A 288358-nucleotide genomic window follows, 5' to 3' on the forward strand; every position below is an offset into this window, starting at 1 on the left:
GACATTTTAATGGCATGGATTCTTCCAATCCATGAACATAAAATATCTTTACATTTGGGTTGTCTTCTTCAATTTCTTTCATTAGTGTTTTATAGTTTTTATTATAGAGGTTGTTCACTTCTTTAATTAAGTCAATTCCTAATTTTATTTGTGGCTATTATAAATGGGATTACTTTTTTGTTTTTGAGATGGAGTCTCACATTGTCGTCCGGGCTAGAGTGCAGTGGCAGGATCCCGGCTCACTGCAACCTCTGTCTCCCGGGTTCAAGTGATTCACCTGCCTGAGCCTCCCAAGTAGCTGGAATTATAGGAGACTGCCACCATGCCTAGCTAATTTTTTGTATTTTTAGTAGAGACAGGGTTTCACTATGTTGGCCTGGCTGGTCTCCCACTCCTGACCTCATGATCCACTTGCCTTGGCCTCTCAAGGTGTTGGGATTATAGGCATGAGCCACTGCGCCAGGCCAGGATTACTTTTATTTCTATTTCAGATTTTTCACTGGTGGCATATAGAAACGCTATTGAATTTTGTATGTTGATTTTGTATCCTGCAACTTCACTGAACATGTTTATCAGTCCTAGCAGATTTTATGTGGAGTCTTTAGGTTTTTCCAAATATAAGATCATGGTATCTGCAAACAAGGATAGCTTGACTCCTTCCTTTCTAATTTGGATGCCCTTTGTTTCTTTCTCTTGTCTGATTGCTGTAGCTAAGACTTTCAGGACTATGTTGAATAACAGTGGACATCTTTGTTATGCTCCAGATCTTAGAGGAAAAGATATCAGTTTTTTCCTATTCTTGTTACTTGTTATTGGTCTGTTCAGATGTTGTATGTCTTCATGGCTCAATCATGGTGGGTTATACGTCTCTAGGAATTTGTCCATTTCTTCTAGACTTTTTAATTGATTGACATTTAGTTGTTCATAATTGCCGCTGATAATCCTTTGAATTTCTGCAATATCAGCTGTGATGTCTCCTTTTTCATCTCTGATTTTATTTATTATTTATTTGGATCTTCTTTCTTTTTCTTGGTCTGCCGAAACTTTTCAAGAAAACCAACTTTTGGTTTCATTGATTGTTTGTATTTTTTTGTTTCAATTTCACGTATTTCTGCTCTGATATTTATTATTTCTTACCCTCTGCTAATTATGGGCTTGGTTTGCTCTTGCTTTTCTAGTTCTTTAAGATGCATCTTTGGGTTATTTAAAGTACTTCTTTTTTGATGTAGGCACTTATAGCTATAAACTTCTCTCTTAGTATTTATTTTGCTGTAGCCTATAGGTTTTGGTATGCTGTGTTTCCATTATCATTTGCTTTAACACATTTTTCAATTTCCTTCTTTTTTTTTTTTTTGAGACGGAGTTTTGCTCTTGTTACCCAGACTGGAGTGCAATGACGTGATCTTGGCTCACCACAACTTCCGCCTCCTGGGTTCAGGCAATTCTCCTGCCTCAGCCCCCCGAGTAGCTGGGATTACAGGCACGCGCCACCATGCCCAGCTAATTTTTTGTATTTTTAGTAGAGACGGGGTTTCAACATATTGACCAGGATGGTCTCGATCTCTTGACCTCGTGATCCACCCGCCTCGGCCTCCCAAAGTGCTGGGATTACATGCTTGAGTCACCGCACCCGGCCTAATTTCCTTCTTAATTTCTTTATTGGTCCCACTGGTCATTGAGGAGCATATTGTTCGATTTCTACATATTTGTATAGTTCCCAAAATTTTTCTTGTTATTGATCTCTAATTATATTCCATTGTGGTCAGAAAAGATGCTTGATATTATTTCAGGTTTTTTGAATGTTTTAAGACTTATTTTATGACCAAACATATGCTATATCCTTGAGAATGATCCATGTGCTGAGGAAATGAATGTGTAGTCTGTAGCTGTTAAATGACATGTTCTGTAAATATCTATGAGGTCCCTTTGGTCTATAGTGCAGAACAAGTCCAGCGTTTCTTCGTTAGTTTTCTATCTAGAAGATCTGTTCCATGCTGCAAGTAAAGAGTTAAAGTCTCCAGCTATTATTCTATTGGGGCCTATCTGTCTCTCAGCTCTAATATTTGCTTTATATGTCTGGGTATTTTAGTATTGGGTGTATATATATTTGCAATTGTTATATCCTCTTGCTGAATTAACTTTTTTTATCATTACATAGTGACCTTCTTGGTCTCTTCTTATAGTTTTTGTCTCAAAATCTATCTTATCTGATATAAATACAGCTACTCCTGCTTTTTATTTGTTTCCATTGGCATAGAATATATTTTTAAATTCCTTTATTTTCAGGCTAAAGTGTATCTTTGCAGGTGAAGTGTGTTTCCTATAAGCAACAGATAATTGGTTTTTACTGTTGTTGTTTATCCAATCAGCCACTCCATTTTTTTTTTTTTTTTTTTTTAGACATAGTTTCGCTCTTGTCACCCAGACTGGAGTGCAATGGCATGGAACCTCTTCAACCTGTGCCTCCTGGGTTCAAGTGATTCTCCTGCCTCAGCCACCAGAGTAGCTGGGATTACAGGCACCCGTTACCATCTCCAACTAATTTTGGTATTTTTTAGTAGAGACAGGATTTCATCATGTTGGCCAGGCTAGTCTCAAATTCCTGACCTCAGGTGATCCAACCGCTTAGGCTACCCAAAGTGCTGGGATTACAGGCATGAGCCGTCGCACTCTGCCCACTCTGCCTTTTGATTTGGAGTGTTTAGTCCATTTACATTAGTTTTATTATTGATAAATAAAGACTTACTCCTGCCATTTTGTTATTTGTTTTCTGGTGGTTTTGTGGTATTTTCTTCTTTCTTTCCTTCCTTTTTTCTTTCACAAAGGTGATTTTCTCAGGTTATAGGATTTAGTTTCTTGCTTTTTATTTTTTGTGTATCTGTTATATGTTCTTTTATGTTAGTTACCATGAGGCTTGCCGTTACTATCCTATAACCTATTATTTTAAGCTGAAAACAACTAAACACTGTTTGCATAAACAAACACACAGCAAAAAGAAAAGCATTAATGAAGACTCTATGCCTTAGGATCGTACCCATGCTTTTTAACTTTTTGTTGTGTCTATTTGCATCTTACTGTACTATGTCTTGAAAAGTCATTGTAGTTATAATTTTTGATTGGTTCATATTTTGTCTTTCTACTTAAGATAAGAGTAATTTACATAGTAAAGTTACAGTGTTACAATATTCAGTGTTTTTCTGTATGCTTACAGTGAGATTTGTACCTTCCAATGATTTCTTATTGCTCATTAACATCTTTTTCTTTCTGATTAAAGTACTCCTTTTAGCATTTCTTGTAGGACAGGCCTGGTGTTGATGAAATTCTTCAGCTTTTGTTTGTCTGGGAAAGTAATTTCTTCTTCATGTTTGAAGGATATTTTCACCAGGTATATTATTCTAGGGTAAAAACTGTTTCTCTTCAGCATTTTGCATATGGCATGCCACTTTCTCTTGGTCTAAAAGTTTTCCACTGAAATGTCTGCTGCCACATGTATTGGAGCACCGCTACAGGTTATGTATTTCTTTTCTCTTGCTGCTTTTAAGATTCTTTCTATATCACTGACCTTTGGGAGTTGGATTATTAAATGACTTTGGGTTAAATCTGCTTATTGTTCTATAACCGTCTTGTAGTTGGAAGCTGGTATCTTTCTCTAAGTTTGGGAAGATCTCTGTTATTATCTTTGTGAATAACCCCTACCTCTTCCTCTACCTCCTCTTTAAGGCCAATAACTCTTAGATTTGCCCTTTTGAGGCTATTTTTTAGATCCTGTAGACACACTTCATTTTTTTAAATTGTTTTTTCTTTTGTCTTTTCTGACTGTGTATTTTTAAATAGTCCATCTTCAAGCTTACTCATTCTTTCTTCTGCTTGATCAAGTCTGCTGCTAAAAGACACTGATGCATTCTTCAGTATGCAAATTGAATTTTTCAGCTCCAAAATTTCTGCTTCTTTATAATTATTTCAATCTTTTTGTTACATTTCTGTGATAGAATTCTGAATTCCTCCTCTGTGATACCTTGAATTTAATTGTGATTTCTCAAAACAGCTCTTTTGAATCATCTGTCTGAAAGGTTACATATTTCAGAGCCCCAGGGCCTTCAGTGAGCATAGGCCGTATCCTAGGAGTAGTTACAGCAGGCTGGGCAAGACTCAGTGTTGTGCTGGCTTCATGTGTGACCCAGCATAGTTCTAGTGGTGGTGGCCACAGGGTGCTTGTGTCCTTCCACCCTCAGCTCCAGGTGGCTCAAAACAGAGGGTAGAGAGAGACTCCATTTGTTTGGGAGAAAGTAAGGGAAGAAAACAAGAGTCTCTGCCTGGTAATCCAGAGAATTCTTTCAAATCTTGTCTAAGATTGGTCTCTGGTGCCTTGTTCATTTGGTGACGTCATGACAACCTGGATGGTCTTGAAGCATGTAGATATTCATCTGCGGATTTGATGAGTTTGGTAGGCTTGTGTGAACTTGTTCTTCTTGGGAAGACTTTCCAGACATTCAAAAAAAACTGGGGTGTTGTGATCTAAGCTGCATCTGCTTTAGGGGGCCCCCCAAACCCAGTAATGCTGTGGTTCTTGCAGACTTATAGAAGTACCACCTTGATTGTCTTAGACAAGATCTGAAAGAAGTCTCTGAATTCCCAGGCAGACTCTTTTCTTTTCTTACTTTCTCCCAAACAAATGGAGTCTCTCTCTCTCACTCTCTGTTCTGAGCCACCTGGAGCTGCAGGTGAAGGGACACAAGCACCCTGTGGCCACCACCACTAGAACTATGCTGGGTCACACTTGAAACCAACACAGCACTGAGTCTTGTCCAAGGCCTGCTGTAACCACTCCCAGGCTATGGCCTCTGTTCACTCGAGGCCCTGGGGCTCTACAATCAATGGGTGGCAAAGCCAGCCAGGCTGTGTCTTTCCTTTCAGGGCTGGTGAGATCTTCTAGGCCCCATGTGGGTCCAGAAGTGCCATTGGGGAGCTGGGAACTAGAATCAAAAACTTCAGAAATCTATCTAGTGTTCTATTATACTGCAGTGGAAGCGACACTTAAACCACTCAAATAGTACAATCTATTGACACCTTGCAGTATTGCCTGTTGTAGAGTTTTAACTGCTCAAATGATTCAGTCCTTCTCATTCTTCCCTCCTTTCTCCAGAGCAAAGGAGCCTCACTCCCATGGCCATTGTCACCTCAGGCCCACAAGGATCCTACCAGACTACCTCTTAAAACCCAAAGGCCCTTCAGTCAGCTTGTGGTGATTGCTGGCTGGTCTGGGACTCACCCTTCAGGGCAATGAGCTCCCCTCTGACCCAGGGCAGGTCCAGAAATTTGTCCAAGAGTCAAGACCTGGAATCAAAGAACATAATAGCAGCCTGCTTGGTGCTCTATGCCCCATGACCGAATTGGTACCTAAGGTGTAAGACAAGGTCCCCTTTACCTTTCCCTCCACTTTTCTCAAGTGGAAGGAGTCTCGCCCCATAGCCACCAGAGCTAAGTATATGTGAGTCTCACCTGAAGCCAGCAAGTCTCAGAGGGTCACCCAAGGCACTTGACATAGTACCTGAGTGTCACTGATGGTTATTCAGCGCCCAAGGGCTCTTTAGTTAACAGGTGATGAATGCTGCCAAGACTGGGTCTTTCCCTTCAAGGCAATAAGTTTTCTTTTGGCCTAAGATGTGTCTAGAAATGTCATCCAGGAGCTAGGACCTGGAAGGGGGCCTCATGACTCTAACCAGTGCCCTATCCTGCTGTGGCTGAGCTGGTACCCAAGACACAAGATGAAGTCTTCCTCAATCTTCCCTCTCCTCTCCAGAAGTAGAGGGAAGTGGTATCTTTTGGAACCATGAGCTGTGCAGCTTGGGGTTAAAATGGTGATGCCAGCATCCCTTAGCTGCCCTAGCTGGTGTCTCAGTAGGTCACGTGCCCCCTAGTCCACTGTCTCTGAACCCAGTTCAAGCATGAGGACATTCCTAGGTGTTGCAGCTCTTGTGGCCTAGACTCCCTTTAAAGTTTATTTACAACAGCAGAGCCCTTTAGCCCACAGTAGCAAAGCTTGTGGGAACTCAGGTTCAGACCACAGGAATTGGTGATTCCCCCCTGTGTAGGGCTGGTTTCAGGGCTTCCTCCATGGGTAGGCATCAGCTGAGTTTGGTCCAGTTTTGTCTTCTGTTATAATAGGGCAGCACCAAGTTTAATTCCTCACAATTACTGTGCTCTCCCTCTTCCCAACACACAGAAACACTGCACCTTGCTGCTACTATCAAAGGATGGGGGAGGGGTAGCGCTGGTGATTCAGGACTGTCTTTTCTACCTCTTCAGTGCCTCTTTCAGCAATAGAATGTTAAAACCAGGAACTGGGACTGTTCACCTGATTTTTCATTCATATGTCAGTGCTTTATTTTTGTAGATAGTCGCTAAGTTGGCATAATTGCCAGGGAGATGAGCAGTGGAGCCTTCTATTCTACCAACTTGCCACACCCACTAGCAACTTGGGCTTTTTAACAAAACAGTGTGGTGACTGGAATGCAGGAGGAGGCATTCTTCCTTTCCATTGCCACCTTGTAGGATTGCCTATTACAGGGTTTTAACTGTTCGAAACTGTTCTGTTCTGAGGAGGCCATAAAAGAGTGGTGCTGGTAATGTTTGCTCCCCTCTGAACCAAACAAATGTATCACCATTCTTATTCCTCAATCAAAGGGCAGAACTCAACTTCATGCATTCGTTCTATACCTGTGTGCCAGGAACAGTGCTGGGCAGAGTCCACAAGGAAAGGCAGACATGGGCACGAAGAAATAAGGTTCAAAATCACTGAGAAAGCAAGTGCAAAATGTTATCAGCATAGCTGCGGGATGGACTCACTACTAGTGACTCTCTGGAAAGGTTTCTTGTGGGAAGTCTTTTGATGACAGTCTTCCAGTTGACAGAGAGGTACAAAGACCTGACACCAAGAAGAAATAGCATGTGAAAAGGCACAGAGGAATAAATATCTTGGAGTATTCAGGAAAGAGCAAGAACCTTAAGGTAGCTGGAAGTCTGTAAGCATGGAAAAAAAGAGGCAAATTAGATGTTTTTGAAGAGATATCCAGGTAAAGCCATTTATTTGTTCATGAAAATATGTATTGAGCACATACTAGACCCAGGCCCACAGGGGACACATGGCAGTGAATAGGAACATGGCAGCCCAGGGAGCTTGCATCCCAATGATGAAGTAAGGCTTTTAAAAAGGCAATTAAGCATTGATTAGAATATGGAGTTTGGAATAGTATTATCATTTTCTATTACTTTCAGCTTCATAATGTAAGATAGATTAAAACTAGAATTTTCTAAACCAAAGACAGAGTATAATTTATCAAACTTAGTCATATACATCTTCCAAAATGTGGTGTTTTCTCTACTGTTTGGCACACAACAACAATAACAAAATAGCAAGAAATAAGTGTGATGAAGAATTGTTCATCACCTGAATGAAAGAATATCAACATTCTTCTGTATGCCTTTGATATGGTTTGGCTCTGTGTCTCCAGCCAAGTATCACCTTGCATTGCAATAATCCTTACCTATTGTAGGAGGGACCTGGTGGGAGGTGATTGAATTATGGGGGCAGGTTTTTCTCATGCTGTTGTCATGATAGCAGATAAGTCTCATGAGATCTGATGGTTTTCATAAAGGAGAGTTCCCCCGCACATGCCTCTCTGGCCTGCCACCATGTAAGATGTGACTTTGCTCTTCATTCACCTCCAGCCATGACTGTGAGGCCTCCCTAACTATGTGGAACTGTAAGTTAATGAAGCCTCTTTCTTTTACAAATTACCCAGTCTCGGGTAATTTATTAGCAGTGTGAGAACAGACTAATACAGTAAATTGGTACCAGTAGAGTGGGATGCTACTGTAAAGATACCCAAAAATGTGGACGTGACTTTAGAACTGGGTAGCAAGCAGAGGATGGAACAGTTTGGAAGGCTCAGAAGAAAGCAGAAAAATGTGGGAAACTTTGGAACTTCTAAAGACTTGTTGAATGGCTTTGACCAACATGTTTATAGTGATATAGACAGTGAAGTCCAGGCTGAGGTGGTTTCAGATAGAGAGGAAGAACTTTTGGAGAACTGGAGAATGCCTTTATTAGCAGCATGAGAACAGACTAATGCAGCCTTGAAAAGTAGTCTCATCATTCTCAAGAATGTTGGCAGGACATTCTGGCACTACATTTTCAGCCTATACCTTGTGCCAGGTACTCTTCTGAGAGTTTTACAAGTGCCTGTTCATTAATCCTCAGCATATCTTTTTAGTAGCTGCAATGTTTCTTCCCATGTTACAGATGAAGAAACTAACAACTAAAAAGATACAGTACTTGCTGGAGACCTCACAGTATAAATCCTGGCAGAGTGGAGGCCTGAATTGATGAGTTTCTCATGCAGCTCATACCCTTATTAATCGGGCATTTCCGCCTCCCATATTCCTCGGAAAGAAGACATCAAATATGTATGGGTTGGTCCATATATTTGTTACTTTCCAAATCAAAATACCAATGGAATTTTAAAATGCTTGGCAATGTCCTAAATTTTATTGACCTGAGTTAACCTATTAATATAACCACCAACACACTTTAAAAATAAGAATGCTAAAGTGTGATACAGATCCAGAAACAGAAAGATCAGTGGAAGAGAATAGGCGATTCAGACTTACGTGCATATAGGAGGAATTCAGTATATGATAAAGTAACACCTTCAGCCAGTGATAAGGAACAGATGATCCAAACAGTGTGAGGATGATTGGATTACCATTCGGAAAACACAAAGTTGGACTCTGAATCCATATTATATTCCAGAACATATTACAGATGGATTAAGTACTTAATGTAAAAATAAAGCCAAAAACTGTACCCAAAAAATTGTTGAATATTTCCATAATCATAAAGTAGAAAAGAACCTTTAAAATTAAACTCCAAAAGCAGTAGTCATGACAGAAAAAAAGTAAAATGTTTGATATCTAAAAAATTTAAACTTTTCCATGACCATCTTTCAAAAAGATAAAATATATAAAAAGCTCTTATAAATCAATATGATAGAAATAGACACACCTAAATAGCAAAAATAAATAGATTTTTTGAAAAAAAAAGAATAAAGCATTCAGCTAATGAAGTGCAAGTTAAAATAACAAGAAAATAGCTTTATTTATTAAACTAACCAGAATTAAAAGGATGCCAATATCTAATAAGGTGAAAGTTTGAGGAAGCCCTACTTTCCAAACCCATGGTGAAGACTATTGCTTGTCTCATTCGGTATCCAAGTCTGCTCCTTCCTGGAGTTCCTTCCTTTACTGCAGAGGTTGGGAAGCTCAAAATCGTGTCACTTATATTTTCTGGAGCTAAGATCTGAATGTGATTTAGGATCCACCAATCATATACACTCACCAGCTAGAGATGTTAACCTGTGTGGCACCCACCTGGCTGTTGAAATAAAGATTGCCTGCAGCAGCAAAAAATTGCTTTCTCAATCACAGTGGAAAAATGGTGATCCTAGACCTTACAAATTATTTCTTGGAGTTTAGCTAGAACATCATCCACCACCATTATAATGATTTTTAAAGACACTTAACATGGCAATAAATACAATACCCTTCGGATTCATCTACCTGAGATGGCTTCTTTTGTCTGCAACTAAATGCTGATCTGTTGAGTAACTGGTCCCAACCAAGTACTGAGTAACCCTCAGAAAGTGGGAATCTGGGATTAGATCCTGTTAATATGAAAGGACAAGACACCGTAGTTCACAGTACGCAATGAGAAAACATTCACGTAAATCATCATCTGTGGTCACCTGGGAAGGCGAAGCTCTGGCTGAGTGCCTATTTACACAACCCACTGCCGTCAGAAATAGGAATGCAGGGGCTGTGGGGTGATGGTTTACAGCCTAGAAAGACATGCTGCATTCAGGGCATTGTCAGAGGACCCTAAAATAATCTCTTCTTGTAGCTGGCCTAGAATAACCCAAAATTGGAGCCTGTGCCTGATGGTTGTTAAATTATAGTAATTGATAGCCTCACAATGACTTTTATATGAATGTTAGAGAACTGACTGCAAATGGAGGAATCCCAAGAATTGGCATAGGGAATTTTGGGTATACTTGAATAACTCAAGCTATCTCAATCCCGAGAACCCTTGCCAAGAGATGTAGGTCTTCTTCCACTGTGGAGTGAGGTGGCTCCTGCCTTAATTGAGGACCCTGAAATAACCTCTCCTCGAGTTGTTATTTTGTAAGAAGATTCCAATTCTCCTCATGTCCATGCCTATCTGTATTCCTTCCACAGCTGTAAGCACGTAATGAGGACGAGTGGAGGCGAGATGGGGAGCATGATTCCACCAAGGAGATGGAGGTTTACGTGCCAAAAGAGTGGAAGAGAGTTAAAGAGTTGCAAGGTTTTCTAACTAAGATGATCAGAAACTTGGGGAAATGTGTAGAAATGAACTGTGAGAGGGTCAGATCATGGAGGAAGAGATAGCATTTGATACTGTGCTGGATTTACTAATATAAGTGCACTTACTAAAGATCTATTGTGCTGTCTCAAGCAGCTGGGCTGATTGGTTCAGTGGTATACTTCAGTGGTGTACTAAAAAATAATGATTTTTGGTATACTGTGGAAAGAAATAGAAAGACATAAAAGATGATCATCATGGAATGGATTTATTGTGTGAGACTCACCCTGCTCGCCTTTCACTACATCTCTGGAGAAGCCCAGCAGAGCTCCCATTCATAAAGGCATTCAGACATGAATTACCAAAGGACATTTCCAAAGCCTTAGAAAATGCTATATTGTAGTGACTGTATCTGCATGCAAGAAAGAAAAGTGAGGGATGCTGTCAGTGAAATGGGCTGGCTGGTTTCACCAGGCATCATGAGACCTCAGATGGATAGGGGCCAAGCAACAGCTCTTAACCAACTAAGTAAGTGGCATGGCTACTGTGATAGCCAAATACAGCCAACATGACAATCAAATTACTGTGACATGAAGGGCTCTTTGGCAGGAGCTCATAAGGAAGGGGCCCCTCGAACTGAAATGGATTGGGAGCTCTCTATGATCCTGCTTAAATTTTATATCACTCCACCCCAACCTCCAAGAAAACCCTCTAAATTTGCTTAACAGTTGGATATCAACTGGAGCAGCAAGATGTGGAGTCACATCAGCTTATTCTATTTCCAGACCTAAATTAGTTCACAAATCAAGAACCCTTGAATGCAGGGAATCTGGCTACTTTTGAGGAAAGAGACTATCATAATACACAAACATATGCTGTATACATTCTTCTTGCATCCTATCAAAGAACTTATAAATTCTGCCTTAGTTGGCAGTGCAATGAGAAAAGAAAAATACCCAGTCTGGGCACGGTGGCTCACGCCTGTAATCCCAGCACTTTGGGAGGCCAAGGCAGGTGGATCACCTGGGGTCAGGAGTTTGAGATCAGCCTGGCCAACATGGTGAAACCACATCTCTAGTAAAAATATAAAAATTAGCTGGGTATGGTGATGCATGCTTGTAATCTCAGCCACTTGGAAGGCTGAGACAAAAGAATCACTTGAACCTGGCAGGCAGACGTGGCAGTGAGCTGAGATTGCACCATTACACTCCTATGTGGGTGACAGAGTGAGACTCTGCCTCAAAAGAAAAGAAAAATATGTCTTGGCTGGGCATAGTGGCTCATGCCTATAATCCCAGCACTTTGGGGGGATGTGACATGAGGGCTATTTGGATCCACCCAAGGCGGATGGATCACCTGAGGTCAGGAGTTCAAGACCAGCCTGGGCAACATGGTGAAAGCCAGTCTCTACAAAAATACAAAAATTAGGAGGTCCGATCCAAGATGGCCGATCGCTAACATCTCAGGACTGCAGCTCTCAGTGAAGGCACAGAGAACTAGACGACGCCACACTTTCAAACAAATTCTGGTCGCTCACGGAGCAGAAGATCCCCAGTGGAGGAATCACACGGGTCGCCAGCACAACTTTCGTGGCCGGCGCAGCAGCTCTCGGAGCAGAGTAAACAGGTTCAGAGGACCCACAAGGGCCCCCAGCACGACACCAGAGCCCGGCGCAGCGGCTGTCCTTCTGACCAAGGTTTGGAGCCCAAGGAAGGCAGAGTCGCCCACTACGGACACAAGAAGGAAGCCAGACAGGAGAATCCTGGGCAGAAAAGCACCATCAGTTTTAACACCGCTGCTCTGGCCCTGGGAACTAACAACCTGGACGCCCACTCAAGAGACCTAATCTGAAAGTTGGTAAATTCAAAGACGACAGGAGGATAAATTTACAATGACAGGAAGAAACCAGCGTAAAAAAGCTGAGAATACTCAAAGTCAGAACGCCTCTGCCTCTAAAGATGATCACAGTTCCACATCAACAATGGAACAAGGCTTGATGGAGAACGAGCACATCCCAATGCTAGAATATCGCTTCAGGGAATGGATAATAACAAACTTCGGTGAGTTAAAAGAACATGTTGTAGCCCAACGTAAAGAAACTAGGAACTTTGGAAAAAGGTTTGATGAAATCCTATTGAGAATAGACAACTTAGAGAGGAATATGAGTGAAATAATGGAACTGAAGAATACAATACAGGAACTCCGAGAAGTTTGCCCAGGTTTAAACGCTCGAATTGTTCAAGCAGAATAAGGGATATCAGAGGTCAAAGTCCAACTTAATGAAATAAAATGTGAAGAAGAGATTAGAGAAAAAAGGATAAAAAGGAATGAGCAAAGTCCCCAAGAAATGTGGGACTATGTGAAAAGACCAAATCTACATTTGATAGGTGTACCTGAATGCGACGGAGAGAATGAATCCAAGATGGAAAATACCCTTCAGGAAATTATTCAGGAAAATTTTCCTAAACTAGCAAAGCAGGTCAATATTCAACCCCAGGTAATACAGAGAGCACCACAAAGATATTCCTCAAGAAGAGCAATCCCAAGGCACATAATCGTTAGATTCACTAGGGCTGAAATGAAGGAGAAAATACTAAGGGCAGCCAGAGAGAAAGGTCAGGTTACCCACAAAGGCAAGCCTCAGACTTACAGCAGATCTCTCAGCAGAAACTCTACAAGCCAGAAGAGAGTGGGGGCCAATATTCAACATCCTCAAAGAACAGAACCTTCAGCCCAGAATTTCATATCCAGCCAAACTAAGCTTCACAACTGAAGGAAAAATAAAATCTTTTATGAACAAGCAAGAACTCAGAGATTTTATTACCACCAGGCTTGCTTTACAAGAGCTTCTGAAAGAAGCATTACACACAGAAAGAAACAACCAGTATCAGCCCTTCTAAAAATATACCATAAAGTAAAGAGCACCAACATAAAGAAGAGTTTACACCAACGAAGGGATAAAACAGCCAGTTAACATCAAATGGCAGTAACCCTAAATTTAAATCGACGAAATCCCCCAATCAAAAGACACAGCCAAAACCCAACGGCATGTTACATCCAGACCTGTTTCACAGGCAAGGGTACGCAAAGACTCAAAGCCAAAACCCAACGGCATGTTACATCCAGACCTGTTTCACAGGCAAGGGTACGCAAAGACTCAAAACAAAGGGATGGAGAAAGATTTACCAACCAAATGGAGAGCAAAAATAAATAAATAAATAAATAAAAAGCAGGAGTTGCAATTCTTGTATCGGATAAAATAGATTTTAAAGCAACAAAGATATAGTGGTAAAAGGATCAATACAACAAGAGCTAATGATCCTAACACCCAGATACATAGAGACTTAGACACAATGAGACAGAAAATTAATAAGGATATCAAGGACTCGAACTCAGATCCGGAACAAGTAAACTTAATAAATATTTATAGAGCTCCCCCCTTCAAATACACAAAATATACATTCTTGTCAATACCACATCACACCTACTCATAGGTTTAAATGAAACATTGATTGGCCATTATTAATACCCATTTTTTTTCAGAATAAAGCAATATTTCCATTCACTCTCCCTCTTTCTCTTTCTTTTTCTTCCTCTCCTTTACTCATTTTTTTCTTCTTTCCTTCACTCAAAAAAAGAAATCAACTTGTAAACCTCTAGATCCAGGTCGCCAATGTCTCTCTCATTGCTTGAATTCCTTCCTTCCCTTCCCTCCCGCCCTCCTTCCCTTCCCCTTCCTCCCTTCTTTCATCCCTCCCTTCCTCAAAAAAAATAAATAAATAAAAATTAGCCAGGCATGATGGCAGGTGCCTGTAATCCCAACTGTTTGGGAGGCTGAGGCAGGAGAATTGCTTGAACCCAGGAAGTGGAGGTTGCAGTGAGCCAAGTTTGCACCACTGCACTCTAGCCTGAGTGACAGAACAAGACTCCATTTCAAAAAAAAAGGAAGGAAGGAAGGAAGGGAGGGAGGGAAGGAGGGAGGGAGGGAGGGAGGGAGGGAGGGAGGGATAAAGAAGGAAAGAAAGTAGGATAGAAAGACGAAAGAAAGAAAGAAAGAAAGAAAGAAAGAAAGAAAGAAAGAAAGAGAAAGAAAGAGAAAGGAAGAAAGAAAGGAAAGGAAGAAAGAAAGAGAGAAAGAGAAAGAAAGAAAGAAAGAAAGAAAGAAAGAAAGAAAGAAAGAAAGAAGGAAGGAAGGAAGGAAGGAAGGAAAGAAAGGGAAAAAGAAAAAGAAAGGAAGGAAGGGAAAGAAAGAGAAAAGAAAAATACGTCTTTCAAGGATTATGAGATACTGGCTCTCAGCTAAGATCAATTCCTGGAGATCCAGAATCCCACTGTGGTCCACCAATCAAGTGAAACATTATGAAGATGAGGTGAAAGTAGATCTTTAAGCCTGTCCTGTGGTTAGGTCTCCATTCCCAATTGTATAGCTGGAATAGATATGCTGGGAAATTGAATCATAGCATAAAAAAGGGCCAGGTGGGAACCTTTGGAACTGAATTCTCAAGCAATGTCTTTATGCGAAATAGCAAATCAAAAAATCCTACCACACATGACAGGTGGAATCATGGAGATAGGACTCAGCATTACAAACCCAAAAGGTTCAAGAGGGTTGATTCTTATCTTATCCTCATAGGATTCACCTATTTATTCTATGCAAAAGGAAGATAGACCTTGAAAAATGATGTTGGATTATTGTAAACTGATCAGATGGTAATCTCAAATGCTCCTTCTGTTCCTAAAGTAATCTTACTACTGAAGCAAACCAACAGATCCTGGTACCTAGTATACATCTGTCAATCTGACAAACTTTTTCTTTCCCAATAACCATAATTAACGAGAAGCAATTTGCTTTCACCTAGAAGAAGTACACCATCACCATCTGATCTCAGGGTTATATGTCTGTTCTCTGAATTTTTCATACTTTATTACTCAGAGACCTTGATCATTTCACCCTGACATAAGACAGAATGTTGGTAGTAGTTACCCTAGATCCCTTGGTAAGACAAAGGAGTACCAGAGAATAAGAGATAAAAATTCCAAGACTTGCCTCCATATCCAAAGTTCATCAGCTCTAGTTTTCTGGGACATATCAGGGAAGCCTCTCCCAAGTGCAAGAAAATGTGCTGCATCATGAACCCACTACCCCTGAGAATGTGGCTTCTTTGAACTTTAGAGGCAGTAGGTACCATACTCATTTGTGCTGCTTTGATCCACTCACCATGTATCGCATAAGGGCACCCCCTCTTAGGGAGGCCAAGGATGAGAAAAGGCTCTCGAGATGGCCCCACAGCTGCAAACCTTCAGATAAGCAGATCCCATTGTGCTTGAAGCGTCTGGGGCAGAGTGGAATATTGGACAGAGCCCATGACAAACAATAATAGTAAAATAAATAGTCAAGGCTCATAAGACTTTGAAGCCGAGTTACATTCCCAAGAACATAATTCCTGTTCTGAAAAACGGATTGTGGCTTCCTTCTGTATCCTGGTAGACAAAAAACCTGATTATGGGGCAACAAGTAACCATGTGCCCTGAGTTGGCCATCCAGAACCAAGTATTATCTGAGTCATCACACCATGAAGCTGCATGTGCCTAGCCCTCAAGCATGTCAGGCTCAAGCGTCATGGGGAGTTCAGTATGGACAGTTGGCTAAAAAGAAAATAACAAAAAAGTAACGTGGTTAACAGTCCATTTTGCATGTTAATGTGAGTAACAATCTTGAGTCAGCTTTTCCCATCACAACATCACAACAGCATCCCTTGAAAAATGTTGAAAAATGGAGCCTCCCATTGGACAGAACTTCAAGTAGCACTTCTCATTTGGTTAGGTTTGGTTTTGCTTTGCATCTTGTCTAGAAAGGGAAATAACCAAAGGTACAGATCTATACTGATTCGTGGGAGATGGTTAATGTTTAGGTCATATGGTCAAAAGTTTGGAAAAATCAAGAGTGATGGATTAGTAACAAGGGAGTTTGGAGAACAGGTATAAAAGTATGTATACTAGAACAGACTCAGTGTGTGCGAAGTGAATCCTCTTCAAAAGGTCTTCTTGAGAAGGAGGTTCTCAATAATCAGGAGAATAAGATGAATATCCTGTGGGTGTCCATCAGCCCTTTCCCCAACTACCCTGAACTATGGGCTCATGAATTAAGTAGCCATAGTGGCATGAATGAAGGTAACACATGGACTGCCTTTCCCAAGGCTGGTCTAGCTGGCCTCATAGCTCAAAGGGAGGGTCCAGTCAGCCACTAGGTAGCAGATCAGTTAGAACTGGATTCCTTCCAAAATGGCAGGGGTGTTGTCTTTATGGATCTGAAAACATTCAGATCCATATGTCTTTCCTGGCATGAAGAAATATGGATCTGAATGTTTACTTTGCTGCCCACTTTGCTTCTGTCGACAACTCTCCATGACTTAATGAGTGCAGTAGTCACAAACAGAGTCCAATACAATGCTTCTGATTAAGAAACTGATTTTGTAGTAAAGGAAGTGAGACAATGGGATGCCACTCAAAGGACTCACCAAGTTTACCGTGCGCCACATCCCCAGAAGCAACTGGCCTTAAAGAATGCCAGAATGTCCTATTGAATCCTCAGTTGCAGCTCTAACTGATAAGAACTTCCCTACTTAAGGTGCTATCCTATTGTTGCAATGTGTGCCCTGAACCAGCAACTAACATAGGGCATTCTTTCTTGCTTGCTGGAAGATGTTGGTCCAGAATCCAAGAGAAGGAAGTGGAGCTAACATTCTCACTTTTCCACTGAAAAATGCCCCCCCAAAATCTGTCTGCTTCCTGTGCCTGCAGCTTTGAGCTTCACTTTTCCAAAGCCTTTACTATCTAGGAATGAATGCTTCCAGAGGGCAATTTAGCAATGGCCTAATGCTGTAAAACTTGAAACTGCTACCTTGCCACAACTCCAGGGGCCTCCATGGACCATCCTCGGTGACCATGACAAGGTGTCTGTTTGGTGGTGTAGATTTAGTGGAGGAAATTACGGTTTACTACCAGCAGCCCCTGTTATAGCAGAACTGGCTGCTTTCTTCAACCATAGCACAGGTAATGAAGTTCCAGGGACTAGTTCCCCTAGAAGCGTAGCCTAAAGACAGATCCTCCAGCCCTCCAACAATTGTAAATACCAAAGAATTAGTGATAACTTCCTTTCCATTTAAACTGGCCATGTTGGTTTTGGTTATTTGCAACTGATCAATAACTAAATGGTGGAAGCACATATTGGTAATATGCATCAAAAAACCCTTAAAACGTGTATGCTTTTTGTTGCAGAATTCTATTCGAGAAATAAATGGACAAGCACACAAAATTCATATGCACAAATGTATGTTTTTCTAACTTCAAAAAAAACTAAAGTTAACCCAGTCACTAACAAATGGTAATTGATAAATAAATAAGGGTAATCAATATGATCAAAATCATCCCAGAAATGTCAGGATATTTTACCTTTCCATAAAGAAGAAAAATCTCATGGAATGTAGAGTGAATATGTGTTTCTCAAAGGAGATGCAATTCATGAAGATATGTAGCTTAGCATTTAACTTTCCATAAATGGTTATTCTTTTGTCTTATATTTGGAGAACAGGAGAAGAAATAGTGAATAGCAGGCAAGACTCTAAAATGCTTTGAATACAGCTTGCCAGATTCCCAATTAGAAAGTGAAATATGCATTTTTTAATCATTTAAATTAGGAACTAAAATTATAGCACAAATTTCGGTCATTATCTATTTCACAACCATTTATTGAGTGCTGGGAAGACCAATACAAAAAAGACATGAATCTGTTTTATGGAGAGTCGGAGGGACCTGAACTTAATGGCTAAACTTCAAAAGTTGGTCCTAATTGCACCAGTGCTCTCCTGGCTCTCACTCTCTCTGCCCAGCAGGTATGTTATAGAGAAGCTGCGTGTGATATCAGATGTGGTCACAGTTCAACTGTAACACATGACAAGTGTCTTCAATTATTTCTCTCCTGGTACATTTTAGATCTAAGGGTGTTGCCACATAAAAACTTGAAATATTTTCCTGGTCTTTATTTATTCTTATAGTTCAGGACTTTATTCACATGTTTATAGCACCCAAACCCATCTTGTCTTACTCTGGAAGCTGGCTGCCTTGGCACAGAGTAAATGCTAGTGCAATTTGAGTCATGTCCCCAGTTGTGAGCCCTTGGTCCAAGCAAGTTAGTTTCAGCATTGATCGAAGCCTCCAATGCTATATTCCATGGCATATGTTTTCAACTTCTGGGCATGCCTGAAGCTGAGCTGAGAAACATTGAATACTACCTGTGCATTTGAAGCTGTAGAGGACCATAAACAAGGATTTCTCTAACCATTTTTTGGTATTAAAAACTTCCTGGGTCAGATTTTCTTAATCACCGATTTACAACCAAAATTTCATGAGGTGAAGAAGAGAACTGTGTCATCACACTGTATTTGAATTTTTTTAAATCAACACTAAACAGTTGGAATGTAATATGGTTTGACTGTGTCCTCACATGAATCTCACCTTGGATTGTAGCACCTATAATCCCTAGGTGTCATGGGAGGGACCTGGTGGGAGGTAATTGAATCATGGGGGGGTGGGGTTTTCCCATGCTTTTCTCATGACAGTAAGTCTTCTGAGACCTGATGGTTTTATAAAGGGCAGTTCCCCTGTACATACTCTCTTGCCTGCTGCCATGTAAGACATGTCTTTGCTCCTCCTTCACCTTCCACCATGATTGTGAGGCCTCCCAGTCATGTGGAATTGTTAGTCCAATAAGCCTGTTTTTCCTTTATAAATTATGCAGTCTCCAGTATGTCTTTATTAGCAGCATGAGAACAGACTAATACAGGATGCTATCAGGGAAGAAGCTGGTACAAACATCCACATTCTCCTCATAAGAATTGGGGTGCTTCCAGAATATAAGCATTTTTTCTACATTCACAGCTCCATTTTTTTTAAAAAAAAGACAACCAATTAGTATTTATTTTTCACATAGCCTGAACCCTGCCCCATCCAAGACACAACCCTTATGCTTGAAGACATTCTAGCAGCGTGAAGAGGACTGAGACACAGATTCTAACATTGCATACAATTTTTAAATTCCAGGCTATGAGGGCTCAATCTAGATGAGTCACAGGGATAGAGATGGAGAGATTGAAAAATGAATAGGGAATAGAGAAATCGGCTTGAGGGATAGACAAGATATAGACAGGCAAAGAGAGGTAAGATGTCCCAGGCAGAGGGAGGCAGCAACCTCGAAGACTCTGAACTAAAAGTGATGCAGAGAGAAGAGAAGCACATTGAAGAGACTCTTCATGACTTCCCTCATCCAAATTCATTATTTAGAAATAACCAGTATGCTGTAATCATACTGTGTTCTGTGCTTTACACTTCTTCTAATTAATCCTCATAACAACACTTGGAAGTTGGCATTAGTACAAAAGAAAGAAACTGAGGCTCAGAGACGTGAAGCAGTTTGGCCAAGGTCTACAACCAGTAACGGTTATTGTCAGAAGAACTGAAATCCAGATGGGTCCCACTTCAAATCCTGGGCTATTTTTCCCTGTGTTCACTGCCTCTCCAGTAGCCGCCTAATTTTCCATGCCATAAAACCTAAGTTTGAGGGGAATCTTCCTTGGCTGTAGTGGCTGAAATCAGAACCATCCTAATTTCACAAAAAAGTCCAGGTCTGACCACCTGTTGAGAGTCTGCCCACAGCCAGGTTGTCCAAGGGCAGACCTCACAGGACACACCTGCTGATAATGGTTTCTACAGTTGAGCCTGTCTCTCAGAGCTTACTGTGGAAGCTGGAGGTGTCTTCAAAGACACCTGCTTCAGCCTCTAAGCTGCAAGAGAAGAACCACTCTCATTGCATCTCCCTCAGCACTTCAGGGAGCAAAGGAGCTCATTAATGATCATGGCTGTGGTTAATACTGTTGTGGCAGTGATAGGCAACCAGCTACCACTCTGAGCTCTAATGCTGATGTTTGCTTAGGAACTCCATGGGCCAAGGGAGCCTTATCTCTCTCCACACAGGCATCAGAAAGGATATATCACTACATAGAGGAGATGTAGACAAGTTTAGTTATCTTATCACTCACTTTCAAAAATGGACTCTAGTCCCTGCCCTAAAAATCTGCAAAATGAGACAACCTATAATAAATTGATGGGATTTTTACTTTTAGCTAGGATGGTCGTAGACTTTTCCAAAGCTGGACACTTCTAAGAGTGAAAGAGGGTAGTATTAATAAAAAAAAAAGGCATAAAATAGTCTTCCTTCTACATCTCAGATTCTCTAGGAAAATTACCTTTTAAAAAACATATTAGTTGGCCACCCAGTAACTGCTATTAGATGCATTACAATGTGACTTAAACGAAGGAAAAGAATCTGGATAAAGGAACTGGAGACAGGAGGATACATCAGCCCAGGGAAGCAACCACACTGAAGTTACAGGTGATGCATAAGTGTGTGTAATATGTCCAAACAGTGGTAACATTGACAAGTGCAAGAAACAGAACACACAGAATAACTGGTAGTACAAACAAGTATCATTTTGCCCAGATTGCTCTGTCAAGAGAATTTATTTTCATATAGGATGGTGGTTGCTATACTTCTGGGTTTTCATTATTTGCAGGTAATACAGCAGTCGGGTTGCCAACTCTCAGCAATCTATTGCTGCATAATAACAAACTGCCCCAAACCTTAGTGGCCTAAAGCATAAACATCTATTATTGCATAGGTCAGGAATTCAGGAGTAGCCCAGCTGGGTGGATCCGACTCAGGGTGCCTCATCAAGTTGCAGCTGAGATGTCAGCTCAGGCTGTATCATCTGAAGGTTTGACTGGAGCTGGAGAGGTTTTTTCCCATGCTCACCCACACAGCTGTTGGCAGTGGCCCATGTTTCTTCCCTAGCTGTTCTTCACTGTAGGACTGCACACAAAATGGCAGCTTATTTCTTCCAGATCTAGTGATCCAAGAGAGAGTGACCGCAATAGAAAATAGTGCCTTTCAGAAATCAGTCTCAGCATTGACTATAATCACTTCTGCTATATTCTGTTGTTCACACAGACCAGCCCTGGTACCAATCCTATACTGTCATGCAAATATCACCATGTAGAGATCACTGAAGATAATCTTGGAGTCCAGCTACCATACCAACTTTTAACTGTGCTAATTTTTTAATCATCATCTGATATAACAATTATAAATAAATATAAATAAAATTTTGATTCTAAAATACTAAGAAAGATATAATGTTGGCATAGGACAATTTTTTTACATTAAAACTCTTATATAAAAAACAATACATTTTCCTTACTTTTAAAGTTTCACCAAGAATAGTTATGTATCTGTTTTATTTACCATTGCTTATCTCCCCAACTAGAACCGACATTTTATCTGTCTCATTGATATCCCCAGTGACCATACCAGTAACTGACATAAAGTAGAAGACGTGTAAATATTTGTGGAATAAATGAACAATGAACACTTCACTTTGGATTGGTAATTAGTAGCAGAATAAGGTTTGGAAATAAAGATATTGGGACCCAATCCTGAGACATGCTTTTTGTTCAAAATAGCAGAACTGGTCCAGTTGACTACACTAAGAGCAAAATCAGGGCACACAGCCTCTAGAGCAACAAACTGTGGCAGAGGCAGAAAGAAAAGCCACCCACGAGATAGCAACCATGATACTTTTCTGTGACTTCAAAAGGTCAACCTTCTTTGGAATGACATTCATGAGATTAGTCTTTTAGAGGGAACCGGGGTGAATGATAGGTGGAGACATTGAGAATGCAGTTCCTTGTCATTGGCTGAATTTCCATGCCTGATGGTACAATTAAGGCTAGAATGGGTTTAAATCCTTACCCAGGGTCACAGAGCTGGATTCCAATGAGGTCAGTGGTTTCTCCCATTCCATGTTCTTTGATAGTCTTCACCACTGGAATCATTCCCATCCCCCCCTTCACTACTCCCACTCCAACACAGAAAGGCTCAGCCCAGGGCAGCCACTGGCTCCATAGTACATTTGACTTCCCCTCGGCCCCACTCCTCGGTGGAGACCCAAGGAAGCTCACACCACCAGGACATCCCTAGTGACCCAGCCTCTTATTCCAGACAGGAAAAGGAGACAATGCAAACATGAGCTCAGCGTTTTTTACTGACTAATTCTTCCTCCCCAAAAAAAGGTTAGTAAATATGAGTTCGAACGTAACCTAAAGACTTGCTTAACAAAGGGGAAAACCCACCAGCGTTTCTTAATTCTAATACACCTTGTGTTATGCAAAAGGCATGTTTTAAAAAAATGAATTAATTTTAAGACACACACACTAGTAATTTAAATTCACTAGAGAGTTAGCTATTTAGAGGAACCCTGTTGTAAATCCTTTCACAAACTGAAGAACATTTAAGTAATTACCCTCTAATTTATGTGCTCTGTAAGGTCAACTATTTAAATGTCTGGTTTTCTTAATTCAAGGCACACCCAAATGCATAGAATGTCTTTAAAACTCATTATGGCTGACAAATGTATTTCTTTGTTTTAACAGACAAAACTGTATTTTGGTGAAATAGGCAGAAGATACCTATTATTCTGGCAACTGTTTAAATACTCACTTATTGCAAAGAGGACTTCTGTGCAGGTGATGGAGAATGGATATGATCAAGAATCAAACTGTCTTACATTTAAGAACACATTGTGAACACATACATGTGAAGTCTTTGTAATTTGTATGCAGTCCTTAAATCTCTGTAATTCATATTCAATGTAATCCTGATTTATTTAGTGGTTAAGCATGTGCTTTTATTTCTCAGCAAAGTTAACAAAAAAGCTATCAACTAGCATAGGTTAATAACAGGAATAGTTTTAAATGTTTAAAATATTTGGAATATTAGAAAACATTATTTAAAATATTCAATGAATAAATTGTCTTTTTTTTTTGAGACGGAGTCTTGCTCTGTTGCCAGGCTGCAGTGCAGTGGCACCATCTCTGCTCACTGCAACTTCTGTCTCCTGGGTTCAAGTGATTCTTCCGCCTCAGCCTCCCAAGTAGCTGGGACCACAGGCGTGTGCCACCATGCCTGGCTAATTTTTGTATTTTTAGTAGAGATGGGATTTCACCATGGCCAGGATGGTCTCGCTCTCTTGACCTCATGATCCGCCCGCCTCGTCCTCCCAAAGTGCTGGGATTACAGGCGTAATAAGTTGTCTTTCACATGTTGTTAAGCCAAGATCAATAGACTCAATGAAAACTTCACTTCTTATTGGTGACAACATGGCTTTGCACGCTTGGTGTTTACTTGGTTGAAGAGAATGTGCTGTGGAGGAATATACCAGAATTCACACGCTCAAAAGAAACACACTGGGGAGTAGATGGAAGCTTCTCCTGAGGATATCTTGCTGTTCTAATTTTATAATAGGACAGGCTAAAGATTGGCTGTGTTAAGAACACTCACATTTCCCCAGTCCTAATTCTTTCCCCAGGTCTGGTTTTATAAACGCTGGTAATAAACTGTGTCAAGAAGAAGGTGTTTGGCTATCAGGGTGAATAGCTTGGAAAGAATGTCAGCAGATAAGAGGCAGTGCTGCCAAGTTCTGAAAGCAAGGCTGCGAGTGCTGTAACCTGGCCAAGGGGCAGAGCCCCAGACACCAGACCAGGACCACCACACATGCCTGCAGGATCCCCATTCACCTGGAGTCCAGCACAAATGGCACCCTCTAGAGCACAGGGCAGGGACCACCTCTCACATAGGTAACCCACATCCCTGGAGGCAGACCATAGCCCTGCTAGTTCCTCCTCACAAGTTCAATTCCACAAGAATGTGATCTAGATACAAGGTGAGGGAAGAGGATTGGTTTGACCCTTTCCATTTCAACCCAACCATACTCGTTAACACAAAATGCTAGCTACTCTAGACCATGGAGCTTTCTAACTCTTCTAGACCACTAGCAACTTCTCCACGCCAAATGTCAGGGCTGTCTAGGGGATGTCACCTTCCAGGGTGAACCCAAGAAGTAGCTGGCAAAGCTGGAGACTGTAGAAGGAGCAATAGACAAACAGCACAGTGCTGTTCACCTGACTCAGGCAAAACCACGGGTTTTAAAAGTCTGAACTGTACAGGGGCCAGGTTCAAACTAGAGGCTGCCAAAAACTGGCTGATATGAGGGGACATCAGGGGCCCATCTATAATACACGGCAGCTTCCTAAGAGAGCAACATGCATACTCAATCTTGTAGATAAGTATGTTGATGGCTGCTTGATTCTTTTTGCTCCATATAATAATATCATCGTCATCATCATCACTGTCACAGTTGACAGATTTTTAGCCGTCACACATACCAGCAGTGTTCTGAGTGTTTTGCACACATTCATTTAGTGTAAAGCACAAAATGAGTTGCACACCAGCCCTCTGTGCATTCCTACCTCCAATCCTCACAACCTCCTGTCTTGTTCCAACCACTGCTGCGTGATCAGCTCTGTATAGGCTGCAAGCATTTCTGCACGGGTGCAGCCCTTCACGACAGGCTCTGCTTCATGACTGCTCCTTGCACTTCTTACCTCCTGCCCCGGGGGATTCCCTGGTGTCACAGGTGAACCCATAGCATCCTACTCAGCACTCCCACATGTGCAACTGGGAAGTGCAAGGGTATTGCCCATCCAAGACGATAGATGCACAGTTCTGAGGCACATGTCTTAAGGTCCTGGCAGCAAGCAGCCCAGCCATGCACCGTGGTCACCTCAGTTAGTCCTTCCCACCCTCCAGGCTTCCCCCTCCCAGCTCTTCCCTTCTGTGCCCTAAGATCTCATTCCCACAAACTATTCACATGTTAACCTTTGACTCCTCTGCTTTCAGGGGATCTAAGCCAGGATAGTTGACATTTTGGAATGAATGTTTATGTCACCCCAAAATTTCAGGTGGGGCCTTTACGGGGTAATTAAGGTGAAATGAGGGCATAGGGGTGGGACCCCCAATCTGATAGGATTGGTGTTCTTATAAAAAGAGACCTCAGAAGGTGAACTTCTCTCTCTCTCTCTCTCTCTCTCTCTCTCTCTCTCCCCTCTCCCACATACAGGCACACAAAGAAGAGTTCATATGAGGACACAGTGAGAAAGCAGCTGTCACAGGAAACTAAGAAACCCATCAACCCTGGCAGCTCCTTAGTCTTGGATCTCCAGCCTCCAGAATGATCAGAGGTACATGCCTGTTGCTTAAGCCACCCAGTCTATGATATTTTGAATGGCAGCCCTGCGAGACTAAGGTGATTGGTAAAAGGATATCCCTGGAAAGAGTATGCTTGGAATAAAATACTAGAGGTGGGTCACTGACCAATCAATCAGATGGCCATAAAGATGCCACTGCTGTGGTGAGTGGGTTTGTACAGGCAGTCCCCACGACTCTTGTCTGTGATTGATTAGGATGGGGGACAGGTGATGGTGAAGCATCAGGTTGGTGACAATCATTAAAAAGGAAATGACACATGTCATTCATTCTGCATGTATCACACCCATAAAATGAGCAACAGCAACCTTGAACCCTGATGTAAAGTATGGACTTCAGTTCCTAACAATATATCAATATTGGCTCATTCAGTTGTAACGAATGTAACCCCCAATGCAAGACATTAATAATAAAAGAACTGTGCATGGGGGTGAAGGGAGGGGTACATGGGAACTCCCTGTACTTTCCGTTTTCCTGTAAATGTAAAATTATCCTGAAAATTCTATCAATTTGAAAGATAAAATACATTTGAATAAGAGGAAGTTAATAAAAAAGAAAACAACAGGCTCAGATGAGTCAGCTCTCACCTCAATGTGGACTCAAAATCACGGTCAAGGTCTTATGAAGAGAGGCAGAAGTGCATAGAAGACTTCATCCACAGGCAGGACGGGCCTGCTATGTGAAAATTAGGGCACTCATAGGAAAGCATAGGTCCCTGAGACCTTGCAGAGGCCAGGGAGGTTGGTGAATGAGTTGAGTCTGAGAATCTTGAATGTCAGATCCACTAAACTCTCTGTGCTGGCACAAGCAATGCCCTGCTCTCTGATGGAAGAGAGAAGCCTTCCCCACCTGGAAACCTGCGGACATCTCACCTAGAACATGCTTCTCAGACAACAATGCCTGTCCTCCTCACGATCTGTTTCTGTCCCATCCCCTTTGCCTCAGCAGAGCCTGTGTGAAAAAATAAAGTCCTTGATGTGAATGGAAATGACTCATGCACTGAAAGGATGGCAGGACTTGGTGGATATGTACCAGCAGAAACCAGAACGCAAAGGCACAGGGCAATCAGGTTGTAGGGCTGGTTGGGGAGGAATTGTTGACATAGCCAATCACTTATGAGTTCCCACACCTGCTTTTGATGGTTCCTTGAAGATAGGACAAAGTAGGTAGTGATATACAGCAAAAAAGGGGGGGAAATGACCCAGTGCGGTGGCTCATTCACATCTGTAATCCCAGCACTTTGGTAGGCTGAGAAGGGAGGGTAACTTGAGGCCAGGAATTTGAGACCAACCTGGGCAACATAAGGAGCTCGCATCTCTACAAAAAACAAAATAAAATAAATGAGTGAGGCAGGGGTGGTGCAAGCTTGTAGTCCCAAATACTGTTGCAGCTACTTGCGAGGCTGTGCTGGGAGGATGGCTTGGGCCCAGCAGTTCAAGACTGCAGTAAGCTAAGATTGTGCCACTGCACTCCAGCCTGAGTGACAGAGAAAGAGAAAGAAAGAAAGGAAGGAAGGAAGGAAGGAAGGAAAGAAGGAGGGAAGGAGAGAAAGAAAGAAGAGAGAACGAAAGAGAAAGAAAGGGAAGGAAAGAAGGAAAGAAAGAAAAAGAAAGAAGAAAGAAAGAAAGAGACATGCAGACATGGCAGAAGATGTGACAGGGACACAGTGAGGATGTTGTGAAAGATTGATTAAAGCGAATAGCCTGGTGCCATATGCAGTATCTTCACAAGATAGATCAAGTCCTCAACATTGGAGCAATATGTCACCCACAGCAGTGGCCATCGTAACACACATCCTTTGGTTGGCCCTCCCTGTGTCCCTGTCGCACCTCTCCTGATTCTCTCATGCTATCTGGGATCCCATTCTAAGATAAGCAGCTCAGCCAGGTGCAGTGGCTCATACCTGTAATCCCAGCACTTTGGGAGGCTGACGCGGGTGGATCATAAGGTCAGCAGTTCAAGACCAGACTGGCCAACATGGTGAAACCCCATCTCTACTAAAAAAATACAAAAATCAGCTGGGCATGGTGGCTTGTGTGTGTAATGCCAACTACTTGGGAGGCTGAGGTAGGAGAATTGGTTGAACTGGGATCCAGGAGGCAGAGGTTGCAATGAGCTGAGATTGCACCATTGCACTCCGGCCTGGGCTGCAGAATGAGACTCCAGCTCAAAAAAAAAAAAAAAGAAAAGATAAGCAACTCAGACAGATAGATCCATTTGTCCACACTCCACCTTGGGGAGCACCTGGGTGGATTCTGTTGTTATCCCTATTTTGCAGATGAAGAGATTGCATCACAGAGAAGCTGACTAGGTTGACTGAAGTCACACAGCTAATGAGTGACTTAGCAGGGCTGTGACTCCAGGCCACCTGATTTTCAAATCTGTACCTTTCACCATGATGCTTAGTTAGTCAAATAAGACAGGACAAGCTGGAGAAACACAGACCTCATTCCTGCACATCCTAACCCACAAATTCTGAAGTCTTGAAACAATTTTCTCAATGGCCCCAGTCTAAAATTTTTCATCTAATTTTAAAAAATTGGAACTCATGTTAAATCATCCAAATAATTTTTCCTTTGCTTCTCTTTTCTCTGACTCTATAGATCCAGTTTCTCTTATTTCTCTGATACTTTACCATCTTCTCCTCAACGATAATAAAGCCACTTAAATTATTGCTAAAAAGTTAGAACTTTAAAGCATCTCAGAAAAAAAGTACTATTCAAAGAGGCCGAGCAAGTATTTTGAGCAGCTAGACTGTCACAGGTAGTACTGGGCACATGAAATGGATATTTATTGATCTAAACCATGCCCAAGGACCAAAGAATACATTAGTTAATTGTTTTCATTGACTTCCCTTTGAAAACTTTTTATTTCAGAAGAAAAAACTCTTACCGAAGAAAAATAAGCATTATTCTCATTTCAAAAAGAAAATGGAGTAGCAAATATCTGTGTCACTTGGAAACTTCTTTTTTTTTTTTGTTTTTTAAGGGCATTACATAATGGTAAAAGTGGAAACTTCTTCCTTGGCTTCATGGTACCACTTTCTCTAGCGTCTGCTACTTCTTAATTATTTTCCTGGACACTTTCGCTGCCTTACACCTTCTCTGACCATGACCATCCCTCAAATGTGGATCCACCTTGGGAATCTGACCCCCGCGCTTGCCCTTGTTGTGCTCACTAAGAGGTCTGTCAGCTGGGTGAAATGACTCACACTTGTAATCCCAGCATTTTGAGAGGCCGAGGCAGGATGATTGCTTGAGCCCAGGAGTTCAAGACCAGCCTGGGCAACAGAGAGATTCTGTCTCTACCAAAAATTAAAAAAAAAAAAAATTAGCTAGGCATGGTGTACACACTTGTGGTCCCAGCTACTCAGGAGGTTGAGGTAGGAGGATTGCTTGAGCCAGGGAGGTTGAGGCTGCAGTGAGCTATGATAAAAAAAAAACAAAACTGCACTCCAACCAGGGTGACAGAGTGAGACCCTGTCTCAAAAAAAACATTAAAATTGAAAAAAGAGGCCGGGTATGGTGGCTCACACCTTTAAGCCCAGGGCTTTGAGAGGCTGAGGCGGGTGGATCATGAGGTCAGGAGTTCAAGACCAGCCTGGCCAACATGGTGGAACCCCGTTTCTATTAAAAATATAAAAATTAGCTAGGCACGGTGGTGCACACCTGTAATCCCAGCTACTCAGGAGGCTGAGGCAGCAGAATCACTTGAACCCGGGAGGCAGAGGTTGCAGTGAGTCAAGATAGTGCCACTGCACTCCAGCCTGGGTGACAGAGTGAGACTCCATCTCAAAACAAAAACAAGAGGCCTCCTATACTCCACAATCCCTCATCCTGGGTCCCAGCCCCCAACACACACACACACACACACACACACACACACACACACACGTGCGCGCACACTTCAGCCAAACCCAACTACTTACTGCTACTTACTAAGACATCAAACTCCTCCATGTCTCTGTTCCATGCAAGGAAACAAAAAGGGATTTCTTTTCTTCCTTCTCTTTAATTCTTATGCATGATCCCCAAGGTTTACACACGATTTTAGAGGAAAAGTTCATTTCAAGGACAAAGAAGTTTTTTCATCTCTCATACAGTAGTCCTGCACCTGCATGCTCAAAGCCAGTCGGTCCTCAACTGCTCTGCAGTTCAGCACCAACCATGGGGAAGGCTGCATCAGATGCTGGGCCTAGAAACGTCTCCCATCACTTCTGCTCACATTCCATTGGAAGGAACTCAGACACTCACCAGCAAGGGACTCTTGAAATATAGTGTCCAACTGAGAGGTCACATACTGGGCTAGACCATTATGTTGAAAGATTGGGAAGATAGATTTGGTAGGCAGCCAGCTGTCTGCCCACTGGGACGTGTTCACAGTTCTGGGGTTCATGGTGTAGCAGAAGCTTTAGTCCAGTTTCCATAAGAGAAATAAGGAATAAAGGGGAAAAGAAGACCTGATTAATTCAAATAAACGATAAACATAAAACTATTTTACCTAAGTACAAGACTGTAAGTCTGAATGTTCCACATATTTTCTTCGGATCTCTGTTTTACTTAGAACAACTTTTTGAGAATGAAAGGCACAACACCTTTCTGAGCATATGGCCATGGGACTCATCTAAGAAGAGTAATAACTACTAACGAAAATGTTTCTGCGTGACACAGAGGGTCAAGGACATACCCAGGATGCCTCCAAATCTGAAAACGATGCCAAGTTGGAAATCAAAACAAAATCTAAGACTCTCCAAGGCAAAACATAAGGGCCTTAGACACACATATGGTTTCCATCTCTAGCTGAAAGAGCTGGATCTAAACGGAGTTTCAAAGCACATATGCAGTTTCATAAATAGAATTAGGTATATCAGGATACCTTCCAACCCAGAAGTTTAGCAATGTCCTTTGCACAACTAAAGATCTGCTGTTCTGAAATCTAGTCTTTGCTAAAGTTTCCTGGCTGGTCTTGAATCCTCATAAAATTTGGTTTTCACATGTGTTGGGGAAGCTTTAAAGAGTTGCTTTGTGAGAAGGCTAATGAGAATGCCAGAATTTTCATTTTAGGGTAAAGGGTATAAACTAAGCCATCCATAATTTGAACATTTGAAAAAGATCTTCAAAACATGACTTTTGGAACTGACCTCTCAATAAAATGTACTTTCTGTCCAAACAGTTTGACCAATGAGACAGTAATCTTAGTTTAAACTAAGCCATTGCTATTGTCAGGAAGAATTTACAAAATCTAGAATTGTAGCTCTTTCAGATTTCATTGTCAAAATGCAATACCTAGCCTGCACTAAGACCATAAATCTGAAAATATAAAAGAAAATTTAAAAATTATGAATCTGAAGTGAGAACCTAATTGTTTCTATTTTCTCCAAATTTATTGAGCCACTGGTCAAGTCTCAATTTTATCAAGGTAATGACACACACATGGAGAAGGTCCTAACTGAGAGATTTTGTTTTCAGAAAGTTTATATCCTGCCTATTTCATTTTATAAGATGTGGTATGTACACACACCACTTCCCAATAACCCTCTGTTTGAGGTAGGAGTGTTGTGATGATTTGCTTTTCAATCACTTTCGGTTTGGGATTGGGTCACTTATTTGCTCAAACTCATGATGCAATTCTTATAATTGCTATGGTCCTAGGGAAAAAAGAAAGCTAGAATCATGTTACCCTTCAAATTGGTCAGTTGACCCAACTTTCATACTTTTTGTAAATTTTTACCCAACCAGCACTAGATAAATAGAATAGTTACTCAAATTATTCATGAAAACAATTCCATTTGAGCTCTCTCAAATTAACTATATAAGCTGTACCAAAAAAAAATCCTCTAAGAATTCTCAACCTGTTCATTTGCTTGACAGTAATTGTCTGGATTAGTTAATCTACTCTGTGAGGCGAAGGCTGGAAGCCAGCCAGTGTGCAAGCCTTGTGGTTAACTTTTTGAAAATTTGTTTTCTGTATGAAATCAAGATAGTGCAATTGCTAGGTGAATTTAAAATTCTTTGAGACTCAGCTACAAAGGTAAGGTGAAGGATGTATAAATACCTTTTTGCCAATATACATGTTCTCCTCTGGAGCACAGGTTCTCTTGACTTACAGGATTTGACAGTTGGAAGCATCCTTCATTCACTCTCTCACTTACAGTTAATGACAGTGAGGTTGAGAGAGGTGATGTCGCTTGCCCTATAGGGTTCACAACACTTTCTGACTCCCATGCCAGTGCTCCTTATCACACAGTCTGCTGCCAAACTCATCCCAATATTCATGTTGAGGAAAGCTAGAGTTGTGGAAATCCTGAGATCACATTGTCAATGCCAGAATAACTTTAGTTTGTAGTTGAGCATTTGAAAAGCTGACAGGAAGTCACAGAAATGGAAAATGTGGCCATTTCAAGACACTGCCGAAGGAAGAGGAAATTCTCAAGGGAACAGGCTCACGCACAGGCTGCTGTTCTTCTGAGATAAGCTAGCAGGAATCTTCCTGAAGAGCATCCTGGAAAGAAAAGGAAAGATTTCTTTGCTTATTCTCTCCTTTACCAATAAGAGAGGTAAACGTTGGCAAACCAGCAACATGGAGAATTGGCATACTAGTTCCGGGAGCTCTCACTTATTCACCTGTCAGAGATGGGTTACTGAACACAGTTGGCAATGCCTGAAGCTCCTTGTTGGGGGAACAAGTCATGACCAACCTTTCCCTTTCTGAGAGGTGTCCGATGAAGGAGGATCCTCTCAGTCTTTGAAGATGAAGCCCCAAGAATCAGAGAAAGGTGGCATTTAGTTAGACAGGACCTCTGGCTCTTTGGTTAGGAGTATTAGAAAGAGGTTTTCTTTTAACAAAGGACATCCCCTTATATCCCAACACTGGTTTCGTGCTGCGTTCTAATAAAGGGGTTTTCCAGAAGCAGCGCCAGTAATGCACCAGAGCAGGACTTTTCACTTGCATTTTCATGGGTAGTTAGGGGTCTTCAGGAGCCTCGGAGATGCAGGGCTGCTGTTCTGTGACTAGAATGTCCATGCCCGCAGGAACTGGATCAGAGAATATGGAATAGCGGATTAAACTACACACAACATATGCAGGCTTAGCTGCCCCAGATCTCGCCATGTGTGTGCCAGGTGGTGAGCTGCATTAGATGATACTAACCATCTCTTTTCATGGCCAGAATCTCCAATGATAACTGATATGTTCACTCTCTTAACTCATGGCCACCATTAGATCAATAAATATTCACTTTATGCTTTATTAGGCACTCTGTCGGTACTCTTTAAGCTTCCAAGAGTAGAATATGATGTTAATTCTCTGCTATCTGAATCTTATTGGGGATTTCCTTCCCTTCCCTTCTCCTCTTTCTCCAACCCCTCATCCCATTTTGCCAAGATTAAGAAGAGATTCACAGTAGAACAGAACGGACACCGAGTATCTTCCATGGATTTTTGAGCCTGGTGTGATATGTGTTTAATTGTTATGTCTGGTGATTACTAATGGAGACAGAGCCTCAGATTCTCCACTGCTTTGAAAGGCGGAATGGTAGCATATGGATTCTGCACTGCACTCTCCTTTTAACTAACCTGCGGGAGCACCTGTGTCAGGCTGAATTGTTCCAGAACAGCATATCAATTAGGCAAGCAGAGGCTTGAGGGGTTTTTTGCAAACCTTCCTACCAAACGCTTCTCTCCAATTTAGTCTGTGGGTCTTTCTATTTCAGTACCTGTCACCTTATTACCTACTCTCTTTGAAATGATGACCACTTAAGGAAAAAAACAACAGAAATTAGTGAGGAACGCAAAAGAAAAAAATCATCTTTCTTCTTCCAAAACATCCTCTGACCAGCAAAACTTTGGAAGCTACAAAATATCCAGGAATACTCCAGTGGCAGAGCTGAATAAAACCATATAAATTTCCATATGATCTGTGTTTGCTGGGACACACTGTGCTAGGCTATAGTAACAAACAAAGGCCAAAGTAGCAGGGGTTCAGCCTTATAGAAGCTTGTATCTTGCTCATGCAAAGTCTGGTGCAGGTCAGCAGGGCTCTCTTCCATCTGGTGTCTTAGAGATCGAAGGTCTTTCCATTCTGCACTGCTATCACTTCCACATCAGGCTCCCAGGAGGAGAGAGAGCATGGGAGACTCTTAAGTGCCTCAGAACACAAATGATATGCCTCTTTACTCAAAGTCCACTGGGCAATGCTCGTTAGATGATCTTGAACTACTTTCAGGGCAACTTGAGTCTCCCCATGTGCTCAGGAATGAATACCCGGATGTGGTAAGCACTAGGTGTCTCTACGGCTTCCATCATATTCTGTGGAGCAGGTGTTTATATTTACAACCATCTTCACAATTTTTAGCAACTGCCACATCTGACAAGAAGCCAGTCCCATTGCTTTAGGACCTCCCAGTGATTTCACCATAATCCCAAGGCCCTGCCTCCCAGGCCCACATGAGGGACCAGGATTTCTCATCACCGCTTTCAACAGATCATGGCACTGGTTTTTGACCTGGAGATTTAGATTAACTTCTGCTGCACCAATACAGTCACCAAAACATCAAGAGTAACAAGAGAAAAAGACTTAATTCTCCAGGATCTCTTACGGCATGAGAAATCAGATTTTGGGGAAGAAAATACTTTCATAAATTGGTTGGGTATAAAAATCACAAATGTTGAGGAATCATGTGTTAGACATAAAGCTGAAGTTATCCCAGAGGAGGGAGAAAAATGGCAAAAAGGGTGGGCCTTTTCTAATCAAAGACTAGGGGGATTCCTAGGAGGGGGTCCTATCTTGGAGAATGATTCTCCGAGAAAGCTGCTAAACTGAGAGCAGGCTTGAGAATGACCTTCCATGAAAATAATGGCGTGGACCAGGAAGGTGACATTCAGGCACTGAGGTGAAGGGAGGCTGAAGGAAGAAAGCATTAAGGAAAAGAAACTGCAGGAAGGACTCTGAGTTCTGCCAAGGCCATGGAATGAGAATTCCAGTCAAATGTGACCAGATCCTCTAGGGCAGAGGCCCAGCTGACCCCTGGCTCACACAGTAAAGAACTTAATTTGACTGGGTATGGACTGGTGAAGTTCTCCAGCCAAGCCACAAGAAAGGAGGAGTAGCTGGGGCAGAGTAGTTGACTCGTTTCATGCTGCCCTTCAGATGTCCCAACCTTACATCTCCTGAACACTTGCAGTGAAAGTAACCTACTTTCACATCTTAGGGGACATCCCAGTTGGTCTTATATCATATGGGAAATGCATTTCGCTTCCTCCAGCTCCCCTCCCCTCTGCTGTACACACACACCTTGACAACTAGGACCTAGAGAAATGTGCCTTCTCCCCAGGACTCAGCACTGCATCTGGCCTATCATGGATACTTACTCACCTTCTTCCCTAACCTATCAGGTGGAGGTGGCGACAGTGATCATACAGGATACAGGAGAGACAGTGCGGCATAATGACTGGCAGCAGGGATAGGGCACGTGGTCACACTGGTGTGGACCTCAACTTTGATCCTAATTTCTAGGAAGAGCAATCATCTCTTAGGGCTGTTTTGGAGACTAAGTGAGAAAAAGAATATAAAACTAAGAGTCAGAGCCAGCATACAGTGAGCCTTGGAGAATGTTGTCTGCTTGACTAGTTGAATGCCCTCTGAGAGTGTGGACAATAGGAAAAAAAGAAAAGCTATCTTGGAGGTGAATCACCCAGAAACCAGCCCAGCTGGGCTGGGGAAATATTAGGAAATGAACAAATCAGCACCGGGAACCCTCCAAGTGACCTGGAGCAAGACAGTCTCTCAACATGAGAAAGTCCACTTTGTCTTAGGGAGAGACTTAACAATGATTGAGAAATGCAGGCATCAGCCAAGTGAACTGGGAGATGTAAAAAGGCAGGGGAAGGCAGAGGCACTTCACAGAAATCTGGAAAATACACAGACAGCAGAGATCATCAGTGGTGGCCAGTGTGTTCCCTATTTCTGCTATAGTACTTGCTTTTTGCAGTCACTGGCTGACAGTGTAGAGACAGCTACGTATGGCCCTCGACCGAGGCCCAGCCCATGGGACGTAAGTGAAAGTGTGTGCTGTAGCTTCTGGGAACCTTCTTTAAGAGACAGCAGGTGTCTGCCCTTTGCCACGTCTCCCTCATTCCTCTTTCTTGCTAGCGGGAATGCAGGTGTGATGGGCAGCGCTACAGCAGTCATCTTGGACCTAGATGTATCCTGGGGAATGGAAGCACGTGTGGAACCAGAAGAAAGAAGAAGCAATGAGCAATGGAGGCCAGACACCCCAGTGTCCAGTGTGTCAGATAAGCAAAGTCGCCCTCACTCCAGAGGAGACAGAGAAAGAGGGGAGGAGGGTGTCCAGATTTTTATGTAAGAAAGAAATAAACCTCTATCTTGCCAAAGCCAAGTTATTCTGGATCTCTCATTTTATGCACAGTCCAACTCAAACCTCAAAGGTAGTAACTTACTTTACCTATGTGGCCGTTGATGACATTTCCACTTACCAGCCTTGGCTGTTCATTATATTTCTATTCAATTGTTCTGGGATGCTAGCATTTATTATAACATTAATCTTATTTTAACAGTGTTATAATCTCACTCCCATTTAACTGCTCTTCAAAATGAAGATTGAATGTCAGTTCTACTATTGTCCATCTTGCCTGGATCCTGTAACAGTTTTCAGAGATCTATTTTTCAAAAAGCGAGGATGGAGGGAGCAGAAACAGAGCTTCTCAATTTTGCCTAGAGCTGGCCTAAGGAACACCTTATTCCGCAGAGGGAACACATACAAAGAAAATATTATTTGAAAAGGATTCTGGCCTCCCTTCATCCAAAAGAATCATCTCCTAACACAAAGTTGGCATTCTCTGTTACTCACCCAATGTAAATTGGTTTTCCTTCTGGGTGAGCAGTGATTTGCAGAGATCACCGGGTGAGGGGCAGCTCTTGATACTGGGCCAGGTTGGCAGGGGCGGCTCTGCACGTTCAGACAGCTCCTCTGCCTCCGTGGACCAGGAGAGACCCCCTACTGGCTCTCTGGATTGTGCTACTGACCCAGGCTGGAGAATGAGAAAGGAAGGCATGAGAAGTGATCCCAGCCAGGTGGTGCTCAGCCCTGCCGCATGTCATCATCTTCCTGACTGATGGGAGGTCACCTGGTAAGGGCCGGGGGCCCCCACCCCTCAACTGTGACTGCCTCTGTCGGGCAGGCCTGGGATTTGAACTGATCTGTTATTTAGTTGGAAGGGGTATTTTTAACACCTTGTGTGTTTAGGTTGCTTTATTCTTTCACCAGCCTTCACAGGTATGAGTCTAGGTAATCTTCATAACAGCTTTTGGAAAGTAGACCTGGAGGATATGTTTTCAGTATTTCCAATGGAGGAAATCAAGGCTCTGAGAGTCGCCTCCTATAACTTCTGTAGCTGGAGCCCTGCTCCCTCTTGCCTGGCCTCAGGACAGCCAGGAAGCTGGGACAAGTGCATCAACAGCAGCTGGGAGGGGAGGCTGGCAAGAGACTCTGGGTTTCTCCCTGCACGCTGCCTTCCCTGGCACAGCCTTTGCTTGAAGTCCCCAGCAGGCAATGCCAGCCCCAAAGACAGAGACCTGGGGCTTCACACTTCACCTCGCCTGCCCCTCCGAGGGCCCAGCAATTACTCGAGAATCTGACTTTGGTGATTTAATTGCTTTTTCCTTAAAGATGGAGAATCTATGTAATTTCTCCCTTTTTTCTTTTACTACAGCCGGAGTGGTAAATGCTACCTACTGCCAACAAACACGAGCATCCACTCTTTCTTCAATGCCTCTTCCGTGAGACATTTGAACTGAAATAAGAGGTGTATCATCCAGAATGAGTAACCAAGGGGGCCAAGAAAGGCCTAGACTGAAGAAACAAGTTAACATGTGAGAGTTCTCCAGCACAGGTCCCTCCATGGAGACGCAAGTCAGCCATGCAGCCAGGGGACGCAGATCCACAGCTCTCATGCTGATTCAGGACTGTACAAGCACTGCGGAAGCCAGGGAGCCGGTGTCCTGAGCATCCTGGCACTTCTTTCTATGTGGGCACAAATGAGCAATGCGCACCAAGCTGCACCGTCTCCTCTGCTGCGATTTCACTGCCGAAGAGCCGAAGAAGGTTAGGATGCAATTAACAGAGCAGAGTGACCTGTGACAGGGTTAACCTGCGGAGCAGAAGCAGCCATAAATCAGCATCCTGGCCTCACGCACACACCAGCAGAAGGAATCACGTTAGGGGCTTTAAGTCAGCCAAATCAAAAGCGCTACCAGATCTAGAGGGTGTTTTCTTTTCTAGAACCTAGAATAGGTCTCTAGAGACAGATGGACGCTTGGTTTCTGAAAACCGTAAAACAGGGAGGCAAGATGCAATATGCACAGAGAATTAATGTCAGTTGTGTTTTTTTTTTTTTTTTGCTTGCCAAAAAAGAGTAGATTCCTTATTCTCATGTGGTGAAAGATGTGCTCTGTTTTCTTTAAAATCTAATAGTCTTTTTGGTAACAAAATGGAAAAATATGAACCTTCCTTTGTTGCTTTCATTGAGAATTGATAAAAGCTTATCTATGAACAGACATTAAATAACCATGATGTCAAAAGAGCAAGACCGTTTGTTGAATACTTATTATGTGCTGGGTGTTAAACTACCTTAGCTCTTCGATTTTTTTCACACTTTTCAGAGGTAGGTTTAGTGGGGACCATTTTGCAGATGATGAAACTGAGGCCCAGAAAAATGAAATACATTTTCTAAAGTCACACAACTAATTAGTGTAAGAAATAGAATTCCACGGTTCAAAAGATACAAACTGGAAAATTATCATTTACCATTGACTTTTCATACCTCGTCACATCAGAATTGGTAAGAATCTTACATAGGGCAAAGGTGTCATGGTATAAACCACTTGTTCTTTTTTTTCTTTTTTTTTTTTTTGAGACAGACCCTCACTCTATCGCCCAGGCTGAAGTGCAGTGGCACAATCTCAGCTCACTGCAACCTCTGCTTCCTGAGTTCAAGCTATTCTCCTGCCTCAGCTTCCTGAGTTGGTGGGAATACAGGTGCCTACCACCATGCCCAACTAATTTTTGTACTTTTTATGGGGTTTCGCCATTTTGGCCAGGCTGGTCTCTTAAATCCTGGCCTCAAATGATCCACCCACCTCAGCCTCCCAAAGTGCTGGGAGAGCAGGCATGAGCCACCATGCCCGGCCATCCTAACTGTTCTTGATGACTGATACTGTGCAGGCTATCTGACTTGCACTAAATTCTCATGGTCAGAACTCAGTGTGTATTGTTCTTGCTAGTACTTCATCAATCCCTCTTAGCACCTCTATATTTCCATACCCATTGTAGACATAAAGAAAGTAAGGCTCATAGTACACAATTTACCCAGTATCTCACACAGCAAAGAAGTGCCAGGGCCAGGGAGACACTGAAATGCTCTTGAATTCTAAAGCCCATATCTCTCCCACTCCTTCACACAGATTCCATCAATAGGGAAAGACAGAAGAGAGCCTGTGGCTGTACCTTCCAGATTGCTTTATTTGCTCATTTTAAAATAGAGTTAAGCCGGGTGCAATAGCATGTACCTGTAGTCCCAACTACTCAGGAGGCTGAGATAGGAGGGTCCTGTGAACCTCGGAGTTCAAGGTTATAGTGAGCGATGATCATGTCACTGCACACTAACCTGGGCAACAGAGTGAGATGCTGTCTTAAAATAATAATAATAATGATGGATTGACCAAAGTCAGTAGATAGGGAAGGAGCCAGGCAGGTAGACTCCGGTCTCGTGAACGCCTGGTGGCTAAACGTCACAAAGAAGAGAGGCCAGTACCTTGGGTGTTGAGGCTGCAAAAGGAATACCATAGCATTTCATGTAGAAAACTACACATTGATGCAGGAAAAGATTTGGATAAAAGGGGATTGGACTTTTGACGTGAAATATGAGCTCTGAAAGGCTCACAAGTGGCCAGGGTTACTAAATAATTAATCAAGAGCAGGCGGGTGGCAGTTTGAAATGTAAATGGGATGAAGAAAGGTGTGATGCTGTCATCCAGGAGAGGCTGATGTGGCTGGAGAGCTGAACCACCGTGCCAGCTCCCGGGAAGGCGTGGGCACAAAAGAGCAGTGAGGCCATCCGACAAAGAGCCCCAGAACCCATAATTCCTGCCTTTGACCTGCAGTTCACTTTCATGTCCCTGTCCCCAAAGAGATGTTAAAAAATGATGAAGAACTGGCTAGGCATGAGGGAGGGGAAGCAAAGCCATCTAAAGAAGTACCTGTGTCAGGCAGCAGCCCACACACTTGAGAACATCTTTAATTTTCCTATGTTTTCTTGTCTCTTAAAAAAAAATGCACCTTTTGTCTGCCCTCTCTCCTCTTTCTTCCCAAATTCTCTGGAGTTCTTCCTGCAAGTGTTTCTGTGTGACTCGCTGCAAGCAAAGGAACAAAAAAGAAGATTGACAATAGGAGAAGGGGCAGGTGAGAGAGACTCCCTTTACCTTATCAAACCAGAAAATGCCATGGCGTAAATAGCAAAAAAAATAAAGTCTGCAGAAGATGAAATGTCTCTCTTCTCACTAAACAGTTTTTTTTTTTAAAAAATCTCTGTTTCAGAAAAATATGACAGCTTGGCATTCAAATCACAGCATCTTAGATCCGGAAGGAATGCTCATGCCTAGCATAGCCTGGTACTTAGTAGGTGCTAGATGTATATTCATTCTTTCTGTGTGTTCCTTTCCTTGTTTATTACACCTTCCTGCACAGGCCAGCCAACCTCCCCTTAAATTGGCTAGTCTCTCCAAGCTTCAGTGTAAGCTCTGGAAAACAGAGATAACTTTGGTGCCCACCTGGTAGGGTCATGCGTGTCAAGGGTTGAGCCCACGCCTGGCACTAGAGTGAGCTGGTGTAGTGATCGGTGTGTTTGTCACCCCAGACTTAGGAAGCAACCTGTGCACTCCTTGGTTTGTGTGGGGAAACTGACAACACGGCTGGTCAGCAAAAGCACGGGGTTCCAGGCAGAGGTGGCAGGAGATGCAGCTGATGAGGAGGAGTAGGCCAGGGTGTCTGCTGTGGGAGAAGGGACTTGCTGAGGCCTGTGGAGGTTGGACGAGGAGGCAAGAGGGTACTGCCCTGCTGGAGAGCAGGCTCAGGAGGTTCTCACTAGGTGCCCTGAGGATGTGCATGGAGGGAGGGAGTGGATAGTGTAAAGAACTCTGAGGAGTGGGGCTATTTGTGCTCCCCATCACCACCTCAGTGCCTTGGCAGGGGGCAAGGGGCTTAAGAGGGGTGGGGGCCACACTGCCAGCTCCTTCAGGGGCCAAATCTATGGAGGAGGTTTCAACAGCCTGGAGGTGGAACCGGTGTTTTCTGCTTCTTCTCCCTCCTGACAGCTGCTCCCCACCTCCTGCCCCTTTCCTTCCTCTCCATTCCTCTCATCTCCCTTTCTCCTCTCCTTTGCTTAACTTTCTTTTTTTATTATTGCATTTTAGGTTTTGGGGTACATGTGAAGAACATGCAAGATAGTTGCATAGGTACACACGTGGCAGTGTGATTTGCTGCCTTCCTCCCCTTCACCTATATCTGGCATTTCTCCCCTTGCTATCTCTCCCCAACTCCCCACCCCCTGCTGTCCCTCCCTTATTCCCCCCAACAGACCCCAGTGTGTAGTGCTCCCCTCCCTGTGTCCATGTGTTCTCATTGTTCAACACCCACCTATGAGTGAGAACATGCGGTGTTTCATTTTCTGTTCTTGTGTCAGTTTGCTGAGAATGATGGTCTCCAGGTTCAGCGATGTCCCTTGCTTAGCTTTCTTACCTTCTCTAGCAGAAAAAAATCAGAAGCGAGTCCCGCCCCTAGAAGTCTTATTTTGCAGGAAGTCATGACCCGGCAGGCCAGAGCCGAGGGCAGGAGCAAGGGCAGCTGAAAGGACGCAGGGGAAGCTCTGTGTGGTTCTAGGGGGTTCTGCTCCCATCCCGCCTCCCTCTCTTCACCCTGCTTCTCCCACGCCCATTACTTCCGATTTGGGCCAACTGGAAATCAACTGTTGACTTGCACAGCTCTGGCTACTTTCTGAATAGGATCTCATTAAAGCACACAGAAGTAATCCACTATGGAAATAAAAGTAGAACAGAGCCAAGCGCTACAGCTTTTCCTCTTGTGTAGAACAAATTGCTATGAGGCACACATTGTTCGAGATTCAAAATCCTGGTTCTTAATGCCTTACAATTCACGGAGACAATATCACCTAACTTTTAAGCTCATAGACACTTTTTTTTCCAAGAAATTATTACATGTGGTGTATATTTCTTTAGGAAGTTTATCTAGTTCGTAATTTTAAGAGTATATAGGTCAGGGCTTTTAAAACTCTGTAATTTAACTACTTCTGCTATAAAATATATGTATAGAAAAGGTATCAGCTAGAAAAATATTAATTTTGAGAAATTGAAAGCTAACTTAGATTTGACTTTGGGAATGTTTTCCAAACAAAGCAACATAATCCTAAAGTCAGAACTCAGAGTTTTTTACTATATTACAAGGAAGGCATGTAGAATTGGGTGTGTGTGTGTGTGTGTGTGTGTGTGTGTGTGTGACTTCTCAAAGAACTGTAGATTTACACATAAAGCATTGTAACCAACTTCATCCTTATCTAGTAGGCAGTGAGAAACTTACGGCTTAACATTGTGTGAGACGGATTTAAGTTCAATAGCAAAAAAAAAGAGTTCCTGGCAGAGGGTTCTGAGGACATTTGTAGAGGTTGCCTAGGTGGACAGGCCCATCCTTCCCTGGAGAGCTGCACCACTTCCCTAGATTCAGCCTAAGATGAACACCAGGAGAAAATTTCCCAGGTTATCTCATCCCGCAAATCCTCCCCAAGACCACCTGGATTTCCATGTGGGTTAAAGGGTAGATTGAGTGCACGAAGGCCAAAGGCCAGCCCAGACACCTGCCAGCATGGGATCTTGAGCAAGTCATATGCTCAGAATCAATCTTTTAGTTAGAGGGCAAGCATAGTAAGAACCATATATCCCTCCTAGGTTTGCGGTGACGTTAAAGAGGGTGGAAAAGTGCCTATTAAGGTGAAGACTCCTACAAGTGTTGGTCACTAGTAGTTGCTGCATGAAAGTCACAGATCAAAGGGCGTAATCCCTGTCCCCAAAGGGATTAAAAACCTGCAGAGGTACTAATAATAAAGTTTGCAAGTCCTTGGTCTAAGTTGCAATTTTCCCCCATATATGAGAAATCTGTTAAGTTGTAGAAATCAGTCATTCAAAGGCCAAAGTACTCCATATCTCATCTTAGGTGACCAACAAGTTCACCCCTAGCCCCAACAGCCCACGTGCTAAGGAAGGACACAGTGTCCATCTGAGCAGTGACCCCAGCTAAACTTAGACTTAGTGTTTGCCCATACAGAGGAGCAAACACTGGTTCTACCTCGAGGAACTTCCTTAACTGACCCCATGAGTGGGACCTCTCAGTAACATTTCTGCTGTGGGAAAGCCTGTCAGACCCATCAGGGTCTTCATGCCAGAAAGGATGCACCTCCAGAAATCCCTGGCTCTCGTGACCAACTCTGAGGTGGCAACCCCTCAAAATCTGACCGGAGAAAAGGCCAGTGCAGCCGTGGGGGCCTCATGAGCAAGCATTGCCACCAATTTGCCTTTGGAATGTACTTCCTGTTTCCCCTCAATATCCCTGTTGTTACATGACTGAAAGCCACAATGAGAACAATATCTGTGTGTCTCTGGTCATCATTTTGCTTTCCTCTGAAGCTGGAATAATTATCCTACAGGTGTCAGCTGTGGCGGAAGGTGGCAATAGTTTGTACTATAAGAATATTTCCAAAGGTTGCACTAAGCCTAGATAGCATCACCACACTCCAGCTTGGGAGGCAGAGCAAGACTCCATCTCAAAAAAATTTAAAAGGAAGAAAGACAAATATCACATGTTCTCATTCATATGTGGGAGCTATAAAGGTGACCTCATGGAGGTAGAGAGTAGATGACAGTTACCAGAGACTGAGGCTGGGAAGGGCAGAGGGGAAAGAAGAATTAAAAATGGTTGGTTAAAGGGTACAAAAAGATAGAAGAAATTAGATCTGGTGTTCCGTAGCACAACAGGGTGACTACAGGTAACAATAATTTATTGCATATTTCAAAATAACTAGAAGAGTAGAATTGAAATCTTCCTAAGACAAGGAAATGATAAATGTTGAAGGTGATGGATGTCCCAATTACTATGATTTGATCAATACACATTGTATGCTTGTATCAAAATATCACACGTACCCCAAAATATCACATGTACCCCATAAATATGTACAATTACGATGTATTCATAAAAATTAAATAAAAAAAGAATATTTTGAGGGATATAACCTCAGAGGTAAGATAGTATCTGAAATAGAACTTACTGGGCACGATAAGTGCTCTGCCCATCTTGAGGACAGAACTGTAGACAAATCAGTCTAGCTTGACTCCACTGTTGCTGGTGACTTTTCACCACATAAGGCTCAAGACCTTGAGATGGCAAAAAACCTCCAATTCACAGGAGCCACAGGTTATACCTCCAACACCCAGTGGAATGAGTGCCCAATTCCTAGCCCATAGACACAGGGAGGCCTGAACTTCTGGAAGCCAAGTACAGTACAACCTACATCTTCCACCAGAACCATCTCAGGTGTCTGACTCTCATCACTAAGAATTTAAAATATGATGTCTTTTTGTTTGTTTGTTTTTGAGACAGTCTCACTCTTCTCCAGGCTGGAGTGCAGTGGCGCAATCTCAGCTCACTGCAACCTCCACCTCCTGGGTTCAAGCGATTCTCCTGCCTCAGCCTCTTGAACAGCTGGGATTACAGGTGTCCATCACTGCACCTGGCTAATTTTTGTATTTTTAGTAGAGATGGGGTTTCATCATGTTAGCCAGGCTGGTCTCAAACTCCTGACCTCGTGATCCACCCGCCTCAGCCTCCTAAAGTGCTGGGATTATAGGCATAAACTGCCACACTTGGCAAAAGTGTGATGTCTTTTTTTGCATAAAGTAAAATTGAGGAAAAATCAAAATGTTTATGGTCTACATATTTTTAGGAGTTATATGTAAAATGCACATATGCAAAATGTTTTTAGTACACAGGAAGGAAGGGTAGCAAAATGCTTTCTTGGTGGCATTGCCTCCTCCACTAACTACTCACAAAATAGTGAAAAATGAACGTCCTGCTAGATTCTTTCCTGAGGATATGAGTGGAAAGGATAGAGGACTATATGTCTCTCTCGACCCCTATTTGGGGCATTAGCTGCATGCACGTGGTCTCAGATGCCATCTCTCTGGGTCAGCTTCTGTCCATCCTGGGCTGGTAGATGGTTCCTCAGCCCCACCAGAACTGGGGTTTTTGCTCCTGAGCTTACTAGATCAATGTTTGCATTCCTACAGCTTGATGACTGCACATTGCTCATCACTGTTGTAGAGAAAGATAATCCTGACACATGCCATAACCCACCTGAATGTAAGATGAGGTTCATTCAATTTAGAGAGAGTCCATGAACTCAGCCCTGTTCCTTTCCCTACCTGGTATCTCTTCCTTGAGTATCCCCAAAACTCATACTCCTTTGCTAAAGCGCCTAAAAAGAGTGGAAAATGAAATCATTAAAACTCAAGAACTCAGGAAGAGAGCATGGGCCAGAATATAACATGTTATGTACTCAGAATCCAAATATCAGGGTCCAAAAACCACCTCCTCCCACGATCAGCTGTGCAACCAGGAACCACCCTTTTTACCTGAGTCCCAGTTTTCCATGTTTATAGCAAAAATGTTCCAAATTCTCTCTGCCTTTCCAGGATCTGGGGGTAAGGTAAAGCAGCTGGCAGCCCCCAGACCCGGCCCCACTCCCGCACAAAGTGCTCAGTGCAGGTTGATTGTAAAGTACTGAGGGAGCATCTGCTAAAATCACACCACTGGTAACAGCGATCAGTGGTTTAACACTGCTAAAAAGTCTGCACCAACCTATAAAAGACATGGTGAGATCCTCGCTCTTGTCTGAAGCCATACCCTTTGCCTGTCTCTGGAGCCTGCTCTCTGCGGGGCAACCTGGAGCTGGTCTCCAGAACACAGCTGCTCTCAGCATTTTAACAGGGCCCAGAGAGGCACTACCAGAATACCAGATTACCAGGAGGCAGGGCAGCCGAGGCTCCGAAATGGAGGAGGAGCCCCTTGTTTACAAACCAGGACCTGCTGCCTGCCTGGAAGCGCTCTGACAAGAAATGAAACCCCTTAAGCCACAGCTGGGGGAAAGGAACAGGTAGTGAGCTCCTCTTCGCCCCAAATCACAGTGAAGGCAGGGCCCACAGCCGTGTGGATATGAGTGCTCTCCTGTGACCAGGATGGAGCTTGGTACTAAGAGGTGCTCACCAAGTACTGATGAATGCCTGACTGTCCTAGACGGAGAACAAGGACGGGTCGCATATGCTCGCCCCAGGGCACTGATAGGGGAGCCACAGAGAGCCCCAGGAAGCAACTGTCCCACAGCAGAGGGGCTAGAAGCAGAGGGAGGAGGGCCTCCAGGAAAGAGAAGTGGCCAGAGAGCCTCTGCCTGCTTCCTGCCACTGCCTGCAGCCAGCCCTGTAGTGACGTTTCTGGCTGCCTTCTTCAGCCACCTTGCGGAACAGGCAGGCCCGGTGGTGGCACAGTCTGAAATGCCCAGGCACGGCACAGCAAGACTGCTAAACTCTCGCACTCCCTGGACTCGGATCAGCCCCACAGCGCGCATTCTTACTCTCCTGTTCTGGGGACAGATTTTGCAGCCCGTTCGCATCTTCCCAAGCCTCGCTCAGATCTGGGCACATGGCACAGGAAAAGCGCTGCAGAGCGGATCTAGAGAACAGCGGATGTCGGGAGTCCGGAGGCAGGAATCATCTCAGCAGTCCCTCTCTGGATTGCGAGGAAGAACGTTCCTAATGCATTTGCTTACTGCTGGGGAGGCGGCTCCTCTTCTGAAAGAAGCCACTCCCTCTTCCCACAGTCCGCTCCTGGCTTTATTGCTCTTCTCAGGCACTGCCATTGCCAGCACCTCCTCATCAAAATCTGGCCCCTTCTCTCTCTCTTATTCTCTCCCCTCACCCCTGCCTGTCCTATTAATACTTTCCAAACATGTCTCCAATCCACTCCTCTCCTCCCCAGCTCCAGGCCACCCTGGCAACTGCGTCCGTGCACTGCCTCAGTATCCCCCCTGCTGAACCTGTGGCTCACAGCTCACTAGTTTCTGACCTTTCTTCTAATCCACACACCAAGATGTCCCAAAGTGTTCTTTGTAAAGAGTAAATCTAGCAGGGCCTTCCCACTGCTGAAGACCATTTGTGACTCTCCACGGCCCCTGTTCTCAGCCAGGCTTCTGTTCCCCCTAGAAGGGCGAGCCCTGGCTTCACCAAACTGTCACCTTCTGAGTGCTCACCAAAAACCCTGATAAGCACTTTCATAAAAATTCCCATTGAATCCTCATGATGTCACTAGAAGGAGGCATTGCTGTCTGCATTTTACTTGTAAGGAAGCTGAAATTGGAAGGGCTCCATCATTTGTAGACAGTAAGGCAGTAGCCCAGCCCTGATCCTCAGGCAGGCAGGCAGGCAGGCAGGCAGGCCGGGGCCTAAGGGCACTGGCCCCTCCCACCTCCAGTGGCTCCCAGGGACCCTTACAAGTTTCAAGGCCAACTGCAAGAAGTTTCTCATTCCCTTTCAGGTGTCCCCATAACTAAAGCATGTGTCCCTCTGCAGCTTAGTTGTACAGCTTTTTTTCTCCCCAGGTGGATGATTTGAAGATAAGAATCATCTCGAGTCCTCAGTGTTTAACACAGAGCTGTACTCAGGAGAGTTAATCTAACTAATAAATGGTCAGCAAAATGAATGACTGGATGAATGAATATCACACATTCAAGTGATCACATTCCCCATCTCTTCCACAAGAAGTCTCAATTTATTGGCTTGGCTATGTTAGTTATGTTGGAAACAGGTTTACCCGTTACGAAATAGTATCAGGGCAAGGTTACATTTTCAACATCTAAGGGTGGAATGGTCCTTACAATAAATGTGTTGTTGTGTTTTTGTCAGCATTGTCGCTGTTGTTGTTTACAACAGAATGTCGCCATGCCTGAATCTTAAGCAGATGGGCTTGGGCTCCATTCATAATTTTCCTGCTTTAGAAAAAGTTATAATCACAGAAGGGGACCTTGGCACTTGCCAACAGCCAGAGCCCCGCAGCAGCTTCGGTCTCAGCACAGGTAGATGTGATTTTCTTTACCGGTGATCTGTCCCCAAGCTGCCTGTGCAGTTTGTCCCGCTGACGATGTGGGTGAAGAATGAAGCCAGGGCTCACCCTTCTAAGGGGGACATTGAGATTCCCGGGCATTGTACCAATTCAGCCATATGTCACCCCAGAAAGTAACTGCTTTTTCCATATATGATCATAACTAATGTTGCAAAGCCTGTTTTGCCTGGATCCTTTTACAGAACCTATGCAAAATATGCTGCGCGCTTTCACTCCAGATTTCTTTCTTAGGATGAATGGCTCTGCGAATACACAGGAACAAGCTCTTATTCTGTTCATCAGGAATCATCATTATTCCATAGGCTAATTCCCTGTGCATTAGTTAGATGGGGTAAAGTTCTGGCTCATGCACAGGAGCTGATGGAAACAGAGATCCTAGTGGCCAAATACATCCTAATGTTCTCCTTTCAATTCTTTCATTTTTTCTGTCTTTACCTTTTAGAAAATGTTAATGTATTCCTGATGAATTCAGTGTGAAAAAAAATATGTTTATCAGCTTGGGTTTAAAATTTTTATTCATAATAAGAATATAGTAGCACTGCCAGGACCCTCCAAAGCCAATCCTCGGATCTTCACCAGCTCCTCGGGGCATCGTAAACAAGCTGACCACGCAGAAGAGTTACAAGAAAGGGATTCCCATGCCAAAACAATAAGCAAGCGTATTTTCATTAGGTAGTGATGCTTTGTTCTTTCCATGAGTAGGGATGAAGCAAGTGTGCTCTCATAGCAATAACCCTGCAAGTTGTCATTTGGTAACTGCATAAGTTGTGCCTTTAGCCAGGGCCAAATGGATGATAAACTTGTCACTGCTAACAGGCGCTAGTTATTTGGAGCAATCCACACTTTTTCTTGCAAAATCACACTACTCAATTTCTTGACTACATTTCCTCATCTATAAAATGGGAGAGAGGGAAGATAAGCTCTGCGGCCCTTTTGCACTCTGTGATCGCTAAGTGCCTTTGCCTTTCCATCGAGCCCAACTAGGGGGTGGATGCCCACAGTACCCCACCCTGGCTCTGCCAGCATTGCAAAGCCTGCTGAGGATTTGCGCAACTAAACCCACCTCAGCAGCTTCACTGTTCCCCTTGGTAAATAACTGCATACAGAAAGCCTGCAGGTTCTCAGGCAGCATCCAGCGCCACAGCTGGGTTCTTCAGTTTGTTGTGAAAAGAATTCCAGCATGACACAGCTCGTCTCAGCACAAAGACATGCTGAAGCACTAGGAAAAAAAAAATGTTTAAAGAATGCTCTGAAAGCCAGGCAGCCAGGAGAGAGATGTAGGCTCAGGCCAGCCTCCTCTCTGCCGGGGCCTGGACCTCTTGCCTGGGCTCTGCTCCTCTCAATGGTAAACAGAGCCGTTCACGAATCACCAAGGCTCAGAACCACGGGTCTGGCCACAGGGGCGCCTTGGACGCCTCCTGGGCATCTGCGGCAAACAGTGCCGCCTGCACTGTGGTCAGAGCTGGGACAGCCAGTCCCGCCTGTTGTTTGATTTCTAAACCTGCTTCCACCTCCCCAAGGCCTCTGAGAGCTCAGGGCTTGCAAATCAACACAACATTTAATTAACTGCACATTAAAGTTTCCATCTTTCAAAGAAGGGAATTAGGGACAGTGCACTTTCTGAAGCATTCATTAATGAAAAAATAAATTCTAAAGCCTCCCAAGTTCGGGGTGGTCCTTAACCATTCTAGGTGGCTTCCTGCCTTAATGCTCAGGGGCAAGTTCCCTGAGATGAGCTGCGATCTTCAGGTTCCCCTTCCAGACAGGTGTTTTTAACCCTCTGAGAGCCAACCTTAGTTTTTCCCCATACCATGCAGCCTGAATAATCCCTAAGAGTTTTCAGGAAATATTCAGAAATGTTTCAATTATATTGAATTATAAATTCTTTTTGATTAAAATAAAAGGTATACAGATGTTACTTTTAAGAGAGGCATGAATAATATAATTAAACAACTGTCTACGCTACCTATGAGATGCGTGTAAGCTGCTACTACCCTCGAGAATAACAGAGGCAAACGCACTGCTGGCATGGAGGGACAGGGCCATCAGCTTGACAGTGGGGAGTGATAGAAATCCAAAGAAGACCAAGGGAAAGGCAGTCTCCACCAGACATGGTGGCTCATGCCTGCAATCCCAGCATTTTGGGAGGCTGAGGCAGGTGGATCACTTGAAGCCAGGAGTTCAAGACCAGCCTGGCCAACATGGTCAAATTAAAACCCTGTCTCTACTGAAAACACAAAAAATTAGCTGGGTGTGGTGGCACATGCCTGTAATCCCAGCTACTAGGGAAGCCAAGTCAGGTGAATGGCTTGAACTAGGGAGGCGGAGGTTGCAGCAAACTGAGATCACTTAGTTGCACTCCAGCCTGGGTGGAAAAGCAAGACTCTGCCTCAAAACAAAAGCAAAAACAAAGACCTGAAGAAATCCAGTGTGACACATCTCAAGCAGGGTAGCTCTCCATGTGCCAATTCATGCTGTAGCTAGACACACACACACACACACACACACACACACACACACACCACTCATCACTCACTCACATATCCTGCCTGGAGGCCAAAGAACAGCGAATGGGAAGAACATTGTTTATGAGGCTGTGCTCCTACTTCTACCACAAACCTATTCTCTGCCTCTTCTACTCATCTGAAAAACCATGGTACCCACCTGTGCATGCACCAAGATCACCTGCAGCTCTTTCTATGAGTTGCATCATTTTTTAAAAAAATTATGTTGCCATGCTTTGTTTTGTTACTTACCTGTGTACATGGCTCTTCCCAATATTGTCAAGTTTTAAGAAAAAGGAAGGGATCTGATTTAATTTCATATTATGCTTTGCGTGTATCTAGTCATCCTACACATTTTACTTCACTTATATGCCAGACACTGCACCAAGCATCAAAGATATTGATGCTGGTCCTGCCCTTCTAGAGGTGGCAAACAAATAGCAGATAAATGAATGGATTGTTGATTCTAATTATGGTTAGGTAGGGACAAGGGCCTAGGATAAGAAATGGTAGAGAAGAAGAGACCAACTTCCAATGAGATGCTTCAGGACAGCCTCTGGAGGGGATGCGGTCGGTCATCCTGGAGAAGGAGGAGAAAGTGCTAGCCATGCAGCAAGTGGGGAGAGTGGCATCCCTGGTCGAGGTATCTTGCACATGACAGAAACACAGTCAGTGATTCTTGATTTGTTGACAAAAGTTAATATAATACATCTAATACATTCTAATTACTAGTACAATCTAACCACAGTAGGCTTATGTATAGAGAAAACATCCAGTAAATGAATTCTTTGCTATCCTGGAGGCGACAGAGCCTTGTGCAAACAATAGGCTCCTTCTCCTTGATGGGTTCACTTAAGACACTAAAACTCACGAAGCTCAGAGCTCTTGTACGCTCAGCCTTTTCCTTTTCCTCTCTTCTCAACTCTCCGGTCATTGCCCAGCATGTATGTATGCAGTAATCAGAATACCAGAGGATTCTAGGTGTTCATCCAGAATTCCTTTCAATCCACCATTTCTATCCAGTCTGCATTTTTCTCTCCAGTGTGACATCATGGAAGAGGCAGCATCTCAATTTCTTACACGTATTCCTGAAGTAACCTGCAATGTCATCACATATTGCAAGAACGCAGAGTGAGGGTGTGTAATCATCAGACACCATAGCTTGTGCAGCTGGCTGTGGGTCATTGAAATGTGTGTCCCATCTTGTGATGAGAGAGGGAACTGAAGGAGTCCAAACTCCTTGGCCACTTGACTGTCATGGCACAGGTGCCCCATTCCCCTGGCCTCCCATTCAGCTTTGACAAAAGGGGGATGTAGGTGGAGGTGAGGTAGGAAATATCTAGTGAAGTGAGTTTCCCTGCCTGGACCCTGACTGATATGGCCACCCAGGAGATGAGTGATCTTCTTATCTTTTCTCATTACTTAATAATTGTTGCCTTTGTGCCCAGGTTGTCATGTAGCCCTTGGGGAAGAAGAAGAAAGGCTTATAAAGACTAAAAAAATCTGTATCTGCAGTCACCTGATGTGCACAAGCAGCATCTGGCTAGAAGCTGGGCCCACCTACCCCTTGAAACAGTCAGATGCTAGTGTTCTCCTGCCCCCCTTCCTTCCTGTCTGTCACCAACCCTTCTGGGGGCCTTCTCTGTGTCAAGCCCTATATTATACTGCTAGAAACACACATATGATGATGGACACAGTTCTTACTCTCAAAATTCCAGTCTAGTGGGGATGTGTGAGCAGATGATGGGGACAGAGTGAGAACTACTGTGATCGAGGTGGGCAAAGGGTATGAAGAGGGCACAGGCAGTGGTCCCATTACACAGCCCAGAGGGAGCTGATGGAGAGCTTCTCAGAGAAGTAGAGGCCAGGGTCAACTTGAAACTGATCAAGAGATAAAACTTACACTGAGTAAGCAACCGAAAAATTTAAGAGGTGCTACATCAACAGGTACATTACTGAAATGTCTAGTCTTTATTGGTTCCCATACAGGTCTGGGGGTTGCTGAAATGGATTCTGATGACTACATGAGAATCAGGGAAGGCCCCACTCCCACCAAGAAAGTGGGTCCATGTTGAAGCTTAAGAATCTATCTCCTTGTTTTAATTCTCTAATAGGGGATGTAGTAGGTGCCTGGTTATCTCATTCTCGTAACGTTCCTTTGAAAGTCAGGGAACTACTCCTTCCTATTGAAACTGTGAGCAGGGATCAGCCTGGACAATGAATACAAGTCATTCAGACCCAGCAATAGTATGATTGAACCCCACAAATAGTGGGCCAAATGCTTTCTACTGCAAAATTTTGATGGATGATGCTTCTTTAGCCTAGGCAGAGGTTTAATTTGTGTTGCTACGGAATACTTTCAGTTGTCAACAACAAAAGGTGATATTTCCAATACTCCTTGAGAATAGGCTTCAAAGGCATGAGCTCTTTTTTAAAAAAGCGTTTCAGCTTTATTTTGATGTGGCAGTAAAGTTTTGCATGCGTTCTTGCACCCACTGTTGTGACAGCTGCGTTTAATGAGTGCAAAATGATCAGAAAAACATCCTCTGCTGCGGGTTGCCAGTTGGCGACAGGGGAGAGGTAATGCTGTAATCGGAGCAGTAAAGTCAGGTAGACATCTGTGGAGGCGGAATTCTGCTGTCTGGTCTGTACTGGGTGGCTCAATGCATGGCCTAAATCCCAAGTAAGACCTGTAGACCCGTGTCCCACAGTACCCTTCCTCAAGCATCAGGGCAAACACTCAACTGGACCACCTCTGACTATTCCTGCTGGAAGTTCATCCAAAATCAAGTGCTCCTAAATCTTCCACATATCTATCTTAAGGGGAGAAGATCTTTCTGGCTACTCTAACATAACAAACTCAGGAGAAAACAAAAAAAAAAAAAGCAGGGAGGGGGGCCAATTTTAAATAATTCATGTATAAAGGCCTAAATCAGAAAATAAAGGACTTTCTTTAAATATAGTCATGATAGATCAAATTATTGTTTAACAAATATTCAGTACCCCTCCTGCATGCCAACATGGAAATATACTGGACTCTAATGGGAAGAGTTTACTTTTTCATCCTACTGGTGTTGAGCTTGACTGTGGGATCCCTTTGGCCAATGAAATGCAGGCAGAAATGACCATACATCAATTTGGAGCCTGGGTCTTAAGGCATTGCATGTTTACACATACCACTTTGGGAGCTGCTACGTGCACCTTAAAAAGATTGTAAACCGGATAGCTCTATGTCCTCTGATGATTCTTGCAGAACAAGACAGGTGAAACAGACCTGAACACAAACTGCGGCTTGAAGCAGAGTTGCTCCAACTGACCCCTGCACCTGCAAAGCATACCTGGAGGAGAGGCGCGTACCTGTGCCCACTTAGATCACCCACAGCACAGCTGACCTGCAGCCCAGGAAGCAAGAGCATAGACGATGGTTAATTTAAATCACTGAGATTTAGAATTGTTTGTTATTCAGCATCATTGTGTTGCTTCATAAGCTTTTGATAGAGATTACCAACAATGAATGCCTGATTATGTGCCAGAGAAATTTTTCCAGCTGTGCTAAATGCCTCCTACAGCTCTGTCGACATGGTGGGAGGGTGCTTTGGATTAAATGCTTGCGTCCCCCCAAATTGTATATGTTAAAGCTTTAACCCCCAATATGATAGAATCAGGAGGTGGAGACTTCGGGAGGTGATTTGTGTTAGATGAGGTCATGAAGGTGTCACTGTCACTATGAGATTAATGACCTTATAAAAAGGGAAAGAAACCCAATCTCCCCCCTTCCCCCCCCCACCCCCACCTTAGCCGTGTGAGGACACAGAGAGAAGACATTCATCTGCAAATCAGGAAGAAAGCCCTCACCAGGAACTTTGATCAGCCAGCATCTTGATCTTGGACTTCTCAGCCAGCAGAACTGTGAGAAATAAATCATTGTTTAAGCCCCCCAGTCTACAGTGTTTGTTATAGCAGCTGAAATTAAGACAGAGGGAAAGTAGATGGAGCAAATACTCAAGTCAATCAATCAGATTTACACACAGCAAGACAGGTAACAACTCCATGCTGAACTACATTTTTCAGCTTTTGGTTCCATTTTGGGGTCATGGAGTCAGTCACACTTACAAATAATGGAAGGGCAGCTTCAGTAAGGTTGCCAAGGCAGCTCTTTGGTACCAACATTCATTATTGATTATTACTTTCTTGCATCTTTTTTTTAAAATATTTTATTTAGAGACAAGCTCTCCCTCACTCTCATCCAATCTGGAATGCAATGGTGCAATCCTGGCTCATTGCAGCCTGGACCTCCTGGGCTCAAGAGATCCTCTCATATCAGCCTCATGAGTAGCTGGAACTTCAGGTGCATGCCACTACAATCAGCTAATTTTCTTTCTTTTTTTTTTTTTTTTTTTTTTTTTTTTGACTGAATCTAGCTCTGTCGCCCAGGCTAGAGTGCAGTGGCACAATTTCCACTCACTGCAACCTTCACCTTCCAGGTTCAAGTGATTCTTCCGCCTGCACCACCACACAAGGGTAATTTTTTGTATTTTTAGTAGAGACGGGTTTTTACCATGTTGGCCAGGCTGATCTTGAACTGCAGCCCTCATGGTCCGCCCACCTCGGGCTCCCAAAGTGCTGGGATTACAGGCGTGAGTCACCATGCCCAGCCCTCCGTCTTACATCTTACAGGTGAAAACTAAAAGTAGTTCTTTCCATTGAGCTGGTTTCATTTCTGTATGGCTCCATTTTCAGTCTTCTCTTTCCTCAGTCATGGAAAGACAACAAAAATAAATTGTCACAGCGAACCATTACAACGATTTACTCTTGCAGGGAGAATCCTGTGGGTGTCTGAAAGCTTACTCTAAGTTATATTTGCTTCATTTATGCTTCTATTGACGAATAATTAGGGCAGCAATTAATTTTAAAATGCAAATGAGCAATGGGTCTCACTTTTGTTTTGTTTTAAAATATCCTTTGTCTTCAGTTCTACTGGTGTCTTAATGGATTTAGTTTAGCAAAGGAATGAAATTATTTTTTCTAATGCTTTATTTACTTGATTGAATCGGACTTTTTATCAAATATTGACTATAAATGTTTGTTCAAGATCACATGCCACAGAAATTAATAGAAATAAAAACCTGGAGTAGAGAACCACCAATTTTTTTTTTGAGGCGGAGTTTCGCTCTTGTTGCCCAGGCTGGAGTGCAATGGTGTGATCTCAGCTCACTGCAACCTCCACCTCCTGAGTTCAAGTGATTCTCCTGCCTCAGCCTCCAGAATAGCTGGGATTAAAGGCACCCACCATCTCACCCAGCTAATTTTTTGTACTTTTAGTAGAGATGGGGTTTCACCATATTGGCCAGGCTGGTCTCAAACTCCTGACCTCAGGTGAGAACCACCATTTTTTATGTGTCTTGTGGGTAATCTGTCTGAATGATGATCAATGACAGAAGAGGTGATGGCCTTGTGCCTGCCTATCTGAACTAATTGTTGTTTTGTAGTCAAAGGGAAAGTTCTTTATCTTTGAAAATATCTCATATATATTCTTTGAGAAAACTTTCCAACTATAATGATAAGTAAAAGTATTATTTATTTCTTTTATATCCTCCAGTACTGGGAGGATTGGAAACATCAGAAGAAGTTCACCAAATACACCTTTCATTTGCTCATTCATTCAGCATTGACTGATGTGCAGTGTAGGCTAACACTCCACTCTATGCTAGATTTACTCTGCTTTCGAAGAGTTCATAGTCTGCAGGGAAAGTCCAACAAAGAAAACCTCTGTTGTTTCTTTGTCATGGCACTACCTGGCATCATTTCCCATGCACGTTTATCCTTTCTCCTCACCTAGAATGTGACCCTGAGGGGGGCAGGAACTGTGCCTGTATTCTCACCATGTGAGCTGTATTCTCACCATGTGAGCAGGACCTACCATGGAAGAGGCACTCAGGAAATATCTGTGGCTGTCGAAAAAGAACATAAGTGATATTTTAGAAATGTAAATAAGATAAAATGAAAGCTCAAAGGGCAGATACATTTCTCAACATAGAGTGTGATGGAAGATGGGTTGATTGGAAAGGTATGGAGGAGTTGATGAGGATGGGAGCAGGGAGCCCCATGAGGGGATATACAGGAGGTTACCCAAAGAACAAAGTCCGGAAGCACAAGCAGGTGTAAAGTCACAGAGGAGTGGGCCATCTGGATGAGACTAGGAATGCCAAGGAGGTTTCACTGGAGTATGGGATGCTGTGGGGAATGGCCAGAGCTGGGGCTAGATAGGCAGCAAGGCCCAAAGCAGCAGTCATCTTATACCCAGGTGGAGAAGCTGTTTTAATTACAGAGAAGCTGTTCTCTGTAATCGGTGTTGATTAGCAACTGACTGAAACATTTAAATGCCAAATTATTAACTAGTATGAGCATTTAAGAAAAAGAAGCTGGATGCAGTGGCTCATGTCTGTAATCCCAACACTTTGGGAGGCCAAGGTGGGAGGATTGCTCAAGCCCAGGAGTTTGAAACCAGCCTGAACGACCTAGTGAGACCACCCCAATCTCTACACAAAAAAAAGAAAGAAAGAAAAAGAAAGTTAGCCAGTCATGGTGGCACAGGACACACACCTGTAGTCCCAGCTACTCAGGAGGCTGAGACAGGAGGATCAATTGAGACCAGGAGGTAGAGGCTGCAGTGAGTTGTGATCATCCCATTGCATTCTAGCCTGAGTGATAGAGCAAGACCCTGCCTCAAAAATAACAAGAAAAGTTATCCACCTTTGATAGATATCTGAATCCCTCTTTCATAATAAACCTTAAATGCTTTCCACTGACATGGAACTTAGTTTAAAGGTACAGCCAAGACGTCACCCACTGTCCCAAAGAAAGCACTCAGTCACTAATCACACACGTCAGCTGTAGCTGTTTTTATTCCATTATCTAAATATTTAAAGAGAAGCCAGCATTTTAGTCTGAATTATCTGAATAATTCCACAACTCACCGTTTGTTTTTGGTAGAGATTCAAGGTTAAAATAATAATAATAGGTATCTTTAAGACTAAATGTTATGCGTATGAAAGTCTATTTTTAAACATCTAAATTATTTGCCTCTGCTTCTCAGCCATGTAAGAAAATATTTTATACCTCGAGAATGAATGAAAGACCATCACATGAGCCGGGGTTTTTTTAAATTGCTTTTTGTTGTTGTTTCATATATTTTTCTGTTTTATTAGGAAAAACAATTAAATGGAGCACATATGCAGATCCAATCACTGCCTCCTGCCTGCTGCAGGTGGAGGTCATGAGTAAGTGGTGGCAGCCTACTTCTGATCTCATTATGAATTCCTCTCATGTGGACACAGACTTCAGCCGGGGATGACAAGGATTTTTGAACTTCAAAAAAAATAAAGGAGGAATCATAATAAATATTTTACTGTCTAGTCAACCCAATTTATGAAGCCTGATTATCTCTCTCAGGCTCCGGAGATTGCTACCGGAAATCTCCCCAGATGTTCCCCCTTCTAACCCAACTCTCCACTGTCTGGCAGGAAGGCAGCAGGGTATCTGCATTCCGGAAGAGCCCAGCTGCCTGGGAAGAGAGAGAGAGCGGCCTGCTCGACAGCCCTGCCTGCTAACCAGTCCTCATTTGGGTTCACGGACCAGGGAGTGACCCAATTTTCTTCTGCTCAGGTTGATACTGTGATCCAAGCTGGGGTCCCCCGGGACTATGTGGAGGGAGAGTCCCTGAGGCAGCAGGGAACTAATCACCCTCACTTCCCAAGCCAACAAATATCCTGAAATGGTGCTGTTTGAACGATATTGGGCAAGAACATGATGAGTGCTTCTGGGGTTCTTTGTATGGGCCCAGACACTTTCATTTCTGTTTCTAAGCTACACAGCCCCAGGGATTTTAGTAACGATTGGACTCTGTATACTTGTGTTATTTGTTGTTGGTGTAACTTTGAAAATTCAGCTTATCGTATAAATGTCATTATATTTTATATAATATATAGCATAATTTCTTTTGATAGGGGCACATGTTCTTCCCCTTTGGAACACACCTATATATGTTAGTTTGCCCTTCCACCATCTAGTCCTTGGCTGTGATTCCAGTGGCTACACTACAGTACACATTAGTGCCATGAATAACTTGGACCTAATGTGAAGTTCAACAGAAACTAACACCCTTAGGAGAGATCATCTCATCACAAACGGCCCTTGGGAGTCAGACCAGCCAAACTAGAATTCTTGAAAGAGCTGTTCCAGAAAAATTCTTGCTTGTTTTTTTCAAGCCACAAAGCCAAAAGTTTGAAGGTGAATTTGATATTCCTAGTGCCTGGCTGCATGAAATAAGTGCACAGTGAGCTTGTGACAAAGTACATCATCCTTGCAGTGCCTCCGCAGAGCCTCTGAAGGCCATAACTAGAATCTGAAGGGCAGGTAACCTGAGTTCACACTGGAGATCAGAGTCTCTGCAAACTCAGAGGGTTCGCATTTACTTGGCAATCTCTGAAAAGATAAGAATTGGGTTGTCTTGCATATTTCTTTTTTTTAACCCAGTTTTCAAAAGATGAGGAGATTCTAGTGCGCTAGGTGATGATATATCACCTACTGACCAAGGCTTCAAGGTACCATTTGTGTCTGCTAACGATCAAGCTTCACCAAAAGTAGAATTGAAACATGTATGAAATATAAATCATTTGTAAAACACTGGGTTTCTGTGTGTGTTTCTCATAAGAAAGTCTGCATAGATCCCATAACTTTGAATTATTAAAACCAGAATTTTATAATACTAGTACAAAGACTGAGCTATTTTGCCCACAAAAATAAGAGTTTTAGGTAGACATTTATGTACTTGAACATTAATGAAGGGGAAAAAGCTTTGATTAACAACAACAACAACAAAAACCTTCTCAAAAGAAAACTGTAGAAAAAGAATCAATTGCCAATTTATCTAATTTAAAAATCTCCAGGCCAGGCATGGTGGCTCACATCTGTAATCCCAGCACTTTGGGAGGCTGAGGTGGGTGGATCACCTAAGGTCAGGAATTCAAGACCAGCCTGGCCAACATGGTGAAACTCTGTCTCTACTAAAAATACAAAAGCTAACTGGGTGTGGTAGCAGGCACCTGTAATCCCAGCTACTCTGGAGGCTGAGACAGAAGAATCCCTTGAACCTGGGAGGCAGAGGTTGCAGTGAGCTGAGATCATGCCACTGCACCCTAGCCTGGGCAACACAGCAAGACCCTGCCTCAAAAAAAAAAAAAATGCCTAACCTAGAGTTTTGAATTTTTTCAATGAGCATTCATGACCCTTCAACAGGAAACTTTATGTAATTATTTTCTTTTAGATATATCATTTTCATCAACACCACTGTGATATGGACCTAATAACCGTGAAAATGATGATGACAGTATTTATAAAATGATTGTGGTGAGATAGCATTTTGTGGTTGACTTCATGCTACTCCTTTTGCATTGCACTCTTTATCTCTGCCCACTCACGACCTCTCCAGAGAGCAGAACTTAGGAATCACAAGTATTAGAAAGGACAAGACATTTCTCATGCTTTGCGTTCTTTCCATTTTGTTCCATGCTGTTTTTCCTTCATTTATGATCTAATTCTTTAGACATTTCTCTCTGAATGGAACTGATTACACCTATAAATAAAGCATTGATAAAATGGCCTGAAGTTTTAAAAATATGATTTGACTTTTAAAATAAAACTGCTACCCTGCCAAGGGTCTCCCAGATCCAATTATCATTTTGTTGTGTTTTGTTGCTTGATTTTTTTTTTTTTGCACCAGTTACCAAGTATATTCTGAAGGCCTGCATCTAAGTTGCATAGGCTCAGAAAATGCTCAGGATGAAGAGATTATTTTGGCATGCCTGGGAATGTTGAGTTCTAGTTACTATTGTTTTAATACTGGCTCACTGCGAGTCATCATAGTAAGCAGTTTCACAGAAAAGAAAAACGTTTCTGAATAAATTTTATGGGGGACATACAGGAAGTTACCTAGGAATTTAAGAAGAGACTAAAAATAGGAAAGAGGTGAAAGAGAACTCAGAGAAAAGTTTTGTCAAATAAGGGCTGGGGTGCTCATGTTTCTCTGAAATGAGGGTTAGAATGATGGGTGCTAGAAAAATCAAATGTGTCCCAAAAAGTAATATATCACAACATATAAAATATTGACAAAAATTCTTACTGAATAATAAGAGTATTGCCAAGAAGCTAAAGGCTAGAAGGGAAGATTTAACAGGATTTAGAAACCATACAAAGAATGGCAGAATTATACCACATTAACAGAACAAAGAGCCAAAAAAAATTATGATTTTTCTCTCATGATACAGAAAAAGTATTTGACAGATTCTATACCTTTTCATGATTTAAAAAAACTAGTAAAAAACTAGACGTAGAAGGAAACTACCTCAATGTAATAAAGGCCATATATGAAAAGCCCATAACTAAAGTCATACTCAATGGTGAAAAACTGAAGCATTTTTTCCCAAGATCAGGAACAAGATAAGGATGCCGACTTTTGCTGCTTGTCTTCAATAGTACTGAGTGTCCTAGACAGAGCAACTGGGCAAGAAAAAGAAACCAAAAACACCCAAATTAAAAAGGGAGAATTAGAATTATCTCTATTCACAGATAATGTCATCTTATACATAGAAAACCCTAAAGATAATACCAAAAAATATTACTTTCAGAATAAACAAATTCAGCAAAGTTGCAGAAGGTAAAATCAACATACAAAAATCAGTTGCACTCCTATATACTAACAATGAACAATCTGAAAAGGAAATTAAGAAAACAATTCCATTTACAATAGCATCAAAAAGAACAAAATACTTAGGAATAAATCTAAACTAAAAGTTGAGAGATTTATACACCAGAAACTACAAAACATTGATAAAAGCAATCAAAGAAGACTTTTAAATAAATGAAATGACACCTCATGTTGGTGGATTGGAAAATTTAATACTGTTAAGATGTCCCTACTGCCCAAAGCAATCTACATATTCGATGGAATTTCCATCAAAATACAAATGGCAGTTTTGGAAGAAATAGAAAAAAAGTTCTAAAACAAAATATCAAAAACCCCAAATAGCCAAAATAATTTTTAAAATGAAGAAAAAAGTTGTTCTGTTCACACTTCCTGATTTCAAAACATATTACAAAGCTACTGTAACCAAAACAGTGTAGTAATGGCATAATGAGAGACACATAAACCTCCTCTTCCCCCCAAAAATAGAATAAGGACCCCAGAAATAAGCACTTGCCTATATGGTTAAATGATCTTCTGCAAGAATGACAAGACCACTCAATGGGGAAAGGTCAATCTCTTAAAAAATTGTGCTGGGACAACTAGATATCTGTATACAAAACAAGTAAGTTGGATTCTTACCTTATATGTTATACAAAATTAACTCAAAATGGATGAAACACCTAACCATAAGACCCAAAACTAATGAAATTCCTAGAAGAGAACATAGGGGAAATTCTTCATGACATCAGATTTGGCAATGATTTCTTGCATATGATGCCAACATCACAGACAACAAAAGCAAAAATAAATAGTATTATATCCAAACTTAAGCAAAAACTTTTATGCATCCAAGCACACAATCAACAGAGCCAAAAGGTAACATACAGAATGGGAGAAAACATCTGCAAGTCATATATCTGATAAGAGGTTAAAACCCAGAATACAGGCCAGGCACGGTGGCTCACGCCTGTAATCCCAGCACTTTGGGAGGCCAAGGCGGGTGGATCACAAGGTCAAAAGATCAAGACCATCCTGGTCAACATGGTGAACCATGTCTACTAAAAATACAAAAAATTAGCTGGGCATGGTGGCGCGTGCCTGTAATCCCAGCTACTCAGGAGGCTGAGGCAGGAGAATTGCCTGAACCCAGGAGGCGGAGGTTGCGGTGAGCCAAGATCACGCCATTGCACTCCAGCCTGGGTAACAAGAGCGAAACTCGGTCTCAAAAAAAAGAAAAAAGAAAAAACCCAGAATACATAAAGAACTCCTACAATTCAACAACAAAAATTTAAATAACCTGTTTAAAAATAGGCAAAGGATTTAAATAGACATTTCTGCAAAGATGATCTACAAATGGCCAAGAAGCACACAAAAAGATGTCCAGCATCACTAATCATCAGAGAGACGTTCATCAAAATCACAATGAGATGTCACTGCACACCCATTAGGATGGCCACTACCAAAAAAAGGGAGGAGGAGAATAACAAGTGTTGGTGAGGATGGAGAAATTAAAAACCATGTACACTGTGGAAATGTCAAAAGGTACAGCTACTATGAAAAATAGTATGAAGGTTCCTCAAAAAGTTAAAAATACAATGAAATATCACTTCACACACATTAGTATAGTTACTACCAAACAAACAAGCAAAGGAAAATAATACATGTTAAGGAAGAATCCCTTTGCACTATTGGTGAGATTATGAAATGGCGCAACTGCTATTAAAAAAAAGTATAGCGGTTTCTCAAAAAATTAAAAATATAATCACCATATGACCCAGCAATTCCACTTCTGGGTATATATCCAAAAGACTGAATTAAAAGCAAGATTTTAAGAGAGAATTGCACACTCATGTTCATTGCACCATTATTCACAATAACCAAGACATGGAAGTATCCCAAATGTTCATCAAATGAATAACTAAAGAAAATATTACATATACATACAACGAAATATTATCCAGCCTTAAAAAGAAGGAAATCCTGGCACATGCTACAACATGGGTGAACCTTGAAGATACTATGCTACGTAAAATAATCCAGTCACCAAAGGGCAAATATTGTATGATTCTACTTCTCTGAGATGCCTAGAGTAGTCAAATTCACAGAGACAGAAGGTAGTATGGGGTTCCTTATGAAAGACCTAAGCATAAGACCCAAAACTAATAAAATTCCTTGAAGAGAACATAGGGGAAAATCACACATTGGTATAGCTACTACCCAGTTACTCACCCAGGGAGAGAGAGAGTTTTTGTTCAATGGGTACAGAATTTCAGGTTTGCAAGATGACAAAGTTCTGGAAATCTGTCTCACAACAATGTGACTGTAATTAAGACTATGAAACTGTACACTTAAAAATGGTTAAGATGGTAAATTCTATGTCATGTATTTTTTACTAAAATAATTTTTTTAATTTTTGAATTTCCTTTTTATAAAAGATGAGTGGCAGCGGGGAGAAGCCCAGAGCATGTGAAAGTTCATCTGTGGTAACAGGGAGCGGGCCAGTGGAACTAAGAGATTTTGAGGCAGGAAGAAAAAAGAAAAAATTGTGTCCAGCAATGAAGAAGCACCACGATGAAACAAAGGCCCAAGAAGACTGGACCTCCTGCTGTGAACTAGCAAGGCTTCAAGTGCACTGGATGGAGGAATTGCTAAAAATGGCATGAGAATGTTTTTGCCCAAAAGCTGCAGTTTTCAATTTGAATAAATCAGTGAGACCATACACAAAAGCTGAGCCTTGGCTTCCCTCCATCCCTTCTCCCAATTTGGAGGAAAAACAACCTGAGTGTGCACTAAAGTGCTATTTCAGACCCCAAAGCAAGGGAAGAGGTCTTCGGATTGGCACCAATCCATGACAAAATTTGTGTCATTCATTCACTCAACAAATCTTTCATCTGTGCCACGCACTGCCCTAGGTGCTGGCATAGGTGGTTAAAAGACTCTCTTCCCCCATGGGACTTGCATCTTAGAGGCACCCATCAGGTAGGCTCTGTTCTGTCACACATTTCTGCTGTGTAGGTATGCACTGGTTGAGTATCTCTGTTTCCTTGTTTTTCTGTACCTTTAAAGAACTGGAAAACTACTTGAGACCTTGGGCCCATCCTTTCATGACCATCACTCTTGGCTATAAAAAGCCAGTGTTTGTACAGCTGTGGGCAGAGAAGTCCAAGTCCCAAATGACTAGGATACTGTGAACTTTTAAGCAGGGGCTTAGCCCACAAGGGAGAGAAGGGCTGGAACTTCAGGCATCAATTAGGACTTGGTCAGCCAAGTATGAGTCCTAATCAAGAAACAGAGAGCACACGAGGGCAAACAGAAGAGCCTGCTGGTGAGGAATACATAAAAGAAACTGCAAAAGAAGAATAATCTTTCAGATTATTTGCAGCATCACAGGGATGTCCTGTGGACTTGGTGGGCAGCTAGCTGGTCCTGGACAGATCACTATAGCAAGAAGCCTTGCCCTTGAGGAGAGCCAAAGAGTTTGTAGTGCTCTTAAGACCTCTAAAGTTAGACTTACAAAGCCTTCTCCATTTCTTTTCTTTTTCTTTTGTTTTTTTTTTTTTGAGACAGAGTCTTGTTATGTCACCAGGCACTAGGCTGGAGTGCAGTGGCACAATCTCAGCTCACTGCAACCTCTGCCTCCTGGGTTCAAGCAATTCTCCTGCCTTAGCCTCCCAAGTAGCTAGGACTACAGGCGTGCCCAGCTAATCTTTGTATTTTTTAGTAGAGACGGGGTTTCACATGTTGGCCAGGACGGCCTCAATCTCTCGATCTTGTGATCCGCCCGCCTCGGCCTCCCAAAGTGCTGGGATTACAAGTGTGAGCCACTGCGCCTGGCCAGCCTTTTCCATTTCTGATCTACTAGTCATCAAATAACCTCCATGAAATGCAGGAAGAAAATATTAGAACTCCTAGATATACTTTTAAAATCTTATCTTTTTGCATTTTTACCTTTTGTATATTTTATAATGTATATAATCTACTAATACAATAGGAAGGGTGCACAACTTATAAATATATAAATACATAAAATATATATGCACCTAGTTGCCAGCATAGTGAAAATGATGGACATTACATACCTTTAAAAATTTTACTAATTTAGTTTTACTAGTTAGAGATTTAACACTACAGCAACAAAGATTTGAAACAAATCCATATTTCAGAGCCGTGGACTTAAGTATGCATATGTTGGGACTTCATGATCAAAATGTTTTAGTGATAAGGGTGAACAATCAGAAAAGTATGGCAGTCACAGCTCTAGGCAATTTATTCCTTCTTTAATCAACTTCTATATCTGTAAGACCAAGAGCATCCAGCATTTTGGGATACGCATTGCCTTTTTTACCAGACCACCAGGATGGAAGGAGGGGATGGTAAAACGGAGAGGGAGCAGGCAGGCAGAGGCATGGTTCGCAGGTGGCATTGGTTCTGAAGGAACAGAAGCAGTGGACAAAGCCCCAGGAAGAACAGAAAAGGAAGTGTGATAATTTGCAAAGTGTTTAGTAGTAATTGTGGGGTTTGTTGCCAAATAGAAAATTTTATCGGATTTATCTGGTTTCCCTTGGCATCTCCATCCCATGCTGTTCCATTCAGAAGATAAAAGGGTCCTACATGTGGAAAGGTTTTATCCTTAGGGAGACAGAGATTATATCCTTACTTGTTTTATTAATTCCCTGAGTCTGTCTTAAAAAGGAGCAGTAATTTCTCTAATAGCTGGACTGTGGCTGCACCTTCAGCTGGATGTTAGGCTCTCCTAGAACCTTATGCTCACACACACGCATACACGCACATGTAAATACATACAAACAAACACTGCATGTATGCATATATGCACACACATATACGCAGGCACACACAGGTGCACATGCACACATGCTCATATGTGTGTGCACAAACAAATTTAAGTCTATGGCTCTGAAACATGGATTTCTTCCAAATCTCCATTGCTATAATGTAAAATGTAATATCACTAACTAGTAAAAACTACATAAGTCAAATGTTGAAAGTATGTAATGCTTGCCAGGGATGGTGGCTCACACCCGTAATCCTAGCACTTTGGGAGGCTGAGGTGGGCAAATCACCTGAGGTCAGGAGTTCGAGACCAGCCTGGCCAACATGGTGAAACCCCGTCTCTACTAAAAATACAAAACCTAGCTGGGTGTGGTGGCACACACTTGTAGTCCCAGCTACTCATCAGGCTGAGCAGGAGAATCACTGGAACCCGGAAGGTGGAGGTTGCATGGAGGCGGAGATTACATTGAGCCAAGATTGCACCACTGCACTCCAGCCTGGGCAACAGAACAGCTTCCATTTAAAAAAAAAGAAAAAGAAAGTATGTAATGCCCATCCCATCATTATTTTCGCTAAGTTGACAACTATGACAACTAGGTGTATTATTTTGCATATGAATGAATCCAGGAAAAGTGTTTCTTAATAAAAGAAGAAGGCAAACATTTTCACCAGCCTAATTAAGAACAAGAGTACTTATAATCTATATTAATGTTGAAAAGTCTACCTCCTTTGCAATGTCTTTTTTGAGATCAATTGTATGGATATACCACCACTTGTTTTATCAAACCTACCGATGAACACTGAGATGGTTTCCAGGTTCTCATTGCAGGAAAAAAAAAAAAAAAAAAAAAAAACACCTTTATGTTAGTTTTCTATAGGTTAAATGTCCAGAACGTGACGCTGTGTAGTCAAAAGTCATGTACATTTCAAAATATTATCTCTACTGCAGATTTCCCTCCAAAAATACTGAATCCAACAATGTTAGAAAGACCCTTGCCCTCACTGGGGATTCTCAAATTTTTTTATCATGTCGGTCAAGTCAATAGCAATAAAAATAACATCATGTTTTAATTTACCATACCTTTGCATCGGTTATTTATTAGATTAAACATTTATAGTATCATGCTTACTGCTCATTTGCAATCACTGCATTATTGACAGTTTCCACATTTCCCCCTTGGTTTGCACCCTTCAGAGTCTCATTCACTGAAAAGAGGTTTTTACTGTTACATGAACTCTTTGGCTATAACAACAACAACATACTCTTCCCAGGCTCATTTTGTTCTCTTTTAAGTTTTACTTATACTGCTTTCACCATATAAAAGTTTTACATTTCAGGAAATTGTATCAAATTATAGCCATGTTAATAAAATATTTACTTTCTATTGTCTTTTTTGTCAAACTTAAAACCATCTCTTTATACAAGATTATTGAGAGTCATCAGCATTTTCTTCTGGTATATTCAGTTTCTTTTTTAAACATTTAAATATTTTATTTCTCTGAAATGTATTTTGAAGGAGTCGGGAGACATCCAGCTTCCTTTTCAATATGGCTAATCTCAATAAGAATTGTCCAGCACTCTCTGCTGAGTAATCCATATCTTCCCAACTGGTCAGAAATACCACCTCTGTCCTAGGTTTCTGTGCCTTTCCCAGACTTCTAGTTGTTTCTATGACCTGCCTGCCTCAGCACTGGCACCACTTTCCTTCACTTTCACTGCTCCATGACTACTGTACTGTCTGGCAAGGAAAATCTTCCCAACAACGCTTGTGTCACATTTCTGTATCTATTCATCCAGTTGAACCTTAAAATTATATCATGATACAAAATAACTTGTTCAAACATTAGAACTTCCACACTCTCATAATAAAGTTCCCCTAAAATATTACTGATGACAGAGATCAGCAAACTTTTTCTGCAAAGGCCTAGACAGTGAATAGTTTAGTCTTTTTTTGCAGGCTGCTATTATCTCCGCCGCAACTACCCAAAGTGGCCATTGAAGTGCAAAGACAGCCATAAACAGCCTGTAAGTTAATAGGCACTTCTATATCAAGGAAACTTTATCTACAAAAATAGGGAGAGGTTCAATGGCATATTACTCAGCCACCAAAAAAATTAAGTACTGATACATAATATTATCTTGATGTGAAAACCCGCGATTACTCTTGCACCAACCTAATACAATGTGAATGAACCTCAAAAACATTTTGTGGAGTGAAAGAAGCCAGATACAAAAGGTCACATGTTGTACAATTCCATTTATATAAAATATACAGAATTGGTAAATCCATACAGTTAGAAAGCAGATTAGTGATTGTCACTGGCTAGAGAGAGGGGAGAATAAGGAATAATTACTTACTAAATATTATACAAAGTGATTTTCTGGGAAATGAAAAAGTGTTGAAAGTAGAGGTGATGGTTACATATCACTGCAAATGTACTACAGACTTTTATACTCTAAAGTGGTTAATTTTATGTTATATAAAATTCACTTAAAATTAAAAAGCAGAGGGCTGAACTTGACCCATTGGCCATACTTTGCCAATGCTGATTGATAGGATAAAGAAAATAATAGCATTAAAAAAAAGTTTCATCAAGAAGGAACTTGCATTTGATAACATAATCATGTTTTCTTCTAATTTTTGTCCCATGGAAAATGCAACGCACCCAAAAAGGAGTTGAGAGGAAGTTCCAGGGGACAGTAGAGGTAGGCACAGTTATACACAAAATCAGGACAGATTCTTTGGGGTAGGATAGGCTAGTAACAGATAGACTCCCACGCTTTGGTTTACTTGTTACTCAAACTAACCTCAGCACAACAGAAGTTTAGTTCTTTTCATCTAACAGACCTTTACAGGTATTCAAGTTGGTAGGGCAGTTCTCTACCACGTGGTCATTCAGGAACCCAAATCCTTCCACTTGGTAACTACACCACTCTCTGGGACCAGGTTATTTCTTCACGAACTGCAATGTGCATCTTGTTAAAATGAAGATAATGACTTAGTAGGTCTAGGTGGGACCTGAGTTAGTGCATCTCTAATACACTCCTGGTGATGTGGATGCCTCTGGTCTGGGGACCATACTTGGAGTGACAAGATGACAAAGACATTATTGCCAGCTGCATCCTAACAGCAGCAAAGATAGCAGGAAGACACAGCTGCTCTCCTAAAAGGCTGAGCCTTGAAATGCATGCTGCATTTCCCTTTATATTCTATTGACCAATCTGCGTGATGCCACCTAAGAAGGGAGGCTGAGCAACATAACCAGCAACAGTTCTTCAGTGTCGAAAGAGAAAACTAACTTTGGAAAACAGTTAGCAGTCTCTACCCTATACATTTCCAAAATGCATTAAAAGATAATAGGCCAGGCACAGTGGCTTATGCCTGTAATCCCAGCACTTTGGGAGGCCGAGGAAGGTGAACTCCTGAGGTCGGGAGTTCAAGACCAACCTGATCAATGTGGTGAAACCCCATCTCTACTAAAAATACAAAAATTAGCCTGGTGTGGTGGTGCGCACATGTAATTCCAGTACTCAGGAGGCTGACATGGGAGAATCGCTTGAACCCGGGAGTTGGGGGGTTGCAACCAGCCAAGATGGTGCCACTGCACTCCAGCCTGGGACACAGAGGGAGAACCTGTCTTTAAAAAAAAAGACAATAATGCTGAGACTCAACCATATTAGCTAGCATTTCCTATCAATATATAATGGATTTTTTGAGTTACAAGACCTTAGAGAAGTGCCAATCAGACCCCTGGTGTATCAAAAGAACTGAAAATTACATGGTGGAGGAAATGCAAACTACAATGAACTAAGGGCTTTTTTGTTTTGGTTTTTTTTTCCAAAGAAAAATTGGTTTAGACAATAACTTAAAAGAAGGTAAATTGATCCACAAGTAAAGATTTCAAAAATGTATACATTAAAAGAAAGATCTGAAGACAAAAATAATGAGTAAATAGTAACTGAGTCTCAGATAGGAAACTGAGTAAAAATTTATCCAAGATTTTTCTGGCCAGAGCCCAAGGGATACCAGCCAAACAGCCAAATCAGCAGGGCACTTGTGATAGAAGGAATGAATTTTAGACTCAAAAAGATCCTCAGCTTGGCAAGGATTCAAAGAGCACACATTGGGAAAGGACAGTCTCTTCAGCAAATAGGGATGGGGAAACTAGATATCCACATGTGACAGGATGAAGTTGGACCCTTACTTTATACTATATACAGGATTTTAAAGGCTGCCTGGATGATTATAATGTGCAGCCAGGTTAGGGAATCAGTGGTCTACAGACAAGGTGATGCACTCCCCTGACTTCGTCCTTGGGCCAGACAAATCCATGAAAACAATTCGAGTGGTTCTTAGCCCTACTGCACATGAGAGTCACCTGGGGAACAGTCAATATGACCAATGCCTGTTCCATCCCCAGGTGTAGTCTGGACACAGGGATTTTGGAAGCTTCTCAGATGATCCAAAGGGCAGCTGAGCTGAGTTCCCTGCACAGACACTATTCCCAAACCTTCCTGAAACACGCTATTCCCAAACATTCCTGAAACACCCATCTGGTGGAGCTCTTTTAAAAGAGAGACAGAGACAGAGACAGAGACAGAGACAGAGACAGAGACAAAGACAAAGACAGACAGACAGAGAGAGGCCTAAGGGGACTGATTCCCAGTGTTCATCCCAGACCTATCAACTCAGGGAAGAGAGCCAGCAATCGGAACTTGACAAGGCCCAAATTATTCTTATCAGTAAAGGTTGGGAGGCTCTGTACTAAAAATAGTTTATGCTCGAAAAGCAAACATTTCCATTAGTGTGTATGTGTCTGTGAGACAGAGAGAAGAGAGCAAGAGAGAACTGCCTCTGTGCTCACACTTGGTAGGGGCTGGGGATTACAAGAGACACATAAGGCATGATGCCTCCAAAGAGGGCTGACCCTCATACAGCAGAATAAAAACGCAAGCTGTTATTCACCCTACACACTGCAGTGTCCACAGGAACTCCACCATCTTGCTTTCCTGTGGCCCAGCTCAGAGTGTGTAACTGACTTGCAATTACTCCCCTAGTTAGTGGGCCAGCCAGAATCGCACCCCTCTATTTCACCTCCCAGATCAGTGTGTTCCATCCTCAACACTGATGTTTGGAGCCACAGTCACTGTATGGGACCTGCGCCCCCATATTGAAATGAACATTAAAGAGAAACTTGCAGTGGGACAGCGAGCATGTATGCACAAAGGCTTGAGAGCTGGGGGCTCTTGGTGATGGTGGACACACCATTCTGCCCACCAGTCCCACCCCAGCTACATGCTGACTCCTGCCCTCCCAACAGCACAGGGCCCAATGAGGCAAGGGTCCAGTTCAGTGGCCAGTAGCTTCTGATCCAATTGAAAGTAAAATGGAAGACTGTGGATGCCATCTGACCACGGGATCAGTACCCCTGGCTCACCCCTCTCTCTCTCAGAATGTGCCCTTGCATTCATTTATGCAAACACAGGGTAACTGTGCAATCTGAGCTGGGCAGTGCCAGGTGCCCCTCAGTAAGTGAAACAGGCCAACCATGGGCTTCCCTTAGCTTAGAGTCTGAAGCCCGGTTTCTCAAGCCTTGCTACACTACCTGAAAGCTGCCGGAAAGGCAGGATCCCAGGTCCCACCCCACGCTTCCCCAACCAGAATCTGTGTTTTAACACGACTCCAGAGGATCTACATGCACGTTAAAGTTAGCACTGATTTCTATGCCTATTTCCATGGGTGAGAATCAGAGCATGAACTCCAAGGAAATGCCACGTGAGCTCCTCCCTTGGCTTTCAGTGGGAGTGGGTTGAAGAAAATAACTCTTCAGCTGTTATTTTCAAATAGCTCAAAGAGATCTCAGAGTTCACCTAGTTCAGCTTCGTCCTTTTACAGGTGACTAAGTCAAAATCCAGAAAGGTAATATGGTTTCTAATGGGAAAAGATGGGATTAGAACCAAGGATTTTATTCCCAAATTCAAAGTGCCTATCACATGCAAAGTCTCCTGTGGACCATCCAAATCTTGGGAAGGCTGAGGATGGTCAGGTAGTAGTATCTGTGAGAAAAGGGGAGACAGGAATGAACCAGGAAAGATGGGGAGTTGCACCGATGCAGATCCTGAGAGTTCCCCTGAAACTGGAGGTGGGGCGGGGGGCAGGTCCACTCTGCAGCCCATTTTCAAGTTGGCTTTTTCACTCTCAAAGTTGGTCCTGATTCTTTCTTTCTTTTTCCTTCCTTCCTTCCTTCCTTCTCTCTCTCCCTTCCTCTCTCTCCCTCCCTTCCTTCCTCCCTCCCTCCCTTTCTTTCTTTGTTTCTTTTTTCTTCTGCCTTTCCCTTTTCTTTCTTTCTCTCTCCTTCCTCCCTCCCTCCCTTTCCTCCTTCCTTCTTTCCTTTCTTGCCTGCCTCCCTCCCTCCCTCTCTCTTTTTCTTTCTGTCTTTCTTTCTTTCTTTGATGGAGTCTTGTCCTGTTGCCCAGCTGGAGTACAGTGGCACAATCTCAGCTCACTGTGACATCCACCTCCCAGGTTCAAGAAATCCTCTTGCCTTAGCCTCCTGAGTAGCTGGGACTATAGGCATGTGCCACTTCACCTGGCTAATTTTCGTATTTTTAGTAGAGACAGAGTTTCACCATGTTGGCCAGACTGGTCTCCAACTCCTGACCTCAAGTGATCCACCTGCCTCAGCCTCTCAAAGGGTTGGGATTACAGGCATGAGCCACCACACCCAGCCCCTGATTTAAAAATACTGATCCCCCTTGGCTTCCCATCATGAACGTGTTCTGACGTGAAGGAGGGCATTCCAGCCCCTGAAACCCACAGCGGCACAGGAAGATGACCACTGAGTATCATTCTGCCTGCATTCCTCCAGCTGGGGTGGACCCCAGAGGCTAAGACATACTTTCTAAGGTTACCCCAGGCCTTCAAAACACTTGGCTGGATTATTGAAAACTAAGCAATATCCACTGATTCAGAATGTGTATAAATTACAGCCCAATGTGTTAAGACAAGCTTCCCCACCAAAAGCTCCCCTTTAAGTCTCAGCAATGGAACAGATTGTTAAGGAAGCCGACAACTCCATTCCGCCTCCTCTCTACTCATTTTAAGTATTCTGCACTGCACTCCTTCAAAACTCAGACTTAAATCAACTTGAAAGATTCCTCCCCAAGAACCAGCACATTTTGTCAAAAACCAGATAGATTTAAAAGAAACACACCCACCCACTACCCCTCGAGTAGTACCAGAGCACAGCTGTCTGAGCCTTGAAGTGAGAGACGGGCAGATGGGGGCCAGGGGTGTGTGATAGGCCAGTCACTTCCTTTTCTTCCCACGCCAATAATAAATAATTAATTTCATAAAGTCGATAGAAAGAGGCAAGAGTGGAAAGTACACATGGCACATTTTTAAGATGGATGTTTCCTGGGCTTCTTAAGTACAGTGTCTTGATTCTTCTCAGTTGTTTTAAAAGTAGGAGAGAACACCTGTTTCATGTTACCCGCCCACAACTAGGCTGTGTGATTTAAATGGAGCACACACTATGAAGAACAAAAAATATTTGCGGGAAAGAATGGCTTGACAAGCTAACAAAATTTTTTATGTTCTTTCCAATTCAGAGAGAGAGAGACAAAGGAGCCGAATTGCCAGATGATAGAAACACTTTGTTTCTAGTTGAACCCTCAAAAGGCTTCTGAATGCGGTTTCTGACATTGGGACGGAGGGTATTTTTATGATGGATTTTTTAACCTTTTCCTCAAAAGCTGAGATTTTTCTATCACAACCCACTACTTCCCAGTGGTGATGACAAGTAGAAGTAGCATTTCTCAGCCCCACTAGCTGATGTTTCCACTGAAGCGAAAGGGGTTAAGGATTTGTTACTTGATCTAATGGCAATGACTTTCCAATAGACATGCACGGAATCATTGATCAATGTACCCTCTCCTTGTTTGCATTGGAACACTGTTCAATTTACACCAATTAAAGAATGCTTGGTTTGGGTATTGAAGAATAATTAAGGGATGCAAATCCCCAAGCGCTTCTAAAAATGACATCTGACTAGAATGGTGATTATGGCATGACGGCAGCATTAGTATTTAAATACTTTGACTGATAAACAAAATCATTAGAACGTCTCTCCAGGAAGAGTGACATTAGGTCAATGCATGTACCTGCCTGGTCACTCTAAACAAATTTGACAAGTCTAATTTTAAGTAATTGCTCAGAGTTTAGTGGCAGCCTCTGTCCCCACAAGGGCAGCTGTCCAGACCACATCATGTAATTGAGATGTGTCTTTAAACTATATATGTCAACCCAACATGCAAATGTGCTCTCAAAAAAAAATGTTAAGGGTTAATGACACGCCAGTGAATTATATTCCGGACAAATTTCAATATGAAATCTTTACCATAGCTATTTGTTAACTTATCAACAAATTCTACCTCTTCCTCCTATAGGAAAAATTGGGTTTTCTATCTAGAACGGGCCCATCCAGAAACCGTTTCAACGTGTGGTTCCTGGACCAGCAGCCTGAGCAGTACCTGGGCACTGGGTAGAAAGGCAAAGTCCCTGGCCCCACCCCAGGCCTCCTGAATCAGCAACTCTGCGGGTGAAATCCCACAGGGATGCTTTCCCAAGTGCCCTCAGTGACTCTGAGGCCCACAGATTCACTATCTGGGTGATTAAATGGAGGCCCAGCGGTTTAGGTAATTTACCTGAACCACACAGCTCACTTGAGAGTGGAGGCTGGGGCTGATAATATCGTGTTCAAAACGTTCAATTCCTGAACCTTGGTCCAACTTTTATCTGAAATGTTCATCTTAGATTTGTTTTGTAATAAGAATCCAGCTAATTAAGTAATACTGACTTTTTATTATTCAGCTATAAGTCTTTAAAGTATTTCACTCGTCTGTTTCTTATTCACCTCCCTGGGAATCCCTCAGAAGGTACGCAGCGTCTGTACTGGTGGAGGGCTGCTTGTTGTCTTTCTCCTGGTTATCAGAAGCTGAGCCTGAGTGCAGGTATAGTCACTGCATTAGTTGTAAGAGGAAATATCTCCAGAGCCAGTGGAATGATGAGCAGTGTGAGAGCCTCGAGAGGTCCCCTTTTCAGTCCTTGGAGATCATCTATGTATATGTAGAGCGTGATCCTCCCTTGCTCCAAGCCCCTGCACTGATAGGCAGAGCCCCTGCTGCCCCTTACTGGACATGGAGTGAGAGTGACAGACTTTGGTATATGAAGCCACTGATACTTGGAGAACGTTTGTTACTACTTTACAACCTGGAATATCACAGGATCCTCTGGGACCTCTGGACCATCCCTTTGCATCATTAAAAGCAGACAATCGCTAGGATAGAGGGTAGGTGGAAAAAAAAAAAAAACTTCCCTATGTAGAATATAAATTGAGAGAATTATATTTCCAAGAGGACAGAAGAAAGTGAACTAAATTTGAGTTACTTACCAAAAGATTTCTAATTTAATTTTCTTTTTTTCATCATCACTGTATCTTTGGCCCCTTACCCCAGTCTGACAATCCTTGAGCCACATAGAGCCACTTGTATTTACCTAACTACAAGTGAGTGAATCAAATCAAAACTGAAAAATAAGTGTGGTCTCATTTGCAGGCTGCACAACTTTGCCATTTCCAGTGTCCTGCCAAGCAGCCCAGCCATAAAACTAAAGCGTTCGAAAAAGACTTCTTTCCCACTTGCCCAGGCTCCCAACAGATGGAGAAAGCCTATCTGAGATGGCTGTCCCCCTCCCTCTCCCTACTATCCTTTTCTTCTTAAACACCCTCACTACCAAGGTGAGCCTGTGCGCCCAGCAACCACTCCCCCTCCACCTGCCTTCCTCTTCTGTCTCTCTCCCTCCGTCCCTCTCTTGGTAGTGATGCTGAGTCTTTCAGCCATTTCATCCCTGGGCTCTCTGTGCAGGGTGAGGAGTAAAATGTGCCTCTGAATGGGGAGGAGTAGACAGGGTGGATTAATGGCAGCAGCAGAAGAGTGATACAGCCGAGCAGAACAAAACGAGGGCGACCCGGACAAAACAAAGCGCCACAATAGATCATTTCTGAAAAGTCATCCGGGCAGCTTTGAAACCCAGGGTTGTGTGTTCCAGCGCAGTGTCACATCCATGGGCTTTCAAGAGACATGAATGGAAACGGAACAGTAACTCTTTTTCATGCCTCTTTTCAGGGGTCTTGTCAGCAGAGAAGGATTTACTATTCAATTCCCATACTTTTATGTGGGAAATTAGGAATTTGCCCCTTAAAAAGAAATTGGCTTTTAAACTCTCATAAATTGTGGCGATTTTATAGATTTACCAAAACTTCTTCCTCCTTTTCCTCTTTCCACTTATATTTCATTTTTTAAAATACTCGTAAACACCAATATGCACACATACACATACACAATTCCTATCTTCTCCACTTTTCTCAGGAATCTTCTATTCAGACAATCTTTAGCCAAAGGGCTATTTCATCTTTCTACTTGACAAAGTACTTGGTTTCTGTCCATAATTTTGTTTTACCACATTTCATCAGACATCCAACCTCGTTTCAGAATGAAGAGACATACACTAGAAATTATTTATCAGTGTGTATCAGAAAGATTGGCATGGGTTGGGCTAAGCTGGTGAAAAGGTCAGAAGCAAAATAAAATAGGACCTTCATTCATTCACTGGTCAGCAGGAATTCACTGGGTAGCCACTGGTAAGACTTCCTCCGAATAGCCCTAACTACATCCTAGTTTGGAATTGCCTAAAAAAAAAAAAAAAATTAAGTTTAACTAGAAGAGAGCTCCATAAAACGTCCCAAACTGGAGTGGACTGGCCCGTAGTTTCCTCGTGGACAGCACATATCTGGCCCCTTCCTTCTCAGAAGCGTGCAGTGTTTTGCCATGTTAATCTCATTAACCTTCCCTATCAGTTTCAACGGCACAGAAATGAAGACTTGAGAACGTGGAGCTCCTGGCCGGAGAAGTCAAGCTTTGGCTAGGAGCCAGTACATTTGATCTGGCTCCCCAGGCCTCTTCCAGCGGCTTTTTTTGGAGCAGAGGAAGAAAGCACAAATAAGGGAACCTTGCCATAGGAAACCCAGCCATGTGTGATTCCTCGCTGCCCTCTTCCCTCCTCCTGCCCCCAGGAGAGTCCCCATTCTCAGTGAAAGGGAGCAGAGCACAGCTGAGCTGAAGGCAGGGCCATTCTCCTGGGGCGGTCAAGCATGCCGGGATTCCCGGCCCATTCCCTCCGAGAAGCCTTTGGGGCAGGCAAGAGATAGAAAGGAGGGACAGGGCGAGGTGGGGGGAAGGGAAGAGAAAAGAAGGTTTTTCTCCTCAGCAGGTCTGTAAGGCGAGACTGGGGCACACTAACCATTTCCTGATGTGCAAACGCAGAAACTTGGACTTCTTTTCTTGTCAGATTTCTTAGATATGCAAAAACCTAACCCAACAAAAGCAAGTCTCGAAATAGATTTAACTTGGAACGGTTCAGACCCGGGTGTCACTTCTCTGACCAAAAAAAAAAAAAAAAGATTAAAAAAATCCATTTCCTATTTCTAAGGGCAGTAAAGAAACAAAACTCCAATACTAACTGCATCAAGCTCCGCATATCTGGGAACTGTGTGATTTCCTTCCCTGTCAATAGTCATGCCAAAAAGAGTCAGGATTTTGCTCTTTAAGAAGCAAATCCCCATTAGGAATTAATAAATGAAGGAACGGTGGTTCTTACACACGGACCTCACTTGCTTGAAAAACAGAGGCAGCTTTAATGGGAAGGTTTACGTTATAATTAAAATATTTAACTATATTTCATTTAAATGTATATTTAAATTATAATTAAGTATATATTCAAATTACATTTAAATATTTAATTTGAAATTAAAATATTTCCAATTCCTTCTTTGCTATCTCTAAACGAAAAGCAGAAATTCCAAAGACCAGGCCGCTCACAAGCTTTCTAAAGCCCCATGGCAACAACTCTTACAAGCCCCAGAAAAAGCAGTGCCCAGTGCCTCTGGGGAGACGTCCTTTTCAACAGCCTCTCTCACAACCAAAAACTACAAACGCTGACAAGATGACAGCACCACTAACCTCTAAACCAGCGATTCCCAGCCTGTTTGGAATTAGGGCAGCATCTTGATTCCGAAACTCTCTTCCAACTTAACTCTTTAAAAAAAAACTGGCTTACACTGTTTTTAAAAAACTTAAATTGCTTTCAGATATTATTATGTAATTAGAAAAACTTTTTCCGTGATTTTTCTTAAAACCTGTTCCAACCTCCACTGCCAGGACCACTGTGGCCTGTGACAACTATAGAAACTCTACCTTTTCTCTGTCCTTTCTTCATCAAGCAGTGAAAGTTATCCTAAAATAAGTAAGTGAATTATCCCACCTCCCACCGCCATTGCTGGCTTAAAGCTCTTCCGCCAGGGAGTTTCCTGATGTTCTGAAGGTAGAACTCAAACCTGGCTCCCATCTCCATGGCCAGTCTTCTGTGGGGCTTCTCGCCTCTTCATTCTTCTGCTCAGTTCCTTGTGCTCAACTTCTTCCTTGCCCCAGGGCCTTTGCACGTGCTCCCCTCTTCTTGGACTGGTGTACTCCCACTCCTGGCATCCCTGGTTTCTTTCTTCCATTAGGGCTCAACTAAAATACCACCTCTTCACAGGGTCTTGACCTGATGTGCTATCTAAAGTAGCCTTCTCCCCCATTCATATCTATCCCAGACCCAAGATTTTGTCCTTTGCAACACATATTCCAGTCCATAAGTGTTTTAACTTTACGTCTGTCTACTTATTGTTACCCGCCTCTTCTTACTAGAAGGTAGGCTTCACGAGAGAGAAACCATGGCTTTTCTGTTTACCATCACCAGCAACTAGCATACTGCCTGGTACAGAGTCAATGCACCATAAATATTTGTGGAAGGAAAGTGGGAAAGAAGACAAAATATTGACTTGAAGTCAATGTTCTACTTCCTAGGCAGGAACTATTCTGCATTATTCAAACCTAAGCTCTTATATTAAAAAGATCCCCAAAATAGAGTAGCTCATAAGGTCAAATTGATTTTTCTTTTTCTTTTTCTTTTTCTTTTTTTCTGAGACAGAGTCTTGCTCCGTTACCCCGAATGAAGTACAATATAGCACAATCTCGGCTCACTGCAACCTCCACCTCCCAGCTTCAAGCCATTCTCCTGCCTTGACCTCCTGAGTAGCTGAGATTACAGGAGCCCACCACCACACCCGGCTAATTTTTGTATTTTTAGTAGAGATGAGATTTCACCATGTTAGCCAGGGTGGTCTTGATCTCCTGACCTCAAGTGACCCACCCACCTCAGCCTCCCAAAGTGCTGTGATTACAGGCATGAGCCACCGCGTTCTGCCTGAATTGATTTTTTTTTTTTCACATGTATTGTGGAGTTGTTTGGTTCAGGCTGGCAGGATATTCTGTCACACATAATAATTAAAAGGTCTAGATTCTTTCTCTGTTGCTCCTCTGTCCTGCAGGGCAGTACTCATCTGCTTGGTGGATTGGGATTACCAGCACATCAGGTGCCCACCTATTGGAGGGGAGGAAGAGAGCACATCCAAGAAGAGTGATTTCCATTTAAGATGGGAAACAAGAGTTGCACATAGCGCCTGTGCTCCCATTTCAAAAGCAGTAATTTAGTCTCATAGCCTGCAAGGGAGGTCAGGAAGTATATTCTCTAGCTGAATGGCTTCATACCCAGGAAGAAAGGAAAGATGGATTTGGAGGAAACTAGCCATCTGCCACATGTTCCTAGACTTCTCTCTGAGTACAAAACATTACGTGACCTGCCCTGAAGTAGAGGAGCCTATGCATAGACTCTCCTTAATTGAACAAGGAAGACGTCCTACTGGGGATCCCTCTACCACACTGCAGAGCTCATGGGAGCTAGAAAGACAGCACAACTTAAGGTGGCACATGGCTGCAGCCACCTTGAATACTGAGACTCCAACATACTTAGCCCTTCCCTTCCTTTCTTAGCTTGAAGCTTAGAAAATATCCAGATGCATTTTTGTCTTAGCGCCTAAATTCTCCCACTCAGTTCTTCATGCACAGTGTCAGAAGAACATGCAAAATGCAATTGTCCAGAGTGCCAGCCATTTTCATTTGTAAGGAAGGAAATAGATAGGCAGACCTCTTCCATACCCCCAAAACAATCCCAGCTCCGTGGCTTCTCTCCGGGTGACTTTTAGCAGATTACTGAACATCCTCAACTCAGTCTGCTCACTTCCAAAATGGGAGCCAAAATACCTTTGTTATATGATTATTAAAACACAAAGTCACAAATGCATGTAAAGTTCTCTGTTTTTAAAAACGAAATACAAAGCCAGGCTTGGGGACTCATGTCTCTAATCCCAGCATTTTGGGAGGCCAAGGTAAGAGAATTGCTTGAGGACAAGAGTTCAAGACCAGCCTCGGCAACATAATGAGACCCTCATCTGTACAAAAAATAAAAATAAAAATATTTTTGGATGAGGGGCTCAAAACTGTGATCCTAGCTACTTGGGCAGGAGGCTGAGGTGGGAAGATCGCTTGAGCCCAGGAGTTTGAGACTGCAGCAAGCTGTGATGGTTCTGCTGCACTCCAGTCTGGGTAACAGAGTGAGACCCTGTCTCTAAACAAATAAATAAGTAAATAGAAACACCTGACAGATACATATTTTCTTACAATTAGTGGCTTTTCTTTTGTCAATTTCCAGCTTGGTAAACCATCTCTCTTCCTCAAACTAATCAAAGTCCTCTGCACTATATTAAATTGTCCTGTTGCCTCAAGTCTTCTCTGAAGGAGTCCGGTAGTCCTTGTCTCTCTCATTTTCTCTCTCTCTCTCTCTCTCTCTCTCTCTCTCTCTCTGCCCCCCCACACCCAGTTCCTGTCCCATAAGTGTTCACAGTTTTTGCAGTCTTGGGCTATCCACTGATTATTTCATAAGTATTTACCTCGTTGCTAAGACTGAACACTCTGTGAAAGTAGAAGGAACCATGGTGGTGGGTTCTGGTAGCTCCTAGCATGGAACACAATGGGGGCTACATTGTATCCATACAACAGGGACTCTGTTGAGTTATTGAAATGGAGACATCAGCAAATTAAAGTTAGGTCTACAGGATACTAGAGAAACAAATTAATTCAGCAGATTACTTCCAAACGTTGGTTGATTCCAGATTTCTTTTTTTAAATAGATAAATCTGCTGCTTATCTGAACTGAATGACTAACTTACTATCCCTGTGTAGAAGAAACTGAAAATGTTGCCTAAAATTATGTTACACACGGGGACTTCTGGGAACTCATGATACTGCCTTCTTGGTGGTGTTTATTCTATGCCACAAACACCTGAATTACTGAAATTGAAATCCATCCAGGTTCTCTGTTTGGGGTTCCAGCACTTTGTGGACTGGCACATGTGTCTGACAAAAATCCGGGGAATGCTTGGCCTTTCATTCCTCTGAGAATGATGCCATTTTCCAAGAAAAGCTAAATAGCTCATTCATGTTTCACCCTCTGTTCTTCCAGGCTGGTTTCCTGAGGATATTTTTTAGCCAGACTGGTGTGTTTTCTTTCTTTTTTTTTTTAAAAAAGGCTGCTATACATTGAGAATTTTCAACTTAAATGGGACACCGAATGATTCTTAAGTGCATGATTAAATGACGACTACTATCTTTATTTCATCCATTACAGATGAAAACAATGTACACATTTGTGGTGTCCACCCAGTGGCATATGTTGACAAATTCCCCCAGAGTATAACTGAAATGCACGTGAAATCTCTCAGCGCTGCTTCTGAGGGGAGCTAACTAATAAGTACCATCAGGTAACGAAAACTGTTATTTTTTCTTTCTACATCACTTTTATCATCAAGAGAAGTAAGGAATTTCACATTTCAAGGGCTTTTTGCTCAGGAAATTCTAGTGTGGCCTTAACACAGATTGAAGTCTCTAGGGGGGAAGTAATGGAGTAACCTGAAAAACTTGAAGAGAGGAGCAAACTCCTTGACCGGATGGCATCCATCTGGGGCCTCCAGAAGGAAACTGATAAGTCTATATACCTCCCGCAAACACGGACCAAGCTCCAGACCATCTGAATCCTTGGAATGTATTTTCAAAAAGAGGAGATACCTGAACTGCAGAGCTCTGAGCCCAGGTTCACTCCCCAAAGCTAAGCAACAAGCTTAAATGCAGACAAAGGAAATACTGGGTTTGACTTATCTAGCCAATGCAAGCCAGTGTGAACTGGACAGGGAAAAAGCCCAGGAATTTTTAAAAGTTACTTAGAAAGCAAAAAGGCATGAGTCAACCGAGACAGGCTGGTGATGTGCAAATGTGTGTTTCCCAAAGCTAAAAGGAAAGGCCCCCAACTTCTTTGAAATGACGATACCAATGAAGGCTTCAGAGAAGAGGACACTTGAACTGGGTCTATACTCACAACCAAATAAGAACACAAGGTGGACTAGAAATGTGCAAGTGGCCCCATGAGCACAAGGCAAGGGCTGGGCTGGCAGGGGCAGGAGGCGGAGCTGGGTGGGAAGGGTCTCAGGAAACACGTTAAGGTGCTGGGACAGCACCTTGTGTAGACTGCTCGGAGTTTGTTGAACTGGGCTGTGGATAAATAGGTCTTTATCTCCCCTCACACTACATGAGGAGCTGAGGATTCACCAAACATCACAGAACATGGTTGCTGCCTTCAGGATTCTCTTGCTTTAGAATATACAATGATGGTGACTGAATTTGTGCGGCTTGTCAGCAAGTAATTGAACCACAGGACAGCAATGCAACCTGATGCTAGATGACACTTAGTCCAAATGTGGCAGGTAAGAACAAGTAATATTACTGCTGAACTAGGGGGCAGGGAAGAAATGACACTTTTCCATAGCATTTATCACCATCTAAGCTCTGTGGTTGTCAGCATTCCTGTGGGAAACAGATGGCTAATTCAAATGGTAAACTGGGGTGACACTAATGAAGAGGTGGAGTGAGGGTTAGGAACACCAAAACAGTGGTGAGCAGTTATCACTCATAAGCTTGAAGTGCCACTGGGAAGGGCCAATGCCCTCCATCATGGAGATTAAAAGGACCTGGCCATTCCCAGTGGTACTTCTCCACAGCTGGAGAGGGCTGACTTCTTCCACTGGGAAGGGCTGGTTCCCACCTTTGGGGAGGGCAAATTTCCACCATTAGGAAGTGCCAATTCCCACCATTAAGAAAAACTGCCTGTGATCATTCAGGAAGGTTAACTCCCTCAACTGTGGAAGACTCATTCTCTCCATTGGGGAGAGCTGATTTTTACCACTAGGGAGAGCTGATTCCCACTGTTAGGAGGAATGATTCCCACCACTGGAGAGAGCTGATTCCCACAATTAGGGAAAACTGAGTCTTACCATTATGGAGGCTGATTCCCACCTTTAGGGAGGTCTGACTCTCAACATTGGGGAGGACTGATATACAATGTTTGAAAAGAGCTAATTTCCAACATTAGGGAGGGCTGATTTCCACCCTTAGGGAGGACTAATTCCCAACATTGGGGAGGACTGATTCTCAGTACTGGAGTGGGCTGAGTCTCTCCCAAAAAGGCCATTGTGTTACCCTCAAGCCATCAGGAGGGACAGAGGCATCGGTATGCTGAGCTCACTGTTGTGCTCTTCAGTCTCAGGTTGCTGACTCAGTTGGATTCTGAAGGGCAAGGAAATGATTGATGCCCTCTTTAATGATCCATGCCCCACAGGGTTCTCTACAAAGCAGGGCAGAAAAGGGTATCAAGGAGGTTTGGGGAGGCAATGGAAAATGGCCCACCCACTTGCCATGTACTTTACTTTTAGATGTTCATTGACTACCCTCCCCTATTCGAAAGTAAGATTCTGGAGGACAGCGACTTAGCTACTTTCATCCCCTGCTGCGTTCCAAGTATCTGCAAGCTATGAGTATTTGCTAAAAGACTGAAGAGGAGCAAAGAAGAAAACTGTTTGCCCAATATTTAACAGGAATTAAGTAATAAGAGACAAGCAGTATTTTTTTTATAATGAAAATATTTCTTAATGGAATGTTTCCCTATGGTATACTGGGTCTTATTTTGGCCATTCTGCCCAAAGCAATATAGCCAAGATATATAAGAAGGAAAGTATAATGGGGTACCAAATTTGCTGAAAATATTATATTTATGCTTTGCTTGGAGTGAAGAAACATTTTGAGACTGAGGTATTTTAAATTGCCTTTTCAAAAAATACAAGAAATACATCTTTCTCCCAACTTTTCAAACCTGTGGTCTATGAATGAGGGATGGTTGCCAGGATTATTAAAGAAACTGCGTTCAACAGGAGAAAGATGACAGGCTGTGGGATTTTCTGCCAGGAGAGGTTTTAGAGACCAACATTGTCTGGATTTGATGACAGGTAATGACATTAACTAATTACAAAACTAATCACATTTGGAGCAGTGGAAGCTGAGATCATGATAAGCGTAATCAAATCCCTGACTTCAGGGCTTCGGGAATTGGAGGATAAGTTTTCTTCTCTTGTAAAGCTTGACCAGATGACTTTCAGGGCTGTTGGTCTGAATGTTTTGGAAGCTGCAGATACCAATGGAAGTTGGAATGAAGGTACTGAATTGCAGCACTCAGTGGCCTAAATGGCAGTCAGTGAGGGGACTGCACTCTAGGGACTAAGAGTGCGTCCCGACTGGCTGAAGATGAAATCTGCACACTCCACTGTCAGGAGTTCCTTCACGGTAAATTCCTGGCCCCATTTCTCTTCCCCTTAAAGACTGAAGACCTGTACCTCCACACCCATGTCACTGGTTGGGTTGCCTTGAACTAATTACAATCTGCAGGAGTGTCCGTTTCTTCCTCTATAATTAGAGAGCAGAATGTCTTTCCCATTTGCCTGAACACATGGACATAAGAATCTGGTGGAATATAGTTTACTTTCCATGCTATAAACTTCTCTAAATAGAAAACATATTGTGAATATTAAGCCAAAGAAAGGCCTGTGCCTACATTATGAGTCCCTCAATCACCAAAAAGGTAGGAAACTATTTATATCAAGAAGCTGGCTATCTTCTAATGGTCGGTTCCTCTGCCATGTTGTCCCCTCTTCCCTCCTGCTTTCTCTGGCCTCCTGGAAGGAAAGGGATGAGGTCCGGCTCCTTCAAAGTCTTTCAGCTGTTTAAGGAGACAATAGGGCATGGAGCTGTGCTGTGAAAATGCCCTAGTCATTCTTCCCGTCTGCTCACATTCCTTCATCCCTGATGCAAAACTTGAAAGGAAATGAAATCCTAAATGTAAACACTATCTTTCAGTCACTTGGAAAATTATCTACGTCTCCTTTCTCTCTCTTACCAATTCACTCACCCTCAATTAAAGCCATCCTTTGAGTTCAACCTCCCTTTTCAGAAATCAAGCAATCACTTAGGAAAGAGAAAAACATTAAGAGATCCAGATTTCAATTAACTTTGCCATTGATTTTTGTGTAATTCTGGGGGAGGCATTATTCTTTTGGAAAAGTGGGGGCAAGGAACTCAAAGATTAATGAAGGTTCTAAGGACAGCAGTAGGCAAGGACTGAGACATCTGCAATCCTGTCCCCCAGGCCCTGCTGAAAAGAAGCAGCAAAGCTAGGAGGAAAATGGCCAGGAAGTGAGGCTGTGAATTGCCCAAGACAATAGAGAGTCTGTCATTCCAGTGGAAAGGCTTCGGTGGATACAATGTTTTTTTTATTGTGTTTGTTTGTTTGTTTTTGAGACTGAGTTTTGCTCTTTTTGCCCAGGCCGGACTGCAATGGCGCCATCTCGGCTCACTTCCGCCTTCCAAGTACAAGTGATTCTCTTGTCTCAGCTTCCCAACTAGCTCAGATCACAGGCATGCGCTACCACGGTAGCCCAGCTGATTTTTTTGTGTTTAATAGAGACAGGGTCCACCGTGTAAGTCAGGCTGGTTGAGAACTCCTGACCTCAGGTGATCCACTCACCTTGGCCTCCCAAAGAGTTGGGATTATAGGTGTGCACCATCATGCCTGGCCAGATACGGTGTTTTCGTGTACTTTTTCATTTTAATGTAATTTGCATATTTGATGTTTTACAAAATTGTGTCTGCTTTGTTTTAACTGATCAATTATATATATATATAAACCCTTGCCTTTTTAAAAGCTGCAATTATTTCATAATTTTGGATATATATTGATCATAACTAGGAACCAGTGGGTTAGCACACAAGAGCATGCATGCACACACACATACACACCACATAAATATAATAGTGGAAGCCACTGATACAGATATAATTTTTAATGTGTTATGTCATTGGATGTCTATCACAGGAAAAAGTCTCTGCAAAAATAGATTTAAAACAACAGGCAGTTTAATCAGATAAGTACACAGCATTCATCTCTGTCTGCTACCAATATGATTGCAGCATAATGAATGAAGGGTGGGAGCTCATCGGAATATGTCTCTTCTGAGCAATAGAGTGAAACCAGCTGTCATCGAGAATCCTTTCCTGGGGTGGGAGCTGGAGCGGGATCTGCTGTGATCATCATCATCATCAGCAGCTAAACTATTAGACTCGAACAAAGGAAATAAATGATGCAATTTGGGATTTTATGTTAAAAGGCTTGTTCCAACTTTATGCAGCTCCCTAATGGGGAATTTAGCCTTGCAACACAACTCGCCAATTTTTGGAAGCCCCTGCTAGGGTGGAGCAAGGGTTCCCTTCTGTGGGGAGTCAGTGAGGAGGAAGTATACTTCCATTTATACTTTCAAGGAAGTATAAAGGGAGTGAATTGGAGCAAACGTCCTCCTCTCAAACCAAATGCGAAGAGTTAGGCTATTCAATTACAAGGCCATCTAGGTAAAACCATAAATGCACTTGTTGCTTGCTGCTCGTGTGCAAAAAAAAAAAAAAAAAAGTGTTAGATGTGTGCCTCGCTCTGTAGCTCAGTCAGAATGAGGCTGATGGCCACTGTCTCCAGGGAACAATAAGGTTGGTGAGGGAACCTTAGGGCACCGGCACACCCAGTGGCCCATGTGTCACTGACCGCCCATGCATTAGTTGACTGCTTGCTATGAGCCAGCCCTGTCCAGGGCTTTACCCCTCACATGACCTTGTGAGGCAAGTCCTATTACTCCCTCCTATTACTCTCTCCATTTTCCAGACAACACAGAGGGACATAAAATGACTCAAAATCACAGTTACTAGGTTTTAAAGATGCATTCAAAGCCAGTCAGTGCTGAGAGTACCAGGTAACCACCGTGTAGCTGCTCAAAGGAATTGAATTTAATCGAATGAAAAATCAGAGAAATGATGGGCTGAAAGAAGGCAGGAAATGATTTGGCTTAATCATAATCATCTCCAAAATAAAAACTGATTAGCCCAGTTCCCCCTCCATCTCAGCAGTGTTTAGCAACGTTTCCATGAGTGCCACAGACAGACAAGTGTCCCTGCCCCACCACCTTCCAGAATCCCTTTCCACCACCATGCCTCCAGAATCCACCTGCAGAGTAAAACCAATCCCAGGGCAGACATATGCCTTACAGATTGCTAGAGAGAATGGGGGCCATGAATGGAGGTCAGCCGATACCCTGGAACTGTGAACCCAGCAGCTGTGCCCCATCACCCAGCCCCGATGGCCTCAGCTCTGCACTAAGACCCTGTGCAAGTGTGAAAGGCAAGCAGACCCTCCACACCCCAGCATTTTAAAGACCATCCACGTATTTCACTCTTTCACAGAGTACTTCTATGCGCTCTCCCCATCTTAGCAGTGGCTGGTGTGAATCCTGGGCCACAACTTTGGTATTTAAAAAGTATAACTTTTTATCATTTAATTTTTATTTTGAAATCTCATTCTTTAAAAATGGCAGAAACTCAATCCTGGGGGCTTAACTTCCCCTAAGTCATAGCTAAATCTGGGGATTCTTTAGTTCTAAGACTTGGTGGGGGAGTGGCATCAGTCTGCCATGTCATGTGTCTATTCAGGCAACCTCTGAGATGTCACATAACTACTCCACTTGGTTATCAGACATTGGTTCACCCAAACTGCCTTGGACACCCTCTTGTTCCACCCATGTGGCCCTTACCCTGGTGTCTGGAGAGCAAAGACAAGGCTCTTTCTCTCATGGGACCCCACCATCGTGATCATCACTTCCCCATAGACTTGCCTACTGCCCTGGATATATGGTCTCAAGTACTCAGCTGGGCTCTGAGGCCTTTGTTCCCCTAATAATGGGGGCTGTTACAAAACAAAACAATGTATTGGGTAAGGCTTGCCTATGGACAAATATATCAGAAACCCCAACAACAATAGCTTGACCAACAGTATTTATTATAGGACATAAAAATATCTGGTACAGTGCTCAAAGACACAAGCAAGGAGCCAGGCTCTTTCCGTCTTTCAATCAGGTCAGTTGCACCCTGACCGTTGCCTGCTTCAGGAGCGAGGAGGAGCAAGAACTGGAAGAGCAGCCATGATGGACTGTGGCCTGCAGCTCATGGGGCGTGCTACTGTAGGCATCTGAGCACCCCAATATGTAGGGCAGTTGGGAAGAGGAGCTTTTGACTTTCCAGCCTCCACAGCAGGAGGCTGGTTAGAGCGGGGATAACTAAACGCCAGTTAGAATGGGGATTGCAGAGGGGATGGAGGGAGTCACCCTAAAGAATCTGTCACACACATGAGAAGACTCATTTTCCAGAGTCGTTTCCCTCTCTGAAGCCCCAAGCAGACAGTGGCTAGCTGCTTGAATGAGGTAGAGGTGAAAATAAAAACTGAGTGGTAAAAAGGTGGATAATGCTCACACAAAATTATCCCACCTCATGGGTTTAAGAACATCTCGGTCTGCGTAGACAGCCCAGAGAGCGCTCACAAGCTGTGTGTGGGTCCACCACAGAACCCAGACTGGGAGTGAGACACGAAGACCTCTGATTCCAACGCTGCCACTCACCCATGGGCAGCATGAGCCACACCAAGGGCCTCTATTTTTCTATATCGACCTGGGCCTGGCCTAAGAGACCCACAGGCACTTGGCGAATGCATGCTAAGCCAATGAAGCTCCCACATTTGTGAATGGCAGAGATTGGCCAGAATACTACAGGAGCTTGCTTCCCTTACATACATGACTCCAGGAGGCCTGGTTGCTGAGCAGAAACACAGAGGCCCAGCCATCCGTACCAACTGTGTGCTACCCAGCTTTTTCAGGTACTCCAGCATGGTCAGTTCCAGGCTCGGTCCAACTGCAGAAATTCAAGGTACCTCCACCCCCTTGAGCTCCACATTAATTCTGGCTCCCACCTGGTGTGGCAGAAAGTCTGACCTGCTGAGCCCATATCTTTATCTGCAAAATGAAGATACTAATGCCTACCTCACAGGGCTGTGTGGAGATGAGCGATGATGAATGCCTGCCCACCCAGGCCTTTTTAGTCTTTTAGAGGACTTGGACTGGACCAAGCAGCACAGAATCCAAATCAGTGCTGACTGCTAGACATGTGAAAGGTAACATTCTCACCTGGGTAAATCTGCCTCCAGAAGCAGCTCCAGAAGTTGGCTTTTTGCGGGGAAGGGTTAGCAGTAGGCAGACTTGGCTGAGAATCCTTCCCAGGCTGGCATGGCTGATTGGTACCAAACTGTGGGAATCACCTACTGACCTCAATTCAGCATAAAACTGAATGTTGATATGCCCTGATGTGGGGTGGCATTTTCATCTCTCACCTACATTGATAGCATCTGCAAACAGATTGAGTCTTGGGGGCTCTTTGGGTACCTTTAAGACTATGTGCTTCTATACAGGCATCTATATCCCAGTATAAAAGAGCATTTTAATCAACACTAAGAGTAGTACAACTAATAATAATGTGTTTGTCAAAAATAAATAAAATAAAATGAAATCCGTCTCCAGCAACATCCATAAAGCCAAAGTCCTTTGGGTTTGAACAGACCATACCTGAAGTTCTGGTGCATTCTGTAAGCTGCCTTGGAAGCTGAGGAGAAGAAAAACTGCAGCCTGTCCAGAGGAGGGCCTGCTGTGGCCACCAGTCACAAAAAGAAAACTCCTCCACAAAGCCGCGTTGGAAAAAATAGGGAGTGTTTTGCCTGGTTTAAAAAAAAAAAAGATAAAAACAATCTTCATATATTTGGAGAGAGCTTTTATGTATAAGAATGAGCTTTATTTTATGTACATGAAGAAGGAACGCTACATCTGTAATCCCGACACTTTGGGAGGCTAAGATGGGTGGGTCACTTGAGGTCAGGAGTTTGTGACCAGCCTTGTCAACATGGTGAAACCCCATCTCTACTAAAAATAGAAAAATTAGCCTGGCATGGTGGTGTGTGCTGGCAATCCTAGCTACTAGGCAAGCTGAGGCAAGAGAATCACTTGAGCACGGGAAGCAGAGGTTGCAGTGAGCCGAGATTGCATCACTGCACTCCAGCCTGGGTGACAAAGCAAGACTCTGCCTCAAAAACAAAAAAAAAAGAAGGAAAACTGGAGCCAATGATAGACATACAGGAAGACAGGTTTTTGCTCCAGTGGGAGACACAGCAGCCCTGAGGAGCAGCAGAATCCTTCAAGACTGTAGGATGGGAGCCTGTTAAAGACATCATCTCCCACAGCTTTGTGAGTTGTGATGCCAACTAAGGAGACCATATCTCAGAACCCCCTGCCAGCTACCTCTCTGGTGCCAACTCAGCCACACTGCCCAGGACCTTTGTCCAGTTGTTCACCAGAGCTGCCTGACAATAGACTTTATAGTGCATGACCCATTAAAGCCTCTCCTTGGGTACCTTTCCTGGCTTCTCTCCTTCCACCCTGAGGCTTCTCTGTTGCCCCTGAAGCATGAGACATTCCAGCAAAACTCAGTGCACAGCCATGCTCAACCCAGAAGTAAGAGGAGGAAATAAAGGAGGATTAATAACCCACGGCAAAATCCACTTACCAATCAATCAGAGGTTGAAACTGGCAAATAAATTATTTTCCCTTCCTCCCTTACCCTCCACCCAATCAGTTTGTCCTGAGATTTAGTCCCTTATGCTCTGGGAGGATGGATATTTCTTTGAGGGCCCATGTTTAGCTTACCACAGTCCCAGGTGATGGAGCAATCAGCTACATGTCATTTGATGACAGCTACGTGTCATCAAATACATCAATAACACACCCTTGTATTTGCTCCTTGCATTTCAGCCACATTGCCCTTTCTTCCAAACTACTACTACTCTGGGATGAAACTCTCCATGAAAAGGGTAGTACATGAGATTTTCCTCAAGCTCTACTTTCTGGAAAACCCAGGGTAATATATGTAAGCCATTAAGAACAGTGCACACAGTAATGACAGTCACAGTAATAGTGGTAATACAGTACAGTTTTCAAAGAGGTTTAACTTTCTTCCACAGCACTGCTTAATCACTAAAAAACGGACTTACACACTGAGGGAATGGAGGCCATCTATTGCAGTGGAATTTTACACTTTGCTGAAAGATCTATTTCCCCTCTACAAAACATTGCCAACGTGATGACAATTTTTTTCAGTAGAATACCTGCTAAGTGAATAGAATTAGAAAAAGAAGTGTGTTCCACAGCAAATGGAAGAAAATTCACTCTGTTAGAAGAAAGTTAAATACATTTGTTGACAAATTCCTTACAGACAAAATGTCTTATCTGTGGCAGCACTACGAATACACCTTTTGCGTGATGAAACAAATTATGTTTCTTAAAACAGCAGTGTCCTGGGTCCTAGGAATATCTGAAGAGTATCATACTGCAAGGATGAATCACAGAATTGATACTATCACCTCCAAATTCAGTCAGTGAGGCTGTGACTGCCTTTGGAGGGGCAAATGAGGAGAATAAGGCAGAACTTTCTACTTGCTCCTCTCAGAGGTCTTTGCAGGTGACAACTGTATAATGGAAGATTCTGGAAGGTTGTTTTTTTCACTAGGCAATTTCATTGGCACCTTTGTTTTAGAGAATCATGGGACTTTTAGGTTCACCAATAAATCTGAAGAGAGCAAACGATATGGTTTAGCTATGTCCACCCCCAAGTCTGATCTTAAATTGTTTTTCTCATAATCCCCATGTAGGAGAGACATGTGGTGGGAGGCAACTGGCCCCCCCTTAATGGGAGCAGTTATCCTCATGCTGTTTTCATGACAGTGAGTGAGTTCTCATGAGCTCTCATGGTTTTATAAGGGGATTTTCCCCCTTTGCTCAGCACTTCGCTCTCCTGCCACCACGTGAAGAACACGCCTGCTTCCCCTTCCACCATGGTTGTGAGTTTCCTTAGGTTTCCCCAGCCCTGCAGAACTGTGAGTCAATTAAACCTCTTTCCTTTATAAATTACCAAGTCTCAGGTATTTCTTCACAGCGGCATGAGAACAAACTCATACAACAAGTATCCAGTGACACTGAATATAAGGAAAATATTGGCAAACTTTCCCTACTAAATGGGCAAATATCAAAATCGGAGATTTTTAAGAACTCTACTTCTTTTACTATGACAAGGCAAATCCAGTAATTTGGTGGAACCTGCTTCCTCCAGGGATCATCTCATCTCAAAAATGACAAGACACATTGTACAATAAATATAATCTGAATGAAGAACTGTATTGAACATGGTAAAATAAGCCTATATCTGGCACACCCATGTTTAATATATGTCATTTCGCTGGGTAATTCATATTTGAAATTTCTTTGATATAGATTCACTTGGACTTCATGTACAAAATCTTAGCTTTCACATCTCCCAAGTCTAGATCATTTTCATCTTTTAGATGCTAGGACAATCTGCTATCAACATTTCAGTATCTCTCTTCCTCTTTCCTTTCACAGTATGTGCACTCAAGAGACATGCACACACACACAATATAAAACAAGGTGTCAGGCAATATTTTACAGAACAGCAGGATTGCTCTCCCTCTCAAAGTTCATCTACTCTCTCTTTCTCCATAGCACAAAGAAAAGCCAACTCTTTGTACAGCACAGGAAAAATCAGAAGAATAATCTATGGATTTCTGGAGGATGCCAGCCACAGGAGTCTAAGAATAAAAACAGAGTTGCAACTCATCTTTTTACAGTCATCACTTTCCCTGGAAAATTTCAACTCTTTTTCTAGCTCATACAAGGCTCCTAAATGATGTTAAATAGCAGATGAATGAATGAACCAATGAACTAAAGGACTGAACATTTCTGAAACTAGAAAGACACATGATGTAAAGAAGCATTATGGTATACTAGAAAGAGTAGTGATTTAAATCCAGGAGATGTGATTTCCAGCTGTTCTACTGGCTTACTATTTGATCTTGGACATGCTACCTAAATCTCATTTTCCAACATGCCAAATAGGGATGATATTTTATTAAAAAGTTTTATAGATAGCATCTATACCACAAACAGTACCTATATGGTTTAGAAAACACTTGGATTCACATTCTCTCATTTGATCCTCCCAACCACCAAATGATGGGAAAGGATGCTCATCTTTTGTCCTTGAGGCAGAAGTCCACAATGTTGACCACAATGCCTTGATATAGTTAATAAAGGTGCACTCCAAGCTAGAAGTTCCCAACATGTGTACACCTTCTTCTCCAGAGAGCAGGCAGAGAAAAAGATGGCCATAATCAGTGATATACTCCCAAGACAAAGGGCAGAATCTTATCTCTAACCATGACTTCTCACCTTAAATCATTCCTGCTCCCTGCCATCCATATGCCTGCTCTGAATACTCATAAAATTCACTCAGAGCCAAAGGCCCTGAGCGTTTCTTCAAATGAGTACTACATAAAAATACCTACACATTTATTTCTCAGTATGGAGTAGGTATTGAGTAAATGAACGATGAACTGCATGGAGAACATCAGGAGTTGGCAACCTTTTCCTGTCAAAAGCCAGAAAGTAAGTATCTTAGACTTAGTAGGCCGTATAGTCTCTTTCACAACTTCTCCGTGTTATGGCATGAAAGTAGATAATACAGAAGCAAATGGGTGTATCTGTGAGCCAATAAAACTTTATTTACAAAAGCAAGCAACAGGTCAGACCTAGCCTGGTTGGGCCTTGTTTTCCAACCCTTAGACTGCATTCACTTTGAGAAAAGTCTTGTCAAAAGCATCATTTTAGCCCTTTCTTTTAGAGGCAGGGTCCTGACAATGCTTGATTAACACACACACCCAGGCACTTTGTCTCTCTTCCTCCGTTGTCCTTTGATAAACACCAACTGGCAGAGGGGACATGGAGCATTTTTCCTTCAATTGCAGTGATTCTGAAAGACAAAGCCGGGGCAGATTAAAACCAGACCCGAGGTCTTTAGGCCATGCTTGGCATATCAAGTGCCCCTCTTCAAATTGTACTGAGCTAGCTGTATACCTTCATAAAGAAAATAGAACTATTCTTTCACTTAATAGTCTTTTAGTGAGGGTATGGGGCCAGGTTTACGAAAGCCCTTATAAAATGCCGGCTGAAAGGAAATAATGCTCCTTGGCACCACAGAATCTTTTTCATGTGAAGCTACATGATCACTTTTCATTTTGTTTCTCAAGCACTCCATGGCACCCATCCATGTATTAGGCTAATAACTGCATGAATCTAGTTAAAAGGAGCCAAGCAATTATTTTAATTAGAAGAGAACAAAAATAATGCTCCTGGCTTCTGTTTTAAGGGGCAAGAAGGAAGTAGTCAGGGTTCAAAAAGATCCCACAAAATATTTTTGTGAAAGGAAAAATAATTAAGGCCAAATTTAGAATGTACTTGCAATAAATGGGCCAAATAAAATGAATGGCATCACTGTGCAGCTAGAACCCATTCATAGATAAGAGCCCCAGAAAGTCCGTTTCTATGTGACACCATTTTGAGGGTATAGCCAATTTTACAAAGTGAAAGTGAATGTCTAGCAGAGACTTAATGATCCTTGTGAATCTCTCACATGATTTCCTAAAGAGTGTCTGTGTAAACTCTTTTATTAATAAGAGATGGGGGAAGGATGCTGGTCAATTTGCTTTTCAGGCAGAACTTTTTTTTTTTTTTTTTCATTTAAATTCTTAAATTGCTCAAATTTGTTTCTCTGGAAAAATTTATCTTCACAGCAAATCCTTGTTGCTAATCCATTCTGTAAAAAGTGGATTCCACAATAAGAGGATTTTCATCAGCTAGACTGAACTCAGTTATACAGAAAGAGATTGTATCTACAGCTCTTCCTGAGCTTTTGCCTTCCTGCCTCCCCTCTGGTCATGGCATTTTGACCACTTTATTCCATCTCAGCCTTCCAAAAAGAAATGAAATGAAGCTCAAAATAGTCAACTAATCACCATTCTTCCTTCTGTTTGGATCTATCATTGTTTATTAAGCACCTGTTATCTACCAGCAAACAGGAAGTTATGGGTATACATAGGTGACTAAGACCCAGATCCTGCCTGCAAAGAGATCACAGTCCAGTCCAACAGAGACACGTGCAGAAGGGAGAGTCAAGCAGCCCAGCTGGGTAGAGGGCAAGGTTACCTGGCCTGAGCTGACTGTTAAAGAATGGATTATCCAGAAGGATATGGATAGTCTATTCCAGGGAGAAAGGTCAACACAGGCAAAAGGCAAAGACTGGAGTGAGACAAGAGAGCAGACTGGAGAGCTGAGCAAGAGAGCTGCTCACCTCTTGAATGTTGGTGTCCTTCTAAAACTCATGATGGAACCAAATACCTGATGGGATCATACTAAGAGGTAGTGCCTTTGGGAAGTGATTCAGTCATGGCGGCTCCACCCTCATGAGTAATATTGGTGCCCTTATAAAAAAGGTTCCAAGGGGCTTCCTTGCCCCTTCCACCACGTAAGAATGCAGCAACAAGGTGCCATCTATGAAGCCCTACCAGACACTGAATCTGCCAAAACCTGGATCTTGGACTTCTTAGCCTCCAGAACTACCAGTGATATATTTCTATTGTTTATAAATCACCCAGTCTAAGGTATTTTGTAAAGCAACCTGAATGGACTAAGACACCAGATCATACAAGAACCTGCACCACGTTGATAAACCTGGACTTCATCTTGCAGAGCAATAGAGAAATTGCCTGGTTTTCAGCAAAGGACTAATGTGGTTAGCTTTCTGTTTCAGAATCAGCACCTGCATGGCTGAAAAGAAGATGAAATGGAGAACAGTATCCCACAGATGCCATTGCCCAGGCAAGAGGTGATAAGGCCTTGAACTGGGACAATACTAAGTAGGAAAGGAGAGCCAGGATGAGGATGAGATGCGTGCTACTGAAGGATATTTTAAAAATAAAAATTTAAAAGTCTGTGGAGCAGTGACTGATGAGGTCAAAAGTCAGAGATAAAATTAGCTTCAAAGATTCTTGGTGAGGATCAGATGTTTTATCTGAACGCTTGTCATATGTCCAAAAAGGTTTCTCAAATGATGAGCCTTGATTATGAGTTCCAGGACTGCGATGCACTAACAAATTTCAGCCTTGGGCACATGAACATACTGCTGAGTGCCATATGGAAACTCTTAGAAGATAGTCGAATTCCTATTTACTTTCCCACGCAAAACTCACACAAAATCAGCTTCCTGCTAAAAGTCTAAGTTAAAACACACAGAAACATGGAAAGAAAAAAAAACGGTAGTGAGTACTTACTCAGAATAAACTACATATATGTTTAATTACTATATGAGATTAGACTCACTTCTTTTTTTTTTCAAGACGGAGTCTTGCTCTGTCACCAGGCTGGAGTGCAGTGGCGCAATCTGGACGCACTGCATCTTGCCTCCTGGGTTCAAGCAATTCTCCTGCCTCAGCCTCCCAAGTAGCTGGGACTACAGGCACGCGCCACCATGCCCAGCTAATTTTTGTATCTTAATAGTGATGGGGTTTCACCATGTTGGCCAGGATGGTCTCGATCTCTTGACCTCATGATCCACCCGCCTCAGCCTCCCAAAGTGCTGGGATTACAGGCATGAGCCACCGTGCCCGGCCTCATTTATGATTTAATTTCCAAAAGACTGTACACTTCTCAACTTGTTTTATGAGCCAGTGGAACCTTGATAACACATCTGACAAAAATATTACAATAAAAGAAAGTTACAGGTAAATTCTATTCATAAACATTTCTATAAAAATTATTTTTAAAAATACAACCAAAGCACATACATAAGATAAGTAACACATCACAACCAAGTTAAATTTAATCCAGAAATGCCAGATTGGTTTAGCATTCAAAAACCCATTGCATAACTCACCACACTAACAGAACTGAAAAGTCATACGATCATTCTATAAAGAAGTGGTTACTTAATTTATGATAAAAGTGTCCCTGCAGAGCATCAAAGAAAAGAAATGTTTTACATTAATCATGAAAGGTAAGTAGATGTGGAGTAAAGAACCAAACTTGATTCCAACCTCACACCATATACAAAAATCAATGCCATGTAGATTGTAGATCTAATTGTCAAAGGTGAAACAACACATCTTACAAAAGATAATATGAAAGAATATTATCATGGCTTTGAGATAAGCAAAGCTCTCCTAAATAGGACACTTAGAAAGTGTTAACCATAAGGAAAAATAGACTATATTAGCATTAACATTAAAATTGGCTGGGCACAGTGGCTTATGCCTGTAATCCCAGCACTTTGGGAGGTTGAGTTAGGAGGATCACTTAGGCCCAGGAGTTCAAGAACAGCGTGGGCAACACAGCAAAACCCTATCTCTACAAAAATGAAAATACAAAATTAGATAGGCATGATAGTGCATGCCTGTAGTCCCAGCTACTCAGGAGGCTGAGGTGAGAGGATCACTTGAGCCCTGGGGATTGAGGCTGCAGTGAGCCATGAACAAGCCACGGCCTTATCAATAGTGCGAGATTATTTCAAAAAGCAAAACCAAACACAAAAATTAAAATCTTCTATTCATTAAAAAGCACCATAAAGAGAGTGAAAAGTCAATCTTAGAGTGCTACATGTTTTTAACATATATAACCAAAAAGCTATATCCAGAATACATATCTCCTACCAATAATGAGAAAAGATGAAAACTCCAATAGAAAAAACAGATTTAATATGACCATTTACAAAAGAGAATATCTAAATAGCCAATATACATGAAAAAGATGCTCAATGTACTAATAATCCAGGAAAATGGAATTAAAACCACAATGAGACTCTATACATACCACCAAAATGACCAAAATCAAAAAGACTGAGAATGCCAAGTGCTAGCTAGCAGGGATGTAGAGCATCACCCACTGCTGGTAAGAGTGGAAAATGACACAATCTCTTTGGAAAACTGTTTGGCATTGGCATTATTTATTAAAGTTGAGCATAATCATGCCCTACAATTTGGTAACTTCCCCTTTAGTCTATTTATACACTAACCATAATGCGTATACACAAGCACAGAAGATGTGCACAAGAAAGCTTCCAGGAGAACTCTCTGAAAATAGCCTAAAACTCAAAACAACTCAAATGCTAACCAAGAACAAAATGGATAAACTGCTGGGCACAGTGGTGCATGCCTATAATCCTAGCACTTTGGGAGGCCAAAGAAAGCAGATCACCTAAGTCCAGGAGTTTGAGACCAGCCTGAGCAACATGACAAAATCCTGTCTCTACAAAAAAAAAAACCAAAAAAAAATTAGCCGGGCATGGGGGCAGGAGCCTGTAGTCCCAACTAACCTGGGTCTGATGTGGGAGGATCACTTGAGCCAAGGGGATTAAAGCTGCAGTGAGCCAAGATCATGCAACTGCACTCCACCCTCGGTGACAGAGAGGCCCTGTCTCAAAATAAATACATAAATAATAAATTGTGCTATATTACTGATAGAAGGGAAGAAAATAAAACAAAGAAAATATGCTACTAGTTTACCCAACAACATATAGGTCACAAAAATAATGTTGAGAGAATGAAGATAGACAAAAGAACACCTATCCATGTTTAATGTTCTTATCACAATAAAGATGAAATTTTAAAAATACCTACCATATGATTCCATTTATATGAAGTTCAAAAGAAGCAAAGCAAAGGTATGGTGTCAGGAGTCAGGCCAGTGGTTATCTTTGAGGGGAAAGGGGCCTTCAGGAGTGTTGGCCACATTCTCCTTCTTGTCCTGGGAGGCGGTCAAAGCATATGGCCACTCCAGATTAATTTATGGAGTGACACACTCCTGATATTTGCAGTCTTCCATATGTGGAACCCCAAGAAAGCTTCCATTTAAAAGTTTCAAATGTTGATTTCCATTTTCCTTGAAGTAAAGGGAATAAAAAAATATAGAATGTCTTCATAACAATCAACCAATTTTTAATTTGCTAACCAAGCTCGCTCTTACCTGTGTTCGGTTTGCTCCCCTGATGTCAGCTACAGAGCAGGAAACAGGAAAAATCACGCATATGATTTTCATGCAGCTGGAGGAAGAAGAAGAAGAAGAGAATGCCTTCCCTGTGAGGGAGAATGAATGAAACTGGGACCCTCTGCAATTTAGCTAAGAGTTGAGTAATGCATAGAGAGGAGAAAGAAAAGAGAGAGAGAAAGAGAGAGAGAGAGAGAGAGAGAGAGAGAGAGAGATGGAGCTGAAGGTCCAATGTATAAAATAATGACAATAATGACGAGCCTGCTGGAGGCTCATATATTTCTAGCCTTGCATAAAATGGGATCAAAAGGTAACAAATTTAGTCTGGCTATAAGAAATACTTTTTTTTAAAATGAAATGTATATTAACCTGTAGCCAACAGTTTAGTAAAATCCAACTCATCCCATACTCCCCTCACCAAAAAAATTCATTATTTATAGCAGCCAAACCAGCAACATTGACAAATATTGTATTACAAAGACTCCCCTGCTTCCAGGCAAAAACTGATCACCAGCTGGGGTCAGGAAGAAAATTTTCCCTTTGGTGTAGTATTTCATGGCTCTGTTATCTAATATTGAACAACTCTCCTGGGCTGAGTAGCATTTGCACCTCCATTCACCGGCCTGGCTCTGGGATCCAGGATGCGATATTGAAACAGGCTATTGTTTTAATCCCTGGATGGCAACATCTTGTGTTTCCAAAAGGTAAATACAATGACTATAATCAAAACTGTTCCTAACGCTACTGTTTTTATATCAACAATCTACAAATATATGGAATAACTCAATATATGTGAGAAATAAACAGAAGGCATGCCTACACTGAGGTAATTCAAAAGACGGCTCTATAATTTACCAGCTTGAATTTCAATTGTTGCATTTTTAGGTATGAAACATTATAAAAAAAGAGAGATATTATTCATCAAAGTGATTGTCCTGTGCGCTTGTATACCTTATATAATTTATTTTTTTCGGGGCTTTTTACTTCAAAGAAATCACTAGCTAATGACATTTCAGACTTTAGAAATTTTTTCTGATAGCACATTGGAATTCCCTCAGGGACAGAATTGTGAATAAGTGGATTTTTTTAAAGATCATTAACAGATATTACAAACCAATTCAAACTGAGCATTTTCTTTGCAAATTACCTTTAACTTTTAAAGCCATTGGAAAAAAAAAGACAGTGAGTGATTTAATTTACTTAACCTGTCTACAAATCACAGCTCTGCGCTCCATTGGCGATTGCATTTTCAACCAAAAAAAAAAAGTCTCTAACTATCTCTAATAGAGATATTTTTCTAAATTATCACGCCGGATGAGTGATATTTCCAAAGAAAGTAATGTTTATTTTTTTTTCATTTAGCAAGTTGCCCTGGAATTGAGAATGTTTATTCTATTGATATATTTAAAATAAAAACACAGCCCAATACTGTCTATATCTGTTGCTTACTTAAAACTCTCCAGCAATTAGCAGGTTTATCATCCCCAGAGCAAATAGATGGTAGAGCTTTGGTGGTAGATTGTGGGTTTTTTTGAGGGGAGGAGAGTGCTCTTTTATTTAATGATCAAACTATAGTTTCTGGGTTAAAGGGCTAATATTTGGGGTGAGAAGCACCTTTATTCCTCACATACATCAGGCCTGATTCTTACTGGCATCAACACCCCGTTGTGTGCGTTTTCCATTCAAAGAGCACCCATGGACTTCAAAGAGAGTCACCTGCAAGGATGGGATGTGTGGAGTCCTGACAAGTCCCAGATCAGGCCCAGAGCTGGAAGAAACCATGCCAAGAGTACCTCACGCTGGCACCCCCCTAAACCATGTCACAAAATTAAAGGGTATCCCCTGCCTATGCCATCCCACAGCACTCGTGGGAAACATCCTCAGGCTTGCCAAGCACTGCTCTGACTTTGAAGGCCACTAACTTATATATATTTGATGAGTAGAGCTCCATTTATAGGAAAGTATATTAATAGAATATTCTTTGAGAATGGTGCCCAGCGCAGACTTTAAAAGGCTCATTGTTGAGGTACCAGAGGTTTCCTTTTTCCCCTTTTAAAGTGCAAAGTCAACTTACTATACACCAAACAAAAGAACTGCACATCCCTTTGGATGTCCCATCAACAGCAAATGGTAGGAGTCTATTCTGAAAGATGTTCTATTTGTGGAATGATTAATTAAATGATTAAGAGTAAAGGGGAAGAGAAACTAATCTTTCTTGAGTGTTTCTTATGTGCCAGGTATTTTAATTCTTCTCTTTTAATCCTCACCAATATATTATGAGGTATATGGTATTATCCCCCATTTAAAAGGTGATAAAAATGGGCTTTAGTGAGATCACAAAAATTGTCCACTCCAAAGTCCCATGACAGCAAGTGAAAAGCAGGTGGAACCCAGCCCTCCACATCTCCAAATCCTGTTTGTCTCTTTACCTCACACTAACTCCTCGTTCTCTGCTGATTTCAAATGCCAAGTTCACATCTTAACGGCAGCTGCCATTTTTCTAAATGGCGAGAACTCACAGACTGTGGGTTCTTTCAGTTCAAGCTCAGACAAGAGAAACTGTATTCCAAATGCTGATGATTAAGTGGCAAAGGTATCGTTTTGCTCCAAAGAATTGCCAGTGGAATCCTGTCAGGAAACATAGAATGGAAGGTGGTTGAAGGTCTACGCCAGCTAGTCTGAATGTCACACACGTGGCCCCAAATGTGGACACATCTAAATGAATGTCACATGATAAGGGGTGAGCCTAGTGATCACAGTAGACTCCCTTGGAAACAAGTTCAAGGAGGAAGCTGGGCTTCAGGATGGCAGGGGACCAAGTTGCTCATTGGTAGACAGATACCACATCCAGAATCATTACAGACACAAATATTTCAGCATAGGGACAGGGAGAGAAAGCCAAAACTTCCATTAATCTTTTTGGCCCCTGCCCCAACCTCAGGACTTCAGAATCCTAAGTTTAGGATGTGGACACCCAGTGGGCACAGAGTGGGACTGGGGAGGTCGAGTCTCCCGTCCACCTGCTGAACAGACATCAACCAAGGGCTCAACAGCGTGGAAGTGGTAAGGGGTATGGACAGTCTATCAGGGCCACCCCTAAGCTGCTTCCTGCTTACCACAAACTCCTCCAACAAAGGCCTCTGAAGCCACTGGTCGGAGCCCAAATGATTCTGAACGTGGCCACCATTTGTCTTGGGCTCACAGAAAGCTCGCCAGAACATAGTCACTTGTTCCAGAGACCTTGCCAAGTCTTTTCCCTTCTCCCAGGCTCTGCATTCTTATTTTCAAAGTGGAGACAATATGAATACCTGCTCAGCCCAGCATGCCGTGTGATGACAAAGGGGACATTGGTTTGAGAAAGCACTTTGGGAAGTCCAGGCAGCGGGAGGGCATCTCAACCTGCTTCCCTCTAGCTGCAGGCATGTGACTAAACACCAGACCCTATTCTCCCTACTGTAGCTTGGTCTTGCAGCAAAAACAAATCTAAATGGAAGTGACTTTTTATATAATAGAAGTCAAAACCAAGGTTTAAAAATAAAATAAAATGGAATGTTTCTGAATATGCAGCATCCATACACTCTGTATTTATTTTTCGCTCATTCGGCACATTTGTATTAGGCGCTAAGTGGAGGCAGAGGTGCTCCATCATTGTGTTGGATTTCTGAGCACACTACTTAGCCTTTGCACTTGGGAGAGAGTCAAACTCCTGAACAGGAAGCCATCCTCTGGCAACCACCTGACCCAGCAGCCCAGCTTATGGCTCTGCAGATGCACAGGACATGCACCAGGCCCACCTCCTGGGCCTCCTTCATCCCGCTATTCACCTGTCAGCCCCTCCACTTCAGCCTTGACTCTCCTGAAATGTTCTCTGCTCAGAAGGACCTGCCAGAGAGTGGCTCTAGTCCAAAGCAGTCCCAGCCCTGATCTTCACCCTCATGCCTAGTGGGTTTTCTATGGAGCCATCATTGCCACGTGTGGTGACACTCTGTTGGTCTGGGATCTCTTGTACCATCTGTCTCCTCAGCTTGACTGTGATCTTCAGGAGAGCAGAGGTCACCTCAGCCTTGTTGCTGCACTTCAAGCCCCAGCACAGTACCTGGCCAATGAAGGACACAGGAAACAGAGTTTTGCCTCAAAGCAGCTCACCTTCTATATAGCAACATAAAACCCCATCCAGTCCTGCAACAGCAGCCCTTGAGCTGAAGAAGAAAGGTTTTGCCCTCCTCCACCAAGCCCACATTCTTTCTTTCTTTTTGTTTTTGTTTTTGAGACAGAGTCTCATTCTGTCACTCAGGCTGGAGTGCAAAGGTGCAATCTTGGCTCATTTCAATCTTTGCCTCCCGGATTCAAGGGCTTCTCCTCCCTCAGCCTCTCAAGGAGCTGGGATTTCAGGCACACACTGCCATGCCCAGCTAATTTTTGTATTTTTAGGAGAGGTAGGGTTTTACCATGTTGGCCAGGCTGGTCTCAAACTCTTGTCCTCAGGTGATCTGCCCGCCTCAGCCTCCCAAAGTGCTGGGATTATAGGCATGAGCCACCGCACCTGGTTCCAAGCTCAAATTCCTTCCCCTGCAATTAATCAGTGCCTCCCCTCTGCAAGGTAGTCAACCTCGCCTGATCTGACAGGAAGACCTGTGTTTGCTCCCAGCCCACGGAAATGTCCCACCTGCTGGTCAGGGTTCTTCCTGCCAAGGAGGTACGGCTTCCCCTTGTCACCTGAGTGTCCCCTTATCTAAGTGTAAGATGGTGATAAGCCTGGTGCCCTGAGAAACCCAGGTGTGACTGTCAGATGGTCCCTGGAACTCCCCTGCCAGAGTGAGCCTGGGCTCCAATGATGGCCTAGAACTTTAGCTCCCATTACCTCATGAATTCCCCACCCTGTGTGTTGCGGAGTGGATGATGGCAAGCAACACTCACCGCATAGTTTATATTCCTTTAATTTTTCTGTTTTCAACTAGAAAAGTAATATGTACTTACTGTAACAAACAAGACAATACTTCTAAAAGGTGAATAAAAGCAAATATAATTATTTCTCCCTATCCCACTGAATTACCACTATTTCAAGAATACCAAGGGCATGCATGCATATGCCTATATCCATGTATAATATATAAAGAATAAGCAGACTGTGATGTCTCACACCTGTAATCCCTGCATTTTGGGAGGCCAAGGCAGGTGGATCACCTGATAATATGAGGTCAGGAGTTCGAGACCAACCTAGCCAGCATGGTGAAACCTTGTCTCTGCTAAAAATACAAAAATTAGCCAGGCATGGTGGCATGCACCTATAATCCCAGCTACTTGGAAGGCTGAGGCAGGAAAATTGCTTGAATCCGGGAGGCAGAGGTTACAGTGAGCTGAGTTCATGTCCCTGCACTCCATCCTGGGCAACAGAGCAAGACTCCACCTCAAATAATAATAATAAAATAAAATACATAAATACATATCTAATACGTTATATAGCATATATATTATATATACTACACATATCTCATATATCATTTTACATAAGTGGGATCATATATTTGCCAGGGAAATTTCAGTGCTATATTTTGTCTTTATCGAATTACCTATTTTGCATGCCCTCCAGGGACTCATTGGAAAGCGCAGGCATCCTGTGGCCATGGGACCACACTTGACTTCAGTGGCACTGTTTCCCTGTCTGTTTTTGAACACACCTGCTATGCTGGTGACACTGGTTACACTGGCCTACTGGTGAGTCTTCAGAGAAGTGGCACTGCCATTTTTTTCTCTTCTCCACTGGTGGTTTTGGGACATCTGAGATGTCTCCTGCTCCCACTCAGTCTCTTTTATTTTCTGCAGTTCCTCTCACCTGTCTTGTTCCCTGCTCTTTCTCATTGGCTCTCATTTCCAGCTGCCAGTCCCTGTATTGCTTCTGACTTTGTCTATTTACAGAGACCTTCCCAAAGTCACAAATCTCTTGGCAAAAGGCCTCTTTCCCTTTCTATACAGGTGCCTCTCCTGTCCCTCCTCCAACAAATCTTACCCAAGCCCTCACCCAGTACTCAGCTCATTTGTTAGTAGAGACCATTCTTCCTGATCCTTCCCCTAACAGGTCACACATTTGATCAATACATTTGTGTACTGCTTTGTAGATTTCAAACATATTCAAAGAGATTCCTTCAACAAATTCTTAGAACAGCCCTATGAAACAGAAAGGGGTAAGTATACTGCCTTCCCAAATATATAGGTCTTAAAGGACATTTATTGACAATTTCAAAGAAGACATTAAAATTACCAGACTTTTTAAAACCTCAGTTTCACTATTAGTAAAAGAAATGCAAAATATAAGAACACTGATATACTTTTTGCCTGTGAAATAATTAGAAACTATTTAAAAGAATGATAATACTCACTGTTTGGCAAAAGAGGAGAGTGGTGGTGTGCCAGATTTTTGCAAGTAGGAATGACAATGGGTGGCCCTCTTCAATTAATACCTTGTCAACACATACTAAATTAGAAAACCATGGCACCAGGCAATTTCTCTTATAGAAATTTATCCCAAAGAAATAAAGTTATGTAAAACATTTTAGCTACAAGTATATTTTAATATGCAACTGATTAAGATGAAGTACAGTCATGCAATGAAATGCTCTAAAAAATTTTTAATGATAATGTGGAAGATATATAATATCATGCAAAGCATTTTAATATAATGAATAAAAATATTACATAATGACACATACTGTCAAGAGTTCCGTATATATAATAGATAGATAGATAGATAGATAGATAGATAGATAGATAGATATGAATATAGGTATCATGCACTCCAAAATGGCAAGGAAGGTTATCTCTAAGAGATAGCATTACAAGTGATTTATATTTTCTAAATTTTGTTCTTCTCTACTTTCTAAGTCATTTTCAATAATCACATACACTTTGTAAAAAAAAAACACAAGAAAATTATGACATTAAAAAATTATCCTCATCTAAATTGAACGAGTTCTACATTTGGTTCTTTAATCTGCTCACTCATTCATCCAACACATATTTATTCAACTCCTACTATACACAAAGCACTCTGGTAGGTGAAAGGGGTATAGTGATTAAAATTTTTTAAAAATTAAAAAAAAAAGAACTGGCGTCTGACCTGGAAAAGGGGTTCTTGGTAACTGAAAGAAGCCAGCGGAGCTCATTGGGCATTAGTCTTCCCTAAATCGAAGAAATGGCCTCAGAGGATATCAGCGCATCCAGTCATGGTTGGGAGACATTTGGCATTGGAACAGGACCTGAAAAAGTGGTTTCTGAGGGAGGGCTGGGAGTGGAAAATGGAGAGAATACATGAGAATGAGAATCACCCTCACTCTGAGTGCTCCCAGCTACTATGCCTCCTGGCAGCTGGAGACAAATGGTTGGAGTGGCCTGGCAATGACAGAAATGGTCCCGTGGGTTGCATACTTCAATGTTAATCAGAAAGCCCAAAATGATTCCTATTTTAGATAAGTGACTAGTGAAAATTCAATAAAATTCAACAAAATACAACAAAATGCAGTCCCTCTGAGTCTGCATTTTCAATAAGCATTCAGCCTCCTACTGTCATTAGATGGCACTCCCCTTTAACTGGGAGGATTGAAATCTCCCACACACATCAATCAATTTTCCCAGCAAGGAAGCCACCCCCAGTAAGTGTGGCACTTGGCACAGTCTGCAAGAAGTCCTTACAGCCTCTAGGGTACCATTTTGTTACCCCATAGGATCATTGTCATATTCCAAATTAACTCAAGTCATCTGCTTTGAGTTGTTTTTACCATAAATGGTAAAAAAATTTTGTTGATTCTTTCCCAGAAGGCCATTTGTGACCAGTGGCCATTTGGAGATCTGACTGGGGCTTGGAGGGGGACCACAATGAATGAAGCAGCCCTCTTGAGGACTGAACCCATGACCTCATTAGCACAAGGTTCTAATCAACAGAGCCACCAGGCACATACCTCATTTAAGACACTGAGGCAGTAATTTGCTAAATGTTAATTCTTAGATTAACTACAGATGAGTAGAGTTCCTGGGGGAAAAAAATGAGAGAGATTTGTTCATTCTTGAAGGGAAATTTAGGTCATCAGTTTTTGATCCCTTTGGTTAGTTTTATGGTATAATTCCAGAATTTTAAGATGATGTCCATCTGGGTCTATACCTCCATGATTTTTAAAAATCAATACCTTGGTCAGGAGACTTTCAAAGAAAATGCAAATCGTGCCACTTCTGTACTCTCAAAACACCACACCATGATCTTCGATGGATACCTCTACAGTTTGTACCTCATGCACAACACAGGTGGCAAAATAAAGAAATGAGATTCATATCTGAGTCAGAGATGGTCCACCCAGATCAGGAAGGGCTGGACTCCATTACCACTACCCCTCAAAATCTTAAGTCCTATGGATGAAAGATCCCCCTCCACGGGGAAGGGGAGCCCCAACCTCCAGACCTTTCTCAAGGCATGCAGGAACCCAACCCACTCGTCTTCTTACCTTATCCCCCAGCCAGTCCCTGAGAAGCCAGTTTAACAAACAGCAAATATGGCTTGAAACAAAGTTTTAACACTGACTTGATATCTCATGCTCATATTACGTTTCTATGAATATTCCACTGACTTTTCAACTCCGAAGAAAAGTTTCCGCTGCAAGGCTACATTTAACATTCAGACTATTTCAACTTCAGTTGCTCCCACCCCAACAGTGATCTTTGAAACTGATATGGTCCTGAAAGAAGCCAGAATAACTTTGTAGAAATGTTAATAATAATGGGCTAGGTTCCCAGTCTTTCTTTGTAATCTTGTGGAAGAAGCTCTGTGAGAAAGTACCCTGGGAATTGAATTGAGCGTGTGCCCACACTAGCTTTTCCACGGAAAGCCTGCTTGAAATGCATGGTTGTTTTGCAGGAGCATTTCTACCAAGTGGAGGAGAATGGGAATGGAGCCTTGCATTTGTCACCTTTCATCCCAAGAGTTTTAAGATCACAGTGAAATACCCGGGCTGCTGCCTGTTGTAACAGAGGTCCCCTGTATTTGGTGGCAAGACCCAGTCGTGAATGTCAGGAGTATACCATTCTGCCACTGCTGGTTAGGGGCCAGTGGGAAAGCTAGGTATCCTCTCTGAGTTGTCAATTTCCTACCTCCAAAGTGATGGTAATTGTAGTTACAAAATAGGGTTTCTGTATCCACACAAAATAATGGACATTTAGCTTATTATCTGGAACACAGCACTTAGTAAGCACTCATTAAAACTTAACTATTTCTGTTGCTACTATCTGCCTCCTGAGCCATAGCCATGTCAGTGCAATGGTTTGCATTCCAAATATCCCTTCCTTTGTAAATCCAAAATGAAAATTAAATAGGCACTACAGTTGTACATCTACGAAGAAGATTCTAATGGTAAGCTGAATACCAGCAAGCTTTAATAGTATGCTCTGATCGGAGTAGCTAAGAGGGAGTAACCTAAAATGAAAATAGCTAGCAAGCCCTGATTTCTAAGTAATGCCTCAAAAAATGTTTTCTTATGAAATGCATTGTAAAATGGCATAAGGAACTTCCCAAACTCGCAAGACCAAAATATATGGTCTTAAAATCACAATACTCCACAACACAACAAATTTTTAGCCAACCTAGATTCACAGGAATTTCAAATTCTAAATAGATTTTTAAAAAACTCCAGTAATTCAAATAATCAAACCAAGTACATTTTTTTTCCAAGCACATTTTTATCTAAAAATACCATCTGAGGCAACCCCATTTTATAGTCAAGAAACACTCCTAGCATTTAGTAAGCTACAATGTCGAACTTCTATTCAAGTCGAAGTCAACAGTTAGGAGCTAAATTAATAGAAACTAAACTTCGGAATAGTATCTGTCTTGTAGTTACGGGCTCAATTGCTACTTTAATCTCCTGCAGAGACAGCTATTAGTTCAATAAAATAAATATTTTTAATTTCCTCTACATGTTTCCTCAAACCACGCCATGCACTTATCTATGGCTCAGTTGAAGAGTTTGGTTAAGCAGCCTCCACTTACTTAAAAGACAATGTTTGATTTTCCTAAGAAATGGAGAAATGGACGTGGGTGCTCATTGTTTTAATGCACTGAGCCCTTAATCACTTCCAGTTCTGATTCATCAGAAAAGTTGTACTCTTGAGGGTTTGGGGGCTTTTTTGGTCACTAAATATTGCCTTTCATTTTGAGATATTTATTCCTTGCCAGAAAAAGATACTGTATTTTTCCCCTAATGATGAAGGATGAAAGATGGAGCAAATTCCATTTGGTGATTATTGGACCACAGAGAAGTAAACTGATTCAGAAAACAAATTCCCAAAAGGAAAATAAATGTATTATGTGAGGTGGGAGCATGGGATTCTTGGCAAATATTCAATTGGAGCCAGGACTGGTAATTTGATAGCATCCTTGTCTTATTAATATTCGAAGGGTGAAGGGTAAAGCTCTCCGGCTTTAACCCATGGGCCAGAATCTCCCTATTTTCACTTCTCTGCTGCTACCCTAGCCTGCATGGATGTTAAAGATGCAAATGCCTAGAAGCCTTGCTAAGGGTTGTTAAAACTGCACAGGCCATAGCAGGGGTCCAAGATGCCATCACTCCTCACATAAGCCAGAGGAAACAACACAACCTTAACCTCTACAGCTCAGTAAGCAACGGGAATGACCTCCAAGCCCATTCTGAGCACTGTTCCCAGAGGCCTGGAGCATCAGACCCAAATCAAAGACAGGTGAATTCATAACGTGACATCTGCCAAAGATGATTCCACCAAATCACACCAATTTGGTGAATGTGTCACTCTACTTTCAAGTGGTCCTTCTAACTTCCCCTTGCTGATTGGCAGAATTTGGCAGAAAAAAAAAAAAAAAAAAAGCTCCTCCTTTAGAAATCCTGGCCACATCTTTAGCCTACAAAGGGACACCCCCAAGTGGTTTAAATAGGGAAGGAATTAGTGCTGCAGTACACACAGCCTCTCTATGTTACGAAGTGTAGCATTTTTGAGCTTTGGTTCTCTTTCAAGTTTAAAGGAAGAGAGAAGAATATTGAAAAATGAAAAACACAAAGAATGAGAAAGACAAGTTTAGTCTAAACCCAGTCCCTAAGACAGTTCTGAATGGCCAATTTTCTGCCATAAACCTTTTTAATTCTTGGATTATAAAATGTGTAGGAAAAACAAATTTAATTGCTAAAAATCTTACCTAATTTTATGGTCCCCATGGTGGTCTGAAAAGAAATATTATATGGGTCACAGGAGTGTGTGATAGATGGTGGTATGAGTGGTGATGGTGATGGTGGCAGTAGTGGGGGTAGCAGTGACAGTGGTGATATGCTGGTAGTGGTGGTGATGGTGATGGTGGTGGTGGTGGTGATGGTGGTGATGGTGGTGATGCTGGTAGTGGTGGTGATGGTGGCGTTGGTGGTGGTGATGGTGGTGGTAATACTGGTGATGGTGGTGGTGATACTGGTGATGGTAGTGATGGTGGTGGTGATACTGGTGATGGTCATGATGATGGTGGTGATGGTGGTGGTGATGGTGGTGGTGGTGGTGATGGTGGTGGTGATGGTGGTGGTGGTAATAGTGATGGTGGTGATGGTAGTGATGGTGGTAGTGATGGTGGTGACAGTGGTGATGGTGGTAGTAGTGGTGATGGTTGTGATAGTGGTGGTGTTGGTGGTGATAGTGGTGATGGTGGTGGTGGGGATGGTGGTGGTGATGGCAGAGGTGGTAGTGATGGTGGTGATGGTGGTGGTGATGGCAGAGGTGGTAGTGATGGTGGTGGTGGTGGTGGTGGTGGTGATGGTGGTAATGGTGATGGTGGCGATAGTGGTGGTGATGGTGATGGTGGGATGGTGGTGGTGATGGTGGTGGTAATGGTGGTAGTGGTAGTGATGGTGGTGGGGTGATTGTGGTGGTAACAGTGATGATGGTGGTGGTAATGATGTCGGTAGTGGTGGTGGGGATAATGGTGGTGATGGCAGTCATGGTGGTGATGTCTGTGATGGTGACCTTCAAATCCCAAAATATAAATTAAAGACTTTAAATGAAATGTTAAAGACTTGAGAAATCTACTCTACCTGTCTTCTCTGAGTCTTAATTCCTATCCCTCAAATGTTGGTTAATTTGATCACAATATGTTGTCCTTTGATTAAAACTCGAAAGCACATTTGAAAGAAAAAGAAGTGAAGTTAAAGCTACTTCTTAAGGGATGTATTTCTCTCCATGTGTGAGTTTTTAATTTATTATTATTATTTTCATCACAGTCCTTGTCACTGAAAGGATTTCAAAGTATCAAAAGTCCTTGACGCTGCTGTATTATAAAATTCCAAGAATATAAGAGTTTCAACTCATGGAGACAATTGTGAAGCTATGTGACAACACTTTTTCTACCAATGTAGAAATGTCAGGGGCAGAGAAATTCATGCTAGCAGCATTAATTATCATAGACACAGAGAAATCCCTTCCCTGTGCAGTTACATCTAACAGATGATGTGGTAGTCATAGGGCAGTTTCCCAACTGCTTTGCAGTTAGGCATGGTTATGTGACTTTCTTTGGCCAATAAGAATAGAAGGGACAGGTGTCACTACTGGATAGAGGCTTTAGGAGCCAGGGTGAGCCTCACCATGTTGCATTCCTCTAGTTATGGCGGATGTGGAAGCAAGTAGAGAGGGGACCTCTATCACCCTGGGTTTCTAAGTGTCTATGACAGATAAGCCCCCTCCCAACCCATAATTGACATGCAGTGAGAGCAAAAAATAAACTCGTTGTTTTAAGTCACTGTGATTTTGGTGGTTCTTTTCTACCACATCATAACCTACCCTATCCTAACAGATACAGATGGCAAAGAGCCAAAACAAGGAAGTTAGAAGTCACCTGTGATCACATTGGGGAAAAAGGAATCTACATATCTCCCCTAATAAACCAAACCCTCAGGTTTTCTGTTATCCAGTCACTAATTCCAAGACATTTAATCATTCTCCAGTGAAGGTCAATTCTGGACAAAGAGTACCTAGGAAAAAGGTATTCCATGACCTGCAAGGAACTGAAAGTCACTCACGCACACAGGCTCTGTGACAATTTGGAGATCTCTTTTGGCTGAGGTCTATTTCAGGCAATGAACCACCTTCTTACCATTATCCAGGCAGACAGGTACAGATCTCCTTATCATTTTCAGAACTGTTCATTTCAAAACTGCACTGCTGAAGGTATAAGCCTCCTTAAAGAACCCTGCTTTTAAGAAAACCAAATCTCATAAAAGTTAGTATATTTCCACATTCAAAGTGGGGCAGCAAATGTGAAAAGCCCATCTGTGCCCACCCTCCCCTCCACCCCACAAACTCTACCACCACCCAGAGCTGTAGCTGGGCATGAAAAATCTAACACATGCAAAGTACAGAGGCTCTTTGAAAATTTGGCCCAGTGTGTCTTACATGTGAGTTGCAGCCTTACAGAGTCTTGCCAAAAACAACAAAGAGGAAAGAAAAGGAAAGGTTTTCTTTTCTCCGGACTTGGGAATGAAACATAAAACTCTTCTTTTCTGCAAGGCTGAATGGCTCCAATTTTCCACACTCAGGATGAGCTCTTACTAGCCATTACCTTCATAATATGCCAGTGGTTTTTTAGTGGACCTAAATTTCTTTCCTCCCAAATGAATTGCATGGCAGCAGCGGCCCAAAGAGATGCCCCAGCTCCCTACTGAGAAGCCTGTGGCCTTCACACATCCTCACGGTTGTTGTGACGATGAAATGAAATGGATGTATGAGTGTGCTTTCAGATACTCAGAGTGATAATATTACTGGTATTATTTCTACCCTTTCTAGCTTCTGCTGCATCTACCTTGTCTATTGTGTCTAACTTGTACAGTGTTAGGTTTTCTGAGGTCTCTACCCAGGTAAGAACATACAGGATTACAGAGTTACTGGTTCTAAGTGCAAAATTCCACAAAACCCTATGAGGTGATCATTAGTGAGTCCACAAATACAGAGAGGTGCAGAGAATTAAGTGGTTTACCATGGTGTCACAAACAGTGGTAAGCAGAGAGCCCTGCTTCATCACTGTCTGAGTGCCCAGAGACACACAAGATGCCAACACACACATGATGCCAACCTCCTATCTATCTAAATAGTCTTCCTTCTCCCAGGCAAGTCTGTTCCAAAAAAAAAAAAAAAAAATGGCTGTGAAGGTGCCACCTATTCAGTTGCTGAGAATGTACTAAGCTCCCAGGTTCAGCTGGCAAGGCACTCTCAACGTACATTTTCTTAGATGTGACCAAAGCCTACCTTACAAAGAAAGCATGAAACAAGCAAGTGAGGAAGGAGAGATGACCTCTGCTTAGGAAGACAAGGCAAGACTGAGCAACTGTGGAAAAGAAATTCAGGAGCAGCTCCTATTAGTAAGATAATGAAAACTGCATAAAAAATGTTTTGTCCATCAACATTGGTTTGAAATTTACAATGGCTTCATATAGAAATCTCTATAGGCAGAGCACAATGAACAGTAACTATAGAAGCCAAAAGAAGAGGGAGACACTAGGGCACCATGGACAAAGGATAATCAGTAGATGCTTAAGAAATATGGAGAAGGGGGCCCAGGCATAGTGACTTATGCCTGTAATCCTAGCGCCTTTGGAGGCCGAGGCAGGAGGATCATGAAGTCAGGAGTTCAACACCAGCCTGGCCAACATGGTGAGACCCTGTCACTACTAGAAAAAAAAAAAAAAAAAAAAAACTAGCCAGGTGTGGGGCACATGCCTGTAATCACAGCTACTCTGTAGGCTGAGGAAGGGGAATTTCTTGAACCTGGGAAGCAGAGGTTTCGACGACCCAAAATTGTGCCACTGCACTCCAGCCTGGCAAAGACAGAACAAGACTCCGACTTTGAAAAAAAAATCAAGAAATATGGAGAAGAAAAATTTCGAGAAGAAATTCTAGCAATATCACTGGAAGGAAGGGAACCAAAGAGTGAAGCAACGAAGAAAAAGCATGGAAATAGGAAATTCATTTTAAATGTGAAGAGGGAAAAAGGACAAAAGGGAAGAAAATCCAAGGAGCAAAAAGCAATAAACCAAAACTGAGAGGCCAGAAGGAGTCAACGTTATTTCTGCAAAAAGTAAATAAATACTATCTCCTTAGAAAACAAGTTGAAATCAGCATCAGAGGCACCAGAAAAACCACCAATGACCAGCTCATCTGACTCAGGTTACGAATGCTGATAAATATATTAGCTACTTAAAAAGCTGTGACTAAAATAAAAGAAAGGAAAGCCTTTCATTATTCAAAACACATGTAGGTTTCTAAAAAATATTTTTGTTGTCAGCCTCCAGATTTTTACTGAAGTCTTTTATCCTTTTATTTTCCTACTTTATATTCCCAAAAAAGTTACATATTAATCTCAAATAATTACAAAAGATGTTCTGTGACATCTTTGGAAATGGCATCACAAGAAATTCTTCATTTCAGGAACTACATCCATATTCCTTTACAGCAATCTCTGATTTTGATCTATCTACTAGAATGATCCAATTCATTTTTTAAAATTTAGAAACTACTTAATTCGTTTACTGAGTTAACTGGTTCACCAACTTAACTGGAATTTATAGCTGAATATATCATTCATTTCAGTCCAAATGGGCCAGCCATTTAAGCATATAGACACATAATGTGCTTTCTTCAATATTAATTAATTCGCACTGCTTCCTCACAGCAGATTATTGGCAAAATGGCTTTTCTTAAGATCTGGATCTACAATATGAACATTCATTATTGCCCTCACCAACCCATAAATTCCCAAAGTTAGAGAGATAATTTTGTAGCTCATGTATTTTATTATGGAGAATTATACCTTTAAGAGAACATTTTCTGGTCTCCTTTAGTCATTATTTCCATCAGCAAAATCTTCCTATTGACAATATGATGAAAACAGGAAATTTGAGAACTTGTATAGTATTTTTAGAACAACTAGTGAAAAAAAAGAATTGTTCCTACATTTAAAATAACATTTTCCAGACCTAAAGAAAAACAGTTTGCTGAAACTGTTACCTCATTTTTGTAACGCTGTGGTCATATTTTCTAAAGAGCATCTGTAGAAGAATCATTTAGAGTTCTGGTCTCAAAGATTTTGCTGGAGAGGAGTCAGGTGACAGAATATTTCATTTTTTTTTTCATTCAGACTGGCTGTTTCATATTTACTTAGCAAAACTGCCCTGGAATTCACATAAATAATTAATTAATGAAATGACTATGAAAGTTCATAAGACATAAAAAGTATTCCCTGGGCAAATCCCAAAGTAGAAATCTGAGTTTAAGGATCTCAATTCTCACCTATGCAAATACATAACCTCTCCAATGTAAAGTTCCATCCCCAGTTCTGAATCATAATATTCAACCAAAAAAATTATCATGATACACAAATGATGTTTTCAAATTAAAATAATTTATTGCAGCAGGGAATACCAGGGCCTTAGCAAAGGGACTTGGAAACGGCTAACTAAGGTGCATAGCAAAAGAGTATGTGTCTGAAATCTTCTTTTGTTTGTTTTTCTATATCACCTTCTATTTCATGGGATGTCTTATGATCTCCAGCTGTGGCAGAGCAACACTGAGTTACTGTGAAAGTAACAATACTTTTGACTTATAAAGCAGTTTTTTCTAAGGAGGTTTTGATACACTTATTTCATTTCTTCTTCTGAACACTTTATGCTACTGAAATCAAATGGTATTACCCTTGTGTATACGCATGTGGATAAAGAGATATATTGTTGACTGACAGGGTCATGGTTAAACCGAAGCCAGCTAACATTATTCATGGCATGCCACTCCACTTTATTGTGGATGCTTTATCAATGATATGCTCAAAAAGCTTCCTAACCCAAGAATATTCCTAGGTCGAAAGGCAGAGTGTAGTTTACCCAACGACAGATGAGCTGCACACGTGTTGACTGCCAAACAGGAGAAACTCTGCTGGGGTGGCTGGAGAGAAACAAAGAGGAACAGGACCTAGAGCTCTCATGGGACAGGTCATTTCACATCTCTCCTAATGGAGACAAAATGGCATCAAAAGTCAGCATTCTTTTATTGCCTCTCCTACCAAAGATGAAAACACAGTATCATTAGTCAAATTTACTCTGAACTTCCACCTTCTCAGGTTGAGTCAATGTATCTTTCCATCAAGGTCAATAATGTAAGAGGCAGATTGGTAACTGAATTGCTTAAGGAAAAATTCAGGGCAGAATGTATTTCTAGTTTTGACAATGCTTTGGAGCATTAGAGATATGGTCCTTTAGGGGGAAAAAAAGTACATATTGGCTGGGCATGGTGGCTCATGCCTGTAATCCCAGCACTTTGGAAGGCCGAGGCAGGTGGATCACGAGGTTAAGAGATCAAGACCATCCTGGCCAACATGGTGAAATCCTGTCTCTACTAAAACTACAAAAATTAGCTCGGCGTGGTGGCACGTGCCTGTAGTCCCAACTAATTGGGAGGCTGAGGCAGGAGAATCGCTTGAGCCCAGGGCAGGGTGCGTGCAGGGGTGCAGGCGTAGCAGTGAGCCAAGATCATGCCACTGCTCCAGCCTGGCGACAGCAAGACTCCCTCTCGAAAAAAAAAAAAAGGTACATATTAGCTCTGTTTTGTTTTGTTTCATTTGTTTTGAGACAGAGTCTCACTCTGTCACGCAGTCTGGAATGCGGTGGTGCGATCTTGGCTCACTGCAACCTCCACCTCCCTGGGTCAAGCGATTCTCCTGCCTCAGCCTCCTGAGTAGTGGGGTACTACAGGTGCACACGCCATCACACTGGCTCATTTTTGTATTTTTAGTAGAGACAGGAGTTTCACCATGTTGGCCAAGCTGGTCTTGAACTCCTGACCTCAGGTGATCCGCTGGCCTCGGCCTCCCAATACAAGCATGAGCCACCACACCCAACCTCATATTAGCTCTTTATTCTGTTTCCTTCCTTACTGAAATTTGGTTTGTGCTATTTCAATCCTTAATCATATTTTTTTATCATTTTAATTCATCATGAAAAGTTCTGTTAAGCATTAGAAACATAAATTGGTAATAAATAAACAGATTGATAATTTACAAAAGAAACTCAACATCCCCAGGCTCCTGGTTCATCAGTATAAGTTGCAATGTATGTGATTTAAGTTGGACTTCATAGAAAGTTCATGACTGCAGATGTCTTAGCCCTATGGGACCCCTTCAGACCATGCTTTCTGAAAAGTAGTCTCCTTGGGGGCTTAAACTCAAAAAGCTACCACCCCTTATTATATGGAAAGAGTTCTGATAAATCCGCAATATCATTAGACATCTGAGGAGGGGGAGAAGGAAAGAAAGATGGGTGGGAGCCTCCCTCTGAAGTTAGAATCAGGTTTGTAGCATGCATGTGAAGTTAGTCCACACAAACAACTACCACACAGACATGAAGGATTGTAAGGGTGAGAATCTTTTCAATTAAAATCTCTCAAGTTAAGAATTTTTGCACAATAGATCATATCAGCATTGGAGGTCGGGTCTATATGGCACCCTAATAACTAAGGTGAGAAACTTAGAAAGACTTCCAGATGTTGGAGCTACACCATGCCAAACATATGACAAGGCAGAGGTATCTCATAGCCTGATGCCAGCAGGGCTCACCAGAACAATATTCCACTTCATAAAGGTGGGTGCCGCCTGCCTGGCCATATCACCAAAGCTTGTTGAGGTGCTGACACTCCCAGGAGGATAACTGGAGATTCCCTGGCCACTCTTGCTATTCTTCATTTGCCCCTCTGAGGAATTCTGTCTGACCTCTGGGGTTGAAATATCAAGCTGAACCTTTTGGAATGTATCATAAGCCTGGCATCTGTGCTCAGCAGTAGAGCCTCTGAATTCAAAACAGGGCTATTTCCTGGCTCAGAATTCCAGCTCCAAATTCCTCAGGCTCAGAACTGATGGGAAAACAGATCTTCAGCATTCTTCTGATGTAGAAATCATTCAGATAAGAAATTGACAGATAAGAATTTGACAAGGAGATACAAAATCCTTAATTTACATAGCTGTCTCTTTTTTTCTTCTCCATGATAAAGAACAGAGCGTCCTTAACCTTGATTTTCTCACTTCTTTCAGTTTAAAGCTCAGCCCATAACATTAATTAAAGTGTGTGTGAGCTGGAGGGTAGAGAAGTTATATTTCATATGCCATACCACATGGCATTCTAGAAGAGCTGTATGATTTTTAGGTGTGCTTTTTTCCCCCAACTTGATACATATGTAGTTCTACAATTATTCAGCATAATCTCTCCCATACTCCACCCAAGACCTCCATAATATCAATGTTAAAATAAAAGCAGTCTCAAAGAACAAACACTGAGGGCACTGGTGGTTTAAGGATTTAGGTAGATGAAGGTAAGTTTCTGACTCAGAGCTCCATAATGCTGAAGCTGTAAATCACACTGAGATTATCAGTTTTTAACACCGGTAAGCTACAGAAATTTAGAGATGAGGCTTGCAGAAGGTAGGTGGCTTGTATATTTCAGGGTGAAACAACTCATCAGGAGTAACCCCAGGTATTTCTTATAACTCCAAGTTTTAGGAACATATACTCAAGTTTTGGGATACTGTTGTAAGTTAAATATTTTCCAGGGGGAAAAAAATCATATATACATATACATACAATGCTACCATATAAACTCAGGGGGCTCATAGAACCCCTGATGCCCATCTTTAAATGTTTAAGGAGTCCCTGATCTCCAGGTTAAGAACTCCTGCACCTGAATAAGAAGCAACTTTTCTAAATATGAAGGGCTACTTTTACTCCCTTTGAAAACTTACCACCTCTAGCATATAAACTTAGATTTAATAATGTAATCTATAAAATTCAAAGGAAAAGCAATTCCAACAACTCAAATAGATGATTTAATCCCTAATCAATATTTCCATATTTTTAACATGTTTCAAGGAAAAAATGTGCAAGAGAAATTTAAACCTACATGTATTTTATCACCAATTTCACATATGGACACGGAATATCTTTTCTCCTAATATGGAGATGGCTCAGCAGTATTTAAATGATTCCTTATTCCAAGTCATATAAATATGCACCAGATGTATCTTTTGTAAATGTTATGTTTTTCAACTTCTCAGCATTTGCAAGTAGTTGAAAGCTATGTCAAGCATGCTTTAATGGGGCATAAAAGTGTATTGTATTCAAAGAGATGGCACAGCTCTGTAATAGGTGAAAATACAAATGTTGTCAATGGACACATTTTCATTTTATTGATTTACACTGCATAATGGAATGCCCTGTATTCTTCTTTACATACAAGTTCTATAACAATTGAAATATATGTAAAAATATAACCAGATATAAAAAATCATGCTTACATTAATGGATTCTCTAGATGACAGAAAATTCAAAACACAGAATTTTATGACTAGAAGGCAACTTAAAAAGATCAACTAAATCCCATACCCTTCTTTTACAGATGAGAAAACTGAAACTAAGAGGGTTATGAGAGGCAACCAAGTCACCAGGCTGGTTGTGGCAGAGGACACATGAATTTTTACACCCCTAAATATAAGGAACCTTTCTGAGGTCTTCATATTAGCTGCCTCTTGACTACCTAAACAAAAAACAGCGAAGGCAATAAAACATATATCATTTATTGATTTCCTGGGATTTCCTGGGAAGCAGCAGAACATGCCCTACGTTTTGAAAAGTATCAAATTATCTTATAGGAAGTAAGTATAGAAAGTAAAACGCCAAGTGCTAACATTAAAGATCGTCAAAGAATATCGTAAAGCCTTTCTCCAGTGGAAAATTCCAACAGACTTCAAGATTAGCTTTTTCATTGTGAATACAAAAGAAGTCAGAGCAAATTCCCCTGGGAACATTTTTCTTTGGGGTTAAAGGTATAAAAGATGTTTAGGAAATATTTTCAAGTAACACGTAATTGATAGTTCATCTTGAAAACAATGTCTTTTTTCCTTTCTTTGGATAGAAGTTAACATAGATTAATGACTCATTGTAAAGCTTTTTTAAAAAACTTTTTCTTTGCTATGGAGAAAAAACTCGATCTCATGCCATTTTCTGCGGCGGTGGACATCTCTAAGCACTTAAGCACTTACGGACATACAGTAGCAGATGCTCACTTTATGCTGGCTCCCTTTTCCCAACTTCGTTTCTTACTCACATGTATTTTTATAAACTGCCTCACATTCTTCCTTGGAATGAGGCAGAATATTAATTAATTAATTAGGTGAAAGTCATTTTCTAAAAGCCAAGTAACTTTTTCACATCAACCTTTATGAATAACACTTTGCCCTTTGGGGTCCAGCAATAGCAATGGAAGATTTCATTTAAAATAAAATCATAGGCCGGGCGCGGTGACTCAAGCCTGTAATCCCAGCACTTTGGGAGGCTGAGGCAGGTGGATCATGAGGTCAAAAGATCGAGACCATCCTGGTCAACAAGGTGAAACCCCGTCTCTACTAAAAATACCAATAAAATTAGCTGGGCATGGTGGTGCGCACCTGTAGTCCCAGCTACTCGGGAAGCTGAGGCAGGAGAATTGCTTGAACCCAGAAGGCGGAGGCTGCGGTGAGCTGAGATTGTGCCATTGCACTCCAGTCTGGGTAACAACAGCGAAACTCCAACTCAAAAATAACAATCATAATAAAATAAAATCATTATTGAAGTTTTTTCAAACTTTACATCTTTGTTGCCATGAGTGGAGTACCCATATCTCAGAGTTCCCTAGCTGATTATATGTCCTCATAGGCCCAAGGCAAAGGCACGTATTTTTTCTCTTGCCAAGAACCAGCGTTCACATATTCTGCTTGCTTTCTGGTCAATGTGCAGAGAAGCAGTCACCAGGATCCCAGATCTCCCTCAAGGGGCAGGTCCTGGCTCAGAGTCCGGCCTCCCTGATTGATGCTTGGTGCGCCTGAAACAGAGTCATTGTTTCTCCAACAATGCCAAGGCCAATGAGAACGTTTGGATGGTGGCCCTGCCTGTGTGCAGTGAGGCGTCCACACAGTCCCCTTCTAAGTTGTGTGTGAGCTGAACACAGTGCTGAGCAAAAAACCAAACCAGCCCTCTGAGCTGTTCCCTCAGCACTGACTGGGTGTCCCTCGAACCTAGAAACAGGGATAAGCACCTGAGTCAATAGTCAACGTCGTGATTAGGAACACTGCTTCCCATTAATAGCTGTTTTCTTCCCTAGGGTGTTCATATACAAAGAAGCAGACATACTCCTATACATAGATTTAGCACAAAAGAGTTTAAAGCTGCACACACACGCGTTTTCTGAGTTCCCTCTCATAATGCACTGTGCTTCATTGTAAGTGGAGCATCCAAACCAAATTGTAATCATCATTTCAGGTTGCTATGTCCAGGCTTATTCTGTTCTCATCCTCATGAAGGGCTGGGAGATGTGGCAAAGAGTGCAGTCATGGGGTGTGAAGAGGCCTTGGGAGCCTTGGCCATTTTTGTTTTCATGGGAGACAGAGTTGGGGCGGGTGGGGATGCATTCTCTAAATGCCACAGAACTGCTTTGCAAGCCAGCACAGATTAGGCCCTAAAGGGGTAATGTTCGGGGAACTCCCAGAAAGGCAGAAAGCAGCAGTGTCCCCCAGAGTTCCAAAGACTCAAGAGAAAAGACTCAAGTTCAAAACCCGATGCCACCGTTATGTGACCTTAGGTGGGTGACTCATGCCCATAGGCCTCAGCGAACTCATCAACCTAGATACAAATGATCCTTCAAAGGGCTTTCGGGGCTTAAATAGGACAATATGAAACATGAAGGGCGTGTTTCAATACCTGGTACATGGTAAGTCTTTAGTACAATTTTATCGTCATTATTATTTTACTGTCGCCATTGTTGTTATGGAAATTCTCCTTTGAGCTATTGTGCTTGGAAATGAGAAAAGATTTGCTTAGAAAAACTCACCTTTTCTCATCTCCCTATGCTCGGAGACTGAGTACATGCTGCTGAATTCCAGTGGGCAATTCCCCCTCCATCCCATTCAGGAAAGTTCAAAATAGAAATGAGGGGAGAGTGCCCAGGGCCCAATCTCTAACCCATCTGCAGTCCAGCCACCTGGCCCCTCCACGGGTTTGGCACCCTGCTGATGAATCTAGGCAGGGTGTGGGGAGGTGGGGGGTATCAAGAACATTTTCACAGGGAGTTGAGTGAAAACCTCCTAGGAAAAAAGCTCCCTCTAGTTCCCCTCCTGGTTGATTGTGAAGACAATGGAATCACTTATATTTCAGTTCCTGCTAAGGTAACAGTAAAGAGTTTTCTGGTGGGTTAAGAGGTACAGTCAGTCCAATCTCATTTCCCTCCAGTGGGTAGCTTTGCATTCCACCCCTGTTCTCCATAAAGAACACACCCATGCTGAAACTGATGGCCAGTGACCACGGTTGATAATGCAATTGTTTCTTTAAAATATCACCACCAACCCGACCACCCCAGACCTTGTCTTCACTAAGTTTCTCCAATGGCTTGGGAAACCAATGGCTTTCTCAAGCCCCATTGTACAGAACTGTAACATCCTTAAACCTTAAGGCTTGGCTCAGGAAATTTAAAAATAGAAAACAGGGAGCCACGGTGGCTCTGGCCAGTTGTCCTGGCGCTTGAGGAGGTGAGGCTATGAGTTCAAGGCCAACCTGAGCAACATAACAAGCTCTCATTGATTAACAAAACTAGAAAAGAAATTTATCTTCAATGCTTAATGCACCTATATCCCTTAATAAAATATATACAAAACTTTTTTTTTCTTCTCTCCACAAAAACCAATTTGGCTGTTACCCAATGCCATTGACCTTCCTAAGATGGCAAGCTAAAATCAGTTCACTGGCACAATGGCCCCGTGTCCAGAGTGCAAACTAATGTGCAACCAGGGGTCTGTGTAGAGCTCCCTCTGAGTGAGGAACTTTCTTCAACTTGCCCAGTGGCTGCCCCCCTCCCACATACAGAGCTGGAGCTGGGCCTGGTGGGCTGGTCACATTTAATGTGCTTAACCAAGGAGGAAGCTCTGTACCACCTGGGAAAGAGGAAAAAGATGGAGTCCTGCTCACACTCAAGCTCTCTGAAGGGGTTTCGTGTAGCTGCAACTTATTTCTCCTTGCCCACTGATTTTACTACAAGGATATCCCATCACAGCAGGTCTAAGAGCCTCACAAGTGAGACCTTTGCTTCCAACTAACACATGGTCTAATGTACCCAATTCACCAAAGTCAGTATTGGAAAAGACCATTATTTTCAAGATGCTTTTATATTTATAATAACGGGCATTTCTTAAGATCACACCACAACTGTTTTAGATGTCTTGTTTTTTGTTTTGTTTGTCGTTGTTATTGTTTTTCTTTCAGTACTCTGAGTTTTGGGCTAAGGGCAGTTAATAGTAGTTAGTCCTGATTGGCCAACATCTGTTTCTTTAGAGGAACCTTACTTGCCAAGTAGCTGGACAGCAATACTCATTTGGTATTCATGGGAAGTACTTGCCGAACAATAATGACAATAATTGCCTCTGATTCTTGTGTTTACAACACTGCCAAAGTATCATTAGGGCCTTATTTATAGATAATAATGCTTATTAATCACAAGTATTTGAATTTTGGAATGTATTAGATTAATATTCTTTTGTACCTCAGTTCTGTACTAATGCTGTGAAAGACATTTACTGAATGCAACTCATTGGGAATGCTTATTTTGAGCTGCAAAATAATGTGTGTAATTTGCAGGTGAAAGATAAAGAAATTACACGGCTACCTCTCAACAGTCTCCAACGCGATCAACGGCCAACATGGAGAATTAGACCCTACCTCTAAAATAAGAAAGGAAAAAAGCAAAATAAATATCCCTATAGATATTATATTTTAGAAAATCTTGTAAATACTTATGCCAAGAGAAATTCCTGGTAAAAACTCTATTATTTTGTTTTGCCTTAAATCTTCCATGGATGGCATCGCTTTATTGAAAAAGGTCTGGGGTGAAGAATAATTAGTGATTCTGGAACAATTTCACACTATATAAGTTTTTGAAGGCTCAATGAAAAAAAAATAGAATAGAATGACTAATAGTTGTAACCAGCAAAATACAATCTTAGGTTTAAATGCTTACTTGTTTAACACCCTTTATGCACTTATTCACTAATATCTTTGTATATATTTAATTTTGGTACAAACAAACATTAAGGCTATTAAGGAGTTTTCTATTTTTATGTGTATCTATAAATAGGAATCATTAAAAATTTCAAAAGATTAGCACATTTTTCAAAGATTAATCTGAAAATACAATTTCTATTAATAAAACAACTTTTTAAATAAATAGAAATCACTACTAACCCATAGGTTTCACTCAGCTACTCTCTTTCTTGAAATCATAGCAAAAATGAAATCAGCAATTTTTTTTGTCCAGCGCATATTTTTACTTATTCTTGGAATACTTAAGCTTTATGTGTTAGAACAATGCTTCACTTATTTAATTAGATGAATATAAAATGAAGTGACATAATTTCCCAGAGAGTTTCAAGAAAAGCAGAAAGATTATTAATATAAAGTCTAGGTGCTCTTTCTAAAATCATATTTGCAACTAGATATATTTTTAATGGGCTATAATTTTTGTTTACTATTGTTCTTTAGATTAAACCCAAATCATGTTCAATCTTATCCTGCTCTACCAAAGACTACTTTAAAATAATCAACAGGCCTAATTACCACCTACAATATTTAACCTTGTCCTTTCTTATTCTCTTTTGCCCCCGAACAGAAAGTAAAGGCACCGTACCTTTCAAGCCACCAAATTACACTGAGAAAATTGTTCTCCCTAAAATACCCTTGAAGATTTGTTTAGCAAATGTTTCAAGTCAGAGCACACAAGGAGACTAAGATCCTAATTCAATAAATGTATAATGCTAACATTTTAATCCATTGCTAAATGTAAATAACTTTAGTGATCCCAGTTGGACTATTTAACATTAATTTAAAGTATTTTATAATATAGCATGTGTCTCCCCTCATGGGGCAAAGTAGAAAGGTGAACAATTATCTAATAACTGCTATCAATGTACTCAGCAAGACCTGGCAAGTCATGCTCCTCAATTCCTTTTATTTATATCTGGGATAAATGTCTTAACCCATATAACGAACCTCCACTGGAGGCCCATTCAGGTGTGTGTATCCATCTCTGTTAACATCGGTAGAATGAAGAATAAAGCAACAGCTTAGAGAATTAGTTGATATCTTACAAATTTAATCACAGATAGCCAGTCCAAATTGTTCAAATTTCACTCTTTTTTTTTTTTTTTAGCAGCTAGAAGGGAGAACAATAATGCCTGCATTATTCAAATGATTAATTCAATTCTCCAATTTATTTAGCCTTCAGTAGACATTGTCTGCTTCTCTCTTTAAAAGACACTGGTAGTTGCATGAGGAAACAAAATAAATACGTTTTGAGAGAGTACCAATATACACTCAGTACACTCGATGTGTTTCATTGATAATGTCTAACCACTGAGACTGAGGACCTTCAATGTCCCTAGGGTGTCTCTCCAAGCCTTTCTAAATAGCCTTGTCCGACTCCTTACAGACTTGGAGGTGGGAGGAAGGAAAGAACGAAGGGAGAAAGGGAGAGAGAGACATGGGGAGAAAGAAAGAAAAAGAAAGTGGAAATGGTTAGTCTATGAAGTTGGAGTTGAAATTTGAGGGTATTGAAAAAAATAATTAACAACGAAAAATGGTTTGACAGAGTAACTTGTACTCCACCAACATCCCAGCAGTTTTTTAAGAGCCTAGTTGGATATGAAACTTGAGATCTGTCAACATTTTATAGTTGCCTGATTTAATAAGCATTTTTCTTTCTTTTCTTTAACTGCCAAATTTTTTAATGAAATTGAATCTTGGATGCCTACATTCTGGGGAGTTTTATTTGCTATATTATAGTTCTGTCTGCTTTTAGGCCACAGAATGCCAAAGTATTTATTCTTACAAATCTTTCTACATATGTAATTTGAGTCTACTAAAATAGTCCTTTACCCACTTCATTAATTAAGTTGACAGAAAAGATTATTTTACAATTTTGCAGCAAATGACTCTTCATCCAAATTTTTGAATGAACGTTGTGCATTTGTATGTTATTTTATAGCCTATGCCTCCTCAAATCACTTCATACCATCAGATATAAAACTTTTTAACATAAAAGACTAACTTTTGCAGTTGATCTGAAACCTCAATGAGAGTAAAATGTTTTTACCTCTTTCCAAGTAATAGTCATTTTTTTTTTAATTTTCACTTGCAGTATTTTCATCATTTTAACCTCAAACTTTTTAGGAGATTAAGAAACAAACCTCAAAAAGTAGTTAGGCTTAACCGATTTCTATTTTCACAAGCTCATCAGTAATATTTAGACATCACCAATGAGTCATCAGTCTTTTAAATATTCTTTCTGAAATCAACAAGCAATAAATCACATGTAGGAATAAATGTCATCATAAACATCATATATGTTTTTTTGGTAAGGAAATATACATTTACATAAACATGAATAAACAAACAAAATATTTTATAATTCAGTACAAATAACTCTCATTACATAAGAGAGCTCCTTTTATCATGGTCCTCCATAAAACTTCAAATTTTTATCATTGTGATTCCTTTATCAACTAGGACAAATAACACTTAAACTATAAAATTCTGGTATATCATTTCTTTGCATTTACTTAACACAAATGAGCATCTGGACCCTTGCCAATGGATGCCAATGTATTCATTTTAACTGTAGTTCTTATTTTAACCAGAAAAGGCCTCTGAAAATTCAAAGATTCAAAAAATCATTTCAAGGAAGCAAATAAGTAACCTGGCACCCCATATTATACAAATCAAGTATAATACATGCCTCAAATTTGCTTTTACATTTTAAATTATCACTAGACTCCTGAATGTCTTTTAATGCATATAGAGGACCATAAGATCGACTAGTTAAAAATGTTTTCTTTACAATAGAATAAAAAATAAAGGGACTAATCTCTTTTATTGCCTCTAAAATTTAATTTTTATTCTAAGACAACAGTTTTTTATGTGTGGAAAAAAAGACAAAACAATAGTTACTTGACTTTAGATGAAATATCTATATTTTAAATATGCTGTTCTTATTTTACGTGAAACAAGTTATTCCAGTTCACAGTACTTTTAAAGGGGGTGTGCATAAAATATTAACACTATGAACCTATTATTTACTGATTTCTGTGGTGCCATCTACAGTTAGCACAATTCAGATTTCAAAACAAATTTTGAATTTTTTTCAATATGAATAAGATTCACTCACTTCTTATTTTAAGACTATCTGTTATAGAACGTATTGTTAATCATAGAAGTTTGGTATATTACACATGGGCATGTTATATGCAAATGTATTCAGTTGGGGTATGTATATATTTTGTTATGTTATGTACATAAACATCTACCCTTGTGCATATGTATATTTACATCATGTATAAATATGTGTAGTATATTACCAAACTGTACTATACTTAAGGAGGAGGAGGAGCTTCCAAGGATTGCCATACAATATTTTAGTTAACTGAGTACTGTTTCCTGTGAAAGTAATTAGGTTGTTTTTTGTTTTCTGCTTTTCACAGTCCCAAAGGTGGGTGTTTATAGACATAGTTTAGTAATTCGCTGTTTTCCAAAAGCCTAGTTTTAAAATTTTATGTCAACAAATGTTTTAAATTAATAAAAGTGATCCCCTCCTCTTCACCTTTCCCTTATTTTAGGAAGGCCTATGGGCAAACAGCTTGATAAATAATTCAGAGAAAAGCTAAACCTTGATTCTATAAACAAAAGCTCACCCAGTTAAACACTCACGTTTTACCACTAACATTCTTTGTTAAAATTTACCTGCCTATAAATTATCCTTTGAAAAAGAGTGATTGAAATTGTGTCAAGACACTAGCTGGGGAGGGCCTTTGGCAGAAGCTAGTGAGTGTGTTACTTAGAACCTTTCTCTAGGACAAGAGGTCCTATAAGGAAATACAGCTAACAGTAAAATCATCTCAGATTAATAAATCCAAGACGGAAAAAATATATATCACAGGTATTTCAACATTCGTGAAAATCATTAGATGCAAACAACAGGGCAAAAAGAGGACAACTAAAAGCCCGTGCCCCGTTTCTCTTTAGAATCCCTCTGAATCTCAGGTTATCAAAAGTACATTTTGGCAACTGGGTTCATGGCCTCATTGAGGGAGAGGAATGTTTAACCTTTTTCTGAATTGTTCTGTCCTGTTTCCCCTTGAGAGTAGAACAAACTTGGTGGGACTAGGGAGGGAGGGAGGCCCCGGTTAATGTTTTAAGAAAGGGGAATTTAATTTGGCCCAAGTTTTCTTCTGCTAGTTGCCTTTTCTCTTATGGAAAGATCCTTGACAGCCCTTGTTTTGTATGAAATTATGGAAATCACAGACTGGGAAAGGGGAGTCATTATTTCAGAACTGAAAAGGTATGGGTGTCTTTACTCGGACCCTCTCCCTGCTAATTTCCCAACACTGGAAAGAAGCTAGTAGGTTGGAAAGGTGCATAGGAGGGCTACCACTGGTCAGCTAAATAAAGAGAAGCCCCAAAAGTGATTTGCAACTGGTTCCTACCTCCTCCCATCACTCCAAAACTAAAAACAGCCTCTGCACAGCAATTTTTAAGGCCAAGACAGAGAGAAAGCAGATACCCAAGTCCCCAAACGTGGCTTCCTGGTGCGTGAAATCCAGCCTAACGAGCAGGCTGGATGATGGACATGCCCTCAGCTAACATTGTCCCTTTCAGCCTTACCCTGGCTCACGTGGGTCAGGGTGTCCATGAAAATCCCTGGACCACAAGGGGGATCTCTTTGGGAATCAGATTGGGAAGACTCAGGCGAAAGAGGGAGATGCTTGTGTAGAGAACCGAGGAGGGGGGCGGGGGAATAATCAGCTCTGCTCTAAGGTTGTAGATTTAGATCTCAGGCTGAAAAGGATATGCTTGCACCAGAGCATCCTGTAGCGCCTCCTGTCCTACCCTGCCCTGGCCTGCGCGCGCACCGCACTCACACGCACACCCGTCCTCGCACGCGCACACACGCACACTGCTCCCCGCCGCTCTGCCCTCTAGACTGCAAGGGAAATGGCTCCTCCGGGGCGCGCTCGCCGGGGGTGAGGCGGCCCAGCCCGGCGCAGCCCAGCCTGGCCCAACCCAGCCTGGTGCCCGGTGCCGGTAGCTGCCCCTGTGGAGAGGCAGCGCGGCCTTCTGGACTCCGGAGCGCGCGGGCCGGGAACTAGGCGCGCGGCCGCTGGCACACGCGGGGACTGCCCAGCGCGGACCGGAGAAGGGGCGCGAAGGGGTTGGGGAGAGGGTGACGCCGGCTGCCCCACCCCGCTCCGCGCCTCGCTCCATTGCCCTCTCTCCCGTCTTCCTCTCCCACCCTGCCGCTCCCCGCCGACGGAAACTCGCGTTTGAAAAAAGCACCGAGCGCTTGCGGGCGCCCCGGAGCTGGCGGGCGGCCGTGTGTGTGCGCGCCGGCGGCCCCGGACGCGGCAAGCGCGGGGACGTAGCGCGGCAATGGCGCCCCGGCTGGCCCTCAGGTGCCGGCCTGCAGGGGGCGCCGGCGCGCTTGCGCCCCGCCGGTTCCCGGCGCACGCCTTCGCCCGCAGCGGAAGGTGGGAAGGAGGACCTGGATGGGAGTTGGTTCCAGGCGCGCCTCTCCGGAGGGTCGGCGGAGCCCTCAGGCTGGTGCTCACCCGTAGGACCGGGACGGGGTTGTCACACTTGTCACCAAGGACGGGCCGCGTGGCGTCGCAGTCGGCTTTCCAGTCTCCGTGGCTGGAGGAGGCCTCGGGGCGGCAGGGGGAGTTTGCCTCCCTGCGAGCCGGCTCGCTAAACTCAGTGGTTACTACGGGGTTGGGAGGGGGAGCCTGTCTTTTCTCTCCTCGCAGAGCTGCGGGAGGCGTCGGAAAGTTTCCCACCACTGGAGGGACAAAGGCGGATGGATAGAGAGCCACGTTTCCCGGCTGGGATGGCCCGAAAGTACCAGAAGTCTCGCTGGCGAGCAGCGCCCTCGGCTTCCCCGGCAGTCACCCCAAACGCACACCCTTCCCCTGGCCCAAGGAACCCCAGGCTGCCTAGGAAACGGCGGACCTGGCCGGCCCTAAGGTGGAGAGCCCGGCGGGGTTGTGGGGGACCCGCGAATCTGCTGCGGGCGCAGCGTCGGGGCGTCTGGCCCCTGCGCAGACGGTAGGCCGCGCCCGCCTTCCCAATCGGTGGGGCTGTGCGCCCCCACCCAAAGGAGTTGTCTTGCTGTAGCAGCGTTCGAAGGGGAAAGTGGGGGCCACGTTCCCAGAGTAACAGAGTTCCAGACCTCTCAGGGCACTGATCCGTTCTCCGTCGGACCCACGGGTTCCGCAAATACTCCAGAGGGGTGCCCAGGGCCGAAGGTGCCTATAAGCAGACCTGAGCCTGTGAAACTCCAAAAGGGTGTCCAGCTTCCTTTCTCACTCCAGAAGTTCAACTGAGCTTCGTGTAATGACTGTCCCCCGCTCTGACCCGGCCCCACCAGCCGAGCCCAGGCCAGAGGTGTGCGGATTTTTTTTTTAAGACCCACATCTTGTAAATGTGAGATTTTTATCAGGCAGCACAGATTACTTAAAGCGTTCAATTTCTCCGCGATCCAATTTTATTAGGATTTACTCTCATTTGTGCTCCGCTTCTCTGGGGAAATAATGCTTTGATTAATGTAATCCTGGCCCGGGATCCGCCACATGCCCCTCGACCCTCTCCCAAGAGAAGAACCCTATTTGACAAACAATAACAGAGCAGTAACTCTTGCAATCTGCCCACACCTTTGGGGTCGGCTGGGGAGAGGGTGACACACGTTCATTCGCCGCTTGCTAAAAGCAATGGCGAGAGGAGGGAGCAGGGTCTACATGAAGCGAACTTTCCAGACGCAGAGCCCTGACTCCCAGTCGCGGGGGCTCGCAGGGAGGTGCCCGGGCGAGAGAGCGCGTGGGTACGTGGGTGCCTGTGCGCGCCTGCCCTTTGCTTGCTCGGGATGTCCGCCTTTGTCCCCCGCCACGGGCCTTCACGGCGGGATCTGCGCGCCGCGGATTGGGCAGCCCTCGACCCGGGGCGCGTCCACAGCGCTCACCCGCGGCCCCCAAACACCTGGAGAGCAGATCTTAGGGGTTAACTAGGCACCGACCTGAGGCGCCCTGCAGCTGCCAAAAGCTCGACCGGAAACCTAGAACATGGGACCCAATTCACCGGTTTTCCTTATCCGTACATGCATCCATCCATCCCTGCATGCGTGAATGCATACAATACAAATCCCCGGACGCCGGCACAGAGGGATGAGCTTCGCCCTTGCTGCGGGCTGAGAGTGGGTACCCCCTTCCAGCTCTTCCTCCTCGCGCGCAGCCCCGGCCCCCTCCCCGAAGGGAGAACAGCTCAATTACGAAAAGGAGCCCAGGAACGAAATCCCAGGCTCAGAGGCGCCCGCCGTTGCTCCTGTGTTCCGTGTCCCCGTCGCGCAGTCCCCACCCCCACCGTCCCCTGCTCCGGGAGGGCGGGGACGCGGCGGTGCGAGGGGTCCTGCCCTGCTCCGCCGGAACAAAGCCCGCTGCGGGAGCCCGCGGCCGCGCACCGAATCAGTGACAAAGGCAAGCGGGCGGCGCCGAGCTCCAAGTCTGCGCTCCTACGGCTTGGCGGGAAGGAGGCCCAGAAGATGGGGTGCGATTTGCACCCGGGTTTTCCTGGGCTGCGGCATTTCGCTCCCATATACCCAGTGACCTGTTAGGGTGACTCAGCGTTTATCTCGTCGCCTCCCTGCTGTCCCATCTCCTTCTCTCTTGTCCTTTAATGTCCCCAGTCTCCTTCACCGCTCCCTGCATTTTTAAATCCACCTCACTCCCTGTACCTTACCCGCTTCTCACTTTGCCCTGTTTACCTCTTTCCCTTTTTCTTTCCCATAGAAAAGCAATGCTAATTCGACTTCTGAAGGCCGCTCTAGATGTTCAAATAACAGTCTCAAAGACCTTGCTGGGCAGTGCTCAGGGAGAAAAGGGGAGTAATGGGATCCTTTTAATTTTATTATGCAAACTGTGCGCTAAATAAAATAAAACGTCCTTAGAATGCGATCTAAGGAAGCGGAGCTTAGCCCTGGGCCCCACAAATCGCCAGAGATTCGGGAGAAGTCGCTTCTGGTGCCCACAAATCACAGGAATGGTGGAGCGGGGGTGAGAGGAGGACCCCGCCGCTGTGGAACGGGGACCTCTGCCCTGGAGCCTCCAAAATCTGGGGAAAGTTCTCATCTTACTTTCTAACCCTGGAAAGGAATTGCTTGCCAGACCCCTCCAATAAAATCATAGTATTTTCGAATTTAGGATACTTTCCTAGTCAGTGTTTTTCCAAGTGAAGTTTTACTTGTTTTTGTGATGTGAATTAAAAATGAAGGGAACGCAGACACTTGAACAATAATACACCTTGACTTCTGGAGGCTTTTTGTACCCTGATTTAATAGTAAATTAACACTGGACGTGTATTAAATGGCACTGTAAGCCTGAGCTCCTTCCCTTGGCCTTTATAGAGTAACCAGGCTCCCTACTGAAAATTTAGGGAGAGAGGTGAGCATTCAAAGCAACATCAGACACATAACTTTTAACTTGGGACCAGCAAACTCGAGCCACCTGAAGCTGCAGTGAGCAAGGTCACTTAGCTCTCCCACCAAAGCATCTACCAGGTATGTCCATGTGAAAGTGTATTCCTGCAAACCACGGTGTTTGTAGTATCAAATATCAACGAATATACCCAGTACTGTATTTTTTAAGTGAACAAAAATAAATACACTTTCTTGAAAACACCCCTGAGGCTGGCTGTCCAGGGCTGGCACTGGGGCAGCTTAGGGCCCAGGGAAGGAGCGAGATAGTGAACTGGGTGTTTTAGCATTCACGGGAGAGAATAGACCACAGAAGCACAGTTTGAGGGGAATGCTGAAAAGAGCAGCCAAAGCCTGACCTGCTGCATCTGCACCCAGCTCCTCAGACAATAGCTAAGTTCAAATGTCAAAAAAAAAAAAATCTAATAATAATAAAAACAGAGGTGCCAAAGTGCAAGAATTGTTTTCTGGGATGTATGCCACATGAATCTCTCATCCACTTCCAGACCACCCTGTTCCGGCCCAGAAAGGCGATGCTGTATAATAATTTATGAGGAATACAGGGTGTCCCCAAGACAGAGAGAGCAGTTCAATCCTGTTAGGATCACCACAAGCTCAAAGAATCAAACCACTTTTCTGGTAAAGCTGAGTTAATATTTCTGGGTGTTGTTTTTACACATACAAATATAAAAACCACCAATGTGACCTTGGAATGTTTTTCTAGCTAGGAAATGACCAAATTTTGTTAATGAATCATCATCGTCATCATCATCATCATCATCTCTGGTCAATCAGCCAGGCTCTATGTTACCTAGCCCTATGAATTTAAATTTGAAGAAGAGCATTGCACTCAGCGGGGAGGCAGGGAGGGTGGTGAGGGGGCAGGCAGGAACAGTCCATCACAGTGTGTCAGCTCCAGCTTCCCTGGCGATTGGTAGCTTTCATTACCAGACTTGTCAGGTGCACACCCGCATGCAGCTCGAGTGGGCAAACAGTTGGAAATGGGTTGTTTTAAAAGCATTCGCTCAATTACCAACTTACTGTGCTCTCTTAGCTTATTTACCACAATCTGAAATGCTCTGTAGTTTAAAGCTGTCCTATAAGTATCAGAAAAAAGCTTCTTGCTTTCAGGTGAGAAATCATAGTGTCTTCGAATGTATAATTACTCTGACACCATCTAAAAACCTAAGTACTTGCTCCTTTTCTATAGATCAGATAAATCAGTTATCAAAGCAATACAAAGAATTAGGAGAAGAAACATTGCAAAAACTTAGCAAGACCAAGAAACAACTCATCCACTGCCAAGACAGCAAATCATTTTTTCCACCCAAAAGCTTCCATGGAAGAGCCATCCCCTTTGCATATAACACAGAGTGTGGGTTGTGAGTATGCTTAACATTTTAATTTGTAAATGCTAATGGTAAATGTGCTTCCGAACTGCAGCGATATCAGGGCACCTTAACATTCTCAAATGGAAACAAATGAGTAAATACTCACTTTGTGTTTTGTACATTTGACCCAGGTAATGTTTTTCATTCTCTCATTTGGCAAAAGCAATTTCGCCATCCTCAACAATTAAAAGTCTGTAGCTTTGCCCAGCACTTTATATCTTAATTCATATCCAGCTTGATCACTTCCACCCCCAAATCATTATAAAACGTTAAAGCCATCTCTTTAATATGTCAGTTCTTGTAAAATTAACTTGTTGCTCTACCCAGATTTCTTATTTTCTGTTTCTTTTACATTAAGGACTCTAGGACTATGAGGGGCAAGCATTTTATCTTTCTGTTTATTGTTTAATTACATTTGCAAAAAAAAAAAGGAAAGTAGCAAGCAAGACAGTAACAATCACAGATCTCATTAAAAGTGGCACACAAAAATTATGCTCTACATATATATAATGATTGCTTCGCCAATGTTTTTTTTTGCAGAATGTCTGGCTGAATTGAAAAGTTTCCTTTCTCCTTAATAATTTTTAAATGCATTCAGCAGCCCTGAGCATGCAAAGAAGCAGGAGCTTTGAGACAGTCATCCACTTCATGTGGATCTGCCCCAGAAGTCTTTTGTCTGAAATGTCCCAGAAGCCAAAGAGAAAGCAGTGTTTGGGCTCAAATTACAGTTTTCTCAATTCTCCACTTTGTCTTATTAGCGCAAACCTGAGAGTACCTTTCCTGACTCTAAATGTGAGCACTCTGGTTGAAAATCACAGAGTAAAATGTGTTTGAGTGTGCCTGCTTTGCTTATACTGTTCCCAGAATCTCTTGATCCTCCTAGAGTACCCACCACTTAAATCCAAACTCTGACTTACTAAAGTTCATGTCAGAAAAACTTCTCCTGGTTGGAATCTGGTTGACTTGGAGCTGGGTTAGAAAGAATAAAGTGTCTTTTCCTCTCTTGCACAGGAACGTGAGAGCCATCACGTAATGAAGCCCTTACTAACAGGCTCTGTGACACATTCACAGGTGTGTTCGCCTACTGAACCGTGGAAGCCAGCTTCTCACTTCCAGTCACTCCAGGCTTCCCTTTCCTAGTCACACTCTCTGAATCTCCTTGGGAAAATTCTTAGTGACAAACTGGCTAATTCTGAACCAGTCTGGATCTGCCCTTCACTACTTTAGGAACTTTTCCACATATCTTTTTTGTCTTTTACCACAATAAAGTTCAGTCTTCATTGGCAGTATGTAAATATCTCTGAGGCGGAAACCTTGTGCTCTATTGAAACTTGTCTTCAATTGGGTTAAGTAATGCACTAAAAAGTTTCAAGCCCACAGTTACCTCTAACCCTTGGCTATTTTGTATTTTCCTTTCCCTGCCAAGCCTTTCAAGGATAAATCCAAAATCTTTCTAAAACCGTAAGTGGTAACAAGAATGAAAGTAGCCACTAAATATCAAATGGAGTAAAAGTGATCCCGGGCCAGCGGACTAAATCTCCAGGACTCAGAGTTGCATTTAGAAGTCAAAGCATGTATCAGGTTGAAGAACTTTCATTATTTAAACAGATAATACCTTACGATGCATTTTGTTTTCTTGACTATTTCGCTCCCTTCAAAACAACAACAACAACAACTAACAGGCAGCTTCTTAAGTAGCCTATTAAATCCTCTTAATAATTTTCAAAAACTATTCTTGCTTTCACATCTCATTTCTGTTTTCCAGCCCAGAATACACTTCACTGAGAGAAATGGAGGAATAGTTTTTGAACTGTATTTCTTTCTGGGCCATTTCACAGACATGGGCCAGTGGGGGATGGGAAAGTCATTGTCCTCATATTTCAAAACCCTGTGTTATGCAATGAATTCACTCCTCATTGTGGCTATGCATAGAAAGGTAGGGGTGTTTGAGCAGATTTGCTTTTGAAACAGCTACATTTTACTCAGTACTCGCTAAAACGAGTCAGTGCGCCCCCTGCTGACAAGTCAATAGTGCTACTCCTGAGCAAAGTTTATTTTGTTCAGTAAACCGTGTCACATAAAATTAACAACAACCAATAAAATTAGCTTATATGTTTCAACTGTAAAAGTCCAAAACAAAATAAAGCTAGTTTTAGTGGCACTAGAAATCTCTAGTTTGGCTTCTCTTTGGCTGAACCAAGGTCCTTTTATCTAAAGCCCAGTGCACAAACATATAGCTTAATGTGACTAGTGTTCTTCCTTTTATTTCTTTCTCTATGGCAACCAATATGCTCTGCTCAGAAATGTTCCCCATCAAGGAAACAAATGATCTTCAGGGAGCAGCTCTATATGGCATCTGGTCCAATGGAGCACACAGAGTTAACCCCAGTCAAAAGCAACGCTGCCAAGCACGTAAACAAGGAGTGGAAAACTGGCGATTCTTAGCCCCCTCCCCAACTGAAACCTCTTCCTCCCTCGTTACAAACCGTTTCATTGATTTGGCATCAACTGTTTCCAAATAAATTGCCAATTCTAAATTGCAAGGTGTTCTGTGTAAAAAAAGTGCAATAAAATTCCAGCCATTGGATTCTCCCCCCTCATCATCACGGACGCAGCTTCCTTTAAAAGAACAAAACCAAGAAGCTTTTAACATTTTCTCTGGCCTGTTTCACTAAGGTAAGGCACTCAAATGGGCCTAGACTTGGCCTAGCTATGTCCTCCAGCCATGTTTATCTAATTAACTGCACCTAGCAAGTAACTGCACCCTCAATTTTCACAAAACCCAGAAACAGTGGCAAGCAGGGGACAAGTAGGGCTGTCAAAAATAGAAAAACAAAGTGAAATCGACTCTGCGATGCTAAAGCTCCAACCTCCTTTGGGAATGAAGTGTAGGGATGTCCTGGTTAGTTTTGATTGATCACCCTCTTTCTGATGGGCTTTCACTACCGAGCTGGGAGGCTGCAGCTCCCCGCCTGCTCCCCAGACACAGCATTAACGAGGGGTGCCCTGACTTCCTGCCTGGCTTCCTCCTCCTCCAGCTCTCTGCCTTCTCTTTGCCAAGTCCCCCTCCTCTCTCCATCCCCCTGCTCCCAGCGTGCGTCCCCCTACCCCAATCCAGGCAGGCACACACAATTCAGAACATCACCACTGGCTACAGAAACAGGGCTTCTTCCCCTCTAGTCCTGATTCTCTGGGGGAGGGGGAACAACCCCAATCAAGAAATATTTATATACAGGATGCTTAATAATCACTTCTTTTCCAGGGTTTCTTCCCCCCGCCCCCACCTTCACAATCAACCATTAAAATGAATAGCATTCTCCCCCCAGCCCTCCAAAGTAAAGTGGCTTGCTGTGTGGGGCTTTGGACTGAGTCCATCTTTTTATGTAATATTTTAGCAGGGTTGAATTTTTTTTAACTCCCCCCCAACACATCTTCCCTTCCTTCCTTCCTTCAAACAGTTGCTCTGTGAACCTCTCTTGTCTTAAGCAATGAAAATAAGCTCCTAAACCTACAAGAACATAAATAAATAAGCCAAAAAGGAGGGGAAAAAGAAGAGAAAGCAGGGAAAGAAAATGAAAAAGGACTTACCGAGCAAACTTCCAGGGTTAGGTTTTTAAATAAAAGGGTTTTTTTTGTTTTTGTTTTGTTTTGTTTTTTTCAAATAAGGTAACTGGGTTGGGGATGGAGGGGAAGGTATATTCTCAACTCGCCAGCACCGTTGCGTCCTTAGCCTTCCCTTCACACTGACGCCTCGAAGCCCAGCTCTCCACTAGTCTATTATTTTCACCAAAATATATGAAAATGTATGCAAATGAAAATCAGCACTAACTGTTCTCCCCTTGTTATATACTTTGGATTTTTTTTTTCCAGACAAAACAATCACATTCGCAAAGGGAGGGGGGCGGATGGGGTGGGGCAGCGTGGAGGTGGGGAGAGGCCGGGGAGCGATTCGAGAATTCAGTACGACGAAAGGGGGGAGGAAGAAGGGGACAGACCTAGGAACAGAAGTGTATTCTGTTATCGAGGAGCACAACGTTTTGGGGGGCTTCCCATACGCACACACACCCTTCTTGAAAAGAAAGAAAGTGGATCTGTTTGCAGAGGCGCTATCACGTTTCATCAGGCCACCTGAGACTGCTTTTGAAAGCGTGTACTGTGAAATTCATAGCAGTAATTTAGACAAAATCCTCACTGTATATTAATGAAAGGCGGCCCCATGGCTCTGTTCCTATCCTCCCCATTCAGTGTAAACAAAACCACGAGACTCTCTCGGTTTTTGAGCCGGATCCAAGCAAAATCGGCAGGAAAGGAAAACACGGGGTGCTGGCACCGACTATTCAAACGTCTGCACCTGGAGATCTCAGATTTATTCAATGAAATCTGTGTTCCATCTTTTATATATACGTATACGCATACATAAATATAAAAAGCAACCTTTGGGGGACGCAGAGGGAAAAAATCCGTTCTGTTTGGGGTTTGGTTACCAGTGCCTTTCATATCTATACCTTAGCAATAATGGCTTTGCTAAAACCTACCTACGATGGTATCTCACCCGGCAAGCAGGAGCTGGACGAGAGCCTACATAAATTCTACGCATCTAGTGTTAATCTTGAAATCACGCAGAGGCTGCGTGGCTGCGGCTGGGCAGAGAACTCCTGCTTTCACTGAGTTCACCTAACTGCGCTCGGCAGAGGCACGATACAGCGGGAGAAAAGGGAGGCCGGTTCACATTTTAATCGAAGCGCACCGGCAGCAGCTCCTCGTCTGCGTCCTGGGCCGCCGCTCCGGCTCGGGACTGCCAGATGCAGGCGCAGGCTGGGGGCCGCGGGCGCAGGGCGGGCGGGCGCACCCGCAGCTGTGGGTGCGGGATGCACGCACACGCACGCTCATTAAGAGCCTTGTATTTATTGAATGTCCGAGTTGGGTTAGTTCATTGGAAATCCCCGAGGAGGGTTCAATTTGCCCTTGTTTTCGTTGCCACTTTCTCTTTTTTCTTGGTTCGCTGAGGTTCCTCTGTGCAGCGTTTCCGCTTGGCCGCGTCCCCCCCACACACACACCCCACCCCACCCCCGCTTCTCTCGCCTACCGGGTGCACTCCCCCACCCGTCCCCCTTAACTCTTTCAGCTGGGCTAGAGCTGAGAAAGCGTTTGTCGCTGCCAGCCCCATCCACCACACAAATCCATCTGAGACAGAAAGGAAAGAAAGAAAAAAAGCACCACCATGCCTAAGAATAGGGAGCGATCAAACCCCCCACCGCTCACACACACACACACACACACACACACACACGACGAAGCGGTGGAGCAGAGAAGGGCGCGGCTAGCGGATCCCGGTTGTTTCGCCCGGCTCCTGCTGCCACGGGAATTCCTAAAGCCATTGGAGTCGAATACACTTACGATGAATCTATGGGGGAAGGTCGGACTGATTGCTTTTCAAATACATCGCACGGCTCCGCTGACCGGCACCCTCCAAACTCACAAGGGCACGCACGCTACTTGCACGAATCCCAGAGGAGGGAGGAGGGAAGAAGGGAGGGAAAGCGAAGGAGGGAGAGAGGGGGTGGGGAAGCGAGCGAGCGGCGGCTGCGAGCGGTCCGTCTCGCACGCGCAGGCACCGCTCTGGTCCTGGGCTGCAGGTTTCCCCGATGATGGCATCCGAGAACTTAAACAAAGGGGGCCGCCGCCAGCGCGCAGTGGCTGCGGAAAGTTGCGGTGGCGGATTTCCAAGGAGCGTAGTGGCCACGACCAGAGCTCTTGTCGATGCGAGCCCCCGCTTCCCACCCCCGCCGATCAGAGATGGGGGCCGGCTGGTGAAGGGAAGAGGAAACTTTGAAACCACTGGGGACACATCTGTCTATAGGTATTAGCTTGAACCGTACGTCTGTGCTGCGCGCTTTACAAATCTCTGGCGGGGCGGGGGGAGTGGGGTGAGCAATCCGACGCGTACTAGGTGGGGTGGAAAGGTTGCTATTTTTCATGTTTCCCTCTTCGTTTCGTTTTCCTTCTGACTCTCTTCCCCCACCCCCACCCCCATTTCCCGTCCCTCCCTCCCTTTTATCTCCCCTTTCTTCCCCCGGCCCAGACCTATTTCGAACGCCCGTAGCCGCCGAGGGAACGCCAACGTCTGGGCTGGACACTAAGAGTTAAGATGTGGCGGAGGGGGCGGCGGGGAGGGGAAAGTGGCGAAGGGGAGGGAGGCTGGGGAACGACAGATTTCCAGCTTCTACGACGCTCTGCCTAAATTAAAAAGCAACCAATCGGAACGGCCGGAAGGGGGGCCTCGCGTCCTAAGCCACTCATTCCGAGCCTGCCAATCACCCAGCGGGTAGCCAATCAGCGGGGGCTCTGGTGCTCGACTTCCTTGTATTTGGGAAAGTGTGGTGGTGGGTGCGCGCTCGCGGCGGAGGGTAAACATTCGACAGTCCCCGCTCTGAGAGGGAGGGACAGAGAGCGAACTGTCAGATCGGAGATCGAGCGGGCGCCCGAGAGAGGGAGAGAGGGAGGGAGAGGGAAAGTGAGAGAGGGAAAGAGAGCGCGAACGAGGGCGCAGAGCGAGCTCCTGCTGCAACTCTGCTCCAGCACGGCCAGCGCCAGCGCCCGCCGTCGGTGCACTCTACGAGCCGTGGAACGTGCACACTGGAGTTGTTGTGTTTCAAGGATCGATCCCCTATATGCACACACACACCTCCACCTCCACCAATGCACTCTTCTTCCTCCTCCTTCTCCAGACAACTGCTGGGAAAAAAATAAAACACCAACCCCAACCGTCAGCAACAAGGTAACAGAGCGATTCGACATCATTTTTTTTCCTGTTCAATTTTTTCCTTGTTATATTTGTTTCCTAATTTCTGCCCAAAAGGAAAGATGTCGCATCAGACTGTGACTGTTGCGAGGAGAATGAAAAAGGACTCTTGTTTCAGAGGCAACCAAGAGCTCCGGCAATAGCAACTTCAGAGAAATGCACCATCGCAAGAAGTTTTCCTAGGACAGAACAAAACTTGAAACGAGAGGACCAGAGGGGGAGAGCAGGAGCAAGCCTCCCCTCTCCGCACTCGCGAGCAGCCTGCAGCACCACGCCTTCAAGGACGAAAAAAGTTTTACTACTCCAAGGGAAAACCAGTGAAATGTGTTCCTGAGGAGGAGAGGAGAGAGAGGACCAGAGAAGGAGCGGACCGGTTGCTGGTCATCCGTAATTTGGCTAAGGAAGACAGGAGCAGCTTCTTTCTTTGTTGTCTCCCGTGAAACCTTGACTTAGCAGGTGGACCGAGCCCCGCGGCCGGGCAGGGTCCGGGCTCGCCCGAGGACAGGAGGAGGAGCGGGAGCCCGTGGGCCCCGGGAGAGCGCCCCGAGTGCAGGTCCCCGCCCTGCCCGGCGAGCCCCGCTGGAGCCAGCCGAGCGCGCCAGGGCTGGGGGGCGGCCACGACCCCCCCTGAAAGGGGTGGCCACGGAGCGCACCTCGAGAAGCGAGCCCCCCTCCCCAGAGCGCTGCTCCTGCGGCTGCTGCTGCTGCTGGTGACCAAGGCCGGCCGGCGACCCCCGCGCCCTGCCGAGCGGCCTTGCAGCTGCAGCCGGGGGCCGCGGCGGCGGCGGCGGCGGGGGCGGAGGCGGCGGCCGAGGAGGAGGCGGCGAAGGCGGCGGGGCCGGCGGGGGCCCGGGGCGGGGGCGGGGAAGGAGGGGGGAGGAGGCGGGAGGCGCGGCGGCGGCGGCGGCGGCGGCGGCCGCGGCTGCTGCTGCGGCGGCGGCGGTGGTGGCGGCGGTGGGGTGGCGGGAGCGGAGCGGCATGGCCACGGCGGCTTCTAACCCCTACCTGCCGGGGAACAGCCTGCTCGCGGCCGGCTCCATTGTGCACTCGGAGGCGGCAGGGGCCGGCGGCGGCGGGGGTGGCGGCGGCGGCGGGGGCGGGGGCGGCGCAGGGGGCGGGGGCGGCGGCATGCAGCCGGGCAGCGCCGCTGTGACCTCGGGCGCTTACCGTGGGGACCCGTCCTCTGTCAAGATGGTCCAGAGCGACTTCATGCAGGGGGCCATGGCCGCCAGCAACGGCGGCCATATGCTGAGCCACGCGCACCAGTGGGTCACAGCCCTGCCCCACGCCGCCGCCGCCGCCGCTGCCGCCGCCGCCGCCGCCGTAGAGGCGAGCTCGCCGTGGTCTGGCAGCGCCGTGGGCATGGCAGGCAGCCCCCAGCAGCCGCCGCAGCCGCCGCCGCCACCGCCGCAGGGCCCCGACGTGAAGGGCGGCGCCGGGCGCGACGACCTGCACGCGGGCACAGCGCTGCATCACCGCGGGCCGCCGCACCTCGGCCCCCCGCCACCGCCACCGCATCAGGGCCACCCCGGGGGCTGGGGGGCGGCCGCCGCAGCCGCCGCCGCCGCAGCAGCCGCCGCCGCCGCCGCGCACCTCCCGTCCATGGCCGGGGGCCAGCAGCCACCGCCGCAGAGTCTGCTCTACTCGCAGCCCGGGGGCTTTACGGTGAACGGCATGCTGAGCGCGCCCCCGGGGCCCGGCGGCGGCGGCGGCGGAGCGGGCGGCGGCGCCCAGAGCCTGGTGCACCCGGGGCTGGTGCGCGGGGACACGCCAGAGCTGGCCGAGCACCACCACCACCACCATCACCACGCGCACCCGCACCCGCCGCACCCGCACCACGCGCAGGGACCCCCGCACCACGGCGGCGGCGGTGGCGGCGCGGGGCCTGGACTCAACAGCCACGATCCTCACTCGGACGAGGACACGCCGACGTCGGACGACCTAGAGCAATTCGCCAAGCAGTTCAAGCAGCGGCGTATCAAGCTGGGCTTCACGCAGGCCGACGTGGGGCTGGCGCTGGGCACGCTCTACGGCAACGTGTTCTCGCAGACCACCATCTGCCGCTTCGAGGCCCTGCAGCTGAGCTTCAAGAACATGTGCAAGCTCAAGCCACTGCTGAACAAGTGGCTGGAGGAGGCGGACTCAAGCACCGGCAGCCCCACGAGCATCGACAAGATCGCGGCGCAGGGCCGCAAGCGCAAGAAGCGGACCTCTATCGAGGTGAGCGTCAAGGGCGCGCTGGAGAGCCACTTCCTCAAGTGCCCCAAGCCCTCCGCGCAGGAGATCACCAACCTGGCCGACAGCCTGCAGCTAGAGAAGGAGGTGGTGCGGGTCTGGTTCTGCAATCGGCGCCAAAAGGAGAAGCGCATGACGCCGCCCGGGATCCAACAGCAGACGCCGGACGACGTCTACTCGCAGGTGGGCACCGTGAGCGCCGACACGCCACCGCCGCACCACGGGCTACAGACGAGCGTGCAGTGAAGCCAGGGCGCAGCGCGATGAGGGCCGCCGCCGCCGCCGCCTCCGCAGCCGCTGTCAGCACCGCCGCCGCCCCCGCCGCCGCCGCCGCCGCCGCCGCTGCCGCCGCGCGGACCATGCACGTGGGCCGCTCCGGGCTTCAGCCCAGGCCCATCCGTCGCCCTCCCCTCCGCCCAGAGACAGGCATGCCCGCCCTTGGAGGAGAAAACGCGGGAGAGACGGACCCAGGAGGCATTTTTGCAGTCCAAGGAAGGAGGGGCCAAAAAATAAGCATAATAAACACCCAGACTGTTTTATATACATATATAACAAACAAAACCGGAAGAGAAAACGGGGCGATCACGAGATCTCGTTTATACTGTGGTGGTGTTTCGTTTTTGTTTTTGTTTGTAAAGAAGGGTGAAGATGCCTGACGCACCAAAACTGCACTCGTGAGGTTTTCCCACCCTGAGATGATCTACAGGGCAGCGGTGGACAGCACCTGCCTCGACTTCTCCTCTTTGAAAAAAAGAGAGAGTCCCCTTTTCTTTCACTTTCTCTCTCTGAAACAGCTGCCTAAATAGATCCACGGAAACTTTATTTCCTGGGAGCGACCTGAGAGAAAACAGAGGCACCCGGTTCCATTAGGGGATGACGCTGTGCTCTGGGACCCTGTTTTTCTTGGCCATATTAAAGTCATTTGGAAACAAACAAATCAACTCTGAAACGGGAAGGAGGGGGGAAAAACAGTCTCCGGGAAAGAAAAATAATAATAATGATTATATTCACAGCTTCTGAAACTAACAGACTGAATAGCAAAGCCAAAAGAAAAGTATCCTCAAAGTAACTTGGAAATAAAAGCATCGGGAAGGCGCTGAGGGAGAGGGGAGTGGCAAGAGGCCCGGGCTGAGTCGGGTCGCAGCGGGCGGGCAGACTGGGAGTAGAGCGGGGCCCCAGCCAGCGAGGCCGCCGAGCCAGGCCCGGCCCTGTACTCAGTCGTTGACGACTGCCATTCAGGGTGGACGATGCCTAAAGATTCCACCGCTAATATTTTTTTTATTAATATTTTTTATTTTTTATTTCTGGACTGACTCAGATAAAGGAATTTAGAAAGACTGAGCACCAGCCGCTGCACTTCTCTGGACTTCTCTCCTCAGTCCTTTGCCAACTTTGATTGAATGGGTGCTGTGGATGTGATTATATAATACTGCCATTTCCAAGCAGTGTTTTTGGTAGGTTTTAATAAACAGACTTTTCAAAAGACGGCAATATAGAATTGTTAGATCCGTTGTTGATCTAAAAATATTTGCTTTATATTTTCATTAAATGACTTCTTTTAATATTTTATTCAGAATACTTATGAACTGCTGCAAAACGGTAATTTATTTTTCCCCAGATCTTGTATTACGTGTTTTTTTCAGACGAGCACAAATCAAAATGAAATGAAAATATGGACAGTTGTTAGGTAATAAGGGTATCTTTTGATGTGATCATTTGATTGTAATTTAATTTGAGTAGTGATTCCGTAAGAGCTGATCGAGAAAATAAATTTGTTAGAATGAAATAGTCTGTGTCTGATGCGTAAACACTGTGTGGGAAGAAAAGTTCTTTATGACATATTTTTTTACTAATGAAAATCCTTATAATAGCGTTGAGGAAGTAGAGCCTGCTCCACTTAAGGTACTTTTGGAAATCTAGAGAAAGCATAGGCATTGCTGAGACAGTATTTTAACATAGTAGTCATTCCTCGTTAATCCATAAACTCACAATATTTTCCCCTCCCTTAGTTTTAGTGAATGTCTTTAGTGTTTTTAGGTGAGATTGCCTAAATACTGACCCTTTTCTTGGCAATACCTGTGTTTCTTATTGGAAGATTGAACAATATCACCAGTAAAAAACGAGCCAACTGGTTATTAATGGTTAATACAGCCCCTCCTCCCAAGTGCAGCTTCTTTTTTCTTCTCTTGCCCCCTCCCAACATGTTCCTGTCTCTTTTCTCTTTTTCTGAAGACTATAGTTGTTAAGAGTCGCTTATAAGTCTATAAAATATTTTGATATCAATTACTTCCCATCAATAACTATATGTAATTAAATTTAAATTATTAAGCTTTTTGGGTTTTTCCCCCCGTAATGAAAGAATATAGTTCTAAAATCCTGACTGTGGTCTACACTGCATTCCATCTGTGCAATTACCAACTCAGACTTAAGGTTCTATGTGTCTGTGTTTTTGTCTCTCCCCAGTGTGATTCTGTATCTTCTTTACTGGTGCTGGGGGTTTTAGCTTTTAGGTCACCTTTCAGATAAACCCTGCAGCGCGGTTACATTGATCAAGTTAATGTTTCAATATTTACAATATGGGAAAATGAAAATGTTATGCCTCAGGTTGTGAGTACTTAAGACGCTAAAGGCTTTGCTTAGTTGAGTCCCTACATATTGTACTTTAAAAAAAAGTATTTAGTGGTGATAGAGCAATGATTTTATAGACAGATTTCCCCTAGTCTCACTTAGCTTTCACTCACTTCTTTCCTCCTTCTCTCATCTTCACTCCCTCTCCCTATGATATCAATTCAGGGGTTAAAAAAACCCAGAAAACTGTGAGAGCAACAAGGAATAGTTATTTCTCCCAGACAGGCTCTGTGTCACTTTCATAAATCAAGCCCAGCCAGATGGCCATGTATTGGGTTGCATTATTTTAAACACCAAATCGTACTAAAAATCACAATCATTTTGATTTGTGAAATCTGAAAAAGGCCACATTTATTAAACAGAGAGAAGAAAAAAATGAAGACAACAAACCACAATTTAGTTTTCTTTGCCTTCTTGTTCCCTATTTCTCTTGCTGCTGTAATCCCTATACCCAGCAAATTTACAACCTGGAGTGGGGGGTGGGGGAGAAGTTCACCCTTTTGGGGGTGTCTATAGAGAAAAGCAAAGAAGTCCTCATAGGAAAGCTGTGGACTGGTCAGGTTGTTTTTATGTGGTGGATACAACTGGCACGTGAGATGGAATCTTGTTTTTCCTATGTGAGTGGTGGTGGTTGATTAGACAAGTAATGGGTCTATTAAAAAATTTTAGGAGGTATCTGCTTACTTGATTTAGCTGACAACAAAAGAGCTAACATTAGATTTCACACTGTTTTCTATTAAAAAGCAAACTTTGCTGATTACTCTGGAAGAATCCCTGATTTGGGGGTAGCAGAGTAACTTTTAATTGGAGAAGCTGGGAAAGCAAGCCCATTTTGTTTCATTATTTTGCATTTTATAAAGTGAGCTAATGCTTGCACTCCATTTTTTTAGTCAACCCTTTGAATGTAATTACAAAATGAAATTCACGGTTGAAAAACAAAAGAGGGCAGATATAACTGAGAGGTTTTGTGCTAAGGCTTATATTGTTACACATGTAAATAATGAAAATATTGTTATATATCACCAGATCTTTTTAATGAATTTGGTCATTGTGTTCCTTTGCACCAAGTGTCTTGTGCTTTGTAAAGTGCCCATTTGTTTCCTCCATTTCAATCCACCCCCCTCCCCTTCCAACCCAAATGAAAGTGACAAAGTTCTGTTCCATCAGTCTGACTAATCCCAAACTAGGCCCATTTACAGTTTACAGTCTCCTGTGGCTCTTGATCAGTTGTCCAAGCCTCCGTCGGGTCACCTCACTCCCACAAACATCTTCACCTGGCAAGTCTGTGAGATAAATCATTCAAGGTGTATTTAAAATAGTCACTTTGCTGTTGTTGCTCTGCCTTTTTTTTTTTTTTTTTTTTTTTAGTGCTTGGCCAAGGACTACTTCTTTGTTCCAAAATAGAACTGTTCATTATTGATCTTTAGAGATTCCCTCTGCTGCCCTGCAGCCTCCAGTGTTTGCTCATGACCATGCTCATAATCTGTTTTGTATCAATGGTTTTCAACATTCAGAGAATAATTGGTTCTAATATTAAATGCAGTATATACTATTGATAGTTTTATCGATAAGTGTAATATTTTAAATAATTTTAACAATTAAATTTGTTTTTTAAATTATATATTTGTAAAGTATTTATCCTGTTGGAAGCAACAATATATTGTTGTATTTATTCGTTTATTTTTGTAATAAATGATCAACCTCTTTAAGCTAAATTAAAAATGATACTTTTATATATTTATACAAAAATGCACTTTAAGAGATGGGCATATTTGCACTAATTTGTATGTAAATTGAGTAAGATCCATTAATAACGTGTAGCTTTCAGAACTAAATTGAAGGAAGAAACATTCTCTCCACATGGAGTTTAGTTTGCCCAAGTTCCAGGGTAATTAATCAACTCTAAAATGGATGCAACAAGTATTGGCAGTGGATGCAGACTTGAAATTAATTATTTAAAAGGTGGACCTGACTGTTTTTGTTAAGGCAGAAAGGCAGAAATTAAAGAATTTTCTTTTTTCATGAAATGCACGTGGCTGGCTGCAACGATTAGAGCAGATGCTATGTTTCAGTGATAACCCAATACCTGACTGTGCTCAGACATCAATGTTGGGAAAGGGAGTTGAAATAGGAGATGGGAGTTTGAAGTTATCAGTGACCCAGAAACAAGGTGATATGAAAAGAGAGGAGTTGTGCTAGATTGAAGAAAAAAAAATTAGATGATCTATAAAATGACTGTGAGTGGAGAAGCCCTTTATCCTAGTCCTGCTACTAACAGCATAAGCAATCAGCACAGGTGTTGTTGTTGTTGTTGTTGTTGTTGTTAAGAGTGATGAATTTGAGAAGTGTGGGTCAACCTCTCAGGCTCTCCAAGTTCTGTAGATCAGTTGGTCATCTCAGCTCCACAGGGCTGCTGGTCTGAGGCCCTGAAGGTCACCCCTGTGACCTCTTGGGTGCGAGATCCTCACCGTAGGCTTGACGTTGATTTCAATAAGGAAAGCAGAGGGCTCTGCGTTTGCATCCTGAACTTTGCTGCCTAGGAAAGGAAATAGTGCGCAGGCTGGAGGAGCTGGGGGTGGGGGCAGCGGAGATAGCAAGAGGGGTACTTGTGTAATCAGATTCTTTGATTTTGTTAGCCTGGCTCATGGCCTATTAATTAGATTACTCTCTCTTTCATTCTTGATTTCACATCCGTGTTTGTTCCTGTATCCTAAAATGTGGGCGCGAGCTTGGCGAGCAGGAGCCTATGATGTCACTGCCGGCCAGAGGCGGCCGCCTGGCCTTCTGGCGGGCTGTGGGCTGCGTTCTTGATGAGAGCGGTCTTCCTCAAGGAAGAGTCGGCTCTGGAAGTGACCTCAGAGGGGTCTGGGAATAGGGCGACAGGCATTCTCGTGGCGGCACGTTGTGTGCGCTAGTGTGTGTGCGCGTGCCGTGTGCTTGTGGGTGCGCGTGAGGGGAGGGGAATGCGGAATTTCGCAGTCTGGACCCCGAAGCCCTAGGGATGCAGGCGACGGGGTCAGGTGTAAGGCCTGCCTCGGGTGAAAACCCGGGATCAGAAGAGGCGGAGGGGAAGGGAGACCCGGGGCAGCCGGTAGTCCAAAGCTCGCTCTCTCTCCGGGAGGAAGGGCAGGGCTGGGCGCAGAGGTGGGGCGGTGGCGGTCGCGGTGGGGCGGCCCGGTCCCTGCTCGGCCCTGCATGGCCGGGAGGCCAGAGTGTGGCAGCTGCTGCGGGTCCCACAAGTTGTTTTCCTCGTGGCGACCATTCAGCAAAACGCACGATCCTTTCTCAAAGATTTAAATTTCGCGGATGAATTACCATACACCGGTTGCTTAGCAACTAAATTCAAGCAGGGCTAAGAATATGCAAGCTTTTTGTATTCTCATTAATAAAAATGCCACTCTGACACAGCAACCCGACTTTGGATCACTGCAACTTCTATAAAAGCCGTAGGAGAATACAAACCGATCCTGCCTTTCAATTACAGATCAAAATGGCTTGAAACGCGATGTTTTGTTCATCTATCTTCCTAAAAAGCGATGTAAAAAATAACGGCTTTCAAGAGCAGTAGTAAATTCTTCTTCTTTTTTAATGGAGTTGTCTATCGGGGTTACTGATAATTGTCAACTGAACCTTTTTGAAACGCAGGTTTAAATAAACCTTTTTATAAACATTTCCACTCTCCCCCTCAGTCCCTCCTACCCTCTGATCCTGTTCCTCCGTAGCCTCATAACAATTATTATTATTATTCGGGAAACACTCAGACTTGGGGAGCCCTAGAGACTAAGGGGCAGTCAGCAGAGTAATGAGCAAACTTGGGGCCTGGAGAAAGTCCGTGAGGAGCGAGGGAAAGGGAAACTTCTGAAAGTTTCCTTGGAAGGTTGAGGGATTTGCTGGAGACTGGAGTCGGCTCAGGTTCCAGAGTTTCTGTCGATAACTTTCTGGGAGATTGTGGAAAGAAAGGTAGAAATGCTGTGGGTCTCCGCGCGATGTTTGCGGATTTTCCGTTGGGGGGCGGGGTGCAGCCTCCTCCCGGGAGAATTGAGTTGCCGCCCCTGCTGCAGACGGTGGAGTTCAGAGGGGCCGAGTTCAAGGCCTGGCTGTCTCGGCCTCTCTCTCTGAAATCCCCATCTCTGCTGCCCAGGGCCCTAGAGCCCTGGAGCGGAGGACAAAGTAAAAACGGATTTGGACCCGTGACCCCTTGAGTCTTCCAGGACTGTGTGGCCCAGACCGGGGCCTGAAATTGACGAGGAGGGCGTACTCCGTTTGTCTTCCCGAAGGATGCGGTGCGTGGAAGGAGATACACTGGCTGGTTCCAACCTATAACCTTTCGCTCGGGTCCCAGTGTGCGGGGAGAAGTCAGAGCAGAACCGCCTAGTGCACTGGCAGGTCTCATTGTTTGGGAGGACACCGAGGTCCAGACAGCTGGGACTGCGGAGCGGAGGCAAGGCAGCAGGCGGCAGGCGGCTTTGTGGAGGTTTCGCGCCGCCAGGCCCTGCGCGCCGCCCTGGGCTGTGGAGTTCTTGGGTAGCTCCCGGCGCTTGTCCCACGCCTCCGCTTCCCGCGTGTGGGAAACTCCAGCGCCTTACAGGCACCAGGATAGACTGCCTGTGCCTGGCCCAGTGACAGTCACCCCCCCTCCCCCGCCCCCTCGACCCCGGATCCCATCTCCGCTGGAGGATTGCAGGCCTGGGCCTACGGGGCGATACTGACTGAGACCGTGGTGTGCGGGCGCCGGCAGCAGGGCAAGGCAGAGGACTGTGCCCAGTCCGCCTGCCAAGGAGATCGCACGCCGGCTTCGCTTCTGAAGCTGCAAACCGAGGCCGTGGTCAGCGTTAGAAAGATCCAGGGACAAAAGCGAAACCCCAGATTAATCCCCATAACATTCCCAGGGAGCCTTCCTTCCTCCCCCCAGTACTTAGGTAAACGTAGAGGTGCCGCCTCCCCAAGTCAGCCTGGAAGTTTAAACCCCACAACTGACTCCATTTAACCCGATTTCTTTCTAGTGAGTACCAGAAAACAGTGGAACTTAAACCATAAGCGGAAATATTTGCTGTATTGTAACATGCTCAGAGGCATTACAGTTCGTTTTTTTAATCCCAGTAAAACATACATAATAAACAGGGAGCCATTTATTTACAAATACAAACGTCCGAGACAAGCCACATTCCATGTATATAATTCATTAATGGAATTTGTTCCTTTTCCTTCCTTTGGAAACAGAAATTTTAGCTTTTAAAATGGCTTGGTTTTGGGGAGGAGTAGGAGAGAGTAGTTAGCTTACCTGTTCTTTGAAAAGGGAGCAGAAGTGCCCAGCCAATTCCTGTCTGGAAAGAATGTTAAACAGTATAAAATAACCTTTTAAAATAGATGGAGAGGTTTTTGTTTTCTTTTTTACTCTTCAGAAAGGAAGTTTGTTGATTCTAGTACTGCCCAGTGGAAATGGGCTGGTAATATCACCGTAGTTGACACGTGCGTGTGCCTATGTGTGCACGCACGAGTGTGAACAAAATTGCATTTTAAATGCCTTAAGCTGGATGGGAATATACTATTAAAATTGTATGTATAAAATGTACTTAGTTGCCACCGTTTTAGAAATGTCCGTGGAAATGTGCCCACTGGCCTGCCTCCTTCCTGAGAGTGTTAGGTGATGACTTCCTAGTCACTGGTATGACCAGGATCAATTACCTGGTGAAACTGAGTCTGGTATTTTTTAATTCAGGAAGTTTTCTCTAAGTGAATCTCCTTTCGCTGTAAGTTCATAGAGGGGTGTTGTTTGAGGAAGAGTTGTCCACAGGAAGGCAGAATCAAGTGTGAATGATCTATGTGGCCCAGTGAGCAGTAAATAAATGTGAAAAGCACAAAATATATCCGAGGTATGTCTGGGGCTTGGTGAGTTCCCAACACTAGGCATGGTTACAAAGGACAAAAACAATAATCACTGCTGCCCATGTTTCATTATTGTAGCTACAAAATAATGGAACAGACACTGAGAGGGAAGCAAAACCTTTTTAATTTTTTTTTTTTTTTTTAAGAAAAGGGACAAGAGGTGTTCTGATGAGCTTCCTGCGAGATCACATATTAGCTCTGTCCTCCAGGACTGCCTCTCGGCATAAGGCAAGCCCATTTAGTTGGCTGGAACACTGCACACTGAAATAGAATAGTCATTTCAAAGAATTTTCCTTGAGCTAGCAATAAAATAAAAGACGTCAAAACCCACCATGCTTACCATACCCAGGTTCAGACAGGGAAACTTTGAGGTGTGAGTGAGGCTAGCTAGATTTGTTCCTTTCTGCCCCTAACAGGGTCTCAGAGGGAGGGCCAGTCTGTGTTTCACTTACATTTTCAAGGTTGAAAACTGTCCTGTAGAGTTAAAAAAAAATTAATTAAATAAGTCTAATCAGAAAGTATAGTATCACCCAGAAACTAACCAAATCAAAAGAAATGTCTTAGTAGCTTGGTCTTGAGAATCTTTAGGTGACAATAGTGAAAAAGCCATCATAGAACAAAATAACATCTACAAACTATTTTAAATTAACATTTCATGGGGAGCAATCTTTCAAATTTCAAAATTGCTCAGGCAAGCCTACTGATTCTACTTTGTATGCCTTAATGATTTCTGCCAAGCAAGGCTTTAAAAACGTTTCACTCCTGAAAGAAGGTCTTTAACTCTTCCAAGAACTATTTAAGAGTTGTCCTGAAAGTTTTTAACAAGAGAGGGATGTTAAGTGAGTAGCCTTGAGTCTCACGATGTCTGGGGGAGTAGAAGTGGTGGACACTCGAAGGCAGGGAGCAGCCTGTACCTGAACCAGGCTTTCCGCTTTTCAGTGAGAAGGGGAGGTTGAGGTCAGTAGTATTTACATACGTACCTGATCCCACTGGTTTTCCTCTATTTATCAAAGAGGAGGGTTTGAAGATGAGGGGGTAGAAGTGAGGGGAGAGGAAGACCAAAAGAGAGATCAGTTACCTTTACCCTTTGTTCCTGGGCCTTGAACTGGGGCTTCAAGGAGGGGAATAAAAGCCCCCAGGGAATGAAGCTTCCACCTCCATTTGCATCATCCTGACACCCCCGCCAGAAAACCAGGTCCTGGCTGATTTGGGGCAAAATGGTAACTTGAGGAATTCCAGTGTAAGTGTGTTACATAACACACAGAATCCTCTGTGGGGAGAGGTGTGCCACTTGATTTTCTCCAAATGACTGTGTGCAGGCGGAAAGCCCTAGAAAGGAGGAATGAAGACAAGTTAAATAGGAAGACTGTGGGGGAATGGGGAAAAGTGTAACCATATATGACAGGGCACATGTAAGCTTGTGTGCATGTAAAGTCATACCTCCACCCTCTGTGTGCCAGAGCATCCTTCAGAGATCCTGCCTAGAGCTGCACCTTGGCTCAGCAGGAGTCCATCCTTTACAATGATGATATGGTGGGGGCAGTGGTACCCAAGACTACTGGGACTGGTTGCCCTGTGGGGCAGTAGGAGCCAGGTTAGTTCACAACTGCGTCATCCTCAACCATTTCTTTTTGTCAGAATCCTCAAATCTTTAGCCTGGGCAGGCAGGTTACCCCTCCTCTGTCCGCCCTGCTGTGCCCACCACAGTCGCCCTACCGTGGCAGGCGAGCTACTCCATCATCTGTAGCAGTATGGCGCCGCTGCAGCAACCCGAGGTCACATTCAGAAAGCCTGTTCTTCCAGGACAGCATCGCCCCAATCCTGCAGGCGGGATGAACCGTGTTTATCTGCCCCAAACACGGAGGGGAGACTGTAACCAACGGACGAGAATCTTGCAGGAGGGGAGGTGAAACAGGGCAGTTGATTCTGGGCAGATCCCCTCCGCTGGGGCGAGCCAGGAGGGAACCGAGGGGCCCGGAGGAGCTGCTGAAGGCGGGCAGGCTGACAAAGCTGTAACAAAGGCTTCCTGCAAAACTAGTACCAAGGATCTTTAAAGGATCACACACCTTGCAGGCGTGTCCCCAGCTCCCAGGACGCCGTGCCCGCTGATTGTTCCCCCGGGCTCCGCAGATGTGCCCGGCTGTCAGCGGTGTGGTGCTGGCAGTCCAGCCTCTCGGCCTCTGCCCGTGAGCTCCCACAGGCCTGCGCGGGTACTGGTAGGTGGCCGCGCCTGGGCCCGCGGGGCTTTGGCAATGGCTGTTCCCCGGGAGGCTCGGTCAGGCGGTGGCCTTGTTGGGCAACATGCCTCGCCCTTGGTTGGCTCGGGAAGGTCGCAGGCAGCAATCTGGCCTGACGAGGCAGGCCCTGAAGTCTCCCCGCTGGGCAAGCAGAAGAGCGTTCGAGAAGCGGGGAGCTGGCGGGGCTGGCGGGGCATCTGAGTCACCCGAGCTGCAGAACGGACGCCCCCACGACACGCTGTTGGGCACTCACAGTGGCTAGTGGGGCATTTCCCAACGGCCAAGGCTTTGCACTCCGCCCCGCTGAGGTCCCCTTTAGTCCCCGAAGACCCAGGTCCTCCCGCCCCTCTACCCGGCGCCCCCCGCTGCCATTGAACCCTGGGGCAACCCTGGGACCCGACCTCCAACTGATGGGTAGCAATTGGAGGGAAAGGATTGGCGCCCCAACACCGGGAGACTGGGAGAGTTGACATCAACGCGGGAGAGTGATTGGGATATAGTAAGAAAAAATCGCCCGGATGATCCCCAACTTCACCCCCACACCCCTACGGGGTTTCGAAGGCTCCGGCGCCGCTCCCACGGGCCTCTCGGAGTTGCGGGAGAGGCGCTGCTCCGGCACCTCCCGGGCTCAGGAGTGGGGCTCAGAGCAGAGCAGGCGGCAGTGAGAAGCTCAGGGCCCGAGTTCAGGGCTAGGAGCAGGTGCAGAAACCCATCAGGCAGAAGTGTTTCTCTTCCACCGACAAAGTGGACGAGAAAGGGTAGACGTGGATGTAAAATATAGTCAGTGACTATTCCCCTACTTCTTGGTGTCACCTTTCTTGAACTCAACTCAAGAGAAGCTCAGAAGCATCGCTGCAGACCTCCAGCTTCCACCTGCGGGCACCCACCCGCCAAGCCTCCCAGAGCCCAGGTCTGCCAAAGCTGGTTCAAGCCCTCAGGCCAGACCTCCAGACACATTCCCTATCCACCCTCCCACCCCCGCTGGCCTGGGGTAGGCTGGGCCTTCCACCTCCCAAATGGCTGCTGCCTTGGGGCCTGCTCGGAAATTCCAGCCGGCTGATCTGCCCTAGGAGGAGGAGGGGGAGGCAATGAGTGACACAAGCCCCCACCCCTGGCTACAAACAGTGCAAATGAGATGCATTTAGGCTGATCACGCTACTGTATTTTATGCAACTTAATGTGTCTATGTCTTGTCAACTCTTCTAGTCAGGAAGAATAGCAGAAAAAAAATCTTAAAAGATTTTCTATGTGTGTGTGTAGTTTCCAACTATAATTCCATATAGGGCAGCAGGGTGAGGGTGGGGCAGGGAGACTTGCTGACATGAACAACATTATATCAACCCTCCTAAAATGCAATTTTAAACCACAAAAAAAGAAGGGAAAACAGGTGGGGAGGGGGTTATGGCTCCTAGCAAGAAACCTTGATGAAATTAGGTGGATTCTGGCTGGGAAAAGTTTAAAGCTGTAATATTTCTTTTCTTTTTTACTTTTTTTAAAAATTTTCTTCTGTTTTCTTTTTTTTTTTTTTTTTCCTTTCACTAGCATGGCTCTTATAAGCCTGGTAATATTTCTTTTAAAGAAATGAACTCATTTATATTTATTTGGGTACAGGGGACAGGTCCTGAACAATATGTAGGCCCAACTAGGGGAGTGTCAAAGGTGCCCTAGGAGGGGATAGGTTTTCTGACACAATGGAGGCCCTGTATGGGCGACGGAGTGTCTGTTCTCCTCTTTATGTCCATTTTCAAACAAGTTGTAAGTAGAGGAAACCTGCCTTCAACTGTCACCAGTTTCTCCCACCAGGTGTCCTGAGACCTGAGTGATGTGGGTCTCCTGTAAGGTAAGTGGAGGGGATGCCAGGTTCTAAGAGACAAATAGCTTCTGGTACTGTGCCCCAGTCCTGCTTCTGCAGTTTCCCCATGCACTTTAGGAGCACTCTGGAATTCCCCGCAGGACAGCTGGACAGGATCACAGAGTCAATAAACCCAGAGCCAGCACCACTGCCAGCCCTTCAGGTTTCTTTGCTTCTGACTCCAGAAAGGGGAACAACTGATTATCTTTGCGCTGTTCAGGGGCCTTGCCTCCCCTACAACCAGGCTTAGTGGTAGGCAGAGCCCAAATGGAACTTGTTTGCTGGGAGTCTTTGCTGGGAGTTATAAGCCAACCCTTGTGGCAGCCTCTTGCTCCCTCTTTCAAGGGGTGTCCAGAGTCAGCAGGGAATTTGTTTGAGGGGAGCCTCTGGGTCCTCTGAGTTCTCAGGGTGCCTCGTGGTGCCCTAGAACAGAAATGAAATTGTGTGGATACCTGAAGCTCTCCTCTTTAGATTTGCCTCTGGGGTCGAATGTCCAGCTACAGAAAGTGACAAACTTCACTTTCAGCACTCAAGGTCATCAAACATAGATAGGCTGCCCACAGTCTGGGCCAGACCAAAGGGGCTTGTCCCTAGAGAGGCACCAAAGGGAGAATGCCCCAGGCCCATTTCATTCCACTGACGTTTCTGAACTCCTAGGCATCTAAGGTAATACCACGCCATCCTGTTACCTGTGCAGGATTCCTTCTCTGCTGTATTTTTTGGCACTGCCTGAGGTGTGAGCTCCCGCACTGCAGGACAATTAACTCTGACAAATAGAAATGGGAGGGGGATCATGTGCTTCACATCAAGAGAAGAGGCCACCCAGTGCTCAAAAAGTATCAAAACTTTTCGCTGCTTAGGAGAGGAGTGTGCTTGTCACTAGCAGCTCGGGTTTCTGCCATGCAGCCTGGGCATTTCCATACCAGCCTAGTAAACACATCAGAACCAGATGCTGGGCTGCTGCTGCTGTAGGCTTCCACCTAAGAGGGAGGTGATAGGGAAATATCCCAAGCCAAGGACTTGAAGTTCATTGCTCCAAACACTCCCTGTGTCCTGAAGGGCTGAACTATGGGACAATGAGCAGAGATGACCTATATCAAGATGAATTGCTGGCTCCTCCAAGTGCCCAGCTGCCTAGCCTGCCTGCTACACAGTGACTAAAGAATACTAACTCCCCCCTCCTTTCTTCTCATGGACTCCAGCAGAAATGTATTCCCTTCCTCCCTCCAGGCCTCCTCCTCCCATCCCAGAATGAGCAAGGACTTCCATTTGGGATAAGAAGGGGTGTCAATCAAGGGGCAAGGAGGGTTGGCAAATCATCTTCAGTAATAAATAAACCCAGCCACACAGTAGCCTTTATGCCAATATACTGCTCTCAGTAACCTTTTCTTGTCAGTCACTTAGCTTATGATGAGCAGAAATAAAATTCAAAACATAGGCCAAATTCCTTCTTTCTCTTTGCTGTCTGGGTTCCCCATTCTACATTTCCTCAACCATCCCAATAGCCATTTCTTCATCTGAAGAATTAAAACACTTGCTCCTTAAAATCGTTCAGGGTCTGCTGCATTATCAGAGTAACTGAAGAGAGAAAGTACCCCTGCTCCTTCCCGATTCTGCATCCAAACTCAGTACCATATATCATGTAAACACCATCATCAATTACACTTTGCATAACTTGACAGAGCCAGAAAGGAAGACTCCATTATTTACCAGCAGTAGCAATAAACTTTACTGAGAGAAATAAATTCAACATTGACCATGAATACTTCCTAGAGAACTTTTTGAAAACCTAACCTCTGTTTTTTTAACCTCCTATTTTGGGGAAGGAGTGCAGGAAAAATGTTAGGTAGCAGAATTTTAAAACAGCTTGATTACCTCAATTGGATTTGGAGTCCTCTACTCCAGTCATTAGTAATGAAGTCATTAATAGTCATAATTGGTATTTAATTGCTTGATCTGATTGGTGCTTTATTCCTGACTCCATTTAGTTTCATGGAGAAGTACAGGTGGTGCAGTCAGTAAACGGAAGCCAGCCATTTGCAGGCAACTTTTCAAGCAGAAGGGAAAGTACTTTTGTTATATTTGCAGACATGTGTCTCACACATTTTCCCCCTGCTTTTGGTAAACTATCTAAGAATAAACATCACAGATCTGGATTTTAATTCCTCCAGATGGGATCATAAAGTACCTAGGAGAGGTGTGTGTGTGTGTGTGTGTGTGTGTGTGTGTGTTATAGAATTGAGGTCACATGGCTACTGTTCACACTGCAAGTCAAAAAGAAACTCAATACCCAATGCGAACGCAGAAAGAACTGAACTGAATCGTCAGTGGAATCCAGTATCTGGGCAAGTTCATTTTTATTCCTTCGCAGGAAGAGGGTCAGCGACGGCCAGCGGAAGTTTCCCCCGCTCTTTGAAGAGGGAGGTAGCGAGATCTGCCAGATTTTCCCACGCGCGGGCCTCGTGGGTTCTGGGACTCACTCTCTCTCTCTCTCTCTCTCTCTCTCTCTCTCTCTTTCTGTGCTCGGGAAACTTGATTTCAGCCTGGTTCCCCCTTTCAAAAACCCCAGGACAACTTCCTCTGCAGCGCTGCCCCGCGCCCGCCCGGCTGCGCCCTCCCTCTCCTCCGCCCTGCGCCTCCTGTCCGCTCCCCTCCCCGCTCTGGACTCACCCAGCGCGGTCCTTCCATTCCACACACAGGCAGGAAACCGGCCTCTTCGGGACAACATTTGAAACCACATTTTATCAACATCATCAAAGACCAGAGCACACACTTCGGGCTCTGAGCTCCGCAGCCCACTTCTTGCAGTAAACCGGGTATGGGGGAAGGGCTGCGGGGGCGAGAAATCCTGCTTCCAACTGCGATTTCAGCTTTCTTATGGAAATGAACGCGACGGCCCCGAGCCGGGCTCCCGTCCCCAGCCCCCCTTCTGCTGGCCCTTTCCTCCAGCTAACCTCCGCCCTCCTCGTCCCCGAGTTCCCGCGGCGGCCAGGCTAGTGGGGAAGCGCTCGCTCTGCGTCAGGGTCTCTGCGCGCGCGGAAACCCTGGCCGTGGGCTCCCCTCCGCCCCGCCGGCCCGCGCACAGCATTAAATATTCATAGGGACGCTACTTTCTTAAAGGAGAACCTACCGCGCGGGAAAGTTCACAGCCAAGCAGAGGCACAAAAGAAGGTCTCCGCGCTGGTTCTCGAGGGCGAGGAGACGCATCCCTTCTCCAAGACATGCATTAAGTGCGCTTCCAGACTGGCATTAAGGAGAGGACTAGGGGACAGGATCACTTATCGTCAAGTCACTTGTTTTAGAGGGGGTGGAAGAAGAGGTGAACTTGGTAGTGGAGAGAAAGTGCGCTCCCTAACCACCCGTTTAACAGTTATTTTAAAATTAGTTGACTCATCTGACGCCCTAGGGTCCCCAACGGCCTTTTCATAAGGAAGTCTGTTTAATTTCACCGGCTTTGGGGGCGAGAAAGGTTGCCCTGTGTTGCTGGAAACGCGCACGCATTCGCTTAGGAAATCAATCTTACACCAATTTCCTTGGAGCGGCTAAAACAGCAGCAACCAAACCTGCACCTGCCCCATTCTCTTAAAAGAGCAGCGGCTGTGAGCGCTGGGGCCGTAAGTCAGGGCGGAGAAAGGGGCTGTCAGGTGCGTCCCAGCTCTCCACCCCGCACGGTCTAGACCCCTTTCCTCTCGCGCACTGTGGCCCCGCGGTCGCTTGCAGCCGGCGCTGGCTGCTGGAGGCCGCAGCCGGGTCTCCCGGCTTCTCTCCGGGAGAGTGTCCAGGGCCTAGGCGCGAGCCCAAGAAGGAGAACGAAGGGAAAAGGAAGAAAGTTCTCCGCCGGCCGCGCGGCTCCTTCCGCCAGCGCGCCCCTGCCCTGGGCCGAGCCGACCCGAGACGGGGCCACGCGTAGTGCCAGGCGACGCCCGTGCCCTGAGCCCGGCCCCGCGCGCGCACTCGCACTCACACACACTCACACACCCCAAGGTTCTTTTTGTTCCGGGCCAGGAGCAGTTTCACAAGTGGTTAGAAAGTATTGGGCGCCATCTAACGGAAGCAGCAAAAAGTTGACGCCAGGTGGAGGTTAGGACCGACCTGGCGCCCAGGATGGGCGGAGGTGGTCTTCTCTCCCACTCTCTGCACTCCTGGTCTTGACCCCCTGCCTCCCAGTTACCACCACCGAAAACATACACACACATTGGAGAACTTCGGAGCCTCCGGAAACCTCCTTGCCAGGGGGCAACCCTGACTGCCTGCTCTGGGAACTTCCCCTGCCCAGCCTTGCTTCCCTTCTGCGTTCCCTAAGGTGCACAGAAGACGAAGGATCGTTTTGCGCCTGTCTTAATAAGGCCCCTGAGTCCTGCAAGCTCTCTGGTTCTCCTTTGGCCTGTGATGGAAAGTCTGAAGAGGGCCGGGGCAGACGCACCTGCTTTTGTTAAGGAACTGCCACGCAATTAAGGAGTCTGAAGCCAGGGAGGCTTCCAGAGGAGGGAGAGGGAGCTTAAAGAGGATAATGGCAAGGAAGCAACTGAGGACTTGGTCCAGCAGTGGCCCCGGGAGAGCTAAAACCTGCGGGTCTCCTGGGAGGAAGGGGTTGTGTCTTGAAGAGCTGTCCTGGGGATTGGGAGCTGCTGTTTGGAGGAGGCTGAACAGTGGTGAGGCCCAGGAGGGACCTCTGGAGAGGACAAAGGAAGCAGGACACAGGACAGAGGCACTGGAGGGACTCACCCATCCAGAGAGGGCTGAAGCCTCAGGAGGCACAGGCCTCTCCACCAGGGTTCCCAGCCACTGCCAGGGTTCCCAGCCACTTCCAGGGTTCTGCGAGGGCCAGTGGTCCAGTGGTCGAGGGAGGTAATTGGGACCATGCCCTCCTGTCCAGTCAGTGGGCCTGGGTGGAGTCTGGGAACCTAGCAGAAGGGGAGTGTCCCTGGCCAGATGTGAAAGCAGAAGGAAGGAGAGAGGTGCCAGTAAGGCCCAAACCCCCTCTACTCGGACCCCACAGCTGCCATTAGCCCTGAAGTTGAATAGTGCTGTGGAAGTGTTTTTATGCCTCCAAGCAAAGGGTGAGGCATCCGGAGGTAGCTGAACAGGTGGCTGATTCCAGCCGAAGATGATGGACCTCACCAGGCCAGACTCAAAGCTTTTAGAGCACTGAGGCCTTCTGCCTGTCTTCCTGTGTTGATATGCAGATTACAATACCTGCTCTTCCTCCATCACAAATGTTATGGAGGTAGAACATGATGTCGGATGTTCAAAACACTTTTTTTTAAAGTAATAAAATATATTTGACACATAATTTATCATTTTTACCCTTTTATGTGCATAGTTCAGTGGCATTAAGTACATTTACATTGTTGTGCGACCATCACTACCATCCATCTCCTGAACTTTTCTATCTTACAGATCTGAAACCCACTATCCATTAAGTAATAACTATAATCCCCATTTTCCCCTGCCCCCTGCCTTTGGCAACCACCATTCTACTTTCTGTCTCTATGAATCTGACTACTCTAGGGAGCTCATGTTAGTGAAATTATACAATATCCTTTTGTGACTGGCTTATTTCACATCACATCTTCAAGGTTCATCCATATTGTAGCATAGAGCAGAATTTCCTTCCCTTTCAAGGCTGAATAAGATCCAATTGTGCACACATACTATATTTGGTTTACCCACTCATCTATCCATGGACATTTGGGTTACTTCTACTTTTTAGCCATTGTGAATGAAGCTGCTGTGAACATGGGGGTGTAACTATCTCCTGAAGTTCTTGCTTTCCATTCTTTTCAGTATATACCCAGAAATAGAACTGCTGAATCATAAGGTAATTTTATTTATTGTTTTGTGAGGAACTTCCATAGTTTTCCCTAGAAGCAGCACCATTTTACATCCCCACCAGCTAAGCACAGGAGTTTTCATTCCTCCACATTCTCACCAACACATCAACACTTGTTATTTTTTGTTTTTTTAGTAACAGCCATACCAGTTGGTGTGAAGTGATAGCTCATTGTGGTTTTGAAACATTTCTTTAAAGAGCAAATATACAGATACAATGAAATAAGACTAGACAAATTAGCTAAAAATTTTAGCAGAATGGAAGTATCCCAATACTTATTTTAAATCTCTTTTAACTTTTGTTTTGCTTTGTTGTGTTTTTTGTTTCTTTGAGACAGAGTCTGGCTCTGTCACCCAGGCCAGAGTACAGTGGCACAATCTCCAGCTCACGGCAACCTTCGTCTCCTGAGTTCAAGTGATTCTCCTGCCTCAGCCTCCCAAGTAGCTGGGACTACAGGCATGCCCCATCATGCCCAGTTAAGTTTTTGTATTTTTAGTAGAGACGTGGTTTCACCATGTTGGCCAGGCTGGTCTGGAACTCCTGACCTCAGGTGATCCACCCTCCTCAGCCTCCCAAAGTGCTAGGATTGCAGGCATGAGACACCATGCCTGGACTTTTTAAAATTTTTGAATCTAGCTTTAGAAACAGGAAGAAGAGAAATGACAAAGATAGGGGGCACACAGAACAAACACTATTGAATGATTATGTTTAGGCCCCTCGTTCTAACCAGAAGCTGGAAGGCCGAAGGGCTATATTATTAGCAAGCACTCTTCCTTTCTTTGTTTCTAGAAAGAGACCAGAGACTCACCCTCTCTTAAGTGGAGAAGTCAGAAAAAAAGTTCCTTGTCTTCTTCCTGGATTCCTTGCTGTATTCAAATTGAAATGGAAAGAAATACTGGTGCCCTAGACAATGGCCATGTGAGTGATTGGTGGAAATCTTTGAAGTCCTTTTTCCTAGAAAAGGGCCGAGTAGGCTGGGCGCGGTGGCTCACGCCTATAATCCCAGCACTTTGGGAGCCCGAGGCCGGTGGCTCACGAGGTCAAGAGATCGAGACCATCCTGGTCAACATGGTGAAACCCAGTCTCTACTAAAAATAGAAAAATTAGTTGGGCATGGTTGTGCGTGCCTGTAATCCCAGCTACACGGGAGGCTGAGGCAGGAGAATTGCTTGAACCCAGGAGGTGGAGGTTGCGGTGAGCCGAGATCGTGTCATTGCACTCCAGTCTGGGTAACAACAGCAAAACTCCGTCTCAAAAATAAAAAAGAAAAGAAAAGGGCCGAGTAATAGCAACTGTGCAAGCAGGAAGGCTGTCATCTTATGCCTGGAATTCCCTGGTTTTGGAGTTCTCTCAGGGACAAAGTGCCCCTCTACCACCTCACATGGTTGTATTTGCCATTATCCCATGCCAGGCTTACTTAGAATTTATGTGTAGTGTATCTACAAAATGTTCTATGATCCTTTTTTCCCCTTTTTATATTCATCATTCCTTTTTATAGCCTGGGGAGACAGGTTTGTGTTTTTATTTCCCACATTTTAAGTGAAAGTATCCAGAGTGGGCACAAAATAATCAATGTAAAAGACTGTGGAGACAGTGTCGTGGCTGCGGCTCCCAGCCTGAGCTTTGACTTGGCGCATCGAACCACACTGTTTCTTTCATCTGACAGGGTGGTTGGCACAAGCCAGAGATGAGAGAAACCAGAGCAGCAAGCCTTGGCAGAGACCTCAACCTCCCTTCTGCCACCAGGCCAGCTTTGCCACTTGCTGAACCGCTAGAGCTCTGTGCTGCTTTCGCTCTTCAGGGTTCAGGGGGCTTGGAGGAAGGGGATTGGGAACACCCTTTGACAAGTGTTGCCGAAGCAGCACCCAGCTCCTCAGTCTGGCCCTCCCCTGTAATTTGCTGCATCTGCCCCTGAGGGAGAAGGGTGAACTGCACATCAGGAGTGCCATCACTTAAGACAAAAGGAATAATCATGACTGTGATATACACGCGCATACACAGTGTATGCGCGTGTATATCACAGTCATTGCCTCTTCCCTTGTTAAAGCTACTTCCACAAGAAAGAGAACAACACAGAAGGGTTACCTTTGGGGGTGCTGGGACCCGGAGACCTCTCAGCCTTCAGAAAGGGCTTTGTAGTGCTTGGATCCAAGCCATTTGTTTCTAGAGAGAATCACGGTGGGTAGGAGCTTGCTTTTTCCATTTGCAAGGCTTATTAAGTATAAGCATCTTTCTTCTCTCTGTTTACTGAGTGATTAGCTCTCCCTCCAACTGACCCTGCCAGGGGAGATAGCCAAAGCGTATCCTTAACACCCAGTTAGCCTGCAAAATGCCCTTCCCATAAACCCAGAGACCATAGGCAGGTCTCTGCAGTTCATTGTACTGTCTTGTTTGTATATCAGAGGATCTCCACTGGCGGTGGAGTGTGCACTAATGCCACCCATATTTACACAGCTCCATTCTAGTCATAGTGCAGAGGGAGGGGGGGACCTAGCTGAGACAGAGGCAAGAGAGTGATGTGCGCAGTGCATGTGGCCTGGCTGGGAAGCACAGCCTCTGGGCTCAGTGGCCATCACTGATTCTTTTTTAAGTTGTACATTGACCGTTCTTCCCACAGAAGACTGTCTTTCCTGTTTTCATGGGAAGAAGGACAGGTCCCTTCACCCTCCTGGATGCTGGCAGTTAAATAATCAATAATCTTGGAACTTGTAAGCAGTAAAGATTAACTAGAAACTGGCTGATTAGTAGCTGGTTGCCTGGCTGAATTGGCTGGTTTCTAGCAGGTCAGCTTAGTAGAAGGACAGACCAGCGGCGTTAGCAGGCCCAGCCTTAATCAGCCAGATTCCAAAGGTCAGAGTGGAAACGAAATCAGGCAATTTACCCAAATTTTAGAAGCTGAATTCAATTGTAGTGTTTGGTCTAGAAATAAGAATGATCATTTCCAATGAAGTGAATCCTTTTTCCTCCCTGCCAATTTCTCTACTATGCTATAGGGAAAGCCTAAATATATCATTGATATTGTTATATAAATATTGCCTACCTGCACATACTATAGTATAGGCTGTAATGAAATAATTAAATCCAACTACTCTTAACCTCCTGCATATTCTCAATGGAAGCTTGGTGCTTTTACTCTGCATTATGCTTTTGTGAAAAGGCTGCACTCTTACTGTTCTACAGCTAGAATTACTATGTGACTGTTATATTTATTGTATGAATTTAGTGTTATTTAACACTTGGTAGAATACAAAGCTGAGACAAATCTTGTGTATAAAGGTTGACATCTTGCCTGAGGGGATTATTTAATCTGTCAGTCACCCCATCCTTACCATCTCCTGGTGGAATTACTGAGGGAAGCGTTCTGGGTGGGTGGCAAAGATAGGTAGGGGCTCTGTTTGGTCTTGAGATTCACTGCACTATGTCCAGATTTATGTATCTGTATCTCACACAATACACAACACACAACCCAGCACACAAATGCAGCACACATACAGCACAGAGCACACTCACACAACACAGCACACACAACACAACACACAACATACACAGCATACAACATATACATATAACACACAGCACACACATGTAGCACAGCTGACACACACTAAACATTCACATACCACACACAACACACTCAAAACACGTAACCTTCAGTACACACTCACATAATGCACACATGGCATACAACACATGCACAGAACATATGCAATACACACACCACACACATAGATGGAGAGAGCAGGAAGAGGGAGAAGAAGCCCATAGAGGAGCTATGTCTTAAGCCGGACTTGGGCCCTGATGACAGTTCCTTCTCGGGGTTTCCGGGAGACCAGCTCTGGCAGGGGGACGTGAGCTAGTGCAGGGTAAAACACTGCACAGCCTTCCATTCATCTGAGGTAACTGTGGCTGTCACGGGTGAGGACACGTGCAGAGGCATAAAGCTGATTTTTTTGTTTCTTTTACTTATTTGCCTATTTTCTCCTTATTTTCTTCCCAATTTCTTTGAAAAAAATAATTACCTGTCTCAGCTAGGTTAAGAGGAACCACCAGAAGCAAGTTGTTTCCACAGGTGGCCTGGGGTATGTAAAGACAGCTAGTGGTTGAGTCCTCTGGTGAGCAGAGCGGGGTGACCCTGAAGTGGGGTGCCCTGAGAGGCAGGTGCGGGCTGCATTGATCTCCCCTCCTTCTTTGCTGTGTGACCTCCTCCTGCCACTGTGGCCTCTCTCCGTTTGTTTAAGGAGCAGAGCTCCTGTTCCCTAGCTGTGCTTGTTAAATTCATACTTACCAAGAGGTGCAGGGGAAGTATCAGGTTACAGAACAAGTGTGGGGTTCTTCCCAAAGTATCGTTTTACCAGGTGGTTTTTGGGGAACAAGCTAAATAACTTAACTACTTCTAACTACACATTTCTATTAAAACAATCACAGATCTACTATACAATAGAATACAAAATCATCGTGCGATTTAAATACAAAAACTAAGGCTTCAGATGCATTTTGTGACTGTAGAGGGTGGCTTTGGGCCAACACCTGCCCCTTCTTATCCAAGCATAAGCAGTTTCTTCTGATATTTTGGTGGAAAATGTTGGGAGTGCTACCTTAGAGCTTATTCTTTCTCCTTTATGTGGCTCAGATTTAAGTTTCAGGACATTATATTTTCAGATTCATCCTCTCCCTACCCGCCTCCGCCCCCCACCACACAGACAGATTTGGGGCCACCTGTTCACTCCACAGCCAGGAGGATGGAAAGAGTCCTCGTGCCAGATTCTCCTTCATTCATGTAGTCTACAACAATGCAATGCCCTCTCCAATGTTACAGGAGGAGAAAACCCTCCTTGGCTCCACGTCCAGGTTCTGTGCTTGGACGGAGTGCAGTCTGCTCAGCTGGGGCCACCTGGAGGACAGCCCGGAGACCTGTTCTAGGGGGCCCCAACATGCTCACAAATCCTGCCTGATCCCAGGCCTGCCCTGTGCCCAACCTTGCTGCCGTGGAGATCCGTGGCCACATCTGTAAGTGTTGCTGGTGACTGCCTCCCTGTAAGTGTCCACATAAGTTCACTCTTATTTTCTCAAGTCCATTCTGACTTGTTTGCCTTTCCATGCCAAGGGATGGGTACCAGAGCACAGAAAAAAGAAACACTTCTTCACTCCATTTTCCTCTTTTCTCCTAAAGATCAGGGTGTACTTTGCTGGCCCAGGCCTCTGGGGGTTCTGTGCTGTTTCTGTTTCTTTCAGCAATGCCTGAGAGCACTGTGTCACCTCTTCTGTGGGCCAAGAGCTTGGGACAGGTTTTCTTTATCCTGGGCAGGGAGAGGTGGGGAATGATGGACTATTCCACTAGATAAACTCATACAAGGCTCTCCTGTACCCCTAGGCAGAAGTTGTGGAATTAGACTCAACATATCATTTAAATGCTCTAAAGAGTCCATAAGACAAGGAGAACGTATCAAGAATAACTTAACTTATTGCATTCATAAGGTGAAGATATTATTTTTCTTTTTGAGACGGAGTCTCCCTCTTTCTCCAGGCTGAAGTGCAGTGGTGCTATCTCTGGTCACTGCAACCTCTGCCTCCTGGGTTCAAGCAATTCTCCAGCCTCAGCCTCCCACGTAGCTGAAACTACAGGCACACACCACCACACCCAGCTAATTTTTCTATTTTTAGTAGGGACAGGGTTTTGCCATGTTGGCCAGGATGGTCTCCATCTCCTGACCTCATGATCCTCCCTCCTCAGCCTCCCAAAGTGCTGGGATTACAGGTGTTAGCCACTGTGCCTGGCCTAAACATAGTATTTCTTATAGGCTTTAGACCCTTAGAGGGATGAATAACATGCAGTTTATTTCACATAGAACCTTGTTTTATTCATATGTATGCTTTTTTCTTTTTCGTTTCCTTCCTTCCTTCCTTTCTTTCCTTCTTTCTCTTTCTCTCTTTCCTTCTTTTCTTTTTCTCTTTCTTTCTTTCTTTCTTTTTCTTTCCTTCTTTCTTTCTTCTTTCTTTGCCTCTCTCTGTTGCCCAGACTGGAGGGAGTGGGGTAATCATGGCTCAGTGCAGCTTTGAACTCCTGTACTCAAACAATCCTCCCATCTCCACCCACTGAGTGACTGAGACTACAGGTGTACAGCACCACATTCACCTAATTTAAAAAAAAAATTTATAGACATGGGGGTATCACTATGTTGTCCAGGTTGTTCTTGAAATCCTGGCCTCAAGCAGTCCTCTTGCCTCAGCCTCCCAAAGCATTGGGATTAACCGGTATGAGCCCCCACACCCATCCTCATCTTTTTTCATATTCAATGGTTGCATAGAGGTTCAATGTGTCCTCTCTTTCTCTTTCTCTCTGTTGCTGTCTCTCTGCCTCTGTTTCTCTCCCCACCACCCCCCATCCGCACACACATATGTATTCTTTCGAATTGGCTTTTCAACAGATTGTCTTGATTTTCATTAGACATAGCCATAGGTGTATCTATAAAACCAATAAATTTACCTAAATTCAGGAAAATCATTATGATTAAAATTTTAAATGATGGCGGGGGAAGGTTCCATGTGACTCAGGGGAACCCACGTGCTTCCCTGCAACTTGAGGTGTTCACTACATGAACACCTAGGAAGGTGGTGAGAGCAGTCCCTTGGCCTCGGACATGGACGATACAACTCTCATCCCCAGGTATCTGTCACTGAATGATTATCCCTGTCCCACTCCACTGCCTCTCTTAGGTGTTCTTCTTTTCTTCTCTCTTTGAAAACAGAGAAAGAAGGATACATAAAACCTGGACTTTAAAGAAATAATGGAGCAAGTTGTTATTTTGCTCATTGCCTTGTTGGCAGAGTTATTGACTCACTAAAAGATTATGACAGCAGATCAAATGTACTGTTAAAGAATAGGTTTCTAAAAATATATACAGAATGTTTCAAAGGGAAAGGTTGTTTGTTTGTATGTTTTTCAAGTTTTATCTGAGGTTCACATTTTAGGTATTGGCCTGACAAAATCAGCTTTCTGATTGGAAAATCTTTCTGGTTGGCAAGAAAATCTGGATATTAAACTGTATTTTTCTTCCTTCCGCCTCACCCAGGCTCTCCATAGAGTGGATATTGGAATTAAATACATATCCATAGAGTGAATATTGGAATTAAATACATATCTGTAGAGTGAATATTGGAATTAAAAGCTGTCCTGACTTTTAAGATCTCAAACATTGATGGTCAGAGTAATCTATTAATTCTAACATCTTCATATCTGACACTGCATGACTAAAACACTTGAAATCTGAATTCAGAAACAAATGCACACTCTTGTTTCAAGAGTTATGTATACCTTCCCACATGATTATTTTCTTTCCTTAAATTTTAATTCAACTTTCTTCCTCTAGAAAATATTACAGAGCAAAGTGGAAGCTTTGCAAAGGGTATGAGGATTAGAATTGAATACCAGAATAACAGGTGAAAATGACAGGTGGTAGTAAGAGGAACATTGAATATGAGAAAATAGTAGCCATGTAAATGTCATTCTGCACCTAGATAGGTCCTACGGGAAAAGTCATTCCCACAGCAGTTTGCAAGGCAAGCCCCTGGCAGAGAGAGGAGATGAACAGCTTGGCTTCCTTGTGGAAAGCTAGTCTTATCTATTGAGCGTTGCAGGGATTAAGGAGAAGTACTGCAGAAAAGGAGCCTGCATTCCTGATCTGTGTTCAGGGAGAAGCCAACCCCAAGTGCCCAGGGCCATCAGCGGGGCAGAGTCGTCTGGTGGGTAATGCAGCAACACACCATCATGAGTGAGCTGCACCCCTCCCCAAGGCAGATCGCAACCTTGGCTTTGGGGCTTCATGAAACAGCCTAGACCCTGGATTCACTTTGGGTAATAGGAGTCACACAATTACAGTTTTGTTTATTTTTCCCCCTCTTCTTCAAATTGGCCATGCACACAGGTTGGTCTCTCATTAGGGCTGAAACTGGCCGGTCTTCCTCTGTGAGAGCTGTGTGCACAATATGCTATCACACGTGGAGGAGCTGGCCAAGGAAAAGTCAGAGAGATTACACAGCAGCTTTGGACTCTGTCCAGTGCACCATTCTCAGTCCATTTTTCTTCTTTTAGCATCTGGGAGACTCTAACAAATGCAATTCCCTACTCCCAGTACAGAGGGGGAAACATATTTCTAGAACTCTCACATAGCCATTGGTGTGTTTAATGTCAGAAAATCAGCATGTTGTGTTCTAAAGTTGCAAACATCCAGAATGAATATCATTACGGTTCTGAATGCCAGGAAGCGATAGAGGGAAGAAGTAGGGGGATGTTTGTAAAGGCTCCTTCACTGGTGGGAAGTCAGCATGTCCTTGGCATGGTGGGGAGCCTGGTTCCTGGAGAGATCCCTTCATAGAATGACTGAGTTTGCCAGTAGCTTATGGACAGAACTGGGAAAGGGCAGGAAATGGGAGGAAGATGGAAAAGAATGTTTCTGCAACTCTCACTTCCATAGGTGAGTTCCCAGTGGTCCCTTTCAAACTGCTGCAGATGAGGTAGAATTGCTCTTACCTGTAGGGACTGATGAGGCTAGAGATCATGCTCATTAAGTTACAGGTGACACCAATCTTGCGTGATCCCCAGAGTGGACTGTGGAAGGGGTGACAGGGAAGAATGTGACTCTACTGGATAGAATGTGACTAGAATTCAGAATTACTTTGGAGTAGTGGTGGAATTCAAAACACATTTATCCAGGGGTGGTATCAAAAGAAGTCTTTTGAGAACAAACACAGGGGAATGCCAGAGGTTGGAAGCACCCAGCAGCAAAGGACGTCTGGTCAGAAGGAGGATGAGAACTTGTGGAGCTGGAGCTGCCGGCAGAGGAGCCCTTCCTGCAGCCCTGCACTGACTCTCTACAGAGGCTGGGCTCACATGGCCACCCCAGGGGACCACTGTGGTCTCCCTAGGCGTCCAACTAATGGCTGTACATCAACTTAAAAAAAAGCTTCTCTGTGAACCTCAAGCCAACTCAAGAAGAAACCTGGAAGCTGTTTTTCTGAAGAAGCCAGAACGAACTGCTCCACTTCAACACATCTGGCACTGCAGTTAACGAGGATAATTGCAGGGCACCCATGTCTCAGCTGAATTAGGCAAAAACCTCTAGCCCTATAAAAACCCGCAAAGGGCGTAGTGTTGTATTCTTACAAGGACTCTTCTCTAACTCAGATGGGCCAACAGCAGCCAGTCTTGTAGTCTTGTATTGCGGCAGAAGGACCAAGCCCCATTGTGGGATGCGTTGGGCTTGCAGGTTGGAACTCTCCAAGATCTTCTCATTGGGGAGGGACTCCTGTTTTGGAAAACCTAGGTGTTCAAAGGACAATAATAGGTAGAGAAGGAGAGGTTGTTTCATAGGGAACATGGAAGCATGGGATCACTGAAAACAGAGCCACTCGAGGTGTGTGATATGGCTCCTCACACAATCAGTGTGCACTGAGACCTGTTTTATGCGATGGGCAAAGGACAGAAGGGCAGCATTTTTACACAAAATGTAGGACACACATCCCAATCTGTGACCAAAAAAAATGTGACCGTCCATCCTTCACTAGGGCAGGAAGGAGGAAATTGACTTAACGTTAAGCATGACGATTTTAGGTTAAACTCTTATGTTACTGAAAAATGTGTGTCCAGTGATCTAAATGGTAGCAGACTCTCAGCTGTGCAATCAGTCGAAGCATTGTGTGTGTGTGTGTGTGTGTGTGTGTGTGAACACTACAGTTTATATGACTGAAGAAAGTCTGCTGACTTTCCTTCCTGCTACTAATGGTATATACAGTTGTCAGAGGCGTTTGAACCAGAGCGACTCCATCTTGAATAGGGGCTGAGTAAAATAAGGCTGAGACCTACATTGCTGCATTCCCAGGAAGTTAGACAATCTAGGTCACAAGATGAGATAGGAGTTTGGCACAAGGTACAGATCACAAAGACCTTGCTGATAAAATGATGCAGTAAAGAAGCCAGCCAAAACCTGCTAAAACCAAGATGGTGATGAAAGTGACCTCTGATTCTCCTCACTGCCCACTATATGCTGATTATAATGCATTCGCATGCTAAAAGACACTCCCACTAGCACCATGACAGTTTACAAATGCCAAGACCACCTAAGGAAGTTACTCTATATGGTGTAAAAAGGAAAGGCACCCTCTGTTCTGGGAATTGCTCACCCCTCTCCTGGAAAACTTATGAATGATCGACCCCTGTTTAGCATGTAATCAAGAAATAACCACAAAAATGGGCAACCAGCAGCCCTCCAGTCTGCTCTGACTATGAAGTAGCCATTCTTTTGTACCTTTGTTTTCTTTCTTTTTTTTTTTTTAATTTTTTTATTGCATTTTAGGTTTTGGGGTACATGTGCAGAACATGCAAGACAGTTGCATAGGTACACACATGGCAGTGTGTTTTGCTTCCTTTCTCCCCTTCACCAACATTTGGCATTTCTCCCCAGGCTATCCCTCCCCAGCTCCCCCCACTGCTGGCCCTCCCCTTTTCCCCCCAATAGACCCCAGTGTTTAGTACTCCCCTCCCTGTGTCCATGTGTTCTCATTTTTCATCACCTGCCTATGAGTGAGAATATGCGGTATTTCATTTTCTGTTCTTGTGTCAGTTTGCTGAGAATGATGTTCTCCAGATTTATCCATGTCCCTACAAACAACACAAACTCATCATTTCTTATTGCTGCATAATATTCCATGGTGTATATGTGCCACATTTTCCCAATCCAGTCTATCGTCAATGGGCATTTGGGTTGATTCCAGGTCTTTGCTATTGTAAACAGTGCTGCAATGAACATTCGTGTGCAGGTGTCCTTATAGTAGAACGATTTATAGTCTTTTGGATATATACCCAGTAATGGGATTGCTGGGTCAAATGGAATTTCTATTTCTAAGGCCTTGAGGAATCGCCACACTGTCTTCCACAATGGTTGAACTAATTTACACTCCCACCAACAGTGTAAAAGTGTTCCTTTTTCTCCACATCCTCTCCAGCATCTGTTGTCTCCAGATTTTCTAACTGGCGTGAGATGGTATCTCAATGTGGTTTTGATTTGCATCTCTCTAATGACCAGTGATGATGAGCATTTTTTCATATGATTGTTGGCCTCATCTATGTCTTCTTTTGTAAAGTGTCTGTTCATATCCTTTGCCCATTTTTGAATGGGCTTGTTTGTTTTTTTCCTGTAACTCTGTTTGAGTTCTTTGTAAATTCTGGAGATCAGCCCTTTGTCAGATGGGTAAACTGCAAAAATTTTTTCCCATTCTGTTGGTTGCCGATCCACTCTAGTGACTGTTTCTTTTGCCGTGCAGAAGCTGTGGAGTTTGATTAGGTCCCATTTGTCTATTTTGTCTTTTGTTGCCAATGTACCTTTGTTTTCTTAATAAACTTGCTTTCACTTTAAGGACTCACCCTAAATTCTTTCTTGCATAATGTCCAAGAACTCCCTCTTGGGGTCTGGATCAGGACCCCTTTCTGGTAACACAGTCATGTGCTACATAACATTTTGGTCAAGGTCAGGCCACACACACAACGGTGTTTGTATAAGATTATAGTATATTTTTATGGTACTTTTTCTGTGTTTAGATAAGTGTAGGTAAACAGTTACATACTGTACAGGTCTGCAGCCTACGAACAATAGGCCATTCCATAGAGCCAAGATGTGTAACAGGCTATACCATCAAGGTTTGTGTAAGTCCACTCTGTGATGTTAGCAAAACAAGAAAATCACATAATTGTTACAGGAAAGGGGTCCCGATCCAGACCCCAAGAGTTCTTGGGTCTTGCACAAGAAAGAATTCAGGGCAAGTTTGTAAAGTGAAAGCAAGTTTATTAAGAAAGTAAAGGAACAGTCTGAGCACAGTGGCTCACACCTGTAATCCCAGCACTTTGGGAGACCAAGGCAAGTGGGTCACATGAGGTCAGGAGTTCGAGACCAGCCTGGCCCGAAACTCCATTTCTACTAAAAAATACAAAATTAGCTGGGTGTGATGGTGCACACCTGTAATCCCAGGTACTCAGGAGGCTGAGGCAGGAGAACTGCTTGAACCTAGGAGGCAGAGGTTGCAGTGAGCTGAGATCATGCCATTGTACTCCAGCCTGGGTGACAAGAGTGAAACTCTGTCCCAAAAAATAAAAAAAAAAATAAGAAAAAGAAAGCAAAGAAGAAAAGAAAAGAATGACTATGCCATAGACAGAGCAGCCCAGAGGGCTGCTAGTTGCTCATTTTTACGGTTGTTTCTTGATTACATGCTAAATAAGGGATGGATTATTCATGCCTCCCCTTTTTAGACCAGGTAGGGTAACTTCCTGATATTGCCATGGCATTTGTAAACTGTCATGGTGCTGGTGGGAGTGTAGCCGTGAAAACAATCAGAGTTCACTCTCGTCACCATCTTGGTTTTGGTGGGTTTTAGCCAGCTTCTTTACGGCAACCTTTTTATCAGCAAGATCTTCATGACCTGTATCTTTTGCCGACCTCCTATCTCATTCTGACTCAGAGCACCTTAACTGTCTGGGAAAGCAGCCCAGTAGGTTTCAGCCTCATTTTACCCAGCCCCTACTCAAGATGGAGGTGCTCTGGTTAACACGCCTCTGACTTAATGACATATTTCTTACGATGCCTGTCCATTATTTGATCAAGACATGACTTTAGTTGCGTAGGTAAAGCTTAAAGGAAGAATCATGGAATAGTGCAGGATCTTTGGAAACTTTCTTCCAAAAGGACTTTAAACTTAGCCTGGGGTCTACCAGTGTGAGGTCATTTTAGATGTGGAATTCTTCATTATCCCCAGCCCAGAGCAGGGGACACGTGGATGAAGTGGTTTTACCTGCCAAAAAAACTTTAAATTTCTAAGCTTTGGGCAGAAAATCTCATTCATTTATGACCTCTAGAGAGCCTTGAAGCATGCCAGCTCATAAGGCCTTGCCTAGTCCCAGGTGCATTCCCAGGAGAGTGGTGCAAGCTGTGCATGAGCTCCTGAGCCCACGATGCATCCAGGGTCCATGAACTTACAGCAACCCATTCACATGCAAAAGGATCTTTATTTTCAGTTTTAAATGGAGGTATTAAAAACAGTGTTAAAGGGGGGAACACTTAAGAAGTGCAACCTTTTATTCTGAATAACAATTAGGAGCAGTTAGGTATTTAAATCATCTAAAATTTTTCTTTTGTAGAAACACAGCAAATGCTATACAGCATGTGCTTTTAAGAAGAGTGATGGGTGGGCACCAACAATAAGGAAGTGCTATCATTCAAGAGAGCATCCATCTCCCATATAATGTGCCAGTAGTAACAATGCTGCGCTTTAAAAAGACATCTTTCATCAGAAAAACACGCACCTCGCTCTTTCTGCAGGCAGCCTTGCTCTGTGTGTGCCAAATGGACATAGTTTTACAGGTTCTTGGGGGGCAAACAGTGAATACTCTTTAAAATGTTAGCGTTTATTACTGTTTAGTACAAAGATCCAACAGATTAGTTTCTGTCGTGCAGGAAATTGAGAAGCTAGTGTGGGTTTTGAAGAGGGTGCATGTAAAGCGCTGCGTGGTGAGATAAAAACATTTCTGGAGAGAAGGGCAGCTGGGACCCCAGGCTGGTGGTGGGGTTTGCCATCTCCCTGTTCTTCATTCCGCCATACTTTGGAAGGCTTTCAGAAATTGGTGAGGACATTTTTTGTTGTTGATCAAGGATCTCTGAATCTTGGAAGGTACCAGCCTTGATTATGGGCAGAAAAAGTGAAATGTCTTTCAAGGCATGGTTTTGTTATCTGGACTCAAGAAAATGCTTATGTAAATCCCACCCCCATGAGAAGGAAGGAAATTTGCGGGAGTATCTGTTAAGATGCATCATATGGAGACTTTGGTTTCGGGCCTGATTTTGCCACTCCTACCCTACCCGTCCACCCACCCACTTCCTTCCCCACTCTCAGGAGTCACAGTAACCAATTTGGGGTTTGTATTTAACACCTGCAAATGTTGGCTAAGAGGCCTCCCTCTTTTCTCCTTCACCACCTCCCTCCCTCTCCCGATCCAAACACTTTAGTCAGTGCTTCCCAAATCACACCACTGAAAAGCGGGAAAACCCTTTTTGCATCGATACTGCAAAGACTGAAAATGTTTGTTTTCAGCCATCCTACTTGTAACCTTTCATCAAATCTTGATGATGCTTTTTAAAATAAGCAGAACCTAGCCTCTCACAAATGTGTTGAGGCCTTGCTCTGCCACACACAGAGGAACTCCAAGTAAAAGGCCGACTTCCTTGGCTGTAATAACGATGAGAGCCCACTAGGAGCCAGAGGCTCTGCTACTGAATTCATGATGCGATTTCATCTTCATAGGTACTCGCAAAAAAGAGTATTGTAGGACTTTCTCCTTAGTTCAGCAAAGAGCCAAGCCCTCGTCACATGGCCGTGAAACATTAGGCTTATAGACACTTTGAAGGGTCAGAATAATGGAATTTACAGAGCAAAAAGGGAAACAGGGACTCTCTGCAAAACCAAGTTCCGGATCCAGTGGCTTCCCACCTCACAGATTGAATCCCAGGTTCCAGCCAGGAAGAGGAGGGGCCAGGATTCTCCCGGCTGCAAATGCGAAACTTCCCCAGGCTCCACCCCAGCGTGCAGGTGGGTTGCAGGTTCTGCCAGGGAGCCCTTCCCACCTGCTGTCTCAATAGTATTTACATACCTTACAAATGGGAAAACTGAAGGTCAGAGGAACTGAGTAACTCAGCCAAGGTTCCGGAGCTAGTCAGCGGGGCCAGCCCTCCAGAGCCTGCACTTCCCCTCTGCTAAGGGCCACCTCTTTAAGATGACACAGAATGTCCAACCCGGAGACCCACAGTGGAAGGGGCACCATTCTAGTTAAATTGTCAGGTAACTGTTCGTGTTCCTACCTGGCATTATTCAAGAAGGCACATGGCAAGTGCCGGGCAAACGCTTGTTAACTTGAACGAGTTTACAACTTTCATAAGCATTATAAAGTCTGGCATGAGGAAGAAGTTCAACATGCCTAATTAACAGCTCTTTCTGATATATAGCAAGTCTATTTTTAAAGGATCTTTTCTTACAAGTTTTTGTTTTTACTCACTGGCTTATCATAACACAAAGGGCAAGGAACAAATTGTACCTGGGTGTCCTGCCTGAGGGAGAGGCAGGCAGCACGTGGCAGTGCCTCCCCTCCCCCACCCTGGGGCTCGGGACCCCGAGGTTTAACTCTCCATGTTACCTATTGGTCAACTGGAGAAAGTAGGCTCTATCCCCTGAATTTCTGAGAAGATTAAATGAGATCATTTAGGAAGCATCCAGCACCACTCCTAGCACCTACTGCATATTCAGTAAATATTAGCTCCTCTTTCCATGCAGGGTCTTGTAGCTCTTTGAATCAAATCATTTTACTTACCCGTATATATTAGCCCTGAGGGATATGACTCAATTCAATATATTTTATATTCTTAATTATACATTCATTTATATCAATATTTTATTACTATGTAACATACAGTAATTATGTGTTAATATTTTAGTATATTAACATTAATAAATATTTAATATTGATAGAAGATATACCTAATGAATATATATTGGGTGCCTATTACGCCCAAGTCATGAAATCAGTCTTGCTGTATTTTTTGTAACTCAGGTGACTTAAGCACTTTGACCAAATATTCAGGCTTGTTTATTCAAAATTGTAGCAGCAGACAGCACAAATCAATTGGAAGTATAATTCTACAATGTGACAGAGGTGTTTGAAGGCAACTGAATCCTGAAGAGGGGCTTAGGTGGGCAAGTTTCCAGGTGGCAGAACCTGGCCGGGACTGGAAATGGGCCTTAGGTTGGTGTGGGGGAAGAGAAGGCCAATCTCTTCCCTCACTAAATTTCTGCTCATAGTAATCCAGTGAAACATAAAATATTTGTGGGAGAAAACTTTTATGCAAATCTTCTTTCCTCAGAGGATTTTTAAAGGCACAGTCTCCCCAACATCAAACATTCCTGTGAAAAATTAAAAATCCAGTCAATCAACCAGCTGTTTCTAAATATACAGAAGTATGGCACAAACCATAGGAGTTTTTGCTTTTTGGTTAAAGAAATGCATCATTTAGACACAGCCTAAAGTGCATTATTCTCATAGCTCACTGAAGAAGCAAATTCTTGAGGTATAAATGGAAATATTCTCAGAAAAATTTTTCCACCAGGTGACACAAGTGCACACCTGAGCTCCGATCAAACACCCTGATGATGTGAGCAGGACACAGTGCCTGAGATGGAGACTGGGAGACCTGAGCGGGATACCCTGAGCCTTCTGCACACCGCTGGGCCAGGCACCCTTCACCTGTCAAGTGACAGGATGGGACAGAATGACGCATACTTTCTAACTCCATGATTTTTTTATTTTCTCCTGTGATGAAGATGGTCCATCACCGAAAGAGCAAGAGCATGGGAATACCTGTTGCCCTCCAGGTGGGACACGGACAGCCAACTGCATTGCCCCAGGATGACGCCCTCAGGCTTATTCACTTCATTAGTGGCAGAATTATTAAGAAGCTGCAACTTTCAAGCAACTGAGTTATTTTAGCATTTAATCATCTTACTCGTGAAGATATAGCCAGGTGAGATATTCTTGTGTTTTATTATTTATGTATTTATTCATTCATTCATTCATTTTGAGACAAAGTCTTACTCTGTCACCCAGGCTGGAGTGCAGTGGTGTGATCACAGCTTACTGCAGCCTCAACCTCCTGGACTCAAGCAATCTTCCTGCCTCAGCCTGGCAAGTAGTCGGGACTACAAGTGTGTGCCACCATGCCTGGCTGATTTGTTCCACCTCGAACTGCCTAGTTTGAAACTCCTGACCTTCAACGGTCTTCTGGCCTCAGCCTCCCTCCCAAAGTGCTGGGATTACAGATGTGAGCCACTGGGGAGGGCCAATTTATATTTTAGATTGAGAGGATGGAAGATGATTGAGAAGACTGAAGAGGACAGTTCTCTTTGAGAGGTTTACCTGTACCAAGGCCTGTACAATTCCACTCAGGGGTTGACCAAGGGCATTCATGTTATTTCACTAGAATTGAATGGCAGGCTTATTCACAGAAAACCCCAAATGTGTAAGGAGAGGCCAGCTCTGCAGAATTAAGTTTTATGGATGACTATATATATGTCACTTTCATGTTCACGAACATAAAGCAAGAATTTCAGAACCCTCCGAGTCACTGAATGGTGTGCTCAGGGCTCTGGCTAACACTCTTCTGAAAACAAAATAAACACAGGTCAGCAAAGATGATTTAGAAACTCTGATGGTGAGGATGGTCCCTAGTGATGGGTCCCTTGCGCTTCCTCTTGTGCTCACCCTGGGTCTGGATATCACCTTTTAAAAGCGTGGACCAGTGTCCTGAACAGTGAGCTACTTGGGTCAGTTCTTTGGACTACAGGAAGGCAAAACCCACCACTGGGTTGTGTGGCTGCACAAGCGAACGGAAGCAGTCTCTGGGTATCTGCCAAGGGCAATGGTTGACCTACCTAAGGAAGAGAAACATCTTGGACCAGAACTATCTGTATGGATGCTGCATTGTTTTCAATGAGGATGGTGATTGCACCAACTTCACTGAGTTGAATGTGATTAAAAGATGTGGCTGGGCCTGGTGGCTCATGCCTGTAATCCCAGCACTTTCGGAGACCGAGGTGTGCAGACCACCAGAGGTCAGGAATTCAAGATCAATCTGCCCAACTTGGCGAAACCCCATCTCTACTAAAAATACAAAAAATGAGCCAGGCATGGTGGTGGGCACCTGTAGTCCCAGCTATTTGGGAGGCTGAGGCAGGAGACTTGCTTGAACCCAGGAGGCAGAGGTTGCAGTGAGGTGAGATGGGCCACTGTATTCCAGCCTGGGTGACAAGAGCAAAAAAAAAAAAGCAGTGTGCACCAAGGGGTTTGTACCAAGGAGATGCTTCAATCACGTTAGCTCCTATGGCATAGCTATGTACACACCATATTGTATGAAATTACATAAACACAGGAGGATGAGGGGGTCAGCTGGTGGACTCCAGAATCTTGCTGTTGGGGTTAAAATCTTGACTCTGCTAGTCAGCTCCATGGGCTTAGCCCACTCTTCAGCCTCTCTGTGCCTCAGTGTCCTTGTGTGTCCAGTGGGGTTTTGTGAAAGTCTCTGCGAGGATTTAACAGAATGAGATATGCATCGCACGCGAGTTGTACCTGGTGCACAGCAAATGTTAGGCATTATCACTATTAAATTAAGAACATTATATAGAACGGCCTTTTTCTGCATTGACCACACTAACATATCACTTTAATCCAAAGGTCTGACTTTAAAAACTGCTTCCACATCCTTACATGAAGGGATTGGTTAAGCTTTTTCCTGTGATTCCTGTGAGATACATGTTGACAAAAACTTCCATTTATAAGTGAAAAAAACAAGATGGTGAGTTCCGGAGGGTTCCCGGTCACAGCCCAAGGGTGGCGGGTCTGGGCCTAACAGTTCAGCCCATGCTCCCTCTTTCTCCCCTGCAGGCTGCACGAGTGCTGGGTCTGCATCCACCATGGGGTGAGAAAAGGGGTTAGTCCACCTCAGCAATGTTGTCACCTCCTGACACCGGCGGCCTATGGAGTCATCTGGTAGCCAGGCTGTGCCCTGAAGGACAGAATTCAGAAAACACAGATAGACTAAGAGTTCCTTTACGAAAACCATCACTATTTCAGTAAAAAGCAGACTGTCCAAAAAATCTGCATAGACATCATTATAAATGACCCTACAATGAAGACATGCTAAGGGGAGCTGGTCTTCCTCCTGTGTTGTTCCGGAGATTAAGCCTCAGCCCTGCTCCCTGCACCCACGGGGGTGAGAACAAGCAGGGAGCTCCCAGGTCTTCCCTAGGGCTGCCTCTTCTATTTCTGGGCCTGGTGCTCTCTTTTTTACTGTGCACATGCTCATCTTTCCCTTAACTGTACTATTTTCCTGAGGGATTTTATCTAGAGCTTTACAAAAAATCCAAATAAATCAGACCTCCGAGCCCAGACTGGGGCATCTTCACCATGTGTGTGTGCGTGTGTGTGTGCGTGTGTGTATGTGTGTGTGTGTTTTCTCACTGGCCCTATCCCTCAAGCGTCTTCCATACTTCACATACAGCCGCACCTTTTTGTACTGAGCAGTCCTCAAAGCCTCTGCTATGTTTATTTCTCTACAGGGTCTGACAATTTCAAAGCCAATCAAACTTGATGGAAACTTGAAGGGTATTTTTTTTTTAATCTTCACTACCAATTGCTCACATATTTTAGGTAAACAACAAAATATAAGCAGGCACTGTGACTCTCTTCACTTGGTTCAGCTCCTTCGGATGCTGTAATTTACAAGACTTTGCTTTCTACCTTATGGTTGTTTATTTTCCTTAATAGCCATTTAGGAGGGGTCTTATCAGAAGCTTTCTGAAAAGTACAGTAAATTATGTCTACTGGGTCAACTTTGTCTCCAGTTTTATTAATCTAGAAATTATAACTGGAATATTTCCTGAAAGTGTCTGATACTACGGAAGCCACAAATGCAGTAATTAACATGCAATTTGAAAAATTTATTCTCCGAGATCCAAACACAGTGAAAAACAGAAGAGCCACGAGAGACAAACAAATGCAAATGAGAAATTCCGCACCCTATTCCTGCTGCTGCTTACTTTACTTTCCACTTCCTATGCCCTAGTTTTTCTATTTAACCTCAGAGATAATCGTTGGGTCTACTGGATAAAAACACTGAGGAGAAAGTTTGTTCATCTGGGGGTTTTGAGCATTTCTGTAACTACTTAGGATTTGTTTGCTGGGTCAGAAATGGGCATAATTGAGCAAAGAAGCATCTGACCTGGAAGGCCACGGGCTGATGGCCAGGTAGCCCTGGGGAGTATGAGTCCTCTTCAGCAAGCTTCTAGACTCATCTCCAAGAAGGGCCAGCACTGCCCTGCAGGTGGGCAGCTGGGGCAGATGAGCAGGGAGGCTGTTTCAGCACACAAGGGCTCGGTAGCTGGGCAGTCCGCAGCTAGAAGCCTGAGCAGCAGTAAGCAGGAACTTGAACATGGAGACCAGGGTCTAGGATCCAAGAATGAGGCAGAACTGAGTAATGGTGTGTGGTGCTGGAAGCACCGAGGCAGCCGGAAGGACTCCTGAGTCTCTGCTTGGCCCTCCCATCCCCATACCTGTTAGACCCAAACCTGGCTGGGTGGGGGTCCCTGCCTGGACCTCCTGCTCTCAGCCCTGTGTCTTGGGGGAATGATGGTCCCAGACCCCTGCACACCCCCAAGCAGCCTGGCACAGTCCAAAGGATGTGGACTTGAGGCCAGATAGGGTCTAATTCCAGATGTACTAAAGAGCCCTGTAGGATCCTAAGCCAAAAATTCCTGAAACCCCAGAGGCTTGTGAGGGAGGTTCTATGAGATACCATAGCATCTTTCAAATTTCAGTCTGGTTCTAACACCTGCATTGTTCCTCATACTTTTGTATTAATTCTATTTTAAGTAGGTTTTTAAAAATCCCTCTACAATCTCATCCACAAGTGGTACACAAGGTGCCCTCGGGAAAGGCTGAGGTTGTGTGGCTGAATCACGTGGCTGAGAGCCTGGCTTGCCGTGAGACCATCCCCTCTGCTCAGTTTCCTCATGGCACTCCACTTCCTGGTCCCTTTCTCCTCCTCATTCTCTCGTCAAACCTGTGTGAAGCCTGAGTGTTGACCTCTGCACCCAGTCTCTCCTGGAGAGGCCTTGAGTGAAGATGGACAGAGGTGGGATCACGATGGTCTCAAATCCCGCTGTGGTGTTCCCTTCATCTGTGGGATCTGGATGCCTGCTTGCGTCACCAGGTTGGGCCCCTTGACGTGGGTACAACACAGACTGGTTCTCAGAGCATCAAATCCAGGGACTCTGGCTGTTGGGCACCCTTTTTCAGCACCAGTCCCATACTGGCATTGCATCTTTGAGTCTCTGCCCCAAGTATTCGTTTCCTCCTCTCTCCCTACAAGCTTACCATTAAAATCCCAGCAGACCTGTATCAGGAATCCCTGAAGGTCCTGAACTGGAGGAAGAGGGGAGGGGAGTCAACCCCAGGACGGGAGTGAGATGCTAAGGTTGGCATTGCATTTTAATGTTAAAAGGACCTGATTTTAGAGCTAAAGAAAAAGAAGCCCGCAGCGTAAAGTAAGCTGCCTAAGATCACACAGCTGGTAAGAGTAAGAATGAAGAACCAGACTCTCAACTGTACTGAGCCTTTATTCCTACAGAGGCTACTAGGAGCTCCTTCACTCTGAACTGAGGACCTGGGCTCCCCAATCCTGGCAGGTGTTTAGGGATTTTTCATTTTGGTAGAACCACACCTGGGAGAAAGGAAAACAGAGCATCTCTTTGCTCACCTATTTTTACCTTCTAACCTGGAATAGGGAGAAGAAGGAAGCGGACAAACCCTCCTCCCTCTTCCCACTACAGCCTACCCAGCCAATCCCCAGGAGCACTGCCAGCCAGCTCACAAGCCCACTTGGTGGTGAGCAATGCAAACTCCCCCTCCAAGTCCCAGGACGAACCCCAGCCCCACCCATGCAGGGAACACAGATACCCCTGCTCTCAGGCAAAGAAATCATCAGCACTGAAAAGGAATGGAGAATCAGTCAGTGATGACTCAGAAGTCAGTCTGTTTGTCTGCACACTGCTGAAATGTCTAGATCAAATGTGAGACATCACCTCAAACCACATGTTTGTATGCATTTGGACCAAGGTTTAGATATCTGGAAACACTGGTTGGGTACTGACATTTCAGTATCCCTTCAAAGGCCAAACACATGGAAGTTAGTAAAGGCTTTCTTTCTAGTGCCTGATGAAGACAGATTAAGAGATAAGCTTGGCTAGGTTCAAAATCATAACTCGTGGCTACTGAAATGTCTGAGCAAAAAAGGTTTTCCTAAGTGACATGAGGGACTGAATGTTCTTGTCCCCCCAAAATTCCTATGTTGAAATCAAATCCCCAATGTAATGAGATTTGGAAGTGGGGCCTTTGGGAGGTGATTAGTCACAAGGGTGGAGCCCTTGCGCATGGGATTAGTGCCCACTTAAGAAGAGGCTGGAGAGCCAGCTTCATCTCTCTCCACGCAGTGAAGACACATGGAGAGGTGGGCAGCCTGCAGCCTGGAAGGAGCCCATCACCAGGTCCCAGCCATGTTGGTCCTCTGGTTCAGACTTCTGGCCTCCGGAACTGTGAGACATGAATTTCTGCTGTTCATAAGTCACCCAGTCTATAATACTTTGTCATAGCAGCCTGAACTAAGATGCTTAAATGAAGATATCTTTTCATGGGGATGTTATTGTTTAGATGAGAAGCACAAAAATATGATCATAGAATAAAACAAAATGAGTCTTCAAACCACTGTGATCGATTATGCCATCAAGTTTAAAGGTAATAATTATTAAGTAAAATTCCCATGTAGAATAGAAATTCTAGTATCCAAAATGTGAAATATTTGGTACTAGAATGTCTGTTACATATAAAGAGTTAATTAAAGACAATCATATTTTATGATCAGGAAATAAAGCATACAATAGTGGTCCTTTGGTAGATCCTACTAACAAAATGTACAGATTAAAAGTGTTTTTAAAAAATAAGACACTTTAAATTTTTCTGCTTGAATTTTTGAATATTTTCCTTAGATGCTAGATTTAGAATGAGATCACTTCTCACTCTTTTCATACGTTTTTCTGCCTGGGTTAAAATGTTCACTAAAAGGTATGCATTTTGAAGGCTGTTACCCACAGGATAAGGAAATAATATATTCCAGTAGTACACTTTGGGGAATCAACTTTTTTTCCTGTTAAATTTTTTATGGAATTCCTGCTAATAGTATGACAGGTATTTGACAGCAGAACCAGAAGATAAAATAGATACAGAAAGTCATTCGATTAGTGATTGGAAGGAAGGAGGCCAGAGAGTATTCAGTGACTCCTGAAAATTCTCCCTACAGAATGAATGCCAGTGAGATGAAACCAATGAGCTTTGACCAAGGGAAGAAATCTGAATTCTAATCAAGGAGCATGGTGAGCATGAAGTGCCACTGAGACCCTCAAAAGGATGATTCCTCCCTGACACAGGAAAATTCACAGAACCAACACATAAGTGACAGATCAGCAGTATGGATTGTGTGTGCCTGGTGTGCCTGGGTGTGTGTGTTCCACACCCACAGAGGAACTCTGGGGCTGCAGCATGAGTGCTGTGTGAGCCCAGGGCAGAGCTTCGGCAGCTCCTGATTCCTTCCTTTCCCCTTTCCCTCAGTAAAGGAGATAAACTAGGAGAAGCACTTTCCCCCTCTGTGCCTGAGGATATGGTATTTCTGGCACAATAGAGAGGATCAGATCCTTAAGCCTGAAACAGCTCTCTACGGAGTTTATCTCTATGTGGTGTGTCATAGTCTATGATGGGTTTGTGTGGGGCTGGATCAGGTTAATACCATGAATCCAAGTCATCTTTCCAAATGAAAATACTGCTTGGAGAAGATTTCTCGGTAATGATGTAATACAGAATAATGAACAGTAGCCAAAAAGAGAGGATGTAGAACCAATCAAAGGAAGGGCAGATGTTGAAGATGTCTTTTGCTGTTCGGGACTGTGATGCAACAAAAGCAATTATGTGTGTGCTTTTTCAATTTCCAAACAGGAGAGAGGCACTTTGAGGGTTTCCAAGCTCTCATCCTATCTACACTTTGGGTGCTGAACAGGGAGGGGATCTCGATGCCATGTATGGCCAACAGCAATGGATGCCAAGCCAGGCTCATGGCATAAGACAGACTTGAGGTGAGGGCACTCCCGACCATGCGGGTGAAATACACATATTCGAAGACTGCCCTTGCAGGTGTGTGTCTACGTGGAGAAGCACATAGCAGGGAGCCTGCTTAAATCCTGCTCTCCAGCAGAAAGAGAATCACAAGATGCCATAGTTCCAAACTCAAATGGAGATGATGTCACGGAGCTTGTCTACGCACTGAGGGAGGGAGGTGGCCTTGGTCTTTGTTGAAAATGGGCAGAGCAGCAAGATAGTTTCTAGTGACTCTCTGATGGGAGACTGGGTGACTTCCAATTCTTTTCACCAATGGAGGGTTAAATATAATTAAAATGCTATGGTTTGATAGTATCTCAGATGAGGGCCGTAAACGATGTACACTGCCCATGGTCAGATGACACTTTAGCAACTGACACGTGCACATCAAGTGAAGGTGTCCTTATGCTGCACAGCTACACAGAAAAATATGGAATGGTAAAGAAGAAAGAAGAACTGTGAGCAGGAAAACCATTCCATTTTATTCCTTATATGTACAAACATGAATAATTTGACATGATGTTTAGACAGTTTCCCCCAACTTAAGTCTTTTAATTAAAATGAAAGGAAGAAAATATGCTTTAAATATGAATGCAAGAAGGTGTGAGTTGACAGCCCCCAGCCTTCCTACTCTTCTCTTGCTGTTGTTAGTGAGCACAATAAAATCTCATCTTCCCCTGTCGTCTTTTCATAATGTTTATGGTTGTTTTAGGTAACACATAAACCATACTGAATGTGATATTCCCCTTATTACATGTCAGGGGCACATATTAAACTAAAGCCCGTCCCTTATTCTGCTATTTACTTTTGTGGCAAATCAATGTATTTTCCTTGACTCACCAGGCAATATTGCAAGGCTGCCTGCGGCCGGGAAGGTAAATGCTAACTTTTCAGCCTGTGCCAAGTGGCACACCCTCTGCTCACTACCGAGTGAATGAGAGCAGTATATTCTGGACTGAAAAGTGGGCTCGGATGTTGGCCCTAATAAATTACATGATTATTAAAATGCTGTGCAGTTCCTGCCCATATTATTTTACCCCTTGCTGTCTCCCCCCCAGTTGCCTGCTCGACTTTACTTCTGTTTTCTGTGTGCTTAACTTGTAAAATGCTAAACAAGTTTTGATATTTACCTGTTTATGATTAAATTGCAAAATGATCTGCTTAGTTCTGTTCTAAATTAAGGTCTGCATTAAATGTCATAGCATTTATCTTTCATAAAATGAGACAGCAAGGACACTAATTTCCTAGGTATTCAATCACTGCCCTGTGCCACTGGAGAGACAGCCCAGGAGCGAGCCTGCCCACAGTTCACAGCTCACTGACAGCCCTGAGATGGAATCATAAAAGTCAATTAATCATTAAAAGCTGTTACAAGCACATATCGAACCAGTCTGGCACAAAATGTTAATCAGTCCAATATCAATATAATAAATTCCTGCAAATTGGAGCAATCGATATGTTTAGGGCCTAATGAATCAATTTGAGGGCACTGGGCGCTCCTTGGGGTCCCCATGACACGGCAGTCGGGTGAGTGCTACATCTCTAGGCTCACTGCCAACAGAGGTCACCTATCCTAACAGGCTGTTCACTTCAGCCACAGTTACCACGGTGACAGCATGTCACCATTGCCCTAGTGTCCTTCTAGGTAAGGTGGAAACCAATGCATCACTGCCCTTGATGGATTTGTCAATAATACTTAGCAGGGGAGGGGACTGCTCACATAACACTTGCAGGCCTCCAGTCCCTGAGCAGTTTGGTGTGATTTAATTGTCTGAAGAGGTGTGTGCTTCTGCATATATGCAGGAACTAAGCAGTGGTCACAGGCAGAGGGAGTTAGCAGTGGAGCTGACTGTGTTTGAAAGCCTTGGGAAAACAGCATAGAAAATAACAGACAGCCAGAGCCAGGTCCAGGTTGGTGTTCCATTAACCAAGTTGCTGTGTAAGTAAGAAATAACCTGAAGCTTCTCAGATTAAGAATTTATTAGCTACAAAATTTTAATACATTACTCATGAGTGGAAATGGAGTTGCGTATTAATGCCCCCAAGGCTTAGATTCAGCAGCAACATTTCTAGACACCCACTTGCAGACCATAGATGTTCACCAGGAAAAGTCCATAAGGGAAAATTTGGGGAGCCAGGAATGATTGACGGGGGCTCCCTCTTTTTCTCTCCTCCTACGTCCCCCCACCTCCTTCTCCCTCCCTTCTCTCACTTGCCCGGTCTCTCATCACTACCTATGACCTGCAACCTTCTCCTTGCTCAAAAACAACCATGACTCCGAAAGTGTGAAGCAGATAGGACACTCAGAAGGGGCATTTTAAGCCAGTCTCTTCATCATCTGTTTTTAAAAACCAGAGTTTTCAGGTTTTAAACATTTTATCATTTGTTGCACCTATTAAAACTGACCAGTGAAGAGGGAGCCAAGAGCATTTCGGCACTGCAGAGTGGCATGAAGCCTCTTTAGCAATGAAAAAAATCTCAGCTCCAGGGACTCTGGGGAATCACCGTGTTCCAGAACCTTCACTGTCATTTAACATAAAGCATAAAGGTTAACACTGAATGAAATAATACCCTGGCTGATTATTTTGATAATCTCAAAGTACAACTTTTTCCCCTGGATTGCTGTTATAGAATATGTGGACTGTACATGCTTTGGGGTTGTTTTCCACTTTCCTCCTGTCTCATAGGAGAATAGCATTCAGGCAAATCCCCAGCAGTGACTATGTGAATCTCCCTTGGAGTCATTCATTCCCTTATAGCAAAAAACTGGCAGCTATGGCGATCTGAAGAAATGTTAATTTCTACTAGTGAGTTATGTTTAATGATTTTTTTTTCTTACCTCAAAAAAAGGGAGAAAAAATCATTTTTATACTGGTGGTCTGAATTATAAGAAACATCAAAATAAATTACAAATTCTCCACTGAAGAAATAACTATTCGCCACATTGAGACAGGGTGATGTTAAGGGTGTGCAGACAAAGGTAATGCAGGGCCTCCGCTTAATTGCCCTGACATCGTGCTTAGTTCCTCCAGCGACACTCTGAGAGCTAAAAATCTCTCATTGTTATTAATTGTATTCCTTTTAGAATGTAATGTCATATCGCTGCAGGCTGAGCTAATGAAACATACCCATATTACCAAAATAGGCATATTTCTTTTTGTTCAACTCGTTCTATCAAAACTGTCTGCTAAAGACATTGTGTTAAAGATCCTTTCATAGTGTAATATAAAGAAGATCTCAACTACCTCAACATTTCTATTACACAATTACTAAAATGCCCAGGAGGACTAAACAATATAGTGTGAATTCAGTTATCCTATAAGACTTTAGAAATATTGCTAATTCCTGCCTCTGATTTATGTTAATATTAATGCTAGATTACATGCTATGGCTTCTGAACAGCCGCTGCATACCAATTCGTACAAAGGCAGGGTGCTCTCATGCATCGGTGCTATATGCCTCTATTATAATGAGAATCTGAATTATTTATCTCTATTTATCCTACAGGAGTTCACCTGACCCCAGTCCCATTTTCTTTTCCTAGTGCACATCAATGCGTGTAAACATGACTTCAGAGCTGCTGCACACTTTATATGTGCTGTTCTGTTTCAGCTACAAGGCGTAGCAATAGGCAGTAGACAAAATGTTACACCACTAAGAGAATTCATTTAAGCATTTATTTGAGGTAAACTCTCCTAATTAAGTCAACTTTAACACAGACACGCAAATGGCACCATGCATATGTGTCTGGCGCCTGAACATCATCTGGTGAGCCCAAAGGAAGTCAGGCAGTGACAGGCCAAGGAGACGGTTAATAAATTCAGCCTCTCCTTCCCATAACCTTTCTGTTAGAAAAACGTTTGTCTGTGGGGGTTAAGAGGCTCTGCGAGTTCCTGCAGGAAGATGGGCTTTTCATTCTTTGGCTTGTACATACATCAGCTACATTAAGATCTGGTTCTGATTTTGCTTTGATACTTACTCAAGTTGGTCTGCTGAATGACCAGCAAGTTCTTTTCCTTGCTCAAGGAAAGGCCAACTTGAGTTGGAATGATTGGAAGTCATAGGTGAGATTCAGATTCTTAGCTGAATGGCCTTAGCTTTCTGGGATGGGGAAGATTCCAGAGGGTCTGCAGTGTGAAAGAGGACTTTCATGGTAGGGTATTGTGGGGATGAAGCATTTGCAAAGCACTACAAAGCCAGATTCGTACAAAGGCAGGGTGCTCCCATGTTGTTGCCAGCAATTGGACTTGCAATGTTTTAGGTAGCCCAAAGTAGCACATTAAAGTGGCACTGTCTCCTTTGAAGAGTATGTTGCCAGCAATTGGACTTGCAATGTTTTAGGTAGCCCAAAGTAGCACATTAAAGTGGCACTGTCTCCTTTGAAGAGTATGTTGCCAGCAATTGGATTTGCAATGTTTTAGGTAGCCCAAAGTAGCACATTAAAGTGGCACTCTCTCCTTTGCAGCTGTGGGGAACTGTTTGAGGGTCAACTGCTAAGCACTAATTGTCAGAGAGTGAACCATTCAACTCAATTGGGTGATCAAATAATGTACCTTTAGTTCATCTGAACCCGTTACAGTGTAGTCTATCAGATGTCACTGACAGGGCCACTGAAAAGTGTACATAAAGTAGGAGTGAAATGGGTGTAGCAAAAAATCCTGGAAAGGTGAGTTTGTATTTATATACAAAAGCAAACAAAAAATCAAGTGATAAAGTATGAATGAGCATATACTGCAAAGGGCAATACAGTGGAATGAATCCAGTTAATAACCAATCATCTGTGAAATGTGAATCTCAAGAATATGAAAACATTAGGATTGTGAGACTGGGGCTTTGAATCGTGTAGGATATAGTAACATCATTTATAGTGTTCCTTGTCTAAATTGTGGTGTAATATATGACATGGCACACTCTTCTTTAATAGACCCTGTAGAAAAGCAAATTCAAATGTATACTGAGATACATCAGTTCCTGTCCTTTACATTACATGTCTGATGTATAGGACAATGTATATCAGTTCCTGTCCTTTACACATTCCAAGCCCTCCAAGGTTGAAGCTCTTAAGGCTCTGGTACCTGGGGTGCAAGAGAGGGGCATGGAGGAGGTGAGAGCCGGGCAGGTGGACCATGCAGTTTGGGTAGAGAAAGGCAGACAGTGGGTCTCTGGGCTTACTGAATTCCTCAGGTCAGACCTCCCAGTGAGTTCATTAAACAGGTAGGAAATGGAGCCATTATTCCAGAGATTCTAGCCAGCCCCAAGACCTAGTATGAACCCCATGGATATTTAACCAGCACAGACAACTGCCATCGCAGTGACAAGGCCCAGCTGGGATGAGGATGGATTTGGAAATGAGCATCTGGACACCTGGAACTCCTAGCTGGCTGGCTGCTCATGTGCATCCTGGTCTGTTAGCTCAATAGTATGACCTTTCATCTCACACAATTGAATTTGTTGGGTTCCACTCATAGCATCATAGAAGACTTTTACTACTAATTTTCTTTCTTTTAAAATGTCATTCTATTATAAGAGTAATACCTGCAATTTTTAACGTAGACCATAGACTATTTTACAAACTGCATACTTCCACTTTATGCATATAGTGGAAATCTCTTTATTTCTACCCTCCAGGGTTAACTACTGTAACTGTTTGCTGAATGGTATGTCAGATTTTACTTACATATTTATTAATATGCAACTGAAGAAGATTTTTGTTTTAGCAAAATTAAGTTCAGTGTCCTATTAGACATTAATGACTGTATTCGTTTTCTGGGGCTGCTGTAACAAATTACCACAAACTGAGTGGTTTAAAACAACAGAAATGTATTCTGCAGGCCAGAAGTTCAAAATCAAGGTATCAGCAGGGCCGTGGCTCTGAGGTTTTAAGAGGGAATGTGTTCCAGGCCTCTTTTCTAGCTTCTAGTGTCTTCCAGCGATCCTCACCCTCCTTAGCTCACGGTTTCATCACTCTAATTTCTGCTTTTCTCTGCAGGATGCCATCTGCCCTCTGTGTGTCTGTGTCCAAAATATTCTCTTAGAAATTCTGGTCCTTGGATTAGAGCCCACTCTACTTCAGTATGACCATCTTAACTTGATCACATCTGCAAAGACCCCGTTTCCAAATATGGTCACATTCTCAGGTTTCGGGGATTTAGACTTGAACATACCTTTCAAGGGGACATACTTCAATCCACAGCAATGGGAACATATTTGGCTGGTGGTAGCCTTTGAAAGTCATGAATAAATAGGAAAAGAGTTTTCAGTTGGCTTGCTTGCTTACTTCATTGGCATACAAATAATTTTCTATATTCATGTGGTTCCAGTTGGCAATTGTTCCTCACACAGTTTCTAATTTTTTTTTTTTTTTTTTTTTTTTGCTGCATAGAATGGTCTTCCTCACTCTAAGATTATAGAAATACTTTGTATTCATTTTTTTTTCCTATTGCATCTTTGACTCATTGGAATTTATTTTGATGAGAAGTAAAACAGAGATCCAGTTTTATTTTTTTCAAAGGGCTAGTTGACTAGTTCACAATCCGCATGTAATACCCCAGCTATTCTGCTTGGAATGTCCTTTTTATAATATAGATAATGGGTCAGTAGTTGGGTTTATTTCTAGACTGCCCATTGGATCTATTAATCTGTGCATTTATTCCTGTCCCTCTACAATGTCTCCTAGTTTTTATTATTGCGGCTTTATGTTGCATTTTAGTGTCTGGTAGAGATTGTTTTCTGTTGCTGCTCTTCTTTTCTCCTTCTAGAAGTGTCCTGGCTAATCCCAAATAAATGCTTATTCTTCCAGATAAACCTTGGTATCCTTTTTGTCATGCTAAAACAGGAAGTTCTATTCGGATTGTGCTGGGAAGGACTGACTTATTCAACCTGTCAATATCTGCTCTGTGCCAGCCAAGTTTTTTCTCCATTATGCGATTATTTTTCTTTAAGTCTTTCAGCAGATTTTTATAGTTTTCTCCATATAGATTTTGGACGTTGCCTGTATAATTTATTCTTAAGCATGTCGTGTTTTTGTTTGTTTTTCTATTGTGAATGGAATCTTTGAATTACGCCCCGATTTCTCCTCCTACTCATTCTCCACATCAATCTGTTGACAAGTACTGGCAGTCCTTTCTGCATCTGAAATATACATCAAACCTGTGCATGTTTCCCTGTATCCATCCTACCGCCATCTCTCTCTCACCTGGGCCACAGCTTTCCACCCACACTTTCTACGATCTATTCTCTGTATATCTGTCGGGGCTGGCTTTCTCAGCAGTCCACAAAATCATACCAACACCCCTACCTTTCGGGCCTTCGGTGGCATATTGAACGTGAAAAAAGACCCAGCAGGCGTACTGTGGGATCCTGCCCCGGTCCCTCTCGCCATCCTGGCTCCTTCCCATCTCTCTAACACGCCAAGCTCCTTTTCTGCAGCTCTTTCCCTGTTTCTTTTGTGCTGCCTTCTCTGCCTTCCTCTGGCTCTTTGCATGAGTAGATACCTCTCATCCATCACATCTCAGCTCCTATTCCACCTTCTAGGAGAGGCCTTCCTGGGCCACTCTAGACAACGCAGGACTTTCCCCAATCACCTGTCCCTGACCTCTCTAATTCCAACATCCCATCCCCTCATTCTCCTGAATTTCTTCATAGCATTTGCCGTTGCCTGAAAAGTCTTGTGTATCTACTTGTATATTTGCTTTTAGGGCATTATTTCCTTTAATTACAAAGCAAGTGATTGGAGAAAATCTACTCACCTATTTTAGCTGTGTCGCTGGGGCACAAAGGAGCCTCTCAAGATAAAGAGCATTGAGCAAATACGTGGATGTTGCCTCTGCTTTCTTCTCTTGTCTTATATTTGCAGAATAAGAAGCTATTACTATTATTTTTTGAAGTAACTATTCCTTTTGCTTTTGACTAAGGCTTGCTTTAATCCTCATGGGATTTTCCATGTATCCTATTACATCATCTGCAAGTAATAAAAATGTTGCCTCCTTCTTTCCACCACTTATATTTCTCATTTTGTTATTTTAATTACTTTGACTAGTACTTCTAGAACAATTTTAAATAATATTGGTGATAACAGGGCCCCTTGAGTTGGTATTGACTTTAGTCACTCACTTCTCTTGTAGGGTTTTACTCTAAAGCATGATACTATGATACGGATACTACAATAAATGTGTGATTGTTTGTGCGTGCGTGTGTGTGTGTGATTTTATCATGTTAAGAATGCATGCATCTAGACCTATTATAGAAAGGTTTCTAAAAGTCAAGATTAAATATTGTCTTCATTAAGACACATTTCAGTACTTGTTCAGGTTAACAAATTATTGGTGATTAATTTATTAAAGTGGTGAATTGCATGAATAAATTTATTAATATTAAATTATTATTACCTTCCTAGATGAAGTCCGTTTGGTGTTTTTAAAGAGTACCTGGCCATTTCTATTTACTAATATTTTATTCAGGATCTTTGCAGCAACATGAGTGAGTACCCACAGACACGGATAGTTCACTTTCCTGGGCTGCCATTGATGAATATGCTTTGGGATGAGGGCATCTCTAGAAGCAAAGTTAAAAAAGAAAAGGAAAAAGAAACCGAGATTCAGAACTTATATCTTCACACAGGTTTATAACATGGTAAAACAGTGATAATTTTGTAGAAATAGCTCTGGATGAGAAGATGAGAGGGTAAAATCATTCTTTAAGAGTAAGAAGTCAAGAACTGTAGAAGAAAGACGAGTGAATTTTCAAGAGCACATGACTCCCTTGTCCAAGGAGAAAGGAGCAGCTGAGGAATCTCCCACTGCTAATCTATCCTCACTCATCAAGGAGTCCACTGTGACCTCATGATCCTCTATGATCTAATGCTGATACATAAGCAGAGTAAAAGAAGCTAGGATCAACTCTAATCGAGCAAATGTGAGCAAGATTTCCCTGTCTCGCAGCTGGGTGACCACTCAGGTTTATTTAAATCCAGTTTAAATATGGTTTCCTGAATGATTTTCCAATGGTCTACGGCAAAGAATGTAAGAATCAATCCTTAAGCTAGGCAATGCATGGAGACATCAGTTATGCTAAAATATTTAAATTATTTCATAAGAGTAGATAATGACGCATAGTGTATTGTGTGTTGCTGATAATACTAGAAAAGACTTAGGGAAGATGGATGTAAGTGTATATTTTAAAACACTCTTTTTCCTTCTTTCTTTCTTTCTCTTTTTTCTTTTTTAAGTACTTGCGCTTTTTAAAGATTCCTAGAGAACCAGATGGGTGATAAAAAGCCTCCAAATACCAGGTTTTACATGTGATACTAATATTGGGAGGAAAAAGTGACATTAGAAATTATTTAGTTATTCTGAAATCTGTCACTTCTTGAAAACAGAATCAGAATTCGAAAATAAAATTTCTAATTAGAAATTGTAACACTGTATTCTTACATGTTCAATGCAAGAAGTGAATCACGAGGCCAAAAGTCCTTAAGACAGTCACCCCAGGGCCTTCGTTGGAGCCCAAGCCTCTGCCTTTCACCTGAGAAAGAATTTCCAAACTGCCTGATGTGGGAGAAAACTATGTCCATGTTCCCACTGGGAACCAGATGATCCCCTGAGAATTTGGATGAGAATCTGGAAGACATGCTGGAAAAGACCCACAGGTGGCACCCTGGGATACAAAAGGAAGACTCCAACACCGGACAAGGGGTGTCGTGTTACTGCAAGAAACCAGTGTCATGAGATGAAGCTCTAAGGCACCAGTGATCCTAGAGTCTCACCTGGGGGCTTGATGCTGCCCCTGTTCCGGCTGGTCATGGCCCTCTGTGTCTGTGCCTGCCCTTCAGCCTCTGCTCACCACTGGCTGTGCCCCTCACAGCTGCCTGTGCCAGGGTGCTGGCTGCAGGCTGGGCCAGGTCAGGCTGCCTCCCAGCTGGGCTGCCCACAGCCACAGTCAACTCCCATTTTGACATGAAGCCATATAAATGGAAATCCAGTTTTACAAAGCGCAAGTGACTGGTAATGAAGACGTGACTGATGCTTATGCGAATTTTATTTAATTTTAAATCAATTGTGGATTCTAATTCATTAATAAAAGGAAAAAATCATGCAGGAATGCCTAATCTCTTGTCATTATTCAAATACAAGAGAGTACTTCTTCATATATAATTCTTAGGGAAATTGTCAATTTCCCATTTTCTCTGAAAATCTATTTTTATAGAAAAATGTGGACCCGACTCATTCTGTAAAAAATTAGATTTGGCTTTATTGGACATTACATAAACAAGAAAAAAAAAAGGTCCAACCAAACGCTTGACTGAATTTTTCACCATTTCATCATTTTTGTTATTATATAGATGGTCTAAAAATAACATTATGATCAACCAACAACTTGGCTTTGATGATAATGAAGTATCTGAGGAAAACACAGTAGCCTCTGTGACAGACTCAAGCACTAAAAATGGGCTACAATAGAGAGACGTGGGTTTTCCTTATGGGGTTCAAGCTCTTCAGCTCATGTCTTCTTTGGGCTGCTCAGCTTTCCCTGGGGTCAAGTGAAGGTCAACGTTGGACAACTGTGATGGTTCTAGCTCTCTCTGCCTCCCCTAAGACTTAGAAAAGCAAAATGTCTACAAGCAGCTTCTTCTCTCTGTATGAATTAAATGGAAAGGAAAGAAATGCTATGTCTGAGTTTTTTCCTCCACTCAATGGGCCCTTCCTTGACTTGCGTTCCGCTGACAGCCATGCAACTAACTACAGGCAGATCATATAAACTCTCCAGGTCTTATTTCACTCATCTGTAAAATAACAATACCTACCTCATAGTACTAACATGACAGTTAATTAGAGACGATTTATCAACTGTTGTGACAGTGAAGTGCCTAGTAGGCTGCTAAAGTCATAGTAAGTACCCAAAATGTTAGCTAATTTTACTACCATATCTGAAGGAGATTATAAAACTCTCCACATGGAAGAAAGATTTTGAATTTATTGAGAGTTTAACAAACAGTTGGAGGTTTTGCAAAATAAGGTTAAGAAAGAGGAAAACTGTACACAGTTGGCCCTCTATATCTATGGGTTTCACATTCATGGATTAAACCAACTGTGGATGTAAAATACTCAGAAAACAAAAGAAAGAAAAAAGAACAATGCAACTATAAAAAAATAAAAATTAAAAAATACAGTATAACAACTATTTACATAGTATTGACATTGTATCTGGTATTGTAAGTAATCTAGAAATGATTTAAAGTATACAGGAGGATGTACATAGGTCATATGCATATACCTGGCCTTTTAATATCAGAGACTTGAGAGTTCATGGGTTTTTAATAGCCCAAGGGGTCCTGGACCCAAATGCCCAAGGGTACTAAGGGACAACTTTATGGTCAAAATGTGCATCATAGGTCTGGCATGATGGCTCATACCTATAATCAGACTGGTCTTGAACTCCTGACCTACAGGATCACCTGGTCAACCTGGTGAAATCCCATCTCTACTAAAATACAAACACACACACACACACACATTAGCCAGGTGTGGTAGTGAACACCTGTAATCCCACCTACTTGGGAGGCTGAAGCAGGAAGAATCACTTGAACACAGGAGGCAGAAGTTGCAGTGAGCTATTGAGCCACTGCACTCCAGTCTGGGTGACAGCGCAAGACTCCATCTTAAAAAAAAATTGTGCCACATGGCTACATACAGTCATAAGACATTGCAAGGGATGTGCTGAAAGGGAAATGCTTCCTGTGATGAGCCAGGTGGTAGGCAGAGTAGAACAGCAGAGCAGGACATAAAGCTGCAGTTTGGGAAGAGAAGTGTGATGGGAACCATGTCCTGGAAGCCTGGGAGATGCACATCTCCCAGGTTCATGGCTGGCTTTGAGGACTTAAAAGGCCCTACCTGTCCCCTGATACAGAGACAATGAAAAACATGAATTTATCCATGAGCGTTTCAAATTAAAAAACAAAGATAAGGAGGATAGTGGAGGAAAAGATGTGGAAGAGAAAGAAAAGGACACCAAAGAAAGGAACCATCCGAGACTTGGAAGCACGAAAAGCTGATTCAGGAAATTCCACCTATCCGAGACCCACACACGTGGTCTTTGGAGAGAGGGAGAGAAGCTTTAAGCAACACAGAAAAGTATGTCCTGTAAAGAAACACGGAAATACAAGTATATAATATTATTATATTAAAAATTTAAGAGCCAATTCTCAAAAAGTCTTTATCCTGAAACCAAGGCTGACTGCACCACGTCTGTTGACAGCTCTTTGGGTGTTCACACCACCCAAAGGCCCAAGTGCAGAGCCCCACAGGCCCTCTCTACCTCCAGCACCCAGGATGCCCTGTCATGGGAGCCATCCCCTCCAGGCATTTGGGGCAGTGTGTTTGATTGCTGTCACTGCACAGAGCAGTGCCGAGTTTGTTCCTATTGGCTGGGCAAGCATCAAGCACAGAACCTAGCATGTTGTAGGTGCTTAACAAGTGTTTTTTGAATAAATGACGGAAGGGGGAAGGAGGGTGTTTGGGTCTAGGGAAGCCTCTACTGTAGCTGAGATCACTCATAGGCGTCATTGTCCACTCAGCCCTCACGGAAGCTAGCTCTGCTTCTCCTCTTGACTGCTCTTTGCATTCCCACCCCAAAGCCCACCATTTAAAAGCATGCTCAAAAAATCACGCGAGGGGGAGTCCCCACAGGAGTTGCTAACAGAAGGATAATCTGCTCAAATTCAATACCTGGGTAGCTTATTTTCTCTTTCATACTTCCAAAGAGCCATTTTTTATCCCCTATCTTTAGAGTTTAAAGAGAAGACTCAAGACATGTACTTTATTTATTTTCTTATTTTCTCTTTTTATTTTATTTCTACGTAATGGTGCTCCAAGCCTGAACACTGAGCCTGACCTGGGTCATATGCACAACACGACAGGTTGAACGTCAATGTGCGGTCATTTGCTTTGCTGGGGACACCTCTTGCCCGCCAGGATGAGCACACATGGCAGTGAACAGCCCCGGCACCCTACGGGAGGAAGATGCCATGATGTCAGCATCCCTTCTGACTCTGAGATGTGTGACATTCACCATGCCAATGTCACTGTCACCTTGCAGATCAGTCTGGGTTTGCTTAGGACAGAAGATTCTGGAATGTGTTCAAGAATTACTCATCTCTAGACTTTTAAAACCCAATACATTTTCATACTACTTGAATTATTACTTTCAAGATGTGTGTTTTTATTTCATTTACCTAGATTGAAAAGAAAAACACATAGTGGGGCTTACTAAGTAAACGGTCACAGAGTTGCAAACCACTTGGATGCGGGCAATTGAAACACACCTTTGTCAGGCCTTGTTCTCCAGCCCACAGCCAGAGGCAGTGCTTGTGACTGTGACAGGCCATGCAGATGCGGTCCTGTTGACCTTTTTATTTTTTTTAAAGAATAGAACTCTCATCTGTGGTTGGTGTTCCTAACACCATCTGCTGTGTCTATCAGAGCTCGGTAAGCAGTTACTATCAGAAGACTCAGGCAGCCAGTGCTGAAATCACCACTCGTCCGGGAATCACGCAATCGAAGGCTCTACTGTGGGAGTTAACGCAGGACAGAGCATCAGTAACATGTGTGTGAATAAGGTTGATTCACCAAGGCCAAGATGAGAGCTACAATCTTCAGCATTGGCATTTTTAAAACCTTTTCATTGAAATATAACACACAGACAGAAAATGTACCCATACCTGGGCACCCTGAACATCAGCCTGATACATCTTCATGTCGTTGTATTCACATTCTTGTTATTGGGATGAATAACTAACTACTTGGAAAATAAACAGAAGCTAAGCACATTTGATTATCAGTCATTACAATGAAAAAAATACCTACAAGCATACAAAAATTTTGTCTTTTAGTGGAGGCTCATTCACAGTGAATGTCCAGTTTTTATATCTGAGAAACCCCTGGAAGGTACAGAAAATCCAGCTAGGTTTTCTATTGTCTCTCACATTCACTTTTCCTTCCAACTCTCTGTCAAAGCTGCATACTGATTTATCCTCTCTGCATATGTTCTTGGGATATTTCTATTAAGTAGGAAAGCAGTATCAGTGAGCATCTCTGTTTTATTAAGTTTGTCAAACAACAGAATATCTGGCCTGTTGGCCAGAATTTGTTAATCTGTTATCACGACTCTATCCAATACATCTTGGAGAGTCTGTTTCCCAGTACGTTCTTGAGTTCATACTTATAAATGGTGTTAATCCACTCAACAGAGGACTAATTGTTGATGTAAAATTTTAGCGCCACTTTCTGCATGTTCTTGTGTTTACCAGGAAACATCCTCCTCTTCACCTTCTATCTCCTCTGCTGGGCTGGTTTAGGATAGGAGCTGACCATTTCTTCCCAAACTGCAGAAGCCAGGGCCATGAGAACTGGAGGAAGAAACTGAGGAGTAAGACTTCTTTTTATTAGGACAGAGTGGGAAAGAAATTCTCTGTCTTTGCCTAACCAAGAACCCTCTTGGACCTGATGTCTTTAAGCATTGCTATGAAATTATATTAATTAAGGAGCCAAGATCCCAGCTGGAGCCTGTCAGTGTCAGTGGTGAGGGTGTGGGTATATCTGGTATGTCTGGCGATTGGAAGACTGGTTGACTCAGAGCCAGCCAGCTTGGGGACTTTTGCTTTAGCTGAAGGAGGAGGGAGAGGGTTGTAGCATGATATTCCCTGCAGAAAAGGATGGAGAGAGAAAAGGGAAAGAGACAGTTTTTAATCTCCTGTCCCTTCTCCCCTCAAGGAGAAGGTCTGACCCTGACAGGAGGTTTGCCATTGGCACAAGCTGCAAACCGGGAGAGACTCCCTGAGACCATGGCAAAAGCAGGGATATTTCAGGGCTAGAGTGACAGTGGGTGACAAAGAGTTGAGGGGAGCAAGGATAGAATGTCGACCTCTCTATGGAGCCCTGAACACCTCAGGTGCCTGCAGGACTTGTATTCATAGGTGGCAGCAGACACAGCTGGGGATACAAAGTAGCATAGGGTCACTCAGAGGGTCATGCTTGATGACAAGCTGGAGACCTGCACAAAGGCGTGACGAGAGCCTGAAGATCTGAGTGATTTTTAGCAAATTGATTCCCATCGGAATTCTCCATCTGGGGAGACCTAGGGCAAATCAGGTTAATTAAATAGTAATTGTATTAGTCTTTCTGAGTTTTGACAGGGTGCCCTGTTTCAGGTAGCAGACACTGTGGCCAAGGTAAGCCCTGACGTTCAGGAAGAGCCTACAGATACTTGCTCTTGTGAGCTAGCCTGAGACAGCTGAGAAATTCAACCACGTCAGGTTGTTCAGCTGAATTTGAGTAGTGGCCGTGGACTGAGGGTAGATGAAAGCTATTTGTCTCCTGCCTCCACAACCCTTTGTTACACAGAAAACAAGACTCGGGCAAAATAATGCCACACAGACATTTATTAGCACAAGGAATAAAAAAAGAATCACGGGGACCCATTCTGAGAAGCTTAGGGAAGTCTCACTCTGTCTTGCACTCTGAATGACAGGCTGGCTCTGTGGCCCACACAGTGATGTCGGTGGCAGGCTGGCAGGCATCCTCTTGTGGGGACTGGGCCAAAACTACTCCATCTCCTTACAGGCATAAGGGTGGTGGGGATCTCAAATCCCTCAAGCCAACCACTGATCTCCAATGCTATTCATTTCACCAATGAGAGGCTGTTTCTAACATCGCTGACACAAATGGTTGGACTCTCCAGGGCACATTTAGAGAATGATACTTGAAGCATTTCCTTTGGAATGTGGGTTCCTAGTGAAAGTCTTTCACCTTATAACTCATCACCCCTGAGGTATGAGTTCTGCCTGGGTTCTCTTAGATGCTAACTGCCATTCCTAGGATGCCTTCTAAAGCAAAGGTGCACACACACGTCACATCCATGGTTGATTGTGAAGTATTTAAGGTAAGCAATATGATATGCTGTATGCATCTACAGCAAGGGTGGCCCTTCACAGAAAATAAAACCATCGGTATCCTCAGACCATTTCTAGAACATACAGCAAACATACATGATGAAAAAATTTTAATATTTGTGCCATCCCTTACAGTGACACTCTAACACAGGAGCCTAACTATCATGTAAGGATAGATATTACTCACTTCAATAATGAAGAGCTCAAGATTTAGAGAGTACAAGAGTTTATGATGAAAAAATACATTAATTTACACATTATCTATTTAACTGGATTAATTGGCCTACTCTGTGCCAAACATTAGCATAGGTGCTTAGATATAGTGATGAACAAGCGTATTTGTCATTTCTTGCTTGGTAACAAATGAACCCAATACTTAGCAGCTTATTATCTCATGGTTCCTGTGGTTCAGGAGTCTGGGCATGGCTTACCTGGGTGCCTCTGGTCCAAAATCTCCCATGAGGTTACAGTCAAGCTGTCAGCTGAGGCTCCATTTGTCTCAAAATACAACAAGGTCAGGAGAATCTGCTTTCAAGCTCACTCCTGCAGGCCTGTCTCCACAGGGCTGCCTTGTTTGGCATCCACCAGCAGGAAAGATTCAAGAGGTATACCCAAAATAGAAGCTGCAGCCTTTCCATTGGTCTCACAAATGACCTCTGATGATCTCTCCCATATTCTAGCATAGCAAGTCAATAAGGTGGGCCCACACCCAAGGGGAAGGGATGGGAGTCCCAGGCAGCAAGGATGATCTGGGGCCATCTTAGAGGCTGCCTACCAGAGACAGCAAGTCCTACCCTGCTGTGAAGGTTTAATCTTTTTTTTTTTTTTTTTTTTTGAGATGGAGTCTTGCTCTGTCGCCAAGGCTGGAGTGCAGTGGCATGATCTCAGCTCACTGTAACCTCCACCTTCCACGTTGAAGTGATTCTCCTGCCTCAGCCTCCCAAGTAGCTGGGACTACAGGCCACGACACCCAACTAATTTTTTTGTATTTTTAGTAGAGATGGGATATCACCATGTTAGCCAGGATGATCTCAGTCTCCTAACCTCATGATCCACCAGCCTTGGCCTCCCAAAGTGCTGGAACTACAGGTGCGAGCCACCATGCCCAGCCCGAAGGTTAATCTTATGGGTCAATTTGACTGCACTAAGGGATGCCCAGATAGTTGGTAAAACACCATTTCTGAGTGTGTGTGGGAGGGTGTTTCCAAAAGAGATTAGCATTTGGATCAGTAGACTGAGTAAAGAAGATCAGCTGTCACCAAGGAGGGTGGCCACCATTCAATCTGCTGAAGGCCCAGATGGAATAAAAAGGCAGCAGAAAGGTGATCTCACTCCATCTCTTCGTGAGCTGGGACATCCATCTCCTCTTGCCCTCAGTCATCAGTGCTTCTGGTTCTCAGGCCTTCAGGCTCAAACAGAACTTACACCACTTGCTCCCCTGGTTGGCATGAGACCCACGCCACCAGCTTTCCTTGGCCAGCTTGCAGATGGCAACTTGTTGGACTTCTCAGCCTCCATAATTGCATAAGCCAGTGTGCAATCTAAATCTCCTCTATAATCTATGTATAAGTATGGCTCTATTTATCCCATGTGTTCTGTTTCTCTGGAGAATCCTGACTAATACAATTGCCCTGGTCCCAGGAGCTTGAGATGATGACTCTTGTCATAGAGACAACAACTACAGCTGTAGAAGACAACTGTTAATCAAATAATTCCACTGTGTTGAGTTAGAATTGATTGATATGCTACAGGGGCAAGGTGTAGGATGTTGCAAGGGTATATAAGAGAGGAGCCTGAGCAAGTTTGAAGGTAATGGTTTCCTCTGAAGAAATTATGTTTGAATGAAATTTGGAGGGATGGGAGTTCCAGAAGGGGGCAGCAGGGAAGAAGGAGTGGGTACAGTCTGTGCAAAGGGTCCAAAGTGGAAAGCAACTTGGCTTTGTAAGGAAGTGAGGGAAGGTAAGTGTCTTCATGAAACTATCCACTTGGTTTCAGGTAGCATAGAAGTCATTTTCTCTCCAGGAACACTACATGAATAAGCAGCCCAGGACTGGGGTCATGATTCAGCTTCATGTCCAAGAAGCCAGGATTCTTCCCCCTTATCCCTCCCTTGCTGGAGGGCTGCCCTTGTCCTCAGAATTTATATTAGCTGCACCCACATCTGTGCTCTAAGCAGCAGAGTTGGGGAATGGGGCAAGAGAAGGAAGAAAGACATATTATCCTTTTCTTTTCAGAATATGACCTAGAAGGTGCACCCTGGTGTGAATTTAGTTACATAACCAAACCTGGCTGCAAGAGATCCTGGAAATGTGGTCTATTCTGGGCACCCATGTATCAAGATAAAAACTGAAGATTCTGTTCTCTGCTATGGTTTGTTCCTTTGTCCCTGAAAAGAATTGTGCATATCTCTCCTTTGGAACACACTCACTGACTTCCCAAGTCATAAAATCCCAGCCTAAATCTGGATACTGCATCTGATTCAAAGTTTCAGGATTTCTTGTCAATAAAATTCTTCCAATTTGGAATTCCCTCCAGCAGGCCCAGATGTAGAACTCTATTGCAGTGACCCATGAACTAAGAGACAAATGATCTGTCTTTGACATATCTATTATACAATGGAAGAGAAGGAATCAAGTGTTATGGGTTGAATTGGGTCTCCCTAAAATTCATATGTTGAAGTTCTAACCCTCAGTCACTCAGAATGTGATCTTATTTGGAAATAGGGTCCTTGCAGCTATAATCAGTTAAGATGAGGCCATGCCAGTGGAGGGTGGACCCTAATGCAAGGTGACCGGTATCCACATAACATGAGGACGCCTGGACACAGGAACACACAGAAAGAACATCTTGTGAACAAAGAAGACAGACACGGTGTGATGCCGTTACAAAACAAGGAACACCCTAGGTCACCAGCAAACCACCAGGAGCCAGGAGAGAGGCCTGGAGCAGAGTCTTCCTCATAGTCTCTGAAGGAGCCAATTCTGCCAACACCTGGATCTCAGGCTTCCAGCCTCCAGAACTGGAAGATGACACTAAGCCACCTAGTTTGCAGCACTTTGGGGTAGCCCTAGTGGGCTAATACATTGAGTAATTGTAATAGCACTCTCCTGCCCCAATCTGTAAAGAGAAAGATGAAAAATTTCCAGTGACCGCTCATTCATGAAAACATTTTATGTGCGCCTCCCTGCCTGTGGAGTATAGTGTGCACTGTGTGTGCGTGCACATTGGACCGTCTGGCAGCTCCATATCCTGCTCGCTGGGAGGAACTTCCCTGCCCATTGTCTTCAGCGTTCCTGGACTTGGACATCTGGACTTGATCCATTGGCCTCTGTGGCAGCCTCTGAGATGAGTACTGGTGTGTTTGTCCTTGGCAGCTGTCCAGCTTTCAGAGCCCATTCCTGCCAGCACCACTCCACAGGCCCAGGAGTGGCTCTAGGGGTTGAATGGTCACAGGTTTGGGCAGGCCAGACATCTGATTTGGCAATGTAGTTGCCTCAAAAACTCAGTCATCTCCTGCCTATCAATCCCATGTGCAATTAGCAACAGTTTTTAAGCTTTGGTTTTTTATTTACTGGCCCTGTGTTCTATTTACTCTCTTTCTCTCAACTGAATGACAGCACTTGGAGATTCCTGAGACAATAGGCTTGAGAAAGGAGGCCACACAATGTATTTGACTGGACTCCCATTTACCCCCTCCTCTCCTCCCCACTTTCCCATCTTCTCTTCCCCTTCCTTGTCTTTTCCCCTTTCTTCCTGTTCCCTCTTCCTCCTCTTCTCCCTCCCCCATCTCCTCCCCACTTCCTTCTTCTTCTTTTCTCTCTCTCTCTCTCTCTCTCCCCCTCTCTCTCTCCCTCTCTCTCTCATTGTCTGGCATAAGGGAAAAATTATATACACACAGGGGTAGCCCAAAAGGACTTTGAATCACAAACTTATCTCTTAAGCATGTAGCTTCACTTACGATGGTTTCATTATGAGGCATGCGAACAGCTGACTTCTGATTGACTTATTTATTTTATTTTCTTCTTCTGGATATTTTTTTGTGTGTTTGAGATGGACTCTTGCTTTATCACCCAGGCTGGAGTGCAGTGGCGCAATCTCAGCTCACTGCAACCTCCACCTCCCAGGTTCAAGCAATTCTCCTGCCTCAGCCTCCTGAGTAGCTGAAATTACAGGCACGCGCCACCACACCCAGCTAACTTTCATGTTTTTAGTAAAGACGGGGTTTCAACATGTTGGCCAGGCTGGTCTTGAACTCCTGACCTCAGGGTGATCCACCTGCCTCAGCCTCCCAAAGTACTGGGATTATAGGTGTGAGCCACCATGCCCAGCCACAGCTAACTTTTGAATGCGGTCTCTCAGTCAACCTAGATTTTATGCCACAGACATTGAGTTCCACCCTTTGCAGCACAAAATCCCCTTCCATCACTGCTTGCCAACTGACAATCTACAATGTGAGTTTGTCTCTCCCTTTTAGGCCTTTTGCAAAAAGCAGCAAGAAGCAGCCAACACCCAACAGAGTTTTCGATTTACCCAACTAATTTTCCGTAGAGCTAACATTTGGTCAGTATGTGATCTAGCTCCCAGGTTATTGCAGAATATGGTTTTACCAAGCATTCTACCATACCATAAAAAGGGGCACTTGCCTTCCAGCCTGTAATTTCTGAGTCTTTGAAATGGCTTCCACCTGAAGTCAATGCCACAGATTTTAGACACTTCTAGTGTCAGATTCTATTTTATTTGGGAATGCTATACATGTAGCTATATGTAAAAGGGATATATAAATTTGACATAAAGTAAATAGGCATTCGTTCTCACTTATATAACTGTCTAACATTAAGTGATCCGGAGCTGCTATGTAGCTTTCACCATCAAGTCATTTGCAGTTGTCTTATAGTCTCTAAGGTGTTACTCTCAGCCCTATGATCCAAGAAGTCTCCCTCCACATTCAGACTCCAAGCAGCAGGATCAGGAAGAGGGAAGACAGGCACACCTCCTCCCTGAGGGAAAGCTTGGATGGTACATTATGGCTAGTTTTGATCAATTGCAGCTCATAGCAACTACTCAGCCCCTAGTCTCAAGACAGGCAGCCATACTTGCCAGCAGCTTCTGACATCCAGAGTGGGCAAAAAGGACCCTTCTCCTCTGACTGAAGAAACTTCCAGGGGATTTTAAGAGCCAGCACCCTCCTCTCACTTCATTTTTCTCATTTTTCCTATTTTGGGAGCCAAACATTAAAACTCTAGGATATTCAGAAGTGACCAAATATTCAGGAATTTAGAAAGTCACAGTGCATGCTCAAGGATAGATGCAGGCCTTTAAAAAGACCTTAAGTTTATACCTCATGCTAATCCCTGGTACAGAGAAAGCCTACAAAAATCACAGAACAAAAACAAAAATAGAAATCAACAAACTCTGAGGAAGGGGAAGAATCTGATTTCCAGGTTGTTATATTATTAGATTCAAATGTCCTGTTTTCAATTTAATAAAAGATCATAAGGCATACAAAGAAACAGGAAAGTATGGTTCATTCAGAAAGAAAAACTAAACCAACAGAAATCATCCCAGAGAAAGACCAGATGACAAACTTGCTAGAAAAAGACTTTAAAACAGTTGTATTGAAGATGCTACAAAAAAAAAACCTAAAGGAAATCATGGAAAAAGTCAAGAAAATGATTTATGTACAAAACAAAACTATCAATCAAAGACACCAAAAAGATATTCTGGAACAGAAAATACAATAACTAAAATGAAAAATGTCCGAGAGTAATTTGAGGGCAAATTTGAGCAGGCAGACGAAAAAAATCAGTTAACTTGAAGTTGAGACAATTGAAATCATTGACCCTTAAAAACACACAGAAAAGTAAACAGAGCCTCAGAGACCCATGGGATACTATCAAGTGGACCAACATACATTCTGGGAGTTCCAGAAAGAGAAAAGAGAGAAAATGGGGCAAAGAGATTTTTGGAAAAAATAATGACTAAAAGTTTTCCAAATTTGATGGAAGACATAAACATCCAAGAAGCTCAATGAACTCCAGGTAGGATGAACTCAATGAGACTCACATCAAGACATATTATAAACAGGCTGTCAAAGGCCAAAGACAGAGAGAATCATGAAAGCTACAAGAGATAAATAACTTATCACATGCAAGGTATTGTCAATAAAATTATCAACAGATTTCTCGTCAGAAATTCTAGAGGCCAGACAGCAATGTGCTGATATATTCAAAGTGCTGAAAGGAAAAAAACTGTCAGGTGAGAATCCTATGTCCAGCAAAACTATTCTTTAAAAGTGAGGAATAAAGTAACACATTCCCAGCTGAGCATGCTAGCTCACACCTGTAATCCCAGCACCTTGGGAGGCAGATTACCTGAAGTCAAAAGTTCAAGACCAACATGACCAACACGGAGAAACCCCATCTCTACTAGAAATACAAAAATTGGCAGGGCATGGTGGCACATGCCTGTAATCCCAGCTACTCAGGAGGCTGAGGCAGGAGAATTGCTTGAACCTGGGAGTCAGAGGTTGCAGTGAGCCAAGACTGTGCCATTGCACTCCAGCCTGGGCAATAAGAGCAAGATTCTGTCAAAAAAAAAAAAAAAAGACATTCCCAGATAAACAATAGCTTAAGGAATTTGTTACCACCAGACCTACCCTGAAAGAACTGCCAAAAAGAGTCCTTAACGTTGAAATGAAAGGACACTCGAGAGCATCTTGAAGCAGTATGATGCAATAAAGAACTCAGTAAAGGTAAATACATGGGAAGTTATAAAAGCTGGTATGACTGGAACTGTGGTTTGTAACTCTGATTTTCTTTTCTACATGATGTAAGACATCAATCCATTTTAAAAAGTATTTGTTTGGTTTTGGCCATGCAATATTTAAACATGTAATTCTGAAATTAAATTTAAAAAACTACTACTTCCTGGGGGTAGGGAAGGGACTGCATAGGAGCAGAGCAGATTTTTTTTAATTGAATTTAAGTTGCTGTAAATTCAAATCAGAGTGTTATACCCTTAGGATGTTAAGGGTAATCTTCATGGTAATCACAAAAAATATAGCTGTAGCGTATACACAAAAGGAAGAGAGAAGAGAGTTTAAACATTTTACTACAAAAAGTATCAATTAACACAAAATAGTAATGCAAGAAATGAAGTACAAAAAAGCATAAGGCATGCAGAAAACAAACAGCAAAATGACACAAGTAAGCTTCTCCTTATCACTAATTAAGTGTAAATACTTTAAAATTTCAAATCAAAAGACAACAATTGGCAAAAATACACTTAAAGAAAAACATACATGATTCAACAATGCACAAGAGGCTTACTTTAGCTCTAGGGACCAAATAGGTTGAAAGTGAAGGGACAAGAAGATATTCTATACAAATAGTAACCAGAAGAGAGCAGCAGTGGTTATAAACAAGGTAGTCACAAAAAGACAAATACTGTATGGTTCCATTTGTATGAGGTACCTAGAGTAGTCTAATTCTGAGGCAAAGTGGAATGGTGCTTGCCAGTGGCTGGGGAGAAAGGAGACTGGGGAGATAGTGTTTAATGGATACAGAGTTTCAGTTTTGCAAGATAAGAGTTCAAGAGATGGAGGATAGTGATAATTGCACAACAATGTAAATGTACTTAATACTACTGAACTCTGCACTTAAAAATGATAAAGATGGAAAATTTTATGTTATGTGTATTTTCCCATGATTTTTAATAATGTGTTATTTTAAAAATCAGTCCAGAACAAGAGGCACAAACCAGACAGTCCCAGGCCAGCCTGGACACAGGTCACCTATGGAAAGATTTTGGACTTTTAGAAAGATAAGAAGCTACTGACCAATTCTAACTAAGGAAGGACATGATGTTATTTGAGTTGTTTAGAAAAGCATTTTGACTATGCAGAATTGACAGGGAGGGGAGTACACTCAAACCCCAGTCTTCTGTCTACGAACACAATTGATTATTTAAGATCATGGAAAGACTAATTTGCCCCCAAGCAGCCATTTCTCAGCCCACTCTGATGCTTTTGTTTTCATTCCTTTGGATTAACTCTAAGATTTGTCTCCAAGAAGTATCGCATTTCACAGCTTTGGACTCATATTAACAGAAATTTCAACACTATGGAATAATTATCAATCCTTCTTTATAATCTCTAAACAAAACAGTTTTCAAATTCATTTTTCACTTCCAACTCTTCATAACTCATGTCCTCATCTTTTGGTCTATTCATCCTTTCTGTTTCTGAATTGATTTTACTCTTTGTCTGAAATCTTGCATTTCACTTTTGAGCTGCCTATAACTCTGTTTCATGAAATGTAACATCTGCAGGCCACACTATTCACTAGTTCCATTAACCAGTCCCGAAATTTTGCCAGTTTGTAAAAGGTGATTAGTTTCACTTCTTCCTTTGTGAATCTAGGGAATTATGAAAATAGCCCTGTGTATCTATTAATTGCAGCAGATTTCAAAATTAAAGTAGGGAGCATTGTAGACATGGCGACTTTTGCACTGCAAAGATATTTTAATCCAGCAACTTTCAGTGTAATTTAAAGAATTTGCAATTTAAGTTCTAGGATGAAGCCCTTTAATGAGAAGGCAATCCTTGGAAAAGTGAATACTCACTCCTAGCCTACCTTAGAGCAATCTAGGGTTTTCTGTTCTGAATTTTGTACTCATGCTAACAAGTGGTTAGAGGAACTGGGAAACCAACTTCTCCACAAGCAAATCCAGTCTTCACCTTGGTTGGTATTATTGGATATCATCTGTGCCTGGGAAAGGTAGCCCTTTATGCCTTTATTAGAGAACACTTTCGTTGATTTGTATCTCAGATCGTTGCATGAGAATAAAGTGAGAAGGATATTAAGTGAAAATGAACATAGAATTGATTCTGGGTTTGGAAGGATGTGCTTGTGAGATTGTAAATAAGAGAAGAAGGAAAATGAATGGGTAAGAAATTCCCAAGCTTTCCTCTTACTCTCCTGACTATTGTCCCTTACACTATCCTTCAAATAGAAGCAAAAGAGGGTAGAGAAGAGGCCACTGGACCAATCAAACAGATACTGTCTGTATTATGCAGAACTGGGTGCTACAACTATGAGCCACACAGAACCTAGAGAAGGTGTAAGAGAAACATCTTCAAAAGCAAAAAAAAAAAAAAAAAAATTAAAATCGTAAAAATAATACCATAAAGGAAAGCTAAATGGTTAGTGATTATTTAGTCTAGAATAAAAGCTAAGGAGAAAAAACTATGAACTTTCCTCAGAGTTAGAAGAATAGCTTCTGGCTAAACTCCCACTCTGACAGAACCAGAGAAAATTAGCCCAGCCACAAAGTGCTTAGACTTCAAGGCAGAATTTCCCAATGACGAGTTATTTTGTGTGTTTGTTTAAGAAACCATTTTGGACAAGGGTCTTAGTCAGTTCATGTTGCTATAACAAAATACCATAAACTGGGTTGTGTTAACAGCAAATGTTTATTTCTTACAGTTCTGGCGACAGGGAAGTCCAAGATCAAGGCACTGGCAGATTTGGTTCTTGTCCTGATTCACAGAAGATTGTCCTCACAGTGCCCTATCATAGTGGGAAAGGCAAGGGATCCCTCTAGGGTCTCTTTTAAAAGGGCACTAATCCCACTCATGAGGACTCTGCCTACAAAACCTAACCCCCTCTTAATACCATCATTTTGGGCATTAGAATTTCAACGCATGGCTTTTGGGGGCACACAGGCATCCTTTTCATAACAATGAGATCAGGAACGCTTCCTTTTGTTGACCTTTTAAAGACACACACAAACAAAGATGAGAAGTCAGGGAGAAAGAAAAGGAGAAGGGGTGAAGAGAGAGAAAAAGGATGGGGATTTAACTCTCTGATAAATGCTAACATGTTTACAGTTTTTAAAAACTTGGTCAGGTGCAGTGTTATCCCAGCACTTTGAGGGCATTAGAATTGCTTGAGCCAAAGAGTTTGAGACCACCGTCGGCAGCATAGTGAGACATCTATCTCTACAAAAAAAAATTTTGGTCAGGTGCCTCAGCTTGTACCTGTAAGTCTGAAGGCTGAGACAGCAGGATTGTTCAAACCCAGGAGTTTGAGGCTGCAGTGAGGTGTAATTGTGCCAGTCTACTCCAGCCTGAGCGACAGAGTGAAACCATGTCTCAAAAAAAAATATCGAGTTGACTGAATGAGGAGTTAGGGGAGGGAAAGAAAAGCCAAGATTTGCTAACTTTCCCCTACCATACTTTAGGCCAGAGCTTATATAATATTTACAGCACACTTAAAAGTGGAGAAATGAAAGCAGACATTATGGTCCTCCTTTTAAAATGACATCCAGTGAGGAAATTGATGCACAGAGAAATTAAGTAACTCCCCTAAGGGCACACAGATCACTGATGGACAAAACAATGCTCAGCATCAGGTCTGACTGAGTCCAAATCCCATGTGCTGCCATGCCTGTATTAGGGCATGCTGGGGTCAGCAACGGCGTCTGGGGCCCAGAATTGCTCAGTGGCCCAGCGTGTCCCAGGGGCACCCTCAGGTGAGCTGTGGGCTCCTCTGTGTTTCCTGCACTGCTTCTTCACTTCCGGAACTGGTCTTGCAGAATCCTGTAGTCCACTAGTTAATATAAAACGTGTATTTCCGCTTATGGGTTAATGAGTATTGTAATAGGTGGTGTAAAAGATATCTCTGTGCAAGGTAAAAATTCAAATGTTACAGAAAAATATAAAAGATAAGGAAAAGTTTTTCTTTCTTCTCCCAACCCTCCCTTTCCACAGAGGAAATCGCTATTAGAGTTTTGTATGTGCTTTTCTTGAAAAATGTCCTAAACATATAACCAGCTAGATCCAGTTTGTCTAACTGGGTCAAAAAACTTGCCTTTATTAATTATGAAGAAAACAGGAATCTTAATGCCCCTCGTACAGTAGAATCTTTCTGATGTTATTATTTTTTAAATGTGTTTCGGGGAAACCTTATGCCTCAACATCTTAAAGAAGTGATGGATATTACGAGAGTTTGAGGATAATAATCATGAGAAAGTAATTTCTTTGTGTGTTTTTATTATCTTTTAAATGCAACTGATTAATGGCAATTGTTTTGGATTGGGCAATGTAAGAACTTCTTTATATATATATTACATAATCTTCACAACATCCTTACCATTACAGTTTTACAGAGAGGACCCATGGAATCCTTGATGAGATATGCCTTTTTTGCTTTGTTTTTTTCAGACGGAGTCTCACTCTGTTGCCCAGGCTGGAGTGCAGTGGCATGATATCAGCTCACTTCATTCTCCACCTCCTGGATTCAAGTGATTCTCCTGCCTCAGCTTCCCAAGTATGTGGGACTAGAGGCGAGCACCACCATGCCTGGCTAATTTGTACTTTTAATAGAGACAGGGTTTCTCCATGTTGGCCAGGCTGATCTTGAACTCCTGATCTCCAGTGATCCACCCATCTCGGCCTCCCAAGTGCTGGGATCACCAGTGTGAGCCACTGCTCCTGTCTGAAGATAAGTCTCTTAACGTCTTACAGCAATAAGGGATGAAAGGAGGAATTGAACCTGGGCAGCAGAATCTCTGATCCTGAATTTCTAACCACAACACAGACCAACCACCATTCATTGCAAAGATGTTAAATTCACCTTGGAAAATGGAGAAAAGAAGAAAAATGACACTCAGAGATTATTCACCCAAATAAAATTCATGTTCGCCTTTACTTGGTCTGTTTCCTACAGTGACTTTCTTTTCAGAACTTCAGATCTAGACACAGAACCCTGTAATTGATACAGTTGCCTGGTTTATGAACAGATTCACAATAGGTAAGGAATTCAGCCACTGTTGGTTACACAGAAAATAATGAACTCATCTGAAAAACAAAAAACGACTATTCTGAAAAATACCGAATTTGCTCTGTCACTAAGTGGAGGAGGGGAATGAGTGATATACTTGCTCATGGCTTTCTCCCAAGGGCCAGTTCCAGCAGGGACCCCAAAATGGGGACAGTGGATGAGCCAGCCAGTAATCAGACCTTTGGGAGCTGGGATGGCAGCTGGATGCCAGTGGCCAAGCCTCTTTCAGCCCCTGACAGCCAGCTGACCCTGCCCCACTCCCAAAAACCAAAGAGTGCTTAGTGACACAATTACCAACCACCACCATCTCCTGTTTTGGGTTGACTAAGAACCACAGGGCTGCTGTGCGGCTAAATACAATACTGTCAAATTTTGAGTCCTTACAAAGAAAAAAATACTTGCTATACTTAAGCATCACTGTGTTTATAACTGAATCATTATTCAGGTGGGGTTGGCAGCTAGAGAAATTGACTTACAAACTGTCTAGCTGGGTCTAGGTGCTTGTTTTTATTAATTATGAAGAAAGCAGGAATCTTAATATTGCTCTTACATTAGAGCCTTTCGGATGTTACTATTTTTTAAATGGGCTTAAGGAAAACTGACTGAAAAGTGTGACTTGCAAATAGCATTCTGAGAAAGCTGCTAATCAATACATATTTCATAGCACTCCTGAATAAGGTCAGATATAAATAGCAGCACAAACATTTAAGAGCTATTCTCACTGAAAAAAAATTAATTAATTGGTGTTATACACAAAGGACTTCTCTATTTATTTATTTATTTTTTTGGTAACCAGCACAGCTTTAATTACAAGTAATTGTTCTCCAAATCAGGCTGCTCATAAGTTCTACATTCTAGACAGTGATTATGCATCAGTATCCTAATCTATCACTTTTATTATTTTAGTCATTTGGGTGTGTAACTTTGTATTAAATTCAGACAACAAACTCTGCAGTTCCCACTGTTACTTGCTGTCAACGTATGCCTTTTTAAAGCACAATAGGGTTGGATGGCTTAGATTTACATTCATTTACTTTTACTTAGGAAAATAATAGTATATTATTGTGGGGTTTGCTGACTTCTAGGTAAATACGGTGGCATTAGATGTACAGGGAGCTGGGTTTGTCCCTAGTTAATCAGGAATTGTAGTAGGTGTCTCTATAGAAATGCATTTGTTACTGTATTGTAATGAGCTGGAGTTGGCAGAAATTCCCCTGCAGAAATCTCCTCGTGAAGTAATAGGAGCCTATTCCTTACCTCATTCATACATTTCTTCTCTCTCAAGTTAGACATTAGAAATGTCGCCTAGATTACTGAACTCCAGTACACTGTTCACTCTCTATGCAGGATTTGTATATCTGAGTAAATTTCAAAAAAAACTCGAAAGCCTTCCCAGGACATCTGATGGGAATACATTAGATGCACCTTGTCCTTGTGGATGACACCACTGTTTTGTTTCTGATCTTATGCATGCAGGCAGATACTCTTTATTTCCTATGAAATACGTGTCCTTCAATGCAAGACAAATGGTGATGAGCTTTGTCCCTTTCTAAGTTGCTTTTTGGTGTGATGTTCTAATTGCTATACCACAGAGTTTTAAATGAAAAAACTTGAATTGCAAATTCTATCCATACTTATAAAAAAATAAAACAATATAATTATATTTTTGGTAATCACTTATTCATTTGAATAACTCTCATAAAGCACACACACAACCACAAATATTTTAAACTACACAAATATAAAATGTTGTGGAGGAAGGGGTTATTTACAATGTTAGAAAACAATGCTGTTGCCAGAAAAATTTTCTTGGGGTTGCAAAGTAGGTCTGATAATGGAAAATACATAATCTGAAGACAAACTATGCTTTATGCATTTTGAACCTTATTAAAAATTATAAATTTTGAAAAAAATTTATGTTTAAACTAATAATTTTCTTTATTTTTTATTAAGCTTCCTTGTTAGATGCACATAATATAGATTTTAACTAGCTCAGAATTAGATTGCTTTGTCTACTCTATTCTATCTTTCTTTTCCAGGTTAAGTTTTTTATTGATATAGTGGGAATTTTGCCTAAGCACAAAACTGCCAGTAATTTCACAGCATTTATTGAGGGACTTCTGCGATTATAGATATTCAGTGAGTATAGGACTCATGAGAAAAAAAAAGAAGATCATGGTGATAAAGGATATAGTCCTGTCCTCCTGAAGGAGTTAACAATCCACACAATAACACATGCATGCACAATAACACACACACAAGCACACAGAGCACTTGCTCCAGATAAGAACATGAATATAATAAAACTGGAAAACAGATTTTACAAGCCAAAGGCCCTCTGGAGGTGGAAGGACCAGATTTACGGTGAGGTTGATTTGGAGAGTTTCTAGAAACATCACAAAATGAATAACATAGATTGTCATCAGATAAAGAAGTCCCAAGTTTGATTAAATGTTTCTTATTTCATAAAGGTTATTTAACCAACGCTTACCAGTACTAGAGTTTTTACTTAAATGGAAACCTTAGAAAGTTGTTTGGGCATGAGGTGGAACAGACTCCGGGGTGACTGAATGACAAATTCCCAGGCCAGAATGAACAAATCTAGAGCGAAAGGAAGCTGAGATTGGTGAGAAGACACAGTGTCTGTCTGAACTAGTGAAAAACAAGACCGGAAGTTCCAGGAGAAGAAGGAATGGAGGAAGGAGAAACTTTTAAAAGCAGGCAGCATTGCTCTAACACGCCATAGGGCACTAAGGGTCTCACTGGGATTTTCACATTGGATACTCTCACTTTCCATATCTTCTTGCTGATGCCACTTAAATCCAGTCACCCAAATCAAAGATCAGTAAAAAGGAGACATGGATAATATTTAATATGTGTTTAGCCTCTGCCTACAGAACCTGAAACACGTCAATTTAGTGAAAAATAAGCAGTTATCTGACGTATTTGGGGGTGGGGAATCAAGCACTTATTTACATTTTTAATTTCCCTTCCCCTATTAGTGAACGTTAGTGTGTTGTCTAAAACTACAGTAATCCAGGGATGATCCTGCCTTTGAACACGTACAGAACCATTAAGGCAAACAGCACCTCACTTGTGGAAGTGGGAAGCACTGACTCTGTTTCCAGTTATTTACGTGAACAAGAAGCTGGACATGACCATATTCCAAACTGATGTGCTTTTACGTATAGCTTTTCTGTCACAGTGTTGCACATAGTGGGTACTAAGTAAATGATTTTGAATTAGAGAGGCTAATTTGCCTCTTTTCAATATGATTCATACCATATGCAAAAAAAAAAAAAAAAAAAAAAACCCAAAAAACAAAAAAACTCCAGCAACACATCCGTGAACCAAGAGAGTTAATGTGCGAGAGCTTTACCTTTCAAGGCACACAGAGAGCCAAGGCAGAGGTTTTGATTGCACGGGCAGCCCCAGATCAGCCCTTGGCTGGATTAAACACACTTCTAGATATTGTGTTTGTTGCTATTTTGTTGTAAGCGATAGGAGGTCCCTTTGGTAAAAATTAAAGAATTATAAGCAAAACAATAAATAGATATTGTTAGGACTCTGAGAATCTAATTTACAAGTACCCATTTAACATTTTTAACTATAAAATTTAGATATCCACGTTTACTTTTATCATGGCCATGCAAAATTGTGTGGAAGGAGAGATGATTTACAGTGTCAGAAAACAATGCTGTTGCTGAGAAATTTTCTTAGAGTTTCAAGATGGGTCAGATAATATTTTGGCCATGAAATAAACAGCATGAGTAAGGCCTGATGAGGATGAAGCAGCTGAAATAACTGCCACACCGAACATAAATGAAAAGGATCCATTCTGCATATGCAACTCCAGCGCTTTCAGTGAAATGAGGGTTTTACTACTTTTGCCAGATCCCGGAAAGTTTTACACTAATAGAGCCCAGGGACAGTGCGGCAGTGAATCGGAAGAATCAGGCAATGGAGGAATCCAGTGGATTTTGGGAAGAAAATTCAAGGGGAACTGTGGTGCCGTAAAAGGCACGCTGTCTTTCTGAAGAGGTGTTGTTTCGATCATTGCATAGGTAGAGGCTGCTTTGAGTGCGGAATTCAACACACCAAGATGGCTGTTATGGACAAGGAGCAGCCACGAGAAGGAAAGGGGCAGATCTGTGACCCAAGCTGCAGCCCTTGAAACGGGAATAATCCTTATCTTCCATGTGTGCTGTGTGTGACACAATCTTCCCAGGCAGGGAACTGGCCAAGCCCCTGTTCCACCGGAGGGGACTGTAGCTTTGCTTCACCCTCCCTGCCTGCTTAATCGCTGGTTCAAATGACAATCCACCACAGGCAAGCGATGCTCACGCAGAGAAGAAGACAGCCAGGCCAAGATCAAATTTTTCTAAAAGTTTTCTTTTTTCTATATCATCTCAACCTTCATTTTTAAATAAATGGACTTGCAAATAGACCTAACTTCAAAGATCTCATTGGTCGGCTTTCACTGTTTATGTAACCGGGCAGGGAACCATTCAAGATATTATTCTTATTTTTTTAAATCTTCTTTTTCTATCTTTTCAATAGCATCTGGACGATCTTTCTATTCTTGTCTGGTGATAATGAAATCATTAAAAAATGTACCAGAATCCTTTTTGCTTATCTCTGTGCCATTTGGAACATATGTGAATAAATTGAACACCACTTGCTCATTGGTTTTCTTTTTCTCCCCCTCTTCCCTTGTTTTTAAAAGCCCTGTTTGAAATCAGTCATTAAAAGAGCCGGCATCTGAGTTACGTCTGACGCTGGGAGGTACGCCTCAACGTCGTCCACATGGCCTTGATCTAGACAGCGAGCCACAATCTACCCAGCACATTTTTGTGGCTTAAGTGACCTGGAATCTGGGGCTTTTCTTTGTTGAAGATTTTCTTTAGATTTCAAGTTGATTTTACACCAATAATGGTCATTCCAGCTTGGGCATTGCACAAATAGTTCATGGATGACCATGGGGAATGCAGCTATGCTCTTGGGACTAGTAGCTAGACTCTCTCAGAGGGCTTCACTTAGATCAAAGAGCATCTTTCCCTTCCTTGGAAACCACATTGCCAGCCTTTGCCAGCCAAGGGCCTGCTTGTGTTAAGTGAGGAGAGAGAGACTCCAGCTCATCCCAAAAGAGGCCCCATGGAAGATATTCGAAAGATTTTTCCAGAAGGAGGTTGCTCAAAAGCATAACAGGTTCAGCCTCCAGCTTATCACTCAAAAAAGTTTTTAAAGCCTTTTTAAGGAAACAGTTTTAACCCAGCTGCACTTATCGATCAGTGATTTGATTTTGCTTTGTTAGGAGGCACTCGTAATCTGCTTTTAAATGTTTTTTGTTCCTGGCCTCCTTTGATAGCAAGTTCTGCCTAAGGCTACTTCTCAAGACTGGTCACTGGAGCTTTTAAGTCTGTGAATAACTAGAATAATTCTAATCTGGACCTTTCTTTATTCCCCATGCCCTACCCACTCCTGTACACAGCAGAAAATGTTAGGGGGCTGTAAGACTTTTTTTTTTTTTTAATCAAATTCTGCCAAACCTAAAACCTGTAAAAAGGAATCATTTGTCCTTTAAAAAAAGAGAGAAAGAGCAAGGGAGCAAACTTTATTTACAAAGTCAGAGGGAGTCAATCTGATTTTATTTTCTCAAGTACATTCAGTAAGTCTCAAAAATAATGCACTTTCTCAAGTCTTGTCTCTGCTTGGTATCAGCCACAATTAAAATAGAAATCGTAGAAATATATCTGAATCATTGTAGAACATAACTGTTTTTGCAACAGATAGGTTTTATAGAAGCTTTTTTACTTATAACTTTCAAAGTTTGTAATCATGCCTTTCATGACGTTGTGAACTATAATTTTGTCTTCCTAAGCTACCATGTAAGAGTGGTCATTTTATTATTATAGCATACGCTAAAAAATAGAACCTATGCTCCTCATTTAACTAATCACTTCTGATATTTCTCAAGCTAATGGGAACCAAAAACACTTATAAGATATCTGTTGGTTGATTTTCTTAATAAAATGCACACTTTTTAAATAATGTAAGCATATGCATACACATGTATGAACTTTACAAGTTTATTTAGCAAGAAACCAAATATGTGAGGAAAGCAGACTTTTCAAGTGGCGCTTTAATTGTCGTTCATCAAGTTCTACAGATCATTACTGAATGTTTACAGGTCCTGCCTGGAATGACTTTACACCAAAGAAGAGGGTAACATATCCTCATTGTTTATAAAAATGACAGCTCCTAATGGACCGTATTAGCTTTAACACAAACTATTAAATCTCCTTCATTACATTTTTTCTGTGTTCTGTTTCGGCATCTCGTTAGCTCTGAGAAGTGGGTGCAAACTCCTAAGGAAACATGAGCACACATTGAGACGATTAGAGATCATGGTTATTAGATAAGCCTCGGGAGGATGTTTTTCTTGGGTTGCTCACAAGCATTTTGAAAGAGTCGTGTTCCAGGTTTGAGGTCCCGTGTTTCTTCCTCTTAAACTATGAGCAGCTGTAGCACATGACCTACTTCTGTAGGGCCCTGTAATGATTTCCTTCCTTCGGAGGCTTCAGGAGTCCTCCTTCTGCCCTGTGAAAAAAAGGGACAAATATTTTAATCCAAGCAAAATGCTGAAGCAGGTTTTGTTGGTTTCAGGGAAGAAACTCAATACAGCTCCAGCGCTGAGTGTAGGCCTCAAATTGGAACCATCTGGGCCGCAGAAGGGCTTAGAGGCATTTGGGGAAGGCAGAGACAGTCTTGCCTAGGGCCGCAACCCATACACCTGCAGAGATGGCCGACGTCTGGGCAGGCCCTGGGCTCACCCAGGAACTGGAGCCGCTCCCAAAGCCCCCACTGCCTGCCATTGCAGTTGGGAACACCACATAAGAAAAGGTGACAATTGCTAAGGGGATGACTTCCTACATGAATATTCCTTATGGTGAAAGGAAAGCCTCATGATTCTTTGGAACATATTTGACACAACTCAGACATAATTTCCTAACTTTTGCTTTTTAGCAGTCAGAGAGAAAAGTCTTCAGGAAACCATAGGTGGGTATACACAATGTTTTTAGAGTTATCTTTAGAACTAGGGAAAGAAAAAGGCTTTTACAAAGCAATGCATGCCTGTTTGGAATTCTCCATATTCTTTTTTTGTTTAAAGGGTTATTATTATTGTTGGTTAAAGTTTTCCTTTCCAACTAAGTGAAAGTGCTTTTCAAGTGTTTTCTAATATCTAAACATAGAAGACTAGGCCAGCTGCTGGAAGGTTATTTTAAATAAAGTATTTTTAAAATTTTTACATTGCAAACTTCCCATGGGTGAGGGATGAGAGTATCAACCCATTTCCAAATATAAAGGACGAGGCCTTTTGCTTAAAGATTAGAAATCGTATCATGTGATTTTAAAACCAGTGCAGAATGTTTTCTGGAAAGAAAATGGAATGTAAAGAACAGATAGACATTGTACAAAAGTTGTGCATTTAACAAATATATTTTCCAAATATTGGTTGATGAGGAATATATCATTTTCACTCTGGGTTTTAAATTATTTGCTGTTGTTAGAAGCGCAATGTGGCCATGATAGAGTCCTAAATAATATGACCAAACTTGACATCCTGAGGTGGGAAGCCCCACGACAATCTCAACACCAAGGTCAGAGGATGATTTATCGAGAAAGGATCACTCTCTGGAAAAGGTGGCAATTCAGAAAAAATAGACGTGCTTGAAATTTTGAGCTTAAATTCCTAGAAGTGTAAATTTATCTGGTTTCTTCTAACTAATCTTTTTCAATTAGCCAGTGGACCACAATTTTTTGCTAATTGTAAGTACATTTATTCATTTATCATAATTAACTCTATTGACTGATGGAAACTATACATATAATTACAAATTGTATGATGAAAATGTTTAATATTTTTAAAAATTAAGAATAGTCAGCAAGAATACATTTTTTAGAAAATTTCTGAATGGAAAATAAGTCCAAAAAATAGTATTTGGACTGAAGGCTCACAGAACGTCTCTCATTTTTGCAAAGTTCTAAGGATATATCTGTTGCAAGGTTTCCCAGCACACCGTTAGGGGCGACAGGACTGTACAGTGTTTCAGTTCTGAGCTGTTCTCACATGCACACTTCATCACAAGCCAACTGGGAGGGGTACAGGAGCGTTGTGTGTGTTGGGCTTACTTTTTTTCCCCCTGTTCCAAATTTATATGCATGAATCTAAATTTTTAACCAAATCGTTGTTCTCTTTCCTCTTGAGGCTGCTTCACACTCCTGCCTACGCACCCAGATGCACCCAGATAGCTCTTCCTCCCTCCCCACACTGACAGCCTGCACCGCTGCTCAGCTACAGGTTGAGACTTAATGGAGCTGAGCAGAGCACTTCCTAGCATGCTTCCTGCTGAGCAGTCAGCCAAGACTGGGAAAGGCCCACCACCAAATGCCAGGAGCCAGGTGAAAATCAGAAGGCCAGCCTGCTGCAGGGGCAGCCTCCAGAAAGCGTCTTGCTGCCATTTAAAGGTATTAGTCCGATACCTTTAGGAAGGCTTTGGGTTTCTCTAGAACACAGGTGCTGTCTCATTCATATAGCTCTGTGAGAATGTCCATATTCAGTATCTGGGCTAAGGTGACCCACCAGTGGTGTGTCTTCACATGTAATTTTATTTTTACTTTATTATTATTGTGATTATTTTTTTAGAGACAGCACCTTGTTCTGTTGCCCAGGCTGGAGTCCAGTGACAATATCCTAGCTCACTGCAGCCTCAAACTCCTGGCCCAAGCGATTCTCCTGCCTCAGCCTTCTGAGTAGCTAGGACTATAGGTGTACCACCATGCCTGGCTAATTTTTCATTATTATAAAGATGGGAATCTCATTATGTTGGACAGGCTGGCCTTGAATGCCTGGTCCCAAGTGATCCTCCTGCCTTGGCCTCCAAAAGTGCTGGGGCTACAGGCATAAGCCACTGCACCCAGCCTTCCTGAGTATTTTTAAATACAGGGTTTCATATCTTTACTGTAGCCCCTAAATTAAACCAATGATTATAACAATCGCACACCAACTAAAGCCATTGTTCTGATGGTTTTATTTGAAAAGCACCATTCTCTACAAATGGAAGCTAATCAATAAGAAGTACACATATATTTGAGAGAAAAGCCCACCCCGTCCTCAGGAAAAGCAACCCAGAGAAAGTGGGCAATTTCAGATTGATTTATGAACTGGGAAAGTACTTCTGATATATTTTTTAATTTTTTCTTTGGCCAAACTGGTCAGGAGGTGATGAAGACTGACTTCCCAGCCTTTTGATGCCAAATCTTAACTGCCTGAAAACTTACAGAAATGCTTGATTAAAACTAGAATAAAAATCTCCAGTTGCCTTCAGCAAACCACAGCACAAGGGTGGGAAAGACAGTGCCAGGTTGCAGTTTAAGTATAGTTACTTGGCGCCTGCTGAAAGTACTGCTCCCTTCCTGTTTAATAATTAATTCAACTTTAAAGCCCCAAGGATCTGGACTCAGCACCAGCTTCACAAAGCAGTACAGAAACAAAATGCTTCCAGAACTGGAAGGGGGATAGAGGAAGAGGGAATCTAACATTTCAAGAAACATCACCACATGGGGCCAGCAAGCAGGGGGTGGGGTTTGGAGGTGGAAAGATCCAGGGTGGAGAAATTCAAAATAAAATAAATACACACAAAAGCAAGGTTATTCACGGCCACTGGCACCAGGACTGGGAGCCGCACTGCGAGCCGGAAGTCATCCATTTGGGAGGCAGGCTGGGTGCCCGCAGGCTAGCGGGGCCGAGGGGGTAATGGGCTCAGTCTCTGGAAGAGGAGGCCCAGCCTTGGTCTTCAGCAGTGGCCTCTGCTCATTAGTCAGAGTATCGTGCTGGAAAAGGCATCCAAGGTGGGCAGTCATCCTTGCCTTCTCACTCCTCTCCCTCCACCCCACCCCACCTGCACAATTCGAGGGGTAGGGACGGAGAATGCCTGATGTGAGGGCGAAAACCAAGCAAGTTCCCAGGCTTAAATATTCATTAACAGAAGTTAACACCCAGCATAGCAGCAGAGAAATGCAAAAATGTGTCCCCGCTCCAGTGGGGCACCTGCACTGCGCTTTGTGATTTTTCTAAGTCGTTTGTTTTCTGTAAGCTGGTGAGTCCAGCCAGAAAATTGATGCACCATAGATGCTGAAAACAGGCAGAAGCTGCTTAAAAGCTCATCAAATCTCTTATCACACACAAGATAGGAGGAGGAATGTTTCCAGAATGACTGCAGCAGACCCACCTCCAACCGCACAATTCAGTGTGAAACCACACTGACTGTTCTTCTGCACTCCAGGAATCCCGAGTATCCCAAAGCATTGCCAAGAGATGGTCTCACCAGAAATGAACAGATTAATTAAACAAAACCAAGGCCCAAGTGGCCAAAGGAAAGAGGAAAGCTATTTAAACCCAAATTGTATTTACTTTTTGCTTATTTTTATTATTATAAAGAGTCATGGGATAGAACACTCACACATATCCCCTGAGATTCCAGTTGGGTATTTTGAAATAGACATTCACATAATTAAATGGTTGAGTTGAACAAATAATGACCTGAATATTTTCCTTAATCCTTAAAAAGAATGGTTTTAATACTCTGCGATTGTTAAAACTATATGGATTTTCTTTACATTTTACTTTATACATACATTAGCTATAAAACATTTTAAGTACATTTCCTTTGTAAGTTTCCCTCCACTGCAGATTGATGGTGTTGCTTTAAAAATGTAGCAGCTGTCTTTTAAAAATAGGATTTTGTATTCCTCTTGACTGAGTTCTTAGGACTATGCCAAACTTAAGTTTGAAACTAGTTTCCAGTTATTAAACATTTTCAAAACCAGAAGGTCAATATGTTTTTCTCAATTTTTGAGGTAGTGAATGTCTGCTGCTGTTTTTTGTTTTTCAATTTCAAGTTTGGTTTCAAGTGCATGCCCCTGCTTTCTTACAAAGCTCATGGTCCTAGACAGTGAATCCTTCCTCACAGTAACATATTCCTTTGTGATGAGAATATCTATCAGCGTATCTTTAAAAAAAAAAAATTCAGCATTTCTATAAAGCAGTGTGTTGTCATGGAAACAGCACTGGACTAGGAGCCAAGCCAGCCCCTGGGATGGTCCAGCACTAGTACACACTGGCAAGTTACAAATCCAAGGACACACTCCTGGGTGTCATTGTGCACTGCTGCTGAAGGAGGAGTTCTCGGTGCTTCTCCCCGTGCACTGTGTCTGCAGGGAACCCTGTTTCAGGGGTGGGAAGGGAAGGCTCACGCACACACAGCCCACTCTAAATCAGTCCAGACTATGATAAGTGCTGAAATAGAACCATGAATTAAATGGACCAGAAGATTTATAAGGCCTGCCCAGGTCCCCAGATCTCCAATTCCATGTGAATCATGGATTCACCAACTGGGTTATGCCCAGTCACTGGCCTCACTCAGTCAATGCTCACCGTGTCCTGCTCACTCCTATCCAGCCTGGGTTTCTTCATACAAACCATGGAGAATCAGTGGTAGTAGGTAATTTGGAAGATTAGATTAGATAATTTGGAATATACCCAGGGGTATAGATGTGCTCTAAAAAAGGGAAAACGTGTGGAAATCAAGCTTAATTCTGGGGTAATCAGGGCATGTGTAGGTCAAGTGTATTCTATTCAAGGTTTACCCACACAAGGCTAAAATATTGTGTTAGAAGTTAGCAGATAAAACAAGAATATTAAGAATATGTCACAACATTTTTTCTACCTCTTTGTGATCCTCTTCATGGTTTGAAATATTTTGTACTAATTGTCTAGTGTGGGCCTATAGGCTGATGGGACTGGGGTCCTCACATCAGTCTTCTCATCTGAAAAATGGGGATTTTAACTTCAGAAAGTTGCCTTGATAATTCTCTGAATTAATGTATGTAAATCTCTTAGTAGAATACACAGAATTTACCAAATCGATATCAGCCATTATTATTGAGTTGGGAGAGCTGTTTTTGTTGTTGTTGTTTTTTGAGATAGTCTCCCTCTGTTGGCCAGGCTGGAGTGCAGTGTCACAATCTCAGCTCACCACAACCTTTGTCTCCTGGGCTCAAGCAATTCTCCTGCCTTAGCCTCCCGAGTAGCTGGGATTACAGGCATGTGCCACCATACCCAGCTAATTGTATTTTTAGTAGAGACAGGGTTTCACCATGTTGGCCAGGCTAGTCTCGAACTGCTGACCTCAGGTGATCCTCTCTCTTTGGCCTCCCAAAGTGCTGGGTCGAATTACAGGTGTAAGCCACTGTGCCCAGCATAGGAGAGCTATGTTTAAGCAAAGAACTAGTGACCAATAATACATAACTAGCATTGCCATACTGATTTTTTTTTTTTTTTTTTTTTTTTTTTTTTTTTTTTTTTTTTTTTTGCCTCTGTATGCGTTTGCACAAAGTGCCACAGGCTGAGTGACTTAAAAGACTGAGATTGATTTCCTCACAATTCTGGAGGCTGCAAGTCAAAGATGAAGGTGTGGGAGGGTTGATTTTCTCTGAGGCCCCTCTCCTTGGCTTGTAGATGCCACCTTCTCCCTGTGTCCTCACATGGTCTTCACTCTGTGCATGTCTGTGCCCTAATCTCTTCTTTTTATAAGGACATCAGTCACATCGAATTAGGGCCCACCCCAATAACAAGCTTTAACCTTAGTTAGCTTGCTAAAGACTGTGTCCCCAGATACCGCCACATTCTGAAGTACTGTGGGTTAGGACTTCAACATGGGAATTTGGTGAAATACAATTCAGCTCATAACAGCCTCCACATCAGTAGAAGCATGGCCTCATTCAAATGTTTAAAAGTAACAGAAATTCAGATTAAAATAACAGAAGTTCACTGGTGTATAAATGAAAGAGATCAACTTGGAGGACATTATTAAGTGAAATAAGCCAGGCACCGAAAGACAAATATTGCATATCTCATTCATAACTGGAATCTGCCTTAATAGAAACAGAGAGTAGAATAGTGGTTATCAGAGCCTGGAGAGAGGAGGGTAAGAGGAAGGAAGAATAAATTCTGGTGTTCTATTACATAGTAGGATGACTATAGCAAAGAGCAATGTTCTGTACATTTCAAGATGTCAAGAAGAGAACATTTTGAATGTTATCGCTACAAAAAAAAGATAAATGTTTAAGGTGACGAATATGGTAATTATCCTGACTTAATTATTTATACAATGTATACATGCATTGAAACATCACACTGTATCTCATAAATATGTTCACTTATTATGTCAATTATACATAAAAATTAATTTCAAAAGAAAAAGTATGGGGAAACAGGCTCCATTCAGACCCTTGAATACTTTCACTGAGATGAAGCCGCATGCTCTGTGACTGTTCCCTGGTAAAGAACAGACACTCACAGTCTGGAGACAAGTTCAAACCAAGCAGAAGTGAGGGTTATTATAACACCAGTGGAATTGATCAATGTAATATACTTGTTGAGTCAACTCACAAAGCTTGAATAACATAAACCAACAGAAATCTGCTTGAACCTGGGATCACCCAGGCCAGAGAGGAGGCTGACGAGTTGCCTTGGTCCTTGGGTGACTTGACCTAGCACTGAACTCTGTGACCTATCAATCTATGAAAAGACAGAAGGAATGTTCTACACACGCAGTTCCATACCATGCCTCCATGAGTTCAGTGACAGATGGATCTGCCCTTTCCCACTGCCTTCTCTGGGAATCTTCCGTTAAACACCTAGTCCATAGCTGCCTTTTTGCACCAAGGCTATGTCACCCCTGCCCTTGTGCCAGAGCAGATTGAGTTAAATATTTAACTCATTTCTATTTTAAAATGTGTTAACTCAATAAGTTTAGATGCATATTCATGATCCTTTCAAATATTTTCTCTTTGGGGCTCATTCAGACTCTCATTTTGGGATTTGCTAAATATGCCAGCTCAAGGAAGGTATTTCAGCAGAATATTTTCATTAGATATTGGTCACCACGTTGCTTGAGCACGAAGCTTTCAAAGAAAATTAAAGTGAAAGAAAAAAAAATCTAGTATTGGTTATTAACTCCACCTCAGGGTGACTTCTCTTCAGGGGCAATTAAATAGCAGCTCTGGGCTGTTAAGTTTAGTGGCTTTACTTGTAGGTGGCACACTCTTCTTCAAGGACAACCTCCATTCAGATATGCTTTGATTTTATCTGATGACACTGAAGCTGTCTCTGCAAAACAAGATTTTCTTTAAAATTGTAGATGTGACCACATCCATGTGCTCTGACCTCTCTTCTTTAAGAATCAAGTTTTGCATTACCAGGTAAATGCCCTTTCAGTGGAATTTTTATGGAACACTGGGGACATCCTGTGGTCAGCTTGGTTTAAGGCAGCCAGTCTTTTCAGCAACAGTCTCAGGGAATAAAGGAATAAGTGTCCCACATAAATCCTGGTTTATTTTTGCAAGACCAAGAAGATAAAAGAAAAGAAAGAAACAAAATACCTTCTTGTTGCTAATAATTTTTGCAATATAAACCTCTCTTTTTTGAGCCAAACAGCTTTTCAGTGAACGTGGATGGAGCAATTTTTTTGTTGTTAAGGAGAGATATTTTCCTGAAACAAAATACAGCTTCATCAGAAGAGAGGAAGAGTGCCATGACATCAGGCGTTGCTCTGCGATCATACCTGGTTCTCACCATCTGCTGTTATAAATTCTCTGTGCCTTGGCTCAACTTCTGGTCCTCATAAGAGACAGCCGTCTGCAAAAAAGCACACAGCATGGCTAAAAGGGAAAACAGTGGGTATTTTGGCAGTATTATACCACAGATAGTGCACCAGTGACACTAAATGGAAGCCATTTAGTTGTAAATGTGATGTTACATTTGACGGTTTCCCTTGGCAAAGCACTGAGCTACCCACATTGAACAGAGGCAAAGAAATGGAACTTGGGGAGCAAAGCCAGTCACCAGAGTAGCAGACCAAAGGGGCTTGTAAAAGCATTTGTCAGTCATTTAGAATCATAACTCAGCTCAACACACACAGTACCAGGAACAACCAGCTCAGTTTCAGCAGTGGAGAGCAGGCAATGGAGTTTATGTTGTTCTTCTGTTTATTAAAGACGGATGGGAGCACTTGACAGAAAAATCAAACTTCTGGTCATGGCTCATTAATCCCTGTTGTATCTGTCAGGGGTATGTGTTTGGAGTTCCAACAAGCCTCTAGAAGGAAGATCACTGCTGAGCTTTGGTATTTTCTCCAATTTTGAATGGAAAGAGATGCCAATCACCTAGAAGGAGACATAGAATATGAGGTTATTTTTAACTCACCTATTTTACTGATCATTAAATATAAGTGAATTGGTTTAAGATCAAAATGATTATGGTTAATAATTTTGTTGCCGATTTTTGTCATAGGGCTTTATTCAGGAGAAGCAGCAAGGTAAAGACAAATGTGGAATAAAGCCGGATATTATGGCTGTTTTAGGAAAAGCTCAGCTTTTGGAGCTAGATCTTCGGGGGAACCTGTGCAGACTCTGTGTGTTCCTGTGGTCACTGAAGTGCAGCTTTCTATTAAATTGTCTCTGACCTCCTCAACCAGAGATGGAGATAAGACCCTGGTTCACCCAGACTGTTTACATCAACCCAGAAGACAGGAGCGGTGCTATTCCAATCCCTCTGTTGGAAACAATGGTCCTTTGTGAGAAGATGTATGTTTCAAAGCCTCCACTCCATGCTGGTTGCACCAGCACAGCTGATCAAGACTACAGGACCAGGAGAAATGCGGGTTTTCCTGCTGAGTCAAGGCTTGGGCTGTGAGACCCACATTTCTGAATCCCCCAAAGCCTCGGGCTTCTCGTGTGTAAAAGGTGCATAATGACACTCATTTAGCACATACCTCAGAGGATTTCTTAAGGATTAAATGAGATAATGCATATAAGTCCCTTAAAACATAGATGGAAGCACTTGTAAACATTGTTCTTGGGGTTGCCATTAGTAATATCACCATCTCCATAATCAGAGACAGGGTTGTTTGCTCTAGGTTTTGATCCTCCACACAATATCCCCAACCCGCTCGTCGGGAATATGTGGGAAGGACAAGGGGAGGTTGGAGAAGGGTCCTGCCGGCTCAGCTTATCTATCCCACTGTGGTCAATGACTGAATTAATACTTTTGAACTCCGTTCTGGGCTAGGTGCTGTGAATGATAGAACGAAGTTTTAAATGTCATCTCTGCACTCAATAAACTTAAATATAATCCATGTTACAGGGTACAGGAAATTCTCTGCTCAGGCAATCTTAGGTCAATAGCTTTCAAGTAAAGTAGGTGAAACCCCTAAAGGAAGACAAGTGCTGAGTGGAGAGAGAATTCAGGAGGACGCAGGGAATCAAACCAAGCACCAGCTATGCATTTGGGTTCACCCCTGGAAGCTAAGGATTAGCTGGAGTCATGCCTCTGAGGGCTTCCAACAGGTTCCAGGCCCTCCTTGCCTATTCCTGGTTCTTTTCAAAATTGTTTAGAAACACACACACAGTTGGCCAAGTACAGTGGCTCACACCCGTAATCCCAGCACTTTAGGAGACTGAGGCGGGTGGATCACAAGGTCAAGAGATCCTGGCCAACATGGTGAAACCCCATCTCTACTGAAAATACAAAAATTAGCTGGGTGTGATGGTGTGCATCTGTAGTCCCAGCTACTTGTGGGATTGAGGCAGGAAAACCACTTGAACCCAGGAGGCAGAGGCTGCTGTGAGCCAAGATCATACAACTGCACTCCAGCCTGGCAACGGAGCAAGACTCCATCAAAAAAAAAAGAAGAAGAAGAAAGAAAAAAGAAACACACATGGTGGGTCCCTTCCTTTGCCTAATATTCTCTACCAATGGAGAACTGAGGCCAAATCATCAGAGCACGGAGCCAGTCTGAGACAGAAGTTAGAAGCTCTGATAGCCTCTCCCATTGTGGTCTTTTCTTCATCCATGAACTCAACTCCAAGTAAATCCTTCTAGAAATAACTTCTGAGCACCCACAATGATGTGTGTAAACCACGACACCAGAACTGGTGAAAGATACCCAGATGGCATGACTTCTCCATCAGGGAGCCTACATTCCTGCAAAAAGCTGAGTGTACACAAATGAGCCTGATGTAAGGCAGGACATTGTTAGGCAACATACATGAAAAACCAGCAAAACACAACAGGGTTCAGAGCAGGAGAGAGCACTTCTCTTGGGACCAGTCAGGAAAGCTGTCTGAATTAAGGGATTCTGCTTTAGCTGGAACTTGCTTGGAAGACAGTAAAGAGCTGGACATGTGATAGAAATGTCTACCAGAGGGTGTCCAAGTGGAGGACCCAGCAGAGCAGAGGCTTGCACCACAGCACTGTGTGTTAATGCAAGAAGGAATATAAGGAAACCTACAAAAATCCACTGGGAATCTCTGCTTAGTAAAGACAAAAATATATATGTATTTCAAGGAATGCTTTGTTTATTTTGTCCTACTAATCTTGTTGGAACCATTTATTCCACGTGAAAAGGTAAATCCAAGTTTGGGAATCTCATTGACCCTGTGGGTTTTATTTCTGTTATAACTCAAGCCTGCTTACCCCTCCCTCTCCCACTCTGCCAGAGCCGGGGAACCTGAGGACTGTGAGGGCAGCAGCCTCCTAAAGGAGCATCTCGGCTGTGAACCGTATTTTCAATTTTTATTTGCGTTTCTTATTTGACCACAGCCTGATTTCTTTTAGGCTTGACATAATTTGTATGATTGAGTTAATCCAAGTGTGAAATGCAGTAGGGACCCAATTCAATCGATGGTCAGAAAGGCAGCATTATTAGGACATAAAAGAGATGAGGCAGGGTGCTGTCCCCGCAACTCCAGATGCAAACAGACTACCACGGGGGACTCGCAGTGATCCACAGGGCGGGACAGCACTCCAAAAGAATGAACTGCGTGTACTCGGCACAGGAGATGCATTCTTCAAGGTCCTTCTCACAAAATATTTATCAGGCCAGGCGCTGTATTTGAGATCAGCAAACAGACCCCCTCCATGTGGCATCAAAATCTCTCAGCCTAACTCCTCTAGCACCCCTTGTAAAAGAAATAGTTGCACATATGTTTTAAATATATATGTATTTTTTATTTTAAAATAATTTTAGACTTACAAAAAGGTAGTACTGAGAATCCCCATAGACTCCCCACCCACCTTCCCATAATGTAATGTCTTATCCTACTGTGGTAGATTTGTCAAAACATATAAATTTAAACAATTCAGTACTGTTAACTAAACTGCAGACCTCACTCAGATCTCCCCAGTTTTTTCACTGTCACTTTATTCATTTTGAGATATATGTTACCCTACTCATTTTGGTAATTATCTTTAACCAACAGAAAAAGTCGTTATTGATTTCATTTTGCAACCTGCTGGCCTTGCTCGACCTCTGGGCTCATCAGGGTGCAAAACACGCTCCCTACACAACCAAGCGAAGCCTCAGAGCCCCCGCGTGTACTCCACATCCTTGCTGGGATCTCTGGGGAGAACAGGCTTTCTGCTCAGCCATTCCTGGAGCATTGAGAAGGCACGAAAGCCAGCTCCAGGGAGCAGCTGTAAATTCACTGGCAATCAGCAGCTTCTGGCCATGGAGTGCCAGCTGTCCTCAGAGATCTTCACACCAACAGAAAGACCTCTAAGGGTGGCACGAGAACATCACAGAGGGGGCATTTGGTGAGGATTTTACCAAGCAATGGTTCTGGCCTTTTTCTATTTCATTGTCAATACCTTTAACAGTAATAAAGTAATCTCTTAGGCCTCCTTAGTAATTGTTCCAAAAAATTCTACTGTTTTTGGTAAAATTTTGTTTAAAAATTTTATGTCAATGCTACTAAAACTTTATCTCAGAATTCACATTTAATAGTCTTTAAGTACTGTTATCTATAAAATATATCTTAATTGTATCAAGAAATAAATGACATAGGATGTTTCATTGACTTTAAAGTCATAATTTAGAGAAAAGAGTATTTTGTTGACCGATTTGCTTTAACGTAATATATGGTCGTGTCGTTGAAGACTGAACGTGCGTTAAAACACAGTACAACAATTGCACATTACTATGTCAAATACACTAGAATACCTTTTTATTCCTCGACACAGAGAAATCTTGCATGTTGCCCTTAAAACATCAGCAGCTTTATTTTTTATAATTTTTGCTTTTTTTGTTTCTCAATGACAAAACTTGGGAGAAAGTTCATACTGATATTTGTTAAAACTTTGCAACTAACACATTGAGAGTATGGTTTTACATTTTAAATTCCCCATAAGTAATAAGCCACACTGGGCACATTTAATCTTTTTCATACTGAGTTTGGAAATACTAGAGACATGGTTGTGTGTAGATCAGTGTAGATAGCTTAAGAGGAATTTGCAGACATTTCCATTTTTATGGTCCTTAACTACTTTACAATATCAATGTCCTTCGTGCCTATGTCTCTAGCCAAATGGGCAAATATAAGTTTAAACTTCACAATATGTAACTAAGAAGTAAAGTAAGTTAAACCTGCACCTGGTGCAAACCACCCAGTGGTGGGGCATGTCTCATCATTGGCACATCCATGCTACCCAAAGCTTCTCCAGACACACTCACTAGGTAACTTTTGGAAGGCTCACAAATCTTTTAAGGGAAAAAAATATTGCAAGAGTTGTTTTATCTTTGAATTCACTGAACAATGTGGCATTCAAGTTCTAGATTGGAAGAAGGCCCACAAAGGGACCTCTGGACAGCAGGGAGGAAGGAAGGGAAGAAAGTGGAACAGGAGAGACACAGACTGGACGCTTCATCCCTCGCTGCTGATATTCGCTCTTTGATTTCGTCACTTTTGACTCCCTTCACTCCTGTGGTCCCTGTATCTGCACATCCTTGCCCTCTAAATTTACACAGGTTTTCTACCAAAACTTTCTGACAGATCACGCCAGGTGGGGAAGACAGGTGGCAAGGTAGAAAAGGGAACAGAGCAAAACTGATGTACTCAAGGAAAAAATCATGCTGTAGTCTCTATTCCAGAAAGAAAAGTATAGTCCACTTAGCCCGGTGGGACTAAGGCTAGAAAACATGTGGGACTCTGGATATGGAAGACTACATTATCCCCTGTGATAGATATAACGCTAAAACAAGAAGCAAGGTTACAATGTGGCACTTTGATTTTTGTTTTTTGTTTTCATTTTCTCCACAGGAAGCCTGGGTTCTTATCTCAGTTCTGTGTTCCTGTCTCCAAAGAAACAAATGAATAGTTGAATTTCCAGGTCTTACTGTGATCGAATTGTTTAAAGCACCTGGCATATTAGCATGTAATACAACGGTCGGCAAAAGGCAGAATTTATCTTATAGGAGTTTATCTTCAGCTTCTGGGGAGAGGAGGTGAATGGGACAACATGTTTCAGCACAAACCATAAAAGGAAATTTTTATATTATGCACTGGCTAACTCCTAATAGATAGGAGACTTTGCCAAGCTCGGGTCTGATGGTCAATTTCCATCTGGTATTGGAGCTGAGGTGGGGCTGTGAGTAGGAAGACAAATCATGGGCTGTGTCAGGAGACTGATGGGATCTGAACTTCCCATCACTACCCTGGACTATTCTATGACCTCCTTATTCCTCCATTACTTTGGGTTTGGAACGAAACCATTTTTAAGAGAACACGGCCCTTGCCTGCTAATAGAAAGAACTATTAATAATAGCAAGGGCTGCAACCCTTCGTAGATCAGTCAACTCATAAACTCAGACATATACATGCCGTTAAAAAATAAAAAGCTCACAATGAAGAATAATATTTCTTTTCGTTTTCAAAAAAATTACTTTTATTGTGGAAATATAAAACATATACAAAAGTAGAAAGAGGAATAGGTGAGTCCTCATGCACCCATCACTCAGCTTCAGTGACTGATTATCCATGTAAGGCCAGACATTTGCACCCAACTCACTCAATCAGCCTCCCAACCTGTCCTGATTATTATTTTTTAATTGTGGCAAACCACATATAACTACTTATTTTCAAAGGCTGAATAATATCCCATTGCATGGAATGTTACACACACACACACACACACACACACACACACACATCATTTCTTTTCTTTTCTTTCTTTTTTTTTTTGAGTCAGAGTCTCACTCTATCACCCAGGCTGGAGTGCAATGGTGCGATGATCTTGGCTCACTGCAACCTCCACCTCCCGAGTTCAATCAATTCTCCTGCCTCAGCCTCCCAAGTAGCTGGGATTACAGGCACCCACCACCACACCCCGCTACTTTTTATATTTTCAGTAGACACGGGGTTTCACCATGTTGGCCAGGCTGGTCTCAAACTCCTGACCTCATGATCCACCTGCCTTGGCCTCCCAAAGTGCTGGGATTCCAGGCAGGAGCCACTGTGCCCGGCCAACACACCCATCATTTCTTTATCCATTCATTTGTTTGTGGACATTTAGGGTGCTTCCACCTTTCAGCTATTATGAATAATGCTGCAATAAGCACGAGTGTACAAATATGTCTTTGTGTTCCTCCCTTTGATTTTTTTTTATATTTTTTATTGCATTTTAGGTTTGGGGGTACATGTGCAGAACATGCAAGACAGTTGCATAGGTACACACATGGCAGTGTGTTTTGCTTCTGTTCTCCCCTTCACCCACATTTGGCATTTCTCCCCAGGCTATCCCTCCCCAGCTCCCCCCCCCACTGACCCTCCCCTTTTCCCCCCAATAAACCCCAGTGTTTAGTACTCCCCTCCCTGTATCCATGTGTTCTCATTTTTCATCACCCGCCTATGAGTGAGAATATGCGGTATTTCATTTTCTGTTCTTGTGTCAGTTTGCTGAGAATGATGTTCTCCAGATTCATACATGTCCCTACAAATGACACGAACTCATCATTTCTGATTGCTGCATAATATTCCATGGTGTATATGTGCCACATTTTCCCAATCCAGTCTATCATCTATGGGCAATTGGGTTGGTTCCAGGTCTTTGCTATTGTAAACAGTGCTGCAATGAACATTCGTGTGCATGTGTCCTTATAGTAGAACAATTTATAGTCCTTTAGATATATATCCAGTAATGGGATTGCTGGGTCAAATGGAATTTCTATTTCTAAGGCCTTGAGGAATCGCCACACTGTCTTCCACAATGGTTGAACTAATTTACACTCCCACCAACAGTGTAAGTGTTCCTTTTTCTCCACATCCTCTCCAGCATCTGTTGTCTCCAGATTTTTTAATGATCGCCATTCTAACTGGCGTGAGATGGTATCTCAATGTGGTTTTGATTTGCATCTCTCTGATGACCAGTGATGATGAGCATTTTTTCATATGATTGTTGGCCTCATCTATGTCTTCTTTTGTAAAGTGTCTGTTCATATCCTTTGCCCATTTTTGAATGGGCTTGTTTTTTTCCTGTAACTCTGTTTGAGTTCTTTGTAAATTCTGGAGATCAGCCCTTTAACAGATGGGTAAACTGCAAAAATTTTTTCCCATTCTGTTGGTTTCCGAATCACTCTAGTGACTGTTTCTTTTGCCATGCAGAAGCTGTGGAGTTTAATTAGATCCCATTTGTCTATTTTGGCAATGCTTTTGGTGTTTTGGTCATGAAGTCCTTGCCTACTCCTATGTCCTGGATGGTTTTGCCTATATTTTATTCTAGGGTTTTCATGGTGCCAGGTCTTATGTTTAAGTCTTTAATCCATCTGGAGTTAATTTTAGTGTAAGGTGTCAGGAAGGGGTCCAGTTTCTGCTTTCTGCACATGGCTAGCCAGTTTTCCCAACACCATTTATTAAACAGGGAATCCTTTCCCCATTGCTTGTTTTTGTCAGGTTTATCAAAGCTTGTATGGTTGTAGATATGTTGTGTTGCCTCCGATGCCTCTGTTTTGTTCCATTGGTCTATATCTCTGTTTTGGTACCAGTACCATGCTGTTTTGATTACTGTAGCCTTGTAGTATAGTTTGAAATCCGGTAGTGTGATGCCCCCCGCTGTGTTCCTTTTGCTTAGAATTGACTTGGCTATGCGGGCTCTCTTTTGGTTCCATATGAAGTTCATGGTGGTTTTTTCCAGTTCTGTGAAGAAAGTCAATGGTAGCTTGATGGGGATAGCATTGATTCTGTAAATTACTTTGGGCAGTATAGCCATTTTCACGATATTGATTCTTCCTAACCATGAACATGGAATGTTTCTCCATCTGTTTGTGTCCTCTCTTATTTCGTTGAGCAGTGGTTTGTAGTTTTCCTTGAAGAGGTCCCTTACGTTCCTTGTGAGTTGTATTCCTAGGTTTTTATTGTCTTTGTAGCAATTGCGAATGGCCGTTCATTCTTGATTTGGCTTTCTTTAAGTCTGTTCTTGGTGTAGAGGAATGCTTGTGATTTTTGCACATTGATTTTATATCCTGAGACTTTGCTGAAGTTGCTTATCAGTTTCAGGAGTTTTTGGGCTGAGGCGATGGGGTCTTCTAGGTATACTATCATGTCATCTGCAAATAGAGACAATTTGGCTTCCACCTTTCCTGTTTGAATGCCCTTTATTTTTTTTCTTGCCTGATTGCTCTGGCTAGAACTTCCAGTACTATATTGAATAGGAGTGGTGAAAGAGGGCATCCTTGTCTAGTGCCAGATTTCAAAGGGAATGCTTCCAGTTTTTGCCCATTCAGTATGATATTGGCTGTTGGTTTGTCATAAATAGCTTTTATTACTTTGAGATACGTTCCATCGATACCGAGTTTATTGAGGGTTTTTAGCATAAAGCGCTGTTGAATTTTGTCAAATGCCTTGTCTGCATCAATTGAGATAATCATGTGGTTTTTGTTTTTGGTTCTGTTTATGTGGTGAATTATGTTTATAGACTTGCATATGTTGAACCAGCCTTGCATCCCCGGGATGAATCCTACTTGATCATGATGGATAAATTTTGATTTGCTGTTGCTATCGGCTTGCCAATATTTTATTGAAGATTTTTGCATCTATGTTCATTATGGATATTGGCCTGAAGTTTTCTTTTCTTGTTGGGTCTCTGCCGGGTTTTGTTATCAGGATGATGTTGGTCTCATAAAATGATTTGGGAAGGATTTCCTCTTTTTGGATTATTTGGAATAGTTTCAGAAGGAATGGTACCAGCTCCTCTTTGTGTGTCTGGTAGAATTCGGCTGTGAACCCGTCTGGACCTGGGCTTTTTTTGTGTGGTAGGCTCTTAATTGCTGCCTCGACTTCTGACCTTGTTATTGGTCTATTCATAGTTTCAGCTTCCTCCTGGTTTAGGCTTGGGAGGACACAGGAGTCCAGGAATTTATCCATTTCTTCCAGGTTTACTAGTTTATGTGCATAGAGTTGTTTGTAATATTCTCTGATGATGGTTTGAATTTCTGTGGAATCTGTGGTGATTTCTTCTTTACCATTTTTTATTGCCTCTATTTGGTTGTTCTCTCTTTTCTTTTTTATCAATCTGGCTAGTGGTTTGTCTATTTTGTTGATCTTTTCAACAAACCAGCTCTTGGATTTATTGATTTTTTGAAGGGTTTTTCGTGTCTCTATCTCCTTCAGTTCAGGTCTGATCTTCGTTATTTCTTGTCTTCTGCTAGGTTTTGAGTTTTTTTGATCTTGCTCCTCTAGCTCTTTCAATTTTGACGATAGGGTGTCAATTTTGGATCTCTCCATTCTCCTCATATGGGCCCTTATTGCTATATATTTTCTTCTAGAGACTGCTTTAAATGTGTCCCAGAGATTCTGGCAGGTTGTGTCTTCGTTCTCATTGGTTTTGAAGAATTTCTTTATTTCTGCCTTCATTTCATTGTTTATCCAGTCAACATTCAAGAGCCAGTTGTTCAGTTTCCATGAAGCTGTGCGGTTCTGGGTTGGTTTCTGAATTCTGAGTTCTAACTTGATTGCACTATGGTCTGAGAGACTGTTTGTTATGATTTCAGTTGTTATGCATTTGCTGAGGAGTGCTTTACTTCTAATTATGTGGTCAATTTTTGAGTAGGTGTGATGTGGTGCTGAGAAGAATGTATATTCTGTGGATTTGGGGTGGAGAGTTCTGTAGATGTCTATCAGGTTTGCTTGTTCCAGGTCTGAGTTCAAACCCTGGATATCCTTGTTAATTTTCTGTCTGGTTGATCTGTCTAATATTGACAGTGGAGTGTTCAAGTCTCCCACTATTATTGTGTGGGAGTCTAAGTCTCTTTGTAAGTCATTAAGGACTTGCCTTATGTATCTGGGTGCTCCTGTGTTGGGTTCATATATGTTTAGGATTCTTAGCTCTTCTTGTTGTATCAATCTTTTTACCATTATGTAATGGCCTTCTTTGTCTCTTTTGATCTTTGTTGCTTTAAAGTCTATATTATCAGAGATGAGAATTGCAACTCCTGCTTTTTTTTGCTCTCCATTTGCTTGGTAAATCTTCCTCCATCCCTTTATTTTGAGCCTTTGTGTATCCCTGCATGTGAGATGGGTTTCCTGGATACAGCACACCGATGGGTTTTGGTTTTTTTATCCAATTTGCCAGTCTGTGTCTTTTGATTGGTGCATTTAGTCCATTTACATTTAGGGTTAATATTGTTATATGTGAATTTGATACTGCCATTTTGATGCTAGCTGGCTGTTTTGCTCATTAGTTAATGTAGATTCTTCATTGTGTTGATGCTCTTTAGCATTTAGTGTAATTTTGGAATGGCTGGTACTGGTTGTTCCTTTCTATGTGTAGTGCCTCTTTCAGAAGCTCTTGTAAAGCAGGTCTTGTGGTGACAAAATCTCTGAGTACTTGCTTGTTCACAAAGGATTTTATTTTTCCTTCACTTATGAAGTAAGTTTGGCTGGATATGAAATTCTGGATTGAAAGTTCTTTCCTTTAAGGATGTTGAATATTGGCCCCCACACTCTTCTGGCTTGTAGAGTTTCTGCCGAGAGATCTCCTGTGAGTCTGATGGGCTTCCCTTTGTGGGTGACCCGACCTTTCTCTCTGGATGCCCTTAGTATTTTCTCCCTTATTTCAGCCCTCGTGAATCTTACAATTATGTGTCTTGGGGTTGCTCTTCTTGAGGAATATCTTTGTGGTGTTCTCTGTATTTCCTGCATTTGAGTGTTGGCCTGCCTTGCTAGGTGGGGGAAATTTTCCTGGATAATATCCTGAAGAGTATTTTCCAGCTTGGATTCATTCTCTTTGTCACATTCTGGTACACCTATCAAGCGTAGGTTAGGTCTCTTCACATAGTCCCACATTTCTTGGAGACTTTGTTCATTCCTTTTTGCGCTTTTTTCTCTAATCTTGGTTTCTCATTTTATTTCATTGAGTTGATCTTCGACTTCTGATATTCTTTCTTCTCCTTGGTCAATTCGGCTATTGAAACTTGTGCATGCTTCGTGAAGTTCTCATATTGTGTTTTTCAGCTCCTTCAATTCATTCATATTCCTCTCTAAGTTATCCATTCTTGTTATCATTTCCTCGAATCTTTTTTCAAATCTTTTTACAAGGTTCTTAGTTTCTTTGCATTGATTCAAAACATGTTCTTTTATCTCACCAAAGTTTCTCATTATCCAGCTTCTGAAGTCTAATTCCGTCATTTCATCACAGTCATTCTTCGTCCAGCTTTGTTCCCTTGCTGGTGAGGAGGTTTTTTGTAGGAGGCGAGGTGTTCTGGTTTTGGGTGTTTTCCTCCTTTTTGCACTGGTTTCTTCCCATCTTTGTGGATTTATCCACCTGTCGTCTGAGTAGTTGCTGACTTTTCGATTGGGTCTCTGAGTGGACGCCCAGATTGTTGATGATGAAGTATTTCTGTTACTTGGTTTTCCTTCTACCAGTCTAGCCCCTCCGCTGTATTACTGCTGAGATCCACTCCAGGCCCTGCTTGTCTGGGGTGCATCTATAGCAGCTGCGGAACAGTGAGGGATGCTACCAGTTTCTTTTTCTGCTATCTTTGTCCCATTATGATGCCTGCCAAATATCAGTCTTCTGGATATGGAGTGGTCAGGGAGCTGCTTGAGGAGACAGTCTGTACTTTATAGGAGCTCAAGTGCTGATCTGTGCACTCTGTTTTTCATTCAGGGCTGTTAGGCTGCTACATTTAATTCTCCTGCAGCAGAACTCATAAAAAAAAAAAAAACTCTTTTTTTCTCAGATGCTCTGTCTTGGGGGGTTGGGGTTTTCTTTATGAGTGTCCGTTGCACGGTCCTGCCCAGCTAGGAGGCAGTCTAGTCACTATTTGCCTGCCGAGGCTCCGCCCTGCTGGTGTGAGGTCCGCCCTGTTGCTGCAGGCTCTGCCCTGCTACTGTGGTCTCTGCCCTGCTGCCATGGGCTATGCCCTGCGGTGGAGTCTCTCTGTTGTGGCGGGTTGCCTCGGCAATGGCAGGCTGCATCAGCAATGGGAGTGTACCTCAGTAGGGGCGGGTTGCCTCAGTAATGGCAAACACGCCTCCCCCACCTAGCTGCACTGTCCTGGGTTTAGCTGTGCCCTCAGTGAAACTTTCCACCCAGAGTATTTTGAATCACCATTTTGTTTGTCCCACTGCCCTGGCCCAAATGCCGTTTACCTGGAATCTTCTGGCCTGGCTCACTGTCCAAGTCCCGTTGAATCAGATGGATATGCCAATCTGCCCTCTCAAGTCTCAGATTGCTGGTTCAACAGGGCACCCGGACCAATGCGCTTTGTGCAAAGTGCTATGGAGCACTGCTGCGCTGCAGCGCCGGCCGCCAGCTGCAGCAGCTGCCGGCTGCACCAGCCAAAACCGCTGTGCTGGTGTCCCACGTCTCTTTTATACCTGGGAATTTCCCCATTCTGTGGGCAACAAAGATCCGTCTGGAAATGCAGCCCTGACTCACCCTCCGCACGTTCATCGAGAGCTTCAATCCTGGGTTGTTCTCACCGTGCCATCTTGAGTCGGTCTCCCCCTCCCTTTGATTCTTTTAGGCACAGACCCAGAAGCAGGATTTCTGGATCATGAGGTAATTCTACTTTTAATTTTTGATGAAACTCCATATGTTTTCCACAGTGACTGCACCATTTTACATTCCCACCAAGAGTGTATGAGGGTTCCAACTTCTTCACATCCTCACCAACTCATGTTATTTTCTGTTTTCTTTTATTTTGTTTTAATAATGTCCATTCTAACAGAAATGAAGGGATACATCATTGTGGTTTTGATTGGCTTTTCCCTTTTAATTAAGGGTGTTGAACATCTCTTCATATGCTTTTTGGCCATTTGTATCTCTTGTTTGGAGATATGCCCATTTAGGTCCTTTGCCCATTTTTTAATTAAGCTTTTTGGTTGCTATTGAGTTGTCAGAGTTTAAAAAATATATTTCAGTTATTAGCTCCTTTTCAGATATGTGGTTGGCAAATATCTTCTCCCATACTGAAGGATGCCTTCTCACCCTGTTGATGATTTTCTTTGTTGCACAGAAGTTTTTTTTTGTTTGTTTTTTACAGTTTGGCATTTATTTATTTATTTTTGTTTTTGTTTTTTATTTTATATATATATTTTTTTATTGCATTTTAGGTTTTGGGGTACATGTGAAGAACATGCAAGATTGTTGCATAGGCACATACATGGCAATGTGGTTTGCTGCCTTCCTCCCCATCACCTATATCTGGCATTTCTCCCCATGTTATCCCTCCCTAACTTCCTACCCCCCATCCCTCCCCTATTCCCCCCCACAAACCCCAGTGTGTGATGCTCCCCTCCCTGTGTCCATGTGTTCCCATTGTTCAACACCCACCTATGAGTGATTACATGTGGTGTTTGATTTTCTGTTCTTGTGTCAGTTTGCTGAGAATGATGGTTTTCAGTTTCATCCATGTCCCTACAAAGGACACAAACTCATCATTCTTTATGGCTGCATAGTATTCCATGGTGTATATGTGTTGCACAGAAGTTTTAAAGTTTGATGTAGTCCCATTTATTTTTGCTTTTGTTGCCTGTGCTTTGGGTGTCATATTTATGAAATCATTGCCAAATTCATTGTCATGAAGGTTTCCTCCTATGTTTTCTTCTAAGAGTTTTATATTTTCAGGTCTTATCTTTAGGTCTTTAATTCAGTTCAAGTTAATTTTTGTGTTTTGTATAATAAAAGGATCTAATTTCTTCCTTTTACATATGAATATATAGTTTTCTCAACCAAATTTGATAGATAACTTATCCTTTCCCCATTGTGTAGTCTTGGTATCTTTGTCAATAATCATTTGACCATATATATGAAGGGGACATTTTTGGGCTCTCCATTCTATTACCTTGGTCTATATATCTGTCTTTATGCCAGTACCATACTCTTTTTATTGCTGTAACTTTGTAATATGTTTTGAAATCATTATGATGGGACCTTCAGCTTCTTTCTTCTTTCTCAGGATTATTATGGCTACTCAGAGTCTTTTGCGATTCCATTCAAATTTCAGGATTGTTTTTTTTTATTTCTGCAAAAAGTGCCATTGGGATTTAGGTAGGGATTTTATTGAATCTGCAGATTACTGTGGATGGTATGGACATTAAAAAAGTTTCCAACCCATGAACATACTATGTCTCAATATTTATTTGTGTCTTCTTTAATTTCTTTTGGCAATGTTTTATAGCTTTCAGTGTACAAGTCTTTCACCTCTTTGTTTAGGTTTATTCCTACATATATTTTCTTTTTAATAATATTGTAAATATTACTGTTTTTTATTTTCCTTTTTAGATTGTTCATTGTTAGTGTATAAAAATGCAACTAATTTTTGTGTGTTGATTTTATATTCTGCAGGTTTGCTAAATTGCTTTATCTGTTCTAACAATTTTTGTATGTGTGTATGTGTGTAATCTTCAGCGTTTCTACATATTTGATCACATCATCTGTGAACAGAAGTAATTTTGCTTCTTTTTTATTTTACAATTTGGATGCCTTTTATTACTTTTTCTTGCCGGGCTTTGATATCAGATAATGCTGGCTTCATAAAATGAGTTTAGTAGTGTTCTTTTCTCTTCTTTTGTAAGAATTTGAGAAGCATTGGTTTGAATTCTTCTTTTAATGTGTGTAGAATTATCCATTGTTACTGTATGATCCTGGGCTTTACTTTGTAGGGACATAGTTGATCAATGATTCAATCTTTTTACTAGTTATAGGTCTATTCAGATTTAATATTTTATCATGCTTCAGGCTTGGTATGTTATATTTTTCTAGGAATTTATTCATTTCTTTTAGGTTATCCAATTTTTTATCATATAATTGTTCATTATAGTCTCTCATGATCATTTTATTTCTGTGGGATCAGTTGTAATGTCTCTTCCTTCATTTCTGATTTAAACTGGATGAATCTTCTCTCTTTTCTCTTAGTCTAGCTACAGGCTTGTCAATTTTGTTGATCTTTTCATAAAAAAAATTATTTATTTTTATGGTAATACAATAAGTTTATGTTTTATTGCATATTAGGTTTTGGGGTACATGTAAAGAACATGCAAGATAGTTGCATAGGTACACACGTGGCAGGGTGATTTGCTGCCTTCCTCCCCTTCACCTATATCTCGCATTTCTCCCCATGCTATCACTCCCCAACTCCCGACCCCTTGCTGTCCCTCCCCTATTCCCCCCAACAGACCCCATTGTGTAGTGCTCCCTTCTCTGTATCCATATGTTCTCATTGTTCAACACCCACCTATGAGTGAGAACATGCAATATTTCATTTTCTGTTCTTGTGTCAGTTTGCTGAGAGTGATGTTCTCCAGGTTCATCCATGTCCCTACAAAAGACACAAACTCATCCTTTTTGATTGCTGCATAATATTCCAGGGTGTGTATTTGTCACATTTTCTCTGTTCAGCCTATCATCGATGGGCATTTGGGTTGATTCCAGGTCTTTGCTATTGTAAACAGTGCTACAATGAACATTCGTGTGCATGTGTCATTATAGTCGAACGATTTATAATCCTCTGGATATACACCCAGTAATGGGATTGCTGGGTCAAATGGAATTTCTATTTCTAGGTCCTTGAAAAATCACCACACTGTCTTCCACAAGGGTTGGACTAATTTACACTCCCACAAACAATGTAAAAGTGTTCCTATTTCTCCACATCCTCTCCAGCATCTGTTGTCTTCTGATTTTTTAATGATCGCCATTCTAACTGATGTGAGATGGTATCTCAATGTAGTTTTGACTTGCATTTCTCTAACGACCACTGATGATGAGCATTTTTTCCTATGTTTCTTGGCCTCATGTATGTCTTCTTATGTAAAGTGTCTGTTCATATCCTTTGCCCACATTTGAATGGGCTTGCTTGTTTTTTTCTTGTAAATCTGTTTGAGTTCTTTGTAAATTCTGGATATCAGCCCTTTGTCAGATAGGCAAACTGCAAAAATTTTTTCCCATTCTATTGGTTGCCAATTCACTCTAATGACTGTTTCTTTTGCTGTGCAGAAGCTGTGGAGTTTGATTAGGTCCCATTTGTCTATTTTGTCTTTTGTTGCCAACGTTTTCAGTGTTTTGGTCATGAAGTCCTTGCCTACTCCTATGTCCTGAATGGTTTCGCCTAGATTTTCTTCTAGGGTTTTTATGGTGTTAGGTCTTATGTTTAAGTCTTTAATCCACCTGGAGTTAATTTTAGTGTAAGGTGTCAGGAAGGGGTCCAGTTTCTGCTTTCTGCACATGGCTAGCCAGTTTTCCCAACACCATTTATTAAACAGGGAATCCTTTCCCCATTGCTTGTTTTTGTCAGGTTTATCAAAGTTTGTATGGTTGTAGATATGTTGTGTTGCCTCCGATGCCTCAGTTCTGTTCCATTGGTCTATATCTCTGTTTTGGTACCAGTTTTGTTTTGATTACTGTAGCCTTGTAGTATAGTTTGAAGTCTGGTAGTGTGATGCCTCCCACTGTGTTCTTTTTACTTAGAATTGACTTGGCTATGCGGGCTCTCTTTGGGTTCTATATGAAGTTTAATGTAGTTTTTTCCAATTCTGTGAAGAAGGTCATTGGTACCTTGATGGGGATAGCATTGAATCTGTAAATTACTTTGGACAATATGGCCATTTTCACGATATTGATTTTTCCTAACCATGAACATGGAATGCTTCTCCATCTGTTTGTGTCCTCTCTGATTTTGTTGAGCAGTGGTTTGTAGTTCCCCTTGAAGAGGTCCTTTACATTCCTTGTAAGTTGTATTCCTAGGTATTTTATTCTCTTTGTAGCAATTGTGAATGGCAGTTCGTTCTTGATTTGGCTTTCTTTAAGTCTGTTATTGGTGTATAGGAATGCTTGTGATTTTTGCACATTGATTTTGTATCCTGAGACTTTGCTGAAGTTGCTTATCAGTTTCAGGAGATTTTGGGCTGAGACGATGGGGTCTTCTAGATATACTATCATGTTGTCTGCAAATAGAGACTGTTTGGCTTCCTCCTTTCCTATTTGAAAACACTTTATTTCTTTTTCCTTCCTGATTGCTCTGGCTAGAACTTCCAGTACTATATTGAATAGGAGTGGTGAGAGAGGGCATCCTTGTCTAGTGCCAGATTTCAAAGGGAATGCTTCCAGTTTTTGCCCATTCAGTATGATATTGGCTGTTGGTTTGTCATAAATAGCTTTTATTATTTTGAGATACATTCCATCAATACCGAGTTTATTGAGGGTGTTTAGCATAAAGGGCTGTTGAATTTTGTCAAAGGCCTTCTCTGCATCAATTGAGATAATCATGTAGTTTTTGTTTTTGGTTCTGTTTATGTGGTGAATTACGTTTATAGACTTGCGTATGTTGAACCAGACTTGCATCCCCGGGATGAATCCTACTTGATCATGGTGGATAAGCTTTTTGATGTGCTGTTGCATTTGGCTTGCCAGTATTTTATTGAAGATTTTTGCGTCTATGTTCATTATGGATATTGACCTGAAGTTTTCTTTTCTTGTTGAGTCTCTGCAAGGTTTTGGTATCAGAATGATGTTGGTCTCATAAAATGATTTGGGAAGGATTTCCTCTTTTTGGATTATTTGGAATAGTTTCAGGAGATATGGTAACAGTTCCTCTTTGTGTGTCTGGTAGAATTTGGCTGTGAACCCATCTGGACCCGGGCTTTTTTTGTGTGGTAGGCTCTTAATTGCTGCCTCAACTTCAGATCTTGTTATTGGTCTATTCATGGTTTCGACTTATTCCTGATTTAGGCTTGGGAGGATGCAAGTGTCCAGAAATTTATCCATTTCTTTCAGGTTTACTAGTTTATGTACATAGAGTTGTTTGTAATATTCTCTGATGATTATTTGAATTTCTGTGGGATCTGTGGTGATTTTCCCTTTATCGTTTTTTCTTGCATCTCTTTGGTTATTCTCTCTCTTTTTTTTTATAATTATTCTGGCTAGTGGTCTGTCTATTTCGTTGATCTTTTCAAAAAACCAGCTCCTGGATTTATTGATTTTTTTTTAAGGATTTTTTGTGCCTCTCTCTCCTTCAGTTCTGCTCTGATCTTAGTTATTTCTTGTCTTCTGCTAGGTTTTGAGTTTTTTAATCTTGCTCCTCTAGCTCTTTCAATTTTGACGATAGGATGTCAATTTTGGATCTCTCCATTCTTCTCATGTGGGCACTTATTGCTATATATTTTCCTCTAGAGACTGCTTTAAATATGTCCCACAGATTCTGGTATTTTGTGTCTTTCTTTTCATTGGTTTCAAAGAACTTCTTTATTTCTGTCTTCATTTCATTGTCTATCCAGTCAACATTCAAGAGCCAGTTGTTCAGTTTCCATGAAGCTGTGTGGTTCTGAGTTAGTTTCTGAATTCTGAGTTCTAACTTGATTACACTGTGGTCTGAGAGACTGTTTGTTATAATTTCCATTGTTTTGCACTTGCTGAGGAGTGATTTACTTCCAATTATGTGGTCAATTTTTGAGTAGGTGTGATGTGGTGCTGAGAAGAATGTATATACTGTGGATTTGGGGTGGAGAGTTCTGTAGATGTCTATCAGGTTTGCTTGTTCCAGGTCTGAGTTCAAGCCCTGGATAGCCTTGTTAATTTCCTGTCTGGTCGATCTAATATTGACAGTGGAGTGTTCAAGTCTCCCACTATTATTGTGTGGGGGTCTAAGTCTCTTTGTAAGTCATTAAGAACTTTCCTTATGTATCTGGGTGCTCCTGTATTGGGTCTGTATATATTTAGGATCATTAGCTCTTCTTGTTGTAGCGATCCTTTTACCATTATGTAATGTCCTTCTTTGTCTCTTTTGATCTTTGTTGCTTTAAAGTCTATATTATCAGAGATGAGAATTGCAACTCCTGCTTTTTTTTTTTTTTCTCTCCATTTGCTTGGTAAATCTTCCTCCATCCCTTTATTTTGTGCCTTTGTGTATCCTTGCATGTGAGATGGGTTTCCTGGATACAGCACACCGATGGGTTTTGGCTTTTTATCCAATTTGCCAGCCTGTGTCTTTTGATTGGTGCATTTAGCCCATTTACATTAGAGTTAATATTGTTATATGTGAATTTGATCCTGCCATTTTGATGCTAGCTGGCTGTTTTGCCCATTAGTTGATGCAGTTTCTTCATTGTGTTGATGCTCTTTACCATTTGGTATTTTTTTGGAGTGGCTGGTACTGGTTGTTCCTTTCTATGTGTAGTGCATCTTTCAGAAGCTCTTGTAAAGCAGGCCTGGTGGAGACCAAATCTCTGAGTACTTGCTTGTTAGCAAAGGATTTTATTTTTCCTTCACTTATGAAACTTAGTTTGGCTGGATATGAAATTCTGGGTTGAAAGTTCTTTTCTTTAAAGATGTTGAATATTGGTCCCTACTCTCTTCTGGCTTGTAGGGTTTCTGCCAAGAGATCTGCTGTGAGACTGATGGGCTTTCCTCTGTGGGTAACCTGACCTTTCTCTCTGGCTGCCCTTAGCATTTTCTCCTTCCTTTCAACCCTGGTGAATCTGAAGATTATGTGTCTTGGGGTTGCTCTTCTTGAGGAATATCTTTGTGGTGTTCTCTGTATTTCCTGGACTTGAATATTGGCCTGCCTTACTTGGTTGGGGAAGTTTTCCTGGATAATATCCTGAAGAGTATTTTCCAACTTGGATTTATTCTCTTTGTCACATTCAGGTACACCTATCAAACATAGATTAGGTCTCTTCACATAGTCCCACATTTCTTGGAGACTTTGTTCATTCCTTTTTGCACTTTTTTCTCTAATCTTGCCTTCTCTTTTTATTTCATTGACTTGATTTTCGACCTCTGATATCCTTTCTTCTGCTTGGTCAATTTGGCTGTTGAAACTTGTGCATGCTTCATGAAGTTTTTGTGTTGTGTTTTTCAGCTCCTTCAATTCACTCATATTCCTCTCTAAGTTGTCCAGTCTTGTTATCATTTCCTCAAATCTTTTTTCAAGGTTCTTAGTTTCTTTGCATTGAGTTAGAACATATTATATTAGCTCACGGAAGTTTCTCATTACCCACCTTCTGAATTCTGATTCTGTCATTTCATCACCCTCATTCTCCATCCAGCTTTGTTCCCTTGCTGGTGAGGAGTTGTGATCCCTTGTAGGAGGAGAGGTGTTCTGGTTTCGGGTGTCTTCCTCCTTTTTGCACCAGTTTCCTCCCATCTTTGTGGATTTATACACCTGTCATCTGTGTGGTTGCTGATTTTCAGGTGTGGTCTCTGAGTGGACGTCCAGGTTGTTGATGATGAAGTTATTTCTGTTTCTTAGTTTTCCTTCTAACAGTCTGGCCCCTCTGCTGTAGGACTGATGAGGTCCACTGCAGGCCCTGCTTGCCTGGGGAACACCTGCAGCAGCTGCAGAACAGTAAGGGTTGCTACCAGTTTCTTCTTCTTCTATCTTTCTCCCAGAATGATGCCCGCCAAATGTCAGTCTGATCAGTCTTTTGTGAGGTGACTCTTTGGATATACAGGGGTCAGGGAGCTGCTTGAGGAGACAGTCTGTTCTTTATAGGAGCTCAAGTGTTGAGCTGTGAGCTCCATTGTTTTTTCAGAGGTGCTAGGCAGGTACATTTAAGTCTGCTGCAGCAGAACTCATAAACCGCCTTTTTTTCCCCAGGTGCTCTGTCCCAGGGAGTTAGGGCTTTATTTATGAGTGTCTATTGTGCTACTGCCTTTTTTTTTCTTTCAGGGCTGCCCTGCCCAGCAAGGAGGCAGCCTAGTCACTGTCTGCCTGCAGAGGATTTGCTGAGCTCTGCCCTGCTGCCATTGAGCTTCCCTGTAGTCCTGTTTATATGGGTGTGGTTAGAACTGCCTTGGCAATGGTGGCCCACCTCTGTAATGGCAGACTCTCTCTGTTATGGTGGGTTGCCTCAGCAATGGCAAGCTGCCTCAGCAATGGTGGACTACCTCCATAGGGGTGGAGTGCCTTGGTCCCCCATCGAGCTGCACCATCCTGGGCTCAGCTGTGCTTGCTGTGAAACTCTCAACCCCGAGTGTTTCCAATTGCTATTTTTCTTGTTTGTTTGTTTTTGTGGAGGTGGGACCCACCGAGCCTGATCACCTGGCTCCCTGCCTCAGTGCCTTTCTTTTTTTTTTTTTTTTTTAAGTTGAATGGTTGACTCTCTCCTAGGTGTTCCAGTCGCCTACTGAAAGGGCGCCCAGATCTGTGTGATTTCCTGTGCAGTGACCCACTGTGCTGGCTGAAACAATGGCACTGCCCAGGAATCTCCTGGCCAGCTTAAAAGGGCAACCAGACCAGTGTATTTTGTATGGAGAGCCACCGTGCCATGGCACCAGCAAAACAGCCACACTGGCCAGAACTGGTTAAAACAGCCACGCTGGCCAGAACAGCCGTGCTGGTGACCCGTAGGGCTCCTCCGCCTAGGAATTTTTTTGTCTGTGGACAATAAAAATTCGTCTGGAAATGTGACATCCACTCACCCTCTGCGCTTTCACTGGGAGCTGCAATCCTGAGCTGCTCTTAAAAGGGCCATGTTGGAGCCTCCCAAACTCATTTTTAAAAATTTTCCTGTTATTATTCTATTCCCTATTTCATTTCTTTCTGCTCTAATCTTTATTATTTCCTTTTTTCTTCTAATTTTGCATTTAATTTATTTGCCTATATCTAGTTTCTTGAGGTGTAAATTTAGTTTTTTTAATTTGCAATCTTTGTTCTTTCTTAATGTAGGTATTTACCACTATAAGCTTTCCTGTTAATACTTTTTTTCTTTTTTCTTTTTTAGGCTTTGGAATTTTGTTGGTACTGGGTGCTGAATTTTTGCTCTAATCTGTGAATTTTTGTTGGGGATGGCCGTTGCTGAAATTAACTAACTTTAAAAAATAATTGGTCAGTTTACTTGCTTTATTTCATTCATTGTTCAAACTACCCAGAGAAGTAAATGTCACAATTTCCATTCTGCTGATGGGAAACCTGAAGCTCAAAGAGGCCTGGGGAATTTATCACAGTAATACGGCTAGTATGTGGCTTCAAATCCATGTCAGTTATTGTAGGTTTACCCTAGTGGATAGTTTGTAGTGGTATTTTGAGAATGAGAGGGGCTGCTATTAATAATGATCTCAGGACTGTAAGTATAAACTGGAGTTTTCCTGTGTGGTCAGTAAACTTGGTAATTTCTTCATTCTTATTATCTTTTTAAAGAACAAATTGTAATCTTTGTAATCATTTCTACTTTTTTTATTGCATTTTAGGTTTGGGGGTACATGTGAAGAACATGTAAGATTGTTGCATAGTGATTTGCTGCAGTGTGATTTGCTGCCTTCCTCCCATCACCTATACCTGGCATTTCTCCCCATGCCATCTGTCCCCAACTCCTCACCCCCCACTGTCTCTTCCCTATTTCCCCCAACAGACCCCAGTGTGTCATGCTCCCCTCCCTGTGTCCATGTGTTCTCATTGTTCAACACCCACCTATAAGTGAGAACATGTGGTGCTTAATTTTCTGTTCTTGTGTCACTTTGCTGAGAATGATGGTTTCCAGGTTCATCCATGTCCCTACAAAGGACATGAACCCATCATTTTTTATGGCTGCATAGTATTCCATGGTGTATATGTATGTGCCACATTTTCCCTGTCCAGTCTATCATTGATGCGCATTTGGGTTCGTTCCAGGTCTTTGCTATTGTAAACAGTGCTACAATGAACATTTGTGTGCATGTGTCCTTATAATAGAACAATTTATAATCCTTTGGATATATACCCAGTAATGGGATTGCTGGCTCAAATGGAATTTCTACTTCTAGGTCCTTGAGGAATCGCCACACTGTCTTCCACAATGATTGAACTAATTTACACTCCCATCAACAGTGTGAACATGTTCCTATTTCTCCACATCCTCTCCAGTTTCTGTTTGTCTCCAGATTTTTTTATGATCACCATTCTAACTGGCATGAGATAGTATCTCAATGTAGTTTTGATTTGTATTTCTCTAATGACCAGTAATGATGAGCATCTTTTCATATGTTTATTGGCCTCATGTATGTCTTCTTTTATAAAGTGTCTGTTCATATCCTTTGCCCACTTTTGAATGGTCTTGTTTGTTTTTTTCTTGTAAATCTGTTTTGGTTGTTTGTAGATTCTGGATATCAGCCCTTTGTCAGATGGATAGACAGCAAAAAATTTTTCCCATTCTGTTGGTCCTGTTAATACTTTTATTGCTGCATCCCACAAGTTTTGGTATGTTGTGTTTTTATTTTTAGTTGTTTCAAGATATTTCTAATTTCCCTTGGGATCTCTTCTTTGACTCATTGGTTGTTCAAGAATGTGTTGTTTAATTTTCACTTTTTTTTGAGTTTTTCTGTTTTCCTTTTGGTGTTGATTTTTAGTTTCATTCCATTGCAGTTGGAAAGAATACTTGATATGATTTCAGTCTTCTTAAATTTCTTAAGGCTTGCTTTGTGACCATATGTGATCACAGAATGTCCTATGTGTGTTTAAGAAGAAAGTATTCTGGTTCTGGTGGATGGAGGGCCTGCATATGTCTGATTGGTCCAATTGGTCTACAATATTGATCAAGTCCTCTGCTTCCTTATTGATCTTCTGTCTAGTTGATTTACCCACTATTGAAAGTGTGGTATTGAAATGTATAATTATTGTGTTACTGTCTATATTTTCTCTTCAAGTCTGTCAATGTTTGCTTCCTATATTTGGTTGCTTTGAAGTTAGATGTGTACATATTTGTGATTCCTATATTTTGCTGGAAAATTGACCCTTTTACTATTATATAATATTCTTTGCCTCTTGTGACAAATTTTGACATAAAGTCTATTTTGTCTGATATAAATATGTTCACACTTGCTCTATCTGGTTTACTATTTGCATGAAAATATCTTTTTTCATCCTTCCACTTCAGCCTAGGTGTATTCTTAAATGTAAAGTGAATCTCTATAGAAAACATATAGTTTCATCTTATTTTTTTAATCTATTCAGTCACTCAATGTTTTTTGATTGGAGAATGTAATTCATTTACATTTAAAGTAATTATTGATTGGAAAGACTTACTGTTTCCATTTTATCAATTATCTTTTGTCTCTTTTGTAGCTATTTTGTTTCTATTTTCTTCTCTTGCTGCTTTCCTTTGTGTTTTGTTGATATTTTTTATGGAATGCTTTGATTATTTCCTCATTTTCTTTTGTATAGCTACCATATGAATTTCCTTTGTGATTACTATGAGGCTCACATAAAACATCTTACAGTTACCACAATCTATTTTAAGCTGATAACAATTCCAGTTGCACACAAAAATCAACTTTTCTACATCCCCCTAACTTTATGTTATTGATTACACAAATTAGCACCATCATCCCTTTGTATTTATGGGTTTCTCATTGATGCATTTAACCTTGAGTCAAAAATACCTTGACAACAATAAAAATAACATTACAACAATAAAAATAATACAAATATTTAAATAATATAATATAGCAGCTGTTTACATAGTGTTTAAGTGTAGTAAATATAAGTAATAAGTAACCTATTAATCTATAGGCAATCTAGAGATAACATAAATTACACAGGAGGATATACATAGGTTACATGCAAATACTACGGCAGTCTAAATAAGGAACATGAGCATTTGTGGATTTTGATATCTGTGGGGGTTCCTGGAACTCATTTCCTGTGGCTACTAAAGGATTACAGTTTTTTTGTATTTTGTATTTATGAACATAGTTTATAGTTGTAGTCATTTTTTATGCTTTCATATTTTAAACTCTATACCAGAATTTAACGTGATTCACATGCCACCATTACAGTGTTACAGTATTCTGTATTTGTCTCTATATTCCATTACTAGCAAGCTTTAGATTTTTGTACACTTTTGTGTTGCATCTTATGGCCTTTCATTTCAATCTGAAGGATGCCCTTTAGCATTTCTTATGAGGCAGTTCTAGTGGTGATGAACTCCCTTGTCCTCTGTTCATCTGAGAAAATCTATTTCTCCTTCAATTTTTAAGGCCATTTTTACAGTAAATAATCTTCTTGGTTGACAGTCTTAATCCTTTAGCACTTGGACTATATCATTCTATTCCCTTCTGGCCTCTAAAGTTTCTGTTGGGAAATCCACTGATAATCTTATGGGAGCTCCCTCATATCTAACAAGTCACTTTTCTCTTGCTGCTTGCAAGATTATCTTTCTGATTTTTGACAGTTTGATCATAATGTGTCTCAGAATAGGCCTCTTTCATTCATCTTATTTAGAGTCCTTCGAGCTTCTTAAATTTTAATGTTCACTTTTTTTCCTTCAGATTTGGGAAGTTTTCAGTCATTATATTTTAAAATAAGCTCACTGTCTACTTCTGTCTCACTGCTCCTTCTGAAACTCCCATTATTCATACATTTGTCCACTTGATGGTGTCCCTTAAGTCTCTTTTGCTTTCTTCACTTTCATTTTGTGTTTTGTTCTTCTGACTCAATAATTTGAAATGGCTTGTCTTCAAGTTTGCTAACTCTTACTTCTGCTTAAGCAAGTCTGCTGTTGACACCCTCTAGTGAATTTTTCAATTCAGTTATCAAATTCTTCACCTCCAGAATTTTATTTATTTATTCATTCATTTATTTATTTGAGACAGAAGTCTCACACTGCCACCCAGACTGGAGTGCAGTGGCACAATTGTGGTTCACTACCACCCTAACCTCCCAGACTCAAGCAATACTCCACCTCAGCCTCTTGAGTAGCTGGGACTATAGGTGCGTGCCACCATGCCTGGCTAATTTGTTTTTAATTTTCTGTAGAGACAGGGTCTTCCTATGTTGCATAGGCTCAGAATTTCTTTTTGTTTTTTTCTTCATAGTTTCTATCACTTTATTAATCTGTAATTTTGTTCATGCATTGTTTTCTTGATTTTGTTTCGTTATCTGTCTGTGCTCCTTTTTAATTTATTGAGCATTTTTATGACACTTATTTTAAATTATTCATATATCTATTACCTTCTTTATTAAGTTTTTCTTGTTTGTTTGTTTGTTTTAGATATGGGGCTCACTATGTTGCTACCCAGGCTGGTCTCAAATTCCTGTGCTCCTGATCCTCCTACCTCAACTGATCCTCCTACCTCAGCCTCCCAAGTAGCTGGGGCTACAAGCATGTGCCACCATGCTTGGTTTATCTCTGTTTGTTTAGGGTCAGTTTCTGGAGATTTAATTTGCTCCTTTGATTGAGCTGTGTTACTCTGGTTTTTGTATGCCTTATTATCTTCTGTTAAGACCTTGGCATTTGAAAAATCAGCCACCTCTCCTAATCTATGTGGTCTGGTTTTGTACAGGGAAATCATTCACCATTTGGCCTAGCTAGAGGTTCTAGAGATCTTGCAAGGCTTTTCTGGGATATGTTCTTTCTGGGCTTGTGCATGTGTGTCATCTCCTAATTGAAGAGGTTTGTCAGTTTCTACCTGGGAGCTCCTCCTATTGCCTATCTGTGACAGTGCAGACTCTCATGCTGGACCAAGCCACATTTATTGTCTTCATTCTCAGTGGACCCTAACCCAGTGCCATGTTCCTGTCACCACTTAGATCCAGACAAGACAAAACCCAGTCTCTCAGGCAGTCCCCTCCAAGTCAGACTGTTTGACACATATTCTGCTCTTCTCTTTCCCTGGAGAGAACTTGGGATTTGGAAGTTTTCTCCAAATCATACAGTGTTGTGTGGAGAGGAGGGACTCTAGTGAGTGAGTGTCACAGGTTTTCCTGCTGGGCTTTGATTCAGTTGGCTTCATGTTTTCCTGAGTTCAGGAGCCTCTTAACTTGTTTTTGGACTTTCACAAAGGCAGCTGGTGTGTGTGTTGTTATGTCAGTGTCTCTGTCCGGGAAGGAGGGCCTGGGACTTCATGTTTTTCCATATTGTTGTTGACATTCTTTTGACCTGAATTATTTGAAGGCAAATCCTAGACATTTTATAATTTCATCCATAAACATTTCAGAATGTATCTCTTAAAAATTATTATTGTTATATGTGACAGAATTAACAAAAATTCCTTAATACTATCAAATTTCCAACTACCATGAAAATTTTCCACTTTTCCCACATGATTGTTTATTAAAACTCAGTTTATTCCAATCAGACTCTAAACAGGGTCTTAACTGCATATAGCTAATATGTCCTTTAAGTCTCTTTTGATCTCTTGGTTCCTCCTACCTCTTTTTTTTTTCTTATAATGTATCTGCTGAAGAAACCAAATTGATTATCATATAAAATTTCCCATGTTCTGGATTTTTATTGCACTCATATGATGCTTCTAAACGTGTTCCTCTATCCGCTGTATTTTCTATAAACTCTTAGTTGGATTTACAGGCTTGATGAGATTCAGGTTTATGTACTTCCTATTACATCACATCAGGAAATCGAACAATCTGACTACCCCTCTTTTTTTGTGATGTTAAGTTTGATTAACAGGTCTAGGCATTGTCAGACAGATTCATTCATTATAATGTTTCCCATCAGCTATTCATTTGATAGTTTAGCAGACATAAATAATCACTGGCTCCATTGGTTATTTTATTTGGGATTTTAAAATGGTGACATGCTACTCTACCATTTCTTGCAGAAGCACGTTTCGTAAGAACAAGATAGCATTCTATAAGATTCCATCATCTCATATAAAATAGGGATGATAATACTTGTCTTACCTTACCTTATGCTTTAGATGGATGCATAAAGCATTTGGCAAGCTGAAGTCAGTATATAAATGTATGGTAGACACCATAGTTGATCCTCCAAGATGCATTCCATTTCAGAGGGTGCACAGAAATCAATCATGTTAGTAACCGATCTGAGAATGAGCTTGTGACCCTGCCCTCATGGCTCAGTCATGAGGGGATGCTCCTGAGAAACTCCTGGAAAAAGATCTCTTCTTATTAGATAAAGCCATAGAAAGAGACAATAACTTTTCTCCGAATAATGCCATATCTGGAAATGTTACCTGGAATGGCTGCTGTTCCTTGCTACTACACCAACAAGATACTCAATGACACAAGTAATCTGATGAATCAATTAATTCTAAAGCCATCATTTTTAGGAATCTCCTGTTATAATACAGAAAATATTTGTTGTTGCCAGCTAGTTTGAGTTGGGGTTTCTGTTGCAATGGACATCATTCTAATCAGTACAAAAAAATCAAGAATGATAATGGTGGTAATGGTGATGAATATAGCATTATTTAAAAAACTACCAGGATAGCTGTTGATAGTAGAGGTGTTCAGTAAAATTTGAACAGGTAAACATTTACTGACAGTCAATCCTTCTTGTGTGTATACTCTGTATAAAGTATTATACAAAATGCTAAAGAAATTTTGTACAGAGAGATTTCTAAGAATGAGCTATGTATTACTTCTAATTTAAAGCCATCAGCTCTGATTTCTGTCCTGGGAAAAGGTGCTAACACATAACAAGACATATGTGGTCTTTCCCGAATTTGAATTTGGTTTGCTCTTTTATGGGAGACAATCTTGAAATTTCTCTGTAGGATAATAACATTTATGAGTGGAGGAAGCACTGAATTCACTTGCAACTCGGGAAAGTTTAGATGACTTCCCAAAATTGTAACTCCCCACACATGACTTGCAAGACACTGTCAAAAGCACTTTTAAAATGTAGTGTCTTTCACATTTGAGGAATATTTTTTGAAACACAAAATAATGTGATGCATTCTAAAAAATACATTTAAATCCCAACAATATCCTGTACACATATAATCTTACATATTTGATGAAACAGCTCCTCATCTTAGATTTTAATTGGAAATTGCATATTTTGCAAAGTGGAAGAGAATGAATCAGAAAGTCTTTAAGATAATTCTTAAACCTCTAAAATGCTACTGAGAGGTTCTCACTGTTAAGAGGCAGGCTAAGTATGGGGAGTGCTAGAAATTACCACCTTGCAGAAAATATTAAAATTCATCTCCTTGGCTGGGCATAGTGGCTCACACCTGTAATCTCAACATTTTGGGAGGCCAAGATGGGTGGATCATGAGGTCAGGAGTTCGAGACCAGCCTGACCAACATGGTGAAACCCCATCTCTACTAAAAATGCAAAAACTAGCCGAGCATGGTGGTGGGAACCGGCAATGCCAGCTACTCAGGAGGCTGAGGCAGAAGAATCACTTGAACCTGGGAGGCAGAGGTTGCAGTAAGCCGAAGTCACATCATTGCACTCCAGCCTGGGTGACAGAGCAAGACTCTGTCTAAAAACTGGGAGGCTGAGGCAGGCAGATCACAAGGTCAGGAGATCAATACCATCCTGGCTAACATGGTGAAACCCTGTCTCTACTAAAAATACAAAAAATTAGCTGGGCATGGTGGCACATGCCTGTAGTCCCAGCTACTCGGGAGGCTGAGGCAGGAGAATTGCTTGAACTCAGGAGGTGGAAGTTGCAGTGAGCCAAGATTGCACCACTGCACTCCAGCCTGGGTGACAGAGTGAGACTCTGTCACAAAAAGAAAAAGCAGCCAAGAGACACAGCACCGACTCGCGGGACTGCCACTGCACTAGGAGGTGTTCCTCCACACTCTCCCTGCCACGCAGGTCCACTCCTGTCCCCAGGACCTGTGTCAGTGACACTGCTGTAGCCGGAACACTGGAGCCCTGCTGGGAGTGCAGAAAGCAGCAGCAGCTTGTGAATGAATAGAGATGTGTTTTGTTGCTTTTACACGACCTGTCAGAGCTGCTCTTTGGCAAAACTCCTCTCTATTACTTGTAGAGATGGATTTTTTGTTGCCAGCAACTACATGCATTCAGGAAATCAACTCAGTGAAAAAGAACCAGAGGCCAGTAATGAACTCTGTCTTCTCACAACCATCTTCATCTTTATATTCCAGAATTTGGATTTCTGCTGAAGCTCAGTACACTCTGACTCCCTGACATTCAGCAAGACTCTCTTGTGTCTCTTCAGCGACTTCCACAAGAAACCTCATTGCTCTAAAGAAGATCAATGACTCAGTGGTGAAGACTTGTCAATGAATATTCCTCAAGCTTGGTTATAAGCAACCTCTTATGTATGGATCATTCTACAGGCAGCTTGGTTCTCAAAGGTCTGCTCTGAGGATTCCTGTCCACTCTTCCTAACCTAAATTATCCAAACTTTTCGGATAGCCCACATCTACTAGCTGACTGTCAAGTTACTTTAATTTATACTGTGTAGACCACTCTTCCATCCATCCATTCATTGATCCATTCATTCAACGAATACATATAGTTTGCTAAGTACTGGGTCTGAATCATGTTATAAGAAGAAATAAAGCCATGGTTCCTGCCTGGAAGAGCTCCAATTATGTCTGGGAAAAGGACAAGTCAGTAATTGCCTGGAACCCAGGTAGCCTTTGAACAAAGGTCTGACAGAGGAGGAGGTAACTGATTCTGCTGGGTTGGGGATGGGGCTGGCGGAGTCTACAAAGGCTCTTATAGAGCCTGGGTGAGACAGTGTGTCAACTTTCATGACACCATTTGAATTGGGTTATGAAAGATGAATGGGATCTTACCAGTCAAAGAAAGGGAAGAACGCTAAAGACAACAGGAATAGCATGAGTGAAGGTGTAAAAATATGCTTCACCAACCAACCCCCCTCCCCCAGTCCTTTGCTTCCTTAACAGCCTCCAAACATTGTGGCCCTTGGATCTTGGTGCTGGGTTCCTGTCTGTCTTACATCACGTGTTGCCATTAGTGAACACTTCTGATCTTGTGCATTCAGTCTTTGTGCTGGCACCTCCAGAACACTCCTGTGTTCCAGGTTCGTATATGCAACTGTTAAAGAAATCTGAGTCTTCTTTTGTTCTTCTCTCAATTTACCAGTGAGGCCTGTTGGCAGTACAGTCAAAATATACCTCAAATCCATTCATTTTCCTTCCACTTTCACTGGCACTCCTCATGTCTAAGCCATCTTCCCATAGTGTCTGGACTGCTGGGTGAGTCTGAAGACTAGTCTTCTCGGTTCTGTTTTATGTTCCATACAGTATGTAGGCTGAAGGTTTTACAGCATCATTATTTTACTCTCCATCTTAAAACCCTTTAGTGACTTCCTATTGACCTTAAAATACCCCTCGAGCTGGATCGTGAAGGCGGCAGGATCTCACTCTGTCTACCTCTGTCAGGTACATAGGACCTCCCAGGTGCTGCATCTCCTCCTCCAGAGCTCTATCTGGCTGCCTCCTCCTCACCACTCAGGGTTTTTTGTTTGTTTGTTTGTTTTTTAAGACAGAGTCTTGCTCTATCGCCAGGCTCCAGGTTGGAGTGCAGTGGCGCAATCTCGCCTCACTGCAATCTCCACTTCCCAGGTTCAAGCAATTCCCCTGCCTCAGCCTCCTGAGTAGCTGAGACTACAGGCGCACGCCACCATATCCAGCTAATTTTTGTATTTTCTAGTAGAGATAGGGTTTCACCATGTTGGCCAGGATGATCTCGATCTCTTGACCTTGTGATCCGCCCATCTCGGCCTCCCAAAGTGCTGGGATTATAGGCATGAGCCACCGCACCCGGCCCCACCACTCATGTTTTAACTGTAATGTTTCATCCTCAGAAGGGTTTGACCATGTTGTCTAAAATACTGTCCTGTCCACTGACTCTCCATGATATCTCATTGTTGATCCCTTTATAGAACTTATAAGTATTACATGGATTTTTAGCTTAAAACATATGTGTCCCCCTCACGAAAATGTAAGCTCTCCAAGGGTGGGACCCTTGACTGTCCAGTGCTCCATCATAGTCCTGTGGCCTGGCTCAATGCGTGGCACAGGGAAGGTTGTACATAAAAAGGTGTTGGTAAGAAGATAAATAAAATGACAGTTTTCCCTCTCTGAGCTAGCCCTAGATCCTCATCACTGAATCCTTACCCCTTTCCAGGAGATCCTCCTATAACTTCAGTCCCGTGCCAGGTTCCACACAAACTGACTAAGGCAGGAACTGGTTCCTTTCCAGATTCAGATGTGGGACAAACATCACATTTGGAGCTCAAAACCTCTCCCCTTGCTGCAAATTTAGAAAAGATCCAGTGACCATGGGAATGTCTCCTAGATTTTTTTCAATCTACATTGAAACTTTTCTCCATTCTTCTGTCCCCCCAAGTCCCTTCTCTACCATGGACAAGGGGTCATGATGGCTCAGGGCAGTACTGACCTACTGACCTAGCTTATATTTCTGACAGGTTGGGTCAAAGTGAGAAAAAGAGGGATGAAAGGACTGGGGAGTTACCTGCCTACTGAGGAAAGACACAGCCTGATTCCTGCTCTCACCTGACCCAGCTCAGTAGAAAGGAAGGAAAAAATAAAGATAAAGCATGAGTGCACAGATAGGACAGGCTAACAAAAGTTAACATAATTATTTGCTCCCCTAGCAAGACTACGAGGAGCCTTCTGCTGATTCCATTTCTACTTCCAAATTTTTTTAAATTATTTTTAATTTTCAAAATGATTTGAATAAACCTGAAAAGAGAGAGCTATCTGTTTAGGTAAAGTGTCATTCAGTACCATGTTCAGTCCAACCATTAGCTGATACTAAATTTTCTCAATTCATGTTCATCACAATCCATTGACTATAGCTGTGTGCACAGGGTAATTTGGTTCATCCTTCCACCATAACATTATATGCGGGGTAATAAGCATACCAGGCACAAGGGAACTAAGGATGAATTAGACACCCTATCTGTTTCTAAGGAAGTTCAAAATGCAGGCAAACATGTAAATGATTAATTAAAACAGTATGGTGCCTGCAATGGTAGGAATGTGTGCAAGGAAGAAAAAGGATGAGTGCACTTTGCACATGAGAGAAATAGAAGTAATTTTTGGCCAGAGATCGGACTGAAATGCTGAGGGCACTACAATACAAGGGTGTGGCTACCAGGAGACATGGCTCAATGAAAGGGGCATCTTGGAAGACTAGATGGCAGCTAAGCTATTATCCTGCAGATAATGAGGAGTCATTGAGGTTTTTAAGCAGGAGAGGGATTTAATTTCAGTTTTGTCTCAATCATTCTGGGACTAAGTGAACTAGATTGGGAAGGAATGACTCATTTCCTTTCTGGGTGACACCAAAGATACCTTGGGAGGCCTGGAGACCTCTCAAATGCCTAGAAGGGGTACAGAGCCCACATTCCTGTGGTCCCAAAGCAGTGAGTCTCCATCCATAAAAATAAAGCAGCAAGTGCTACATCAATAGAGAAGCTTCACATGGTTTAAATTCTCTCTGCCACACTCCAACATAACTTCCTAATGTCCCAAAGGAAGCAAAGAAATTGGGAACTGCTAAAAACAGGTAGTTAGAATGTGAAGCCAGCGACATCAATTGTACACTGTACATCTTTATTTATTGCATGACAGTGTGGACACAGTAATGAGGGGAGGTGGCAGGTCAGGGGAGGAGGTCCTAAACTAGAAACTAAAAGCAAGAGACAACTGTGAATCCTATCCCTTGACAGGAGTCTGCACCTCATCTCACACCAACCTGGCAGGTTTTACTTTTGAGTAAAAGTCAGCCAAACTGGGACTTAGGTGTACTTAGCCCAACTGGGACTTAGGAGTACTTAGCCCAATTGGGACTTAGGGGTACTTAGGAATACTTAGCCCAGCTGGGACTTAGGAGAGTAGACATTGGTGGGAGCAGAAAGGCTGCCCAAATTGTCACATACCTGTTGGATACCAAGCCCTGGCCCACTTGCCCACTTCATTACAAATATTATTTTGCTTAATTCTCAAAAAACTATCCAGGGCAGGAATCACCATTGTGTTTTTTGAGAGAAGGAAGCTGGAACATAACTCCCCAAGATCATTCCCCCTTACAGGAACAGAAATGCTGGCTTCTGACCCCACATCCATGCTATCTCCTACATGGTTTTGTTATAAACTCCTTTTCAGCATTTTGTTGTCAGAGTGTTTGCAAATTAAGAAGAAAAGGACTTTACAGCTGAGGGTAGTTCCCTAACAACCAGGCTGTCACCCTGGCCACAAGAAGTCTAATAACACCTTTGAGCCACAGGCATGCAAGCCAAGAACTTAAAATTCTTTTATTTCATCAGCTCCCTTTAGGAAAAGAAATCCTTCTAATCTCCTATATAAGAATTCTCAGCGGACATCAGCTGAAAAAATTGGCAAATGCTACTTTTACGGCTTCTATTTCTCTTGTTTCTCCAAATGTCTCTATTGCATGGGCTTTTGCAAAAAACAAAGTTTGGCAGGACCAGAGGTTTTTCTGCTGTACCAATTGGACTAGGCTGCAGTGGGTCTTCATGGCTGTGGAACTGGGGCATTTACAGCCCAGCATCACTAGTCTTGTTCAACGCAGGTCAGAATTCTCAGAGAGGCTGGAAAATCGCACAAGTGTCAGTCATTCATAGTGGCTTCATGGTACCTTGAGTATCATTCAGTGTCCAGCCAGGAGGCTGAACCCACACCAGCTATTTTAACAGAGACCATTTAGCATAAAGACTCATTACTACAAATTGAGGAACTAAAAAGGCAAAAAGGGAACTCTAAGATATCACAGAGGTAGCAACAGCAGGAAGCAGCTCCCTCCCCTACGACTGGAGGTGGAGGTTATTAAAGCTTAGAAACTTGAAGAAGAGGCCCCACAGCACTGGGATGCAGACTTCTGAGAAGGGGCTCCAGCTGGGTGGTACAGGCTTCTCTCACAGGGTGAGATGAAGCTGGTTCTGAGTGCTGGAAAAGCTGCAAACTAGATCCGTCCATTACTACTGCAATGAACTGCTGCTTCCGGCATGAAGAGATGAGGCTGGAATGACACTGCAGGAACAGGAAGCTAGCAGGAAGCGAACAGGAAGGAGCCAGGTCCCCTTTTCCACCTCCAAAGCACCACTTCCCTCTAGCACCCCCTACTGGCAGAGTTGATCAGGGAAACCACTGGCAAGGCAGTGTGGTTTGCAGAGTCCCAGCCCCACCAAAACAAAACTACATAGACTTGGGTTTGATGTTGACAGACAATCGCCTAATAACTGGCACCTTTAGCAAGATTTTAAAAATAAATTTGACAACACAAACAAAAAAAAAATATATAGAAGTAAAAGACACTCATGTGGGAAAATGTTTTGAATGTAACCACTTGCTTTTTATATTAAGCCATTGCTTTGGTACTGGGAGGAGGAAAAGTGTTACATTATTATTGGAAACTCTGAATTCAAGAAATGCAAATCTGTCTTCAAGTTCATGTAACAAAGTGACATTTAAATTACTAAGAAGAATGGAATAAACTCTATGTTATTTGCACTCTCCCAATATACTGGGATGAAATTGTCCTGGGATCGGCAACTGATTAAGCTGATTATATACCTCATACATGGAGGATGTGGTTTTCAACCAGCCACAATCAAAATACAATTTACTTCTGTTAGTATAATAATGTAGATGCTATAAAAGGCATCTCTTGGTAAGTGTTTTTCATTTACATTTCTGCTACTATTAGCAGGGTATTTTCACAGCCTCACTCTATCTTCTCCCTCCTTTCAACTCCAAACTCTAACCATGGAATTTTTCAGACTTCTCAGAATAGATAGACAAGGGAACCCTGACACATGGTGAGGAGGAAGGGGGCCACGCTGGGGGCTGCTGGGAAAACAGGCACACACATGCTGGCATGGAAAATGGCATTCAAAGATGGGTGGCTTATGAAAAGGTGTAAGACAAAATGTAAACCAGGCCAACAGAGCAGCTGCAAACAGTGCCAATAGAAAGGGGTACACCAACCAAATAAAAGGCATTGTCTGTGTGCACCTGTTCTGAAAAGAAATAATCATGAGGTCCGTGGTTCCCAGGAGCAAATGGCTCATCCACAAAGAGGAACTTCTTTTCTTACTCACTACTATTTAGATGCTTTTCTTACTCACTACTATTTAGATGACCAGACAGATGCCTGGTATCTCTTCACTAATCAGCATGCTAGCTATTAACATACTGGACACCTCCTCGTCCAGATCCTGTAGAGAAGAATATGAAGGTGTGAGACAGCTATTCTGACTCACTTTGAGTTGGTCATGCCTAGACACACGCATAGCCCTAAGCCTTCTCTCCATCTCTCCTGCAACATCTGCTCTGTCCATGCTGTCATGATTCTTGCCTGGACTTCTGCAGTCCTCCTTCACCTGGCTGTATTGGTTAGAGTCTTCCAGAGAAACAGAATCAATAGGAGATGTATATATGTCTCTCACTACATCTCTCTCTCTCTCTCCTCTCTCTCTCTCTCTCTCTCTGTGTGTGTGTGTGTGTGTGTGTGTATGTAGAAAGAGAGAGAGGAGATATATATCTAACTATATATCCAGAGACAGAGAGGATATAGATATATAAAATCAGTAGGAATACAATAAATAGGATATATAGATATATATATAGAGAGAGAGAGAGGAGATATCTATCTATATACATAGAGGACATAAATATATATAAATAAAACCAATAAAAGCATAATCAATAGAGTATATGTGTGTGTGTGTGTATATATATAGAGAGAGAGAGAAGGAGAGAGAGAGGAAGATTTTTTTTGTAAAAGATTGGCTCATGCTGTTATGGAGGTCTACAAGTCCCACGATCTGCCATCTGAAAATTGGAGAACCAGGAAAGCTGGTGGTGCAGTTCCAATTTAAGCCCAAGTCCTAGAAGGAGAATCAGCGGTGTAAGCCCCCATCTGAATCTGAAGGTCCCCAAACCAGAATCTCAGTGTCCAAAGACAGGAGAAGCTGGATGTCTCACCTCAAGAAAACCATGAATTGGATTGCCTTTGTGTTTTGTCCAGGCTCTCAGTGGGTTGAATGATGCCCATCCACATTGTTGAGAACAAATCTTTGCTGCTTCGTCTATGGATTCAAATGCTAATCTCTTCTGGAAATCCCCTCACTGGCACACCCCCAAATGGTATAGTACCAGCTATCTGGCCATTCCTTAGCCGAGGCAAGTGGACACAAAATTAAGCATCATGCTGGTCTTTCCAGTCCTATTCTTATCCCCTTTCTTTCTATTCTCCATAAAGCAGACAGAATGAGTCTCTAGGAACTCAACTTGGACCATGCCCTTCCTTTACTGAAAAGCTTTCAGACGTTTCCTTTTCACTTAGAGTAAAATAAAAAGTTGTTTAGCAAAAGGCCCTCTGTGACCTCACCTCTGGGTAGCCCAATAGGTTCCATTGGCATCATCCTCCTTGTTCACTCTGCTCTCACTGAGGCCTGCTGCTTGTCCATGTTGCCTCTCCCTGAAATGTTCTATTCCCCATGTCTTGCATGTACAACTCCTGCTCATTCTTCATCCCTCAGCTCAGGAGTCACTTCCTCAGAAGATCCCCGCCCTGCTCTCCCCTTCCCTTTCCTCCATCCTAGAGAAGGTCCTCACATTGTTTATTTCTTTTCAGATTCTAATCAAAACTCATAAGCCAAGTGTGCTTATTTAGTTAATCTCCTGCTCCCCTCTAGAAAGTAAGCCTCAGGAGGGTAGGGATATTGGATTTTTCTTTTTGTAACTAGCTGTTGTATTCCTTGTGCCTAACACAGGGCCTGACAAATAACAGGTGCTCAATAAAGGTCTGCTGAATGAATTAGCAGTGCAATAAAGTGTTGTTACACATAGCTGTCCTCAAAAGCCATTGTCATCCTCTGACACGGAGACATTTTTGTTAGCCAATTTTGTCCCTTTGGGCCCAATTTGTTGCATCTTTCAAGCCCCTTTCCCTCTCAGGCTCCCTTTTCTCTCTCACTACCTGCTGGCTGCTGACATCCAAAGCCACTCGTTTTTTTTTGTTTTTTTTTTTTTTTCTGGAATGTTATCCTGGGTTGGAACAAATGTGAGCCTCTAGTGTGGTTTGCACACTGGTATATGTGTGTCTTACTCTGACCGTGGCAAGCTTTTCTAGTGGTTAAGGCACCCAAGACAGCATCTAGCTGTCTCTTTTTTGGCTTTCCTTTCATAATTCCTCTTTTTCACTTTATAAAAGAAAGCCATACCTCTCACTCTCCCCAAATTTTACTGTGCTGCATTGCTGTGAGGCATCAAACAAGAGGACAATTTAAGAATGCAAAACAAAGAGCACTCCTTTAAAAAATTTTAAATGGCTGGTGCCTTATTACATCCAGGGCAAGGCTTTGTGTCCAGCTGCTGTCTATCCATCCATCCATCCATCCATTCATCCATCCATCCATCCCCCTATCTTAGAGAATTCTGAAGTGAAATATTATTTGCAAACACCTATAATATGGTTTTAAAATCCAAAACCAAGTCAGACTCCTCTTGTCAGAAAATAAATCTGCTTTGGCTGATTGATTAATTTGACAGTGAGGACTAGTTTTGCCAATTAGGTACTAGAGGAGGCATTTGCTATTTTTTTTTTCTTTTTTTTCTCAAGTAACCACAACAAAACCCATTCCGTGGCTTTGCAGTCCCTGACCTCTACTAGTTTGTAGTCTTATGGGTAGAGACACATCTTAATCAACCATGAAATGTTTCAGAGGGGCTTTAAGATAAGCAAATTTCTTTTTTTTTTTTTTTAAGTAAGAAAAAAAAAGGAGTGAAGGAGAGGAAGAAAAAGGGAGAGAGAACGGGAATGTAGCTTTATTCTAAAAATGGGTATTAATAATGGCTGATCAGTATTTTGTGTATTTAAGGTGGAGACTGTATATTTTGTGGAAAAAAAAACATCATTAGTTTATCGTCTGCCTCAGATAAGCTTTGCACCGCAGTGGACCCTAATTAAGCACAAGGTCTGCCTTTCCACACTCTGAAATTCACTGAGGTAATCTGTCCAGCTAAGGACTCCCTCATCTGGTCTCCACCTTTAACAGCACGAGAACACTTGCCTTTGGGCCCAGGTTCTTCCAACACTAGTAAAGAGAATATTGTTTGTTTAAAGTTCTTTTTTCCAACCTCCTGAACAACTTCTGTGAGCCATTAAAATTTTACTTCCCATCACACATGTGGTCTATGTGTAGTGTGGTCAGAGGACAGGGATTTTGCCCCAGGATTGAGAAAAGCTTAGCCACTATAAAAGGGAGTTATTCAAGTGCCAGACACAATCCTGGCTAACCAGACACGCCCTGCCCCTGCTGTGTGGAGCATGCATTCCAGTGGATGACGGAAGGAGGGCAGGAACTTCCCCTTCCCACCTACTCAATAATTAACGCTGAAATGCTGATTTTTAATAAGTTCATCTCATTGGCTAAGTTCCCGAAATTTGCCAAAATATTTTAAAATTCAGGGCTCTAGGCTTTATATTATGAATATTTCATTTCTCATGTTCAAATATTCTAGTAAACATAGATACTATAGAGAATATCTTACACTAGATAAGGGAGGCTTACATTTGCATGCATACTCACTGTCTCAGTCCGTTCAGGCTGTTATAACAAAATAACATGAACTAGGTGGCTTATAAACTGCAGGAATTTATTTCTCACAGTCCTGGAGGCGGGGAAGTCTGGGATCAAGGAGCTGGAAGTCAGTGTCTGGTAAGGGCCTCTTTCCTGGCTCATAGCTGGTGCCTTCTCTCTGTGTCCTCACATGGTGAAAGTGGTAGAAAGGCTCTTGGGGGCCTCTTTTATAAAAGCACTAATCCTAATCATGAGGGCTCCACCCCCATGATTTAATCACCCTCCAAAGGCCCTATCTCCCAATACCATCATCTTGGGAGTTAGGTTTTCAACATATAAATTTAGGATGAGAGTTAGGATTTCAACATATAAATTTTAGGCATGGAGACACAAAAATTCAGACCATAGCACCCATGAAGAAAAAAACCAAATACGCTCAAGGGAGCCTACATTATCTTGCCAATGGTAACACTTTACTTAGCTCTAAAAAACTGAATAGATATGGCAGAATGAATATACTTTCAAAAAAAGAGTTTCAAGTACACTGAAAGCTTTTATAAATTAATGGTTTAGGCAGAATTAACATTTCGGTGTAAACCAGGAAAAATCCCTTCAGCAAGAATCGAATTCTGCTTTTTTTCTGCCAACCACAATCACATGAAATCATCTCAAATGGAAGGCACTGCGCCACAGTGACATAAGTAGGGCCCTCCATGGGAAATTTCCATGGGAAATTGACTGCTGTGCTGGGAGCCAGATTCCAAATACAGCACTCACAGTGACAGGAGCTATCAGGCCTAAAGACAGAGGAAGAATATGCACTATTAAAGCACTGTCAGATGGAAATGTTTGAGACAACAACAATGAAAAAGCAAGCGAGTTTTCACTCTGGCCAACCATCAGCAGTTTGGGTTAGTTTTTTAGTTTAAATGGTTAAAACAAAATATAATCCAAATAGAATAATCAGACATGGAAATTCCATAAGCACCTTCCCTTCATTGCTTTTTGCTATTTGATGTAATGGAAGCATTTTTGCTACCTTGAGCTCTAGGTAGGACGCAGGAACAGAGAGACAACCAGCGATCTATCCCTGGTCATGAGGCTGATGGCCGAGTTTGAGGCAGGGCCTTGACTTCTCACAGACATGTTGGCCACTATCACTGTGATCTCCTGCCATTCAGGGAGAAAGGGAGCTCTTCAGGATTAAGCCCAGAAGAGGACTCCATAGCGTATAGAGATGGGTTGGTTCACATTCTATAATTTAAAAGAATTTTTAAAAGGTTTTATTAGGGGGATTCTTGATTTAAAGAGGTACTTCAGGAAGTAATCAACTGTTTTACTGTCATATTGAGATAATAGCTACTTCTCAGCCTGTATAAGCTCAAATAATATTAATATCTCAGCTGAAGCACAGGAGAATGAAACTTGTGAGAACAGATTGAGGTGGGAGTCTTCCCGACTAAAACCCACGAGACTCTCCTACTGGAAAAGAACACATATTGATAAAGGAGGTGAGATAGGGGGCGAATTTCGTTGACATCATTTTATTTCTCATTACTTGATAAATGAGAAAGAGAAAAGGAGAGTGAGCAATTAAAAGGAGGCAAGAGAGAGAAAGAATAAGAAAGAATCAGGGTGTAAGAAAACCAGCCTCCTGGTGTCCAACACAAAACAGATCTTCATTGTTCTGGGACCTCCAGTTAATTCACCTAATTTCCTGAATTAAAAGAAAGTCATTTAAAAGTAGTTTTGTTATTATGATTCCTTTGCTGATGATTTGATTTTCTATCCATTTCTAAAATCTATAAAAATATTAAGACCCAGGATTTGGGCTCTTGTGATGTTCAGTCATTCATTTAAAGCCAGCGTTTTAGGATGGAGCCAGATCGCTTTGGTGAATCCATTGGGCCATAATAAACAAACCACCACTGTCACCACGAGCACCACCACCATCAACACTACCAGCAGTGTCACCATCACCATCCACCTCACCATCCTGACCACCACCCTCACTATCATCACATCACCACCACAGATCCCAGCCCATCATGTTTCTGGACCTTTCTCCCATCTCCCTTCACTGTGTCTTTGGATCCCAGAACAACGTCTAAACCTTTAGCAGCCAGAGGACAAATTCTAGGCTATTTCTACTCTATTATATTCTGTTAAGATACATTTAATGGCCAGGAAGAAAGAACACCTAATTAAAACTACATGTTGCCTACTTAATCAGAAATTTGAAGATTAAGTTGTCTCAGAGGGTTCTACAGCTCAACCACATTGTGAAAGATCACTGTTATTTCTTCTTTCTAGTCCAGCATCCTTAGAGTACTGGCTTTTCACTCCATCATGGGCTGAATGCTTCTGTACCCCCGAAATGCCTATGTTGAAATCCTAACCCTCAACGTGATGGTATAGGAGGTGGGATTTTAGGGAGGTAATTAGGTCCTGAGGGTGGAGCCCTTATGAATGAGATTAGAGGTCTTGTATAAGATACCCCCAAGAGTTCTCTTACCCTGCTTCCGCCATGTGAGGATAAAATGAGAAGTCAGCAGTGTACAACCCAGAAATGGGCCCTCACCAGAACCCAACCATTCTGGCACTCTGATCTCAGACTTCCAGCTTCCAGAACTGTGAGAAATAAATCTCTGTATTTTATAAGCCACCCAGTCTCTGCCACCTTGTTACAGTAGCCCAGGCTTGCTAAGATATATCTTCATGCTGGTGGCCTTCCATTGCAGGGTGGCTGCTGTGGCTCCAGCCATCTCATCCATGTTTCGTAGAGGGGAAGAAGCAGCACCAGGTAACTCTCCTCTTGTGCCAATCTTATCACAAAAGGAGAGCTTTCCAGGAAACCTTTTTATTGGACAGAAGAGGGTCATACAATTCTAGGAAACTGTGTGCCTGCCAACGGAAAGCAGGATTGTCACAATGGCTTATTTCTGCCCTGAACAAAATATGGATTCTAGCAGCAAAGAAAATGGGGAGTGGGACAATCAGCAATGTCTGGCCTATGAGCTATGCCTTCATCATCACAAAGGACAACTGGAGTTTGTACCTGTCAGTGTCTTTCTTGTTTCCTCTGCCTCTCATTTCCTTTTCCTGTGTGTGCTGCTTTCATTTGTTCTCACTGCTGACCAGCTTCCTCTACCTCACGAAACACGCTCCCTGATTTTACATCTTATGCTGCTGCCACAGGAGAAAGGGCCTGCTCTCCTTAGAATGAAATAAAGCAAACGAAACAAAACAACAGGAAGGACTTGGCTTGGTCCAACCCTAGACCAGTCAAATGCCATGGCGGTGGAGCAGGACTGAGAGTCATCAGCTCAAATTAGGGGTACGACCCATTTTGCAGAGGCTTGAGATGTGGGACCATAGAAGAAAGCAGAAGCCCCTGAGATGGGCTTGTGAGAGGGGACCAGTTTCCAGGAGAAGGAGGAGAGAAGGCTGCCAGTGGCCAGCCCCATCTGAAATCCATCACAAGCTGCCTCCCACTCCCTTACCCCACAAAAGCAAAGGGGGCCACTCTCAGCACTATTCAAAATAGTATCCTGGCCAGGATTCCCTAGAAAGCAAAGTCAGATCAAAACATTTGAGCAGCCACTTTATTAGGGAGTATAGTGTTAGGGAAGTAAGAGGATGGAAAGAGAGTATGAAGTAAGGAAGGTGGATGCTGTCAGAATGGACTGCTTCCTCTCACAAAAGCATCTTCTGAAAACACCATGAACTACAGTCTCCACCTAGGAAGGGGAGGAAAGGGCAAGAATGCCTCCACAGCTCCATGCTCCTGTCTGTCAAGGTTCAGCCCAAGAATGTTAACTGCCTGCACTGGACTTTGGTACATGTGGGTCCTTCCACCTCCTAGGTCTCAGAGGCAGGAGGACATCCACACTGGGGAGGTGACATGAGGTCCAGCCCTGGGAAGCCTGCAATGTTGGGGCTGCTGGTGGAGCCTCAGCTGAGCTGGTGGGCATGGCGGCCGTGAGAGAAAACAAGCTGCAAAGGGTCCTGAAGGTGGTGGCAAGTCTCAGAGCATCCGAGGAAGTGCCTAAGAGGGGTGGGATGCAGATACTCATCTCTTTTCATTTCAAGTCAATGTTCACTATAAACATGCTGTGTGCACAAAGCTCCCCAAGGACGGAAACACCAAGAACAGAACAGTGTTCCTGGCCTCAAAAACGAAAATATAGTTAGGAAGGTCAGATATGCACTCAAGCAAAGATAAGTAAAATATAGGCTAGCACATGGAAAAGATACATTTATGCAAATAATGAGTACAGAAATACTTGCACTTATTCATTTGTACACTCAAAAACATTTATTGAATGCTTATTATTTACCAGACAATGGGTGATTTGAAGACACATGGTTTCAGAGATCTTAGTGTACTTTCTAATAACACAATCACAACATATTTTAAAACATTTTAGTTGGAATTTGTGCATCTGTATAAGATCTCTGTTCATTTCTCTTGAAGGGCATGAAAGGTGGTTTTTCAAGAACACCAAATAGTAAATGTTAATTTTTTCAGATTTTCTTTCTGATATATTTAAATTTCTAGTAGAAAGAAAACAGGATAATATCAATATAAATAGTACTGTAAGGGCAGGCACGGTGGCTCATGCCTGTAATCCCAGTGCTTTGGGATGCCACGGTGGGCAGATTACCTGAGGTCAGGAGTTTGAGACCAGCCTGGTCAACATGGTAAAACCCTGTCTCTACTAAAAACACAAAAATCAGCTGGGTGAGTTGGCACAAGCCTGTAATCCCAGCTAATCGGGAGGCTGAGGCAGAATTGCTTGAACCTGGGAGGCGGAGGTTGCAGTGAGCTGAGATCATGCCACTGCACTCCAGCCTGGGTGACAGAGCAAGACTCTGTCTGTAAATAAATAAATAGTACTCTAAATATGTCCCACTCCTGACTCCTGAACCACCTTTCATGGAGTAATGGGAAGAGAATGGGGGAGGAGTCAAGTGGCCTGATTTAGAATCTCCACTATTCCATTTGTCAGCTATGTGACCTTGCACACATCTCAACCTTTTGAATCCTCAATATCCTTGTGTAAAATATGGGAATATTCATGCCTGCTTCACACAATTGCATTATGATAGCATATTGCATCTGTGTAAATTACTAACAGTTAAAAATGCTTTCCCAAAATTTAGGCCAACAGATTCATTATTGCCCTTGATCCTCTCAAGCATAAAAGATATTAATATAACATAAAGTGTTGTGTAAATGTTGAGGTCCATTGTCTATCAAGGAGTTCTTCTAAAATAGAAAAGAGTAATTTAATTTAATAATATAATATCATTCTACTATAAAGACACATGTACATGTATGTTTACTATGGTACTATTTACAATAGAAAAGACGTGGAACCAACCCAAATGCCCATCAATGATACGCTGGATAAAGAAAATGTGGCACATATATGTAATGGAATACTATGCAGCCATAAAAAAGAATGAGTTCATGTTGTTTGCAGGGAAATGGGTGAAGCTGGAAACCATCATTCTCAGCAAACTAATGCAGGAACAGAAAACCAAACACCACATGTTCTCACTCATAAGTGGGAGTTGAAAAATGAGAACACATGGACACAGGGAGGGAACATCACACACTGGGGCCTGTTGAGGGGTGGGGAACTAGGGGAGGGAGAGCATTAGGACATATACCTGATGCATGTGGGGCTTAAAACCTAGATGGTGGGTTGATAGGGGCAGCAAACCACCATGGCACGTGTGTACCTGTGTAACAAACCTGCATGTTCAGCACATGTATCCCAGAACTTAAAATAAAAAAAAAGAGAGAGAAAGTGCATTTAGTCAAAAGAATCCTTGCTGTAATAGATGAATTATTCAAACATTATAAGAACTATGTGAAAAAAGCAAATTGAGGCTTTCCGTATTTTCAAAACTTTTAATTAAACTTGTCTTAGTATAAGAAAAAAATACATTATACCTATCATTTGTACAACAAAATTTTGTAGACTGTACAAATTTAGAGATGGATTCAGGCCTCCCTGTGGACAAGAATGGCACATGGTAGAGATGTTCACTGCAGAAGTCTTTAATCGCTGTGTTCGTATTATCAGACCCCAAAACCAGCTTTCCATTCACCTGGTGAATAGATAATAGCACTTTTTAAACTAGAATGTGGCCCAGCATAGTGGCTCATGCCTGTAATTGCAGCTCTTTGGGTGGCTAAGGCAGAAGGATTGCCTGAGGCTGGGAGTTTAAGACCAGTCTGGAACATAGTGAGATCAAGTCTCTACAAAAAGTAAAAAAAAAAAAAATTAGTTGAGTATGGTTGCGCATGCCTATAGTCCTAGCTACTCAGGAAGATGAGGCAGGAGGATTCCTTGAGCCCAATGTTACCTGCCATGCTAGGTAACAGAGCAAGATCCTGTTTCTAAATAATACATACATACATACATTTGTGAATTCTTCCTCAGATTTTATTTTTTATTTTTTTAATTTTAAGCTTTTTTTCAATGTATGTGGCTATTTAAAAAAAAAAATATATATATATATATATATATATATATATATATATATATATATAATTGCACTTTAGGTTCTGGGGTACATGTGCAGAACATGCAGGATTGTTGCATAGGTACCTACATGGCAATGTGGTTTGCTGCCTCCCAATCACCTGTATCTGGCATTTCTCCCATGTTATCCCTTCCCAACTCCCTATCCACCACTGTCCCTCCCCTATTCACCTGCAACAGACCCCAGTGTGTGATGCTCCCCTCCCTGTGTCCATTTGTTCTCATTGTTCAACACCCACCTATGAGTGAGAACATGTGGTGTTTGATTTTCTGTTCTTGTGTCAGTTTGCTGGGAATGACGATTTCCAGATTCATCTATGTCCCTATAAAGGACACAAATTCATTATTATTTATGGCTGCATAGTATTCTATGATGTATATGTGCCACATTTTCCTTGTCCAGTCTATCATCAGTGGGCATTTGGGTTGGTTCCATGTCTTTGCTATTGTAAACAGTGCCCCAGTGAACATACGTATGCACGTGTCCTTATAATAGAATGATGTATAATCTTTTGGATATATACCCAGTAATGGGATTGCTGGGTCAAATGGAATTTCTATTTCTAGGTCCTTGAGGAATCACCACACTGTCTTCCATAAGAGTTGAACTAATTTACACTCCCACCAACAGTGTAAAAGTGTTCCTATTTCTCCACATCCTTTCCAGCATCTGTTGTCTCCAGATTTTTTAATGATTGCCATTCTAACTGGCATGAGATGGTATCTCAATGTGGTTTTGATTTGCATTTCTCTAATGACCAGTGATGATGAGCATTTTTTCATATGTTGGCCTCATAAATGTCTTCTTTTGAAAAGTGTCTGTTAATATCCTTCTCCCAATTTTGAATGGGTTTTTTTTCTTATAAATCTGTTTTGGTTCTTTGCAGATTCTGGATATTAGTCCTTTGTCAGATGAGTAGATTGCAAAAATTTTTTCCCATTCTGTTGGTTGCTGGTTCACTCTAATGATTCTTTCTTTAGCTGTGCAGAAGCTCTGTAGTTTAATTAGATCCCATTTGTCTATTTTGGCTTTTGTTGCCAACGCTTTTGGTGTTTTAGTCATGAAGTCCTTGCCTATGTCTATGTCCTGAATGGTTTTACCTAGGTTTTCTTCTAGGGTTTTTATGGTGTTAGTTCTTGTGTTTAAATCTTTAATCTGTTTGGAGTTAATTTTAGTGTAAGGTGTCAGGAAGGGGTCCAGTTTCTGCTTCCTGCACATAGCTAGCCAGTTTTCCCAACACCATTTATTAAACAGGGAATCCTTTCCCCATTGCTTGTTTATGTCAGGTTTGTCAAAGATCAGATGGTTGGAGATATGCGGCATTGCCTCCATGGCCGCCATTCTGCGGTGTTCTACATGTTCAGAGAAACTTCTCTAGTAACAAACTATAGAAATGATCCCTGAAATATAGTCTTTCTTCCTCATATTTTAAAGTGCTTTTACCCTAACTGACATTAGTTTATAAAACATGCCAACGTTCTTATAAAAGAGTAGTAATTTTTCTTCTTCATATTTTTCAACCTGAAAACAGAAAAGTGATGAAAGTTCCTTGAAATTTCACAGCAAATTATTGGCAAAGGCAGAAGGGGAAAACCCCCCTCAAGAAACACACAGATTCCTTTCCACCAGCTCACATTGCTTACCAACTCTTAATAGCATCATTGAAATTCCTTCCAATATGAACTCAATTCTATTCATATGGAGAACCTTAAAAAATCAAGACACATTTCTTACTAAATTTTAAAACTTCCTCAATGCGAGGAATTATAAAGCTAAATATTTCAGCTCATTTTTCATTCAGGGAGTAATAAAAGTAGAAGGATGACAAACTTACATAATCAAGCCATTGACTCAAAAATAAGACTTCTCTTGCCTTTCAGTTTCAACAGAGACATTGCATGTGCCCTTTCAGTCACCCTTCAGCGCCTAGGTAAGCAAGAGTTTAGTGCAAATAAGTATCTTTCTTTCTGATTAAAATCATGTTTATTTTACATTTCAAGCTGCAGCATAATATGCTGGCTGTATTTACAGCAATAATCCTTTTAGGGATTCTGGCTTTTTTTTTTTAAGCTTTGGAAAGGTCTTCAAGAGCAGTTAAATACTTATTCCTCATTTGCATGAGGAAGAACTATCACTTCAGAGGAAATGTATGCTTTCATTCACTAATCCATCCATTCATGTATTGGTGGAGTGCCTACCATGTGTTCTAGGCACTGGAGGATACAGCTGCAAGTGAAAATTATGTATACACACAAGTCCCACACCCTACCTTCTAGCTGGGGGGGAGAGACAGTAAACACAATGAATAACTATATTCCAAAAAGGGATCAATATTTCAAAGGAAGATGAAATTGATGAAGGAGCATAAACCCTGGGGCTGCCAGTTAAACAAGTAATGTGTTCCAGGAAAGCCTCATTGAGAAGGGGACATTTGAACACATTCTTGAGGGAATAAGTGGATCACATGAATATCTGAGACCAGATGTGAATATCTGGGGCAAGGGGGACTCAGAAAGAGGGAGAAGAGAGAGCAAAAACCCTGCATATTTCAGAAAGAGAACAACAACAACAACAACAACAAAACGAGCATGTCTGGAGCAGAGGGAGTAAGGAGGTCCTGGTAGGAGATGAGGTTGGAGGATAGGTGCAGTTTTGGGGAGATGGGTCGGTTGATCTTGCAGGGTCTTTGTAGATGATTGTAAAGACTTTTCTTTCACTCTGTGTGAAATGCGTTTTGTGTGAAAGAATGATACGTTCCAATCAAATGTAAATTGGGTCTTTTCACATAGTCCCATATTTCTTGGAGACTTTGCTCATTCCTTTTCATCCTTTTTTCTCTATTCTTGTCTTGTCGTTTTATTTCATTAAGTTGGTCTTCGACCTCTGATATCCTTTCTTCTGCTTGATTGGTGTACCTGAATCTGATGGAGAGAATGAATCCAAGCTGGAAAATACTTTTCAGGATATTATCCGGGAAAATTTTCCCAATCTAGCAAAGCAGGACACTATTCAACCCCAGGTAATACTGAGAACACCACAAAGATATTCCCCAAGAAGAGCAACCCCAAGGCACATAATCATTAGATTGATTCACCAGGATCGAAACGAAGGAGAAAATACTAAGGGCAGCCAGAGAGAAAGGCCAGGTTACCCATAAAGGAAAGCTTATTAGACTTACAGCAGATCTCTCAGCGGAAACCCTACAAGCCAGAAGAGAGTGGGGGCCAATATTCAACATACTTAAAGAACAGAACTTTCAGCCTAGAATCTCATATCCTGCCAAACTAAGCTTCACAACTGAAGGAAAAATAAAATCTTTTATGAACAAGCAAGTACTCAGAGATTTTATTACCACCAGGCCTGCTTTACAAGAACTTCTGAAAGAAGTATTATACATAGAAAGGAACAACCAGTATGAGCCTTTCTAAAAATATACCAAAAAGTAAAGAGCATCAACATCAACAAATGGACAAAATAGCCAGTTAACATCAAATGGCAGTAACCCTAAATTTAAATCGACTAAATCCCCCAATCAAAAGATACAGCCAAAACCTAATGGTATATCCAAAGATACACAAAGACTCAAAGGGTTGGAGAAAAATTTACCAACCAAATGGAGAGCAAAAATAAATAACACATTTGATAAAATAGATTCCAAAGTAACAAAGATATAGTGGTAAAAGGATCAATGCAACAATAAGAGATCTTAATACCCAGATACATAAGACCCATAATGAGATTTAGACTCAACAAGACAGAAAATTAATAAGGATATCCAGGACTTCAACTCAGATCCGGAACAAGTAAACTCAGTAAACATTTGTAGAGTTCTCCATTTTAAATACACAAAATATTGATCAGCCATTATTAATACCCATTTTTAGAATGAAGCAATATTCCTGTTTTCTCTCCCTCTTTTTCTTCCTCTTTCTTCCTCTCCTTCTCTCCTTTTTTTACTTTTCAACATCCTAGTTCCTCACCTCTACTCAATACATTCCTCTGAACACCTGATTCCTTGTGATTCTCCCATCCCACTGAAACCTCCAATCCATAAAAAAAAAAAAAAAGAATGATATGTATGTTCCAACCAACATCTTAAGACAGCAAGAGAAGCAGAGAAGTCACTTAGGAGGTGATGGCAACCCTTCAATTGAGAGACAAGAGTGTCTTGATCCAGGTTGGGAAGCAGCGGAAGTGATGAGAAAGGTGTGGATTCCAAATCTACTTTTAAGACAGACTCAAGAGGAGTTTCTGCTGGACTGGATGTGGGGTGTGAGACAAGGGACAGGGAGTCAAAGATGACTCCAGGTTTTGGTCTGTGCACTGGAAAGGCAGAGTTGCCATTACTGACAGGAGAAAGAATGGGGGTATAGCAGGGCTGGGAGAGGGGACCACAAATCATCAGTTCACTTTGGGTAAATTAGATGTGTCTATAGATACCCAAGTGGGGATAGGGAACATGTAGGTAATAAGATTTGCTAGTCTGTGGTTCAGAGGGGTGATCAGGGCTGAAGATTTAAATTTGTAATTTGAAGCCATACTGAGGGACTATTAAAGAAACTTCTCTTCCAAGGTCTGCTATGGGAGGAGTTTCAAATGCAGGAATTTCTCAGCTCCATGCCTCCACTGGAGACCAGAAGGGTTTCAAATGCAAAATTCTTGTGGGTAGGCCAGGTAGGGAAAGCCAGGTGGGGTTCTTTTGTCCCAGATTCCCACCAAAAGCTCTGGGAGGAGGGGGCTCTGTAACTCAGGGCTGCAGATCAAGTAGCCAATCCAGTATCAAAGTCAAAGATCAATCACTCCAGAGGAAGTTCGAAAGAACTCCTCTCATTGGATGAGAACATGAATGTGGAGGGAAAAACTCAACAGTTAAAACTTCAGCTACTCCTACCTAAGCGGATTTCTGGCTCTGGGTTCCCCTCCCACAACAGCGTGGGGGCTGTCTTTCTTTCTCTCTTTCTCTCTCTCTCCCTGTCTCCTCTTTCCCCTCTCCCCTCTCCCCTCCCTCCCTCTCTCTCGTCTAATAAATCGCTCTTCCACAGAATTCTTTGGGTCCACAATATTTATTCCAACAGCAAACTCACCGTGCCTCTGGGTCCCCTTTCACCATTCTTCAGGGTTAGAGAGGCCAAGAACCTATTAGAGCTGGGTACACCTTCCCCCCATTACAATAACACTGCATAAAATTATTAAGGGGGTGAGTGCAGTCTGAAATGGGAGTTTCCAAGACTATGCTGTGAGCACTCCAAGATAAAGAAGTGGAGGAATGCCCACAGCATGGGACCTGGTAGTGCTGGGGCTACACTGACACACACTGACATCCAAAGTTCATAGTTTTCATTAAGGTTCACTCTTGGTATTGTACATTCCATGGGTTTTTGACAAATGTGCTAATAACATTTTAAGATAATTTAAAATAAATTAATGTAATAACTTTTTATGATGGTAAAAGCACTCAACATGAGATCTGCTCTCTTAAATTTCTAAGTGCACAATACAACATTGTTAAGAATAGGTACTGGCCGGGTGCAGTGGCTCATGCCTGTAATCCCAGCACTTAGGAGGCCAAGGTAGGTGGATCACTTGAGGTCAGGAGTTTGAGACGAGCCTGGGTAACATGGCAACATCTACTAAAAGTACAAAAATTAGCCAGGCAGGGTGGCAGTTACCTGTAATCCCAGCTACTTGGGAGGCTGAGGTGGGACAATTGTTTGAACCCAGGGGGTGGAGGTTGCTGTGAGCCGAGATCATGCCACTGCACTCCAGTCAGGGCAACAGAGCAAGACTCTGACTCAAAATAAATAAATAAATAAATAAGAATAGGTACTATATTGAAAAGCAGATCTCTAGGAATTACTATTCATCTTGCAAACTTATACCTGTTGAACAACTTTCCACATCCTCCTCCACCAGCCTCTAGAAGCACCATTCTATGTTTCTATGAGTGTGATTATACTTTTTTTTAAATATAATAAGTATTGGTGAGAATGTGGAGAAATTGGAATCCTTGTGCACTGTTGGGAGTGTAAAACAAAATCACTGCTGTGGAGAACAGCATGGGGGTTCCTAAAAAGTTAAAAAGAAAACTACCATATGATCCAGCAACTCCACTTCTGAGCACATACAAAATAAAGTACAATTAATATACTGAAGAGTTTTCTGCATTCTCATGTTCATTGCAGAATTATTCACAATAGCCAAGATATGGAAATTATTTAAATGTTCATTATTGGATGAACAAAGAAAATAACTTGTTTTACTGTGCTTCATTTTAGTACTTCACAGATATTGCTTTTTTTTTTTTCAAATTGAAAGTCTGTGGCAACCCTGAATCAAGCAAGTCTATGAGCATCATATTCCAAAGGCGTGTACTCACTTTTTGTTGTTTTTTTTTTGGAGACGGAGACAGAGTCTCAATCTATCATCTGGGCTGCAGTGAAATGGCATGATCTTGGCTTACTGCAACCTCCACCTCCTGGATTCAAATGATTCTCCCACCTCAGCCTCTCAAGAAGTTGAGACTACAGGCATGTGCCATGCCTGGCTAATTTTTTCATTTTTTAAATAGAGATGGGGTTTTGCCATATTGACCAGGCTGGTTTCAAAATCCTGACCTCAGATGATCCACCTGCCTCGGCCTCCCAAAGTGCTGGGATTACAGGCATGAGCCACCGCAACCAGCCTTCTTGAATCTGTGTCACATGTATGTATTTCTTATAATATTTCAAAATTTTTATTATTATTATTATTATGTCTGTTATAGTGATCTGTGATCAGTGATCTTTGATGTTAACAATTGTAATTGTTTTGAAGTGCCACAAGTCTCACCCATATGAGACGGCAAACTCAGATGATAAATAATGTATGTTTTCTAACTGTTTCAACGATAGGCTGTTCCCTCATCTCTCCCTATTCTTGGGCCTCCCTATTCTCTGAGATACAGGAAGATTGAAATTAGGTCAATTCATAACCCTATAATGTCCTCTAAGTATTCAAGTGAAAGGAAGAGTCACACATCTCTCGCTTTAACTCAAAAGCTACAAATGATTAAGTTTAGTGAAGAAAGCATAAGAGTAGTCAATATAGGCCAGACACTTGGCATTTTGTGCCAAATAGCTAGCCAAGTTGTAAATGCAAGGAAAAGTCCTTGAAAAAAGTTAAAAGTGCTACTCCAGTAATCACAGGAGTGATAAGAAAGCAAAACAGACTTAATGCTAATTGAAGAAAGTCTTAGTGGTCTGGATAGATCAAATCAGATATACAATTTCCTTAAACCAAAGCTTAATCCCTGCATGCCCTAAGTCTTTTCAACTCTATGAAGGATGAGAGAGGTGAAGCTGCATAGGGGAACTTTAAAGCTAGCGGGGGTTGGTTCATGAGAGTTACGGAAAGAAATCTTCTCCACAAAAATGCAAGGTGAAGCAGGCAGTGCTGATGTAGAAGCTGCAACAAGTTATCCAGAAGATCTAGCTAAGATCACTGACGAAGGTGATTACACAAAACAGCCTTCTATTGGAAGAAGATGCTATCTAGGACTTTTGTAGACAGAGAGAAGAGGTCAATGCCTGTCTTCAAAGCTTCAAAGGACAGGCTGACTCTCTTGTTAGGGGCTAATTGCCTTTAAGTTGAAGCCAATTTTACTACCATTCTAAAAATCCTAGGGCCCTTAAGAATTATGCTAAATCTACCCTGCCTATGCTCTGTTAAGTGGAACAACAAAACCTAGATAACAGCATATCCCTTTACAGCATGGTTCACTGAATATTTTGAGCTTACTGTTGAGACCTACTTCTCAGGAAAGAAAAAAAGATTATTTTAGAAATATTGATAGTACACCTCATTGACAATGCACCTGTTCTCCCAAGAGTTCTAAGGAAGATGTACAAGGAGATTAACATTGTTTCCATGCCTACTAACACAGCATCTATTCTGCAGCCCATGGATCAAGAAATAATTTTGATTTTCAAAAAATACATTTCATAAGGCTATAGCTCCCATAGATAGTGATTCCTCTGATGGATCTGGGCAAAGTAAATTTAAAACGTTCTGGAAAGAATTCATCATTCTAGATGCCATTAGAGTGTAAAGAGGGAGAGGATTTGGAAAAATAATTAATGGGTACTAGACTTAATACCTGGCTGATGAAATAATCTGTAAAACATACCCCCATGACACAAGTTTACCTATATAACAAACCTACACAGTATCCCTGAACTTAAAAGTTTTTTTTTAAAAAAAGAACATTTGTGATTCATGGGAGAAAGTCAAAATATCAACATTAACAGGAGTTTGGGGAAAGCTGATTCCAACCATCTTGAATGTCTTTTAGGGATGAAGATTTCAGTGGAAGAAGTAATTGCAGATGTAGTTAAAATAGCAAGAGAACTATAAGTGGAAGTAGAGCCTGAAGCTGTGACTGAATTGCTGCAATCTCATGGTAAAACTCGAATAGATGAGGAGTTGCTTCTTATGGATGAGTAACGAAAATAGTTTCTTGAAATGGAATCTACTCCTGGCAGAGAGGCTAAGAACACTGTGAAATGGCAACAAAGGATTTAGAATATTACATTAACTTAGTTTGGGAAAGCAGTGACAGAGTTTGAGAGAATTAACTCCAATTTTTAAAGAAATTCTATTGTGGGTAAAATGCTATCAAAAATCATCACATGCTACAAAAAACTCTTTATGAAAGGAAGAGTCAATCAATGTGGCAAACTTCACTGTTGTCTTATTTTAAGAAATTGTCACAGCCAACCCAACCTTCAGTGGCCATCATCCCGATCAGTCAGCAGCTGTCAACATCAAGGCATGCGTCTCCACTAGCATGAAGATTACAAGTCACTGAAGACTCAGATGACCTTTAGCATTTTTTATTAAGAAAATATTTTTAAATTAATGTATGTAATTTTTTTACACATAATGCTATTGCATACTTAAAAGACTACAGTGTAGGGTAAACAACTTTTAAATGCACTGAGAAACTAAAACATTTGTGTGACTTGCTTTATTGTGATATTTGTTTTACTGTGGTGGTCTGGAACTAAATCAGCAACAGCTTTGAGGTGTGCCTCTGTGTGTGTGTGTGTGTGTGTGTGTGTGTGTGTGTGTGTGTGTGTGTCTGTGCAATGGATGTAATAGATTCCTATATATGTAATGCATGTCTTAGTTCAAGCTGCTATAAGAAATCAACGTGGACTAACAAACATTTATTTCTCATTATTATTGAGGCTGGGAAGTCTAAGATCAAGGTGCTGGAAGATCCAGTGTTTACTCAGGGCCCACTTTCTGGTTGTGGATGGCCATATTCTTGTTGAAGCCTTTCACAGTGGAGAGCAGAGAGAGGGAGAGGAAGCTCTCTGGTCTCTTCTTATAAGGGTACTAATCCCAAATTATGAGGGCTCCACCCTCATGACCTAACCACCTCCCAAAGGCCCTACCTTCTAATACCATCACATTGGGGTTCAACATATGAAATTTGCAGAGGGATGCAGACATAAAAATTTAGTCCATAACAATGTAATCATATTCAGCCTTTAAAAAAGGAAGAAAATCATACCATATACTACAACATGGATGAATCTTGAGAACGTTGTCCTAAGTGAAATAAGCTAGCCACAGAAGGATACAGTATGATTCCATTTGAATGAGATATCTAAAACAGTAACTTTTCCATAGTCGTGCCTGTATTAGTCCATTTTCACGCTGCTGATACATAACCGAGACTGGAAAGAATACATAGCTGAGACTGGGATGAAAAAGAGGTTTAACTGGGCTTACAGTTCCATGCGGCTGGGGAGACCTCAGAATCATGTCAGGAGGTAAAAGTCACTTCTTACACAGTGGCAGCAAGAGAAAATGAGGAAGAAGCAAAAGCAGAAACCCATCAGATATCATGAGACTTAGTTTGCTATCATGAGAATAGCACGAGAAAGACTGGCCTTCATGATTCAATTACCTCCCCTTGGGTCCCTCCCACAACACATGGGAATTCTGGGAGACACAATTCAACTTGAGATTTGGGTGAGGACCAAATCATATCAGTGGCATTGTTTTACCTTTCCAACAATGCACAAAGATTTCAATTTCTCCACATTCTCACCAATACCTATTATAAATGTTTTTTAAAATATAGTCAAACCCATAGAAACAGAGAATAATTTAAAGTAATTTATGAAGTATTAAAGATAATTTAAGATAGTTTAAAAAATGATCGTATTCATCACATATAACTACATGGACTACTTCGGGTAAAAATTCTCAACTGGAGTTGACAATTTCACAAACTGAAGTAGCAGCCTCCAACCTCTGAAGGCAATGCTCTTCCCATGACACTGTATAGACAGCAGACAGCTCAGAGTTCAGTCCCCAGTGAACCCCTGTATGTCTCCAGTTGAGGTAAGTGCTGCTGGTGAAGCCATGATCGGGTATACAAGTTGTATTATAGAATATGGAAACTGGTAAAATGTGTAAACTAAATGTTTTACATAGTAAAAGAAAAATGTAAAGCACATAACTAAAAGATGAACTACAGATATAAACAGACATGTTTTAATTGCACAAAGTACAGATAACAATTTCTCTAATTTATAACACACTTACTATCTGCTAAGAAATTGACATATCTTATTACTGATTATTACCAACCACTTGCATAGCTGGGGATATTGTTCTATGCACACAGAGATGGGTTCACAGAGATTTGGAAGTGAACGGTGGCCGTTGTAGATTATTAACCAAATTGTCATCTGACAACAGCACCCATGTTTTTTTCCCTTTGCACTTTGATACCTTATCAAAAAAATTCACAAATAAGTAGCTTTATGTTTACTATACATAAAAATATTCCTGGGAAAAATGAGTATTGTGCATCTCAAGAATATAATTATACTTAAAAGAAAATGGATAAGGGTAATTCAGAAGTCTGCAGCATTAAATGCATTCTGTTCTTTCTGCAGAATATTGAAAAAGCTCAAAAGAAGCCCCAGAAACAGTGGCCAGCAAGAGGAGATGTTCAAACACTTTCTCAACTCAGCTGGTAAGATTGTGGATATTTGAACAGTCCCTTCTGAGATCACTATGAAATTTTACTATGTTGTGGCCAGAACAGCAAGTGTCCTTTTAATGTATTTTTCAACAATTAGCACAATTCTGTCCTATACCTAGAGATACAAACACAGATAATATTTAGCAAATTACCAAAATCTAAATTGGATGAGTCAAGTTTCCATCACCAACTTATATCACATTCTATTGCTATTTCAGCAATAATGTTAGGAATGTTAGCTACATGCCTAAATGTTGGCTTGCATCTATAATTTAAATATATATCATATACTAAATAGCGTAATTGTGCAAAAGTGAGTGGTGTTTTCCTCCTTCCGGAAACCCAAAGAGACTCATTTCATTCTCCAGTATGCAGGTGTAACACTGGAAAATGCCTTGAAAATTCCACCCATGCATTTGCCTGAGAAAAAATAACTAATTTTTTTAAGTTATACAAATATACTTTCTCTTCCATCTGAGTGCGTGGATAGATTTAAGTAGAAATGAATCATTTTCAGCTGATGCATTTATGCATTGAAACTTTGAAAACATTTCAACGTGAACAGTCCTAAATAGTTAAGCTAATTTAAATTTTGCCTCCAAATTTTTGCCATACTTATTGTTTTGCATTGAATCTTCACTTGTACAGATGAAAATTAGATTAAGTTCATTTCAGTACATTTGGAACTTGTCTTTTCGAAGAATTGCTTGCTGCAAAGTCAAGAAATCTCAAATATTTTCTTAAACTCTTAAGTGCAATGAATTCATGGCAATAAAAGACTTTTAAAGAATGTAGATGGGAGATCATAATCATACACATACACCTCTCCTACCTACCCACACTGTCAGGCAAACATAGAGTACTATGCAGCATCTGTATGTGGTATCTGAAGTTGAACTTAAACTTCATTGTGTTCACTACTACAAAATGGCCTCAGTAATAGCTTGGGTTATTTACAGAAAGCCTATTTCAGTTCCCCTGAAGCCAACAGTTCTGGAATGTAGTACTTAAAAAAGGAAATTTAAAAGACCTATTTATTTCATATTGCTGACCAAAAAGAAAAGCTATAAATGGCATTAATTGCCCATCTTGCTAGTCTCACTCCTCTGCTCCAAAGTAGCAATGTCTCATTCTCTGAACAATCTTACTCTGCATAGATGTTGGTGGTCAAAGAAGTGATGTCAATGCTCTCTCTTGTAGACTGACATTGTGATTGCCAATCCCCTATTTCCTGTTCCTGGCTTAGTTTCTTTGGGGTGTTGAGAAGGAGGCATTTAGGTTTCAAAGCCTTACGGTAGATTACTAGAAGTAGCCACACATTATTGTAGCTCTTCTCATTTCCCCACCATTTAAATCTGGGATGCCTCATAACCTGCTTTGAACAAGAGAATGCAGGTTCTAATAAATCCAAACTTTCCCCTTTGTTCCTGCAGTACTAGAAGTGTTAGCTGCCTCCTGCAGTTACTATCTCTGGGTTAACTTGGTGATCATTTTTTACTTTTTCTTTGCCCCAAAATCTGTTTAATCAATTTATTACATTAAACTTGCTGTGCTAAAGTAACTGGTGGAATTCTGTTTTCGTAAGTGGACTCTAAAATGAAAATTACAATTCTCAGAAGGAAGAAACACACACTGAAGGACAAAATTAATAGTGCCTGAGGGCTGGTTGATGAAATTTCCCTGGACTTGGATTGATGGGAAGCTTCCAGAAGCAGGAAGGGTAATGCTGAATAAACCATCACATAAGCAGACCACAGTGCAGCAATATGTGTCTTGATGAAGCGGGAAGGAAGGGAAGGAGACTTGGCCCTATGAACTAGCTGCAGTACTTATGTCCATCATCCAGGCAGAGGTCACATGTAAGAGAACACCACACAAAGCTCTCTGTTTTTGTTGTTGCTTTTTGTTTGTTATTTTCATTTTTACTTCAATAGCTTTTGGCATACAGGTAGATTTGGATTACATGTATGGATTATATACTGGTAAGTTCTGAGATTTTAGTGCACAGATCACCTAAGTAGTGCACACTGCACCTAATGTTTAGTTTTCTATCCCTGGCCGCCTCTCAGCTCTCCCTCCTTAGTCTCTGGAGTCCATTATATCACTGTGTGCACAAGCCTCTCTGTTGCAGGGATTCTTGCCAACATGAAGCATGACCCTGCCTGCTCCCTGCCATGTACCTCCTATAGATAACTGGTCCAGGAAGAGCTCATCTTATTTAAAGGTAAACAAAAGTCCAAAGGGAATGTGACATAAATTATATGCAGATACATACTATGTCCTAGATGAAGAAGGAATAACAAAAGAACATTAATCTATCTGACATTAGCAAATAAGCATGGAATAGAACAGGAAAACTAAGCAGGAGATGAAGAACCCTGAAGCAAAAAATATTTCCGCAGAGCAGATGAAAACTATAACTAAACACTTTTAAATTAGTGATCATATAATAAAAATTGCATTTTTATAATAATACAAAAAGGCAAAGAAAAGTTACACAAGTTCAAGGAGAAGAGACAATATGAGGTGGCATTGTCAGAAATTAAGTGGAGGAAAAATAAATGAAAACAAAATTGGAAGCAGCACTCCAGAGATTAGACACTGCTTCAAATACAGAGAATAGAAGATAAGACTGTAGAAGGGGAGCAAAATGAGATGGAAATTAACAAGGAGATAAAAGATTCAGATAAAAATGATA

The 288358-nt window shown here is 42.6% G+C and overlaps 3 protein-coding genes, 3 long non-coding RNA genes, 1 other non-coding gene and 1 pseudogene across 32 annotated transcripts; 4 read left to right on the forward strand and 4 right to left on the reverse strand.

Annotated features, from left to right (window-relative positions):
• Positions 1-20955: 20955 nt before the first annotated feature.
• LOC103787793 (uncharacterized) lies at positions 20956-139770 on the reverse strand. 24 transcript variants are annotated; one of them, XR_013526367.1, is made up of 13 exons: positions 137882-139770; positions 106364-106528; positions 105627-105707; positions 101679-103345; positions 99229-99304; positions 98883-99144; positions 98579-98676; positions 90720-94186; positions 89881-90029; positions 36481-37780; positions 31668-32114; positions 29867-30021; positions 20956-23711 (listed from the first exon to the last, which is right to left on the reverse strand). It is a non-coding gene; the product is annotated as an uncharacterized LOC103787793 (long non-coding RNA). The 24 variants fall into 24 exon arrangements; XR_013526354.1 differs by lacking the exon at positions 20956-23711 and having other exon boundaries at positions 29605-30021; positions 101679-101877; positions 103074-103345; positions 139691-139770; XR_013526350.1 differs by lacking the exon at positions 20956-23711 and having other exon boundaries at positions 29605-30021; positions 101679-101877; positions 103074-103345.
• On the forward strand, positions 23780-23906 carry LOC118147596 (small nucleolar RNA SNORA72). Its single transcript, XR_004734039.1, has one exon. It is a non-coding gene; the product is annotated as a small nucleolar RNA SNORA72 (small nucleolar RNA).
• A 75-nt stretch (positions 139771-139845) lies between the features above and the next one.
• LOC118147226 (uncharacterized) lies at positions 139846-215052 on the forward strand. Its single transcript, XR_013526373.1, has 3 exons — positions 139846-140153; positions 178174-178373; positions 212773-215052. It is a non-coding gene; the product is annotated as an uncharacterized LOC118147226 (long non-coding RNA).
• POU3F3 (POU class 3 homeobox 3) lies at positions 140676-145116 on the forward strand. The gene is made up of 2 exons (XM_078348869.1): positions 140676-141071; positions 141153-145116. Exon 2 carries the CDS (start codon positions 142074-142076, stop codon positions 143574-143576), a length of 1503 nt encoding a protein of 500 aa, XP_078204995.1. The 5' UTR covers positions 140676-141071; positions 141153-142073; the 3' UTR covers positions 143577-145116.
• On the forward strand, positions 142257-145116 carry LOC100405773 (uncharacterized). Its single transcript, XM_035271808.3, is given in 2 exon segments — positions 142257-143903; positions 143906-145116. Coding segments are annotated over 2 exon segments (381 nt in total). The 5' UTR covers positions 142257-143593; the 3' UTR covers positions 143977-145116.
• On the reverse strand, positions 151951-159865 carry LOC128929568 (uncharacterized). 3 transcript variants are annotated; one of them, XR_008476204.2, is made up of 6 exons: positions 158888-159865; positions 153561-153665; positions 153285-153417; positions 152923-153173; positions 152297-152318; positions 151951-152105 (listed from the first exon to the last, which is right to left on the reverse strand). XR_008476204.2 is itself a non-coding variant. In XM_054244660.2 (5 exons), exons 1-4 carry the CDS (start codon positions 159019-159021, stop codon positions 152958-152960), a joined length of 588 nt encoding a protein of 195 aa, XP_054100635.1. In that variant the 5' UTR covers positions 159022-159865; the 3' UTR covers positions 151951-152318; positions 152923-152957. The 3 variants fall into 3 exon arrangements, 1 of the variants encoding a protein (XP_054100635.1); XR_008476205.2 differs by having other exon boundaries at positions 152185-152318; XM_054244660.2 differs by having other exon boundaries at positions 151951-152318.
• A 4414-nt stretch (positions 215053-219466) lies between the features above and the next one.
• Positions 219467-228155, reverse strand: LOC103787797 (uncharacterized). Its single transcript, XR_613537.3, has 2 exons — positions 228079-228155; positions 219467-219991 (listed from the first exon to the last, which is right to left on the reverse strand). It is a non-coding gene; the product is annotated as an uncharacterized LOC103787797 (long non-coding RNA).
• Positions 228156-275946: 47791 nt separating this feature from the next.
• On the reverse strand, positions 275947-276031 carry LOC118147665 (small nucleolar RNA U3; annotated as a pseudogene).
• Between the last annotated feature and the right edge of the window lie 12327 nt (positions 276032-288358).

This window comes from Callithrix jacchus, chromosome 14 (assembly GCF_049354715.1).
Source record: "Callithrix jacchus isolate 240 chromosome 14, calJac240_pri, whole genome shotgun sequence".
Classification (NCBI taxonomy): domain Eukaryota; kingdom Metazoa; phylum Chordata; class Mammalia; order Primates; family Cebidae; genus Callithrix; species Callithrix jacchus.

Coding starts and splice junctions, on each gene's coding strand:
- POU3F3 (XM_078348869.1), top strand. CDS start 142,074: ATGGCCACGGCGGCTTCTAACCCCTACCTGCCGGGGAACAGCCTGCTC.
- LOC128929568 (XM_054244660.2), bottom strand. CDS start 159,021: ATGCTGTGCGCGGGCCGGCGGGGCGGAGGGGAGCCCACGGCCAGGGTT. Junction 153,666..158,887: donor CGGGGACGAGGAGGGCGGAG/GTTAGCTGGAGG, acceptor TCCCGCCTGCAG/GATTGGGGCGATGCTGTCCT. Junction 153,418..153,560: donor GGAGTAGCTCGCCTGCCACG/GTAGGGCGACTG, acceptor ACTGCCCCACAG/GGCAACCAGTCCCAGTAGTC.